Source organism: Ammospiza caudacuta, chromosome 19, assembly GCF_027887145.1.
Source record: "Ammospiza caudacuta isolate bAmmCau1 chromosome 19, bAmmCau1.pri, whole genome shotgun sequence".
Taxonomy (NCBI): Eukaryota; Metazoa; Chordata; class Aves; order Passeriformes; family Passerellidae; genus Ammospiza; species Ammospiza caudacuta.
In genome coordinates, this window is record NC_080611.1 from 12,805,160 (window position 1) to 13,086,588 (window position 281,429).

The following is a 281,429-nucleotide window of genomic DNA, read 5'->3' on the forward strand; positions in this document are numbered from 1 at the left end:
CTCAGGAGCAGCAGGATGCTGTGCTTTGTCTGACCAACGGCGCCCCGGCTGTGGCAGTGCCGGGACGCTGCCGTGGCGCTGGGAAGGCGGCAGGACGGTCCCCATTCCCCTGCGACATGCGGCGTTCGCCAGGGCTGTTATTTGGCCCAGGAGAGCCTTCCCTGTACGCGCGGGGATTTTCGGTGCCACTGCCTGGGAGGCAGATCCGAGCCGTTCTGCCCAAGGCATTTCTGGCCCCGGCGCTGCCTGGGGATGCCCGGGCCGGCCGGCCCTTGCTGAGGGGTCGCCGCCTGCGCTGCCGGCCAGGGTCCCGGTAAAACGAGAAAATGTTTTATTTCCCTGAGGGAGGATCCCGACACTGGAAACCCAAGGGACAACACAGGCGCCGACAGCCACAGCGGGAGGTGCGCCTGGCTCCCGTCCCGCTCCCCGCGGGGCTCCGGAGCCGCCCCCAGCGCGGCCCGGCGGGCAGGGCCGGGGGCAGCCCCCGCCCAGCGCCGGGGGAGCCGCCCGGGCCGCCCACCGTGCGCCGTGTGCAGGGGCCGCCGCCAGCCCCCCTCGCGCACCGGGCGAACCGCCCCGCTCCGCCCGCAGAGCCGCCGGCCCGTCCCGCCGCGGGCCGGCTCCGCCAGGCCGGGACCGTCCGCCACCGCTCGCTCCCGCAGCCGCCGGGCCGGGCCGGGCCGGGCCAGCGCCCCCGTCCTCCTCCCCTCCGGTGCGGTCGGGGCGCGGCGCGGCGCGGCGGGGCGGGCCGGCAGCGGGACGGCCCCGGGGCCGGCTCCGCCTCGGCCGCGCGGGGCTGGCACGGCAGGGGAAGATGGCGGCGGCGGGCGGGGGCGGCGCCGCGGTGTCGGTGCTGGCGCCCAGCGGGCGGCGGGTCACCGTGCGGGTGGGGCCCGGCACGGTCCTGCTCCAGGTGGGTCCGCGGGGCGAGGGGGCTTCGGGGAAGGCGGTGGCAGGGCAGCAGGCAGGCCGTGACGCCTCTGTTCTCTCCGCAGGTCCTCGAGGAGGTCTGCAGGAAGCAGGGTGGCAGCCCCGGCGAGTACGGCCTGAAGTGAGTGTCGCCGCGGGGCCGGGCCGGCTCCGGCTGCCCCGGCCGTGCGGGAGGCCCCGCCCGCGGCCGCTCTCCGCGCCGGGCCCGGCGCTGCCGGAGTCCGCGGCTCGGCCGGGGCCCGGCGGAACCCGCGGCGGGCGGTGGGAGTGCGAGGGGCCGGGACGCACGCTGAGCTCTGCCCAGGGCGGCTCGCCCCGGTTTCCCTGTGCCACGCTCCTTTCGATGCCGGGACACACGGCGAGGCCCCATGCCGCTGCCACGGGACACCCACGCGTGCACCTCATCTAGAGCACAGATCAGCAGCGCCCGTCTCCCCTCTTACCTGGGGGTTTGACCCTCCGCTTTTATGGTGTCTTCATTGCAACTCGTTTGTCTGAATAGCACAAAAAAAAAAGAAAAAAAAAAAAAAAGAAAAAAAAAGTACATTGGTATTTAATCAGACTTGGCTATGTAGTTGGTTGCTGTTTATCTCTTTAAAACCTTTAAAGGAGGAACATAGATTTGAGTCCCTTCTCTGTGACTTCTGTGAACTGCAGCTCCTTTGGTGTGCAGAATAGCTTTTGTTGATTTTGTTGAATTCCTTCTGGGAATTCTGTTGCCCAATACCTGGACTTTGTATTGCTCATAGGCTGTGTTCTCCTTCAGGTTTCAGAGGAATGTGTTGGACCTGTCTTTGCAGTGGAGATTTGCTAGGCTGCCCAACAATGCCAAACTGGAGATGGTGCCAGTCTCCAGCAGAGCAGGAGCTGGAACCACGGTATGTTCATTTACACAATGTGGCCTGTTTTGTTCAGTTACCAGTTGTGCTGATAGGATCTCATCAGATCTAATGACCAAGAGGCCAGCTGAAGACTGGTTGCAGTGCTTTCGAAAATAGCAATTAGGTAGCTGAAAGTCTTTGCTTAGAGTCTGCATGAGCATGGGGTACCAGCTGTGCTAGAGAAGAAAAACTAGTGGTCATGGATAGCTAAGATGTTAAACATCAGTGACGACTAATTCAGTTCCCTTTCCTAATTTCAGTTTCAGTTGCTGTTGTCCAGCTCTGGATTTTGAGTAAATCTCAGATTCTTACAGAATCTTGTTTTGCTGCTTTCCCAGCATTGGTGTTCATGGTGTGTTTACACAGCTTTAGATTCTTCAGTGACATGTTCTGTGTTCATCAGTGGCCAAATGTCCCTATTTAGTATTATTTGCAAAGGACTTTTGGACAGTGTTTTCTCTAGAAATTATGGCCACTTTTAGGAGTGTAAAAATCTTCTATACATACCCCTGTGGCCATAGGCCTGACTTTTCAAGCGATGCATAGGTGTTACTGAGTGTGAACTTTTCGTGGTGTAAAAATGATGTGTGGTCTTACTTAAGTAGCCTGGCAATGGAAATTTGTCTGTCACTAAGTCATCCTGTTATTTGTTAATTTCCTCAGAGGAAGTTTCTCCATTTTAATGTTTCAGGTCTTTTGTTTCAGGTCTTTTGCTGCTGATCTCTTAATGTCTGTCAGCCAAGCAGTGTTAGTGGTGTTTGTTATAGGCAGTTAATCTAGCTGAGAGAAACTGATCAGTGAACTTTGTGGTGTGAGAAGGCTTTGGAGTCTCTGCTTTAGTTCACTTTGTAATGTAGTTTTGGGGGTCCCTGATGTTCATACTTTTCTCTGTAAAACCTCCATGTTCTTAGCTTTGGCACTCATGCCTTTTTTCTGATTTGGGGGTAGAAGGACATTTGTGCTTGAAATAGTGTCTTTACTTTAAAAAATACCACAAACCAGTGGCATCTGCTTAAAATTTTCAGTGAAATGTTGTGGTGGAATGGAGGTTTCTTCCAGAGAAAAGTCTTTCTTTTGAAATGGTGCAGTGATGACTGTCTGACATTTGCATCCAGTTTGGGAGGTACTGAAGGAAAAAAATGATTTTATTTTTTTTCCCCTGAAGTTATATTGCGAGAAAAGGCAAGAAGGATTGTTCACTGTTAGGAGAGGGGTTATAGTGTGGAAGTGTTACATTAGATCACAAAAGAGAAGAGCTAAAAGAAGTATAAGCTGTTACTATTTAGTTGCAGTTCAACAGCACAATATACAGAAGTGAGGCTGCCCTGGGAGTGCTGGTTGCTCTGTCATGAAGGTGAGAAGATGCAGCAAATGTGCATGTAAAGAGTGGAGCCTAAAGAATCCTTGCCCCACAGACTTGAGCAGATTTTACCTGGGAGAATATCACAGTGTAAGAAAAGACTTTGTACAGAACAACTGACTAAAAAGAATTCCCTCCCACAGGGAGTATGTGTTAAAAAATAGGGAATTCCGTAACAGCCAGATGAGTGTGACTGGGATGTAGTGGCAGTTCAGATGCAGACTCAGTCATGCCAGCTGGCTGCAGTAATATTGAGATGAATTTCATTCTGTGTCTTTTATTACTGTATATTCTATTAAGATTATGTGCGTGGAAGTTGGTGTGCTTTCCTTTAGTGACAGCAGTTACCCTAGAGACAGAATACAGGTTTTGATAAATCATGAGTTTGGTCAGCAAATCTGATGTTTTAAAAATAGAAAGCTTTTGGATTTGCCTGTGCTTGTGGAAAATACTGTTTCCTGTAAGACAGTTCTTTAGTGAAAAATGGAACAAATTCCCTTTGTGATAGTGGGTGATGCAGGAGCACCATCAGTACAGCTCTGGTGTTAAAGCTGTCAGCCTCTTTTTTAAATGTTTGTAAACTTAGACGATAATTGGCACTGGTTGTTGGAATACTAAGTAGCACCTGGGGTTTTCGAAGAGACTTTTCTAATGGAGTGAACAGGACTTTCGTGACATGTTTGTCTTTGAACTGTTGCCCAAAAACTGATGCAACTGGTAGTCTGAATTTCTGGCCTGGATTCTTACAGAATGGTGATGTCAGCTGTCATCGCTCTCCTGTAGCTGAGAATAATCTAAAGCTTGTCTCCCATGTAGGAGAAACCGTGAGATTGTGTTCGTGGTGGGATGAAATGACACTGTACTGTCAGCTCATTATTGATGATGCCACTGTTTCCTTTATGCAGAAAAATTCCTGTCTCCAGCAGATCAGCATTTGTAGTCCTGTGAGTACTGGTGGGAGCCAAGGCAGATGACAAATGTATTCCTCCATGGAAATCACAGTGAATTACTGGAACTTTCCCACCTCTCTGTAGCTCCTGCCTTCATGCTTGCTCACACACCTTGCACTTGGTGAGAGGCTGCACTGAGAGTATTAGTAAGGACACATGAAAACACAGAATGAAAGAAAGTGGCTTTGGCTGTCTTGGCCTAATGCCCTTCTCAGGCTTTGGAATAAGACCAGTTTTTGTGGACTTCTGCAAACTCAAGTTGACTGGAGAAGCCAGGTTGTATCTAGTGGCTGCAGGACTTTGTGTGATTTTTCTTTAGACAAGTGAGCTAATTGGGAAAACTTGAAAGTTAGACACTCTGGAAAAGGCTGAATATTCTCTAAAAGGTTAAGATAACACCTAAAGTGCTCTGCAGAATATTATCTAGAGAATAGATACCTGTCTATCTCTTGGTTGGCTGCTAAACTTTTCCCTTGGGACGGTCAGGAGTTTGAAGTTCTTCAGGACTGACCCCAGCATGTGTTCACTTTAGAAATGTCTTGGTGGGTTTTTTTTTTTGTTTGTTTGTTTGTTTTTGCTTTTTTTGTTTTTTGTTTGTTTGTTTGGGTTTTTTTGTGGGGGAGCAGTAGGGAAGCAATTCTCTAAAGACTGTGTGGTGCCTTATAATGTACGTGGATGTTCACATTCCAGGTTGGAAAAGATCTGTTAAAATCTGCAGCTAGCTGGCTCTTGCCTTTTTCTGCAGGTGTTCAAGAACTCGGTAATTTAATGACCAGAATTATTGTTGAGATTTTTTTGTTACTTCACTCTTAAATTGTATGTCAAAATGTGGTGGTTAGGAAGCATTAGTGAGTTACAAACGTCATTCCTTCAGATTGCTAACGGTTGTTTAGGTCTTCAGTAAAGCAGGGATGGATGGGAATGTGTTAATTGTTTCTGTGTGTGGATATGCAAGTGAACAGTTTTGTCCCATGGAAGTTGTTCTGCAAAATGACACTGGAGTAGACCAGCTCTGTGTTGGTGTTTTAGATGGTGCAGCTGCATCAGGCATGTCTGGGTTATTGGAATTTGTTTTATGCAGCTGTGAAGACCCTTACTGTAAAGTTTCACCTGGTATAAAGCAGAACACCTCTGTTGCTCATGATGGCACATTATTTGGGATGTTTGCATTGGCATTTTTCTGAATATGTTGCAGTTCAAGATAGGGCAGGGGAGAGGGGCCCATGAAAGCTGGTTAGTATTCCAGGATGGCCTCCCCCACACTCAGGAGCCATTCATCCAACGAACAGGAATTCAGGCCAGAATGCCTGCATTGATGAACAAGAAACACCAAAATATTTTAAAAAGTTGTGAAGAAAAATAAGTTTTCATTCAATTTTCAGATGAATTAATTGTGGTGTTCTTATAGGTTCGGATAGCATTACAACTAGATGATGGCTCCCGCTTGCAAGACACCTTCCGCTGTCAACAGACCTTGTGGGAACTTCTCAACCATTTTGCAAAGATCAGGTGAGCAATGCAGTGAGAAAATACTTGTTTTGATCTCTGCATGCCACTAATTACTTGTTACAGTGACCCAGCTAAATCCTTCAAATTTGTAGAATTTACATTTATTTGATTGTGATTTCTCCTATAACAGAGATGTTTGTATTTTCCTTGCTCTTTCGTATTTGACAATCCATAGTTTTATTATTGTTTTTTAATCCAGGAGTACCACTTCTGATTCAGGGCATAAACTGGTAACAAACTGCTGAAGCTGTGAAGATACTGGGATGTGTTGCACCACCTTCCTTTTACACAAATCTGTTTGAAGTCAGATTGCTGCTAGAGATGTGTGTGTCAAGCCTGGATGATCTCCATCCCCACTATTTCTGTGCTGCAGCTCCCTGTAGTGCAGGGGATTCTTTCACATGGGTTGCTGTTGCTTTTGAGACTTGCTGTTGTGCAAGTTCTTCAAGGAAATCTGGAGCTCTCAGCAGGTTAATGTGGAATCTTCAAAAGACTGATTAGATCCTGTTTGAATGGAAGAATTTCTGGTTCTGTATTTATTGAACATGTACATGGGTTAGAAATCTTGTTTTAGTCTAGTCTACATTGAGTGCTACCTCTTGTCTTTAGTTTTGATTTTAGAAGGCTGTATTGTTTTGAAATGGCAAGCTAATAAACTTCTTGGAGAGAGGCACTTCTTTTCTATTTTTCATGGTTTGGAAGAGGAAGCCTTGAAGCTGTGACAGCCGTTCTGTTTTTAATCATGGACCATGTCTGCAATGTGACATTTATTCATAAGTAAAGGAACAGTATTCATGTAAATGCTAGAGATAAAAGAACTATTTTTCTTTTAATTGAGGAAAGAGGTAGGAAAAAGCCACAGGTATCATTTTCCTGAGGGTTTTAAGTCCCCTCTTGTCCCTTACTACATTCTCTGTGAGGAGAGGAGTGCCTGTTGCAGTTTGGGGACTGCTAGACTGGTGGAAGGTGGTAGTTACTGACAATTACAAATAACCTTTGTGTGGCTTTGTCACATATTAGTTGATTGTTTCTTTGGTTTAAATTTTGAGCTTTTCATATAATTTTGCTCTTTTGAAGTGGTTTTATTGGTTACAGGTCATTGTAATACTACTAGCTCATATACATGTTGCTCTTCCTAAGCTTCTAACTGCGGCAGTGTGCTAAGCATTCATAACTTCAGACCACAGCTGCTCTTTTCTGGCCTCTGGAAGCTGACTTCAGATGTTTGGATGGACTTTACAATCTTGATTAAGTTCAACAAGCAGCAAAGGTGCTGTGTGTGGTTTAGTCACAGAACAAGCTGAATCTACAGGCATCTGTATGGATTTAATGGGCTGAATTACTGTTCAATGTGTTTTGATTCTGTTGACTAACTAGTCAGCTAGTTGTTGATGTTTGCTGAAATCCTTCCTTGGACTCTCCAACTGGAGACGTTTTCCTGGAATGCTTGGCCGCTCTAAGTGCGTGAGGGGAAGTATTCTAAATCCACTGGAATTTCCCCTGGGTTTCCAGCATCCATCTTGGCTAATTGGGTCTGAAGAAGGTCTGGAAGCTATTGTAGGGCTGCTCCTCCTCTCAGCGTGCGGCAGTCCTTGCACAAGATGTTTACAGGCCCTGTCAGATCACTACATGAAGGAATCTAATCTGCTTGCCGTTCCCCTTCTGAAGAGCAGCACATCAAAGAGAGGACAGTATGTTTGATGTGTGTGCTTGCCTCAGTGGGTGCATGTAATGGATTAGCAGCAGCTGGAGGAGGAGCCTGCTGCTTCCAAGAGTTAGACAAAAATAAGTCTCTGGGGATCTTTGTGTGGAGTCTGTGCTGCAGAGGCTGGTTGAAAGCACACTGTTGTCTGTCCTGTGAGCAAGAATCCTGCATTTCTATCTCCCACTCTTGCCTGCTTGCAACTTCAGCAGCTTTATGGGCTGTTCTCCATAGAGCAGTTGCAATTCAGAGACTCAGAGACATCTTTGATAATCATTATAATTCTTCACTGCTTCTTCTTCTACACCGGTCATTCATTTGGTTCAGATATTTTCCACACATTTTTAGAAAACTCTTCAAAGAATTTCTTGGATTGAAGTGGAAAGCGGTTTTTGGAAAAGTGAATGAAACTAGGTTCTTTCTATAAGTCAAACTGGCTTTCTCTCTATTAGTCTTTGGTGAGGACATGTTCCACTCCACCTAAGACTTTTTTCTCTTAGATGGTTGTCATCCAGCTTTCCTGACATACAGCAGCTTGAGGTTCAAGCTTGTGTTCCGTGGCCCGTTCTGTCTGCCTTTTCTGTGATTCTGTACTGTTTCTCTGTGTCTCATCAGTCCTTTATCTTTTGTGCACTGTTATTGAGGATTCCTCCAGGGATACAGCTAATCTTAATTGGAAGCAAATCCTATTGAAAATAAGGTGGGAACGAGTATCTTTCCTGGATTGTCTGGAGAAGTCTGAGTGCAGTAACCTGCTATGGTGTGCTAATGGTGATCTTTTGTTCCAATTCTCCAATTGAGACAAGATTTTTTTTCCTGCCTTTCATCATCAGGCATTGGCCTTGGGAATTTCCTCGGGTATTGCTGCCAGAGGAGTGAGGGAGGTTGGAGCCTGGGTCTTATATCACAAGACAATGTTCTTTTGTATGAGCAACTTAATCTCTTGATTCCTGCAGAGCATTGTATAGTGTGTTTTGTTCCTGAAAGAGAATAACTAATTGCAGGATCACAAATGGAGGCAAACCTATTGTAGTGTTGGTTTGGTTGTTCACCTTGAAGTTAACTGTGTTTCATAATCTGAAACTTGAATATAGTATTTTGGATGCTGTGGTGTGTCTGTTGCTTTCTGCACAATGGGATTTGTTGTGGTGGCTGGGAGAAGTGTTCTGAAATAGTGGTCTTGCAGTCTTGGTACTATGAACTCCCTGGAATATGTTGCAACTGGTCTGGAAGCAGTTCTCAGCTGCTGTCTTTCCTAAAATAGACCTGACCCTCAGGACTGGTTTTATAGTTTGTTCTGTTTGGATTTACTCTACCTCTGGGTTTCATTGTGACTCGCCTTGTCCCATACCACTGTGCTGTTGCAAGCTTTTAACCATTTGATCAAGATGGCATATAGACTGCTACAATTAAGCCTGACATCTCAGTTGTGGTTTTTGCTTAACAGATTTAGTCCTTCATATCCTTCAACTGGAAACCATTGATGTTCTCTGGCTCTTGAGAATTACTCAAAGATTGAGTATCATAATTTTCCAACGGCTCTCTCGATCCTGAGTGGCTTCTGGTTTCATTTATATGTCATTGTAGCTGAGTTTTAAGTCTCAGTTGAAATGTCCTTGATGAATTTCCATGGAATTTGATGGCTGTTTCCCTTAATTTTCCACTTCATAGGCTGGTTGACTCCCTCTCAGTTCAGTTTATTTTGTCACTTCATGCTGGGCTGAGTTTGGTTATGCAGACTCCAGAGTTCTGCTGGGGAAGCAGGTTGTTAAAGTGCAAAAGGTGATTTCCCTGTTAACGTAACAGAAAATGCTACCTGTGTCCTGAGGTGGTCTTTCCCTGCTGGCTGGATATATTGCATGTCTGTTTGTGGAGTTCCAAGCTTTTCTAAGAGCAGCAGACAGACTGTGCAATGCACAGTCACTTCAGAACCACACTCTTCAGCGGCTGTGTGGATTTTGACTGTTACTTAAGGGATTCTTTTCCTACATAACTCCTTGACATAACTTTGTTTCTGGTAATATTGCATCTCAAAATATAAGTGTTTAAATTATGTGATGCTGAAGGCACAATATTTTACGTGAATGCATTGAAGCAAATTGTTTACTTAATGTCTAATAGTGGTCCTGTGAACTGTGTAGTGGTTATTGCTGGAGAAAAACGGAGGACAGTGTTTCCTGCTGATTTCACTTTGTACTGTTAGTCTGTGCTGGTTTTGGAGGGGGTAGGCTGTTGTGCAGATGCTGCAGTGTTTTGCTCTTTCTTGCAGGGAGCTGATGGAGCAGGATGGTGAATTGTCTCCAGTCTGTATTTACATGCGGGATGAGGTAAGGCAGCAAAGGCCTCTCAACTGTCTCATGTCCCTAAAACATAAGAAAACTTAGTTCTGCTTTCCAACCTGGAAAGTGTTTCTTTTGAACTTTCTTGAGAGGGGAAGTAAAAAAATGTTGGTCTTTTCAATGCATGACGTGTCTGTATGGAAAAAAGCTCTCTTGGAACGTAACCTTGTGCCGTTGAGACCTCTGAGCCCATAAAATGAGCTCAATGACCTATTTGTGTTTTTCTTTCCAGCTTCTTTTAAAGCTTGAGTCAAAACAGTGTTTTCATTTTAATAAATATTTGCTTTTCTCTGTTTTGATCTTTTGCTATTAATGTTTTGTTAAATATTTTGTATGTGGATATTATGGAATTCACTCTCCCTAGCTGTCCCCTTTACTTCCCACTGACCTCTGTGGACAGATCGTCTTTATTCTGGAATAGGTCATTACAGACAGATAAGAGGTGTATGTAAGGAAATCGTCTGTCTTGCAGCCCTGAGATGTTGCCTGTCATTTAACTCCTGACATAAAAGTAGCTTTGCTGTAGTTGGATCCCACTTGGATGTGTGTATGGCATGAAAATATATGTAGGTCACCTTCCATTGAGATGATTTAATAAACTGCGAATTTGGTGAAACAGTACAAGTTGATACAGATGGATTTCAGGTCTGATTTTCAACTGCAGGAGTGTGTTTTCACCTGTTTCTTGTGTTGTGTGGTATTTCTTCAGATACAGGTTTCTTTCTGTAAAGAGCTTTACATGCTTTCCTGGGGAATCAGAGGCCGTAACTACTCTCCTTTGGTTTCGTTGTAGATATCAGGAAAAGATGCCCTGGAGAGGACAACACTGAAATCACTTGGTCTGATTGGAGGCAATGCCATTATCAGGTTGGGAGAAGCAAAGTTTGGCCTCTTTATTTTCCCTTTCCACTCTGATGGTGAATTTATTTTGTTTCAAGTACCAAAAGAAAGAAAGAAAAAGAAAAGTCACAAGAAAAGACGCCAAATTAAAACATTGCGGCATTCAGAAATTACTGCATTTGCCTGTTTATCTCAAACTGCTGCCCAGATGTGCTTTGCACAGCAGCAGATTCTGGCACTGACCGGTCATGTGCAGATTAAAAGAGCTTGTTTGTTTGTTTCTTTTTTTATTTATTTTTTTTTCTTTCTCCTTTGAGTGGAACAGACAATTCAAAGTTTAAATTCTCTCAGAGAGGGTAATCAGCTGCCACTTCATTCTTCCCTGCTCTGGATCTCAGGCACTTAACTCCCAGCTGCTGCAGGCCCTGGTGGCTGTTGGGGGGTGAGTTTGGGACAGGAGCAACCTTTCTGTGATCTCCTGACCAGCTCTTTGTGGTATATACAGAAGGCAGGAGTGATTAGAAGGCTGTGCTTTCCAAATGCCTACTGATTTTCTCTAGATGGCAGTTTTCTTGCAGAGGAGCGGATCCCTGTTCTGTTATTCTGCACAACCCCCTGGCCCTCTACCCCACACTTCACAGTAATTGGAGCTTGTTCTCTGTAAGGACCTGGAAGAAGAAAGTTAATAAATCAGGGTGTATTTGAGTCAGATGTTGTCTTTGTGTCATGGAAACATTAAGAATAGAGAGGGCAGCAGTCCTAGGATTATGATTTTATTTTTATTCCTTTTGGTGTCTTCTTCAAGAGTTGTCATGAAGAAATGCAGTTCATCTGGTGGGGAGGGTGCCACGGTGCCTTGTAATGAGCCAACAGTGAGGCAAGGCTCCATGGAAGAAGCAATGGATGTGCCACTACCTCAAGAAAACACATTTCCAAAGGACTTGGAGCACAGGGATGTGGCTATATCTTTAAACAGCTGCACACACAAGCAAGACTCGATTAAAAATTCTCATGCTAGCTTGGAGGAGCTGCAGCATTTCCCAGAGCCTGAGCCTACCCCGTTTGGCCCTTTTTTTGGAGAGGGAGAGCATCTGGGGGACTCTCCTGTAGCTGTACCATCTTCAAAGCTGCCAACAACTTTTTTGAGCCCTGGAGGTCCTTCTAAGCCAAAGAAGTCTAAGAACAGCCAAGAACTGCAAAAGGAGCAAGAACAGGTAAGGGCAAATGTATTTGCAGTTTGGGCAACGAGGGCTTTTTTTATATCCTGCCTTGCCTGAGGCTGCACTCCCATGAGGAAAAAGATGTTCCCAGATTTAGGACTTTTTCCCTGTGTCACAGAATTAGGTGCCTTAATGACACACAGTTCTGTCTGAGTTCAGAAAGGAAGTAGGAAGGATTTGAGTTTAAGAATTTGCTGTCCAGAGTTAGGCAATAGAGACAACACAGCTGCATTAAATCACAGTCCAGAAGATCCTGCACCTCAGTGCCACAGATTTCATTAACAAATGGCCACTTTGTTACCTGACCCTGTGACTTAATTTTCTTTGTATTGCAGATGAAGCAGAAACCTTCCAGCCTTTTCCTTTTGTCCTTCTCCTTGCTTATAGAAGTAGTTTTTGTCTTAATCTAAAATATCTTGCCTTTGAAGTAGTCTGCCTGTCTCTAACTATCTCCCAGAGGGACAGATTGCACATCTCACCATTGTTGGGTCACTGAAATAAAACTGTGTTTGTTAAAACTGAAAAGTGCTTGAGCCCATGTTGAGATACCAGAACTGATGGCTGAAAAGTGCTGTGATGCCATCCCAGAGTCACCTGGGAATGACATTGAAGTGTGTTTTGTGCAGGCCAGCTGTATGGAATTGAATGCCTTCAGGAAGGTTGGGTATGTCTGGCAAGTAGCGTAGCATGAAGTACAGGAGCCATTTAATTAATAATTTACTCCTTATTATTATGCACTGAGAGTTTCCCATTCTGGATTCTCAGTGAGCAGCTCTTTTCTTGCTCCTTTGGCTCATCACTGGCCAGCTTTCATGTCACAGATCCCCTTTGTTGTTTCTGACTCTTTGGTACCTCCTAGAGTTGGAGGTTTGAATCTCCTCTGGTCTGATCCAGCCAGGATTGAACAATAGAAAGCTATAAGTAGAAAGAAAGGATGCCTGGGGAGCTTCAAAGGGATCTTAGTCCAGGAGGAATTTAGCAAGACTGTGGATGCTTTCACGTTGATGTAGAGACTCTACCTTAGTTGACTTCTCTGTGGTTGCAGCCTATTTTTGATGAGTTCTGAATTGTTGAGGAGCAGAAGCCAGACCGTGGAAGGACTCTGGAGCAGCTGTGAACTGCACACGTAGCAGAAAGAGGCCATGCCAACCTGCAGCGGTGAATATTTGAGTGTATTAGAAGCGTGTTTGGGTCTGTCTAATCAGTATTATTTAACCTTTTGGAGCAGACCCTTAACATGGAGAATTAAACAGTAGGCTGGGTGATTTGTCCAGTCTCATGTGTTGCTTGCTTCAGTTGCACTCTTGTCTATGAGGGGTTTGGAAAGGAGGAGTTTGTGCTGTGTCTGGGAAGAGAGCAGAAGTGCAAGGGTTTGTTGCCCACACTTGTCTGTGCACTGGTGGGAGAGGCAGAGCTCCATCATTTCGCTGAGTGCACAGGCTGATGTGTAGCTGAGCTCTTGGGCATGGCTGAGTGCTGGTGGCTGAAGGACTCACACCAAGCGATGTCGTTCTCAGAGTCGCAGTCCAGTTCAAACCACTTCTGGAGCCAGCTGCCTTCCACTCTGAGAGCAGCTTGGGAAGCAGCTGCAAATTCTGTTGGGGGAGTTGTGTCCTTGTGTTAAACAGCATGTGATTTTGACGGCTGCTTTCAAGCCCTTTGATCTCTGGTACTTTTGCTGCTGATTGATTACATTTTGTTCCCTCCTCCACTCCTGCCATATTCCACTCTCCTCCCAGCAGCAACAGCCAAGTAGGGCTAGCCACATGGCATCTGCTTTTTGTCCTTTTTCAGTCCTGAGGAAAAAAAACCCAAAACAAAACAAATTATTTTTAAACATCAAAGGTCCATTTTTGTAAAAGAATCTTCCCATTAATGCTTTGCCTGTGTGTGGTTTTTGAAGCTGAAGAGAGGCTGGATAAAATCTGTGCCGGCATCCCTTCGTTTCTTAGGCTAAAGATGGTTTACAGACAGCTGCAAGCTGACTTTGATGTCAGAATGTTAATTATTAGAAGGTAACTTTAAACCAGATTCAGCATGAGATTAGAGCTCCCAGAGGTGGTGGGGAGGAAGTGGGTCTCTAGGGAGAGCTTGCTGCTGTGGAAAGCACAATGACCCCTATTTCACTTAAATCATAAGAGTTTTCCTCAGCTTACCTGCTTCCCTGGGAGCAGGATGGTGACCCCAGAGTGCATTCTTCCTGACACCTGGCTTTGTCACATAGGCTGCACTTATGTAGATGCTGCTGTGAACATACAGCTTCAGCCTCATGGGGAAAAGTGCCTGACATTTCAGCCTTGGTGGAAGAATAGACTTTGAAGAAGGAAGATGCCAAACCTTAGCACAGCATCTTTGGCTCCTGGAAGAAGTAGGACACCAAAATGCACAGCTTGCTTTCCTCCAGTTTACATAATGGAAAGTAGAACATCCAGCCATTTATTGTTACAGGAGATAGTTATTTTTTATCACAATTGCGGAAAACACTGTGTGTGCAGTGGGCTGGCAAGTGGGTTAGTATTCCTGGAGTCTCTTTCATAATCATTGTGAGAAGTTAATTTTTGGATTCTGTCCGCACTTTGGGATTGTTGGAGCCCACAGCAAGGAAGAGGAGGGAACACTTAGGACTGGAATATATGTCTGCCTTGTGCCATCTTGGGTTCCCAATGCCTTGGCAGATGCCATTAACTGTCACCGTAATTTGGATGGGGGCTGGCTCTTTCCCTTTGGAATCCCACTGCTGTTGGGATTAACTAAAGTCCTTGTTAGAGCCAATACTAAATGGTAACTTTAGGATTTGCTAATGCAGAATTTGGATACTTTGGAGTTCTCTCCATTGTATCCTTGCACCCTTCACAACACGCCATAGGATATACCTCCTCAGTCTTTTGGGTTTGGGCTTGTTCAGAAAACATCTATTTTCACTACATGTTTAGAATTAAATGAAACTCAAGCCTGCTTGAGGAGATGAAAATACACTGGGTTCTTGGGGAGGCCTGATTAATTCTCCTCTGGCCTCTGACATAGCTGTGCCCTCACTGGAGCATCAGTGGTTGGATCACGGTGCAACCAGCTGATGGTCCTGGGCACTCGGGGTCCTTCCTGCAGCACTGGCACCCCCACCCCACCCGGGCCTGGGGAAAGCTGCAGCCAGGCTCCTGTACCCGCTCGTTAGGGCTGACCCTGCTCAACTTTCTAAAAGTAGCCAAAGGTCCCACCCACACAACCTCCATCTTTTAATTTCTCAAATTACCCTTTAGTGCCCACAAGTAGAGTGAACATTGCCTTGTAATTTGTGTTGTGCTTTAGACAATTGAGAAGACTCCTGTTCCCAAGTGGCCAGTGCCTGGGGGAGGGGTGAGTGGATGGAGGGAGGACATCTGGGTGTTAATTAGGATTGGAAAGAGTGTATGAGAGAATGAGGGGAGAAGAAATGGGCTGTGGGTTCATTCACAGAGCCTGTGGCATTGTTAAGCTGGCAGCTGACTAGGAAGAAATGCTGGATTAACTACCAAAATTTTTGTTCCTGTGAGCCTCTTCAGCCATGAGCTGTGTCCTCCCTGCATCTCCTGTAGCCTTCAGTATGCTGTTCTCTGTTTGCAAGCTTTGTTCCTTTAAACAGTTTTGGAATTTAGAAAGTTTGACTTGTTTGAGATCCAGGAGATATAACTGCCTCTTGATTGCTTGACTCTGGTCGTGGTTTGTATTCACACAGGCACAGCTGCTGCTTTGGGCAGAAGAGAGAGTAGCCAGCACATAACCTTTCCTGGGGAGGGATCCATTAAAGTCCTGCTGCCTGCAGAGATGGCAAATGCTCTTGATCTCAGTGGTTGGGGCTCCAGTTTGGGTTTTTTAGGGGATTGTGGGTATTGGCTTGTTTTGTTTCGGTTGTTTCATAACTGCAACCACAGCTGTAGGCTAGGCCCAGTTGCACTGGAAGGTTTGCCATCGTGACACCCAGCTCTGGGCTCTGGAGGCTGGGGGGGCAGGCAGCCAGGCTTTCTGTGCCCTGCTGGGCAGGTGAGAAGGAGTGCAGCTTGGAGTGCCTGCTCGCAGCTCTGCTGTGTAGGGCAGGTGGCCAGGAAATGCTTTAAGTACCTTTGTTGCAGCTGATGTCCAGGGAGAACTGCTCTCCTGCATCTGTGTGCTCTGGTTGCAGCAAAGGCTGATCTCTCACTTTGTAAGTGCAAAACAAGAGTTTTACTGTTTAAGGGATCTTTCTGCACATGAGAAACCAGGATAAAATTTCAAAAGGTGTGCAACGAAACCCTGCAGTGGTTTAGTTCAGAGAGCTGAACAGGTCAAAAGACAGTTTGTAAATACTGTCCTGTTACTCTTTTTCAGGAACCTTATAAGATAAGCAGAGCAATGCATTTAAAAGTAATTGGAGCTCATTTTTTTCTGTAGCTTGTAGAACGTGAGCCCCTTATATGTCACCTAGACCTACTGGAACAAATTTCTGATGGCCCAGAAGAGCTTCCTGATGAATTTTTTGAAGTCACAGTGGATGATGTACGGAAACGTTTGGCACAGCTGCAGAATGAGAGGCAAGTTCCCTTTCTGCTGTGAGTGTGTCCTGTTGTTGAGCAGAGTGACAGTGATCAGCAGAGCTTGTAAGAAACACCTTATCTTCTAAGTGACTGAATTAGCCTTTTATTAGACCTTATCAGAAAGACCAACTTAGCCACAAGCAAGACCTGAGAATGTTTGGAAGAGGCATACACACACACACACACACACACACACACACACACACACACACACACACTGTTCAGGTAGCTTGCTTTCAAATATTCATGCTTTTACTTCATCAGACTTCAGTTCAGTAAAAACTCAGATGAAGATAAACTGCCCTTCCTGTCACAGCACCATTTTTCTGTCTGCATGTTTCTTGAAGAAATTAATTTCATGAATGTATTTAGTTTCAAGTGGGTCAAAGCATTCCTTTAAACATTGCAATAACTCTCCAGGACTGTGAAGCAGTCTCTTTTATGCTATAGCCAAGTCCAAATTGAACTTTTTACTTAGAGTTGATTTTTTTCCCACAGGCCACTGAGTACACAGAATATGGCCTGAAAATTGCTCTGCTGTTTGTGAGTCTGGAGTATTTAGTGGTACAAATGTAGAGTCATTTGGTTGAGGATTACTGGAATACAGGCCCCCCAAAAAGACCCAATTTCCAAATTTGCTGATGCTTTCCCCTTACAGCCAGGAATAAAAATAAGGGCAAGTTACACATCAGTTACTTGGATACAAAGAAAATGTACTGAAGCTGAGCATAGGATCTCTTGGGTCTGAGCTAGTTTCTTTGCTTATGGGAAAATATGTAATTATTTTCTTACATTTATTGTTTCCTCTTAAATGCAAGTAGACTTTTATTTTGTACCCACTACTTATTTTAATAGACGTCTACAATGCCAGTTTTTGAATGATCTGAAACTTTTCATTTTTTTCCTTGTTGCTAATTAATACTTATTAATTTTTTGTGCTGGCATTGTTTTTCAAGTTCAGTAGCTCTTCTGCCCCTGTGGAGTAATAATGTCCAACCCTAGTCTCTGGTTTATTGGATTAATAAGTCCACCTCTTCTTGAGTAGTCTAAGCAGACTTTCCTGTCCTCTTAGAATCTTTTTTTGCATCTGCTGTCATGAACTTGTACAATAAAAGTAATTTTATATAGTATTGTTGCTGATGCTCAGTAGTTTCAGGAGGTAGGGAAAATGGTGTGAGAGATGCATTGAACAGTTAATCAGTTCTCATCAGCCCTGCTTGGGTCTTGTGCTAGCTTAATAAAGTAAAAATACATTGTAAAATTACAGACAACTTGCCTTCTTCCCGTGTCTGTAGGAAACGCCTGGAAGAAGCTCCACTGATGACAAAGTCCTTGAGGGAGTCCCAGCAGAAGGAGAAGTTGGAGCGTTACCCCAAGGTAGTATTTGTTAATTTTCCACTTCCTCTAGCTATCCCAGACTCGGGGATTGAGTACCTTGGGATTCAGTTGTGAGACTTATCAAATTCCCATCCCTATTAACTGTTTCTGGGACTTGCATAACAGGAGTGCCATGTGAAAACAGCTGTACTGTAATATGGTAATATGTCACTGGTTGAGTGACAGGCAGTAGAGTTGCTTCTGTTCTGTTCCAGATGTCTCAAAACCTTTCTGTTTTGCACACATCAGTCTGTATCACTGAACCTTCCTGCCTGCTCTCTGTAGACATTTTGTTAGAAACTCATTGAAATGATTCAATGTTACAGGTTGGGTTTATTTTACTCTCTAACTCTGATCCCTGTGCAGTTTCCTAGTGAGGTGCTTTCTGACCAAGCTGGAGGTGCAAAGGTCAGGGGTACGTCAGGAGGATTCCTACTGCTGTGGAGGCATTGGGATGCCAGTGGGCTGTCTGCACCTGTCCATGAGGGTCTGTCTTTGTTGTTGGTGCATCATTTAGCACAGGGAGCTCCTACTCTCTGAGCAAGTGCTGCTGCATTTTACATCACATATTGAGCTCTTGTGCCCCCTCTGAAAGGCAGAGAGCCATTGTTCCCTGAGGAGCTGCACAGCACTGTTAGCCAGGTTGCACTTCTGTCCCTGTAAATACCTCAGATCTCCCCATTAAATAAAACCAACAAATAAACAATTTGCAGGTTCTAAGCCAAGGACAGGTGTTACAGAGCAGTGATGAACCACTGTCCTGATGGGCATTGTCTTTGCTTCAGGTGGTGGTGAGAGTTCATTTTCCAGACCGCCACGTTCTGCAAGGCTGCTTCCATCCCACTGAGACTGGTAAGACCAACCAATCACACAATGAGAGTGTGTCTGAACAGGTCACACTGTTGCCTGGCAAAGTAAAGCTGCTCTGAAGCAGCAGCAGAAGGTAGTTACACTGTCATTGTAGGGCCCTGAACGGACTAAGAAGGGACTTTGGGCTAGTTAAGTTAGCTAAGGGCTACTTGGTGGAGATGGCAAGATGCTTGTCCTTGTGTAGACAGGAAGCTGTCCCACTTGCTATCCCCTTGTTTGTGTCTAAATGATGTGTTACTGGGATGCATTTGGAGACTTCCTCTGACTTAGTGTGTAAAACGTCTTTCACCCCCTTCCCCAAGCCAAAATCTACCCCAAAAAGCAGGAAGGAGTTAAAAAAATGAACTTCAACTCCACTAAGAGAGGATGTACCTTTATGGTTCTGTCAGTTCTCAAAAGGCAATCAGACCATGCACCAAGTAGCTCTTACTGTTATTACTGGAGATCCTCTTATTCTCAGCTGTCAGCCATGGTTACCTGCACAAAGTTTTTTGAGAATTTTGTAGGCATCCTTAGATTTTTCCAAGGGACCAGCACATCAAAGTGATTTGTTTGTTTTTTCTACAAGAAATTTGTGAGAGCAGTTGTGTACTTTGGAGTAAAAGGCAATCTCCATACCTTCTAGAAGACATTTCTGCTGTTACAAGTTCGTCTTCTTGCCCAACATTTGAAGAACCAAATGTAATTTAGCAAACCTTTCTCTGCTTTTTCCACAGTTGGCATTTTGAGAGACTTTGTAAGAAGCCACCTTGCCAATGCAGAGTTGCCATTCTACTTATGTGAGTGCTGTTGGTAATATTTGGCCTTACTTTATAAAGCCTGTTTCTAGCTGTGGGATGTTGATGCCTGAGGGATGACCTGGAAGGGAATGCCTTCCCTAAAACACAGCTTCACAGTGCAAAGAAGGTGTAACCCGCTCCCTTAGCCATGTTATGCTTCTGCCTGAGAAGCAGCCTCTGTGGACATGTGAATGTGTCACTCCTTCAGAGAGCAGGGATGCCTCCCATACCTATGTTTAATGTTCTGGTTGCTAGGTGTTTTATAACTTGTTTTTTAACTTCAGTTGTTGCACCTCCCAGAATCATCTTGAACGATGAAAGTCTGACGCTGTTCGAGGTAAGGACTCACACATGGGCTCTGATTCTCTCTGCTTTGTGCTCCCCTTACCCCTGCCTCAGGCTTTATTTACTTTTAGAAGAAGCTGGGTAATGCTGTAGGCTTCTGCTCAGCCAAGGCTAGCGGAACCAGGTGTTTTGGAGCACAAGCTCTTCACCAGAAGAGGTCCACCTTGTGCAGCAATAGGCAGAGGCACGCTGGGCAGGGCTGGGGATTCCCATTGTTTGGTACACTCTGCAGTTAACCTGGAATGTTATTGTGAGAGCTGAGCTGTGCTCAGTGTGCTTTATCTGTAGCTGGACTAGGATAGTAAGAGATGAGACTCAGTGTGGACAGGGAACTGTTTTCAATTGCTGCAGTGGGAGCTAGTGGCCATATTAGACAAAAATCTGACTTCTTTGAAATCACTGTGTGAGAGTCAATGTGCACTGAAGGATACACATTCTCTTTTGTAATTTTTCTCTGAAAACACTGAAATACGGGTTTTCAAATACAGATTCCTGGAGATTTTTTGCAAGTGTCCAATAAGGTGGTCTTGATGTCCCTAGCCAGAGACTGTTGGCTGTGTAGATCATACATCTACATTAGGACTAGATGTAACTTTGCCCTAAACTCACAATATTTAAAATGTTCTGTCATTCAGAACTGCATGGACCATTCCAGACTGGTGCACCAGAGATTCTTCAGAGTAAGGGCTCATGCAGCAGCAGTGAGAATTCTTGTTTGATGCCCCTAAGGGAGCAGAAAGGCTGGAGTGGGGAGAGGAATAGAGAAAGGGACTTTTCAGGCAGCATGGTGAGTTAGGTAGTGATTAGCATGCCTTGGAAGTTGTTTGCCATGGAGTTTTCCAAGTTCCACAACTTGTGACCAGGCCATGTAGAAGAAATACGCATGCAGATGCTTTTAGATGATTGAATATTCAGACCTGTATCTGCCTCCTGTTGATCTTCTGATGCTGGTTCTGGTTTCCCTTGTTCACCTTGGTCTGTTTTCTAAAATCTTCTAAATCCTTTACTCACCTCTGTTTACTCCTTGCCTGCCTCCCCCATCCTGCAGTTCTGTTCTTCTATTTTCTCTTTCTCAGTGCACATCTCATGTTTTTCTGGATGTCTCCTGAAACATGACTTTTTCAGTAAAGCACCACAGGAATAATTGCATCTCGTTGTCTTTGAAATAAGAAACCTTTTGGCAGGAATTTTGTTTAATTTGCTGTGTTAAAGCCTTTGTTCTGTACCTGGCACCATTACTGGTGCTTGTTATCCGTGTGGCAATTTCCCCGTTTCCTAGTTGTGACATTTACTGTAAAATTCATTCTTCGTGGCAGCTCCCTGAGACATGAACACATGTTAAATTAGTGTTCTTTGAAGACTTGGAGGTGCCTTACAGCCCAGTCTTAGAGACTTCATTAGAAATCACAGCTTTATGAGGAACCAGATCGATTTTAGTGTCAGGCATCTCCAGTCTGCAGTGGCTTTCCGTGGATTGCAGTGCTTGCTGTGGCACATGGCAAAGGTGCAAAAGCCTTGGCTTAGATACAGAACTGGGACTGCTCAAGATGCTGTGCTCAAAAGTGGAAAATTCTTTGCAAATGGACTGTTTTAAGGAAAATACTTTTTCTCATTTCTCATATCTTCTCTGTCACCATGAAAGAGGAGTAACATCCAACTAAGATAAAGGGTCAAATCTAAACCTAATTAAAGATATGTTTTTATTCATGCCACATGTAATCACACCATAGTCAAATTAGACTGGTGGTTATGTTGAGAATTTGGGTGTAATTAAAGTAAAATGGAGTTTTTAAGCACAATCTTAACTCTACAGAATCTGTACAATTACTTGCCAAATGTGGAAAGCAAGTAAAATCTCATCCTTAGAATATTTTTTAGGGATTGTAACATGACATTACAAAGAGATTACTATCGCATTAGTTAAGCATTTTTGGCTTACCCAGCTAGCTCTACATAGATAAATGTGACGATGTGCAGGGAAAGTAATTTGAGGCAGCTCAGTGAGCTCTTGCATTGATCATTATGGCTTTGCAGCAAAGGTGGTGAAATCATCAGCTCATTACTGAATAGCAATCAAATCAAAAACAACCTCCTTCCAAAAGTGAAGTATTCAGAACAAAATAGAGAACATCGCTGTGTTGGGACCAGGGTTCGTCTGAATAACATCCAGATCTGGTCTCACATCTTCAGAAGGAACTGGTGAAGGTGCAGAGAAGGGGAGTGAGGTTCATCAGAGATCTGCAATGTCTCCCATCCAAAGAAAGACTGAATAGGTCAGGACTTGCCAGTCTGTAAAAGCTGTGACTGGAAAGGGAATTACGTGCCAAGGAGAAGCTGGAATGCATTGAGTTCTTGAGTGTGAGTGAATGGCATCAAGTGAGGCAAGCAGGAGCTAGAATAGATGGAAGAAGGTGGTTGTTTGTGTGTCAGAAAACTGAGGCGCAGACTTCCTTGTCACAGGGTGCCATATACTGAAAGGATGTACTGATTTGAGGGAAATTTGGACAAGTTCAAGGAAGATATTTAGTGAGTGTGTCTTAATATATAGAAGCCTTTTCAGGAAGCTTCTGAACTGAAAACCATTGCTAGCTAATCACTTGTAAGCAAGGATACTCTTTTTTGTTGGTCTGGTTTTTTGTTCACTGTTAGAGTACTGGCTGGATTGAATGGACTTCTGCTCTGCCTATGGTTCTTCTGTCCTTGGGAGAGCTGTGTTTAATGCCTGTGTAGCCTGTGTCCCTTGCTGGGGGCCCTTCAGCCCTTTCAGGTCACAGTCTGTTATGGCAGGAATGATTCTGTGTGTTTATAAACATTTTACTTGGATGAAGCATCAAACATGAAAGAAACAATTCCTGACGAGAACTTTTCATGCTTTTCTGGTTACCCAAACTGCTGTCAAAGACCACAGAACTCTGACCTGTGAGGATGGTGCCTTATCCCTGTTTGGCCTGGCTGATTGTGGGAGAAGTTTTGCTGCTGTTAACCAATGTAAATTCTTATTCCTCTTTAACGTTCATCATGTTAGTGCAGGCCCCATGACATAATTTTCCTGCTTGGTAAGTTTTCCCTTCTGCTGGGATATGGGTGCCTGGGAGAAAAGGGGCTGAAGGGCCTTTCTGCTCTGGACAGAGACAGATGTGGGAATCACTCCAGCTGTTGTGTCCATGCCTGCTGTGTCGTTGTTGGATGCCGTGTTTGGAGGTGTCTGTTCCCAAGGAGGCTGCACTGCCTGAGCCTCGGGGCTCTCAGCAGAAATAAGAATGAAAGAAGTAATCTTTGTGGTGCTGGGGTAGGAGGGGCAGCACTGGGGGTGGGACCTGCACACTGCTTCTCATATGAGGCTGTGGCCTTCCAAACGGAGAAGTCTTCAGTCTGGGAGGAGGTTTGTGTGGGCCAAGGGTCCCCACTGGCTGCAAACTGAGTGTTCTAGGGCAGGCTGCAGTGCCTGACTGTGCCCTGGATGGGGCTAGGCTCTGTGCAGGGGAATTTGTAGAGACCTTTCCCTTTTCATTCGTCCTGTGGTCCATGGAAGGGAAACATCTTGAACTTTAGTCAGAGCTCCCCTTCTGTTCCCTCATCTGGGAGAAGGCAGGTGAAAGGACAAAGCTGCTCTGTAAAGATAGGAGATGGTTAAGGTACTTTGTAAAATAATGTGCCTTTGGGGCTGGGGATAGAGGAGCTTTTGCTCTAAGGTGACCTGGCAGTACACAGCACCCCTGTAGTGAGAAAGCTTGTTCTGAAATAACAGAGTTGTGGTGCATAGGATGTGACTGTGAATGAAGTGCTGTGGAGTGTGCAGTTCTTCCAGACATCATAGGAAAAAGAGAGCTTGGGTAAAGTAACAGTACAACTAATTGATCGAGTTTTTTGATGTATCTTTGTTGGGTTTGGAGGCTATGTGAAAGGTTTGGGAAGAAATTTGTCTTTAGTGGTAATACATCTCTTTAAGGGTTCAGGTTGTATCATACAACTGCCAAAATTCACCACTTTTGCCCCAAATGCTGCATGTCACTCATGGTAGCTGTGGCCTCTTGGGATGCTTGGCACTTGATGTGCTCCCCTTGCAGAGAAGCCTGCACATAACCTGACTCTTGATTTTTCCAAAGCAGGTACTACCATAGTGTATCCAGCCATTCTGGGTTTTTTTCCAACATTTATTTTTCATGTTATCCCAGGTCCTAAGTTAGCAGTAGGTTATCCTCCACTCTAAAGATGGTGTGGGTTTAGTTGGCAAGGAAAAATGGATGATGTCTGAGGCAGTAATGTGGGCACATTTGCGTATTCAGATATTTATAAATTACTGAAATTTGTGCTGAAGCCAAATAGCAGAAGTGACTGCAGATGGTGGAATACCATATTGCCAATACTTCTGCTCTTTCCACCCTCTCCCTCCATTCAAGCTGACAAGTTTGGCACCACATTCATTACATTCGACCACTTACAATGAAGGGAGAACCTTTACACTGCTAGCAGAACCAGGAAAAGAAGACCATTGTTGTTGACTTGTTTGCCAAGATACTTGGAATGAAAGAGCTGTCTGAAGTGAATGCTCCCAAAATCTGTGTGTATTTACAGTATAGTGAGCACACAAATTGGCAGCAATGTGGAGTTTTTGGAACCCATAAAGACTTCAAGGCATTGCTTTGATTTTTTGTTGTTGCTGTTTTTGCTGGCGGCCTTCTCCTCATGTCCCTTGAAGTGTTTTATAATGTTCTGCTCTCCAGAGCTGATCAACCACAGGCTTCCCTGTTGTAGCACTTGGCTTTGAGTTCCTTGTAGCTCCAGTGGCTTGTTTGTGTTTTTTCTAGGCTGTCTGAGCTTTTCAGAGTTGCTTCTTAGCTTCTTTCTCCTCCCAGAAACAGGCAGTTTTGTAGTGCATTTGGAGTGGATTAGTGGAAAAAAAAATCATTGATTGCTGTGTTAATACTAGGAAAGATTTAGCAGAAAGTAGGAGTACCAGTCACTGGAAAAGTCGAGGCAGCAGAGAGGGCAGGAGGCCATCCTCTGTCTACAGAGGAGCTACAGGACTCCACAGGCTTCCACATAAATACTTAGGTCTTCTAGTCAGATCTTAGAGTGCACTGAGTGTTTCCTCTGTCACATACCATGAGGCAGAAATCCAGATGAGCTGTTTGTTCTTTTCTTTGTCTCTGGTTCTCTTTCCATATCCCATTTATTAATGCCAGTTTGGGCAGTGTGTCTGGCGGGCTTGTTTGGTGAACCTGACTGCGACTCAGGCAGGATGAAACCTTCTCCCTTGGCAAGAGTCTGAATGCAATTTCAGAAAAAATTACTTCATCAGAGTCAGTTCATCAGAGGCATTTCCTGTGGCAGGCCTTGTGGTTATTGCGCTCACTGGCAAAGAAAATTGCAATTAATACTGAAATTCATCCAGCACAGAGGATGGTATTCACCTAAAAGTCTTAGTCTTCTCCATCCAGGATTTTATCATCTGACTGCATTTGGTAGCAATCTCACCTTCCCTTTGTGGTGAGGTCTGTTACATATGCTTGCCTCATGATGCTGGCTTCCAGGACAGCTGGGTTCTTTGGTCCAAGAGAGGCTTCTTGCACAACTGAATTTGGAGTGGAAGTCCTGCCCAGAATGTTCACTGCTACTGCCAGTTTTGAAGGCCAGATCTTTCTGATCTCAGCTATCAAGGTCTCAATTAATGTTCTTTGTACTTGGATGTCTTCGTAAGTACCCTTCTCAAAACAATGGTTTTAAATCTTATCTTTGCCTTATGAATTTTAAAGGTCCCTTGCCCTAGCTGGATCAGATCTCCTCCATGTTGGCCACAGAATATCCATCTCTTCTGGCAGTTGAAGCCCACATTGGGCAGCTTTGTTCTCAGGTTATAAACTTGAACCTCTTGATCTGCCTCTTTCACCATGACTGTGGTGTTTATTTCTGTCTCAGCAATGCTGTGCATTCTTGCTGGAGAAACTTTTGATCCACCGGCCTTCCAGTTGACTTTTCCAAGAGCTAGTTTATGTGTTTGGGGTGTGTATACTATGCAGTATTTCATGTTGGTAGCTTGGGTTTCTCCTTCCATGTGCGTGTTCCTTTGAAGTGCTAATGTTCTTATTCATCTTCCTAACATCAGTCTAGCAGCAGACCTGTGGCACTCTGATCTTCTCGGATTGTGTAACGGAAAGAATGCTGCTCCTTCTGGCAGCTGCAAGCTCCCTTCAGCAGCAGCCTCTGCCTGGCTGACAGCATTGCTGCCAGGGAAGAGAACAGCTTCCCGAGAATAATGTGCATCATCTGCAATGCTCTGTTCTAGGATTTTTTGCATATGTATGTCTGAGAAACAGGAAGTATTGAGGTGTTATTTGAGGAGGGTTCTGCCTGAAATATTTTCTTTGTTCTAGAGAACAAGTTACTAAAGCATGCAGTAAAACAAAGCAGAAATGTGTCTCTGCTGTATCACAGCTGGATTCACCAGGGACTGTTGTTCTGAAGTGGATATTTTAGTCGTGGAATGTGAGATGCAGCAGCCCCAGTGCCACTCCACAGCCAGGCTGTCACAAACCACGCTCACCGCCGCAGTGTCCGAGTAGCCGTTCGCTGTCTCTGGGTGAAACTGGAGTTACTCAGCTGTACTTTCAGACTAAATGGGGCTTGATGAGGTCTTCTGATCTCTGAAATAGAAAGTGTTCATTTAAACTTCTGCAACTGTAACCAAGTAGATGGATCAATCTGTGTTACATCTTTTTAAAATCTGAGGAGATTTGAAAAAGTAAGTATCATTTAGAATGATACTTATTAAATGAGAAGGGTAATAAGCAGGATATCGACTTCCTTTCCTTCTTGCCTCAGTGACTTTCTATTCCCTCAGAAGAAAGCTGTCCTGTGATTATGACCTTGGATGGGGCTCTTGAGACTTGCTTGCTTAGTTCTTATTGCTGCTGCTGCCATCCTGTGAGACCTTGAGTAAGTTATCTCTTTAGGTCTCAGTTTTTCATCTGTATAAAAAAGAAAAGCCCCCAAAACCAGAAAGAAAAACAGGAAACCCACAAAAATAAAAACAACCCACAAACTCAAAGTATTTTTAGTTACATTGCATCTATATAATTGCACTACGGGACACCATTTTCAGTTGGATTTTTAGGTATTGGTGCAGTAAAGATGACTGTATGTTGTAAATACATCTTGGACAGTGTGATTTGAACATTATGGTTCAATAGATTAATAGCATCTATTTCCCCAGTCAGAATGGCAGGTTTTTTGGCTGGAAATCAAAGCAGCAAGGAAGATAAATGCTGGGTGTTGGAGTGTAGTAACTGGCTGTTGGCTCAATCCTATTGTAGTAATTCTCTGCACATACGTGAGTGGAGCTTTTTGAGTTAGTTGTTTTGAACATCCTTTCATTCTTTTGGTCAACCTGGCAGGCTCCTAAGAGTTCTCAAAATCTGTTCTGATTCACAGATGTTATTGCAGGAACCCTATGCAGTGAAGAACTGCAGAGTTGTTCTAGAAACGTTGTCAGATGCATTAGAACAACTTCAAACATTAGAGCAGCTGACACCTGGATACAGTTTTCAGGTGATGGCTTGCCCAGTGCTTTTGATCATTACATTCATAGGTGTTGGAGAATACTGAAGGCTTTGACTTTGGCTCATGTGTTTTCATGGACAGAATCTAAAACCTTCTCATCTTTATGCCGAGACAGTCCTTGGACAGTGAATCATTCTACTGGCCTGCTTTTATTTTTTCATGTGAAAATGCTGCAGATTTAAATACTTCAGGTTACAAAAAACTCTGGGACAGTGTTAGGTCCTGCCATGACTGGCTGCAGAATTGCCAGGTGAGGTGTAGCTGGCTGCCTTCTGTGCTGCAGCCTCAGGGAGTGCTGGGATTGGGGTGGTACCTGACAATTCCACACAAAGAAAGCTAGACCAAAGGCTCTGTGCATGAGCCAATAGTCTGTTTGAATTGGAGAAAAAAACCTTATTGGGTGGAGGTTTGGAAAGAAGGGACTCCATGTTGGCTGACCCCTAGGAACGGATAGGGATGTAGGGAAAGGAGCCCTGGGGAGGGTGTTGCATTCTGTGTACTGCAGGGCTGCTGTGTAGCCCCCTTAAGTTTCTTTCAATTAAGATTTTGAACTGAAACATTCAAACTGGTGTTCTGCCAGCTGTAGGAAATGGTTGTGAACGTGGATCCTGAAACTGTGAACTATGGTTATTTGACGACCTGTGAGTAAATAGGGTAGAGGTTTATATTGGGGCACAGTCTGTCTATATGTTTGTTTGTTGAGTGAGTCTGTCTAGCTCTTGGTCTGTATTTCTCACTCTTTCTCTCTTTGTGCCTCACACAGGCCCTGCCATGAATTTTCTCTGACCCCTTGGGGCCATTCCCACATAAGGCTTTGATGTGTGTGCCCAGAGCTTGATTGACAAGGAAGTTTCAGTGGCAGCAGCAGGGAAACGGAGAGAAAAGGGCAGGGCTTTGAACTAAAGGGCTTTGAGTTCTGAGTTTCTGTGCTTACTTATCTCCTTCAGAATGTTAATTATTTACCAAGATAATTGGTCGGGAGGCAAAAAAAAGAGAGGGGAGGTTATTAAAAAATTCCAACACTAACACACTACAAAAACCTCATTTTCCAACTTGCAGCTGGCATGAAAAGGATGTTGTGTGTAAAAGGGCTTGAGTGTATGTGTGTTGGGGGGGGCCTTTTTTTAAGGCACCCATTTCCTAAATAGACGAATGCTGCAGGAACATCAAAGCTCTTTTGAGAGTTTTTTCTGGGATTTCTAAACCATGTCTGGTACTTTGTAATTAAAAAAGTTTATGGAGAGCTGTCTTTGTGACTGGAACAGGCAACCTTAGGCCCTGTTGACTGAGGAATGAAATGTTAAAAGACCTAATAAATAATTATTTTGCTAAAATGTCAGTTCAAGGATGTGAATTTGCCTGGATGCTTTAGCAGGAGCTGAGTCTTGGAGCAGAGTGATAAATGTCTCCTGTTTCAGCCTTGCGTGATGTTGACTGTGCTGCATGACACAGCCTTCTGTGGCCTCTGGATTAATGTCAAAGAAATGCATAACACCATATGCTCCTCTGAAGCTTGGAGGCAGGAAGAGAGGTGAAGCTATTTCATTTTGCCTTCAGTTAATACAGTTTTATTAGTCTCCATATTAGGCAGCAGTCCACAGCCTCCTCTGTGAAGATCAGGGTTCTTTTGAGCTCTGGTAATTGCTGTGCTGGATTGGGTCCAAGGACCATCATTCCAGTATCCAGCTTGGGCTGATGGTGGCAACAGAGGCTCAAGAAAACTCCAGAGCAGTCAGTCTGCCCTACACAGCTCCCAAGTACGTATGAGTGATACCAAGTGGGGCATTGCCTTGCTTTTATCTGGTTATTTATTTATTTATTGGATCCGTGTCACAAGTTTAGTGTTACCATTTTGCCAGGGAAGATGTAGACTGTTAATTAACATGGCTGTATGGTTTCTGGCTACAGTGGTACTTCCCTCTTTTACACCATGATGATTTGGTTTTTTACCTGTCTCTTAGTACAAGGCTTCCTAAAAACTTAACAGAATTGTTTCAGCTAGTTATTCTTTATGTGGTATTATAGTGGCATATAATGCATGTAATAAATATGATGGTTATTTTTTCAGAATTCTTTCTGGAACAGTTGGTTATGCCATATCATATTAATCTTCTGCATATCATACCCTTTTAAAAATCTAAGCCTGAGCTTGCAGTAGTGTCAGTTTTTAAAATGAAATTTAGTCAGTTTGTCTCTCTTGCTCTGTGTTTCCCTTGGTAACAGTTGGATTCACCACTGGGTGTGGTGTTGTAGTGCTTTGTAATGTATCACTGAGTTTTGTTGAAGAGATGGTGTGACACTGGGGCCACTGTAGGTGACAGAGCAACCTCCATAGGTAGGTCCCTCTTTGATACCTACAGGTGCATTTGTGATTCCTCAGTTGAACAGGGGGTGTGTGAGTCCAGTTTCACAGTTTCTCTGGTGCCCAGAAAAGGACCAAAAGATGCTGAAGTGACCTGCATCTGGGGAGAGGTAGAGAGAGAGTCAAGGTTGTTCAGCCTGGAAAAAAAGAAGCTCTGTGGGGGTCTTGTCAATGTGTGTAGTAAAAGAGATGGAAACAGCTAGGAATATGGTCCAGAGTTCTTAGCAGTGCCCTGTAAAAGGACAAGAGGAAATGGACACCAATTACAGGGACTTCCATTGAAATAAAAGGAAAAAAAAAAATAACCACCAAACCCACTGGATAGAAAAAAATGTTTTGTTATGGCAATTATTCTGATAAGTAAGAACTAGGAGTTCAGGTTGAATTTATAAAAGAAAATACTTAATCCTGGAAAGGTGGTGAAACTAGATAAGTTTCAACTATAGACAGGGTGTAAATGTAATAACATTATTTAGAATAGAGTTTGGAAAGGCATAGCTGAATTTTTCTTCTCTCGGTATCAGCCACTCAGAATATTCTTCATCATATTAATGTTATCTGCTCAGCAGTAGAGAATCTGGGTGCAATACAATGGCCTGAGATATGAGGACAGAGGAGAAGGAATGGCAGGGCATTCCTGCGGTGAGCACTTGCTGTAGAGGTCTCATCACCTGTTTAGTGCATCAGATCATAACATTTTCCTTCATGTCTTACACTGAGTGGTCTGTGCTCTGCACAAGTTTTAAGTTTTCCTGAATTACAGATGGTTAGTGACCTTAACTTGAACTCCATGAATTTGTCTGTAGCTGTCTAACCTGCCTCTGATGTTCACAGTGAGCTGTGAAAGCATCTACAGACAGTGATACCTTCTTTTCCCCTTTTGCTTCAGGCTAACCTTTTCCCAACTGCTGTGATTCATTTTGGATGCAAGGAGCGCAGGGGTGAGTGAATTTCCTTTCTCATGCAGCTGACTGTGTAGTTCCTGCAGTAGAGTCAGTATTGCATCCTTTCTGTCAGAGTTCTTCTGTCAAAAGAAACTGCAGTCCTTGGGAATGAATGTCCCCATTCTGACTGGCAAAAGCTCTTCAGAGCTGGTTTGATCAGTTACCTTGAGCACAGATGTAGACATTGTACCTCTGCTATGGGATTTGATAGGCTGGGGAGTGGGCATCATCTGCCCTGGGATCAAGAATGATGGAAGAATCACTCCATAGGAAAAAAAATCCCATTCGAAATGTTAACCAGACAAATGTCTATGAAATGCTTCTGCAGAGCTCCTGTGGTAGTGGACTGGCTGGAGATGGTAGAGCAGATCTGAATCTTTGGCATCTCTAGTTTATGCTTAGAATCCCTGTAGGGCCCAAAGGATGCCGTGGCTTCGCAGAAAAGTTCCTGAGATGAGCACTGAAAGAAAATGTCAAGGTCTTGAGGTTTGAATGATGAAATAGAACACCTCTGAGTCGTGAAAGAAACAGGCATGGTTTAGTAATGTTCTGTGTCATTCGGAGGAAGGTGATGTAGATTTACTCTAGTATACAGCAGGTATTTTTTTACAGCAGGTATTTATACAGCTGAGAGCTATGTGATACTGTGGTGATTGATGTATCTATGTTAACAAATGATTGATTTGATTTCATTTCTAAACAGCTTGTTACCTGAAATCAGACCTGCTGTGCTCTGCAGTTTCTCCTTCTGCAGCTGATTTATTGGTAGCCAGGTATGTTGGGGTTGAGTAGAGTTGCAAATACCTTAGTATTTCAGGAGTGGGAAGGATGAAATGAGCCCATCTTACTACAAAGAAAAGTGCTTTGAAGATGCTAGGACTTCCTCCTGTCCAGAAGCAGTCGTTGTGTCATGCTTGACTTCATAGCTTTGTGAGTCCTTTGCAAAGTAGGATTTCAGTGACTTAAGTAAATACTAGTGCTTCTACAATGGAAAAAGAAGAGCTTTTTCAATCTGACTTTAAAGGTGGTGGTGGTACAGGGGGCTATTATGAAAAATTAAGCTTAATTCTATTTGCTTATTTCCTTTCTCTGATGTTTGTCCAGATCATTAGTTCCTTCTGCTTCATCAACTTTAGCATCAGTGGTTCCATCCCTATCTGCGCCAGAAGTGGGAAGTGACAAAGAGACCATTGAGCAGCCAGAAGCAGCCAGCACTCAGGGAGCTCCACAAGTGCTTAGAAAAGCCCCTGGGAAAATACCCAAATGGCTGAAGCTTCCAGGTATCAATGAATCATAGGAGAGCTCTGCTCCTTCTGAACTGCCCCAAAAGGCAGCCTCCTCTCTGCCAAACATGCTGGATATTGATGGTATTGGTGCAGATGTCAGCTTATGCTTGCAGGACATTTGGTTCACTGCTTGTCGGTCACAAATTTGTTGGTGACTTGAACCTCAGCCTTCATTGGAGAAGTATATGAATGCAGATTCTGAACACTGGGAAGTCTGATACCTAATCCACATGCTTGTAGCATTTTTAGCTGTATTCTGCTCTTGGTATGCTGAGCTCTACACTCTGCCAGTGTAGTTCAAATACTAATGGGCAGGGTATTGTACATACCAAGGGCCCATGTAATCTGTTAAATCTTGGGCATAACTTTGCTTCTCCTGCTGTAGTCTTAGTACTTTTACTTCTCTTAAATTTTTTAGTTGGTCTTCTTTTTAATCTTCACTGCAAACCAGTAGGGGTTTTCCATAATTAAGATTGCAACCAAGTGTCCATAATAATTTTTTCTTGTTTTATTGAGAAATGAGTAAGTGATAATTCCATGTTAAGTGTTTTAATGGTGCTCTGTTTATTTTGTAGGTGGGAAGAGATGAAGCATCCTGGGCTGCTGGATCACTGAGTTGTCAGCTGTGCCTTCTTCTCCACGAACTTACTAAGAATGTGTAAAAGGTGTTGGTGGCCATGGAGAGATCTAATCTGTATGAACATTAGTTATAAAAAGAGAATGGCTATTTCAGATACCAGTTGCAGCTGGTGGAGGAGTGGAGGGCCTGCTTGTAGTCTTTGTGACTACAGAAGCAAGCTTAGATGTTAAATTTAAGGTTTCTTGCATGCAAACAACAAGAATAGAGAATTAAGGGGGACACGATTCCTATATACTTTCTGCAAAGGACTTTGTTTTTATCCATACTTTTAAATTCAAATCCTCTCAGTTCCACCTTCAGAGATCACTTGAATCTAGCCTCAATTCTAGTGGCAAGATAAAATCTGGTTCAGTTTTACCTATAATAGTTAAGTGGTGCCTAGAACAAAACTTCTTGCTGCTTCTTAGTGATTAGGGTTAGTGCTGCTGATAATTCTGGACATAGATGGCTGGAAAATAAATGAAGAGCAAGCACTTAAGTTACTTAAACCAGTTCAGATCAGTGAACAGTCCTGTGAAGCACCCAAGCTGCTGCACTTGTATTGTGTTCAGTTGCCAGAATCTTGTTAACAAGGAACACAGGTGTCTGTTCATGGAATGCCTGTTGAGCTTGTTTCTGCCCTAAGCTCTAGTTTTGTTTTCACTGTGTATAATTACCATCTGTAATTAGTTACAGCCAGGGAAAAAACATCCAGTTGAAGGGTCTCTTCAAATGACAGTTGGTTGGTGGCCTGAGTATTCCCAGAGCAGGGTAGCTGTGCTCTGCACTGCAGTGGGTGTACAGGGAAAAGGCCCAGTCCAGATCTTTGTCTCCTGCAGACGTGGGAGGACGAATGTTGGTTAGAATTGTCCTTACACTGGAGATGAACTCTGTTGTGTCATGGCAGTCGTGGTGCTGGGTTTTATTTGAAGTCTTCTCCATGGATCAGTGATTTGTGGAGAGCTGGGGTTCCATGGTACAGTAATACCATGTTTTCCATTTTCCTTGTTTCCTCTCTGCGCTACGTGTGCATCTGCACAATTTGTAGGTGTAATAAAGCAGAGTGGCCACGGGGGCCCTTTTGGTCAGTGCCTTTAATATCTTCTTGCCCTGGCACTTGGTGTGTCTGTCAGTTCACAGGAACCTGCTCTCCTGTCAATTGGCCTGTCATGCCTCATTCCCTTCCTCCCGTTTTTTTTCAACAAAGCAAAATGGAGCTTTGTACCATCTGAATGAACTTCAAAGTGGCTAGAAAGGGCACCCTGGGTTCCTGGCACTTGTCATTGTCTCCCTGCCTGGCCAACATTTCCCTTCAGGTCTAATTACTTCCAAATGCTCACAAATGCTTTGAAGAAACTTGGAGGGAGGGGGAGGCATGAAAGAAAGGTGGAAGAGGAAGAAGGAGACTCAAAGCAGAAGGAGTGCAGAATGCTTTAGCAAAAAAATTGATTGATTTCTTACTTGATACCCAGACGTGAACAGGGAACGTGAGAGCACTGTGTACAGCTCCTGCACTCAACCCTCCCTGAGGAAAGCAAGCCCTTCTGCCACTTGATAGGCTATAAAAGACATACCACAGCAAACAAAAAACCCCAGTCAAATAATGTTTAAAGTTTATTACTCTGTAGTGGATTAAGTGTGGGCTGAGCCCACGCTGCATATGACTGTTAGTATCTTGGTTCAGATGCTGTGTCAGGCTTACTCATGTCACACAAATCAGAAGTAGAGCTGCCTTGCTGAATTTGTACAGGATATCCTGTGGGGAAACCAGGAGCTGTTGCTAGTGATAGGTGGTGAAATACTTGTGCTGGTGTTCTTGGTTTCCAGGATTGGAACATGCAGAAGCAGTGTGGTTGGGAGGAAGTTGCAGTGTGCCTTCCGATGTGCTAGTCCTTATTTTTTGAAGAGCACAGGTGACATCAAATATTATGATCTGCTTAACTGATTTTCTTAGCTGCTCTAATTATGTCAGGTTTTGTAAAGGGTTAGGTCCATAACTATCCCCTGCAAATACCTGACATGGAAAAACAAGTTTAGGTACACAAACAGTAATATCAATATTCCTGGGGCAGTTTCATGTGTTAAGTGTAAGGGCTTTGCATCGCTGTGTTCCCTCAGGCAGTTCTGCCCATGCTTGTCCTTTGTGTAACTCAGCTGTCATCAAACCCAGTTTAACCACAATAATGAAAAATTGCTACCTTCAATAGCTAGACAAGAGGTCTTATTCCCCTTCCCTATACAAAGAGTTACTTTGAGCTGCTGCTGCTGTTCAATTGCTGCTTTACTGTGGATGTCCACGTCAGCAGTTCTCTGTGTATCAGGGAAAGGATCTTGAGACTTTTTAGGGCAGCATCTTTGGCACTGCTGTTTCAGTAGGTGTCAGGGTGAAGGCAGAGACAGGGACCTGAAATCTGGAAAAGGCAAGGAAGTAGGAGTGAATTCTTTAAGGGGGACAGTACACCCCCACATTTAAAATGGTGAGCTCTTCACTAAAGGAGGGATTGCTACAAGGATTCCTGCCCTGCTGAAGAGCAGTACCTGCAGATACCCGATGAATTGGTTTTGTTTCAGTATCACTTTGCTATAGTAGCTGAACTCAAACTCATCCCTGTGGTTTTAGGGCATTCAAAGGTAGTATCACTTGCCTTTTTTTTTTTTTTTTTGCTATTGGCTTTTTTTTTTTTACCAATAGTTGTGGGGCTGACAACTGAACTAGGTCAGTTCCTTCACTGCATGTGTTGTACAGCTGAACAGTTGTTTTGGCTGAGAGGCTGCAGTGCTGAGGGCTGGGCACTGCTTAGGCTGGTACTGTCACAGAACGTGTATGGAACGGCAGTTTTTGTGAGGTTTCGTGGTGGTTGTCCTGAGGGATGACCCTGCTAGCGCCTAGCTCACAGTGACCCACTGTTCCTGAGCCAAGGACTGCTGCTCTGGCTGCTGCTGCTGCTGCTGCAGCGGGGCAGCGCCGGAGCCCTCCGTGCAGCCAGCCCTGCGCTTCAGCCACGCCACTCGGGCTCCTGGCTCCTGCCCACATGTGTGAGGTTTCTTATTTCACAGTGCCCCCCCGTGCTGCCAGAGGGGCCAGCCTGTCCCGTGATGTGGGATTCTCACACATGCTGTTTGTTATTTTGTCCTTTTTTCCTTTCGTCCTACAAAGATTTAGGGAAGAGGGTGGGTGAGGGGGAAGCTCTGCAAGTCTTTGAAGCAACTTGACTTCTGATGATGAATTGCAGCAAAGAGCCTACACAAGGAAGGGAGACTTGTTTTTAAATTACTGATGTTTCTTTGTGAAAACAAATTTATAGCAGAGGGGGAGCAGCCTCTGAGGAGAATATTGAATGGTTAAAAGGTTTCAAGCATTCTTTGATGTCACAGCCCGAGACATACTGGAAGGTAGTGAGGGACAGACACTGTTTATTTATAAAATAAAGATCAGTTACCTGCTTTTGGCAAGAGCCTGTGAGTAAGCTCCTGTTAATGACCTATTCATTAGGAAGGCTTGGAGCTGCACCTGGAGTTGCTGTTACAGCTGCCTGCTTGAGGCAATGAGAGCCCGAAGGCTGGATGGTATTCCCATTAAGTCTTTCCATGCATCTCTGTGAAGCAGCACCTCTTTCTCACATTAGCTGAGAAAGCAACAGCTTCCTACCATGTTGTGAAATACAGGCCTCTGCTACCAGAAGTAAGGCAGCAAGATGGAAACCAGTTATGTACTCAGCTGAACAAATTAAGCCTGTGGTACCCTCTTTTCAAAAATGGTATCTGACAGCATCGTTGCTTTGGGCTGTGTTGTGCTTGGTAAAGGAGAGAGGAAACAGAAGCAAAATGGCAGAGGAAGAAAAAGCTGAGACTGTTTGTCCCAGAGTGTCTCTGAGGCTGAGACACGTGTCAGGCCAGGACTGTCTGCTGACAGGTGACATGTGCTTCAGGAGGCCTCTAGAAATCCAGAAGCTGCAATGAAAGAGGAGCAAGTGAGTCAGGACAGAGGCTGGGTTCTCAAAACAACTCCCGAAAGGACGAGGATTAGAGTGTTCAGCCCGTAGCCTCGTTCTGCTCCCATGCAGTTCAGGCGCACAGTTACATACCAACTGTGGCAATACTTTCTCCAGCTGTTCAATATCCACCTTGTTCAGGTCCTCTGCCTGGGCCTGCCGAGCTGCCCGTGCCGCTGCTTCTGCAGGGCGACGAAAGAAAGGGAAGGGCAGTGAGGGGGTCCGGGAGCTGTCACACGTGGGGCGTCCCGTCCGGGACCCAGGGCCGCTGTGCTGGGAGGAGGGAGGCGGCCCGGGGCCCCGGGAGGCTCCGGTCAGGGGGCGGCCCTGCGCGCTCACCTCGCACGAAGACCTTCAGCAGCTCGGCCATCAGCAGCTGCGCGTCCGCGTTAACTGCAAGGACAAGGCGGTTACGGGAGGCGGGGGCCCGGCCCGCCCAGCCGCCGCCGCCGCCCCGGTACCTCGGATCCTCCCGTCCCGGAAATGGAGGCGGAGAAGCCGATCCACGGTGTCCTGCGGAGAGAGGAACAGGTGAGCGGGGCCGGGGCCTCGCCCGCCGCTCGGGGCCGCGCCCGGGGCCGCCGCACCTTCCTGAAGCCGCCGGCGCGGCCGCCCCTCTCCTCCATGGCCCGCGCGCGGCCGGGCCCGCCTCCCGGGGACGCGCCGGGCGGGAGCGCGCGCGGGCAGGGAGCGGTTCCGGGGGAGCGGTTCCGGGGGAGCGCGCGCGGCCATGGAGCAGCTCGGGCGCGAGTACGCGCGGCTGTGCGCGGCGGCGGGCGCGGCCCCGCAGGAGGCCGTGCTGCGGCGGCTGCGGGGGCCCGGCGGGGGCCGCCTGGACCTGGCGGCGCAGAGCCTCTCGCTGCCCACGTGCAGCGCGCTGGGCCGGCTGCTGCCCGGGGCTGCGCCCTTGGCCGCGCTGGCGCTCGGCGACTGCGGCCTGAGCGAGGAAGGTGCGGCGGGACCGCTCTCCCTGTGGCGCGGGGCGGGAGGCCGGCCGAGGTGCCCGGTCCGTGGCCGTGCGGCGGGCACGCATCCTCGGTTCTCCCTCCGGCGGCGACGGCAGCTCTGCCTCTGTTGGCCGCCGACGGACGGGACGGTCCGGCCGGCTAAAGTGGCCCGCAGTGAGGGGGCTCCGTGGGCGGCCCGTCCGAGCCCGCAGAGCCTCTCTAGACGTGGGGATTTTTCAGGGTTGAGTCGGGTAGATGTACAAGCTGACAGGTAGTTCTCTGCCCCGACACCTTTTTGAGAATATATAAACACTCTCCTGCCCTGAAAGCTCAGGCTCAAGCTTTCCAGGCACTTTATCAAATAATTTGTTTATGGCAGCCACATCTCCTGAGCTGGCTGTTTAACAGAGTGATGCCCTGGGATGATAGCTGGTTTAGGCAGAGAGTTTCGCAGATGAAATAAACACTTGGGGTTTTTTTTTTTTTTCTGCTCAGGTGTAAGACTTTTGTTGAATGGTCTTTGCACCAACACCACAGTCAAATCTTTGGATCTGAAGGTGAGTCTTAAAAGAATTAACAGTATTCTATGGTGGAGAAGGAAAAAGCACAGGCTTAATGAGAAAGAGAACTGGACAGTCCTGGTGCAGGATTGTTCAACAAGATGCATACTTCTGTAAGTTTTTTGTTTTCAAGTGACTCATTCCTTGACTCGTTAACACCATGTCACAATTTTCTGAAGTTACTTTGCAGGTCATCTTTATCCACTTTTATTCAGTTACTCTATTTTTATAGGAAGCTATTGCTATGTACCTTTTGTCAGTTGCTGCTTGGGCAGATGAGGCATATGTAGGCTTTTTTGGGATTTCTGTATTGATCAGTGAGTTACGAGCTGTTCTACTTGTGTTTATTTCTTTTGACTAGCGTGTGCTTTGAACTAAGCATCTGCCTTCAGATGTGATTGTCTCTCTACTGAGAGTGACTTTCTGTCTGTATTCCTTTGGCATACAGCTATTTCCACAGTCGCAAACTGCATCATAACTTTCTTACTCATTTGTGCTAGTATTAACAGAGTCCTTCTTAATGAAGTGTGTTAAAATAGTTATGTTTATCTGGAATTGCTGTTTTCTGCCCCGTCGTGGTCCATGCTGATCCTGTGCTATTCTGTGATTTTTGCAAGCTCTCAGTCATGGTGCCCTCATAAGACCAGTGGTGTGTATGGATCCACTGTTCCTCCAGGGTTTTTCATTTTGTGGAAGCCTGATCGATACGTGAAACAAATGTTGATTGGACCATTTTTGTCCAGCTGAAATTTGCGTTATAGCTGGGATGTGTCTGGTGGTGTTTGTGGTCTAGGTGGACTGGGAGAGGCTTAGCTGATCACCTGAGCTTCTGTTTCAGGGAAATAACCTGCGAACCACGGGAGCTGAGGCTTTGGGAAAACTTCTTAGGCAGAACAAATCCATCAGGAGGTAAAAAAATGTATCTACCTCTCTTTGTGCTATTCCTGCCAGATGGAGCCCAAGATTTGAAAAGGGCTGAGGGTGTTTTTTATTGGGGTGGGAGGAATGCCAAGTGGTGCAATTTATTGTGAGGGGTGGGATGGGCAAAGGCACGAAAACTGGAGGTGCTCTTTTGGAGGATGCTGGGCCCTGGCAGCATCCTGCTCTCTGAAGCCGAGTCTGCTCCCAGAGCTGGGTGTGTGACCGGGTGTGCCGTGATCCGCGTGTCGTTCAAGTTCACACAGCTGTCCATTGACTCCACAAACACCAATCCTGCCTGATTTCCCTAGCCTGACCTTAGAATGGAACAGCCTCGGCATGTGGGAGGAGGGCTTCTCCTTTTTCTGCCAAGGACTGAGAGCAAACAACTTTCTTCAACATCTGGATCTGCGCAATAACCAGATTAACCATCAAGGGGCTGGAGAGCTGGCCATGGCACTGACACAAAATACCAGTCTTCAGGAGCTGGGTAAGAGTTCTTTGCCCATGTATATATATATGCATGCAAACACACATGTGCCTTCAGGTTTCTTGCCTCAGTTTCTTCCAACTGGTTGGTGTCATTCCCAGTTCCTGTCAGTCTGGAGTGCTTTGATGGCTTTGTGCAGGGAGTGGTCACAGCCCCATGGCCTTTGGAGAGTGGGAGCTGAAACTGGAATCTCTGGAACCAAACCTACAGATGAAAAACTGAGTACTGGGGGCAGAACAGTCTTCAGTGGAGGAAGAAGTGTTTTCATTCCTATTTGTGGAGTGCCTCATGACAGATTCTTGATACTTAATTCACACTCACTTTGTCCTTATATGGAATTTTGCTGGAATTTCAGGAGAATGTGGCTGTTGTCGCTGATTCTTTCTCATCCACAGATTCTGTCTGTGGAAGGAAGGCTCGTGAGAGCCAAATGTGAGACGCAGACTTGTAACTGTCATGGCTTCCTGCAGTTTAATAAAGATTTATCCTTGCCTTTCCTGCTTTGTCACTTTCTCTCCCTCTCATTCATCTTGAAAGGGGCCACAGTATTCACCTGTGTTTTTGCTAGGACCATCTGGGATCTCAGCAGATGTGACTGCCATGGTGAAAGTTTGGTTTCTGTGTAGATTTGCGATGGAATAACATTGGGCTTCTGGGTGGCCGAGCATTGCTGAACTGCTTGCATAGCAACAAGACCCTGAAGAGGCTGGAGCTGGCAGGGAACAATGTTCCTGGTGACATCCTGAAAGCTGTGGGTAAGTGTGATGTGTGTACAGTAATGAATCACTTAACTCCTTTCCCAGTCCAGCACTTGGGGGATATAGGGCACTTGCTGCTCCAGAAGAGAGCTAACCCTCTTTCCCTCCCTTTCTCAATAGCATTTCCACAGTGCCCTGTGTCACCTTCTCTTGTCCTTTATGTGAGCTAATCAAGTTGGAAGTGTCACTTTGACTGGCAAAAGCAAAAAAAAAAAAAAAATTGGATTGAGTTATTAGAGATCGATGTGCCATGTGAATATGGGAGAACCTGAGACTTTGAGACTTGCTCATAGTTTGCCTCTGATGAGCCAAGTTTTGATGTGGCTTATGCAGCACATCCTGTGTCACTGTCCTGCCCACAGCAGAGTTGAGAGTTTTCCTGAGGCTAAGGAGTTGATTACCCCACACACACTGCTCTCTTTGATCGCTTCCCACCTTGTGATGTGTGGTGAACTTTCTCTACATGGGCCAGCCTGAGAAGGGCAACTGTCCTGGTGCTTCTGATATCCAGTGGTCATCCTGAGTGCTGTGTCTTCCAGCAGTGCTTGCTATTCTGTTGCTTTAGAAGCTTATGCTGTTCTCCTGCTCTCTCTGCATCAGAACAAGCCTTGGATCACAACCAAGACCGTGAGGCTATCCTGAGCAAGGCCCAGAATCAAGTGAACATCCTCAGCAAGGAGGTTTTGAGTCTGATGGATGAGAAGAACAAGCAGGTCAGCAGATGTTGGTGGTTCAAATGGGGTACCTGGAATCCTTTGCTTTCCCTTGAGGTCCCCCAGAACACTCAGTGGCAGTATTATTGTGCACCTGAAGTTGCGCGTGCATTTTTATGGGCAGGCACACAGCATGATGTAGTACATTGAGGCTCAGTCCTCTGAGCTGGGTTATTCGAGTGACAGTGTGAGTATGGACATCCCTGCCGAACATATTTACTCTGGGTTCTGGAGGAGTTTTGGTTATTTGTGCTTTCGTTCCTTCTTTTGCTATTTGATATTTTCCAAGTGGTGTAAACTTAGAGATCTGTTTTTCCATTTGACACCTTGGGATGCAGAGTCCCTGTAGCTGATGACCCTATTCAGATGTGCTAATAAACTAATCAGACTTCCATTTTGCTTCTGGTAGAGTGGCTTGACATGTCTTCAGCTGTTGCTGGGAAGAGAAAGATGAGAAATGTAAGGGTTTGTAGCTGATGCTGTTAATTTTCTCACTGAATTTTGCCTTGCTCACAGTTCATGGATTTTGTGGATACTGTAGACAAGCAGAAAGAAGAAAGAGCCAGGAGTGAGAAGTAAGTTAGATTCTAAATGTTTTCTGCTCTTTGATGGCAGAATTGAGCACTCTCCATTTCCTGGCAGAAATTACCCACCTTTTTTTTTCCTTTTTTTTTCCTCCCAAATGCAGAATGTCTGCAGCACGAGTCAGCCAGCTGCAGGAAGCATTGGATGAGCAGTACTCCATTATGAATTCACTGAAAACCAAGTATGGAGCAGGAAAACCTTTGTCTTCCCACTGTTTGTGCTGTATAAGCAGTGCCAAGCAGAGCTTCTAAGAAAGGGGATAATCTTGTAGGGTAGCTGGATTACTATTTTGGTTAGTTCTGCAGTAATATCCAGAAATTACAGTCAGATCAAGCCTTTGAGTTTGCCACACTAGATACTTAGCTTGCTTTTAAGTAAAATTACTACATTGGTGTAAAAGCAAGTGAATTCCAGAAGGTGGGAAGAAAGAAAAAGGACTGTGCAGATAGGATGGGGACATGTTCCTTGCATGGTTTACAGCCTGGCAGGAATCTCTGCCTGTTTCCCCTGGCAGCTGACTGTGTTGTCTGGGAACCACTGCAGGTATGGAGGAGCCTGGCTTGGGAACGGTGAGGAAGGGGTGCTCAAAAGAAGTGTTAGATTATGCAGAGCCATATGCACATGGCCGTGGTTTGACTTCAAACACTGCTGAGCCTGCTTAGTTTAATTCTGCCAGGTAAAGGCAGTGTTTCATGCCATGCAGTGATGTGGACATGTCCCTCTTGGACAGAACAAGTAAATTGCTTCTGCTACTTACATTTAAAATCCTGTCTCTAATTGTAAACAACTTTGCAGTGATACAAAATAGCCAGCTTTGTTCTGTGGGAGCAGGCAAATCCTGGAGGGGTCTGGGCAGGGAAATTGGCTCATGGAGGACAGTGCAGGGCTAATGCAGGGGGCACTAGCACACTGGGCCCTCAGAAGTCCCAGGTCACTGCAGTGCTGCTGTGTACAGAGGTCCGTGGTGTCCTTTTCCCAGAAGCAAAAAATGCCTCATTTGGGTAGCCTGATTTCACCTACTGCAAGATGGACGTTAGCACCTTGTACCAGGTGCCATAGAGAGCTTGCTGCAGTGTCTGCCTTGGAAAAGGCTCCATAAAGTGATTTTCTTTATAGGCTGCAGATGACTGAAGCTGCCCTGACTCTGTCTGAGCAGAAGGTGCACACGTTGGGAGAGCTGCTGAGTGCCATGAAACAGGAACAAAACTCTGTGGCTGAGTCCCACTTCAGGGAGCTCCAGCAACAAAAGCAGGTGAGCTGGATAAGTCCTAGTTACGTTTGGGAGCAGGGCTATAGGTCATAACTGGTTGAAGATTTGGGGGATGCTGGATGCAATAGGCAAGCATGATTTTTACCATTACTGCTTAGCTAAAGCCACCATGACAAAAATTCTTGTGTAAATTAGATAGATAGTTGCCAGGTGTGATGAGGAGCCCTGTTATTTATGGTGTCGGTTGGACTTAGCTGGGTGTGATGTTGGTTGGCACAGACTGGTAGTGCAAGAACTAGGGGGAGTACAGGTTTTTAATTTTGGTTCTGTTTGCAGGAAGGTGCTGATCGGGAAAGCAAGCTTTTGCATGACTTGTCTGCTGCCAGTGAGAAAAACCTGCTGCTGAGAAATCAGGTAGGAAACCAAGTCCAAGTTTGAGAAGTGGCAATTGAGCATGTATAACATTTGCTCCGTAGATGTTGTGGTCTCTGCTTTGATCCTTGGTTGGGTGTCACTTCATTGTCCTGTACAGCCAACTTTTTGTGCTAATAGGAAAAGAAAAACCTTTGTGGTGGTAACTTCCTTATGTAGGTGGATGAGTTGGAGAGGAAGTGCAAAGTTCAGCAGGATCAGCTGTTCCAGGTGAAACAAGACCTGACCAACACAACAGCAGAGCTGAAGCTGCGGGCTGTGGAGGCTGAAGGTGAGTGGGGGAGTAGAAACAGCTTGGGGACACCTGTGGTTGGGATCATTGTTCCTTCACAGGCAGCCGAGGAGAAAGAGTTGCCAGAGTGTGAAAAAGTATGAATACAGCTGGGTGGCAGGCATGCCAGAGTTGTGATATGCCTGCTTTTAATCTGCAGAACGTCTGGAAATGGAGAAAAGAAGATTTAAACAAAGCCTTGAAGACATGGAATCCCTTCGGGTAAAAGAGGTAAGGGTGGGGTTTCTGCAGCATCCTGGCTGGTCTTTCTTTGGTCCTGACATACATGACCGGTGGAGGTCGTTGTTTGCTGTAATGTGCTGTTAAAAAAGTTTAGAACTTAGTGGGCTCAGATTTATTGTGAGAATAATGGGTCATTTCTTCAAGCAAAGCCTGACTGAAGAGATCACAAAACTTTCTACCAGCTAGTAAGATTTTCTAGCTTTCAAGAGTATGGGCCAGAGTGGTATGTGATGCTACAAGAGAGGCTGGGAGGCTGGCCTTTGTGTTGGTCTGTGCACAGAGGTAATTACAAATGAGGAATTTTTTCCAGCTTCTGAAATAAATACATTTGAATGTTTTAATTGCTTATACACAAGCAGTTCTTTAACAGGGCTCAGCATAGTTCCTCAGCTAGTTCCTTCTCTGTTATGTTTCAAAGGGGGTTGTGTCTGAGTGTGGACAGGCCAACAGACTGCAACCAATTATCTTTGCAGTGTTACTGAGGTTTGAAATCTCTCCAAAATAAAATTATACTAATAGATTTCTCTGAAGATATTGAAATCTTCTAAGAAAAGTCACATTACAGCTAAAAAAATTAATCTGTTGTGTTTTGTATCACTTGACAATGAGAGCTTGGACTCCCTCCTTGTGGCCTGGGAGGGATCTCTGTCTAAAAATTCCTGGTTTCTAGAGGGCAGATTCCATCTGTAGTACTGTTTCCTGGTGGAGTTCTGGGGGAGGTAAGAATTTTGGTTTGCTGGTAGGTGGGTCAGCGAGAGGATGCTTCACTATCACAATGAGTAGTCTTGCTGCTTGCTTTGCCTGGAGGTGGAATGGTTTTTTGTCACTTGCTGGTTTCTGCTGCTTTGCAGGTGGATCGTGTGGCACAGCAGATGGAGGCCAGTGAACGTTCCATGCACGACAGGATCCAGAGGCTGGAGGCCATCAGGATATCTCTGGACAAGGTGAGAAAAAGTGCTCTGGGCACATTTGAACACTCAGGAAAGCTTTGTGGAGTCTCTGACTGTAGACCTTTGTAAAGATTGTCATGTGCTGTAAGGGGGAACAGAAAACAGCAGTATACCAGCTAAAATTACTTTTACTTTGGACTAAGAAAGAAGGTTCCGAGGAGAAACCTGTAAATTCAGATTGGACAAAAATGAGGATTCCATTGAACATGGTTAGAGTCTTACTAAGATTTGACTTTACAGGATTCTCATGTTGTTACAAGTAGTGTAGCATGTTCATCCATATCTATTTCCCCAGCTACATCCAGCAGTGCTCTTTCCTATTCCCTTTTTTGGAAAGGTTTAACCAATACCTGCCCTCATATAACTGAAATTCACATTGAACTTAGATAGCAGTCTTGAACTGAGGAAGGGTTTGTATCTTTGTTTGCTTTTGCTGCCCCTGAGTGAGGAGAGCTGTGTCATTTTATAGCCTGCGACTGGAAGCTGCTTGTGTTTCCTGGTCAGGGTGGCAGCAATGCAGCTTCTCTGTCTGGAATGATTTTCCATGTTCCTGTGGCAGGAGCTGAGCCAAGTCAAAGCAGCTGCACTAGCTGAGCGAGGACGGGCAGAGGAGGAGTTGATAAAAGTGCGGAGTCAGGCGCGCCTGGAGGAGGTAAGGACAGACCTGGCTGTGGGAATGAAGTGGTTTGGCTACCCAGGCTAAGTCTTAGTCCTGGGGAGCTGCTAACTCACTCCTCTCTGGGTTTTACTGACCCACAAATGGTGTGATTGCTGAGGAGGGAGCCCTGAAAAGTCTAATTTGAGCTGCCTTCAGTACTAACAGAACTGATGTCAATTTTGTCATGGCAGATTTAGTTTAAGTTGCCAACATCTGAAGCCAACACCCAGATGTTGATCCTTCTTTTAAATGACAACTTTAATGGGGTGCTCCTGTTCCTCTAACACTGAGAAATTTCTTCAGGCGGCTACTGCTGCTAGGTAAATAAAGTCACTGTTGTATTGAACTCTGTGAAAATGTCAATTAAGTTAATATCCTATATTATAGGATATTCATATTAATGAGTATTCACTATATTAACTATTAATATTCACTATATTAATAGCGAAACAGAACAAGGGATGAGGAAAATACACAAAAACTATTAGAATATTTACTTACTTGTAGCATCACAAAAGAAAATGCTTCATTGAATTACAGACATAGAAATCTGACATATGGGATCCAGCAGTTGCTGGGTTGCATGCAGTGGTCCTGCAGAGCCATTTGAGGGATGGAGGAAGTGAAGGTGGAGCATTGGCTGTAAACACTGGTTGTGACATCAGTGCATCTGCCAAGGACCTGTCTCTGTTTCTCAGCTGAGTGTTTTGTCCTCTGCCAGCCACCCTGGCAAGAGGAAGCAGCTTGGAGTCACTCCTGAGTGCAAGGAGCAGGACTGTGTCCTCTGCTTGTCAGTGCCAGTTGACTCAATAAAGGGTTCAGTGTATTAGGAACAGAGAGGGGAGAATCTCTTCACAGGAATGAAGTGGGACTGTTTAATTTTCATTTTCCTTTGTGTCTTACAGCAGCAACGCCTAGAACACCTAGAAGAGAAGCTGCGGCTGATGACTGAGTCAAGGGATGAAGCTCAGAACTGCTGCCTTAAGCAGAAGGAAATGGTTGCTGAGGCCCAAGCTAAAGCCAAACAGTTGAGCCTGTATGCTGATGGACTCAAGAGGAGGCTGGAGGAACTTCAGCAGGTAGTTTGGAGTGGAGTAGAGATAGTCACCGCAGGGCCAGAACAAGTTGCTGAAGTTGTTTGGTTGTTCATGGATTTGTCTTTGTGTGTCAGTACATGGACAGGAAGGAAGAGGAGAAAATGACAGAGCTAAATAAGGTGAAAGTGGAATTACAAGAACAGATTGGGCACCTGGAGGCTGAACGCACAGCCCAGGATGGGCTGAGAGAGAAGATTGCAGCTTTGGAAAGACAGCTGAAAGGTGAGGGGTCCTTTCCTGCTTCTCAAATGGTAACTCTGAGTTACCCTGCATTGGGCCTGGAACTCAGCTGTGCTCACAGGTAGTGACAGCAAGTGCTTCCTGCCTGTGAGTACACCTATGAGTTGTACTCTCCACCCATGTGTGTTTACAGAGATTTCTGTCCTCATTTTGTAGAGACCAGGACTCAGATGACCACCCAAAGCTGCATAGCAGGCAAAATTTGGATTTCCTGCGTAGTGAAGTGTGCCTGCTGCCTGTGCAAAACCTCTCATCTTGTCTCATGCAGCTCCTCTTGTGTGCTAGCTGGCTGTAGCACTTCATTGCCTTTGGCCTGCTCCTGTGTTTTCCAGGGATACCTTGGTTTTCTTTACTAATGCTGCTTTTTCACAGCCCTATCCAGTAATCACCGTGAAGCACTGCTGGACAAGGAGGGTGAGATCTCTTTGCTGCTGGAGAAGCTGAGAATGAAGGAGGCTGAGATCTCCAGGATGAGGGAAGAGGAGGCCCAGCGAGCAAGTTTCTTGCAGAATGCCATCATGGCATATGTGCAGGGATCTCCCTTGGGAACCCACAGTTCTAGGAAGTGAGACTGTGACTTAAAGGGTCCAAATACCTGCTTGCAGTCAGGGAAAGGGTGAGAATTCAGGTACAACTCCTTCTTCCTAAATGGACAGTTCTGTCAAGAGCGGGGTGATACAAAGGCTTGCAAGTAGTCAAATGCTCTTGCTGTTCAGAAATCTTCCTCCTGACAGCATGAAGGAGAGGAAGGAACAACCATCTGGGCCTGTGGCTCTGAGTCCATGATGTTGAGCCCCCTCTCCTGCACTGCCACAGCCTATTGGTGCAGGATGTTACTGGGAGGTTTCTGTGTTCCCTGGCAAGGTCCTGCTGCAATATTTGTTTGGATGCCAGGCTGTTCACAGAGAAACGTGAGAAAAAGTGACAGGAATGTTTACAGGAGTGTTCACAGTTCGCTGTGGGCTGGAGCAATTTTCCTTGCTAATGGGATCCTGAAACTGCTGGAAACACCAGATATTACCCACTTGTGCTTTTTCACCCAGTGTTTACAGACAGAAGCAGAGTCTGATGGGGCCCTCTCTGCTTGTTTACCCTCTGTGGCTCTGGCCATATTGGTGGGCTGTAGAAACACATTTGGCATAGACAGAACCAGGTGCACCAAGGGCCTTGGGTGCAGTGCTGTCCATGTCCCCGTGGGACAGCTGGGCTTTGGCAGTGGTTCTACTTCTGCAACAGTGAGTGGCAGGGAAAGGTGAGCGGGCGATTGTGCTTCTTCACTGTGAACTGCAGCCCTTAGCTGAAGATTTTGTGGCCAGTATTGTACTATGGCTAATGGCAGAACTGTTCTCCTGGCTTCTCAGGCTCCTGGAACTGAGTGCTGTGGCCTTAACCTGGAGAGGAGCAATGCTTCTGGTGTGACACTGGGGAATTGCTTCTCAGAGCACAAGGGAAGAAGGTGGTTCCTCTATAGACAGTGCAAGTCCTTGCATGACCTGGAGAAAGTGAAGGGTTGCTAGAGCCTGAACTGGAGAAAGCAGGAGCTGTTGTCAGGCCAGCAGTATTGAGCCTTGAAGGAGTCCTTCCTGTGAGTCTGGGATGGGAACATACCTTAGAGTACATATTTTTAAGAGACACCTGGAAAACGAAAGTTTGTGTGGACTGGTTGCTTTGTGTTCATTTTTTATACTGGGTTTTGCTCTGCTTAATAAAGAACTTTTGCATTTTGCCATTAGCACTGGACAGTGGCACACTGGATGTTTGACTGATGTGGAGGGTGGGCCCTCTGCTGTGTTGCTGTCCTGAAGACCCTGTCAGCCTGTCCTGCAGCTAAACGGCTGTTATAGGTGGATGAGATGGGGATGGTTTTGGTTCAGGACTAAGATAAAAGCAAAGAAGCTGGAAAACTGTTCCCTAGTCATAACCAAGAGAACCCGTGTCAATAGCCACTTAGTTTGTGGCTGGTGGGCAGACCCACAGGTAAGGGAAAAGCAAAGGCTGTCGTTTGCAGACAGGGCCGCTGCGGTGGGCATCTCTTTTCTGGCAGGGGAGGTGGGGGAAGCCAAAAGCCATCTTCCTGCAGGGTTTCCCTGCTCCGTCTCTGTTCCTCGGCAGCTCTGGGCCGATGGCGCGGAGCTATGCAGCTACAACGTAACCAGGTTTAAAGCTTTGTCCCTGAGCCGGCGGGCCCCGGTGCGGTGACCGGGCCCGAGCAGCGCCCGCCGCTCCTGGCGGGGCGGGGCCGCCGCTTCCCCGCGCCCGCGGCGGAGCCGAGGCGGCCCCGGGCGAGCGGCGGGGGCGGAGCCGGCGGGACCTGCCCGGTGCTCGGCTCGGCCCTGCCCGGTGCTCGGCTCGGTGCTCGGCGCTCGGCTCGGTCCGCCCCACCCCGCGGGCGGTCACTGCGGCGCAGTCGCGGCGCCGCCATCGCGGGCAGATGCAGGCGATCAAGTGTGTGGTGGTGGGCGACGGGTGAGTGCGGGAGGGGCCGCGCCCCGGGCCCGCAGCCCCGCGGCGGGCGGCCCGGCGGCGCCGAGGGGACGAGGGAGGGAGGGCTGGCCCGGGGCAGCGCCCGGCAGAGCCGCTCCGCCGGCGGCAGGCCCCGCGCCGGGCGGCGAGGCTCGCTCCGGCCTGGCTCCACCGGGGCCTGGCTCGGGCGGGGCCGGGGCCGGCGGGAGCGGGGGGCCTTGCGGCGGCCCCGCAACCCTGCCCTGCTCCTTTCGTGCTTCGTGAACTTGGGGGCTGCCTGGGTAGCAAACACAGCCTCCTCCTGGGTTTTACGTTTGTCTCCTTGTTGTTCCATTTGGGTGCCGGTATTTTGCTATTTTTCATTGTACCTACTTGATTCCTGACAGAGTCCTCCGAAAATCTTGATGATCGCAGGTCTCGTATGTCCTATTGTTGATTGTTCCAAGGTGAAATGCATTTCTCTTTCTAGTTTCACCATGTGCTCCTTGTGGCCCTTTTTACTTTTTTGTTAAGGCTCTTCCTAAACGCCTTCTTTTTTGGGAACACATCTGCCTGCAAGATGCAGGACTGCACTAGATTTATACTGCTTTGTAACTTTCCTAGTTCGTCCTGCATATTTTTCCTCACAATTTCAGTTTACTTTTCTGATCGCCTCAGCAAGAACGGAGCTGAGGTACTCAGACCTAAATGTGAACTGGTCTTAGGCAGGGACTAGACTTTCCCTTTCTCATGCATGCCACCCCCTCAAATACACATTTGTGGTGAGGCCTTCCAGGTTCCAGCCTGTGAGGGCTGAAACGGAGTAGGAGAAAGTACAGCCTTATTGCAGAGGGGAGAGTGACTGGGAGCTCAGGATGTTGCAAGTGGAGCTCAGCTGAAGGTTTGCTGTCCTGTGTTTTGCCTTAAGACTAAATCAGTAGTGCAGACTGAAAGAAACAAATAGATACACAGGTTTTTGTGAATTACAATTGTCCCTGTTTGGTGGGAAACTGAAGTCACACTTCAGGAGGAAAGTTGGACCAGTCAGCCTAGTGGTTCATGACAAAACTTCTTTCTTCTCAGACCGAGGGGACCTAATCCAAAGGAAAAGTTGTAATAGTGGTTTGTTCTCCCTGTGCTTTCTGTCATGCTGGTGTTTGCAGGGGATGTCAACTCTCCTCCTCTTTTCTGATACCCTCTCTTACGTCAGTCTGGCTGCAGAATTGGGTAGGGGATACCCATTTCTGCTAGCTGTTCAGCTTCACCCAGGCACCTCAAAGCCAGCTTTCCCTGGCACTGGCGCTCACAGTCTCTTTCTGGAATGTTGTCTGCAGTACACAGCTTTCTCCATGATACAAAGGTAGCTCACACTGCTGGTACTCCTCTGTTCCTACAGTGGAGCTTAGGAAATCTGCAGAGCTGGTTAAAGGCCCTGTGCTCATTCTGTTGCTGGCCTGGCCCTCGCCAGCTGCCACTGCCGGGCTAACCAATCCCACCAACCTTCAGCAAAGTCCTGAGCTGGTATTTTTATCCTTTTTCACTAATCTTTTCCAAATTGCCTGCAGTCAATTTTAAAGTCCATATTTGTTTATGGATACTTACTTTTTCTCCTTTGTGTTTATTGATACTGAATTCCTGTATCTGAGAAGCTTGCAGATCTGCACTGTTGCGTGCTTTTAACCTCACTGTTTATCCATTTTGCTGAAGTACTGTGCCTCTGTTGAGCCCAGCACACAACTCTAATTTATTCCCCCTCTTGGTTCATGAAACCAGTATTATTTTGACTGATGTTTTGCTGAATGGGTAGGGAAAAGGAGTGGTAGAGAGCAGGGTTAGGAAGCACTCAGGCAAGGTGCACCTTTTGAGTTCAGGCCATATCTGTGACAACTAGGGGATTCCAGCCTGCAACAGGTTTGTTTTCCTCATATGGTAGCTTTTTACCTAACCATGTGTTTTCAGTGTGGGAAGAGTGAGTTTTACTGCCTTAGTGCTCCATGTTGTACCCTTCCTTATGCTTGTCACTCTTACCCTCTGCAGAGCTGTAGGGAAGACCTGCTTGCTGATCAGTTACACCACAAATGCCTTTCCTGGAGAATACATTCCCACCGTGTAAGTAATGGCTTGGGCTTCAGTTGCTTTTTGATCTCTATGCTTGTGTGTGTAGAAGTTTGGTTTGTGTGTGAGGAGGTGGCTGTTGCAAATCAGACTGTGAACTTGACAGGTAAGGATGATGCTGTGGCTGTGTGTGTGAGGAAGGCAGATTGTCCCTACTAGAACTGTGCTGCAGTATCCTTTCCTGATTCACTGCCTCTTTGAATTCTGTACAAAGATGTGAAGGTCACCACAAAATTGTCACTGATGGGGACTCCTCATTGGCAGGTTTGATAATTATTCTGCCAATGTGATGGTAGATGGAAAGCCAGTGAACCTGGGCCTCTGGGACACAGCAGGGCAAGAAGACTATGACCGACTGCGGCCTCTTTCCTATCCACAGACGGTGAGTGCTGGGCTTGGACTGCCTTGGGAGGCCTCTCAGGGACAGGGAGGCTCCCAAGGACAGGCATGCTTCCTTCCTTGGAGGAAAGTCTGAGTTCCTGCAGCTACACCCATAGTTCTGGTTGTTTAAGAAGTATCACAGCTGATTTTCTCCTGAGACATTGTCCTGTTCTAGTCTCTTCTTTGTAATGATCTTTGAAGAGTTACGGGTGCCCTAGGGAGGCTCAAGTAGAAGGAATGCTGTAGGGCTGCTGTGCAGCCTAGCCAGTTCCGTGTTCCCATTCTCTCTCAGCAGGGCATATCCCCGTTGGGCTGCCTTAGGAGTGTTTCTGGGTGTAGCAGTTCCTAAGCAGCTGTGCTGCTGGTGAAGCCCTTAGTGCTGTTAAGATGTTTGAGGCCTCAGGCTCTTAACATGCAGAGCCCAGCATTGTGGAAGAAGATGTAATCATACACACTCATGGTCCATTTCTTCCCTCTCTGAATTAGTTTAACACGCTTAATGGGGAAGAATTTCTTATGGCCACAGCAGCCCTTGCTTGTGGGAGGAGGTTGTCCTTTCTCAGGCTCCCTCTGCAGCCTCCCTTTACTCTAGCTGCTTCTGTCTGCACAGCTGACCCTCTTCTTTCTGCACAGGATGTTTTCTTGATCTGCTTCTCCCTTGTGAGTCCAGCCTCCTTTGAGAATGTCCGAGCTAAGGTAAAGTATTCTCCTCCTGGGTGAAACAGTAGAAGGGAAGAACCAGTGACATTCCCTGCCCCACCCAGCACCACACCTACAAGCCCAAAACTTCAAGCAGTAATGTTTTGGTGAAGGAAAATCATAGTCTGCAGGTTTTAAGTGGAGCCTGCTTTTTATTAATGACTTCTTTGTCTAAGTTATTGCCTTTCTGAATCTGTGTTTTAAGATAAGGGATATCTTAGAAGCTAACATGCAGTTAAGGAAAGCACTGTGCACAGTGTTGGCTGGCAGTGTCTGTCAGGATTCTCTGTCTTGGTGAGTTCATTATTACATCTGCACCAGTCTGTTTTTGCAGAGCATATCAGAACTGTAGGAGCAGTATCCTATTCAGGTGTTGCCACCATGTCAGTAGTGAACCTCTTCATTCCCAATAGTAGAAATGCATCCTTATGGTTATGGCCACTCATATAACTACTTTTCTCATCATGCCTCTCTGTTTCAGTGGTACCCTGAGGTCCGACACCATTGCCCAAATACACCTATTATCCTGGTGGGCACCAAGCTGGACTTGAGGGATGATAAGGACACCATTGAAAGGTTACGTGATAAGAAACTGGCCCCCATCACCTATCCTCAAGGCTTGGCCATGGCTCGGGAGATCGGTGAGTCGCGTGAGCAGGCGGGGAGTGGGTGAGCAACAGTGCGTGGTGGTGGAACTGGAGTGCTTGAGCAGCAGCTCTCTTTCCCCAGGGTCAGTAAAGTACCTCGAATGCTCTGCCCTGACGCAGCGGGGCTTGAAGACGGTGTTTGATGAAGCCATCCGGGCTGTGCTCTGCCCACCGCCTGTGAAGAAGCCTGGCAAAAAGTGTACCATGTTTTGAGGGCTGTGGCCTTGGTGTTGGCTCAGCATGCTGTCATCCTCTGACAGATTGCATATTAAGCTGGGTGTTTCTGAAGGGGGCTGGGATGTGTAGGGCCCTTCATCATGTATGAAGTCAGTGTTTTTTAAATGTCTCTTTGATTTAACGTCAGTGTTGATGTGAAGGGGCAGTGGGGACAGGAGACCAGCTGGGGACTTACAGCCCCCAGGGGAGGTACAGCGGGGAAGGCAAGGTAGCTCCTTCAGGCAACAAGCTGTTTTGGCTCTCCTGAACTCCAAGTGGAAAGGGCTGAGACATCCATCCTGTTCTGGAAACACCTGTTTTCAACCTGCACGTGAAACAGGTGGTGAACATCGTAGTGGGAGTAGGGAGGGAGCTGATTTCAATGGTGCTGAAAGACAAGAGTAGCTGGGAGGATGGCAGGGTCTCCTTGCCCAGCCTGCTGTGGCTAACAGTTAACAAACTGGTGCTCTAGCAGAGTGTTCCTAAGACTGTTAGAAAAATCATAACCAGCCCTGGAAGGGGTCAGAGTAAATGAGAAGCTGAAAAATGAATCATGAGGTGCTTTATTGGGTACTAGCCAAACTCTGTGAGTGAAACAGCTCTGTGCAATCAATGCATTTGCCTTTTTGTGTGTGCACACCCTAGGACAGCATGGTGCTGCTTCCCCCCATTAGTCTTTAGCAGGGCCTCCCCCCAAAATCCAGTCTCTGCAGAGCAGGGCTGGGGTTGTTGCCTCTATTTTTTTTTTTTTTTTTCTACTAAAGACAACAAAGGAAGCAGTGAGGAGTCTGCTAACTTCTTTCCCTTCCCACTGAAAATGCAGACAGACTCTGGATTTGAATGGAACAGGGAGAGCTTCTGAAGGGTTGTGGGGGGGGAACAGGGTTGGAAGAGAGGTCCAATTTCTAATCATCATGTAGAGTGACAAGATAAAACCTTATTTGGTGCAATAAACATTCTCCATGAAGGTGTATGTGAGCTTTATTACATAGCAGCCTTGCAAAGCTGATTTCCTGCCTCAGTTCTAATACAGTCTTCAGCCCTGCTGCCCCTTCAGCAAGAAGTGAGTCATTGTTTTCTATCCAGTTTACATCTAAGCAGTATTAATATAAAAATTGAGGCCAGGTGTGAAATGCAGGTGTCATCTTAGGAGACAAGAAAGCCCCCATCAATCATCAGTGAGCTGCCAGTTGTCATAGCACTCTTGTCACTCAGCAGGAAGAGAATGCTGTTCACCACATCATCCACCTCTGCAATCAAACACAGAGAACATATGATGCCCACCTAAAGTGTATCAGAAAAAGAAGCACTTAAAAAGGTCTGCCTTGACATCTACAGGTAATTAGAGCTGGAAAATGTTTCTGCCTTCAAACTATGCTTGATGAAGTGTCTGGACAGTGTGACTGAGAGCTGGACATCAAAGTGTCCTTGTGATCAAATGGCGCTTAGGTGACAGCAAACACTCTGTCAGGTTTATGAACAATAGAGTAAGTTCATTTCACTTGTCCCAGGATGAGGAGGCTGTAGAAAAAGTGAGAGGAGGGTTGATTCTCACCCTGTCCTGATCAAATACTGCAGGAATTCAGCCAAAAGGCACTCAGCAGAGCTGTCACTTTGCCCAAAAATCAGCAACTTCCAGCTGTGATGTCAGTGAGAAGGCAGGCTTGGAGAAAACGTGAGAGCACAGCCTGGGGACACACATACATCACTGACCTGCAAACTTTCCCAGGGGAATCCGATTAATCATGGCAGCAGATTTCTGAGGGTCACTCCAGTTAATTCTCCCCATGTCAGTCATAACCACGGTGGGGTTCACAGTGTTCACCCTAATCTGGGAACAGGAACAACAAATAGTCTCATCCAGCTGCTGTGCTTGTGCTCAGGTTCAGCTTTCACACTTTCCTCTCACAGACTCCTACCTTGTGGGGTCCCAGTTCCATTGCCATTACTTTGCTCAGCATATCCAGAGCACTTTTTGTGGAACCTTTATGAGAAGGGAAGAAGAGGAGATGTTTAACTGCACAGCACCTAGTCTGGAGGTGCTATGGAACACGCTGCCCAAAACTGGCAGCTTGCTGACTGTGGGTGTCCAGCTGGTCAAACCTGAGAGGGGCACTGCTAAAGCTGCACACACTCACAGTAAACAGCATGATCCCTCAGTGCACGCTTCGATGCCTGGCTGGAGACATTCACAATGGCCCCTGGCACCCCTTGTGCAATCATCTGCCGAGCAACTATCTGGGAGGGGAAGGAGAGAAAAAAATAAAATAATGCCAGAATCGTAACAAAAGAAATCATTATTTCACTCCATAGGAATCTTGCTGGGCTATTATGTTAGACCAAAGAACAAAAACATCTGGAGGAACCAATCCCTCACTGCCTCCTGCTTACAAGAGTCAAAGCAAGAGTATGAAGGGACTGTACATGTAATTTCTTGGATTGACTTTGGACTGCAGTCCTTTCAGGCCCCACAGTAGACACAAACCGCTCTATGTACAACAGTTTAATCGCTGCTATTCATGGAGGCAGCTGCAGTGACAGTTCTTCCTCACCTGGGAAACATGAAGCACAGCCCCAAAATTCACATCAAGAGACCTACAAATAAATCAAATTTAAGTTACCAAGTGGTTGTAGCCCAGCCCAGGGAGCTGTTCTGGGAGGCAGCAGAGGGCAAGTGCTGCTGCTACTGTCTTGGAAACACTGGTGATATTCCAGGACATGGACAGAGATGCCAAGTTGTCAGGAGAGCCAGAATGGTCAGGTGGGATCTCAGCAGTGAACCAGAACTATCCATTGGCTGTAAGCCTGTCACTGTGTGAGGAGGTGCACGCATGCATCAGGTGCATTTTGTACAGGACTCTGCTCTTCTGCAGTGTAACAGAATTCCTCTGTCAAAGTTTAAACAGAGCCCTGGGCTTCAGCCAGGGTAGATGACTCTTAGGTCAAGCAAACCCTTCACACAGATTTACAGAGCAAAGTTGCTGTAAGGTGAGTAGAGGCAGCATTTCTTCTGTTTGCCACAACAGAAGATTCCTTAGGCTTCCACCTGCCAGTTCTGCAGAATGACCTTAGTAGAATCCATACATTTGACTTTCTAGTCACAAACCTTTATTGTAGATTCTTAACAACCATTTTTAACGCATGGACACAGCATGACTCATTTTCTCAGAAGGATGTGGTCAATATAGCCTGTATCCTAAAGCATACTCACAACAAAACTATGGACCTTTTCAGAGAATAAAGAAGTCATGTTATTGTAGTTAACAAATTTAATTTCCCACCCTTACCATTTTTTGCTTCCTTACCTGGCTTTGTTGTCTCTATTTCTGAGTTGTCTTAGCAACAACTGCCTTTCAATTTAACTGAGCTGGAACTAGACTGGAAGCTCTGAGCCTGATGAGCAGAAAGGCACTCTCCTGCCTTGCCAGCGGGGATGGCAGGTGCACCCCGCCGTTCTGGAGGTGACACTGAAGGTTCTGGCTACTTAGAAATGGATGTAAGAGCCAGTGCTTTGTTTCCTTTTGCTGTTTAAGGGGTGAAAGGTGATAATGTAAAGGATGAAAAGACAGTAAAGAAAAAGGACATACGGAGTAACAGTCGATCACTGGGCATTGCTAAAAGTGTGTATGTCAGCCTGTCCAGTGTGTCTATACACCAGCTGCTCACTTTGTTCTTTCCAGCTGCTTCCCCTCTAGTGCCACCCTTTTCTGGAAAGCTCTGCCGCCGTTTTTGACGTTCAGAGCTTGGTGAGACGTCGGCGGGCATCGGCCCCAGAGCTCCCCGTGGAGCTGCGGTGCCGTGCGGGCCGGGCCCGGGCACTCACCGCTGCAGGGCCGCGCGCGTCACCTGCAGGAACGGCTGCAGCTCCGCCACGGCCGCGTTGTTCACCAGCAGCTCGAACGGCCCCGCCGCGCCCAGCGCCGCCTCCACGGCCTCCCAGTCCGCCAGGTCCACGCACAGGGTCTCGATGCCCGGGCACTGCGGCGAGGGCGGCCGCGGTGGGCGGGGGTCGGTGCGGGGTTATGGGGGCGGAGGGGGCAGGAGGAGGGGGCCGGTACCGGTACCTCCCGCGCCAGGCTCTCCAGGTCCGCCGCCGTTCGGCTCAGCGCGGTCACGCGGGCCCCGGCCCTGCCCAGCGCCACGGCCACGGCGCGGCCGATCCCTGCGGGGACGCGGCGTCAGACCGGCCCGGCCACGGCCTCGCCGATCCCTGCAGGGACACGGCGCCAGACCGCCCCGGCCCTCCGCCTGCGGACACCTTTGCCGGCCCCGGTCACCAGGGCCCGGCGGCCGCGGAAGCCGAGGTGCTGCTCCATGTCTCGGCCGGACTGTGGCCGGGGCGGGCCCGGGCCCGGGGCGGGAGCGGGGCGGCCCCAGCGAGCCGGGCCATCTTTCCCCGCCTCCGCCGAGGGCGCGCAGCACGAAGCTGGCTCCAGGCTGATCCAGCGAGACAGGCAGAGGTGAAGTTTCGTGGCTCTCACTCGTGATTGACGTTTCCTTTTAGCGACCACAGAAAAACAGGCTTTTTAGAGTCTGAAGAAAAAATCCTGCAGCTCTGCCCCATCGAAGTTGCTGCTGAAGATGACAATTAAAATCCTTATTATCTCAATTCTTTGATTGTACTGTTAAGAAGCAGCTGCAAGGATTCTTCTCATCCACCTCTGTTCTCCACAGCCCAGTCATTGACCTTACTTGTTTTTTTGGCCCTTGGCATCACATAAGCCTGACAGGAGGGCATAGTTTTCTAAATTAGTGGGTTTAAGGTCCATTTTTGATACAGAGCACACGTGAAGAAATATGACAAAACACAGCCTTTGACATATTTAAATATTTATTTTATAGAATCACTTTATGTATGAAAAAGTAGTTTGATAAAAAAGCTGCATCCTGATAGATCCACACAGCTTAATGCATTCTCAGCACAAGAAACCTTGGAACGAGCCTGAACACACTGAAGTTTCCTGTTGCCCTGCAGGAGAACATGGTTCTTTTTAAGTTCCATAAACATCCTCCCAGCTTTGAAGGCACTTGCCTCTTTGGCATACCTAGTGTGACCAGTGTGAAACTTCTACCATTTAGTTTTGCTGCCATCAATATAAAGTGTTGTGGTTTTTTAAACTGCAGTTTGCCACAATTGCTGCCCAGTCCTTGCTTGATCTCTGTTGTCTTAGAAAAGGGTGCTTCCAGTGGAAGGGGAAGAAGATTTCCAAGAGGAGAGTTCAGAAGCAGTGCTTGAAGACAAAATCACCTCAAGAGCTCATGAAGTTTCACAGTTTTCTGCTACAGGACTTTAAAACCATATTAAAAAAATACATGCATACCAGGAATCTCCAGAACTATTAATGACAAAATAATTAAACCACAGGATGCCTCAATTCTAGTTAGCAGAAGATCTAATAAAGAGGTAGAACCTACTATGCCACAAATCCTCCTCTGTTTTCTGTGACAGGCACACTTGTAACACTGACAGCCCATTATGGAACAGCCAGTGTGCTAGCTGGGCTTTGATCCAGCTCCCTGCAGCTTTCTCATTTCCATACCTCAATGTGTACCTTAGTACACATGATAGGAAGGAGAAATGCAAAAATGAGCTGCAGGACTGTAGTAAGTAGCTGTCAGCTTGTTTGCTCCTCAGCAGAACTACCTAAAATCATGCAAAGAGGACAATGTACTGAGGTAAACACTGAAAGGTTTGTTAAAATGCAGGGAACATTGAGGAGGCTGACCCCTGTGCTAAGTGGCAGACTTGAATACTCTACAGGCATTTGCCAGGAAGTTAAATAACTAGGTGAACCCCAAAGTACAGCTGAGTGCAGCCATTTAGAAACCTGAAACCTCTGCTAGATCCACAACCAAGCCAACAATCACAGCTCCAGATCATACAATAGCATTCTATTATTCTTCCCTTAATTTGGCCTCAAACTCTAGCACTAAACCAGCAAGTATTTTTTATAAGAGTAAACAGTGATATTTTTGTAATGTATTCTTCGGGTCAGGCAGGGTTTGTGCATGGCCAGAGTCTGGGCTAACAAAAAAGTAAACATATGGAGCCCCATTCCTTCCACTTTAAAACTTAAGTTTGCTTTCTTTAAAAAGCAGCAGCAGATGATACTGCTAGATCATTGAACTTCTGCTTGTAAATGTGCAATCTCCTTTTAGTGACTGCATGAACTACTTGTTGAATTATTAAGGAGTAAAAACAAGCACTGATCTTGGCTTTATGGTAATTAAAAGATTATCTGAAGAAGCTGGAGTAACCATGGCCATACAATTAAAGGTCCTCAAATGATACCAACAAAATTCTCCTTGGTGCATTGCAGCTATCTAGCATTTCTCCCCTCTCACACTTCAGAAATACGGCATGTTTTGCCAGCACAAGCTTCCCCAGCTCATGTGACCGACTACCAGCCAAGTAGGAGGAACAATTATCATCTTGTCAGGCAAATATTTTTTCAATATCAAATATCAAGGGAATAGATTATAATCATCAACCACTGCAATTCAGTTGGCATGCGAGCCAGGTCTGACAATTACCTCCACAGGAGGTACACATGGATGACAGGGGAGAATGTACATTGTAAGCAACTCATCTAGTCTGGAGTAAGCTTACCCTCACACAGGGTTTTCTCATGACAAAGGCTTTCAGCCTTGTTTACCCTAGTGATTCCAGGATTTCTGTATTCTAGCCAGCTGCAGTTTTAATCTATCAGGCCACAGAAGCTCTTAAATAATTCTGTTCCCAAGAAGGACGAGTGAAAACTTCCCCTCTCTTGTCACCACGGGGACTACAGTCTGCTCTAGCACTCCAGCTTCAACACAGTGGCTTCTAATAACCCCTAAGGGTAGTAAAAACACTCTCATTCCCAGTACTGCATTTGCCTCAGATGTGCCCAAGCACAGGTTCACATGACATCAAATGAAAGTATGAAGTGACTCATACACACAGGACTGTGGTCATCTTATGAAGAGCCACTAGACAAAAGAACAAAGATTCTTCCTGGAATGTCCCAGGCTACAGCTGAACAAACCATACCTTATTGCTTTTCTAAGCAGAGTCTGTCTACCTCCTTTGTAGATACCACTGGTTGTCTTTCCCAGAAGAAGAATAAAACCACCAAAAACTCTGCAACTCCTGCCTTATGCAAACTAGCTAAGACACAGGTGTCAGTGGCTCGTCAAGAATTATGACATCTTCTTAGCAGGGCACCAAATAGTGTCAGGGTAAAGCAGACAATGGACAGATTTAAATCTACATTAAAAAAAAAGAAAAAAAGAAAAAAAGACAGCATTAGATTGGAATTCTCCATACATGGGACATACTAGCATTGAATGTGCAAGCAGGCTGATGGAGCAGGGGGTGCGTCTACCTGCTTTTGGCACAGTAACGAGCTGACAAAATAAACCCATTAGTGGGTCTGATCATCTTACAGATGACTAACATGAACAAGGTAGGAAGACCTTGTTTTGAAAGAGGACACTAACCTGGTTGGATCTTGCTGAAGGCCAAACACTCCTCCCACACTAACGACATTGTGTTTGTTCTCAGGGTCACCATAACTCAGGGTTACCTGTAAAAATAAGGAAGTATTCAAAACTTGTAACACTAACGCAGAAAAACAGAGTGAAGTAGCAGGGTTATTAATGAGGTACCAAGAAAGTCTCCAAAGATGCTGTCTAATCTGAACATGGATGACATTTGGAGGACAGTGATTCGTTCTGACGTAAGCAACGCTGGCACTGAATGACACTAAGGGCAACGTGGGAGAGTACACAGGACAAGATGAGTTTCAACTGTAAGATTTCTAAGGACATGAATTCTGCTACTGTTTGTACCTTCACTAAATAACATGTTCATCCTTACCAGACATTGCCTGAAGTTTGCAATAGCAATATTTTAGCACAGGGGAAAATAAAAATATTTGCATATTAAGTAGCATAGAAAGGATTGTCATGTTTCAAATCTGAAACAAAGTTTAGATCTCTGGAACCACAGGTTCCTCCACACAAGCACCGCATTACGAATTTTTCATGTGTCAGGTGCAAGAAGACTTGTATTTTCTTTGCAATTGTACATTTCCTGGGTTTTGGGTTAGCTATCTTCGTCTCATGGAACCAATGATGACCAGTGAAACAATGGCCAGTTGTTGGACTGTTGCTACAGTCAAATTCACTAACATAAAGGGAGGTGACATCACAGTGGAATTTGGCCCCAAGCAAACATTTCTGCTGCCTAATACAATTGCCAGAAAAATATAACCACCCAGCATGCAGGGGAAAACCACACTCCTGTTTACTCATGGTGCCAAGCAGTGTGATGCAGGCAACACTGCTGGATGGCCTTGTGGCTCCATCTGCTGCCAGGGAGGTAAAATGTAGCCCAGCAACTAAAAAGCAAATTGATTTTTCAGAAGCAACTTTCATGAGATTCATACAAATTGTTCTTTAAAATTATTAACATTTAGTTATGTCAAGTACTTATATAGCTGCCTTTCTGAACAGCATGAATTAAGACTGCAACTTTGTTAGGCAAAACCAGGAACACTATTTAGCAAACTTCTACACTTTCTGCTACAGCTACACGCAAAAAATCAAGGTTTAGGAGGAGATGAGGTACACCCTACCTAGGCTTCATGTAGCAGAATGTGTCCCCAAAGGAGGGGACAGCTACATGACCTAGCTGGCTAGAGTGAAACAGTGCTTTTCACCAAAATGAAGGAATTGAGCAGGTTACAGCTCTGAGTGAGTCTGTAGATATCCTTCTTTGCTGAAGAGTGCTAAGTCTACGTAGTCTGTTCTTTCTGATCAGACTGAGGTGTAACTATAAGAACAGGACATGAAGCATAGCTCTACCTGCTGCAGAACAGACTCCCCTTTCAGTCTCTGCAGATTTTCCAGGTGGGAGTGGAACAATGGGCTGTGCAGCAGCTTTACCTCCAGCAGCCCTTCGATGATGTAGCCAATGGTGCAGTCGTCAGGAAGACGTACTCTTTCTGCAGTACTAATGAAATTGCCCAGGCTGTGACAGAGAGCATAGGAGACAAGCCAAAATGTGTATTTTAAAACCTCCCAGACATGTACTGATGGAGCTCAGCTAGGGACAATGCTTACCTGGCCCAGGGACTCATCTTCAGGGCAAGACCTCGGCTGATACAGAACCCAGCTCCACCTGTGGCAAACCAGAATTTCACCGTTGTCTTCTGAAGAGCAAAAAAAAAAAAAAACCACATAACAGTTACTGACAATCAGCTTTTTGCAATTCACTGGGCAGGGAAGGGAACTCAATGTTCTATTTCATATCAAATATTACATCTGAGTCAGAACAAGCCTACAGATGAATCTCTATTTGTTTAGGCTGCTGAAAGCAGCTAGCTGTTCTCTCAAATGAAACTACCTTGAAACAGACAGCAGGTGAACCATCAAATTAGCATAAGGGAGGTAGCCCACATGAATGGATAGTCCCACTTCGACACAATCACATTTGTCCTCTATTCATTTTAACCAAGGGTCATAGCCAGCTCAGTGTTATTGAGGATGTCAAAGGTGGTCCATATATATATTGGCTCTATGTCCAAGGAGACTATTTTGTTGTGCAGTCTTCCCTAACAAGCTGCTTTATAACTTTTTATGCCATTCTGGCCAGTGGATTGATAGATCTTTAAACAGACCTGCCAGTGCAGGTGACCTGGCTAGGATTTTCTCCTTAGCACATGTATCTTGTGGTTGAGATATGTTTGCTTCTGGTTCTTGGAAACCTAATAACCACTTTATATTGCAAATGATTTATCTATCCAGAAAGCTTCTGTCACCCATGTGAAGCTGGTTAAAGATGATGACAATGTGTGTGATACTGCACTCAAAACAAATTAAAAACCCCTTGAACTCCCACCCAAACTCCCAAGTCCTAAAATAAGGAACATTGCCCCCACAGCCACTAAAGGAAAAGTATAAGTCAGGGTGGGGAGGCCCTACTAAGCTCAGTGTGAGGGAGATCGCAGCATGCATGAGTAAAGGAACAGAAACAGCCAGCCATCCAGAAGAAAACCTCCATTGTGCATATGTATGCACACAACATCAGGCTGAAGGTGCGTTTAACTCAGCATCCTGCCTCTGAAAATGACCATCACTAGGTTCATTTCTTGCAGATTAAATCCCTTGGGTTTATGGGGGAATCCTATGAATTGTCAAGGTTTTAAAGGCTTAGAAGATTGGCATGTCTCTCAGGCAAACTGAAAAAGTTTGCTTACTGATCCATCACTTTGGACATGGTCAGCTGCTTCGATGGGATGGTCCAGGCTCGGTCGCCCCACATACACATCCTGGCTGTGTGAGAAGGCAGACAGGAGATGCAGAAGAGTCCGAGGGTTCACATAGTTGTCATCATCCACATGGCAAAACCATCTTCAAACAAAACAAATCAAGAAATTATAGGGACAAAGAAATGAGTTATAAGTTTACAACTGAGTCATAGTCTTTCAGGCTTGGAGCAGAAAGTATTCCTTATTGTCCCAAATTACAGAATAGGGAAGATGAAAGCACCCACAGATGCTAAATCTGCAAAGAGGCTGAAATTAATAACTTCCGTAGATTATAATCCTTTCCACCTTTCAGAAGATGCTTGTTTATAAACACTGCTTCATGCTGTGCTCCCTCTCCTGCACTCATCCCTACATTTTAGCTAATACTACATTCCTTACTGGAACAGAGATGGTTACTCAAGTTTCCTGTAAGCACAGAACTGGAAGAAACAAAGTCAATCGGAACAATGTGTTTCACTTACTTTTGCCCAGATTCCAGGAATTTATCATATTCCACAGACATCTTGCAGCAGAGAGCTTGCCGGGTATGGACAGCGGAACAGTTGGTGTTGATCATATGATCCCCTAGAAGAATAAAGATCAGCCCTTTCAGGTCTGAGGAGCATGTGTAGTCAAAAAAGACTACAAAAGAAGTGCACATTTGGCACCAATACTGTACATCTGAGGTGCACATGGTGCACACATGGAGAAGAAGCTGCAGGACAGGCAGGGCTCACAGGTCACCCATCTGGCATGTAACCTTCAGAGTCATGAAACTGTGTGACTGCATTAAAACAAGCAAGGGTATAAAAGCAATGTCATGAGATGTGTGTGAAAGAAATACCTACTATGACTTTGAACCACATAAGCCTAAGTCTACTAACAAGAAGGAAAGGGGTGCAAAAGTGAACTCAGTCTTCTGGAAGTTCCAGGTGTCTTGTCCAGGTGCCAATTAGAGAGAAGTTTTCTCTATTTTCTTCATCTTAACTTTCCTAGTTGCTTGTACAGCATGAAATAAGGACTTCTATAGAGAGTATGAAAGAAACGAAACTCAGTTATAATACATAGCATGCACCTCTGCTGCTACACAGCTCACCTGCTTTCAGGCGTAGCTCCCGATCCTCCCAGTCTGTGAATATAAATGTCTGTGGGAGACAAAAACCGTGTTTCCACATTTAAGAACTTCAGATTCTAATTTTAAATTTGCTCAGTTTCAGTTAGAATTCAGAGTGTTTTGTCTCTCTTGGTAGTTTGTTTCACAATAGCCACTGGAAAGGGGGAGGGAGTAGGGGTGCAGAGACCCCCCAGCAACTTCAACCCCTGCCTTATTTGTTACATTTTTTCATTACAAACCAGAATAATGTCATTTTAATAAAGAAGGCTGCATTTTACTCTCCTTGTCTCATAGTACAGACAAGTGATTTCCAGACAGAAAGGATTTTGGTCTTTTTTTGGTACTACCTCCTCTCTCTGGCAAGGAATTATCCACAGCTGCCAAGCAGATAAAGAAGAAAAAATGGAAGTCAGGGTGGGAAGTGGGAGGTGGTTAACACAGTCTTGTTCCAATGTCTGGATAAAATCCCATTAATATACTTGAACGGACCAAAATTCTGAAACAAGGGAACAAACTTTATGACCTACAGAAAAGCTTAAGTACTTAGTCCAACATATTAGCTTAGATGCATCATCATCAGGAATATTTCACTATCATGAAAGCACTTTCTACAGTAATACAAAAATCAGCAAACTGTGTCTGCTTGGACTACCGATCCCATATTGCAAGTAATTGGCCTAATCAGCAACGAACTCTTTTGGAAGTATGTTCACACTAAGCGTTTATATAAAACGACTTTCCACAGTCTTACAAAGAAAGTCTTTTTTAACATAAGAGAGAAAAACTCGGTGGGAGCGCACTCGCTGTCCTGGAAGCGCAGGGCCGGAGCTGCCGGCTGCCCCTGCCCGCTGACAAAGTCTCTCACCTGTCCTCTCGCCTGGGAGATCCAGGTTTGGAGGAGCAAGTCCAGCCGGCTCCTATGGTATTTCCTCGTGGTCTTCACGGCAATGAAGATGTCCTTCAGCTCCAGGCTCTCCCTGGCCGCGCTGCCGGCAGTCCCGAGGCGGCCCCTCCGCGCAAGCTGCGAGCTCCCCGCGAGCCCGCCGGTCCCGGGCCCGCCGCCCGGCGCTGCGGCAGAGCCGGCGGGGCCCGCGCGGTGCGGCGGGGCCGCGCTGGGCCCGGCGGGGCGCGGCGGGCGGGGCGCGGCGGGGCGCGGCCCCCGCGGCAGCAGCAGCAGCAGGAGCGCGGCGGCGCCCAGCGACAGCAGAACCCCGGCCCTGCGCAGCCCCAGGCAAGGACCGCTCATGCTGCAGCCCCGCGGGCCCCCGCCGCAGGGTGCGGCCACCGCATGGCCCCGCACTCCGGGAGGTGGCGGCGGCCCCGCGGAAGGAGCGCCCGGAGGTCGTCGAGCCGCCGCCGCGGGGCCGCGGCCCCTTTAAGAGCTTCACCTGTCGGCCGCGGCCTCGCCGCGACGCGCGGCCCGGAAACGGAAGCGGAAGCGGAGCGGGAGGGGCGGGCGGCCGGAAGCGGCGGCGTGAGGGGAGGATGCCGCTGCCCGTCCAGGTCTTTAACCTGCAGGTATGGGGCGGCCGCGTCCCGCTGGCCCGGCCCATCGGGCCTTGCCGCGCTCCGCCGCGCTCCGCCGCGTTCCGCGTCCCTCCCGCGCAGGGTCTGAGACCCTTGCTCGGCCGCGGCCTCCGGGGGCGCCGTGCGGCCTTCTCCTTGCGCTCCACGGACGTGGAGCAGCTTTCGGCTGGCCTTGGGCCTTCGCTCGCCCTTCCGTCGGGTCTGTGTCTCTTCCGCCGCCGTTCGCGAGGAGCAGTGCTCCGCCGAGCATCCTCCGGCACCCGTGGCGTCCCCGCCGCTGCGGTGGCCCTGTGTTTGGTCCCCGCCGTGGGTAGGGCTGGAGTGGTGGAGGAGGGTACGGTGAGGTGGCCCAGTGAGGAGGAACTGAGAGTCTGTAGTGCAGGGAGAGCCCCGGGAACGCCGAGGGGGTCGGTGACACGAGGTACCTGCGGAGGCTGTCCTTTGCAAGTTTTAGCAGTAGCATATCTGTGTCAGGGCGCGGGGCTTTGGGCAGAGAGGACGAGGGACGGTTCAGCATCCAACTCGGCTCCTTCGTTAGTAACAGATCTGTACTGCACCCCGTCCAGCAGCAGATCACACCTATTCCTGCCGAGTACAGCAGGAGACTTCAGCTCAGGCATCAGCGTATCTGCTTATGTGAGGCCTGGTGAGGTACCCTCAGCAGAGCAGCCCTTGGGGCTTAGGAAATCTTGGGGAGTGGCTGTTTATTATTTGCTCTGTGAGTAGTTTTTGAGTTGACATTGCATCTTCCTTTCAAAATAAAGAGCTTGAAAATGTTTGAGTTTGCTTGTCCTACTGGGGCTTTCAGCCCACTTGTATTTTTCCTTGTCTGGGAGTTAAGTGAGAAATGCAGAGTGCAGACTCTCAGTGTAGCAAGACACAAATTGTTCTGTTCCACCAGCTGGAATTACAGTTACCTTTTTGCTGTTTTCTAAGGAGTCTGTAATTGAGTTTTTACTATGGTAGGCAAGTGCCGCCTAAACAAACTAACCTTGGCACTTAGTGTTTGTGATATAAGAAAAGATAGAAGGTAGATAAAAGTGGGAAAAGTAGTGGTCTCAGCATATGTTGAATTGCCTGTTTTTATGCGGAGTTTGCCTGAGGGGTGGTCTAAACAACCAAAATTTCCTCTGTGCCCTCCCTGCCTCCCTTTCCTTCATGGAAAGGTTAGTAAACTAGGAAACAGATGGTTTTGTGCTTCACTTGCTTTTACTTCAGATTTTGGGAGGTTTCAGTGAGATGTGTATTTGACGTGTATCAGTTTGTGAAAGAATAAGACCTCCAGACTGTGGGTGAGTGTAATTTTTAGAGATAGGAAATCTGCATCTGCCCTGTTCCTTGTCACAAAACAACCCAACTAAACAATCAACCCAGTCCAAAAAACCCTCAATCTTTGATTTCTTGACAGTAAAATCAGTAAAAATATGGAAATAATCAGATGTGTATGGGGGCAAGGTGGTTGGCATGTCTGTCTTTTGTGAGATCCCCTTTTGCAAATCAAGCTTATAAAGCTTATATACTGTGTGCACAAAGTCAGCATTTTATAAGCAGACAGTCTTCTAAGTTTTCCTCACTTTATTTCCTCACAGTAATTTCAAGGAGGACTGTTCAGCACACTTGGACTAGGAGTAGACAATGAATTTTGTGCCAGCAGAGCACTTAGTTTGTGGAATGGGATAGCAAGCTGGTCTTACCTGGAGTACATGCAGGAGCTGAAGCAATGCAGCTGTGCCAAAGTCACTGCATTGCTGTGAGTCCTTATGGCTCAAAGCCGTGCAGGATATACTGGGAGAATAAAATTCTGTTGTTTCTCCAAAGAGGCTCTATCCGAGCAATTGAACTTGAAAACTATAGTAAAATAGTTTGACTAATGCCACATCCCTGCAGTGCAGTCAGATTGTTCCTTGCTATGTTGGAAACTTTGAAGTTGTCATTTGGCGTTCTGTTCTTTATGGCTTTTAATACTTCTAAGAAGTTTCGCAATATTTGCCTCTTCCCCCCCCGCCCCGAAATATTATTTCTAAGCATTAAAGCAATTTTGAAAGGTTGTGGTGAGTTTTTTGGTACATTTTGCCTTTTGGAACTTCTTGAGCTGAGTGTTAACACCTGCTCTTGCTCAGGGAAGAGAAATGGAATGCATATGCATACCTCACATACTTTGTAGAATCAGATTATTTGACCCCTTCATTTTTTTGCTTGATAATTTACCAAGCCAAATAAACTGCTCTGTGTGAATGCTAAGCCATACTGCTGCTTGCATTAGACCAAGCATCATGCTGACTGGTGGTGCTACTAGAGAAAAGTCCTAAGCATATATCAAAAGACTGAGGAGTGCTTTTTCATTTTTAAAATTTAACACATATTTAAGCAAGTCCTTAGTAAATTGAATAACATATAGGCTGCTTTTGACCTTGTTTTGCTCTTTTAGGGTGCAGTGGAGCCCATGCAGATTGACGTAGATCCACAAGAAGATCAGCAAAATTCACCTGATATCAACTATGTGGTGGAGAACCCCACGCTGGTACGTGCTGCTGAGGGCTGTGGGTACATTTCTTGCCCATGGTCTCTTCCTTGAAGAATTTTGAAAAAGACCCTTCTGAAAAAATTTTAACGCTGATTAGTCTTAAACACAAAAGCATCACAACTGAAATTTTGAAATGGTAAATTGTAGTGTAGAGCATATTTCTGAGGAAATTACTTATATTTGAAGAAAGCAGACATGAACTAATCTTACTGATTTTTGTTTGCCCTCCTTGAGGGGGTCAGGTCTGCAGGAAAAGCTGTGCAGGTCATAGTGTAGTAGGCTGATGTAGTGTGTCCATTTTCACCTTCTGAGGCCAGGTTTTGTTGGCAGGATTTGGAGCAGTATGCGTCCAGCTACAGTGGGCTGATGCGAATCGAGCGGCTGCAGTTCATCGCTGACCACTGCCCACAGCTGCGGGTGGAAGCTCTCAAGATGGCTCTGTCATTTGTCCAGAGAACTTTTAATGTTGATGTGTATGAAGAAATCCACAGAAAGCTGTCTGAGGCCACGAGGTACTAAGAGGCCATGGGAACCTGGGGAGCTTTCCTGACGGAGTTAAGAGTGATGTGCTGCAATGGAGTACTTTGCATGTAATACCAGCACGTACCTTATGCAAATTATCTTCGCCCTTAGAGTTAATAGCAGCGACATGTGTGTTCATGCTTTTTTAAAAGATAGAGCACAGAAGGCATTGTCTCATTCTGAAATCTTTGTGCTTTTAAAAGCTCCAGGTAGATATTGAGGTGAGTTTAGTCCTTGCAACTGCCTCAAATATTAATGAATAAATTTGTTTTTCCTGAGACAGATTATGGAGACATGTTCTAGATGCTTTTGTTTTCATAAGTTAATACCTAATCTAACTCTTTGCCTTGTTTTGGTTTATTGTTTCCTTTCTCTCCCCCGCTCTAGAAAGAGGCTTGATGTTAAGGATCACCTTTAATATCTCACTTATACATCTACGCTTCCCATCTTTGTATTATTTTTGTTGCTATGCTTATTTCATGATTTCTTGTCTGTTTTGCATGGGGAGTCTTTACCATGTGTGTGACAGTATATTCATCCTGAGATCATTAGGATAATTTTGTGAAGTATTTGTAAACATCTGTGATGCTTGTGTTACTGTTTGCACTGGACATTTTAGCAATATGTCTCTTTTTCCCCACTACCTTTATTTTCTCTTTGGTCTATTTTGTGTATGCAGTACTGTTTGTTAGGGTAGCATTGCCAGGCACTTAGCAGACTTCTGTTTTGAAACATATTCAGCCTAATAGCCTCATTCAAATACTTTTCTTTCAGAGAACTGCAAAATACACCTGATGCTGTCCCTGATAGTGGAATTGAACCCCCTCCTCTTGACACAGCTTGGGTTGAAGCTACACGCAAGAAAGCTCTTCTTAAACTGGAGAAACTCGATACAGATCTGAAAAATTACAAAGGGAACTCCATCAAGGAGAGTATCAGGTGAGATGTAAAAGGCTCTTCTGGAGCAAGGAAGAGCATTTTGTTTCTCTGTAGTTAACATGGGATGTGCCCTTAGGTCAGTGTGTTGAGTTACTTGTTTAGAACAAACTGCCTTTGTCCGTTTCTGAGCATACAGTTCACTGATGTTTTAATTCCCATCCTCCAGGAGAGGCCACGATGATTTAGGAGATCATTACCTGGACTGTGGAGACCTCAGCAATGCTCTCAAGTGTTACTCGCGAGCCCGTGATTACTGCACCAGTGCTAAACATGTCATCAACATGTGTCTCAATGTTATCAAGGTAGGAGGATTTGCAGGCAGAGGTACCTGGTGTCTTTGTGATACCTGCTGTGAAGTTGCCCCCCATCCTTGGCTCTTGTGTCCTCAATGATGCGGCTTAGCTGAGGAGTGCCGTTTATCTGTGCCTGCCCCACACTATTTCTGGCTCTCTACAGGTCAGTGTCTACCTCCAGAATTGGTCTCATGTTCTGAGCTATGTTAGCAAGGCTGAGTCTACACCAGAAATTGCAGAAGTAAGCTCCTGCTCTTTAACTTGCATACATTTTCCCTTTGTTTTCTGTTTCTAAATTTGTAAAATTATTTCTTCCTTTCCCCCTTTATGACTTCTCTTATGATGCACGTGTACAAAATCTGACTTATGGTAAAAATGGGTACTTCCCATCCTCAGTTTTGCCATATTTCCCAAGAGAAATAAAATTAAGTTTTCTTGCCATTGAGATTGGCAAGTTAATTATCAGGGTGAAATATCCTGGGGACATTATCCTAGTTGTAAGCAAAATAGCTTTCATACTGCTTGCTCACTACTGCTTTGTTTTATGCTTTAGCAAAGAGGAGAAAGAGATAGCCAGACACAAGCAATTCTCACCAAACTGAAATGTGCAGCAGGTGAGTGAGTCCTTCAGCTTCCTGTATGGTTTGCCTGTCTTTCTACCTGTTAGCTGTCTCTAGGGCTCTTGGGTTTATTTTTTCTCTCATATTTGACAGACTTTGTATTTCCATACCAGACATGCAAAATTTAATTAAGCTGGTGAGATAGAACTGCTGGTTTTTGCCATCTCTTTCTTCTCCCTGAGTTTCTTCAGAGAGGATACCTGTGTGAGTCAATGTAGTTCAAAGGATGCTTGAGACAGTCTGAGGATCTTGTTTTACTTCACTAGTGAAGGCACTAGCAACTGTGGGGGCCTTTCCTACTCCCTAGATTTTTCAATTTTCCCAAATTTGTATACTGTCATAAAAAAAGGACTAACTTTTTCTGGTTCCTAGGCTTGGCCGAACTAGCTGCCCGGAAGTACAAACAGGCAGCAAAGTGCTTCTTGTTGGCATCATTTGATCACTGTGATTTCCCTGAGGTGAGGACCAAGAGGGAGCTGTATGCAGGTCTTGGAGGGGATGCAGTTCTTCTTAGTATTAGGTTGTAAAATTCAGATATTGTAGTTATTCTTGCAGCATTCCTATATAGTGTGGTGGTGCTGTGAACTGTGCTGGTTGGTTGGTTTGTTTTGGTTTTTTTAAGTCTCTGTTCTTGGCTTCTCTAAATGTTCTATTCTAGATCACATAAGAGTTACCTGTGAGATTTATGATTTATAATTTATAATTCAATCAACCAAAAGCTCCTGAAATTGATGTCTGCTCTCTTAGCAGTGTTACTGCTCTGACTCTGTCACCCCACGCAGTGGGTGAGAGCAACCTGAGTGCTTCCACTGCATTTGATAAGGACTAATCTTGTCACTGCTTGAAAGAAAGGCCTGGGGTAGAAGACTCAACACCACCCTTACACCATTTTGGTAGTCAGTGACAGCTTGCTCTCTGTCTCTCCCTCTCTCTGTAGCTGTTATCTCCCAGCAATGTGGCTGTGTATGGTGGGCTCTGTGCCCTTGCTACATTTGACCGTCAGGAACTGCAACGAAATGTTATCTCCAGTAGGTGAGTGATGCCTTGAGTGATGTTTGTATGTACTGGACATCTTTTGGAACATGGGACTTTGGTTAAGAGTGGATTTTGGCAGGAATATTTCTCATACAGGAGAGAAAGAATCACTGAGCTCTAATTTGCCTTTAGCATTAAGTGCTGTTTCACTGTCTAAAACAGAGTGGTTAATCACAGCTGAAATTTTCTTAGTATAAGTTTCCCACCCAGGTTAAATCCAGCATCTGCATAGCCCAGTTGTCTGTCTTCATCAGTACTTCATATCAGATATTAAATAGAGGGACACAGTCGTCTGTCAAAGGCAGCTTTCCTTCATGTTGCCCCTTGTTGTGGTGTATGTTAATCGTTAAAACAATTTAGTAATTATTAGTACACCTTGGAGTGTAATCTTACTATACAGAAGGTTAAGATAATTACAATCTTTGGAAGAAAGTGGTTATTGAGTGTCATAGATTTAATTGCAATGCTACTGAATTCCTGTCAGCTAGGTGTACAGGAGCTAGATGTACAGAAGCAGTAATCTTAAATTGCTGTGGAAAAGGGGTTGTTACCCTCTTTTATGGGCTGATAAATAGGGTGAGATCCCAAGGTTTAAAAATCTGTGATGGTGAACTGGGAGTGTGCTGAGGAAAAGTGTACATCCCTAAGATTTACCACACTCACAATAGCTTGTTTCTCAGAGAAATTGGCATGCTTGTCTTGTCTATGGCATGCTATACATAATGAAGGCTGTGCTTTGAAAGGGGACACAGAGCTGGCCAGCATGGACTACAGTATGGCATTTGTTTGCCTGATTTTGACCTATTCACATTCATGATTTTGTTTTGTGTGGACAAACACTTCTACTATTTGGTTTGTCAAAAGTCTTTTGTCTTCCTTCATCACAGCTCTGATGCTGTGCTCTATCTCTCTGTGTTCCAGGCTCCTAGCCCTGGTGAAAATGGGCTGTCTGGTCTGTTAGAGGGTAAAATCTTGGAATCTTCTTGGAATGATAGTGAGAGTTTTTAACCTTGTGACTTGGAGTGATGAGCTAATGGGGTATTTAAGTAGCAGATTCCAATGTCTGATCACTGCCATCTTTATCTGTAGCTCCTTCAAATTGTTTTTGGAGCTGGAGCCACAGGTTCGTGACATCATCTTCAAGTTTTATGAATCTAAGTATGCTTCATGCCTGAAGATGCTGGATGAGATGAAGGTGAGTTGCAGGAGAGCAGTGCAGAGGAGACCCTAAAAGTTCCCTTTGCCTAGGCTTTTGTGAGAAGCAGTGATTGTCAAAAGTAGATACTAAATGTTCAGGTCTTCTCTGTCTTCTGTGTCTCTTGGTGTGGTGCATGGAAATTAGGAATAGTTTATTTGTAGAGAGAAATTATAAATATTTAAAACATATTCCTATGTTTTTTATTCATTCTTGTTTTATTGTCTTCCTGTAGTATAATATTCTTAAGGTTCAAGTATATACGCATAAATGTTTCAGAACACAGGAATAATATATTTTTCCAGATTGCTTCTCAGCTTCTGATGTGGTTTATTGTTTTGCGCAGGACAACTTGCTGCTAGATATGTACCTTGCACCTCATGTTAGGACACTTTATACCCAGATTCGAAATCGTGCCCTTATCCAGGTAATTGTTCCTGTCATCCCAGAGGTGGATAAACAGGGAGATAGGCCATTTCTTTGCAATTACTTTTCTCCTAGTTTCTTAAAGGGTGGAGTGTGCAACTGAATATTTTCTTCTTTTTCTTAGTACTTCAGCCCCTATGTGTCGGCAGACATGCGCAAGATGGCCACTGCTTTTAACACCACAGTGGCTGCTCTGGAAGATGAACTCACTCAGCTGATCTTGGAGGGACTGATCAATGCCAGAATAGACTCGCACAGTAAGGTGAGTGCATTTCACCCATGAATTAGAGACTGAACAGGTTTACTAAGTTTAGAAACTCTCCATTCCTGAGAGGCTTGGAAAGGTGCATTCATCTCTTGGGCCTGGTGTGTTCAGTAGGGGTGAACTGTGTGTGACCTCAGGCCCCATAATGCCTTAGCTGTTTTCCTGCTGTGGAACCCTGGCACAGCTCCCATGTTCAGTTCTCTGTATTGGTTACAGATTCTGTATGCTCGAGATGTAGATCAGCGCAGCACAACTTTTGAGAAGTCTTTACAGATGGGCAAAGAGTTTCAGCGCCGTGCCAAAGCAATGATCCTGCGAGCCGCAGTCCTGCGCAACCAGATCCATGTCAAGGTATGGCCCTGCTCAACTGAGACTTAAAGGCAGGGTTAAGTAAAACTATGAAAGTTGGTGAATTGAGGATTCTGGAAGGGAGCCAATCTATCAGGTTCCTGATTGGACAAATTCTTACAGTAGTAAATACTTAATATATAAGGAACAAGTGTTTTTAGCTAGTAGATTAACCTGTTTGTACAGCTCAGAAGCTCCTTTGAAGTTTATATGGTTGGGTTAATTCTGAATAACTCCTTTGGTCCAGTCCTTGGTAGACGTATCTTCTACCTTCTCAATAAAGATTGTCTGAAGTAATTTTTTCAGCAGAGGAAGTAAAAGAAGCATTAATTGTTAGGAGTATTCTTTCTGGATTGCAGTTTGAAAAGGATGCCTTTAGGGAGGATAGGCCATCTGCACAAAATGAGTTAATTTCTATAGTATATTAATCCCTGTGATTACTAAATGTCAGATAGGATTCAATTCCTGGGGTCAACAGCACCTTGTACATAGTCGGTAAGAGTGGCTTAAAAGTTCTGGTTTGACTTTTTTATGAAAACTTTTTGTGAACTGTAGAAGTTGTTAATACAAAACCATCATTAATGAACCTGGGGGTATGCTCTCCCCCTGCTGCCATCCTGCTGTGCTTCACCTGTGCTTTATTTTGTCTCTCAGGAAGCAGGCTGCAGAATATTTACACATCACTAACTAGGATGTGTTTTGGTCTTGTTGCAGTCTCCTCCGAGGGAAGGTAGCCAAGGGGAGCTCACTCCAGCTAACAGCCAATCCAGAATGAGCACCAACATGTGAAAAACTTCGTGCACTACCAAAAGAAATGGTCCCTCAGGACTGTACCCAGTGTCTCACCCACTAACTGCTGAGCTTCACAAACTGTCCCTATCTCCCTCACTTCTTGCTCGGATTGAGTCAGGGTTTGGTGGTGGATAATATGAATATTCCAATAACTTCAATTCTCCTTGAAAAGAAATTCTTTTTAAAAACAGCATCCCTAAAAATGGGTCTTCATTTCAGTTTTGGTAGAAACCTTCACTCTCCTTCCACCACTCCATAAAGAGCTTCAGGTTATCCGTACAGATGCTGAGTTGAGAGTTTTTCAGTTGCTAATAGTTTTCTTGTTTCAAAGTTGCAAAAATAGTTAGTTGAATGGACAGACACGATATAAGATGAATTTTGCTGGCCTGAAAGTATTGCCTCAATTTTGAGCAATGCTGACCTTTCTTTTTTCCAAATAAACTTAAGAGTGCATTGCTCTCAATTATGGAACTAGAGTTCTGATGGGGGAGGAGATTTCCTTTGAGAAACTCTTGGAGAATTTTCACCTGTACCAAAAAACATGGCATTGCTTCCATGCATTCAGTCACAGGCCTTTATTTTAGGGTTTTATGTTTACCTGCAGCCAGGTTCTCTCTCTCTCTGGTCTCTATTTTCAAAGAACTGTTTCCTGATGTGTTTCCCTCTTGTGTGTGACCTGGCTTTAGGGTCCAGTGTTATCATAGCAGTAAATCTCTACTTCATGCAAATATTGCTGTCTGCCCAGTCTTACTGCCATAGTGTGTGATGGGTTCCCCACATGTGCAACAGTTGTTTTGGGTAGAATGGATAAATGCCATAGAACACCACTCAAGTCTTGTGGAAGCCCTAAAAAGAGTAAGTCTAGTGCCCAATCTCCAGGTGCATTTATTCTGCTTTTCTTTTTATAAAGGGGTTAAAGGTGGCAGCCCAGTGTGTGTGTGTGCGTGTGTGTGTGTTATCCTCCTGTGTTCATGAAAAGAGATATGCACTGAATTTTCTGAAGTCACTGCTGCCTTTTATTCATCTAATCCATAAGGCAAGCTGAGAATTTTGATCCATCCCTGACTGGTCTGGCAAGTGACTACAGATGTTACTTTTAATCGGTTCATGCTTTTTTTTTAAAAAAAAAAGTTGTTATATCTAGTGCATTAAACAGCAGGATTAAAAAACTTCTGAGTATTTGGAATTTTGTGTTAAAGTTGGGTTTTAGGTATTTTGATTTCAAGCCTCTGTTTTTTTGCTAAGCTTCATGATGTTTCATAGGCGATTGTTTTGCTTTCTGATCTGGCTGGAGATGCAGCTTGGATGAAATGTAAAGAAAGTGCAGTTTGAAGGAACATTCGAACAGCAAAATTCCTGTAGCAACAATGGTCTCTCCTGGCTTTCCATGCTTTTTATTACTTAGGTGCTGAAAATGGAAGCAATAGTTTCTGTAAGGTCTTTGGTTACATTTGGCATGGAAAAATTCTCTCATTTTTGAGGGAAGAACTGAGTGTCAAGCATCGCTGATGGCCAGTTTAGTGAGAAAGGCAAGTTGAGTCCTTGGGTAAATTGCTGTACATCCTTATAAGAAATGCAGGGAAAGTACTTTTACATTTTCTATTTGTGTTGAAGGGAAGCTTTTCAGTCCTGAATGCTACTCAAACATTTTTGCTTTCTTCCACAGATGGGCCAGTGATGGTATTTATCAGGAAAAGGTGTTACACTCTGCTCTTTAGGAGGTGGTTTTGCATCCCAGTGAAGTGCACCATGGCAGGTGACCTGTCTGTGCTCCCACTTTTGGGATTTTTATTTTATTTATTTATTTATTTATATCAGTCCCTCGCTGGAGGATTTCTGCTGCAGGACTCCTCAGTGGTGTCTTGAGCTGACTAGAGTCTCTGTACTTCCAGACACCAGCGGCATCACACATCCCTCAGCAGCCACAAGGGGCCCACAAGGTGGCACCAGCAGTTTCCAGCTCTGGCTGTGGCCCGAGGCCATTCTGTATGCTGGCAGGCATGGTTAAGTTTTTGTCCCCCCAGACAAAAGTGCTTGCAGCCTCTTTGGGCGTTATCAAGCATTTCTCTTTTATTACACTGGCATTGTGGGTGCTTTGTGCAGAATTACTGGCATGTAACTCTCTCCTTTAGCCTGTGAAAGAAGCTGCTGTTGCTTTTGGATCTTGTAGATGGGAGTCAGGGCTGTACAGGCATGTTTCTTCTAGACATTGTCCAACACCTGCCTCAGTCCTAACTGCCTGCCAGTCTCAAACCCCACAAAATACAACACAGTATGCATATAGTTCTAGGAAAATTGCATTCATAAGCAGTCTCCCCCAGCAAAAATGATTCTTACCTTAAATCTCTATGTAATTTCCCAAGTAATAAATGGGGAAATAGTGACCCACATAGATTGAATTTTCAGTGATTCCTTGTGACCACCAAGGTCATTCAGTGATGAAGTTTTGTGGAATGTGTAGCATGTTGGTATGTCTAAGATATGATCAGAGGGGCCCATTCGTATGGATTTAATGAACTTGTGCAGCACCTTTTTGTTAAGGAAGTGTCAGTGGTAGGCCATGACAGGTTCCTCATGCAGTGTAAATCCTGCTTTCTTTACATGACCTTGCTAGGACAAAAGGAAAAACAGTTGAAAAAACCTTATTCTTTTGGCAAAGGCAGTTTTAATTAGCACACTCACTGTAAGTGGTAATGTAGAAGCTGCCACTGTGAGATTAGCATTAGTTTGGGGTGATTGGTAATTATCTGCCCAGAACTTCTCCAGCACTGTGGTCTGTGTTGCTAGGTTTTGCAGGGGGAGGTCTGTTTAGAGGACCATGGCTGTTGCAGCATCATCTATGAGCTGCTTTTGGCTGAAAGGTGTCACTAAGTGAGGGAGAAAATAACAGAGCTCGGTCTTTGTCCCAGGCCATGTGAGTGTGACCTGTACATCTCTTCTGTGACTCTGCAGCAAAGGTCTCAGCACTGTTCCATCCTCTGGATAGCTCCCAAAACTGCCACTGAATAAGGTATTATTTCTGATATGTGCAATGTAATATAAACTTTCAGGGAAAGAATAAAGAGGAAACTTCAATCTGACAAAGACCCATTGTGTATTGGTAGAAAGTGCTTGTCAAGCACTGATTCATTTTTCTTTTAAAGTCTCAGCCAAATAAATTTGACTATTTGAGATTCTTCTGCCATCTTCATTACTCTTTATGAAGCAGATAGCAGTGGGGCAGCAGTGTGCTGCATGAGACAGTGCTCTTAGTATGTTTTATACCATCTGCTTGTGACAGCTGAGGTTGAGACAAGTCAGTGTTTTACTTCTCTGGTATTCCATCAGCTGTGAATTTGCAGTAGGGTGAAAACCACCAAACTGGTGTGGAACTGAATTCTGCTTCCTCTGATGCTGTTAGAGAATAGGGAAAGGATTACTTGTCTGCTTTGCAAATGAGCTTTTTAGTTAAAGTAATGTTATTTTGGCTTTTGTGTTCTTAAGGATCTCTGAACTCCATTCAACATTTCATAGGGTTGCTGTGTAGCTTTAGATTCTCTCATAGGATAACTTGATTAGGATAAATTAATTAGAAAGGGGAACAGAAACTGGCTAGTAGGTCATGTCAAGCTCTAAGAGAAAATGTACAAGATTCACTAATTAGAAGCTTGGGAACTTCATAATGCAATTAAGTTTCTTGACATCAAAGAGTAACTCAAGCTTAGACCTTGGTAGAGTTACTGAAGTTCAGACTGCAGGACATTAGCAAGAGATGGTCTAATTCAAACAAGAACTCAAGTGGCAGGACCTGAAAAATCTGGCTTACGTGGTAGATCAGGGTGGGTATTCTTTTTATCCCTGACCCTACAGGTACCACTGTTTCAGTTCTCTAAGCCTTCAGCTCTAGCTTTGTACTCCCTTTGCCTGTACTCGATACAACTGTGAACTCTCTGCACTTCAAGGTTTGTACCCCGTAAATACATGCTGAAATCTCAGAGTTTCAGTCTGTGTTTTGATGCACCTTTTAGTCTTTAAATTTTTTTAGAGCTTTCTCATATCTCATGTCATAACCTGTTTCTCAAATAAAGGCAGTTGGCTTTCTTTTTTTCTTTTGTGAAATACCCCAGCTTTTTCTTGTGTGCCTCTGAAAATAATTTAGATGTGAGAACCCATTTTCCTGAAGACTGAGCATCCTTTTCAGCATCATTCTACATTCAGAGCACTGCCTTTTCTTCCCCCTACTCCATGAAAATAAAATAGTGTGTATCTCCTTAAGGGCCTCTGAAACAGAAACAAAACAGGCCTTGACCTTACTGAGCTGGCAAACTACAATCTTTTGATTAGAGATAAACAGAATAATTAGTATATTGCCTAGCCTGAAAGTAATCCCTTGTTAGTGCAGGTGTGCTCAGTGTGAACAGTAAGTGGCTTGGCTTTGCTCATGTTGCAATTGGGCCTCCGAGTTCACAAGCATTGCTTAGTGAGCCATGGCTCATCTGGACAGCTTTGCCGTAGTACTGCAAGGCTGGCATCTTCTTGCACAGCTGCTGAAAGTTCAGGTTGAAACTTTTTTCCATTAGTGTGGTGATTTGCAGTTGGATGCACAGAGGTGGGTCTATGTTGCAGTGCCAAACTGAGCAGTTTTTCAGCTCTGTGTCAGGAGTGTGGCAGCCTCCAGCCATGCCATGGACAGGAGTGGACAAGATAAGGTCTACCTGCATTTCTCCATTGTGCTTATTAAGAAATGCCTTGGTATGGAGGGAGGGACAAATATACCTTAAATACTAATTCTTTATAGAATGGTATCCAATTACTACTCTCAAGTGTAAGGCTCCTCCTGAATTTAGGAGCCAAAAGCCACCTTGACTGTTCCTTCACACTGGTCTAGTACTTCTGGTACTTCATAAATACAGTGATGACACTGTATTTATGAGAGGGAGGGGTGATCTAAAATCTCTCTGTGTGTTTCACACAGCCCCAGTTCTCTTGTGCTGGAACTGGCTGTTTTGCCTTTGTAGACTTTGAGCAGGAGAATGTCTGAGCTTTCTGATCTTTTTGGGAAACTGTTAATGGGGAGAGGTCAATTAAACAGTTTGAAATTCTAGGATAATACATATTTGGGTTTTTTACTCCAAGAGGGGGAACAGACCAGGAAACTCAGACTACTTGACAGCTTTAGCATGTATGCCTGTGCAAGGGAAGAAGTGGACATTTCCACATGAAGTGGAAGAGGTGGTTTCAAGTTTCCATCTTTAAAAAAGGCATGTGTAGGACCTGCATCTGGTTTTGTCACATCTCTCAGAATTTATCACATGTAAAGGACAAATGACTACATCATGAAGTATGAGACCTTGAGCAAGGAAATACTACTGGACTTGGTTACAACTTCCCACATATTTTTAGATAACCCTCTCTGTTAAAATAGAGATTTCATCCTCCCCCAACCTTTGGTTCATGGAAGACTGTTAAGTGTGATCATACTGTAAGAAACTAATAATTGTTAATGTGGATATAGCAAGATCTTACAGTTTTACATTCACATTTTCCAAGTACTGCTGCTTTCCTTTATGCATTAAAAATGAAGCCTACTAAAACACTAACAAATGTGACACATTTTCTGTTTGTGAGGAAGTCACACTGCTATTTTTAGTATGCCAGAAGGCTGTTCTAATACAATAAACTTAGTTGCCAGTATTAAAAACAGAACATGAAGGGTTAATGAGCATACAGCAGGCAGAGTGTAATGGCAGCTTACAGAAATTGTCTCCACCCAAAAATGCAGCATTTTCAGTCTTTCAAATACAGCATTACACATTTAATTGCATCTCTTTTATTTCAAATGCAGGATAATTCCCTGAGTAAGCAGTTTTTTACTTAAATAAAACTTTTCCAGAACTTAATTATGTGGAAGAAGTTCACACAGCTGACAGTGAGCTGGAGATGACACATTCTTTGGCCCAGGGAACTAGTGTAGTGGTCTGGCAGGAGCTCTTGGACTGTTCATTTCCAAAGCTTCACCCTGTACTGTCACCAGCCTCCTTCAGCACTGCTGTCTCCCCCACCTCTGTGTCTCCTCTCTGACTGATCTCTGGGGTCTGAATTCCTCTTTGACTGTGCTGCCATGAAAGGGATTTTTCATACTTGGTCTTAAAAAGTAGTCCATGACCTGAAAAAGCAAAAGGGGGAAAAAACCCCAAACCAACATCCTGAAATGAGGTGACTACTGTGGTAAACGGAATACCTCATTCCTTATAAAGACTGGGTCGTTACAGACTGGAAACTGCATCCCAAGGCTTTAGAAGCAGGAGCAATGACATAGAGAAGGAAGAGCAGTCTTTTAAAATGGCACTACAAACTTTTACATAACACGTAGGTAGTATGTAGATTTTAACACCCACCTACACCCCATAACCCAAAGATTCAGTAACGAATATAGATGGGAGATGGATAAGATGTTTGCTTGTTAAGGCCAGATGCACTTACCTGGACAATCTGCCACCTCCTTGAATGCTCTTTTCTTACAGCATCCTCGGCACATGTTAAACACACATTTAGTGCCCTGGGTTGGGACAGTGGTATAAAGAAGCTTGTGTCAGCGAAAATAAAATTATTACTGTTTACTATAATAAGTAACAATACAGCTCTGCACTTTCAGATCTTTGGAAAAAAACGTGTACTCAGCCTAATGAAGATGATGGAGTTGATGTCATATTGGGTGCTATCTGCTGTTTGCACATAAAGAACAAAAAAAACCCAACTGACCAAAAAAAAAAAACCCACATTCAACTTGTGCAGCCCCCACAGCCTGTTGGGCAGCCCGAGCTACCCACCACAAGCAGCCACATGCCATAAGCCCTCTGGAACAAGCATGAACTCATTTGGTGCTGGCGAGCCTGCTCTAGTTCTCTGCAGCATGAAACACAGTGCTACCATCTGCATCTATGCCTACAATATGTTACCACCGGAATTACTTCCCTACTTGTATCTTAAAATACACCTGCATATTTATTAAAAGTATAATGTGTGACCCTTAGGGGACGGCAGCAGCTGAGTCTTGGCTACCTGATGAGGTGGCAGAACGAGCCTGGGTCTCGGGGCTGCTTTGCTCACATACAGTTTAGAAAAGGGGGTTGATATTGTGTACCATGGTTCCCTTCACCCCAGTCAGAAAACCTTTCATGTTTAGGGAGGCTTTAGTTGAGTTCCTTAGGCTTTTCCTTCTCCACACACCCCTACCCCATTTCATGACATAGCTCAGAAGCACATAATCTAGCGGAAAAAAAAATAATTACAGACCTGGTACCTGCAGCATTACAGTGATGCAACAGCAAAACAAAAATAAGTCTAAGCCCTGGTGCAGACAATCTTGCTTTATGCACCAAGCAATGACACCTGGATTAGCTATGAAACAGGATGGCTTTGAAAGCAGGCCAGCCTAGTGCTCAATGCTTTCCCAATGATGAACACAGCAAAAAAAATCCCATTTTTTTCAGTAGCTGCAACTTCACATTAAGCCCCAGCTGGCTGCCACTGCTTTGCTGCAGTAACAGTGTTACAACAAGGAGCAACATCATATGCTTGTGTTGCAGGCTCCCGTGCCCCTGAGGTGTATGTAATGCTAATTTTTAAGCTAGAACACAAAATTACTTATATCTTACACTCCACTTTACAGGTATATTAGCAGCAATAAATACACTCTGCTTACACAGCTCAGCAACATCACCCTGTCAAGCAAACAGCTATGTTCCCCCAAGAGAAAAAATAAACAAGCAAAAGCAAAATGAACTCTTTGCAAATATCAAAATATTTGAAATTTCAATACAGAACCTGTAAAACCAGCTGCCTCATTTCGCTTTGCTAATAGTGAAAGTCAATGTAATTTATTGCAAAGGCAGGACTGAGGATGAGGAGGTGCTTAGGCTTGTTTTGATAAGGGCAGAGATCCAAACACAACACAAAACAGCTGCAGGTGCTGCCTGACGCTGCAGGCTGTACTGCGATGACATGAAGTATTTTTATTTTACACTAAGAACCACACCAGTTATTCAAATTTTCTCTTTGCAGAAAAACTCCACCCACCACTAACCCCAATAAGAGGGGGTTGTTTTTCATTTCACAGTAAAATATGCATGTCATACATGTGTAGAAGTCTGGAGATTTGTTTCCAAGACATCTTCAGAAATTCAATTAACTCACTCAACTGTCTCAGCAATAAATACCCTCAGCAGCAGCAGGACTGCACTTTTTTGGAGAGGAAGGCAAAGTCTCTCAAAGTCTCTCAAAGAATCTGTTGTGTATGTTAAGGATTTTTGTGCAGCACCTTCAACCTCAGAGATTGGTTACAGTTAATGGTTAAAAAGCTTTTGCCCAAGTATGGGCTTTCCTCCCCAAACACACACTTATCAGCAGGACTTGGCATGCACCTGTGTCACTGGGCACTGGCACAGACCTACCTTTGGATTTGGAATAACAGAATAGAATCAAAGAATAGTTTGGGTTGGAAGGAGCCTGTAGAGGTCATCTACTCCAATCCCAGGCAAAAAGCAGGGACATTTTCAACTAGATCAGGTTGCTCAGAGCCCTGTTCAACCTGACCTTGAATGTTTCCAGGAATGGGGCATCCACAACCTCTCTGGGAAACCTGGGCCACTGCCTCACCATAAAAAACGACTTCTACCTCTCTTCAAACCCATTGCCCCTTGTCCTACTCCAACAAGCCCCACTAAAAATTCCATTGCTGTCTTTCTTTTAAGTCCCCTCTAGGCACTGGAAGGGGCAGTGAGGCTCCCCAGAGAGCCTTCTCTTCTCCAGGCTGCACAGCCCCCCTGTCTCTCAGCCTGTCTCCTTGACAGAGGGACTTCATCCCCCAATCATCTTTGTAGCCTCCTGTGGGCCTGCCCTAACAGCTCCCTGTGTCTCCTGCACCAAGGGCCCCAGAGCAGGATGCAGAGCCCCAGGCGGGGGTGCGACCAGAGCATAGGCACAGAATGCGCCCCACCGTGACCTGCTGTCCATGCTGCTTTTGATGCAGCCTAGAGCACAGGGGCTGTCTGGGCTGTGAGTGCACATCAGTGAGTCATGACCAGCCTCTCTCCCACCAGCACCCCAAAGTCCTGGGCAGGGCTGCTCTCAGTCTGTGCCTCCCCCCAGCCTGGATTTGATACCATGGTTGCCCTGAACAAGTGTAGAATCTTGCACTTGGCCTTGTCAAACCTCAGAGGTTCCCACAGGCCACTGCTTGAGCTTGTCCAGGTCCCTCTGGATGGCCCTGTCCCTCAGGTGTGTCACCACTCCACTCAGCTTGGTGTCATCTGCCAGTATGCTGAGGACACTTTGATCGCAGTACGCACATCATTGGTGGAGACATTGAGCAGTGCTGGTCCCAGTACAGACCCCTGAGGCACACCACGTGTCACTGATCTCCATCCAGACACTGATCCCTACATGGACATTTAATTTCCATTTAATGGAAATGCTTTGATGGACGCCTGTACTGACTTACCTTAGGGTTTCCACATTGATCACATTTTGCATACTTGGCTGAGAAAGAGAGAGAAAGAGAGAGAGAGAAACCTGATTTCACCAATGGTATTTTTATGTGGAAGAAGTAAGTTTAAAAAAAAAATCAGAACCAGAAAAGCCTGGTGCTTTTCTAGACAGAGACTCATTTTGAAATAAAAATACAGTACCTCCAGTAACAGTGCAAAGGTAAAAATACTTTGAATTTTTAAGTGCTTCTATGCTAAAATCCAAACATTGAAAATTTTAATCCTCAAGTCAAGCATAAAACAGGAGGACATCAGCTTGAAATTCATACAAAATTTCTACTTCAAATGCTAATGATAGCTACAATACAGTTTGTAAATAATTTTGATCTTAAAAAGATGCTTAGAGAGAATCAGTGACCTACTACTTTGATCCTTGTTTCCTTTACTAGTGAACATTATTTGAATCATGTTGCCTGCTATTGAAATTTCAATAGCAATAATTCCTCCTCTTTTCAAAGAAGTTTCTACAAGTACACAAGCCAGGAAAATTCTTAGCGGCAAGTTATGTCGAAAGTGGTATCAGCATATCTCCATATATTTATGCCGATAAATGGAACTTACGTTTTAAAGATGGATCAAAGCTTTTATTTGGATTTCTTAACTTCTTTTTTTGTTTATTCTTTGACAGAAGCTCAGAATTTCCATCTTCCTCTTCTTCCAGAGCACGTTTTCCTCGCACACCTTTTTCTGTTCCACTATCTCCATTCTCCTTGCATCTCTCCTTTGGCCTGAAACAGTGAATTTCATCATAAGTTGACTGGAGGGAAGGAGTAGCTGTTCCCTGACCATTATTTTGGTTTACAGAAATCTGGGTAAACCATAAACCTTTCTATTGTGGAAATGAAGTGTCATTGCCCTTAGAAACGGGATAGACAAACCTAGCTGTTTTGGTTAACACTAGCAGTTAATAACAGACACACTATCAGATATATCAGTAGGAAAGCCAATTAAAGTTGGCCCGCTAAATTAGGCACATCAGGTTATTGTTCTCAGCTGCTAGCTGCTGTGAGACTCCAAAGTTTTACTTTCCAGAGAGAGAGAGAGAGAGAAATTTGAGGAGGATCCAAAGGCGAAGATGCAAACAATGAGCAACATCCCCACAAACAAAGCAATAACTAGGAAAAAACCAAACTAGAATACAGATAATGCAAAGTCTTCTTCAGCCTTTTTTCTTTTTTTTTTTTTTTTTTTTTTTTTTTTTTAATGGTATGGGTGGGAAAGGCCTATGAGTACCTGTAAGTATCAATAAAAGTAACTCACCCTGGCCTGATGTATGGCTGACAGATCCAGTGGAAAAAAGGCAACCCTTCTTTTGGCTTTTCTCCTTCTTTCTGATTAGCTATTTCTTCCTGCAGCATAGAGTTACAGTCAGTCTTCCTGGAGTTGTCAGAAAATACACTAAATAACACTTCAAACTCCAGGAAATCACAAATTGAAATTTAGGCTAACAATTACTGACTATTACATATAGGCTAAAAAACCATCTATGACAGATGAAGTGAAGCACATTTCTAACTCCTAAATCAACTTTATCCCACATAAAGTTGTCCAGGCTTAAGGGGATGCTACTCTAGTAAGCTACGAATATCAAGGTTAGTAAGCCACAAATCCCAGAGAAGTGAGTAATGGATGTCAACTCTATGACATACTTAGTACATTGCCACCAAGTGCAGACAGTGCTGTTCTGGGAGATTAGAGCCCATCTTGGTACCTGACATCGCAGTTTCAGCTCCCTGTTGACATCTACAATGCCCTCTAGAGTCTTCACTTTTGCTAATTCTTCACGCAGCTGCTGGTAAACTTGAAGCCTGAGGTAAAGCCCAAACATCAGTTATATTTAGACTGCAATCAACTAAAAATAACTGCATAAAAACATTTTATACACTTTTCCTGATTTGTTTGCCTTTGGTAGAAGCTTATATTCGTCTTTGTAAGTCCAGAGAGAAGCACACATATGTCTCTTCCAGATAAAGACTCAGCAGACAACCAAGGTACTTTGACATAAACTAAAGTGAATGTAACTACCCAGATCCATCATCTGCTTCTCTGCCCATAACTATGTAACTGTCCATAGCTATGCTCTTACTCCACAACAAATGCAACAGCACTCTGCCTCACAATGAACAAGGAGATAGTTAACTTGTGCTTGCCATGAAGTGTGTGCAGATGGGCAATTACCACATTGCAGCTGGCGTGCTGTGAGATCACACCCTGGCTGATCTTGTGGCAACTTGTTCATTCCCCATGCCCTGTTTCCCTGATACAAAATAAAGGGTAAAGACCTCAGCCCACACCCTCTCCAGCCAGGTCCAGGAAAGAAAACTTTGCAGCATACTCATTCTGGCCAAACAAATCCTTGTCCAGAAAGCCCAGACACTTTCTAAGCAGGATGAGCCCTGAAAACATTAAAGAGTTCTATGGAGATACTCACGTGTGATGCCAGAGCTTGAAGAGATGAGCCCTAACATAAGACAATGGACAGGGGTACTTCCGCACGATCTCCAGGTACTCCTCAGCCATCTCCCACACCAATGGGTTCCGGCCCTCAAACAAAGCTGGGTTATGAAGATTACCTTCTAGGGAATGAAAATAAATACTCAAACTTTCATTTCAGGATTGAAACAAAGGCCACAATCTCTGCTCTGGAGTTTGATCATCTCTTCTGTGATCCTACAGCCACAGACACATCACCCACGTACTCTCAAAAGGAACACAAGGTCCGTAATACTCCAGCCTGACCCTGGGATACTATATTTCACTATGCAATTCCTAATTGCACTGAACAGCTCATATCTAATTAAAGTTCTGTTTCTAGAAAGGCATATAATCTTGACAGGAAGACAGTAAACCAATTAATAGATAGAGAAATCACTGCTTTTGTTGCCCAGTGGTTAAACACTGAAATGACAGGTGTCTTGCCTTATGTCTGTATTGATATTTGTCTGGCCCAAATTCACAAATACAGCTTCTCACTGTGCTTTTCTCCACTGGCTTCACAAGCTTTTTGTTAACCAGTATTATCTAAAACCAAGATTCTACAACCCTTCTTTGACTGTGTGAGTGATTAGAAGCTTTTCTGATGCCTATCCTAGCTCTTCCTGTAGGAAGTTATGTCAATTCTTTCTTGTCCCAACCCAACATGAACCACCTGCAGAAATATTAACCCACAGATGCACTTAGTTCATTGAGAACCATTCAAAAACTGTTCCATTGATTAACAGATGTCACAAAAATATTCCAGGACCACAGGAGCCCCATATGCCTCCCATATGTCAGGTAATTACATTTGAGCTCAATGAGTCAATGGTATTGCAAGTCCAACATAACGATTCTTTACCAATCTTAAGGGGTTCCTATTCCTGGTATGAAGTGACCAGTGTAAGATGAGGGAGAATGGCCACTCAGCTGTCAAGCAAAGCTGTTCACCAAGTCAATCTGACGTAAGTTTTTAACAAATGTATGCAAGGCTGCTAAGGAAATAAGAAACAACTCATATTCTCATCAGAGTAGAAGTGTTAATTTTCTTTACCTGCACTCATGACACCATGTACTCCTGTCTTACGGATGCATTCTTCCACATCACTGAGACACTGGATGTTTCCATTTGCAAATACAGGAATGTTTACAGCTTTTCTATTCCAATGAATAAAACAGATGCATAAAACTGAGAATTAGAGTCAACCCAAGAATTCTCCTCCTGTCACATAAATTTGTTTGCTCTTCAATACCACTGTACAATCTGTTTAAAATCCAGTGTGTTAGCAGGAATTCACTAAGACTGGTACTGCTCACTAACCTTACAGCTTGAATGTGCTCCCAAGATGCCACACCAGCAAGTGGTCCTTTCTGTTCTTTAGTACGGCCATGCACAGTCAGCAGCTGGAACACAACATTACATTTGCTTTCCACGTGTATGAACCACTGGAATAAATCCACTGAAAAAAATTTCCTTTTGCTCCCTACACTTCAGGGATGCCACTGAGTTCCTGCTGCTATTTCAAGAGTGCAGGGAGTTTAGCAACACCGAAAAGTATCAGCATGGTCTTAGGCTCCTTTCATCTTGCTATTCCATGGCATGAAAAGATTCTATCATGGGAGAACCTACAGGTTTCCTTTCCTTCTCCTACTGGATTCAATTTGTGATTCACTGTGGAATTTGTGATATATTGATCTACCTTTCTCCTCAGCAGAAAGTCCAAATACTGTCAGTATTGTCTCTAACTGCAGACCATCTCTTCCAATTTAATTGGAGTTAAATCCTAGAAGGCTGCCTACTTCTTCTAGTGATACCTTTTGATACCCTTTTTCTTCTGCAGTACCGTGGATTTTATGCATTCACACTTGCCTCCTGCAGCACTATGTGAATATTGAGATGCTCAACCACAGTGAAGGATGCTGCCCAGTGCAGTGATTACAAAAGACTGAAATTATTGTGTCTTTTGTACCACACCACTGACCTGTAGCCTAGGGCTGCAAACACACAGAATCTGTCTGCATTCTGTTTGCTCTGTCTGTAAAATAATGCAGCCTATTCATATCCACAGTATACCAAGAACTGGTCATCAGATACTTTACAAAAAGATACGTGTCCAGTGCAGGAGGAGACAGAGCAGCTGCCTTCTTACCTGGCAGCCAGCTTTCTCCAGCATCTGTGCATACTTCACTGTCTTGTCAATCTCTGGGAAAACGCGGATTTTGCATGTGATGGGAACAGAGAGCTTCTCGTTAGCCAGTAAAACTGAGAAAGATTGAAAACACAGGTAAGTGGGCTGCACAATGCTATGAAAAGTGTCTGCTCTCCTCAAGATCTGATACTGGGTATGGTATTTTAAAAGCCTAAGAAGTTACTGCTATGCAGTCCTCATAGCTTGTACTCCTCCAACATTAACACTTGCTTGTCTACCTTTCCCACAAAAAGGTACTTCACTTCTTTGCAAATTATCACCAAAAAAAATCATTATAAGTAGAGTCTTATCCATGGCAAGCAGAGGCTTATCAAGTGAGGTAGGCTGCAGATGCAATCAAGTAGTAAATGTAGGTTATAGAGTCAGGGTGAAATCTAGAACATGGTAAACTCCCAGTCCTTACACAGTACATGGAATCACAAAAATACCAAAAAGAGAGCTAACAAGGAGAACCAACTGGAAAACAGTGAGTAATGCTGTGTCTGAAATTCTCTTCTCTTACAGAGCTTGGATATACAATGTAGGAAGTCACCTGCTGTCTTCTAATCTAAATCCTATGAGCTCTAATGATAGGTACTTCCCATCACCCTTTCAAAGGAGCAAGCAAGGTGTATAGATGCAAGCAGAAAAGAGTGCTCCACCATTTAAAGGCAGCTGGGAAAAGAAGGAGGAAGAGGACAGCCTAAGATACCTCTCTTACTAGGCAGCCTGGGTTCACCCAACTAGATGACCTGGGTTCTCTTCACACCTTGAGGCCATTCTGATTTGCATATTTCTCAACAGCCACACTACATGCTGGGCAAGGATGCACTGTCTTATCTTCCAGGTTCTCAGCAGTGTCTTTGTACCAAACATCACTCAAGATTCCCCAGACCACTGGGAATGCAAACAGAAATAGGACTGTCTAACTTCATGTTTCCAACACTTGCTTTGAAGTGGGATGAAGGCACATTCTCAGTTCTACAAAATGATCAAAACTTTGCTTTTTATATCAGTTACAAATATATTTCTTAAAAAAATACGATACTGATCACAACAGCTACTGATAGCCTGAAAATAACCTACATGAATTAGGAGAAGAAAGGCATAATTTGCTATATTCTGGACAGAAAGAGTACATGGAGTTGATCAGAAAAGGGAAACTGTGGCTTCAAGCAGAAACATGACCCTTGGCACCTGAGAACTTCAATGTGAAAGAGTAAGGCACTGGGACTTCTACTGTTTCTAGAGCTGGAGAGCCACTAAGCTATCATATGAGACTGGGACTTAAATGACTCACTTTCACCTGAAGTCTGTTTCAGGTACAAAAGTTTTTTAGCAGATGTAGTGTGAGTTTGCCGTGGAATACCACCAAGTATCTTGAGGGTACCACTGGAATACCATATGAAATAAAAAAAAATAAAAGAACAAATAAAGAATACAACTACCTCTTCAAAACCCAAACACAACTCTGCCTAAAGAAATATGATGCATCTCCAGTCCCCCAAAATCCCCAAACTTCCTCTCAATAATTACTTTATCCTATTCCTTCTCCAAATACTTACTCATTCTCTGAAGAAGATCCCACTCCTCTTGCAGGAATGCTCCATAGTGACCTATGATAAAATAGCACATGACAGACTTGCGCAGAAGAGTAAGATCCGGAAGCACAGTTTTCATAAACTCTCACAAAGATCCAGACACTCATATGCCTCACTGGCAGAAACACAATTGCTCTGTCCTGCCCCAACTGGAAGAGTGGGATCATTCTGTTCTCCCTGCCATCCTAAATTTACAGGATAAACAAGGAATACCCACACCCTACTTTCACTAGTACTCCCCAAGGCTGATGTGTTGACACTTGCAGCTCAAAGTCCAACTTCTAAGGGTTTATACCAGATGTTTAATAAATCCTATTAGGTAACAGATGATCAGACTGAACGATCTATTTGTACCATTAATCATTTCCTATAAGTCTTTGAAAGGTATTTTAGAAGAAGAATGGGCAGTTACTGAACAAACATTTTCTCAATACCTTAACTGATCCAAAATTTTCAAACACTGCCTCTGGTCTTCAAACATGCAGTATCTAAGGGATTCAGTAGGTGTCATCCTCTTCTACACTATTGTGAAAAAACTCTGCAAGTGTCAGGGAAATAGGAGATCCTAAGGGTCTGAATGATCTAATTTTAAGTGCAGTTTTTCAAAAATAGGCTGTTTGAGCAAAAATCAGAAAGAAAACCAAGCTCTTACTAAAAATAATGTTTCTGAAGGATATTCTAGACACAGGACCTGCCACTTAAGAGAAATCAGAATTAATTATATCTTATTTTTGCTTTAGGTACTACAAAAAGCATTACCTGCTACATTGGGTGTAACTAAGTCTGGCTTCAGCAGTACTGTCGCCTCCCCAAGGCATGACTTGGCCCTCTTGGTATTTTACTACCAACATTCCCATTTGAAATGCCACTTGCCATTTCTCTGCTTATCCAGGGTTCAGATTTGCACATACCTCTCTTTGCAATCATTTGGGGGCAACCCAAATTTAGGTCTATGGCATCACAGTAATCCTGAGCCAACAGTGCTGCTTGGACAAACACTTCAGGATCATTGGCACAGAACTGTGAAAACCAAAGAGAAGTGGAATAATCAGGCAATAGCTTTCCTCAAGTACTGACACAAAGTTATGATGTAGTTATGAAGCAACTACCTGCTACAGAAAACAGGCAAATATGCAGAGTTAATAACACCAAACACTATTTCTCAAAATGATCAAGGGAAGCCATGTGACGTAATCTTGTTGGACCTCAGTAAAGCATTAGATACTGTTTCTCACAGGATGGTTCTGGACAAAATGTCCAGCCCACAGGTGGACAAACACATTGTGTGATGGGCAAACAACTGGCTCATGAGTCAAGTGCAAAGGGTTACAGTGACTGGGATGACATCAGGCTGGTGACCTGTCATGATTAGGGTTCCGCAGGGCTCCATCTTAGACAGGGCCAGAGCTCTTTAACAGCTTCATAAATGACTTGTAACCTTGCTGACATTTGTTACCTTGCTGAGGATACTAAATTGGGAAGAGCTGTCCACGCCCTGGAAGGCACACAGGCGCTGCAGAAGGACTGTGACAATAAGAGGGCTGGGCAATCACAGACCATATGAAGTTCAATAAAGCGAAGCAGCCTATTCTGAACCTGGGACAGGGTGACTCTGCATGTATGGACAGACAGGGGAACAAAAGGCTGGAGAACAGGGCTGCAGAAAGGGACCTGGGGGTCCTGGCTGATGGCAAGCTGAATATGAGCCAGCAGTGCCCTGGCAGCCAGGAAGGCCAGCTATGTCCTTGGGGGGCATCTGGGAGCATCTTGGGGAGCTGGGCCACGGAAGGGATTGTCCTGCTCTGCTCTGCACTGGGGCTGCTTCACCTCAAGTCCTGGGGACAGTTTGGGACACCACAATATAAGAAAGATCCAAAGCTATTAGGGAGTGTTCAAAGGAGCTTACAGAGATGGGGGCCATACAAGGAGTGGCTGAGGTCACTTGGCTTGTACAGCCTAGAGAAGAGGAGACAGAGGGCAGACTCCGTAGAAGTCCATAACTTCCTCACAAGGGCAGCAGAGGGACAGCTCTGCTCTCTGCTCTCTGTGACCAGTGACAGGGTGCTGAGGGAATGTCTGGGGCTGTGTGTCAGGAGAGGCTCTGGCTGGATGTCAGGGAAAGGTTCTTCCCCAGAGGGTCGTCAGACACTGAAACAGGCTCTCAAGGGCAGTGGCCATGGCCCTAAACCTAAGCCAGAGCTCAAGGAGCATCTGGACAACACTGGTGGGATTCTGGTGGCTGCTCTGTGCAGAAGTTGGACTTTGTGAATCCCTTACAACTGAGGATATTCAATGATTCTATTAAAAAAAAACTCAAAACAAAATCTGTGACACTTACCAGCTAAAGACTCTCAACCTTCAAATGACAAAATGAGAAAGATGAGCATTCAAGAGGCAAAGAAATATCAGATGAATATTTTACGTTTTGTACCCAAGAATAAGTGGAAACAACTTTTAAAATCCTTTGCAGAACAAACAGCTATAGCATTTTAGTACAAAAAGGCAGCACTTAAGAAAACAGTTACCCATAATGTCTCTGGGTCTTGAGACAGCTCAAACTTTGTAGATACCAATAAGCAAAACTGCCTCTAAAATGAATTCCCATGGAATGTGAAACAGACATATGGGCTATAGTCAAATGCTCAGTCTTAACTGAATGTAATTAATATTACATTTTAAACTGTGCAAAAAGCAAATTAATAAAATTAGTTAATTTGAAGCTTATTTGTTGAAGAGGACAGAGACAAACTCTTCTTCTCATTTATGGTTTTAAACAGATTTTCTAAACTTCATTTTTCACAAAAAGCAATTCCATCATGTCTTTAATAAACCTGAAACAAAATTTAAACACTTCTCAGCAGAAGGTGCTACTTAAACCCTATAGCACTACATTAAATTATGACTGACGCCTACTAAAATGAAAAAAATATTTTGCTTTCTCTGAGACAACTGAAACTATGGAAAGCCTCCAACCATGTCATATAAGGAGAATGTTAGCACAGTAAACAAAGCCTTCAGAGCAGGCTGAGCTCAGATGTACCTCTGTCTAATCTAATTCCAAGTCTGTGTGACCAAATCTTTAAGGACTGCTGCACAAGATCAATCCAAAGATCAGTTAGTTCCACACTTTATATCCAATAGTGGTCAGTGGGAAGAAGGGTAACACAGCAAGCTCACAGAAACTGATCCTGTTCTGGTAGTGTCACCCAGGACACACAGCTTACTGAGCTGAAGATCTGTGACTTACAGCTTTCTAAGATCACTTGAATTTTCGCCACTTTTATTTTTCTGTGTCAAAAGAAACTACCTCCCACAGAAGAAGAATGTATGAGATGCTGAGATTAGCTCATTTGGTTGGAGCATGGTATAGCTAATAATACTAAGGCTGTGAGTTCTATCCCTGTACAGACAATTCACTTAAGAGTTGGACTCAATGTACTTGTGGGCTGTGGACTCGTGGGTCCCATCCAACCCAGAATATTCCAAGATTCTGTGACAGCTGTACTGAGACAGATCAAAGGTCAACACCAAAATGTCTAGGGAACAGCAGAAGCTGAAAAAGTTTCTTTATGGACTTTGGAAACAGAAGGTGTGTTTGTTGCACCTAAAGACCCTCAAGTGTTTTCCTTCATTTGCTTTCTAAACTCATGTAATGTTCCAGAATCCAGTACATCCCACAGCAATGAATTTCACAGTTTATAACTACCACTACGCTTACTTGTTTCCCATTCATCATCCTCAAGCCAGTAATACTTCCACAGGCTCCTCTTACCTCTCCCCTCTGTCAAGGGAGACACTTCTTTTCCAGGGTAAAGAGTCCTCATCCATTTAACTGCTCCATGTGTAGAAATCAGTCATTCCTCTGCTCACGACAGCCGTCTTTGCCTGCATTATTCTCCAGCTCCACAAGCCACTTTCCCTCTTTGGGTTAGAGTGAAATACCTTAACATCACACAGTAGACCAGAAGCAGAAGCAACATATGCTTGACAGTCTGTCCTATCTTCCTTGCATCCTTTCTCTATAGCTAAACACTGAGCTCAGGGTTTCAGATTAATACTCAAAAAAGCTGTGATCCTCGAGTGGCACCAGGTCCAGGACACACCCAGACTCTACAAGACCAACTGCAATCTGTTTCTAAAGATGAGTTGCAGGGAAAAACCCTCTGAGAAGTCGAGTGCTCCAGGCCCCTGGGTTAGGACAGCAAATCCTCTGCTAAACGTGGGATAAACAGAAAAACACACACATCTTCATGAACTGTCAGCGGTATTTAGATGAAGAAAATGAGATTTCTGTCATTCTATAGAATCACGTTAAAATGTGGATGAGGCTGACTACCTTCAGCTCATGCACATTTGGGAAAGGCCTGGATTTGTTAGCACGAGCGGGTGGAAGGCATACGTGCGTTTGGCAACGCTGACTCGCGTCCTCAAAGTTACCCGAGAACAGCACCGCAAGGTGAGCCCAGGGAAGCTGCTCTCGGCAGCCGCCGCCGCCGCCGCTCCCGGTGCTGGGGCTGACAGGGGAAGCCGGGGCAGGGGCCGCGCTCACCTGCACGATGAGCGGGCGGTCCTCGGGACAGGCCTCGTCGTAGAGGTTCTCGCGGCGGTAGTTGGCGTCCCTGAGGAAGACCTGGGCGTGCAGCATCGGTGTGTAGCAGAGCTGGGCGCCGTGGCGGCGGCTCAGCAGCCTCCAGGCCAGCTCGCTCTGGTCCACCATGGGCGCCACCACGTAGTGGGCGCTCCGCAACGTCTCCCTCCAGAAGGCTTCCCCGCGCAGCTTCGGCATCTCCCGCTTGCTCGCCCGTGCAGCGCTGCGGCCGCTGGCGGCCCGCGCCGCCGCCCCGGGGCTCGCGGCCTGAGGCCCGCAGGCTGCCGCGACCGCTGCGCCCGGGCCGGGCACCGGCGCAGCCGGACGGTGCCACCGCCATCTCGCTCCGGCCGGCTCAGCGGTGCAGCCGCGCGCCGTCCCCTCCAGAAACAGCGGCGCTGCCAGCAGGGGCCGCGCGCGGGAGAGGCGCAGCGGTCGCGGGGCCCCGCCGCGCTGCCCGGGGCGGCCGAGGAGCCGCAAAAGGGCGGCCGAGGAGCCGCAGCGGGGCAGCTGAGGGGCGCCGTGCGCGGGCGGTCTCCCCTCACGTGCCGCGGCGGCGCACGGAGCCCCGGCGCTTGGCCGGTAGGCGCCACGCGCAGCGCGGCAGCAACTCCCGTCCTTTGTCCCCCAGCCTAAGCCAGGCGTCTTTGAGCGCTTGGGCCTCCGCCGCAGCCGGTGCCGACGGGAAGCGCCGTGACTGAGCATTGCAAGAGCTCGGACAAAGTGCGAGGCCTGTCCTGTCCTTGGTGTCGGATGGTAGGGGCAGAGAGGTGAAAATGGTCCACACGACTGAACCAAATGTAACAGCATCCATGGCAATATCGTTCATTTTGCATCATTTTATAAAGCTGTTGATCATCACCAGGATGAGTACAGTGGAGGAGTTCTGCTTCTCTCAGCCAATACCTTCCAGCATATAAAAAAATGCTCTATCTCTACTCCAGTCAAAACAGCAATGTAACTTGAGTTACAGGACTTCTTTTCTTCAGGAGAGAAAAACTCCAACAAAATCGTAACAAAGCACAATAGTCTACACAGAGTTACATGTATACTCCCATGGCTCAGTAAGCCTGTTAAGTCTGCCTCTCTGCAGCCTAAAAAACAAGATTGCTATTTTAAATATACAGCCTCTGCACCCCTGCTATTAGCACTCTCCTTTCCTGTGATGAAACTGCTCCAGGGGTATTTTTTCTTTCTTTTGACCTGATTTGCAGGCATGATGTCTCGTAACTTGTTGAAGTGCAAAAGAAACAAACACCTGCTTCCTATTCTACCTTAAGTATTTTGGGTTTTACTTGACCTCCATTCTCAGCATCAGAGAACTTCACTTTCTGGTAGTGAAATAGAGATTTTTTGAATGCACTTGAATTAGCAATATGAATTAAGCATTTAAAGTTTAGCCTGTAGAACTATGTGTTGAATTTTAACCCTTCTACTTAAGAAACCCCTGCCATGGTACAAAGGGCATAGGAAATGCAAATTTCTGAAGCTTCTTGCATAAAGAACAATACCAGAGGAGACCAAGGGAACCCAGATAAAGGAGCTCCTCTGGCTCCAAGCTAATCAAAGCCACAGACATACTCAGATGAGCACCAAGAGACCAAGGGCGCATGCGCAAAGGGAAAAGTTCAATAGTTCAGCCAGGAGGAAGACCACAACCTTCAGCCTCAGAGACCACCAAAAGACCCCCGTGCGACCACCACAGCGAACCACGCATGCCCAGAAGGGCGTGGAACTATTTAGCATACGAGGCGAGGACAGGCGGGGCCAGGGGTTGAATATGCATGAAAAAATTGTGCAAACTATTGCATATGGAACACCTTTGTGAATAAAGAGGTGGGTCAGACTGAAGCTCGGGGCACAAGTTTTTCACGAGAGCTATCTCGCTTGTGCCGGGCACCGACATACATACCCACTTCATAACTGTCTCTGGTTGTGGAGTCTATTTATTCCGCGTATCGCTTCAGTAGTGCTAATTTATGTAACTAGTTCTATTAAACGGTGGCCCTTCTTGCATTATTTTTACTGCTATCTTCAGCAAGAGAGCTGTATTTCTTTGCCTTCTAAAGTGGTAGACTAGAAAAGGAAAATAATAGCTTTAATACTGGTGACAATATATGCTGTGTGCCATACATTCTTGAACTCTTTCTATTGCAGATTTAAGGTACATGGTCCATCATTTCAAAATAGCAATATGCATTTGTGACCCTAAACAGTTCCCCAGTCAGAGAACTGCTCTTCAGTCTTGAGACTGAGATCAGCATGGTTTTAGCCTGTGAGAAGCTATCTGAAAAGGATGGAATGCATCAGCTGACAAGAATCCCCACTTCAGTTTCACAGAAAGGGTAGGTATGAGGGACTTCACTTCTGTCCTTGTCTTCTCAAAACAAGAAACTGCAATACTGGATTTTGCTCTCTGATATTATTCTACGTGTCTAATCTGATGGGCTACTGAGAAATGAGCAATACCAGCACTAATAAGGTTTTTATTTTTGGCACACTGTGTCCAGCAGCCAGTTATAATAATGGTTTACATGGCAGTAGCTCATAATCAGATAATTATGGGGAAAAAAAGCCCTAAACATAACAATCTTCTGCTTTTCAAATAACAACCACAAGAACATTAACAGTATATGAGCTATAAGTTATTCTTCAGCAACTTCTATGACTAAAACAGTATTTTCAAGCTCTGCTTAGATGAAACCATACAGATTTGTTTATACAGGGAGCTTATCAAACTCCTGCTTCAACAGATGGGACGGCATTAGTCCTTGCTCCTTCCACACAGTCCATTCAGATCTTACACACATTAGCACAGCACTATTTTACCCGTTTGCTTTACATTTAATCCTTTCTTATTCCTTCCAGTTTTAAATATAACCAACACAAAAGTAGGATTCTTTCCCCTTTTTTTCAGGCTCACTACAACTGCCAGAAGTTAAACCAAACCAAGTAGTCCCCACTGGTTTTGTTTTATGTAGTACCCAATGCCAGCAGGTGCAGGGACAGTGGGCAGTAGATATCATGAAGTCCCATGGTATATGCACACAGCTTACACAGCCACTCCAGTATTAGTATGCAGTATGCCTCACACAGCAGACACTTTCCTCCTTCTGTTACTGTCTAACACTTGGACATCATACCAAAAACTTCAGAGCATTTATAGCCATTGCGTGTCTGACCCTCAGAGAGGCCCTGAGGCAGATGCTATGGTCCCATTTTATAGACAGGGAAACTGAAGCAGGAGTATTAATGGCTTGTCCAATACTGCAAATAGAAGCCCATCTAAAAGTCCCCACTTGAATATTATGGCTGTAAATTGGTTGTATCTAAGGTACCAAAATCATGGCAACAACAAGCCATGCTTCAGAATACTAAGCCTTCATTGTTATTATTTTTATCATTATTACTATTATTATTTCTATAGACTACAAATCAGATATGTTAGCAGCAGTTTTTTTGCTTTATACCAAGAAGTGAGAGACTCCAGATGAAACAGGGGATTAAGAAATGGTAGAAAAGAATTCAAAACCCAACCAGTGATGAATTCTGTTTAATTCTAGAAAAGCCAAAAAGACACTCTTCAAACCAAAAAGTATTAATTAAAAGAAAAAAAAAAAAAAAGAACAAGACATTTCAAAATGGTTTAAGCTGACATTATGTTGTTTTATTTCAATTTCACAAAAGAAATACTTTATAAAACTAAAATCAGTTAACCCAGCCACTATCAACAGAGGGTGGTATAAGCAAAAGACACTAGGTCAGAACCTGCAGTGAAGAGCCATCTGTTCCTGTCACTGGAATGCTCCTGTACCACCAGAATACTTTACTGGGGAATGAAGAGAAGAGGGGTTTTACAGCAGTTTGGAGAAGAACAATAGCTCCTCCTAGCTGGTGCTTTGTTGCTACCCAGGTCTCCTCTGTATCATAAGTGTAACAAGGATTTACTGATTTTGGAAAGGACAGATCCAGCATAGCAAAGGCAAGAAATTTTTCAATTCAATTTTATGCAAATTTCCTTTAAAAAGGTACTACTGTATTTTAAAATCAGACCATCAAACTGATTACTTAGCTAACTTATGTGGGATTTCCAATCTCATTACCAAAAGGAAAATGAACACAAGGCTTAAGCAAGCCCTGTGCTAAATAAAATATTTACGGGCCTTGGGCACATACCTGTATGTTTGCCTGAGCTTTGATTATGGGAGAGCAGGGATGGGAGGATTTGTTCAGTTATTGTTAAGGAATTCTATTCCTCGCCCTCCCCATTCCAAATTTTTCATTGGGTGGCAAGACTGGAGGTGAAAGGGAATAAGGTAAAGCAATAATCTTAATGCTTTACTAAGGTTCTGATAGAGCAGGCCACAGAACCTTGCACAAATATAAACAAAGTATCTGCCTAGGGACAGCTTTGCCTGTTTTTATCATGCCCAAGTTATGGCTGTTCAATACAGCAGCATCTGTCAAACAATCCACCCTATCCACCAGGCCCCTCTCTCCCCTGAAGAGTACATGATGGCAAGAATCCTTCCTTCTACCTAATGCTTTCTGAAAAGGTCAGGGCAGTGGGAGAAAGAAAAAAAAAAAACCAACAAAACCAACAAGAAATTAGATTATTTCAAAGATGGGCAACTTTCCCTTGTAGAATAAACCTTTCCCTCCAAAAAAGGATGTTTCTTTGCTCCTATAACCCACAATAAATTAAAACCAAGTAAGAAGTCTCTGGTTTGACACAATAAATACTTAGAATATAGCAAATTAAAAAATATAGTTACAAAACCCTCAATGGAATTCTCTTTCTGACCTAAACTGCAGACAGATTCTTCACAGATAAAAAGTATCTCCAAAATCAGCTGCAGCTCCTCTTCTCTCCCTGTTCACTAGGTCAACAAGTGCTATCACATACCCTTTGGAATACTGTTAAGACAAAAACAACATAAAGCACAAGAAATCTACTCCTAAATTTGTTTTTTTTTGTTTTTTTTTTATACTGCCAAGGGTATAGGAAGAAACCCTCTGTGGGGAACCCTCACTGCAGTGCACAGTGACAGAGTCACAGCACTGCAGTTAACATGGACAGGGAGACTAGGGGGAAAAACAGCCATAGGAAAGGAAGGAGACAGAACCCATAAATGTGGGAAAAGGAAAAGATAAGCAAGAAAGAGACAAAAAAGACCAATTGAGTCCAGCTGGACTTCTCAGCTCTGGCAGCAGAGCAGATGAGATGTTGAACAGGAAGAGTTCCTTGGGGCCTGTCATAACTAGGAATGTTGTTGGCATTTTCTTCATCATTGATAGTGAGGAAGCAGAAGTTAACCCTCTCTGACACTGACACGTGGCTCTGCCAGTGAGCTGTGGATGATCCCAATAATTGATTCAACACCATCTCCCTCCAGCAAGGTGCGATGATCTCCTTCAACAACGTGGACAGATACCTTCCCATCGCATACCTGCGTAAGTATGAAAAAGAAAAACTTTTCATTCACAATTTACAACCAGCTGGTCACCTAGCCACTTTGGGTTTGTTAGTCTTCCAAGTTACTCATAATTTAGATCACTGTCTCTATCGAACTCAGCTAAAAATGGCACCAGTTTTACTCTGACACATTTTCACAGATCAGCAGTGGTGCACTGTTTGGAACGGGTGTTTTAAAGCACAATAGTCTGACAACCTGACAGGTGATCCACTCAAATATAAGCTGGGCAGGAAGTTAACCAACCTAGTACCAAAAGAATAATTTACCAACAGTATCAAAGAATGAATGATAAAATAGCTACTTCCAAGCCCTTAAGCAAAGAAAACAACCCCCCCCCCCACATTCTCCCACCACCAGAAATCTTCCTTGAAGGTCATTATGTAACTTTAATAATGTATAAGTTAGCCTGGAATCAATAATGACTAAGCTGGGTATCTGAAAGGATAGGAGATGCCAGAAGCAGGAAGGGAATTCTGAAAATCACTTCCTTTTCCCTGGTATTTGCACCAATTTAAGCCTTGTGTGTGAGCAGGAGCTGAAGAACCTTATCTGGACTATGGGCCAAACCCCAACTTTTTTTAGACCACAAGAAACCCACTTTAACTACTACCATCTAAGTGAAAAAAGGGTAACTCAGAAAAAGCTGCCTTTATTGTCATAAGACTGACACTTGCTCTTCAGAAGGCTGCCCTCATTCTGTGAATTAGCTTCAGGGTCTACAGTGAAGAGATTGCTCTCTTTTAACATCATTATTATCCAAAGTCATTCTAGAGAGCCGCAAGAATCAGCTATAGAAAACATTTCCTATATACTGGAAAGACTTTCTGGCCTTCACTACCCACAGAAAATGCCTGAAACCAATAAACTTATTTGCTTTTGGAGACTTCTTATTCTTGTTAGAGCACAGCAGCTGCAGAATAATGTCTTTAAGGTTGGTTTTGTTCTTTTTTTCTCAGTAAGGGTGATTTCCCATGCTTTCCTTTGGCTTCCCCAAATACCAGAAGAAATTCAACAGTCATCAGTGGGGCTATGACTGACCTCTGAGAGTTTATAGTCTCTACCCAGACCTTCCTCATATTCATTGCGAGACTTTGCCCGCATCAGTGTCACATTCCCATGATACTTGGAGTCTGGTATATACTTGTCAGCAGCCTTCAGCTTATGGTAAAATGAAGTAGCAGCAAAGCTGAGTGCTTCACGATTGATGTTTGTATGAATCTCAGTTATCAGGTCTACAGCAGCATTCACACGAGCCTGCAGATCTTTCAGGGGCAGAAGAACCTCCAGCAGCTGGAAATATTAAATTTTTTTTCACATTAGTCTCAACAGCTGAGAATTCATCTCAATTAAACAAAAAAAAACATACACTCTCTTGTGCAATATCAAGACACATGGATTTCGAAGATAAGAAATAATACCTTATTATGTTCAGTGCCCGTAAATTGCTGAACAAAGACACACAATGCTTCGGTCTCCAGTTCAGCCTCATTTCCTTGGGTCAGTTTGGCTCTGTAGCTCTGGAAGAAAGAAGAATACAATGTGAACGTGAGAGGACTGTGCCCAATATTAAAAGTCAGATAAAAACAATAATAGAACCAAAGGTGTGAACTGGGAAAAAAAAGGAAGGGGGAAAATCCCTTCAAGACAGATTAGAAAGCAAATCCACAGGTGGCAATTGCTAAGAGCCTAGTATTCTCTAAAGTAATTGAATATGAAATGAAAATGAGTATTAAAGGGAACCCTTAAGCAAGGTTTCCTCACACCACTACAAGAGGATCTTGACTTGCACCAGGATCTTCCAGAAGACATACTAATATTATGATTTATCATAGCAAGAGCAACATTTGTGCTTGAACTCTTTCCATTTAATGAAGACCACCTCTCATGTGCTTCTACCCTTCAGCCATCTCTAAGCATCCACTGTCTACAGCTGTCTTCATAATCTTTGTGAAAGTCTGTCAGCTTTTCAGATTGCTCATATCCAGAATAGCAAGTTTTGAGAAAAATGAACCTTGATGAGAGAGGATGGGGTACCCAGAAAGAAGAGTCTCTTTGTGCCCTTACCTGGGTATATGCTGCCACAAAGGAATGAGACCCATCAAAAAGGAATAAACTGTTGAGTGCATGGGAAGCATTTTGTTGTGCTTGCAGCTGGGAACACATTTCAAAGGCTACACAGGCACCAAAAGAGTATCCAGCAATGCGGTAAGGTCCTTCAGGCTGTATCTGCTTCATGCAACCAATGTAATAGGCTGCCAGGCTTTGGATGCTGTCCAAAGGAGCGGCTGGAACATGGAAGTGAGTTAGAAAGACTCGTGAAAAGACACTGGCAGAGACAAATTATGTTTTCATGCACTCAAACAATCCTGTTGGAAACATTCAGGTTATTTTGCAGGTAAATTACTAAATTATTGTTAACAACTTGCATTTAGGACTAGTAATATTGCTGCCTTCCAAGGACAGGTTGAACAGGATGCTTTGACTTTTGTATATGTAAACTCTTCAATTTCATCCATTATTCTTCTTGATACCAGGGATGTTTGACATGACCCTCTGCAGACTAATAGGCCTGATACTTGTTCCTCCAAGTTTAATTGTCTAGAAACAAAGCCCTCTCTAAAAGCAGCTACAGTTCAGAATGTTATGTTTGCAAATTCAAGATGCTGAAGACCTGAGATACCTTTTGTGCACTGGAGCCCATAGCAGGGCATGTGAAGTCTGGAGGCCAGAGTGTGGAAAACTGCAATGGATCCTTCAATGGGGTGAACGAGGAAAAGAGGGCGCTCCATGCTCTGAACATCATTTAGACGAGTGATTGTTGGTGCTTCTGGGTTCACCAGTAAGTTGTTCAAATCTAGTTTTGGAGGTTCGCCTGGGCCTGCCTTCATCAGCGGGGATGACTTCAGCTCTTTGAAGGAAAGCACACCAGACAAACCCAATTAGCTTCAGGGTCAGTTTTGGTCATGTAGCCATACTCCTAAAGGAAAACTTCAGGGCTAGGGCTGCCCTAGATTAGCCTGCTGCCTCACTACATCATCAGGTCATAGAAGCAGAAATCTTCCTACTGTCAGCTGCTCTGGAGCAACTGCATATGATTTTAGCTTCCTGTGAGTGTGACATTACATTGTTTATTCCCAAGACAAGTAAAAGGTCTCAAATTGCATCCCACACATAGCTACATGAGAGTACTCATGCATGCAGCTGCTAGCCATGCAAGAAAGCAGATTGCACACTTGCCTTGCTTGTACACCCTGCTCCCAGAAATGATGGGCCTGTCCTAGTGGTCAAAACACTTCTGTGACATGTCTGTCACTTAAAAACTATTCAATTATAACCTTATTTCATGATCTGATAGATGTTTATGTCACTAGAGATGAAAGCAACAGATTGGAAGCTTAATTATTTGGATTCAGGTGACTGGTAGCAACCTTAATTCAGACACTTTACCCTTTGCTGTCTTGGACTTCGAAGAAAGTTCACGCAGCTTGTTGATTGTAAGGAGACGAATTTCTCTCATGGTCATAACGATGTCATAGTCTCTCTCCAGTGTCTGGCGCACCTCCACACCCATCAAAGAATCCAAGCCCAAGTCAGCCAAGGAACTCTCAGCATTCAGACTACTCACATCACGGACCCCTGAGAACAAAAGAGCATACTAGCATAATGCCAATTTCTTTTCAGCTCTTGGTCTCTCTAGCAGCCTTCTCCACTCTCTTCTATCTCTCAATAAACTTCAGCTGTAGAGCTGCAGTTTACCTTTCAGGATCATCTAGTACTTTCATAAACCACCTATTCTATAACCCCCACCTTGTCATATGGGATCTAGTATTTAGAGTACATATTAATGTGCACAGATTTATGACAGGGGATACCTCACTCCCAACTAAATAGCTGTGAATATTTTCACATCAGCTCTAGACCAAATACAGATCAGTCAGTCAGCTAGACAGATTCCACACACTGGAGGCTCTAATTGAAAACTGCAGTCCTAGACCTAACACTCTGCTACACCGAGATTGAAGTTATCAGTGTCAGTGATGGTTGGCTGCAACACTTGATGTCTACAACGCTGGAGGAGGTGGTGATACATTTAGGCTTCATTTCCCTTTTCTCCTTCATTTTTCTGACTGTTCAATCTCTCACTCCTTCCTTACCTGCAGAAGGCCTCTCATAATAACACCTGCATCTTCAGCGCTTTGTCCCTTCCTCCACTTTGTACAGCCCCATGTTGCTACCCTTCCCACATTAGGCTTCATTACTAGCTCCTCCTTTGTTGTTTTCATACTCTCCTCTTCCAAAGTAACCCCATAGCAGTGTGGTTTCCCAGACCCTTTCCTATGGCTTCTAAAAGCCACATCTGCCCTGAGAAATCAGATTTCTCAGTGTCAGTGAGTTGCATACAACTCCTTAAGTAATACTCAGGAGACTGTCTTTTATTTATCAGTACCTTTTTTGGTAGAAAACAAAAGGTCACTAGACAGTTCTGCCTGCAATAGAGACAACTGAAGAGGGACATAATAGACAGAGCTGACAGCAACTATTCAGTATCAACACAAAAATAAGAGACACAATGGTAAAAGAAAGCAGATTCAAGACAGACAGAAGGACATGGCACTTGTAATGCATAGTTAAGCTATGGTTACTAGATGTTCACATGGGATGACAGAGTTGGTAAGTGAATAAAATACCAGTCAAGCAATAAGTAGAGAAAAGCTATTTTTTGTGGCATGGGGACATATCAAGGTGAATATTTGAAAGCTGGAACAGTACTCAGGAAGTTAGTTATGTATTTACTGTCTTACATGCTGTCCCAGAATTTTGCTCTTGGGGACTGTTCCCTGTTGATTCTCCATTTGGAGAAAGGTACCAGCTCACTCTAAATAAAACCCAAGACTCTGGAGTATATATGCGTATCTATGTAAACACATTAACAGAGGAAAACCCATAAAAGAAACAGTCCTTATTTAAGAGAAGGAGCAGTGTAAAGGGGAAAAAAAAAAAAGCCAACAGTCTCACAACAGCAACATTGCTACAACACAGGGGACCAGGAAGAGATGCTGAGAAGAGGACCTACAGCAGCACCACTGCTTTCCAAAGGTAATGAGAGAGTAGGCACCATCCAGTAGTACTTGAGTGACAGCACTTACCCAGGATGTGAGCAACAGCTTCTACAAGATCTCGCTGACTACCTCCTTCAGCTTTCGCTGAGACCTTCTCTGCTAGGACAAAACTGGACATGACAGGATGAGGTTGATTCAGGAAAACATCAAGCACCTCCAGGCATGAGCTCATTTGTTGGGGAATTGTTCCCCCCACCACAATGTCTTTGTTTCCCATTGTCTTCATCAAGATACCCACATCACCAATGGCTCCCCACTGGATTGCCAGGCCTGGAGAAGAAATTAGAAGAACACACTAAGCAGCTAACTAAAGCAGATGGCAGGAACAGGAGTGAGTTAATAAAAAAGGAACTTAATAATGAGCTATGCTAAGGCCTGCATTTCCTTTGTACTGTTAAATGGTGAGTATTCATTCACACATGAATGACTCAGCATAACATCTAGGAGCAGAAAACAGCCTTCAAAAGACTTTATAACTCCAGATAAGTGCATAGGTTTCTGGTGAGCTGGTCCTCATCTGGATGTTTGGCAAGATAGTATATACTGCGCAATGAGTAAAGTCATCTTACCTGGGAGTCCATCATGATGCCGCTGCTCACAGATACGCTCCATGGTAGAATTGGCAAAGCCATAATTACTTTGCCCAGCATTTCCTCTTCCACAGCTTACAGAGGAGAATACAACAAAATAGTCCAGGTCTGGACACTTCTTACGAGTCACCCTTGGAACAGAGCAGGAGAAACCTCATCAGAAAAACCTGCTTATGTATTACTGTCAAAGGCTAGTGCAAGACTAAAACAACTAAGCTTGATCAGTTCCTTGACTTTAAAAACCGTTATTATTTGTCCCTTCTACAGACACTTACCAATCCAAATGAAGGGTGCCTGAATACTTTGGCTTGTTGACCTCGCAGAATAATTCTGGGGTCTGATTTTCAATCATGCCATCTCTAAGGACCTATGGGGGGGGGTGGGAAGAGGGATTAAAAAAAAAAAAGTGTAGTTTCAGTATATCTAGTTTCTCTGTTTAAATATGCCACATGGCTTGAGATATGAGAGGATATCGCTACACAATGTACTTTTGTAAATTCACAGTACAGACATATCTGGAATATCCCAAAATATGACAACATGCCTTTTGCCAAGTCTGCTTTTTTCAGTATTTTTTCTGTACTGACACTGCAAAAATTCTGGCAAGCTCTATGTGGGATTTTTCTTGTCCACAAGAGGCTAGGACAACATTTGTCTCATCACAGAACTGAACTCACTGGCCAAATACTGTTGCTTCTCAGGTCAAGGGAACAGACCCATAAGCCTTTAGTCACCAGGTAGGACCAAAGTATAGTGTCCTTTGAAACGCAGAGAACTTAACTAAAATTGTATGAAGCCTGACTGCCTTTAGTTAAAAAGTCACATGAATGGATGTTGCTTCTTACAAGTCCTGAGCATTTTTGTCACTTACCACAGCCAAATTAAAGATGCCTCCAACTGGTCCAAGCTTCAAAGCCTCTTCTATTAATTGCTGTGTTCCTTCTAGTGTTCCAATATCACTGGTAGATACCAGCACTTTGATTCCCAGTGCCTTCCACTCTTGAACACGTTTAGCCTGATAACCTAGAAGAAATAAAGGTGGACAGTGCCTTGCATGAAGAATCCCAAATGTAAGGCTTTGGTTAAGCTGCTCCTTTATGCTTCTCTGACTAGATAGGGACTGAATAGCTAAATAATTCCTGATTCAGCTATGAGATAAAAATTGTACAAAATTTCAACAGCAGCTAGAAATCATCTGAATTTCAGAAATTCTACATAGATAAAGTGGAAAACAGCACTGGGAGAACCTAAGGGCTGGGGTGGTGGTGGGAGGAAGGAAGGAAAAAAACAAACGACTGTGAAGAGAAATTAACAAAAATTTGGGTACTGAGATAGGGAAAATTGGTTAGATTAGAGCAAAGCAACAGATTACAGTAGCACAACCAGAAATTGAAAAGTTGTACTTGATCAATGGGTTTGTACACACAAGTGGTGTGATTGTGAACTTGCCAAAAGAAAGAAGAAACCTGTAGAGACAGAGAGGATTTGAGTTATGAGTGAATTTGTATGAGGAAATACTGAAGACTATCACTGATAAATCTCAATGCTGCCACTGTAATCAAACTAATGCCTTAAATCTGAGTAAAAATGTTTATGGATGCTATCAGATAATCAGGTTCATCTTTACAGATGAGCTATCTAAGGAGCAAGAGTGAGCATCCACACATGAGGAACAAAGTATCTTTAACAAGGAGTTTTTAGGGCCTTCCTTGTGGCATGTGATCTAACATACTACAGCCAGTGGACAAGTCAGTGAGGAAGCCAGACTTTGCAGAGGGCATAAAGATAAAAGAAAGGCTACAGAAAAAACGCTGTATAAGAGAGAAAATGGGTTGATAGAAATAGGAAGCATAAAAGGGGGAAAGTAGTAATTGGAATAAAAGGTCAAGTGAAAAGATTGTTCCTCCTTTACAATAAAGGAGACAACAGCTTGAAATGAGATAATACAGGAAAGAGAAGAGATCAAGACATGATTAGTCACCAACAGGACCCTTAAAATGGAGAGAAACTACAAACTGAGGTCTGTTGAAAGGCAGTCATATTCCCTGCTCCCTTACAATTTTTGCTTACCAGTTCGTATGCCAGAACGAGATGTCAGTATAATTTTCTGTGCTCCTCTCTCAACTAGCCACTGTGCCAACTCCAGCCCAAATCCTCCCAGGCCCCCTGTGATGATGTAGGACTTCGTAGGTGGACAGGAGGTTCGGGAGATTGCAGAGATTTTAACTGGTTCAGACTTTCTTAAAGGATACTCCTTTTCCTCTTCTTGGACCTTTCCCCACAAAAAAAAAAACCAACCAAGAACCAGAAACAACACACACACACGCAAAAAAGAAGGTAGTTACAATTAGATAATCAGATACATAATGCATTTCTTATCTTTTCATGCTATGCTACTTCAGTCAATAGGAATGGACCTCGTAGAATAAGTGCCAGACTTGACAGTTACAATTGTGACAGTGTCAGCAGTAAAAACTGACCCTGTGCTGCCCTACTCGTAGACATTCAACTCAAAATGGATCAAAATACCCAACAGTCACCAGAGGATGGCCAGAGGTATCAGAGAATCAAAATCATTATTGCATTACCTTGATGATAACTTTGCCAATATGTTTTCCTTGTGCCATGAATCTGAAGGCAGCTTCTACCTCTTCTTTGTTGAAGACTGAACTCCTCAGGGGCTTTACTACACCATCTCTTATGCCTTTCGTCAACAGCTCTGATACTACTTCCCACTCTTGGTTTCCCTCATCAAATATTGAATCTAGTAGGATCCCATGAAATGCCACATTTTTGAGGAAGAGAGACATTCCTAGAAAAAGCAACTTAGTTATGATCTGATGCTGCTGACATCTCAAAATGGAGCCTACCCTCTGCTTCAGAAACATTTCTGGGCAAGTTACAGGAGTAAAGCAGTCAGATGCTTGAATTCTACATTTTCCAAATTCATTCTTGCAGATATTCTCCAATTCATAACATTATGTTGTTCTCTTACAAGCAGACCAGTTTCACAGAAATGCAACTCCAAAAAATTGTGTGTTGAGAGGACAAGCTATATCATGGTCAGTCTGATATTAAGAAGAACAGTTTTTGTCTAGTGACAGCTGAGTTAGAGTCCCAGGAGAGCTATAATTCTGCATACATCATGTCTACCTCCACAGGAGACTCTTCCTCATAGCAAGGTTTTACAATATGACAGGATTTTTGAAATTTAATTAGAATACGGAAGCAGGCTGTCAACGCTATATGCAATCATTCTACAATAGGAGAACATTGCTGTAATTTTTCATTGACACATCACCTTACAAAATTCAAAAATTTTTTCCCATAGAAGAGAAATCAGGGTTATCTTGCCCTGTGCCTTCAAAACTGGTAGATGCTGTTGACTGCCTTGAGGGACAAGAGGCCTTGCAGAGGGGTCTGGATAGACTGGAACACCAAGCAATCATAAGTGATACAAAATTTAACAAATGTCAGTTGTGCACCTGAGCCCTACTAGCACCAGACGTAAGTATAAATTTTGAGGAGGCTGGAGAGCTGTCCTGCAGAAAAGGGCACATGGGGTGCTGGGCAGGAGCTAAAACCTAATGAGAGGTGCTTTCCAATGCCCCATCTTACCAAGCTGACTGTTGTTAGATAGATCAAATTTGCCTATTTCCAAGAAGCGGCCATGTCGAGCAAGACAACGCAAACTGGCTTGCAGCTTCTCTTCTGCCAAGGAATTTAACACGAGGTTGACACCTGCAATGAAATGAGAAGCACCTACTTAACTCTGCTGAGAGCCTAACCCTGTCTTCTAGTGACTCATATTGTCTTTAGAACGCACAAATGATAATGTGGTTTAGCTGACAAAAAAAGGAAAAATATTTATTGAACTTCACCTTTTCCATTGGTAACTCGAAGTATATGTTGCTCAAAGGCAGTATCTCTGGAGCTGGAAAAGCTATTAGCATCTAGCTGTGGAAATCTTGCTTGGAGATACTTACGTTTCTCAGCGGAACCTGGAAGTAGAAGACAGGTTGAAAGACGTCACTAATTTCATTTTTATGATGAAACAGCCCATTTTCCACTGCACATCTTTCCCCCAAGGACTGTAAATCTAAGAAGCCATCTCCAAGCTTTCAGTCTCTCAAGATGTCAGACTCTAGAACAAAGGCTGTCTGGTTGCTACTGCTCATTTATGAGATAGAGCAAGGACCAGAAACAGATGAGAGCCTTTCAATTGACAGGCATTTGATCCATGTTACTAAATGTAAAATGAGGAAGCCATGCTCTTCTTCCAGGCTTTTGATTATATAATGTACAGAGACAGATAAATTTGACTGTGCTGTGTAATTTTCAAGCACAGAGTCAGTAGCTGTATTTACTATGTAACCAGTTCTCAGCCTGGAAACTAGATCAAAGCTACAGCAGATCACATTGGGAGGGGAATAAGTATATACCTAAATAGGTATACATATTTCTATATGTGTACACACACATGCTTCCTCTATTAGCTATAATCTCTCTCTCCCCATGACTTTGGGCCCTCAGTACTCACCTACAGTAGTAAAGACACGGCAGCCCATGCTCAGGGCAATGGCAATGGCTGCTTGGCCCACACCTCCTGAGCCAGAGTGAATCAGGACACTCTCACCCTTCTTCATACCACCTCGAACCACCAAAGCATAATAAGCAGTGGCATAAACCACAGGCACTGAAGCTGCTTCTTCTAGAGTCCTAAAGAGCAAAGTGGAAGGAGGTATCTTTAGCCTTGGGAAAGACTACTAGATTCTCCTGATGAAATCTGCCTTTCTCCAACAGAAAGATTCCACTACTGAGATAGATAAGAAAGTGTTAAGATAAGATAGATAGAAAATATAGATAAGAAAGCGTCAATCATACAGCAGACTACCACAGCTGCCAAACACAGACAGGTTTCATTATTCTGCAAAAATATTTCACTAACTAACCAGTAACATAACAAACACCGATATCCCAGAGTATCCTGAAACATGTGAAGCTAAGAGCCCAAAAAAAGATGAGAACCTTGTGTAAGCCACTGTACAAAAACTAGTGCTGCTGAACTCCTGCAGTGAATCTAATGCAAAATTCTACAGTTTCTTGGCACACTCTAACCCTGTTAACATTTGCCAGAGATGAATCTAGCCATTGTGGAGCACTCAGGTGTCAGAGCTGTCATCAGCCTCAGGCAGGAAGGCAAATCTTAACCAGAAAACAGAAGCTGACCTACCAGTTTTCAGGCACCTCCCATAGAAACCTTTTTTCACAGTCTACCACTGTGGCCAGCCCCTTTGCCGGCAGCAATCCCATTACTCTTCTTCCAGCCGTGTCTCGTCCTGAGAACTCCATGCCCAGCATGCACTGCTGCAAAGCCCAGTTACCTGAAAGAACATTAACACCCTTTACAAAAAAAGACAATTATCTTCTAAAATTCCTATTCTACAGCAGCAGACCCTGAAAGTCTAAACCTCTGAGATTTGTCTCTTCTGTACACAGGTCATAAATTGTCATAGTTAATGGCTCACTGCAAGAGTAGTGGAGAAGGACTTGGTCTCATTAAATCATGAGCACTTATCCTTGATGACATTGCATTAGTTTCCAGTTTTCATCTGAGAAATGTAATGAAAACACCTTGTTTCAGAGGCAATTCTGTCCCTCAGAAAAAGAATTGTATATAAACTATAAAGATGATCACCGCAAAATATGAATTTTTGATAATTCATGTTTTAGGCAGACACTTATGTCAGTCATAGAATCATAGAATGGCTTGTGTTGGAACAGACCTTAAAGATCATCTATTTCCAACCTTTTGCCATGCACAGAGGCAACTTTCATTATGCCAAGTGGTTCAGTCATGAAGGAAACCCAGCCCTACTCAAATCACTAAATTTTAACATGCTCCATCCCCTCTCTTTTAAATACATATTTTAAAACCATTTCATACACATTACATTAATTCTTAACTCGCTATGAAGTTAGTACTACCTCCATTTCGTAAACAGGCATCGTGCATTTTTCCTCCCTGAAATTCAAGCGTGTCCATCAGCATGGCAAAAGGCAACTTCGACATTCTCACCTTGGTATTTACCATGCCCATCTCTGGAACCTCTATCAACATATTTTATCTCACACTTGGTATCTGTGCAATGTGGCAAGCAACACTTCTCAGAGCATAGTTTGTTAATTGGAAAAAAATGGAACTGTAACTGGATGTAGAACTTGGGAACTTTTTGGTGTACAGCCCTGCAGCAGAGTTGTACTTCCTTCTCAAAAGCATGCTTTCTGGCATACAATCTAGCCAGTGCATAACTAACAATCAAGAGATTAATTCTAGAACCACAATACATATCCTTTTAGTGTAACTTTAACTCACCAGGGATAGCATCTGGAGAAAGCTTCCCCGTGGCCAGCATAATGTCCCGGAAGTTGAGAGATGCGTAATAGACTTTGCAGAGTAAAACATTGGGATCAGTTGTGTGGAAGTGTCGAAGTGGGGAGACAATCCAGCGAAGAGATGAGAGATCTCCACGAGTTAGCACATTCACATAGGCATATTCTGTCAGCTCCTGAGGTTGTGCTGCAGAAGAAGGAACAGTAAGAACTTAGACATATTAACAAAGGTACGTGCTTTCCAAAACGAGTAAATTCCTTGTGCAATTTCTACCTCCTTCTCCATTTGCTATCCTGAGAGCCATTTCTTGCTTTGCAATACTACTGATACCCTAAATAGCCTATCCCTTCTGGCACCACAATGTTCTACTGTTCACTTTGAGCTGAAACAGAAGAATTATAAATTGTTAATTAAAAATAATAATAAAAGGTAACCGTAGGAACAATAGCTACTCATTTTCTATTCAAAGTTCATTCAGATTCAAGGCCTTGCAAGTGATCCTCAGCTCTCAAAGACTGTACCTTGCTGCAATGTAAGATGCCTGAAGGAGCCCCACTTTCCATCACGATACACATTCATCACCAGGTCCTTCTGAACAATCTTCTGCATCTCCAGAGAGGAAAGACTTGTAGGTGGGACAGCAGATGAAGGGTTCAAGTTGGAAATGAACACACACCTGAAGACAAGAGTTGTCATTTTGTTTGTTTTGCTATAGGTCTGAGAAGAAGCTAACACAAATATCTCATCTCCCAAATGTGACTCAAAGGCATGCTCTCGTACCTGATTCGGTGGCCTTCTGCTTCAAGGCGAAGGCAGTTCACCATTCCCAAAATTCCTGAGTTCGCACAACTGGTGGCAGTCAACCACACAGGCTTCTCTGATGGGTCAGCCAAGATCTCCTACAGGACAAACCCCAAACTGTTTTACCAGGAACTGCAAATAAAATAGCCCTCATATCCTTGGCAGAGATTAGTAACTTCTATTTTAGTAAAAGTAACTGAACACACACACACACATTCTTCTTTGAACACTACTAAATATCTCATTCAGAAAGTATAATGATTTGGAAATTCAGATACCTAGGACACAAGAATTCTCACCTTTAAGGATTCAACCCACTTAAAGTTCGTCTCATCTACTGGCAGAAAAACAGGTGTTTTGACAGGAGCTTGCCGACGACACAGGAAAATAACTGAGCCAAAGAATGACTTCTTCATGGCAACAAGATTCAATGAAGCTTTGCTGAATAAGTCCTCCCACTGTGCCTGTCAAATCAGGCAAAGCAACAAAATTAACAGCAAAATCAAAAGTCAATTTTTCTTGCTTTTTCTTGAAAACTTGCTCTGTATTGTCACAGTACAAATACAGGTTTGATTAACATAACAATGTGTTATCCACATCTAGACTACTCCTTCTTCCCTAAAGGATCTTCCAAAAGTAGGAGTACAAATACCTCAAAGTCCAAGTTAGGCAACCAGTCTTAGCACACTAGCAGATGTGCAAAAAACAAAAACCTGAGGTGTAACCATACCACCAAATTCCACAGTGTATTTGAATGTGTCTATGACTCTATGTCACATAAGCCCTGTTTGCACAGAGATGGGGAGAAGCACCCATATGTCTAAGTTACACTGAAATGGCATTTCAGGAAAATAAAAGAACGTAAAAAATGCATGTATGGCATATCCAGAAACACTTGAGGACTACTATCTGAATGAAATAAAGATGAATGCAGTCTCTCAGAAAAGCATCCATTTGCTTTTCCTATGCCAGGCACAAACCAGCAGAAGGTTTTTACAGTGTGATCCCTTATATCAAGGTCCAAGGACAGTGTCTGTATCTAGAAAACTTTGAGAACTATGTAAGTCCTGCACACTCTTGCCTGGCTTGTATAATTTCCTTCAGAGAAGGAACATTCAAGGGACAGATATCTTCTCCCAGGGATTTGCTAATACCAGGCTACTGATACTAATGACAAATTTCTGGTTTTTGTTATTGGTGCCAGTAGCATCTCAGTGCCTTCTCTTTATCCTCCTGTTCACCGGGAAAGATTCAGAGAAAAGAACTTAACCTTTCTTTTCAAATCCCCTTGAAAAAATGTATTCAGGAAGGGCTAGAATCCATGTAATTGCAAAATTCAAAATCCAACAACCCCACCCCAGAATTATAAACAAAACCCAAACTCTTGGAAGCACTATTCTCTTCTTTTTCTAAAAGAAGAGAGCTGAGAGGCTGCATCCCCTCAAATCAGGAAAAATAGGTAAGTTCAGTAGAGGTGCATTTTTCCATTACTGCTGGGTCTAACAGATGTCAAGAGAAGATGATGCCCCAGTTTCCACCCTTACCCTTGCCTTTCACTCTCCTCCTCTTGCACCAGCTTTGGCATTAGTTTATCTGTATGTTATACTGGTTGGAAGATACAATGCTGACACTCTTCCCTCCCTCCTCCAGCTTCTCAGGGCTTATTATACTGTATCTCATTATGGGATCAGATAACATAGGGAAGAGTAAAGGAAGAAAAGAAAAATACAAGAGAAAAGCCTTCCTTCTGGGAGGACCTTAACATTAGAAGAAATTACTAGCTTGTAAAATTGCACTCTAAGCAGTAGTATCAAAAGTAAGAGAGATAGTCTCATACTGAAGCATTTCAGGATTCTACAGTGGTAGAGCTGTACCCCACCCAGCAACATGATTTTAACAATAAAGGAATTGTCCTGGCCAGTGTTTTCATACAGATTAGACAGATGTACAAAAGATAATTAATAATTTTCAGTGCATTAAGAAAGGCTTTCCTGATTGAACCTACAGTTTACTCTCTCAACCTAATATGTAGTAATTTGCAAGTCCTCTCTTCTTAAGAAGTGTTCATTAGATATTTCTGTAGAAGTCCTCAATGGAAAGGCATGCAAGCAATGCCTACTATACATTTACCATCAGGGCATCTACAAGCAGCGGACTCAGACTATCCATGGTGAAAGTATCTGTCCTTCCAAGAGGCTTACCTCACTTAGGAAGCTGTGTTTCTGCTGCAGATCTGGGCTTGTAAGGAAACTGACAATTTCTCCAAGGGTTTCTCCCTTAAGAAGAGTATGTAGCAAAACAAACCCTCCTTCTTTCACAGCAGCTGCCAAATTAGAGAGTATTTCAGTGGTATTCACTAAAACACTTGTTGAACAGTTGTATACCACCAGGTCAGCATTGGTCAGATTTCCAGAGGGAGGGCTAGATGGATCCCACCGGCTAGAGACAACACCAGCATCTTGTAGCTCTGTTTCAATAGCTGAAAGGTTTTCCAGGATGCAGTCAGTGGCAATGTAGTCCAGCTGCAACAGGGGCTGAGCATTCAGAATACTTTTCACACGAGAGAACAGTTGTCCACTTCCTGCATTAGCCTGTGAGAAAAAGGGGAAGGAAAAGCAGAAACCAAATCAAAACATGACTGATATCCAGAATTATAACCAGAACAACAGCAGTATGTAATCAGGTTACTGGAGGGCCTAGAAACACTAGCTACAGTCCCATCCCAGGCTTCCAACTAACCTCTATTATCTTCATCCTATGACTGATCATGTTCTCCAATGCCACATCCAGGCAAGTCCTCAACTCTGCAGAATCCAGCAATCCACTGAGAAGAGGGTCATTTCGGAAGTGCATTTTCTCTCGAATCACAACTTGTTGCAGCTCAGAATGGAGGTTTCCATTCAGTTCCAGACGGCAGATCTCAGCGAGGATATGCTGAAGGCCCTTTTGTGTGGACGAGGACCCCGTAGCAGCCACTGCATTTTCTACTCCAGGGATGACTAATTTGACCCCATGCACTGCCACCTTAGACTGTAACTTCTGGATCAGACCTATGGAATAGAAGGGAGAAATGAAAGAAAGAGGCAAGATTTTCCAAGAATTCTTTTCCTCCTTGCCTCCATTTGCTACACCAGCTGATCAGCACCACATATTACAGCATCCTATATCATTAGCCCAGACACACAGATACCGTGCAGCCTCTTACATTCACATAATTATGTATTGTGCAGTAGTTGCCCCAAATAAGTAGGCTTTGTAGTCAAACAAACTACACCCCCACAATTACCTGTGGTAAGACTGACTAAAGAGGGCAACTAACAGAAAACTTTTGATTGATTTAGGGAGCTGTGGTGGAAAATTTTAAGTTTCTGAAGATACAAATATACTAAAATGCCCTTTTGCTTTATAAACTGATGGGAAATAGTTAATCCTGACTGAGGGTCAGGAACTGGATTACAAAAAATAAAATATTCCCACCACAGCCTAGAAAAAATATGCTCTGGGGACAGTATTTGGATGCTGCAGGGGAAAACTAAGGAGAAAAAAAAAAAAAAAAAAGGAAATCTTTAGAATTTATTGTCAAATCTAAGGATAAGCATGAAGACACTCTACCAATACAGAATGCAAAAAATTATTCTCTCAAGATGAAGCAAAATTCATCACTAGAGTAAAAATTTTTTTAAAAAGAAACATTTTTCTCTTTGATGAAAAGGCACTTAAGGTGATTAGTTTAGTGGATGTCTCCCCATCAAAAAACAATATATTTAGCTACCAGTTTCACAACAGACTGAACTGCTCCTATTCTATTCTTGTGGTAAACAATTCCTTTGATGTGTGCCTCACTACATCATTTTCCCTGTCTGGATATGTGTCTGCAGTCAAAGTGCCTATTGTAGCAGTTCACAAGGAAAAACAAACCAAGGTTAAAAACTCACTTAAGTAAGCTCTCCTGTCAGTGTCTAAAGCAACTAGGTTGGATTTCTCCTTAAAGACTATTTGTGTCTCTCTGCTTGCAGAAGGGGTTGTGCCATCTAACACCACATCTGACTGTTATAGAAGGAAAGATGTCCCTCTTCATGGCTTTTACTCTTTCTCACATTCTAGAGAGCTCAAGCAGAACTAGCTTTTAGCTTCCAGCAATCATACAGAGAACCCTTGCTGAAGTCTTCTACAGAGACCAATATTTAATATCTTGGATGTTCTGAAGGAGTATTCAGCTTCTCTCAGGCTAGAAGACTCTCCTAGTATGACAAGAAAGCAATCCCACTCTACCTTTGCATTGCTCCAGATAGGCATGAAGATGGGCACTGGAAGACAAACAGCTACTCTCAGTGTAGGGCACAAAGCAGAATTTTTCCAGGGTGGGAGGTATCTGTTCCTGCTGTCGCCGTGGTGCCACAGAAGCATGAAGACCATTGATCTGAACGCCTCCTGCTTTAAGGCTATCAAGACAGCGGTCCACAACAACTTCCAAAGCTGAAAGTCAGGAAAGAAATGTAAGTTGGGAAACAAAAACATATTTTGTTCAGGGTGATTTGATGAACAGTGCTATGTGGGACTCTTTCATAGAGAGGTTACAGAGTTGCAGAAAAGCTTGGAGACTAAGAGGACCCTCCCATCAAAATTCATCCTACTACTTCAGAATTCACACATTCACCCAGTAGTCAAAGCAACCAGCAGAAGTTCAAGCATGAGAGACATTACCTTCTACATTGTCCTGGTATTGGCACACCTGCTCACGATGCAGCACTGGATCAATACAGACTGAGCGAATCCTCGTGGGTAAGCGCAGACTGCGGCCAGTCTCAGGTAAGATCAGCATATGCAGCAGAGTGTCAAGGAAGGTCACCCAGTTCCCATTCCACAGAACTTTTCCTGCAGTTGCTGCAGAAGAGGAAGAGAAAGCCTCACTATTTCATCATTCATCAGATGCTAGAATGTCACTGCTTATTAAATGCCAAGTTTGGTGTATGTACCCAGCTTCCCCTGTAAATTCCACCACACAGTTCTACACTGGAAAGAACAGCTTTCTCAATGCTCTTTGTTGTTCTCTCCTATCACACAAAGTATAATTACCTCACAAGGCACAGTCAGGTGAACTGTTATAATACAAATGGTATTAAAAGATCAAATAGTCATCATTATGATACCCAGGGTTCACTGTGCTTCTTTTGAAAGGAAATTTACCCTCACTGTTGCATTCTAGAACACCCTGGAAAGTTGGTCCATAATTATATCCACGCAGATGCAGCTCTTGATAAATGTCATCTTTCAAGAGCCCATGCTTTGAGCTCCTGTCTGCTTGAGTCCGAAGGCCATCTGTCTGGTTACGGAAATTGTTCTGAGCAGTGTCTTCCAGGAGCGAAATCTTCCCTGAAGGGCACAGTAACAAGAATAATGATCATTACCATTATTTATAAATAATGGATTTACTAAGATTGTACATATACACTTATATTTCCTTCACTTACCACTGACAGCCAGATTCCCATTTCCTGATACCTCAAAGCAGCGGGAAGCAGGCATAAGTCTTACTTCCAGCTGTACTGATCCTGCAAGAAACATTGAGGAAGACAGGAGGTCATTTATCTCTACCATTCTCAAGCAGAACTTTTTCCTTCACTATCGCTAAACTTACTACTCACAACAGGTAATAAGACGACCATAATGCATACTGCTTGACTATGTGAACCCATTCCTTTGCTCAGTCATGCTGCACTCCTCTTTAGTCTCTCTCCTGCATTCCTCCTCACTTTTCCCATGCATTCCTTTCCTTCCACTCCCTCCATCTTCACTACATAGTTGTGCAGTTATACCAGCACTCCTCACTCACCCTTTTTGGGAATGATAGTTGCCTGATGAATTGTGACATCTTCGAACGTAACAGCCACTTCGTCCATAGCCACACCAAGAGACCGCGCCAGTGTTCGCCAAGCCAGCACCAGGTACCCAGTTGCAGGGTACAAAACTCTGCCATCAATGCAGTGACCAATCAAGTAGTGGTCAGGAGAGTCAGGACTCACATCTGTCAAACAACAAAAAGAAAAATAATAAAAACACTAACAAAGAGGTTTTCCCCCTCAATATCCACAAGAGGCTCTAGTTTCCCCAACTATCCTGCCTGACAATATGAAGCCCTTAGAATTACTCTTAGTCTAAAGCAACAGAGGTTCCTGGTTTGTTCATCTTCTCTCATCCCATTTCAGAAACAGATACAGGTTTTTGTCAATCCAAACCAAACATTTAAGCTTCAGAGGATGGCTTCCAGGATGCTGTTTTGAGTATTCTATTCTTACTATTACGAAAGGAAATACACAGGTAAAGCAGGAAAGTGAAAAACAAATAATAGACCCCAAATGAGCAACACACCAATATTGTAGACTGAAGCAGATGCAGAGCCTTTGGAACCTGCTGGAAAGTCTTCAGCTGTCGGAACATCCCAGTCCTGACTGTGGTCCCATTTGATGCATGGAGAAATAAGGGGTGTTCCCACAGGGACAGGGTATTCCATAGACGGGAACAAGTTATTTCCAAGAACATTTATCCTAAAAAGACAAAAATAATCAAGACATGGGAGAAGGGATGGGAAGAAAAAGTAAGGAAAAAATTGGTTATAATACTTAAGAGGTCAGGCAGTAATTGGTCTCAAACTCCATGTCAGATGTACCATGAACATTTACTGCAGCCAAATTTATAATTAACAGTCTATAAGATGCAAAATTTATTTCCAGAAGCTAGTGCCAGGTTCCTAGGCCTTTAAAATGGGACTTCTCTTTAGAAGGCACCTTCCCTGACCAAGCAGTCTCTAACCCACAGGAACACTTCACAAGTGAGCATGCTAAGTATGTAAAGCACAAATGCACATCCCATTTATTTCAAGGTTTCTTGAAGGAGTGTTTGATTCCATATGAAGACATGCATATTAGAGAAGAGACCTGAATTCCCTTCTGTTATCCCACTTACCCTCCTCCCCATGTCTCCTTACCCAGTTAAATGAATCTTGCCAATCTGTGTTAGGAAGAACTCCAAATTGTTTTGGTGATCTTTCTTCATCAAAGGCAGAATGGTGCAAGTTGGTTTCAAAGTTCTCTTCAAGATAGCCTGGTCAAGCAGAATCCATAAATCACTGGTGGAAGGCATTACTTTACTACTTTGTCTCTGAATTTTTGTCTATAGTGTCCAAACCACTTATGCATCAGTGCCAAGAGTTCAGTGCTAGCTGCTGGCACAAACACCACTTTAACAGGGAAGAGTACCCTTCCAGCAACCCTAGCTGTTGCACATCTAATAAAGCAGAACCTACACAATATTAATGTAATTCTGCCAAAACACTCCCAAGTAGACTGTGAGGTAAAACCACAACCTGCACTTGAAAAACTGCTAAGTCACCGTCTCATGCCTCCCACTTGCAAACACTCCCTTGCCAGGAGCAGCAACTTATGGTCTGAAGTATCCTAGAGCATCTTTCAAGCATAAGCTATTAGACCAAAAAACTCAGCCTTGAACACCTGACCCAATTTTTATCTTCTCTTCAATTTGATCCCATGGTCTTTACATGAGAAAATCAGGATACTTTCAAACACAGACAATGAAGTCTTAGTCACTTGCATTAGAGTCCAAAATTGTTCAATGATTTCAACATGAGGCCTAAAGTCTCTATTGAAAAAATATATGCCCAATTTAAAAACAGTACTCCTGATTCTCCCTTCAAATCACTTTCAAAGCATAAGACTAACATGACATAGTAAAAATACACTGGGCTGAAACTAAGAAGCACTGTGTAACTATTAATCTTGATCATGAGTAATTATTATTCTTCCTAAGACTTCTCCTCTTGCGTGCCACTGACCAAATAAAAAAGACCAGTCCTTGAGACTTAAGAGACACAGACAAGACCACACCACTGATCCTGAGGAGCAAGTGTTTCCCAATGCACCTCATGTTCTGCACTCTCTACTATGGAGCTAATTCCATGAGAATCGATTTTGATAGGGTGGGGAGAAAAGAATAATGATCTGATCTCATTAGAGAAAGGAGTTTAAGAAGAAAGTAAGCTTCTGTGGTTTCAGTCTACTTGGTCTAGGAGAAGAGGGGAAAACACCACTGTTATCCACCACCTCTTAAGACAAAACCTCAACCCAAATTCAGAGTACAGATGGTAAAAGATTTTTTTCATAGAGAAGGTCTGTTAATTCTTTGCATGTCTCATGCCACCATAAATTTTGTACACACTCTCCATTAGATCCAAACAATGAAATGCCTTCCTTACTCATTATATGCAGTTCAGAAAGCTGGCTATCAGTTATCTGAAGCACATAGGAACAAATAGCAGCAGTAATGTGAATTTCTGGGTAAGGAAGTGGTAGTGTGTTAGGGATTTTTTTTTATTTTTTTATTTTTAATATTAACATACACCACCCCCTAAAAAATCATGAAGAAACAAACAAAAATCTAAACATTAAAACTGGGAAAAGCTCAGAAGTACTGAAGGAAGCAAGTACTCTCAGAACTAGGGGGGGAAAAACAAAAGCTGCAGTCTTCCCCAGTTTGAGGGTCATCAGACCTTCAAACTCCTTGTAACAGCATGACGATCAAATAGGATACCTGTAAAAGAGCATGTGGAGCAATCTCTACAACAACGGCATTCTCTGGAACATGCTTCAGACCTTCATGGAACAGCACTGGATTCACGAGGTTGTTCACATGGTACTCTGCAGAGGAATTCCTAGCCAGATCACCTTGCCACTGAGATTCAGGGATAGATGTACTGATCCATCGTGCTGAGCGAGGTTTAGGGTGTGGAATGACCTACAAACAGTCAAGAAAGAAGGACAGGAGAAAGAGTTACAAGTCATAGGGAACAACAGGATCAGCAAAAGCAAGCAGCTCCTCCTTTTTGCAGGTTGATTGCTCAGGACATCCTCCTGCTCCAGGCCAAGTGATTTCAAATATCAGATCTCACAGAGGTCTACATGCTCTTCAAGAGATTTTCTCTTCCTTCTGAAAAAAGGAGTCCCCTCAAGCTCAACATGACCTATAGGCAACCCAGGGGTCAGAGCATAAGCCATGCAAGTCATGGTTTGGCAATATTACCTTTTTCAGAGCATTGAACAGTGCTGGGGCAATAGATGCCATGTAATGGGAGTGAAAGGCGACGCCAGCACTGCGCACCTCCTTTGCAAACACACCCTCTTTCTTCAGTTTGGCTACAAACTCATTCACAGAGTCCTAAGAACAAAAACATAAGTGAACTAAGAGAGAAGCTCACAAAATACTAGGTATTTGTACATGCCAGTGTAGTCCCTCCATACCCTTCATCAGTTACCATTTAAGGGGAGCCACAGCAGTGATGAAGTTATTGCCCTTCTCAGTCTTATAATTTATCATCCTCTATGCCCATGGATAGAAGAGATTTTATTACTAGCTTACTGAGGCACCAATATCACTTCCTCTCACAGACTATTTGAGTGTGTAAGTTTATACAATGTATTATGTCCACTCCACCACTTCAATCAGCTCCCCTTTTCAAGCAGCTGCACTCTAAGTAAGCTTCATGCTTTCTTCAAACTTGAACTTTGCAGGTCCTACTCACAATCCCGGTACACACTGTGTCAGTTTCATGCTCACCAGAGGCCCCGAAACAGTGACAGTGTCCTCAGAGTTGTGACAGGCTGGTACCACATTTGGAGGACAGCGTTGTTTACACTCCTCCCATGTCAGACCTGCAGAAGGAAGGCCACAGGAAAACAAAAGGGTTTCTAGTTATGAGCCTCATAAGAGGAGGAAATATTAAGTGCACAGTCACTCTGCTCAATTCAGCACTTTGCAAAATTGGGAAATACTCGCAAGAGACTGATGGGTACCTCCCTCTCCCCTCCAAAGCAATTCTGCAAAAGCTAAGAATATTTACCCTAGAGCTTTACCATAACATTTTTCACAGTTAAGACGAACACAAGGCCCAATCTTTGCACCATCCCATTAATGAATGAGGTGGGGGTAACCCCCACACTTTCAAAGAAGCTGCTGAAGTGGTTGTTTAGTCTCATGTTGCCATTAGTTTCTAGGAGCCAAGCCCATGTGTTCTCTCCCCTGCTCTAGCTTGGATTGCTGAGAGACAGAAAACAGCCATACAAATCAGTAACTCTAGTAGCATGTCAGATTAAATATGAAGCATCTGGTCATAACATTACACAGATACAAGTCACAGGAAGAACTTGAACTCAACACTAGATTACCAAAAACATACTATATGTAGACTTCCAAATTATATGATAAGAGTGTAATTTATTTAATCTCAAGGGGGGAAAAAAGCTTATTTAGGTAGGTAGTCCTTTGGAGCATTACCTAAATTAAGAAATCTGAGATTATAGCAAGTGTTCTAATCCAACAGACAGCATTATACCTGCAACAACTTTTCTCCAAAGTGTTTTCAGGTTTTAATTGACCCTGCATCCAATAAGAAACAGAAGAACAACAGTGCTACCAATAATTATTTTACTTTTAAGCATGTAAGTCACTATAAAGTTGCACTACAAAGCAAAACTGCTGGGTCCAAAATTTTACCTGACAGTAGGCAAAACGATATGACTTACACAGACACAAAGTAAAGCTTGTTCAGGAGAAAGCTTATTCCCAAGTGCTATTAGGCCATAGTAAATTCCACTAGCCAGCTGCCCGCTACATCACAGTGGCTTACTGTTTTCAGATCTCATTACTCCTGCAGACAATCACAAGTCTCCTTTGGAAAAAAAATTACAAAAAACTCCCAACATACATACACACACACATCTGTGTGTGTATGATACAAATCTATAGAGAGCAAAAAAATTCAATGCTTTACATTTTTACCTTGTTTCAAGGTATTATTTATGAAGCCTTTCATTGGTCACTTGGCAATAAATCTCTCCATTTCCACTTAAATTTTGGATGGTTACCAAAATCCTGATGTATTCCAGGACAGAGATCACTACCATTTTATCCACTTAAATACTTAAGAGCCTGTTCTACATCAGAAGAAAACAAAGAGGAGGATACAGTGGCCAAGATTTTACAGACATGATAGTTTCAGAGACCAGTTTTATCCCAATGACATACAATAGAGATCAGATGCACATTCCTGTATCACTCTTTTGGTAAGGGTGTACCTACCAACAGCAGCCATTCCTCCAGATGGCAATTTGGCCTCTTTAACGCATCGTCCCCGCCAATAAGCAGCAAGAATGGCTTCTTCATGACTTAAGGAGTTGTCTGCATAGCCGCAAGCTAGTTCTCCCACTGAGTGGCCCACAATCCCATCGGGATGCAGACCTGCAGCCTTCAGCATATCAATCTGAGCAATCTGCAAGCAGAAGTAAAATTAGATTCCATGCCAGAGTAAGAAGGTGTCAGGCCTCAAAGGTACACACACGTAGCAAGTACATAATAAACTTTTTGGTTCAGACATTCTTGGCCTCACTGCTTTTGCTCTTCCCCACAACTACAGCTCCATCCTCCTTTCAAAGCAATCCCAAGAATCATCATGCAACTCCACTATTGTCTGGGCCTCTTCACAATGTAATTTTCCACTGAAAAAGTATTTCCAATGATAAAAGGCTGCCAAGAATGTATCTGTACAAAGTAAGAGGCTAAGACCAGCTTTCCAGATCACTTTAAAAGCTTGGCCTCTAGTTTATTAAGAAACCATGAATACCACATTGACACTCAGAATCATGAAGATGCTTCATTCAGCTTGACTTAGTTCATTTCAGAACAAATTTTAGAAGACATTAAATGGAACCTTGCTCCTTGGCACAAACATTTGCCTAAAACTTAAAGACATTCCTAAAGCTCTTAATGGAAGAAACTGTGTCACATATACACACGGATACACATGCAAATCAGTTCAGGCCACTATTAGTCCAAACATCTTGTAAGAAAAAAGCAGTGAAGCCAAGACTATCTATACCAAAAAATTTGTTATGTACTTCGAAGTGGCAAAGTCTGAAACTGCCAAGGGCACAATGCACTCCTTCCTCTCAGCTATTTCCAACAGCTGCCACTTGCTGATTACACAAAACAAGCTTCCATAAATTGATATAAAGTGTTACCAGCCAAACAGACACATTAGCAGAAGGTGCTTATGTAGATTGAGTCCACTACCCCCCTCCCCTAGCCCACTGAGTCTTGCCTGAATAGCAGCTAGTCCAACAAATGCATGAACAGTGTCATCAAAAGTGCTCTCATTTGCTTGCAGCAGCAGCTCAGAGACCTTAAGGCCTGTGTTCTTCAAAGCCTGATCTGAACGCAATATAGACTGGCGAAACAGATCCAGCTTCATAAGGCTCAGGCCCATGCCTTTCCACTGTGTTCCCATGCCTGCAGGATAGGCAAGGAGAAAGTGAGCTTTTAGTAATACTCTGGAACAGGAGCAGACACAACACACTTTCCTCTGGCAGTTAAAGAATTCTAACTAAGAGCAAAGCATTGTACATTTCTTACATTCTTTAAACTGGGCACTGGTTGTTATTTGCTGGGTTTCACTATAATCAGAAGACAGTTAAGTTGGAAGGTTTTGATAAAATACAGAAAACACAGGACTGCTAAACATGTCACAGAGTTGCAAAATATTTCCTCATGCTACACTGTAAAATAACATTAGAGCACAGAATACAATTGCTCAAGTCCCAGATCTAAAGAGGAATAGAAAAGCCTGGATTCAATGCTGCACACCTACCTGAGCATATGTACCAGAGTGGTCTACCAGATGCTTGAACTTGCTGAACCTCTTTTATGTCACTTTCAGTGCCAACCAGTGTGTAGCCCCTGAAGGGCATGGAGGACACAGGAACTGCAGAGATGTCGCTGAGCAGGCTTACAAATGGGCTGCATTCTCCATGTTTTCTGCTCTCTTGAATTAGTGTTTCCACAGCTTCCTGGGTTCTGCCAGAAATCTGAACCAGCCTTGGCATGTTACCAGTCTCCAGAGGTGGGCATTTGTTCTTATTTGGCCTCAGAATGACATGAGCATTAGCACCCCCAAAACCAAAAGAGTTGATACCGATAAGGCCACCTTTCACTGGTGTTGGTTTACAAACTACCTCCAGGGAGCCATCTTGTAAGGCAGGAATATCTGGATTTGGGGTATTGAAATGAAGATTTGGAGTCCACAGCCCATGTTCCAGAGAGAGAATGACCTGAAAGAAAAAACAGAATGCACTGTGCTCCACCTTGTCTCATGACACACATTCTTTTGTTACTTTTTTACTACAAATGACCATGTAGCATATTCTGAAACAGTTCTCTATGTTTGGATAAGGGGACATTTCAGAGAATAGCATTATTGATGTTACTGAGGTAGCAACTGCATCACCTAGGCAAATTTTCAGACCATGCAGGAAGTCAGCAGGGAAGTTGAGCGTAGTAGCATAAAGTTTAGCTTCCAGTCTCTTTCTAACTGGCAAGCCATGCAGTCTTACTGGAAAAACAGCCTAGGTACTAAGACTATCACATCATCTTTTTTCCCTTTCAGATCCTATCCTTTATCACATTCCACTCCATCCCTTCCCAGTCACATGCATTCACAAATCCTCTTCCTTATTGCAACAAACTATTTCTTGCTTTGCTGCAAAAGAATCAAGCTGAAGCACTGGTAAAGAAGTCTGCTTGATGCTTTACACCCATTTTTTTTGTCTTCTTGATTCAAAAAAGCAGAAACAGCAGACTGGGCAGAACTGGCAGAGCCAAAGGAAAGTACTGAAACAGTGTGAGGACCAAAATATCTGTGCCAAAAAAAAGCAAGAGCTCCCTTCTCTCAGTAGCTTCTCTCTACATACAGCTCATGACACCAAGCCCACATTCATCTGCAGAACAAGCCCAGTAAAATTGCAGGCAACAAGGTCAGCTGCAAACACAGTGTGCTCGGTATGTCTGACAGTTCCTTCATCACCCCAGAATGGCCAGAGAGACATACTGTCTTGGGAACTGCTCTTTCAAGTTGACTATCAGACATGGCAGCTTACCTGGGAGAACAACCAGTATAAATATACAACTTCAACTCACAGTCAACATGTTTAAAGCTGTAAGGATTTTCATGCACACTGTCCTACACCTACAATACTATGGACTTTGAATGTGCTGCTGGTTTACACTGATATATATTGTACTTCAGGTTTGCCATGGTTTCTACCTAGGTTTGAGAGCACAGTATTGTGAGCATACAACCAGTGCCACCAAAAAGCTTTGTCTTGGCTGCAAGGCAAGTGATTAGACAGGCTGAGTAATTCAAAGATGCAGGTGAGTTTTCCCTTCCTCATCAGAATTTGACTGAAGAGGCCTCAGCAAGCCTTAGTTTCATTCCTACCTATCCATATAATTATTGGATTATCTTCAAGTCTGAAACCTGATACTTTCAAGATCAAATTTCCTGATACCTCACATAGCAGCATTTTATGGAATTCCAGAAGAAAACACTTATACAAACTGAAGACATACTGAGACAGTTACTGTCTAAGAAACACTGGTTTTGGTGTAGAGGTGGGGGGCAACAGTACCTCAAAGTTATGATCCTGTCCTGACAGATCACAGAACTACACTAAACAAACTGTTACATACAACACAGTATGGATTGAGAAGCTTATTTTATGAGTAGGCTATCATTCTTTCTATGAGGAATGTGTCAGTCAGAGATAAAGGCTCTAAAAACCCTAAACTTTTCTCTACAGAGAGATGGACACTGCTATTGCCATGCAGGTGAGGCTACTACACAGTGAGTTGTATTTGGGTCACAAGCAACCACTTCGAAGAGTCTAAAATTCTAGCAGTGGCAGTATATGTGACTTTGGTTTGCAAGGTTCTATAGTAATAGGCTTACAAACAAGTATGAACATTAGCTAGCTCTCTGCTAAGCAGTTTAGCAGCAGAGCCAATAGATGACTGTCTGCCTACAGCGGTAGTTAGCAAGCTGGTTGCGAAGACAGACAGACAGTTATTCATGCTGGTAGCCTCATCCCAGAGAACTCACCTGGCTTCCTGCCATCCTAAGAGAGAAGAGGAAGAGATGGCACATCCCTGACAGAAAGCCAGAAGATCAGCTGCTCTTTTGGCACTGAAAGCCCACATTGCCTCTCATCTTTGGTCACTGTCATCTACTCCAAACATCTAAATCTCTCTACATGTATGTGCCTCAAACCCAAACAACTTGCAGCAGAGCTCTGTTGGAAGGTCCAGTGTAAGGACTAACAAAGCAAACAACAAGGATTAACAAAAGGATCCCAAAGCCTTCATTCTGAGCAGAGCTACGCTCCTACAGAATTCAGTAGGAAGCGGGAACTGAAGTGTGTGAACACAGCAGAGGGCCACTTAAGCATCTGGTGGTTTGCAGGACAGCCACATGAGCTTTTAAAAGTATTCACATGTGAGGCAAGTAGTTAATGAGAAACCTCTGAGTTCTTATAATTATCAGTGAACACCCTAAATCAATGCAGATTTTCCCTAAACCAACCAAACAAAACCCCACACACTGGTGTTACCCACCATCCCGAATTTTCCTTCTCAAGTCTCCTGTTACCTTAGCTAATGCAGCAAGCCCTGAGGCAGGCTCTGGATGACCCATATTTGACTTGGTTGATCCGATCAACAGTGGCTCCCGCTCACAGTCACAGAATATACTTGTAATGCTGCTTACTTCCTGTGGATCTCCAACCTAGTATGAAGAGAATCAGAATGGCTATTAGCCAGCACTTCCAAAACACACCCCAAAAGAGAAATCTGAAAGATTATGGTGTTTGGGCAAAGTCCAAAAGTTGTGAAGCAGAATATACTCTACTAATTGGTAGAAGGCAAAAGGATTTTACTTTGGGAAAACAAAGAATAATTTAATGGAAAGTGTGGCAAGAAATGCAAGGGAAGAAAACACTCAGTCCCTAAGGGACCATGCTGACCTTGGTGCCTGTCCCATGAGCTTCAATATACTCCACTTCTTCAGGTTTGACACCACTTTCGCTGTACAAAGATCTGATCAACTTCTCCTGCATCTGTCCAGATGGGAATGTCACACCTAGGATCAAAATTGCCATCAATTCCACTCTACTATCAGGTACTTCCTGTTCTGATTTTAGCATCCTTTCATTTACTTTAGGCTGCCAGGTCTCTCCCCAAAAACCAAACTAAAGACCTTTTCACCATGTTCTTAGCACCAAACTCTCAGGCTCTTTGTAAGAAGAGCAGAGAAACCAGGAATTAACCTAAAGCAATGAGTTAGGCTAGGGTGGAAAGATACTGGTTAACAGAATACTAGATTTCTAGGTTAAGTAGAACACGTGAAGCTTTCTGTCACCACAATTGGAGAGCAGGAGAAGCTGGACAACAGCAGGGTAAGAGCTTTACAGTTATAATACTATACCTACATTTCTACCATCACTGCAGAAGTTACTGCAGAGATGTCTTAAGGAATGCTGAACTAGCAAGAGAACACTGCTGTTACTTCAGTAAAAATCACCGCTTTTCTCCTTGAAGTTTTTTACAAAACAGGGTCCTGAACTTTGCATTATCAAAACCAGAAAATGAAAAAAAATCCCCAAACACAAAAAAAATTTCTAAAACATCTAAAGAACCCTACAACAGACCACTTTTTATGGCCAAGACTCTAGACTGAACAGTTCTGTAGGTATCTCACAAGGTAGGTAGCTCAAGACCTACCTTGCTCCTTAAAGCCATCAGTGTTAACTCCAGCATTTACAACTGTGGCATAGATCCTCTTAGCCATAGATCTCTTGGTCAAAAGAACAACAACAGCAGCTTCAGAGCGACAATATCCATTTCCTGAGAACAGAGAGGGAACAAGTCATGACTTCTGCTTTGCCTTGTAAAATGCTGCCAAACACCATGCAGGAAGATTATTGCTTATAGTAGACTGTTTTGAGAATATGACATATCTATTTCTTTTAAAGAAAAATGTCATGACCTAGAAAGATACAGTGCTCATCATAAACTTCACAACAGAAATTTTCCATCAAGAGACAGCTAATTTTTCTCCAGAGGCAGAGGGATGAACCATATGTATCAGTTTCTTCCTCACAGTTAATTTTCCAGGTTCAATAGAAGATGCAACATAGATCAGGGTATGGCCCAAACAGTGCACATTGGAACAACTACAAGGTTAGCTCTTTGCTGTATTGAAAGAGTAGCTGGTCACAGACTGTACAGTAAGTTACTCTCTTACAACATAAGCTTTTGTACTTATGCCTTACCTGAAGCATCAAAAGCCTTGCAGGCACCATCAGGACTAAGCAGACCCAGTTTCATGAACTGCACAGATGTGTTGGGTTTCAGCAAGAGGTTCACCCCACCTACTAGGGCTGTACTGCACCGCCCATGACGAATTGCCTTATAAGCGTTTTCCAGAGCAACGAGACTAGAGGAGCAGGCTGTGTCAACAGTGAGGCTTGGTCCTTAAAAAACATAAGGAAAAACAACCTTAATATCCTAAATTCTTCTCCAAAGATGACAGGATGGGATTACAAGAAGCATATTAAAAACAATGTTAAATAAGAGTTGCTTCAGAACATAGCACATAAACCTGATGCCATGGGAGGCTAGAATCACCATCTCTGCCTACTTAGAAGGTATGGCATAAGAAAAGTGGGAAAAAATTGTGAACAGATTTGCTTTAAGGGCATTTTAAAAAATTCTGTCTCTCCATCAAAAAGAGAACGCAGCTTTACAGGCAAGTCTCATCTAATTACCCATTCTCGTCAATAAAAATCCCTTGTCCTTCCTGATGCTGCCTTTGCCATCATCTCTGTTCTCTGCTGCAATCCACATCAACTACCATTTCTCCATTCCCTTCAATACCATACATGGACTGAATCATACCCATGCTGGCAATTGCATCATTTCTGTGGCTCACCTACTTCTTCCACTTTACTCAAAAAAAACCCCCAACTGCTACAGTCAATAGCAGTCTATCTCTGGTCTAGCTGACTTCCACACATCTTGGTACCAAACAGCAGTCCAAAGGCCATAAAGGCTTCCTGACATCACCACCTTTCAAATGAACACCAGCAGCAGCAGCTCAGTTATAAAAAGCCTTACAGGGAGTCCTATCATATAGTCACTACATATTTTTTACTTTTCGTATGTAACTAAGAACAATTACATGCTATTTTCTCTTTCCAAAAGGGATCTGTGCCATAATATCCATTCCAGTCCTCTACAGCAACTGTGGTACAATCATGTTGAAACTGCAATTGCTGATCAGCATCAACAGGTTTGGGGGGACACTTACCTTTAAAGTCAAAGAAGTAGGAAATCCTGTTGGCAAGCATAGCACGCTGACAGCCAGTCATACTGTATCCCAAAAGCTCTTCTGGATCTTGGCTAAAGGCTTCACCAGCCTCTGACCCACTGCAACCAACCCATACACCTGCATCTGTGCCACGGAGGGTGCCCGGATTAATACCTATGGGATTGGAAGGTGGATTACAGTAAACAAAATGAAGGGCAAACTGGGGAGATAACAGGTTCGCTTGCATCAGTTTCCCAAAAACTTTTTATTGCCCCTTTCTGGCAGGCCTGCAGCATTGTTCCCTTACCCTTACTAACCTTTCAACAGTTTCAACTGCAGACCTTACATGTCTTACTTCAGAGTCCATCAGAAGTTTGGTATTGGCTTTCCGCCAGAACATACTTTGCCCTGACAAAGCTTTTCAGCCTAGCTGGGCATTGCTAGAGACTTGTGCAAAAAAGTGCAGGGACTATGAAAAGTACAAATGCTGACAGGAGAAGCTAACTGTTGATTTCCAGTAGAGAGAAAAGGAGCAGACTGAATGGGAGAAAAATCACAGCACATGAAATGTCATGTGAGCACATCAGTATCTATCTCCAGCTGAGATCTGGAGTACAAGACAGACATGAGAATTCTTAAGTATAAAACCAGCCAACAACCAGAACAAGAAACAACTTTGCTCTAAAAAAACCACATAGCAAGGTCTACTGTCAGAAACCTCTGCTGTTTCTTCACTGTGCTTAAGGCGTTCTGGAGACAAATATTCAATCTCCAGATGGGGGCTTACAAGCAGAGAAGCAAAAATTCATTTCAGTAAGTCACAGAATGTTAAGTGTTGGAAGGAACCTTAAAAGATCATCTAGTCCCAACCCCCACTGCCACAGGCAGGGACATCTTACACTATACCACACTGCTCAAGACCCTACCCAACCTGGCCTTGAACACTACCAGGGTTGGGGAACCCGCAGCCTCCCTGAACAACGTCTTCCAACACCTCACCACCCTAACAGTAAAGAATTTTTTCCTCATATCTAACCTAAATTCACCCTCTTTCAATTTGTAACTAGTCAGTACTAGTGAGGTGGTTCCAACTTTTTCCCTATCTGCTTATGTTCTGACAAGAAACTAATTAACATGAAGAATAAACTTCTTGGCTCGGTGGATAAGTAACTCAAAATCTCAAAACACTGGCAGTGATAGAAGAGAGAGACTCCTATTTCTGAAAGCACACTTCCTAGGAAAGCCTTCTTTAGGAACAGATCAAATTCTACAGGCTTTCCGAGAATCTGGCCATTAGACAGGAATACATCAGGCCATCTGTCATTCTTTTAGACCATGCATGAGAATTCTAATCAAGTCATCCTTATTTTCCTTTTACAAAGGAATTATTATGGAATGTTAGGGTAGAGAAAAACAGAAAAGCTCTAGAACCATGGACTGTTGAAGTGATTCTGTCATACTGGTTGTACCATATAATACAGGTACAGATTTGCTAGCAGTCAGCACTGATTTCTTTGTTTGCGTTCCAGAGACAACAGCTTTGTTGTAACCCTTATACTGGGATCTAGTAACCCCATAGCATGTCTTGGATCTCCTCTCTAATGTCATGGCTTTCCCTTGTCAGAGTTCTCATCACACAAGTGCATGTCTACACCTGTTACAGAGAGACAATACAGCTTAATTCTCCCTCTTCAGCCATTCAGCCACTTACCTCCATCCAAAATAGCTTCATAAGAAACTTCCAACAACAAGCGAAGTTGGGGATCCATTGTGTTAGCTTGTTTGGGGTGAACCCCAAAAAAAGAGGCATCAAATTTGCTTAGGTCCTTGAGCTTTCCATTTCTCTTGGGCAGTCCATAAATTCCTGGGAAGAAAAATTTGACAGAGTCCCAAAATCCATAAACGGTGAAGCGGCTACAAGCTGAGAGACAGTACAGAATGACTAGAATGACCAAAATTGATTTTCAATTACACATGAAACCTTACTCCCATGTGCAGTACTCAGAGGGTTGCATGAGTATCTACTGACCTACCTCATCTGGGAATGAGAATGCTGCATTAGCAAAAACAATTGTAATTTTTAGGATTCCCCTGGATATAGCAGCAAAAGACACCTATCCAGTTTAACCATTTTTACTTTGGCAAGTTGTACCAAGCACATATAGTCTAAACAGTGGTTCCAGTCAGTCACCAATTAAAAGAAAAAGAAAAGCTGCTTTTGACTTCTGCAAATCACTTCAAAAAAGTATTCTGTTACTGGATTTCTCGATGATTTACCAGAAGTTAATTCACATCTGGAAGGATTTCAATCTCATAAATTCTCTTTTCATAGGATAATTCCTCTAAAGCATTCAGAACTCAGGGCTCCAAAAGGAGGGACAATAAGCACTCACCTGGTTTCCACCTCCGATCATCCTCTGTGACCATATCAACTCCATTAAGCAGGTTTTCCCAAAACTCCTGCAAGTTGTCAGATTCTGGCAGCCTTCCTGCAATGCCTGCAATCACCACGTCCTCCATCGCTTAGCTTCTCCCTGTTGCTGAGATCCACAAAGCAATAAGGCTAGTAAGATTTCACACAGAGGTAAGTATATGTGTCTTGTCTTCCTGACATGTTGTGACAAACAAGCATATTTGCAGGAACACCCACACACAGGAACAACCCACGGAGTCTCTACTATTAAAATAAAAAGAAAAAGACATCCCAACTAATCAAATGGACCATAAGACCTGTGGGGTTGATAAGGATGAAAAAAAAAGATGATCCTGAAGGAGCATCAGGCTCAGAGAACCACCAGTTTCTGTATGACAATCAGAAAATGAGTAAGTCTACCTCTACTAAATGTGGAGCCTCTATGAAGTCAGCAGAGAAGAAAGATTAACATGCTGGAGCACAGGTGGGTGGAGAAATTATGAAATACATATAGTAAAATACATAATTACAAGGCAAACCTAACAGGTAGCAAAACAAGTTCTACAATCATTCCGAAGTTAAATGCTAACTTAAGAATCAATAATCAAAAGATTTGTTGGATGTGAAAAAAAAACCAACCCCAAACAAACAAAACTACAAGACTGCACAAAACCACCCCCCAGGTAAGTAACACAACCCTTACCCCCCCCATTAACTCTGAGCAAACAAAAACCTGACTAAAAACCCCAAACCAAACCTATCAAACAACAAAAAATCAAACAATTCCCCTATAAACACACAGAGGAGAAAACCCACACAAACCACAAAGATTACAGTACAAATCAGGATCATTTTAAATGTTAAAACCAAAGAATTAAGTGTTACATCTAAAGTGTTTCCTAACTGGACCCTGCACTGCCACATGTTTAAAGAACTGTGAATGTGGTACTGACTGTATGATAGAGAGTGGTCCTTTAAGATATGCTTTGGCAGAACAGATCTGGAATACATACAGGATGAAAACCATCACCTATTGTCCCAAGAAATTTGTATTCAACACCCCAATCTCAAATACCACAGGAGAGCATCATGCTGCATAACATAGCATGGCAGGGCACCTGTATCAGACCACAGCACCAAATGATAGCTCGTATAATACACTCCTTTATCTTCTACTATAGTAAAAAACATATTAACAACTAAGTAGAGAGGAGGCAAGTTAACTTGATGTTTAAGTTAAATTCAAATTATAATTTTAGATCCTAAGTAGACAAGTTAAAGGAGTAGTGGAAATACCCATATATATGATAGGAGCTTTTTTAAATATGAAAATAAATAAAAGTTGCAGCTGCAGGAACCAAAGAGAAAGTAAACATTCACAGTACTTCCTTAAATAATCCTTCTGGTAAGCAAACTATTCTTTAATGCATGGGATTTTAAACAAGTAAAAAATACAAAGGAAACTAGGCATTCAAACAACTGCACGTCTGCCTTAAAAACTTTGAAGGAAAAGGTTTGTTATGAAAGACCTGAAGTTTGACTTCCATCAGGTATTATGCTACATAGTGGCATGCACGCCCATTGCTTAAGTGCTGCTGGGGCTTGATCATCTTCTCCAAAATACAGCACTAATGGAGTCTCTCTGATGAGTGCTTAGTGGCTGGTTTTCCAACTCAGGACGTTTCATTTGGGCATTGTTTTGCAGCCTCTTTTGGGACTTCCTGATGCCTTTGAGCAAGAAACAGGCCCCTCTTCCATCCACGGACTACACTGCTCAGGCACAATGACACTTTCCTGTCATAGCTGCACGAGGTTGCTGGGCTGTGCAGAAGGAAAGCAGAGCCTCTGTACAGCTGAGGTGCAGCTCTGCCAGAATGTAACACCACAGAGGCTGCCCGATTTCTTTCACCCTTCTTGCCTTCAGCAGTAATCCTGATTCACATCTGTGGAGTAACTGTGGAATTATGCAATACCTAACACCGAAGCAGAAGAGATGATTACTTCACCCAGTCCATTCCTTCTGGGAGCAGAAACAAGTGCTCCCACAAGGACATCTTGGATTTCTAGGTCTTGTGTCAAACACCCAAGCAACAGAAGGTCTATTCAACTCTTGTTCATTTAAAAAAATAAAACAAAAACATTAAGGGCCAAATCAAGAAAAGCTCTTACTGAGAAACTAGTCCCCAAAACTTAAGTCGGTAGTAATAGGCCCAGTCCACTCAGAGCTGAAGAGCTTTCCCACTCACACAAAACTAGCAAGTCAGTTTTATTACTGGCTTCATCACTGTACCTGTGAAAACCAACCAAGGGCCACAAGTCAACTACACTTTCAGCATTTCTGTGCTGGGGCAGGGAAAGAGAGATCTTGGGCACAAAGTGTACTATTTAAGTTTAAGATATGAGATACAAGAACGATAACTTAAGTATGACCCAATTTTATACCTCAGCTCTTTGGGTGATGATCTCTAGGGAGAGAAATATAATTTCTGTTTCAGGGGACTGAAACATGACTTATCTGATTGTTCCTTCTCATCCCACATCTCTTTTCCGGAAGTATCAGAAAAACTCTATCTGGGTAAAACCAATCCACAAAACATTGCTTTCAGACAGTGAAGTAATGAAATTCATTAACAAAACAATTTTTGCCAACTTGTTTTGAATGTAGTTGGGCAAGACTATGTCAAAGGTGGAGAAAAAGATGTTGCAGTAATCAAAATTAGAAGAATAAGAGCCAAGAAGATAATTTTAACTTGGGTAAGAAGAGCCACAAATTAAAATATTTTAATACACAAAGAACCAGAAAGATTCAGACTTGCCACAAAGAGCTCCAAATGCATACATCTAAGATAAAATAAAAATTATGGATTAAGCAGCAGACAGCAGAGAGCATCTGCTGTTGAAAAACAAGAGTGGTCAGAAGAAAAGTCATGAATATTAAGCCATCCCCAATTAAACAGCGATTACAGTAGTTGTTACAGTTACCAACAATGTTTTCAGTCTTCCTTGCCAAATAGTAAGCAGGTAAACCATTTTAAAGTTGATTGTCTTTACCCCCAAATGGTGTATTGCATTATTATTTTACTTTATTAGAGACGTGTTTTCCATAGAGCATTTTTTGACTATACGCAGCAACACAGTACATTGACAGATTTTCAAGTATAGGGCATAGCACAGATCAAGAAAGAACATTTATTTCTACAGATGTTCTAAAGGAGATTAGACTACAGAAAACATACAAACAGACTGCTCCTACTACCTCTGATGAGTGAAATGTTCAAAAGCAACAGGTCCAAATAGGAGACAAAGAAGATAAAGAGGGACAAACAGGAGTCTTCTGTTTCTTAAGGCTGTATTTTCTGAATCCAACCAGACATCTACCATTCTTCTTCCTCAGTTTATCCTATGCGTTTACTTGAACTGAGTTTGTGAATTCTCCTCAGACAGCTAGCGTTTTTGAGTGGAGAGAAGCAAACACACTACAGCCGACCTTCCCTTCCCTCCCTTCCCCTCGAAGTATCAGTGCAGTAGACACCTCAGTTAAGCCTAAACTACCATCTTGTTGGATTTGCACAATATTTTTTAGCAATTCTATTGTGTTGCTGACTCATTCAGTTTGTGACTAGTAATAACTAACAATCCCTTCTGGTATCAAAGCAGCTCTTAAGTTGAAATACTGTTTTCTATTGCCTTTAAAACATTTTTTCCAGTCCCTCACTAACTGGGCACCAAAAATTAAATTTAAAAGTATTAACCATCATTTTCTACCATCCCTGGCAGCTGTACAACTTTTTTACAATACTTTTCTCTACTGCTTCCCTACAGAAATTACCCTCAGACCATTAAGCATATAAGCTTATAGAGAGAAAGAAAAGCCAAAAAATCCAAAACCAAAACACAAAGTGAAGGTATAATCTGATGCCTTTGCCCGCTCATACCTGACTTGCCAACCACTGGACATAAACTTATTCTGCTGTACCTTGTTCACCTAGGGTTTGGTGAAGAAAGGAAGGGGAGAGGGAGGGAGAAACAGCTGTTTACAAAGAAATGATAAATAAAACCCAAATCTTGTTTTGCCTGATGCACATTTCCTTTTCTTGGGATCAAAGTATTTATTTCACTGTTATTTTGACAGCTCTCATCATGGTGGAACAGAATCCTTAAAGTTAGTTCTGCTATTGTTTCTAGACAGTCCAAATCTTCACCTTTTCTGGATCTCTTATTATTGTAAAATGAAACACTCATGACTCCTCCATAGCTTTCCTCAGCACAGATATTGACAAAAAGACTGTTTTCTTTGTTTTTCAGTATGATTACATCACAACCCAGGTTTCCTAATCTCTGGCTATCATTTCTAAAATTTGTAATAAACTGTCCTTACACAGAAACTGCACTTACAAAGAGTTATAATGCTTGCCTCCAAAAACCCCATTCACAGAAGAGAGGCAAACACAGTCTGGCTTTCATTCTTTTGACACAATTTGGCTACCATCAATCTGTATGTTACAGATTCAATTTAACAAAGACCTTTCAAATGCCTCTGCTTCAGGTAAGTATTTGTCCTGTCAACCGCAACACAAATGAAAAGCAGTAGATTGTGTTTATATTTAAAAAGCACTAGTTAGGGGGAAATGCAATCTAGTTCAAATCTGTAACTGGAGAAAGAGTAAGTTAGGCTTTATTCATGGAATCAACACAGCTTGGTTGATTCCCAAGCTGTCAGAAGTTACCTGTATAAAAATCTAAAGTCCCCAGTATGACTATATCACGTTTGTAAAACAGCTGTTCATAACTGCCCTCATTCTCTGAATTCACCCACTAAACGCAGCCTTTCACAATGTACTATTCTTTTCACTTTGTTTCAAGAAGGATAGAGGCTGCAGGAAAAGCTGAATCCTTTGCTCACGTGGCTTGAGGTTTCTTCTCCCATTTTTTAAGACAAGACATGCTCCAAAGCCCCCAAAGGTGGTCCGACGGAGCAGGCAATTTACACACCCTTAATACTGCCTGTTTAAATTTAAGCATCCAAATAAAGCTATTAGCCAGGACAATACGCATTTTGTATCTTATAGGGCTGTATTCCAGGGAAGGAATTCGGACTAAGAACCAAGCAGGTGCAAAACCAACCAAAGAGAGAAGAAGATCACATTCCTAATAGGAACGCATCATCAAATCCATACTGGTGTACGATCACCGGGCTATTTCGTGCGGGCCGCTGGTTTATACTGAAGTGGGAAAGAACAGTTTAGCAATACACACGGCACGTTTTCTCAGACGGATTCCCAGAACCTATTGGCGAATCTCCCTTCCCAATATCGAGCGCCGATATCCTCCCGCACAAGCTTCTTCAGCCTGCCAGGACCGTGCCTTCGCGCTAACCCGGGACGGCGTGCAGAACGCGGCCCCGCTGCCCGGGCAGAGCGGCCCGTGCGGCCCTGGCGCCCACTCGAGGCCGTGCGGAGCTCGGCGCCCGAACTGCGGCAGCGCGAGGCCACCCGGCCCGCGGCGGGCGCGGCCCCTCACGCAGCTGCTGCCGCCGGGCGCGCGTGAGGACTGCGGACAGCGGGGCCCGGCCGCGTTCCCGATCCCGCACGGCCCGGCTGCGGGAGGTCGCGGCCGTGGCGGCGGGACGGTCCCCGTCCGCCACCAAGATGGCCGAGCGCCAGCACCACAATGCAGCCACCTTGCCGGGCGGGCGGAGTGCGAGGCTGCGGCGCGGTAACCGGCCGCTGAAGTGGGGGCCTGTCCCCAGAACGACCGCGGTGGGCCACGGGAGAGCGGCCCGCAGCAACAGGGCGCGGCAACCCCAGGGCCGGGAGCAGAACCTTCCGGTCGCGCGGACCGAGCCCGCCGACTCCCACCGAGCCCAGGGACCCTAATCGGCTACCCGGCGCAGAGGGCAAGATGGAGCCTCCCCAGCGCACCGGCGGGGCGCAGCGGCCTGCGGAGCCTGGAGCAGAAGCTGCCGCTCTCCCGCCGATACCTGTACAAGTGCGGATGGCTTCGTGTCGGTAACACTCCGTCGTCAGCTCAGTGCGGGATCCAGATGCTGCGGGGTGGACGCTGCGGCGGCGGGTGCTGGGCTGCGCACGGCCGATACTCCGCGCTCTCCTCACTATCTCCCTCTAGCTCCCACTCCTATTTAAGCAGTCGCCACCTCCAGCGGCCACGCCACATGGGCTGACAGTTTACGCCTCGCCGCAGTCCAATGAGAGCCGGGGCAGTGCCGCCCCGGTCAGACCCGGGGTGATGCCAACCCCTGTCCGCCAGAGCCGCTCCGCGGGAGGAGGGGGCCCTGGCCAGGCCGGGACGGACATAGGCAGGCCCGCTTGCCCTCGGGCACCGGGCCAAGCTCTCGCGCCCTGCCCCGCCCCGTACTGGAGGCCGTGGAAGACTAGGCGCTGCGGGCGTGCCTGGCTTTGGCCTGGCCTGGCCGGGGACGCGGCAGCGCCCACCCCCCGTGGGCGCGGACCTTGTCGTGTCCCTCTCCCACCTCCCCGCGGGTAGGTACACTGTGGGGCGTACGACCGCGCCGTACCGGCACCGTGGCTCGGCGACTGAGGCGAAGGCTCGGCGGGCGCTAGTCCAAGCCCGGTGGGATCGCGCAGCGCCCGCGCGCATCCGCGGCGCACAATGGGAAAGGACGCGGGGCAGGACGCGCAATCCCGGGACGGCACCCAATGCGGAGGCGGGGGAACGTGGGCGGGGGCGCGGCCCTGCCAATCGCAGGCCCGCGCGGTGTTGCTAAGCGATAAGGCGATGTGGTGACGGCTGAGGGGTGGCTGGGGCCGCCGCAGAGCGAGCAGCGCCCGTCGCTCTCCGGCGGCGGCGGTCGTTCACCCCGGCGGAGCGCGGTCCCGGGGTTACCACAGGGCAGTAGGCACGCCGGCCAGGGATGCGCTGCCCCGTGCCCAGGCCCGTCGCGCCGCCCTGACTGGCGGCCGCAGAGCGAGTCCGGAGGCGGGGGGCGGGCGCCAGAGGTTCCCTCCCCGCCGTGCCCCTGCTACGCCCCCCTTCCCACCGGAACGGAGCGGGTCGCTCTGCGTGCGGGCACCTCTCATCCACTTTCCCTTAACTTGCACTCCTTCGGTTAAACACGAACAGTAACGAATCTCAAATTTCTTGTGTATTGCCTACGACTGCCTCTCCGAAACAAAAAAGCCTTTCGGTCGGCAAATGTGGGCTTGAACACGGGGACGCAGGAAAGTCTCCCCGCCTTGTCTCTCCCTCATGGCTGTGAACAGGCTCTGGGCAGAGGCCCCGCTCCCGGGTCGCGCTTGCACTGCCGCTTCGCAATACAGCTCCATTTAGACCTCCTCGGGCAGACTTTTTGCCTTTATATATTCCTCAACATAACAGGTTTTTAACCCTTTGATAAGGACAGCAATAAATAATGTCCTCTTTTACCTTTTCAGTACTCTGTGATCTGCTTGAATTCTCTTCTTTGTAGGCATTCTTTTCTTTGTACAATTCAATAGCGTCCACAGTAGTACCTTGCTGCCACTCTTCTAATCTGTTTCTTAGAAATCAGTGCCCAGTTTGTTAAATATTTTGGTCATAAGAGAAATATATGAGAATTTTCCTGCTGTATTTAGTACACCCTTAGCACAACCGCCCCACACAGTATGTCCATATTATTTATTATTATGCATGTTTTGTTAATTTTCATACTTACATGCTATGTTCTCAGATGTACTCTGTTCAATAACTCAACTACTTTTTTTTCTACTACAAGTAAAATGAAATTAAACAACCCAGCTATCATCTTTCCTTACCTACAGTTGATTTAAGGAAACCTGTTTCTCAGGGAAACTGAATAAATTAAAGCTGCATTACTGGCAAGACGTCTGCATGAACAGGCATGCCAGTTGACATGGGAGGGGGAGTAAGTGGGACACCACACCAAACAACCACAAATAAAAACAAAAAAACCCCCCAAAAACCCAAACCAAAACAAAAAAACCCCATACCAACCCCCTCCCCCCAAAAAACCCAACAGAAAACCCACAAACAAACAAACAAACAAACAAAGCCACAGAAACATGCATACAAACCTACACAACGGCATTTCTGAAGTCTGCAGCCCATTAGCTTACACTTGCGGTGTAAGGAATAAAGAGAAATGTTTTCCAGGTTCAGATGTAGTATTACAAATACCATGGAACAAACTGCTCTTTTATGCTGCTTTTAACATATGCACAGAATCTCATACCACGGAACCATTGTGTATCTCTGTAGGTCAATATTAAACACGTAAATAACAAAAACATTTTCAGGATGATCTACAGCTATTATAAAATCTAGAATTTACACATTGAGTTCTAGAAATAACCAGTGAGTGCTTTAACTGGTGTGATCTGGGCCAAAATTCCTGTAGTTGTTAGAAACCACTATGCTTTGTGCTACAGAAAGAACTCATTCAGGGCCTGGTTCAAGGGAGTGCATCATGTTGTCCTGGCTTATGAACAATGTTGAATCAAATGACAGGATTTTCAAGTAATGAAAATGTTTAGAAAGAAGCTCACAAGGTCTCTCAGGCCTTATATTAACTTAGCATCTTAACATCTCATGAAATTGCATATTTCTAGCATCTGATTATAATATCACTGCACCTTTGCACTAAAGCAGAATATTTTCAGCAGGTAGTACAAAATAATTATTCCAATTCTCAAATGCTCTTCAGCATATTATCAGGTGCTGAAGAGAACACTTCTTTGCAAAGTGTATCAGGCAAGCATTTCTATAAAAAAACACAAAAAAACCCACTCATGCATAAGTATCTCTCTTCCTTCGTTTATCCTTTTTAGATTTTATATATTTAGCAGCAACTGATAAGTATTATTCACTTCAGTGATACCACTTGCAGAATCACAGAATCTCTTAGATTGGAAGGTACCTCTTGACATCACTTAGTCCAAGCCCTCAACTCAAGGGTCAGCTGGAACAGTCTGGCCAGGCCCATGTCCAGTTGAGTTTTGAGTATCTCCACAGACAGAGACTCCATAACTCATCCAGGCAATCTGTTCCAGTGCTTGACCATCCCCACAATTAGAAGTTTTTTCTTTAATTTTTCATGTGCATTTCCTTTACTTATAGGAAAGGTCATCTCTGTAATGTTGCAGGACAGCTCAGCATTACTGGAAATGCTACAAAAATAAACGATCTTTTTAAACATAGCCAGAACACTTGTATTAGTGTCCTGGCATGATCATTACTACATAGCTATCCTTATATCACAACTCATTCAAGTTTTCTTCTAGTTTCATCTATTTTAAGACTTACTTCTTACAACGTGTCTGTATTATTATGAATATATGATTCTAACATTGTAGCAGTGTTTCTCACTGCTTTGAAGTCCATACAATCTCTTGTCAAGGGAAAATACAATCACTGGTGTGACAATAGAAATTTAATTTTATATTCTTTCATGCTCTCTGAACAAGTGGAAAGAGCTACAGAATATGAGAAATAATACAGACTCAGATGCAATCTTTTGAAACCCCTTTCTATCAAGTAGAAAGATAGCTGCACAGGATTAACGGTTGCATTGTTATTTAGAAGACAAGTAGGTTGAGGCATCCCACTTCTAAGCTTAAATCACATCTACAGTTTCTCAACAAAACATCTGCTGAAGTCCTGCAAGTCCTGCCTGAAGGCACAAGGCTTTACCTATGTGTTAACTGAGCATTTCTAAATCCATGATGCAAGAAAATCTTAATATATATAATTAAAATAAATCAGTATCAACAACGAAGATTGTAACCTCATAATGCACACAGATTAACCCTTTATTTTAGGCTTCACTGTATGAAGCAGGGTATTTGTTCTCTCTTCTGCCTGCAAATATCTCAGCCTGACATACAAAACTGAGGCTGATAATTAGACCTGATATAGAGATGTCAAAGTAAGTTCATAGCAAGTGTGAACCTACAACATGCTGACAACATAGAAATCAGTCTTTAATATTATAATTGCGGATTTTTGTCATGCTGGAAGAGACTTTTGGTTTTAATAGATGAGCACAAATTAAACTCCTGGATTTTAACTTCTGCTGAACTTCCAGCCTTGTTCCTCTGACTGTCAAATCTTCAGCTGATGTTTCAAGGTTATCCTTGGCTTTGACCTTTTGCCAAGATTCTTCAGATTGCTTGATTGAATGTACAACTTCAAACTCCCCTGCTCAAAAAACAGACAGAAAAATACTTTGTAGTTATGTTTGTATCCAATTATGAGATTGAATAGTTGAAGAGACCTGGTCTACTCTTTTCCTCTAAATATACTGCTGCCATAGTGCCACATTATCAAAATCTTATATTACCAGGACCATTTCTGCACATAGGAGCCCAGAACAGTCCATTAAGGCTTGCCATACTGATGGTATAACACAGTATCTTCTGCTCAATCCCCCCTTCATCCGTACATGTTCATTCTCCATTAGCATCAGATTGCTTAAGAGAGGGAGACAGCTGGAAGGTCAGTATAACAGCTCAAGTCAAGCACTACCTATCTGCTCAGCTGTTTTAAAACATCATGTTTTACAAGTTTACCCTTCTCTCCATTTTGAGAAAATGTTTGGATATGCACAATATAAAAGACTCAGAGGTAACTGTTTGCTTGACAAAGCTGTATTGCTACCATTATCTTTTGGGTCTTTTTTCAATCTTCTTTCATTTAGGAAAGCATTTAGTATGTAAATATTTGGTTTTGTTATCTAAAATATCTGTCTTTACAAAAATTACTAACTCAAAAAGAAACATCTTTGTTTAGGAAGCAGTGGGACTGGTCTTAATACCAGTCAGAGTGCATCTTGCAGTTCTCACATAATTCTCCAAAAACTATTATCTCCAACTAACTGAACTTCAGTCTTATCACAGGTTTCTTTAGGTAAGATAAGTGGAACTGTTCATTCACATTATTCACTGTAAAATATAGATAGTATTTACAGGTGTTTGGCTCCGGGCACTTAACCCTTACTTTTCAAGTCATTGAGACTTTAACTTCAGATTTTCTATGGAGAGCCAAAGCGGACAGCAGAAGTAGTCATAATAAATCTGTGATGACACACCCCACAGTATTCTGTACTAGTTTAATTTTATAAGCATCAGTCTGCAGTCCCAGAAACTACTCAATCACAGCAATAAAAGGTGCACAAATTGACAAAGATCAGTTACTAGTAGGAGAAAGTAAATTTTCAAAGTCCATTGAACATGGTAGAAAGTCTAAACAAAATTCTACATAACAGGAAATACAGCATGTTCCTGAATTATGGAATGGATTGATCGATTGAAGGTTTATAGCTCTGTGCAATGCATGACACTGTGGCTAATGTCAAAACACGACACTTTTCAAAATAATTTTTATACACTGGCTTAGCTTGAACCACCTGTTCACTCATGTGTGTGATCTCTGCACTGAATCAGCTTGGTGACCAAAGCTCAGTGGACTCCTGAGCTGTGGATGCGATATCCTGTGGTTCAGCTTGCCACCTAGTGGTTTCCTACAGATGTAGAAGGTATGGAAGAGGATGCTTGGAGCCCATGAAGATCGTTGGGTGTATTTTCCTGCATGGGAAATGGACTTTATTCATTTGAATGCCTCTCCCACATCTGGCAGATAAGAAAGCAGAATTTCACAACAACAACCATTTTAAAAAGTGCAGGCAGCAGTGTCTGAAAGGTATTGCTTCGAAGATTACTGTCTTGAACAGGAACAGCAGTAGAATAATACTACTTCTTGTGGGTGGTCTAAATAACAGGAATGACCAGATCCAGTGCTCCGTAGCACACAGTTAACACTGCTTACAGACAGCCTGTTTTTTAAAATACTCAGTTTTCAAGGGCCTTTTGTATTCACCCAAGGGAATGACTTTCAGAAATTAATGTGGGAGGCCTTAATTGTGTAATTCTAAAGGCAAAGTAACCAAGCACCAATGGATGACTGCATCCCTTCCTGTGAAGACTTCTGTCGGCTTGTCTCCTGTCATTAGTAGAGAAACTACAGTTGTAACTAGTAAAGGCTTCTTAGTTAGGTATTTGGAACAACAGCACAGAATACAAGCATTCTACATGGCTATTTTTAAATTTTGGACTGTAAAAAATGTGTACTAACACAGAAATTTAAAATCAACCACTGCAATCTTTTAAGGTTAGTTCCAAAGATTAGGAAAAGATAAAGAATCAATACCCAGAATTAGAAATACTCTTTAAATGCTGTAGCTTGGTTTGCACACCAATGAAAAAACACACCTAATTTACAAGCCTGCAACTTACTTCACAAGTGACCATGGCAAGCAGAGCTAGCAAGATCATAGCTAAGCATCTAAACTGCTTTTGAAAATGGAACTAAGTGTTTAGTGAATTGAAATGCTTAACATATCTTCCATTTGATGTGTGCTAACTTCAGTCAGAAATGAACATTCATAGATTTTTTCCCCTCAGGATAAAAGATATATATGCAGGCATGTTGTATAGGCAAACTGAAATTTCCTCAGATGGAAGTTTCATTTAAGAAATTTGTCACTAGATATTTGCTTATGGCTAACAGTGCTTCTGAAGGAACACCAACTCAAACAAGTTCCTATTCAGGAGAAGAACACAGAAATGAAGAAAATGTAGCTAGGGCATTAGTTAATATTTGTGAAACACTTCAAAGATGAAGTTTTACGTAATGCAGAAAAGAGATCATGAGTTTTTCTCTGATTGGAGCTGGAATGAAGCCCGAGCCAGAGCACTGTTTCTCTTTGTTAATATTTTACCAGATTCTTTCTCTGGCCAGCTTTTTACCCACATGGATTGCTCTTAGAACTGTCAGTGATGTCAAAGCTGTTGAAATTCTGTCTAGTGTGGAAACACTTAACTTTTGATCCATGAAGTGTGGAATTTCAGACAACAGAGCTTTGCAAGTTACAGTGAGAATTACAGTACAAGAAACTCCCCTATCTAAACTCAAGTAGTAAATAAAAAAAGTTACTTTACCCCAAAGCAGCTCACTCCTGTTCTTTGTTAGGCTACAATGTAAACCCAAATTATTAAACTGAGGACAGGGTTCTGAATACTTGTGGTGGTGGGGTGTGGGATGTGAAAATACAAAGTTTCATCTATACTAAATATGTATAAATCAAATGACTAGTGGGGACACAGCATGCCTTACACCCATATTCCCCCTGCACTGACCCATCCTCTGCTAACCCAAGGATAGCTGATTGGAGCTGATAAGGAGCATTTCACACAGTACCACACAGAACCCTTCACAGTACTGGCTTCATGTTAAATGCATTATTACAGCTGAACTTCTATAGGTGATGTTTGCTTTTTTCCCCTCTGAAAAACTGGTAAGTATCTTCAATAGCAAATAGAATAATAAACTTATCAAGATAAACAGAAGAAAATAAATTTCCATTTTCTAAATGTTTTACAAATCTTCCCCTCCTCCTGCCTGACGTTTCCTCTAAAATCAAAAAAGGCTCTGCTTTCCTTTGAGGGAGGCTTGTTGTCAGCATTCAAGGTGCATATGATGTGGCTCACCGATCAAAATCTCCACCTGCTCTCAAACTCTGGGATAGAGCATTTAAAAGTAAAGAAACACAGAGGTATATTTCTTATTTGTACAGCCTATGCATCCTATGTAGTCTTTTAATATCATCATGGCTTGTATCTGTCTATCTCTAGGAGGTTCTTTTTCTTTTAATAATGCAGAACAATAAAAACCCCTAAAGAAGGGACCTATGATCCTTCTAAACATCTTCCTTCTACTTATCTGCAGAATTAACATACAAGCTATGAAATCCATCTAATTTTTACAGTAAACTGAAAATTAGCAGGTAGAGTAAGGAGAAAGAAAATTAAAATATCTCATAGCCTTTTGACTTGCTTGGAAGCTTACACAAGGTCTGAATTTGATGGTGAAATGAATAAAGTATATTAACAGTCCACTTCAGTAATTAAGATGTAGTCATTAACTCTTCAAAACACATTTAGTCATTGCATTGTGTAATAGGTTGGAAATACAACAAATTGCAGGGCTTACTTGACATGCCAACCATTTTGAGTGCCAGTAGGCTGTTTGGTACATGTAACATGAAAAAAATGAAACTGTTTAACAGGTTCAGAAAAATAATTTTCAAGCTACAATTCGTTTCACCAGAAATTCCCACAAAACACATCTACTGATGTTACCAATTTTGACAGAATTGAACTTGGGAAAAAAAAAAGGGTTTGAATAAGCAAACTAACTTGCATGCTTTACTGCAAATCATTTTTTGCCACTGAGCTTCCAAGTCTCTGGACGCGTCACTTGCACCTGAAAGCCCAGCTCCAAGTCACTCTGTCTCAATGACAGTGGTTTTAAACAGGAAAGATTGAATTCATTTCCATAGCTCAGGCCTGAAAAATAATACAAGCCTCTGCTAAAAATCAGGAGAAGAATTTGAAAATTTTGTATATAATGCTTCTAAGGTGATATTGTTCCAGAAAAAGAGAAAGATTTTTCTTTCATAATTTTTTTTCTGAAATACAGAATTCAGTCCAGTGGAATTAAGGACACCTTTTCCTGGAGGAGAAAGCTAAGCAGCAATATAGTGTGTTTAAAAATCGTATTCTTGCAATGCAGTATTTCTGGGCCTGCACGATTGAGTAAGAAGTTCCACTGTGGTATGCCTCATATAAATCTGGATGCAGAGATCAAATTAAACTTGGTCTTAGGAAAATATTATCCCTTATTGATTCACATTTCACTTGTTCCACGTTGGCAGTATCCTCTGTCCCTTTTGCTATTTCTAGATCCCTGAAAATCTACATTAAGTTTTGCAACAGTGGCTGGAAATTTCTAGACATTAAGAAACTGATGTCCTTGTAAGGCTGCCAGAGCTGTTGCATCACATCCAACAGCACGAAACTGCATGGCACTATCAGTAATGTTTCAAAGACATCCTTTTACTTATCCTGTCAATATAGGCCTGGCCTGAAATGCTCTTCCTATTTCAGTCCTAGCCTCACAAAAAAAGCACGAGAATCATGAATTTTAGCACTATGTCCATTCCAGTCCTACAGGTCTGTCAATGCACATTACTTTGTCCCTGCAATGCATTGCTGTTGTGAATAAATACACTTATAATCCACTCTTCATTTTGAAAGCCCTTTTAAATATTATTTTTTCTTGTGAGCTACTAAAGATGGTTCATTGCCTTCATACACTGGTTTAAAAATAGATGTAACATAGGCTGGATGGGACCTGTGGGTGAAATGTCACAGTGCTTATCACTCCCTACTCAGAATGTATCTTGACACAGCTTGTGTCCATTTGCCACTTTTCACTGTGCATCTCTAAGAGTCTGGTTCTGTCTTCTCCAAAATCCCTCACCAGAGAGTTAAAAAGCACCAATCAGACCACTCACCTACTCTTTTCTACACTGAACAACCCAGTTCTATAAACCTATTCTTGTGTAATGTGTTCCCATGCCCCAGCCCTTTAGTGGCTCTCCACTGGACTCCAGTTTGTCATGCTTTTGTACAAGAGGGTCCAAATGTGGACACAGTGGCCTCACAAGTGTCAAATTTAGGGGAACAAATCACTTCCCTTAATCCAGTGATTGCATTCTTGTTCCTGCAGTCTGTATGTGATTAATTGCATATGAATATGAGTGTACAGTTCTCAAACAGACACATTTTTATCTGCCCCAGCTAAGTTTTAGACTATGTCAAAATAGAATTTGCATTCTACAGGAGTACTTAAAAACAGTGAAGAAGTATTTGCAATGAAGGCATTTAAACCAGACAGCTATATGGACATTCCTCTTAATTCTTACTTCTGCTGGCAACCGTGAAATTCCCTTCAAGTAACTCACTCAGATTCTGATCACAGGGCTGTAACAACAGGAGCAGTATGTAAAAGAATTAGTGAACGACAACAGAATCCACTGTAATTCCACACTTCTAGAAGAGTCAAATATTGTGACTGCTTTACAAAGCAGGCTTACCCTGGCTGGTGTTCTTTTGAGGACTGAGTAGAGAATGGCTTGATCCCGTATCTAAAATTTGACAGAAATTATGCATTCTAGATGAAGAAAACTGAACCTGTTGGACATGACTAGGACTCTGACTGAGCAGCTGAGTTTGAAAAATCTCTGTGGTGGTATCTTCCTTTGTTGCTGAGAATGTATCTGGCCCATGATTTTCAATAGAGAAATCTATCCAAACCTGTTAAAATTCAAACACAATCTTACAGACATACATACATTTCACATCAAAGAGATCAGAAAATTGGTTACATTTCATAGTGGCATCTTGGACTTGAAAAGAAAGAGGATTTCGGCAAGAGGCAAGACAAAAGAAAATTATTATTTTTAATTTTGAAAGGTTGTACAAGAAGATTAATTACAGAGAAACCCTAGTTTATTTAGTGTTAATAAATACTATTTTGTACAGGAACAATGCATAACAAAGACAATGCATTTAAAAAAGACATAGGTTTTTAAGTCTTCGAGGAGATGACTGTTGAGCAATTCAAACTGAAAAAGCCAAATGAAGGTGAATTACACTGGTCATAAAACTGCACTGTACCTCACTGGATGGTAATCCTGTTTCTTCTCCACAGCTGCTTGGAGCTTCCTCTTCCTTTAAGCTAGGGCAGGCAGTAAGAGAAGCGAACCTTGAAGGTTGCTGTTGCCTTGTGCACTGCAGCTCCTAATGTGAAATATTACATTAACACAAGTAACTCATGGTCCCTAAAACTAACATCCTTATAGCTCAGTTTGCTGTTACACTGCTAGATTTAAAATAATCAGTGATAAATAATATTAAACTAAGTTATGTTCTCTTCGGATCAACAGGGTCAAACTACCTTTATAATAAACCTAGTATCAAATCTGTTCAATATCTACATTTCCTGGTGCTGTTACTATCACCTTGCTTGTTGCTCAAGCTTATATCATCAGGGTCCTTCACTTTCATATTTTCCCGTGATTAAACTACAGAAGAAAAACTCCAAAACAATACCTAAAACCCCAACTAAAATAAAGCAGCTATGGAAAAGTAAATAGTCAGCAGCCAAAATGAAGTAATTTACCTCTCAAAGTTTCACTAACTTTCAACTTGTAGCAACTAAAGTGAGATTTGATGAAAAGCTAACTGCTTCAGTCCTGTCAAAGGAGATGCAAATAAACACTGAAGTCTTCTGTTATGTAATTAAGACTAAAGAAAAACGTAAGCCCATCACATAAAGTAATTGACAGTAAAATTCCTGTAGCTTTGACAGTAATAAATTTTCTTGGTTTTTTATAAGGATCAAGATATTGGAATGCAGGAGCAAATGTAGCCCGGCCAGTAAGAGGATCGCCTAGAATCAAAACACCCAAACTAGAATAATAGTATTCTTTGGAAAGTCAATCTGGAGCTCAGCTTTTGTGTAGGAGCTGAAGCCTCAGCAGATATATTCTGAGTAAAGAGCGGCCTGGAATGAGAGTATGAGCTTGGATGTAAGAAGGGCTATGCTTTCTAGTATAGGCAAATTATGAACTCAAAGGTTCCAGAGGTGGAAAGATCCTCAATGACAGCCATTTCAGCCATGACCTCCAAGCAACCCATCAGCTGAAGCAGTTGAACTACTACTCCCAGCATTTAGCTCACCATCTGGAAAGTCATAGCCAAATTCTACCTCTCCAACTGCCATAGTCATACTGTATTTTAAAAATCTATTTATTCTAACAAAAGTAAGAATCATCTTTAATGATTTTTAACAGAATATGGGAGACACGAGATATGTAGAAAAATACAAACACAGTATCTTGCTCATTAAAAATAAGGCAAGAGAAGATTGGGATGGATGGATATGACTATTCATTGGTCTTAATTTGAGAGTCAGCAAAGTTCTAAGGTGAGCTATGAAAGAAAGAATAATTAAAGAGGTGGAAAAGGAAAAAAAACGTGGTTTTGAATTTTGGTAATTTTGCCCAGATCTGGAAGTCACTTTTATGTATGTTTGGTACAACCATTTAGCCAATTTTTTTCAGACCTCAATCCCAGCAGTGCACAGATGAAACAAGCAGGTCACAAGAGGTCTCCTCAAGTGGTTTGCTGAACCTGAATTTCTTTGTAAAAATTATTTCCAGTGTTAGCATTTAATGAACAGGTCACTATTTCTGAAACAGAGAACTGAAAGTTCAAGTCAACAAAGGATGCCAATCTTGTGACTTTAGGTTAATGAGATGATCACAAGCATACAGAAAAAATTATAAATCGACAAGCACGCTGAGGCATTCCACAAAATAGCAAAGAGCCAAAAAGATGATCAGTGAATTGGAACATTGGATGTAGAAGAAGAGGTGTGGGCAGCTGGCCTTGCTGGCCTCCAGAAGAGATAGATTAATCTTTTCAACATGTATAAGCATCTGATGAGGATGTTATAAGGAGATAAAGATGACTGAGTTGGAGACATCTCAGTGCTGTACAGTGGAAGAGCAAGGGATAATGAGCAAAAAGGTAAGTACAGGACACCTCGCTTAAGTATAAGGGGGAAGAAAACCCCAAACAAATGACAGCCTTCTTTATTGTGAGGGTGACCAAACCCTGGAACAACTTGCACAGAGTGGTTCCCAGAGGAAGTGTTTCCTCAGCGAAACTTGGTTAATAATTCTACTGGAGTTTTATACCTCAGAGCAACAACCTCACCCTTTCTAAAAGAACACTGTTTACTGCCTTCAAAACTACAACAATCAACTGCTCTGACTCAATCCTCACAGGAACAAATCTGCTGATCGATTAAGTAAAGTACATAGTGAAATCCTGACTATCGAAGTTACTGGGAGGTCTGCCACTAACTACTAGGGAAGCCAGGATTTTTTTCATTAGTCTCTCTGATAAAAGCTGCAATTTAACTACGAAATGTTGCATTTTAATTACAAAATATATGAGACAGGTTAACTATATATCTTGCTTTTATAGATGGAAAAGGTGCTATTACAGCTATTTGGACATGGGTGCTTTAAAATCCCACCATTGTGAGTATTTGGAAATACCCCGACTGATTAATCATTTTAAAGTTTATGTTAGAACATAATGCAAATCCTTCAAACACCTTTCCTGCTCAGTTAAAAGTAAGCCTTACGAAATTTGTAATTTAGGATTGCATTTACACTGCATAAATATATTTGTTTCTGAAATACCTTGATTGAAGATCATGTTTAAAAATATTACTTTTGAAGTCCCAAACCATTTAAACTTATGGGGAACAATCTGGCTTGTGGCCAGTCACTAATGGTGTTTGCCAGGGCTCAATTTTAGGGTCAATATTCTCCAGTCTTTGATCAATGACCTGGATGCATGAGTTGAGTGTGCACGAAGTTGGCTGATGATACTAAATGAGAAGGACTCATTGATTCCCTTCTGGCTAGAGAGACCTTACAAAGAGACCTCGATAGACTGTAATGCTTGGTAATCACCAGCTGCATGAAATTAAATGAGAGCAAAAAGGCTGGATTCTGTACCTGGGACTACAGGCATGGACTGCATACATTTGAGGGACAAGAGGCTGAAGTGCAGCCCTGAAGAAAGGGTTTTGATTGTTGGCAAGCTCAACATGAGTCAACAGTGCATTCTGCTGGCCGGGAGGACCAGCTGTGTCTCCGGAGTGTTAAGCACAGCACAGCTAACCGGCCAAAAGAAGCTAATGGCCCACTACGCTCAGCATTGATATGGCCTTACCTCAAGTACTGTGTGCATTTTTGGGCTCCACAATATAAGAAGAATGTAAAAATATTAGAAAAAAAGTCCAAAGGAGGGCAACAAAGATGGTGAAAAGGTTAGATGGCTAGATTTATGGGGAGTGGCTGGGGATATTTGGCTTGTTCAACTTAAAAAATAAGCGGCTGGCAGATGACCTCATTGCTCTCTATAACTTCCTTTCATGATGGAAGAGTAGGAAGCACTGATTTTTGTTTTTGGTGTCTGGTGATAGGATGTGAAGGAATGGCTTAAATCTGCATCAGGAAAAATTCAGACAATTCTTCCCTGAGAGGGTGGTCAAGCAGTGGAAGAATCTCCCCAGGGTGTGGTCATGGCCCCCGAGCCTTTCTGTGTTCAAAAAACATTTGGGACAATGCCTCTAACTTAAATGGCTTAACTTATAGGTTGTCCTGTGTGACATCAGGGTGCAAAGATCCTCATGGGTTCCCTCCAGCTCCAGATATGCAATGATTCTACGGAATCTTCCAAAGATAGATTTGAGCTAAACTCAGTCAGAGTAATTTAAATGCAGAATTTTAGGTTATATTAATGGAATCAGAACTGGCTTAATGGCTTATTATCATTAAATTTCAAACAGCATACAATTACCTGTGTTGTGAGTCTGTGCTGTAGATGCTTTAGAACTGATAGCTGACACTGTGTTCTTTTGACAAGTTCTCTTGGAAGAAGACTACCAGAGGCAATACAAACCGTGCAGTGTTTAGAGCTAACAGGATGCCAGACTCCTATAAAAGAGAGAATATACTGAGGAAGGCATTCTTTGTTGATATTTTGTCAACCATACTGCATTTCCAATAAGTGTTTACAGCAGATAATAAATGAACCACAGAACACAGGCCTTGTCATTGCAAATGCAGAAATAGGCCTCGTGCTTTTCTCCCTTTATTTCATTGCCAGAAAAACTGTGCATGGAACTTAGATATCCGCAGTGAAATCTTTTTACATTATATATACTTTTAATTCAAGTTTACAGTAAACTTATTCTGCTTTCTCTTCCTCTTTCCTAAAGCATTAGTTTTTATTCCAAGAGATACAATACCTCTTTTCTGCTCATAAACAAAGTCTTACAGTTCCAGTTCCCGCACTGACATCTAGGCACCAGAGAGTTCTTCATCTAAGATGTTTATCAGCAAAAGTCACTACACAGACTTTTGTTCTATCTTAGCATCTCCTATCCTAACCCTAATCTTACTTGCAAGCATTAGTACCACAGTCTCATATGAGCTATGTAGACCAAGGATCACTAAGGTTCAGCACCTTTTTTTCATAATGAAGCCTAGCTTTCTCCAGCTCAGAGGATGAACTGATTCCCTGTCAATTTTATTCTAAATATATAAGCTAGCACTTTTCTTTAGAATAAATTTACCTTCCTTTAACACCATTCCAAGTTCTGCCCTGAGTCTGTTTCCCATTTCAATCAGCTGTCGCTTTTCTTGGCTCAGAATTGAAATTTTTCTTGCTGCTTCCTTGAGTTTATTTTGCATTCCTTGTAGAGTGTGTTTGACACTATATTGACAACCATTACCAGTACCTACATTGGGTAGCTGTTGTCCAAAATTGACCATGTTTTCTTCAAGAACTTTGGGTTCTGCCCCCTAAATAAAACAGATAATGCTTATAATAAATATATTGAAAATGCGGTCTGCAGGTTCAGAGATTTGTACAAATATGCATGAGAGATCAGTTGAAGAAAAAGTGTAAAATTGAAGGCTACAGTCCATTTTTTCGGGCCCATTTTCCAGATTTTTTAGCAGTATCGGGCAAATTAAACTGTGGAGCAAAACACTGTAACAGCCTGAGACATTCCCACAGATATTGTCAACTGTAAGTGTAAAATAATACACATAGGATAAACACTGTATAACTGTTAACTAAAAAGCACTTAATTTTAAGATAAAAAGTGGAAAAAAGCTCTTCACACCAAATAGCAATCTGCTACAAATCCTTCTTTGTTTAATCCTTGTGTACATTGTTTTATCATTTGTACACACAAACAAAAGAGGTAGATATAACTTAAAACATTTACTGAAAAGTAAAGATTCTACAATGTTATGTCTCTGGCAATCTGAGTCCACCTGTACATACACATACTGGTAAGGTATATACCCAAAAGATCGCATCCTTGTTTTTCAAGGTCTCTCTGTCTTCTTTCAGCCCCCGCAGAGGAGACTTTTTGATAGCCATTTAAATAGTCATCATTCACTGAACAGTCATCTCTCCATAAAGATTTTACATTTCACACATTGCCATAAGGATCTGAAAGTATCACATGCACTAAAATTGTTTTACAATTACTCATTGGTATGTTTACCCTTTTACATATAAACTAGCAAACTGTGCAATCTCAATCAATTTTCAACTAAATCACCCTAAACACTATGATTCAAGAAGTACACATTGAAAGCTATTATCCATACCGAGAAAAAATCAAACCATTGTTGCCTTATTGTGCCATGCAACTCCCATGCTCTTATTTCTTTGGATAGTTTTACCATTAAAAGGAAGGCTCTTGAGAACTTACTGAGAAAGCATGCCGGCCTACAAAGAGTACGGGGGAGAAAGGTAGAGAAATTAGTACAGGACTAGAGTCTAAAAATTCTAAGACACCAAAGTGAAAGGAAAAATAAACTGCACTTTGACACATATCTAGCAGTTTGTATAAAAGCAAGTAACACAAGTAGCTGGGAGCATGTGTTGATCTGTTGGAAGGTAAGAGGGCTCTGCAAGAGACCAGGAATGATTGGAAGGATGAGCAGAATCCAATAAAATGATGTTTAATAAATCCAAGTGCTGAGTCCTGCATTTGGCCACAATAACCCCCTGCAGCGTTCTAGGCTGGGGACGGTGTGGCTGGACAGTGCCCAGGCAGAAAGGGACCCTGGGGGTACTGGCTGGCAGCAAACTGAACATGAGCCAGCAGAGTGCCCTGGTGGCCAAGAAGGCCAATGGCATCCTGGCCTGGATCAGGAATGGCGCGGCCAGCAGGAGCAGGGAGGTCATCCTTCCCCTGCACTCAGCACTGGTGAGGCTGCACCTCGAGTGCTGTGTCCAGTTCTGGCCCCTCAGTTTGGGAAGGACCTTGGGACGCTCGAGAGCATCCAGAGGAGGCAACGAGGCTGGAGAGGGATTGGGAACACAAACCCAGTGAGGAACCACTGAGGGAGCTGGGGGTGCTCAGCCTGGAGAAAAGGAGACTCAGAGGTGTCCTTAGTCTCTTAGAGCACCCTGAAAGGAGGCTGTAGTCAGGTGGGGTTGGTCTCTTTCACCAGGCAGCAACTGGCAGAGAGCACACAGCCTTAAACTGCACCGAGGAAAATATAGGATGGATATTAGGAAAAAGTTCTTTACAGAAAGGGTGATAAAGTTCGGGAATGGGGAGGTGGTAGAGTCACCATCCCTGGATGTGTTTAAAAAAAGCCTGGATGTGGCACTGGGTGCCAGGGTTGAGTTGAGCTGTTGGGGCTGGGTTGGACTCGATGATCTTGAAGGTCTCTTCCAACCCAGTGATTCTGTGTGATTGTGTGTGTGTGATTGTGAAATTATTACAGTCTACCTTTGTTGGTGAAATTGGCATACTAAAGCTTAACATAAAGCCAGGTGAAGGCAATGACCAGTCATGGGACCACTGGCTGTCACGCTGTGGATCACTTTCACTGGATCAAAAGACAAAAGCACATCACCTGGCTGGGGCAAGGAATGCCATTTGCTTAAACTTATTTTCCCTGAACTTTTCTGAAAAATATTCCACAGCATTGCACAGAACATTTTTTTTTTTTCAGACTGTAAGCTGTAGAATTAGGAGTGGAACTCAGAAATCTTTTAACCTTTAGACCCAGAGCAAAATTCTGCAGTACAAAACAGAGAAAACAATGAAAAGATGGATACTAAAAAAGAGTGGGAAGAAGAACTCTCCTCGGAGCTGATACAAAAGACAAATAGAAAAATATATGTACAAGCAAAAGTTTACATGCTATTTTTACTAGTTTCCACAATAAACTTTTCTCTTCTTCTTTAGTGCTGAAGCCTATAATTTCCAGATTGTAATCACAGAAACTCTGTTATTTTAAATGGAAAAAAGAAAACTATCACTATATGGCTTTGCTTACTGACTTCACCTGCACCCCTATGTTTAGTTACTATTATTGCTCGACAGATTCCGAGCTCCCTGAGGTAGAAATATTTTTGCCTGTAATTCTTCATGGCCCTAAGTACATCCTTAGTATGCAATTAAAAAATAAATGTAAGAAGCACAGAGAAAGAGTAGAAAAGTGCTAATGATAAGCAATTGAAAAATCCCGTAAGAAAGTAAAATTAAGTATTGCCCATTGTTTTTAAGATATTTTCAGGACTGCTTTCAGCTCAGTCTATGTCTAAGAAGGCTTGTTATGTACTGAAAAAAACTAAAAATAAAGCAGACCGAAAAAATAGGCAAGAAACAATAGTCCAACTTCAGTGAAGACAGCATCAACTACAATTCCAGCATTTTATTCACTTGAAGTTTTGGCCTGCATATCCCCTATTTGCTACATGTCTGAACATATAAAGCATAAGTAATTCAGCATTAAAATACGGATTTGCAATGGAAAACCTGAAGCAGTAACACACACTAGTTTAAGCATTTGCAAGTAGGAAAAAAAAAAACATCAAGACCAGCTTGCAAGATCAGAAGTGACTTGTGCAAGGGTTGACTGGTCAAAATTTATTGCCTGGAAAGAATAAGAGTAAGTTTGGCTAAAACAATCTTTGCTGGCTTTCATCTGACCAATCACATAAGCACATATTACTTCCATTTATAATACTTACTCAAACAATAATAATACACTAGGTATTTAATTACACACATGCACATACATACAGATATTTTTAGGTGGTTTAAATCTCAACATACCTCTTCCATGTCTGGGTTTACTAAACAATCCAACTTAGCTGAACTGACTTTGATGTTGCTCAGTGTGGTTCCAGTTGAAATTTTGTTTGTGTTTAATGAACCTAAAAGAGGAGGATAATAGGAATTATATGTATTTATAGAGAGTTTAGGCTTTCATAGCAAGAGCTGCTTCAGAACACTGTCTTATGCATATAAATGTCTAGTTTGTCTAGTTACAGAATCATAAAACAATAGATTTAGGTTGGAAAAGACCTTTAAAATCATCAAGTGAAACCAGTGACCTAACACTGCCAAGTCCTTCACTAAACCACGTCTTCAAATGTTCACACACACATACCTTTTAAACACCTCCAGGGATGGTAACTCAACCATTTCCCCGGGCAGCCTGTGCCAGTGCTTGAATAAGCCTTTTCAAAAATAAAATTTTAATACTTAAGTATTTAATATTTCATAAATTTTAATATTTAATTAAAAATATCCAATCTAAACTTCCTCCGGCATAACTTGAGGTTATTTCTGTTGTCCTATTGCTTATTACTAGGAAACAGAGACGGATCCCCACCTCACAACAACTCCCTTTCAGGTAGTTGTAGATAGTAGTAAGTTCCCCCTGAACCTCCTTTTGTACACCACTTCAGTAGACAGACTGTAAATGGACTGTAAACCACCATGGCAGGGGGGTTTGGACTAGGAGATCTTTAAAGATCCCTTCCAATCCAAGCCATTCTGTGATTCTACATACTGGCTTCGCTATCAGGAATTCTGTAATATACATATAATTGCTTTACTTTTGCAAAATCAAGACATGATTGCTTTTCTAGTGGTAATTTTGTAGTGACTTATAGCGTGTGAGTGTGTGTGCGTGTGTGTGTTTCTTTTCACTAATAATTGTTTTGTAAACAGAATCTCAGACCACTGTGTTCTTGTGTATGGTGCAATCAAATAACAATTTTTACACACTCATGGACTGGGGAGCCTTCATAGGTTATGAGTGCAACTCCTAAACTTCCTTAACTGAATTTAAAGTTCTTTGTCAAGAGTTTCACCTTGCTCTGCAAACTGTCTGTCTTCTGTTTGAGGAAGAGAAGACAACATCTGCTCATCAAGACTCTCCATTTCTTTCCTCATTTGTGCAATAGCAGCCCGAAGGCTGGCATTCTGTTCCTGCAGCTTTTTTATTTCCAAAGCAGGGATATATTTATACAGAGAACTTTCCTCATCATACGGAAATATCTGGAAAATAAAAGTACAAGACAAAAAGAACCCTTCATTAATAAGTGACACATATTCTCTCCACACCACCACCACACACACAGATCCTAATACTTTCAACCCATGAACATATGTGGGAGAAAAGTACCATAGAAGGAGAATAAATGTGTTTTTTTATTGAAGATTTGCCTGGGAAAGAAGTGTTGTACTGAGAACATCATAGGAGGAGGTACACATGGAGAGGACCATGGCACCAGAGCTGTTTTATAACTGGTGTTCTGCAGGTGTGCTTTATCTGTCTTCCATGCGCAGGTAAACCTTCCCCTTAAGGAACTTATGGGCTCAATAGCAGTCCCCTTTCTGACTTGTCAAATTCTTGAAAGTGTCATTGGAGATCATCTGTTGACAATAACATTGTTCTGGTTTAAAACAGAGATATTTCCCAAGGAAGAGGGGAATGTCCCTGGAATGGAAAGATCTCCTTCCTCCAAATTATTATGAATTTGAAATTACGGGGCTTCCAGGCAAAGATGTAGAAAAAAGAATAACAGTTCTTTACTAGAATATATATATATATATATATATAAAACAACACAAAACGATCAACAGCAGCAAGGATAAGAAGAAAATCCACTAACAGCCTTTGCCCGCCCATCAAGCATTTCCCCATTGGTGTAGTTACGACGACAACCGACAAGGGGCGCTGTAGGCTGCGGTGACTCTGCCGCGGCGTCAGCTGCAAGATCGGGACCTCCCCGCTGATGATGGCAGCTCGGGTGAGAGCGAGGGAAGAAGGATTGACTCCCCCAGACACCCACGCCAGCAGTGATCGGTCTTCGGCGTCGCTGACGGCAGCCGGTACACGCTGGGAAGGGAGACCGGGCTTTATGATGTCCCACTACGGAACAGAGAAGAGGTGCGGCGGACGTGCTGCTCCAGCTTCAGGGGCCCTCCAAGCGGCGGTTCCGGGAGGAGGGCGGAGGGAATGGCTTCCCCAGGCACCCGCGGGGACTGTGCTGGTCTCTGTTGGCGCTGGCAGCCCGCGAAGTCTCAGTCAATGGAGCCGCCCTTTCTCTCTTGCAAGCAACAGACTCAGAAGCCGGCGGCAGGCGGAGCTCCGCGGCAATGTTGAAAGACCGCTGCGCAGGACAGGTCCCAGACGAAGAAAATCCACACGACCGTCTCTGCTCCCAACAGGGCAAGGACTACCCACCCCCAGCTAAGAAACTGCCAGAATATGTCTGCACCCTCCCCCCGCTTCTCCCACTCCCCCGGAACCATTACAATGGTATGCCAAGGCCACGTCTTTTGTCTCTGGATCGCTGTCCATTCACCATCTCCCTGACAACAAATGGGAAGAAAATTCCCGGGGAAAAAACAAAAACCAAACAAACAAAACCAAAACTGCTTTTTCTTAGCAAGCTCTGGTAACATGCTCTGAACTGGTCACTGCTGAGCACCTGTAGCCACCCAGTAGAGTGCACTGCAGCATACACTTTGCTTTCACTCTTACCAAAGGCAGTTTTCTACTATTAATGCATTATCCTTCAGCATGACTTCAAACCAGCATTACATTTACAACTTTGAATGGCTTTTTAAAATATAAGCAATTTAAGAGGCAGAAATGAAAGAAAAACTTGCTAGTGATACTCAAATACAAAACATTAAAATATTTTAAACGGCTGGCATATTAGTATTTTGAAACATTGCCTTAAAGTTTTAACTTTTAAATTTTAAAATCTACCCTGAACTGCACAGAACCTCAGGAATGAGGTTCCAGAAATTCATTCTTCCCATTTGATTGCCACGGTGGTACAGTATGTTGTCACATTTTGGAGCAGCTGTCTATATTCAGCTTCCTCCTTTTGCTAGTGAGTAATGAATGAGAGTCATAATTAATCCCGTGGCACCCAATCTATGTTTTCCAGGACAGATATGCCTATATTTTGAATGAAACATATGAAACAGATGAACTGCCTACAGTAAGTTCAGTGGAAACAAGGCCCATAATATTGTTATCTTAAAATGAATTCGTCCATGTCTACACTAAGTGTTGTCTAACCTGTTTCTCCCCTTCAGGTGAAATACTGTGATTAAACGATGCTTGTATTGTCAGTTCTCTCTCAACAGTAAAAGCAGAAAGAACACTCTTCACTTCATGCAACCTGTAGTCTGTTTTCTGTAGATCACCTTGAACCTGGGACAGAAGGAATGGAGGGGAGGCAGAGGATGTCAGTAGCTCAAGGACAAAGGGATAAAAAAAAAGGAAAGGTAAGGACTGGAAAGGGAAAGGGAAAGGAAAAGGGAAGTTAAAAGAAAAAGAAGGAAATCAAGGATACTTTAAAACATAGTGCAGGGACTTAAGCACATTCCTTTTGTCTCTGTCAAAACTGCACCAACAGACAAATAATTTAGCATAACTGTCTTATCTTCTTCATGTAAAATGGAAAATTATGATTTATCTCTCTCATGTGTTCACTTGCTACAGCTATTGATGCCTATGAAAAATTCTGGAAAGACAATGATAAAATAAAACACTAGAGTAAATGCCAGCATTATGAACTTCAGAAACAAGTGTTTCCTCTGTACCTGTGACTTCAGCGCAACTGGGCATTGAGAATTGTTAGACCATTGTCTAATAGTCTCTAAACAATAAACATGTATTTAATTTTTCAGAAGCTGAAGTTTTTACACTGCACAAGATAGGTGGTTTTTTCCACACAAAAATACCCAAGAGCTTTTCAGAACTAATATTGATCCCTTGATAGAATTCAAGTGGTACTGTGATCTGAAATTCTTTCTGCCCTCGGGCTGCTCTAAGAGACATCTTTCTTCTTTTGCTACAATGGCAAAGGAAAAACATCTCTCAAGCTAACTTGCTTACATGGAAAGGGAGAAAAGGCCACTATTAGAGATTGTTCATGAAAATTAATCTGATTTCTGTTCATGAAAATTAATCTGATTTCTGATACATGCAATGAATTGCTGTACACAATACAGAAATACTGTATTGTAAATTTTACAGGTTTTTGAAAGACAGGTAAACTCATATTTCCCTGAGAAACACCATGGTGACAAACTCCATAGCTCTCTATGCAGTAGATGATTCTTAAACAGTGTTAATTTGAAATTCTCACCTCCTCTCTTGATGAAGATAGGCTGTGTGTTGGATCCTCTGATTTCTGATACCAATTACATTCAGCATTCTCACAGAGCTGCTGCCAGTTAAGTTCTGCTTGCATTTTACTCTGTTTCAGAATCCACTCTAGCTCAGCTGCCGGAGACAGTTGTTGTTTAGACCTATGATACACAGAGCAAGCTGTTGATTTCAGCAGAATAAAAACTAAGGGTGTTTTGTGGGTATATTTTGTTTGTTTGTCATTCTTGGGGGGGAATCACCTGTTGTTAGAAGACTTTACATTTCAAACTCAAGTACAGTACTACAGAATGTGCATTTACTGTGAAATTCTCCTGAAGTAACATTGCAAGTTACTCCAAAACATGAAAATTAAAGACAACAGTAAAGATACCACAGTAAAGATATGAACAAATGTGAAATTCTTGCCTCAAAACACCTATGTTTTATAAGTGTATGAAAAACTGTTCATAAAGAGACCATGGATTTTCCAGAAAACTAAATGGTTGCAGTGAGCTGCCATCCAGTGGCTAAACTGATAAAGTATTTTTAAAAGTGTTTGAGAGAAACTACTTAGATGAATTAAATTGATAAAATACAACTGAAAACAAAAGAATGAGATAACAAGGCTTTTTGTCTAATTGATACAAAGTCATGTTAGATTAGGGGGAATAACTGCAGGAGATCCAGTGGCAAGGACGGAAGATGTGCTTCTTTAGTTGTAAGCATAAACAACTGAGATAATTTTTTTCTTCTCCAGTGTGGTAAGAGAAGTCATGTGTATTAGATGATGTAGCCTTACGCTGGTGGACAGCAGCTAACCACCTTTAACATTACAGCTCAACCACAGAAAACACCCTAACTTCCAAGCCAGTTATCAAATATTCTTCTGGTTCTCACACTTCTTCAGGTAGGTTCATAAATTGTCTTTAGGAAGCCCATGAGAAAGAGAGTCCTGGATGAAGATTCATTATTTAAGCAGGACTACTGTACTGAGGGCAGCGAGACTTGGATTGGCAGGTGTTGGGTGGAAGACATAATTGCTTAACAATACCGCTTCCATTTATATTATATATTGGTTTGGTTGACAGGACAAAAATTAAGTGTTCTAGGTCTAATGACTAAACACATTCATATATAAATTAGTAAAAGGAATTCCAATATCAAATGCATTTTTATACAGAGACAAAGAAGGAAAGTTTTGTTTTTCTTTAAAGTTTGTTATATAGAAAGAGATGGTATAATGCCTCCCTAGGGTATCACAGTTGAAGATAAAATTTCACCGTTAGTAAGATGATTCTTTTGTGGTGAAATATAGGAATATAAGAAGGAGAAGCCGGGGGGAAGCACCTTGTAATTAGGAGTATGATAAACAGTGTACATTTATTCATCTTGCCTAAGACTACCTCTGCTTTCTAGATGCTGACCTTTCCTGTAGTTTCAAGGTTAACGAATTTAGCAGCGTGCTTACTACATAAAATAATCTTACACACTCTCACATTACTAAACATATTCTAAGCAATTCCTTACAAGGGGTAGCTGTCAAACAAGCAAAGTAACAGCTATTACACAAGCAAGGCATAATTTTCTAAACTGTAATTACAAGTGTAATCAATTTTTAGAGAGATAAAACAATAGACCAAAAAAAAGCTTATACAACTATAGCAATGTTAAACCAGAACATGCTAATAATAAAAAAAAAACCTGAAAAATGATTTCTAGATGGCACTGCAGCAACACAAAATTGCTTTTCCAACATTCTTACACCAATTTCTGTCATCAGTGTCTTCCAGTTCTTGAATCTTTTGCTCCATGTGAAGTTTCAGGTTCACATAATCCTCAAGCAGATGACCTATATGACTATTCTTAGAGCTAACAAAAATAAATTTACATTAAAAAGCATGAGGGATCCACGTATAAATTTTTTTTAACAATAACATGTATCTATTAATAGAGGATGCTGTAATTTCCTAAAGAAACAGGCACCATAACATCTTTCCTCGTGAGTTAGTGGAAACCAATTATAACAATATGTTATTTCCCAAACAATCCTTCCAAAGGTTAGTTGCATACAGAATATAGAGGATCTGCTGAAAAGTAGTGCAAGATCTCCACTCAAGTATAACTGAATTCCTCCTCCACCCAAAATTTTCTGTTAAGAAAAAATTTGCAGAACAATGGCTGACAAGCAGAAATCTGATCTTTTAGATACATTTGAAAATAGAAGCAGCTCTGTATCTTTTCCCCTCCTCTCCCAATATTCTTAATTGCTATCAACAAAAAAGTTTCTCTGCGATCCAGTGGAAAAATACCAGTAACGTCAGGATCAAATCTGAGGAGCTGATACTGCTATCAAGACCAGTGAGTTCTCTAATGATACACTGAACCTTTAAAGCTCTGCATTAATCCCTTAAAGACTTAACAGGTTTGCAGCAGCCTGTCACACAGCCAAACAAACCTGTAGTACTATCGTGCTGTTTTGCAACCTTCTATTTACTTTCAACTCTATATTACAGGGTTTTTGTGTAGCTGAATGACCGTTGCAATAGATTAGATAAGACTGATCATATAATACCTACAGAGTCAAAACTCTGAACTAAAACTGGAGAGTAACAAACAGCTAAATGCATATTCACTTTCACATTCTGCTAGATTTTGCTAAAATAAATTTACACTTCACCCGAAGTACTCTGAATCCCATAGCCAGCACTCATGTATACAAACCAAGTCTATCAGAAGTGCTGTCTCAGTGTAGTCTAGACATACATTTTTGCACCTCCCTTGTTCATCCCCAAACCCTTAAGGGCAAGGCAGATCAGAAGAACGACTGCTGTACTGTGATCAGTATCCAGCTCAGCCTGGCAAAGAGGCAATTGCTGGATTTAAGAGACTCAAATTTGTCATTCCAATCCCAAAGGATATGCTCCATGTAAAACTCCTAAACTGACTTTAAATGAATTTGCATATGCACCATATTAACATCAATCATTTAGTAATCTTTGATGAATTCCAGAATCTTGACCAGATCACCAACAGTAAATAAAAAAAAATATTTAAAACTTAGCCAGCCATCTCTACATTATAAATGTAGTTGGATCCAGCACAGTTTACAGCATTTTATAACAATTACCATTTTAAGCAGAGAATAACCCCAAAGAGACTGTTATTTCTGAAGACAGTAATTACATTAAACAAGAATTATGTGCAGGCAGAACAAAAATAAGTGTTTATTCCCTCCACTCTGCAAGCTGCACACATATTTACCTTTTCTTCGAGATATGTATGACGAATCAAGGAACAATTCAGCCCTCTCTTTCATTAACAATATTAGCTGCTGTGTCCCATTTGTCTGCTTTTAGTTAAAAAGAAAATAATCAACAGAGAGAGCCTGTGCTTTTACATGCAAAACTCTTTACTTGCTTCACATCCACCTCTTCCTGTTGTTTATTCTCCATATTTGCCTCTTATCTGATTATAAATTCTGTAGATGAAAAAACCCATCATTTTTAAGCAGTATGGATGCTTTAAAAAATTGTTATTTCTGTTCAGCTCTCTCCAGAGATTTGGGGAAATATAGCTTCTCTCACTGTACAGTATTACTCTGTGTCACTGCTTGCAGATAATCCCTTCTGAATAAGCACAGGGATGCAGAAAACAAATCAGACAAGCATGCCTTTCAAATAGTGTCTCTTTAATCTCTTTAAATGAGAGATTTTTCAGATCAGAAAATGCTACGCAATATCTCTATGCTAAAGGATGTCATAATTTAAATAACATTTTTCTTCACAAACAATCTAGACAACTCCAGGTCTCTGGGATCAAAAAATGAGTCACTGATCGTTGGATGTGAGAAGTATAAAAAAATTCGAGTTTGGTCTTCCCAGGTATACTGAGGAACAAACAGTGCTAAAGGACACAATGATCTGATGGTCTTTCAACTCTGCTGGCCAAGATTTCACATTTATCCCTAAGTTAACTAAAACAGTGTTTTCTCTTCGTATTCTGATTCTTGTTGGCAATGTTCAAATCCCACGACCGTGCTAGTGTTAGTGTAAGTAACATCTTCATTTGGGTAAGAAGTAGATGACTTTTTAAAAAGTCACAATTATGGATATTCATGAACAGTACTGCCTTCCTGCCTATAACATGCAACACTGAAAGATCTGCTGTTTCAGTATCACATTTTCAGCAACAGTTGCTCCAAATGGATCAGGTAGCTACCACAGTTAAAAAGATTAACTAAATTTGAAGTGCACAGTGGGAGGAAAAGACAATGGAGTGTCGGCAAACACAACACTGCCAAGGGAACTGGCTGCCAGGAAGCAGAGCCCACAAGGAAGGATTCCATGGACAGCTCTGAGGCAGAAGAGCAGATGGCAGGCAGACTGTCGAAGATAAACCCGTTAGATGTAGGCAGTAGAGAGGAGCACAAGATAGTGCTTTGGACTCAGGGACAGCACAAGAGAGGGCACTTTGCAGCAAGAGTACAGAAAAGAAAGAGGGTCCCCAGAGAAAGAAGAGGGCGCGAGATGCGCAGGCGACGCATCGGGAGCTCCGAAGGACAACCTGCGGCACAACGGGATGCCGTGCGACCGCACTGCCTTCCGATGGAAAAGCCCAGTGGCGACCGGCCCCCTGACGGCACGAACCTCCGCATGGCTCCGCTCCCGGCCGCAGGCCGCTCGGGCCGCGGCGGGCGGGGCCCCGCGGGGGCGGGCCCGTCTCCATGGCGCCGCCGCTGAGGGGCCGCTGCTGCCGCCGCCGCTCCGGCCCTCGCTCACGGAGGCAGTGCCAGCCCCCGTGAGCCTCCCCTCCTGTTTCTCGGTTCCTCGTATTGCATTCACTTCCAGGAACCGGCAGCGTGTTCTCCCCTCCTCGCATTCTCCCCGTTCCGTCCTCACTACTCTCACGCAGCAGCCTCTTCTCTGCTTCGTGTGAGCGCGGGCACGCTCCTTTGCAGCCCCCGTCTCGTTTAGTAAGACCCCCTTCTCCCAAAAGACAGCTAGTACTTGTTCCATACTCTCAGATCTCACTCTCTCGTTCACTTGTCTTCCTATACATTTTGTTTATCCAACCGTTTATTATTAATCAGTTTCTCCCTAGCGCAGATCAGGAAGGAGACTCTTTGCCCCTTACGAGTACAGCCATTAACAGATATGAACAAACTTCCCGTCCTCTCTGAACTCCCACTGCATCATGTGAAAAACTTCAAAAAGCTTGGCACTTAATTATTAAAAACTATATCCATCAACTAAACTGCTTTACACTGTCTAGGTGAGACAGAGGAAGATGTAACGTGCAGCAGGCCTAAAGCATGATTTTCCCTTAGTCACACTAGATGACTTGCTTGTCTGGAAGTCATGAGGCAAACTTCCTGTAATGTTGTGTCAGTCTTCTGTTTTTCTAGATCATATAAACTTCCAGAAACTCGAATGCTGCACCCAAATGATATATGAAGTACACTAATTTCGAGAAGATAGAGCATTATCAGTAGTTCTTATATAATTTTCCTTATGTCATCAGAAGGGAATTGTGTGTCCAGCCCCATGCCAGTTAAAGAAAGGAGGTGTTTATTTCCACCACTAACAATGAAAATTAGAATCAGAACTAACAATTTGACTTTCGAAATAAAGCAAGTTCCATTTAGCAAATTATAGTTACAGAATACTGCAATTATTAAAGAGATTTAGTTAATTTACTTATATGAATCACCTCTGGTTTAAAATACAATGGTGAAACCTGGCTTAAAATGATTTTCTATATATGAACACACAAAAATTGTAGTGCAAGTCCCGGCATAATTTATATTGTGCAGTGGGCCCCTCAGAGCCCTCATCAGAATCAGCACATAATAGGCAAACGTCCAAGTCCGTACACCATTCTGACTGCTGGCATTCTTTACACCCTTATATTAGCCATTGCCTAACCTATCAACCACATTATCTTTTCAACCCTTCCTCACCCCTGCCCCCCCCCCTTTCAAATTAGCTGTCATCTTCTCCAATGTACCTTCAATCAGCCCCTAGTCACATAGTTAAATGCATGTTAGTTCCCTAAATGAGTAATTGATAACTTACAGTGATTCAGTAGTGTCCCAAACAGACAAACTTTAATGGTGAGTAAAAAAGATTACAGACTACAATGTCATTTCAGGGATTGATGTTGAAATCTGAATACACCTAGTCTGCAAGTGAATGGCCTGAATTCAGATAACAGTGGACAGTCAAAAACTGGTTTTACTTTTACTAGTCTTTAAGATTAGCAGTGTCAGTCTTATTGTCTGTATGTTATCTACTTAAAATAAACCACATGGCCTTGCTCATCTTCACACATTAATGCAATGAATCCTTAAGCATGTACAAATGGGTACTATACTTCAGCAAAATTGAACCAATAGCCAATGCAAACATAATGCACAAGGGAAAGAAAAAGCTTCTAAGTCATTAAAAGAGCTTCAGTTCCTGCCTTGGTATTACATGATTTCAGCAAGTAGGTTTTACATTGGAAGCTACTAATCTGTGCGATATCCTAGTTCTCAAAAGACAATATTGTATCCTACTTGTCCTCTCCTACTTAGACTCCTACCCCTGTGTAATTCCACATAGGTTATAGGAATCTTAGAATCATTTAGAAATTTTTTTCCCCAAGATCGTTGAGTTCAGCTGTTAACCTCCAGGGATGGTGACTGCATGACGTCCCTGGACATGCCATTCCAATGCTTGGCAACCTGTTTGGAGAAGAGATTTTTTCCAATATCTAATCTAAAGCTCCTCCAGCACAACTTGAGGCCATTTCCTCTTGTTCTATCACTTGTTACCTGGGAGAAGAGACAGATGCCTGCCTTGGTACAATCTCCTTTCAGGTAGCTGTAGAGAGTGATAAGGTCCCCTGAGCCTCCTTTTCTCCAGGCTGAGTCTCTCCAGCTCCCTCAGCTAGGGTCCATCAGACTCGTGGTCTAGACCCTTCCCTAGCTCTGTTGCCCTTTTCTGGCAATGTTCCAGCCCCTCAATGTTTGTCTTGTTGTGAGGGAGTGAAAACCAAACACAGGATTTAAGGTGTGGTGTCACTCCCGTATATATTGGATTGTGTGCTAGAAGCACACAAAAGAATGGAGTCACCTACTCCTGAATTTCCTAAGCCCCAGGTATCCATAGGAGTGCTACTTTCGGTGCCTTTAAGAATCCCACCACAACTTTCATAGATCAGCACATCAGTTTTATAATCAAACGTTTGTAGGAATCCCAGTTGAGTCCCAAGAGATTAATGCAGAAAGCTCATTCCATCCAGATGTAAAAGGAGGAGTATGTTATGAAACCGTATTTGCAGGGAGTAGTATAATATTTACTCCCTTGGTAAAGGATGAGGAGGGAAGTCTAATGGTTGTCTACAGAATGCACACTCAATATCAGAATATTCAATATTCAATATACAAAATATCACACTCAAATTTCTAAGAAGAAAACAACTAAGCAAGGAAGCTCGTAGGAGTAATTCTCGTGGGAGGAGACAATGAGGAAACTGATCGCTCCCAATAAAACAGAAACGGCAGCACAGAACAAACCTCAACAGCAGAAATCCATTCATAAGTTGAAGTCCACTGCTCAGGTCCTCTTCCTCCGGACAGCCAGCGCAGCATTCGTGCCGGCAGGGACCAGCCCCGCGTTGCACTGTATGCAAGCAGCGCAAAGCTCGTGCTGATGCCTTGTGAGACGCCGGGGCCCCGCCCGGAGCCGGCGCCGGTGGAGTCGCGCTGCGCGCAGCCGGGGCCCGGGCGCCGAAGAACCTGTGGCGGAGGGGGAGTCGCCGCGGCGGCGATAGGACCCAGGGCGCGCCCCGCGTGGAGGGCGGGGCGAGCAGCCCCAGAGCCGCCGCGCGGGAGCGCTCCCCAGCCCGGGAGCAGACGGGCCGTGCGGCTCTGCGCGGGCACACGGGGCACAGCGGGCTGCGGTCCGGCGCCAGCACGGGCATCCCCGCGCCGAGACGCGGGACGTGACTCAGGTACTGAGGCGGGGCCGTCGTGCGTGATGCTGCGGAGTCCTTGCCGGGGGCACGGGGACGAACGCCGCGTGGAGCGCGGAGTGGGGGGTCCGGAGACGGGTGAGCCGAACCCAGAGCGCCGACCTGACCGAGGGCGCTTCTCTGCGTGGGGGTCTCCGGGCCGGCGGATGAGCCCTTGCGCCGCCCAAGCTTTGGGCAAAGCGCGGCGTAAGAGTCACGGGTTCATCCTTTGCCCAGAGGCTACGCTTGGCGCCGGTGGGGACGTGGGCACGACGCCGACTGTTCTCGCACCCCTTGGCACCACCCCACGAGGGTCGGCGCGGCGTCGTCCCGCTGGCTGCGTTTCTCCTCGCTCGTGGGGCCACGCGGGCTCAGCTCTTCGTCGGGAAACCCGCGTTGCCGTATGGGTCGCCCAACGTCCTCAGAGCCACCAGCCTGAAAGCGCTGTCCGGGCGCTGAGCGGTGCTGGCCACCGAGCACCACTCCGCCTGCTACGAGAGAGCGTGGCCCCCGGCTTCCCCTCTGGCAGCCGCGTCACGCCTAGGCGCGTAGTGCCGCCTGCCCGAGGGCACGTACAGTGCCACACCGGTGGCTCGTGGGACGCCCGCGAGCTCGGGCTTTGTTTCCGCCATTCGTGGCTTCACACCGTTACTGGGGGACGAGGGTCTCTCGCCTCCGCTGTCCCTTCGCTACTGCTCAGCTCCTGTTTCAGTGTAGAGCCCTCGGAGGTGAATTTCGGAATTTTTTGTCATAGCGGTGACCGTTCAGGTCCGTCAGAGCGAGTGACGAGCAGTCTGAGGGACTGTTCCCTCATAAGGACATCGTCTCAGCCCCAGGCAGGAGCCCCGTTACTCGGTTCAGCGAGCACACTAAGAACGGTGGGGCACCCGGACGCGGAATCGCGCGGCGTCTCCCCGGTCTGCGTGAGCATTGCCTGCGGCGGCGACCCAAGCGTTCCCCGGGAGCCGCCTCGGCTGAGGGCTGCGCGGGCTACGTGCCCGCCCCGGAGCGCCGCGCGAGCGGTCGTGGCCGTGGCGACGCCGCGACCGCCACCATTGTATTCCCAAGCCCTCTCCCCCACGGCCCCTCCCGCGCGGCGGCCGCCGAGGCCCCTCCATCTCTTGGGAAAGAGCCTTGTTTTGATGCTGCTCGCAATCCACCTGAAGGGGTCTGCGGTTTGCCTTCTAAGCAATTCTGTGGAGAGAAGAAAAAGCACAAAAAGGTGGAGTTGAATTTCAGTAATTCAGCTTCCGCACAGGGGCAGACCGTTAGCACTAGTGGAAATGCACTCCTCTTGGGCAATCCGTTCAATTTAGGATGTCATAGAGTAAAGCCATGTATGGTTTTGCAGTGTTTATTTCAGAGGAAGCAGTGTGGCAGCGGTTTTAAAATGTAAATCAGAATCTATTAGTACAGTACACCTTCTGTGGTTCAGTCAGAAGTACAACTCAAGGTATATTATAGAAATAAAAAGGTGGCATTTTAAATTGTGACTGAAGGTGGCAATTCGCATATCTCAATGTGTGACACCCTATTATGAAAATGCACTGTCCAAAGTGTAAAATTACCTCTGAGACAGATTATCTTTTCTCACTACATTCAGCTACAAGTGCTCACCTAGCTTGAGATACAGTGTATGTGCATGTGAGCACGTTATATATAAAGGTAGTTCCATTATAGTCTGCAAAAATAAGCAGAGATGCCCAGCTGGTGACAGGACTCGACACTTAATTAGTTTTTATCTATCTCTGTCACTTTTTGGATTTATACTAAACAATATAAGGACACATCTTCACTATAAGCAATTGTCAAGCATTTATGTTTTTCTAAAGCTTCAACATTTTGCAAAGCCATCACAGCCACAGAGCTGAAATTAATTTTCATGATGCATGAAAATTAATCGTAAGTTGTTCTTAAGTGAAGTTGGGATTCTGCAACTTTTCATTATATAAAATAGGACAAGCAAATAAATAGTCACAACTTTGCCTATAGAGCACTTTACCCAGATAATAGAATTTAAACTGGTTATCATTATCTGCTACACATAAAATTGCAGTGTGAATTTACTGTCAGTGAGGTCTGCTAATGACTTGTGATGAATGTTACTCACTGTAGTAACAGTGAACAGCTGTTTTGAGGCTAAATGGGGACTGGAGAATAATTAATAGTCAAGATTTGGTATGGAACACCACTTACAGCTACAGACAGCACAGAATTATTCTAGGAGTTCTAAGAGGGAGATGAGAGAATGCTGAAAACTGGCAAACCCTTAAGAAAGGCAGCAGACCTCGAAAAATTGTCTGATTTGAAATGGAGGAGGCCAAAATAGGACCGTGGCAGTCACTGTGGGGCCTTGCAAGGAGGACAGGAGGTCAAAATAGGCATTGATAAATATGGTAATGATTTTGTAGGGAACAGCCTTTGGAATGAACATATAATTCTACTGGCTAATATTTAAGCAGGTAAGCCACAGGAAATGCACTAGTGGGTTATACCAGTGGCCCATCTAAATGGCTACTATGAGTTACCTGAGTTGTAATAAAATCTGATTTAAAGATTTTTGCATTTGCACTTTGGAGAAGCAGGAAAGCGTTAAAGTCATGCTGAATAGGCAGATGTCAGTGATGTCAATACAAAGGGTAGTTGTTCTATATGTAGAGGGCTATCATAAGGGTCTGGAGAATATTAAAATAAAAACTTTTTTTCAGGAATCATTTCCTGAAAAATTTCAGTAGAGTTGGTTAGTCTTAGGAATCCTTAAAATCAAGAATAACATGCATATTTTGTTTACTTAGATTTTAATATCTTTGGGCAAATACAGGAGGTTTATAATTCCTATTAGCACAACATTAAGCAGCCTATGCTTTTCAAGATATTCATACCCCCAACACTCTATGAAGAGAGAAATTATTTTCTTTGTTCACAGATAAGAAAAACTGAAGGAGGATGTCTACATTACTCAGCTTATACCATCTTCCTTATTTTGTAGTTGTACAAATCTTACCTGGGTGTGGCTCCAGACTGAAGTCTAGGCTGAACTGGGTTCCCTACTCGGAGGCTTATGTTCTACTTTTGATAACCATCTCTTATTTGTATCATAGAAAGTCAAGGTTGTGTAGATTTCAGCTGTAGTTAGAATAAATTAATTGTTCTTGAAAATTCCTGAAATTAATTCTTCTTGAGAACACGAAGTTCTCAAGCTGTATAAGTCAGTGTACATGCTCATAAGTGTCCTTCCTACCCATACTGCTGACCATGAAGTACAGCTATGTTGCCAATAAGAGTAGTGGCTAAACAGAAATAATAGATTTTTGCCTTTTCTAGCTGCTCCTTTTTATAATACGTCATCCCAGAAACCACACCATCACACCACCCACAATGCTACCTAATATTTCCTCCTAACTGAGTCTATATTAGTTTCCATGACAAGAAGAAGATAATATCAGGAAGATGAAACCCCAGATGCTGCCTTTGTTTTGCACATTACCAAAGCAAGAATTCCTTCATGATAGAAGGAATCTGGAACAAATACTGACAATACTGTTATGTCTGTTGTGGAAATATGAAACTGAGCTGCAGCCAGTTAAATGTAATCCTTTGTCTCTAAAATAGGGCTGAGCTGGCAAAAGCAGAAAACAAAACAAGCTGTTGCAATAGTTAGGCAGTAGCCTTCTATCTTAGCAGGCTTTGATGGCATCCCAGCACTGTAGTGAAATCCTAAGTAAAAATTTTGCCAGTGCAGATCAACCAGAAGCCTGCCTTTTCTAAAGGTGGTACCCCTCGTTTATACATTTTGTAAAGGAACCTCTGCACTACTTCCTTATTATTTATTATTCACCTCTTAAGGAGGTGAATGCAGCCCAGCCTAGTAAGGTACACCACAACAGGATGAAGTACATTCTTGCTGTGTTTATGGAGACAGGGTTCATTTAGTTCTGGTTAATGGTCTTTTTATTTTGATGTGTTAACATGAATAACCAATGGAGAAAACCAGATGAATAACACTGATTATAGAATCATAGAGTAGGTTGGGTTGGAAGAAACTTTAATCTCATTCCAACCCGCTGCTGTGGGCACAAACACCTTCCATCAGGCCACATGGCTCCAAACCCTGTCTAACCAGGCCTGGAACTCTTCCAGGGATGAGACGGCCACAGCTTCTCTGGGCAACCAGGGCCCCATCACCCTCAGACTAAAGAATTTCTTCCTAATACCTAATCTAAATCTACCGTCAGTTTGAAGTCATTCCCCCTTGTTCAATCACGGCATGCCCTTGTAACAAGTCCCTCTCCAGCCTTCTTGTAGCCACTTCAAACACTGGAAAGGTGCAATAAGGCTTCCCCAGAGCATCCTCTTCTGCATGCTGAACCATCCAAGTTCTCGCAGCCTTTCCCTTTAAGAGAGCTGTTTTTGAGGCGCGCGTGTGCAAATGTGAATCACTCTTGAAAGGATGGTGCCTGAAGATCTGGTGTGCTGGCTTGTGGTGATTTTTTGCCAAATGTGGTAGTAGTCGTGATGTAAAGAGTAAATGGATATTACTGTGTGTTCCCCTGTAGACCTTTTTTTATGAAATGCTGGAAAGTAGGCCAGGTTCCCTCACATCAGCAAGTCTACGTCTTTCATCACAGCAAAACATTAAACCGTTTTAGAGACTGCTCCTCATGGCAAAGATGGTAAGCTCCGTAAGGCAGGTGCATCAGAATGTGTCTCTTTCAGGCTGACTTGCTCTGCTGGGCATGGAAGAGCTCAAGAACGGCCAGGAAGGAGGATATTTCCCTCTCCTGTGGGAGCACCGGGCTCCGGCAACGGCGGTTGCGAGCGCTGGGCGGGGGTGCGGCTCCGGCTCCGCCCGGGCCGCGCGCGCAACTGGCGGGCAGCGCCCGCCCCCGGCCCGGGAGTCACGTCCCGCACGTCTCAGTGCGGCGGCCGCGCGCGCCCCGCTGGGGCATCACCGCGCGGGTCAGGCGGGGCCGCGGGCGGGGCGGCTCCGGCAGCCTCTGCCCGAGGGTCGGAGTGCGGCGCGGGGAGCCGGCTCTTCCTCCGAACCGCGGCCACACCAGGCTCGCTGCGCCGCGTGCCGAGTTGACTTCTCTCCCCCTGAAAATCTTGGACAGTTCTCTTCTGAAAGGAAGAAGCGTGCTGCCAAATAGTTCTTAACGGTGTTTCTTCTCAAAGCCACTCGCCGCTTCATATGGCATGGATGTAGTTTGCTATCGGGGTTCAGCCCTGTTAGGTCTGCAGAGGCTGCCTTTATAACAACTTTGCTGTAGACGCAGTAAAGGAGATAGTCCCAGCCTGTGCCCAGAGGTGAATGCTGTAAGGCACTGAATATCCCCACCCAGCACTGTATAAGCAGTCTGGAGAGATTGCCAGTTGCTGTATTTCAACAAAGCGTGCTCATGTATTATTACTAACTTTGTGTTGCTATTAGACGGGTAATGGAAATGAAGGAAAACTGCCCAACCCTTCCCCCAATATTTTCAACCTTCACTTCAAATGAAATATTCGGACAACTTGAAAGTAGTGCGAGTGACAATACTCCCTGAAGTGCTTCAATTTTACATCTTATTCCTGTTCTTTATACATTTGAGCCGAGATTCATCAAATATTACTTTTTCTTACTGATCATGTAGTAACAACAATGGCAAATATTTGTGTCAGGCAGGCAGCTGTACTGAGCATTGCTTCAGTTACTAACTCCCAGCATCCACAAAAATGGCTCTTGGGGATTTTCATTGCAGTTTATCATTTGAACTTGATGTGTGAAAAATGATAGCTCATAATCATCTCAAGGGGACCTTTCTATCTTTTCAAGATAACAGGGTATCAGGGCTGTACAGCTGTCCTCAGTGGGGAATAAAAAATCTGGGTGATTAGTCCTCCATTTCAGAGCATTTGTGATGCAACAGGTCTCCTAAGTGAATAGGCCAGGAGCTTCATGTAAAAAGGTCTTATATAAAATATCTTGCAGACTTTAATTCAGTAATTATTACATGTTTGTGAAAGTCAGATACACCCCTGAAATGCTGTTACGGCTTCAGTTTTTTGATGAAGCAGTGCTTTGGATGAAATCCAGCTTTGACTTTGAGAGCTGTGCAGGGCCATTCATTTAAAACTCAGCTGCGTGCATCTCATTTTCATGTGCTTTTGCAAGCTTTGTAAAAACCTAAACAAGAAATAGTTAAAATTGCACTGCATTTACAAGACTGTTTTTTAAAAATAATTCCAAGCCTTAGTTTAAATGGTAGTGCAATTTTAGAATACTAATTGCTTTTTGTTTCTTAGGGAACACACAAGCTTCTTCATCATGGGAGCTGTAGTAGCTGATGATGGTCCCTCAGGTGTTAAAGCCCCTGATGGAGGCTGGGGCTGGGCTGTCCTTTTTGGCTGTTTTATCATCACAGGATTCTCCTATGCCTTTCCTAAGGCAGTTAGTGTCTTCTTTAAAGAACTTATCCGGGAATTTGGCATTGGATATAGCGACACTGCATGGATTTCCTCCATTCTGTTGGCCATGCTTTATGGAACAGGTGAGTAGTTATCTGGTTTTGAAACAGTGTTGTTATTACAATTTTTTTATTACAATTATTGTTATTACAGTTATTATTGTCATACAATTAAGTTTGTAAATCTTACAGCCGTTTACAGTCTGTATCATGACTGCATATCATTAGTTGTGTGCAAATAAGGCATTCCAAGGAAGAATTACTAATAATCACATCAATCAGAAGATTTTTAAGCCCATCCAGTTTATTTAAAATTATGTCTTTGTAAGTCAGTAGCTGCTAAAGATTATGAAAAAGAAAAATCACAAGGCACTATGAAGACAAAAAATATTGACTACAAATAGTCAAAAGTATTTGACTACAAAAGTATTTGACTACAGAGGGAAGGACATTTTTCCTGATTGGCCTGACTTTATGGACAAAGTACAAAACAAGTCAGAATCACTGAAGTTGGAAAGACCTTAGACCTTTAAGATCATTGATTCCTACTATGAACGTTGCACTTTGAAATCTACCAAAGAAATACAAAGTATCAAAAAATCAGTTGTAAAAGTTGGTTTATTGTAGCAACTGTAATTTGCTTTTCTTGCCTAGGTCCACTTTGTAGCGTATGTGTCAATCGCTTTGGTTGTCGCCCTGTCATGCTGGTGGGTGGCCTTTTTGCTTCAATGGGGATGGTGATAGCTTCCTTCTGCACAAGCATCGTTCAGATCTATCTAACTGCAGGTGTGATTACTGGTAAGTACTATGCTGACAATGAGTTCACTTATATCTTAGCTTTAGGCTGAAGTTTTGTTTAAGTGAAAAATACCCGAAGCATAAGGATCACCCAACTGGGCTTTTATAAAGATGGCAGATAAATGTGAAATTAAAAGATCATTTATTTTTGTTATTAGCATGAAGTGTAATCATAAAGTACAATAATACTATGGGGGTAAAATACTTTGTGTTATCTTGGGATTCTTCTGTCCATTTGGAACAAAACTATTTTCTCTTAAGTCATGAGTCAGAAAAACTGTAATTAGAATATCTTTAACAATGATATTGTAGGCCAGTATTAATTTTTATGTACCCTCTACTACAGGTTTGGGTTTGGCACTAAACTTTCAGCCTTCACTCATCATGTTAAACCGTTACTTTGACAAACGCCGGCCCTTAGCCAATGGGCTATCTGCTGCTGGGAGTCCAGTGTTTCTTTGTGCTCTCTCACCATTGGGGCAGATATTACAGCATGAGTACGGTTGGAGAGGAGGATTCCTTATCCTGGGTGGGATGCTGCTCAACTGCTGTGTATGCGGAGCACTAATGAGACCTTTGGAGCCACCCAAAAAGGCTGAAGCTACCAAAGAGCCAGCTGAGAAGAAAGTGAAGAAAAAACTTCTGGATTTCAGTGTGTTTAAAGACAGTGGTTTTGTAATCTATACACTAGCAGCATCTATCATGGTGCTTGGCCTCTTTGTTCCTCCAGTGTTTGTTGTGAGTTATGCCAAGGATTTAGGGTATCAAGACACCAAAGCAGCTTTTCTTCTGACTATTCTGGGATTCATTGATATCTTTGCTCGCCCAATCTGTGGAATGGTAGCTGGTCTTAAATGGGTTAGACCACGCTGTGTCTACCTCTTCAGTTTTGCTATGATTTTTAATGGTTTTACAGATCTCATGGGCTCTATGTCTGTTGATTATGGTGGACTGGTGGTCTTTTGCATTTTCTTTGGCATTTCTTATGGAATGGTAGGTGCTCTTCAGTTTGAAGTTCTCATGGCTATCGTTGGTACGCAGAAGTTTTCCAGTGCTATCGGTTTAGTGCTCCTGGCAGAAGCTATGGCTGTTCTGATTGGCCCACCATCAGCAGGCAAGTATGCCATTTAGCTTGGAATTTAAAATTGTGTGCATTGCATTAATTTACACAAAATATAAGGGAGCTGAGAAAAAGATGCGAGTCACTCAAGAAGTGCAGATTGTGCTAGTGTTGCACATCTTTCGAAGGCTTTCTGCAGTTGCACATCTTTTGAAGGCTTTCTGCAGTTGCACTCTGAAATACTCCAAGAAGGGATGGAATAACCTGTTTCCTTCTTGGGTCTATTTCAGGATTGGTTAAACTGCCATCTCGAGATGCTGCTATTTCTTTCTGAAACCCTGCACTGATCTTCTTATTGGTAGATAGCTCACAGGGATTCAGAATATGAAACCTGTCAATTTTCTTTGGGAAATATTAGGATACATTCTCTATATCCATGGTAGATTTGGAGGAGGAAAGAAAACATCTGAAGGACAAAATAAAATCCTACAAGGAGGCCTATAAAACCAGACTGATTTAAGGAAGGTGGAGTGCTTCTACTGCACATCTTACAACCCAAGAATAAGGGGACATAACAAAATAGTAAAATTCATTAATTTGAAGTCAAACACAAATTAATTACTAATCAAAGAACATACATTTTACAGACCCTGAACTGAAACACACTTTCCCTCCCAAAACCCACCAGGTCACTGCCATAGAATGTTTACTGTTTATACCAGATAAGTATTTTTATTTTAACAAAACCCCCTTCATGGGAAAACCAGTATTATGCAGCACTTCCTCCAATCTTTAGGTTTGGAGAGGCACTTCCTTCATATCCTCCCACCTGTTCTTTCACATCCACCGCATCCTGTAAAAATTTACCTTTCCCAGTGTCAGAACCAGTCAGTTACTCCAGACTGACTATTGAATAACATTTTCGTTTTAAGCAGGCAGTCCACTACCCGTGTAGAAAGGTAAATGAAATTGGGAGCAAGAGGATAATGATGATCAGATCATGATACAGATGACACAGATACCATCCATGGATGCACATATTTTTATCTGAAATACAAAGCATCTGTTTGATCTTTCGCATCTGAAGGCGAGGCCAGTTTTATTTCAGATGAACTGCATGCCTCTGTGTGCAGCAGACTATGTGTTTTGATATCTCATGTAGTGTCAGTGACTGTTAAACTGAACCGAAATAATTGAGAAATATTTTGTTATAAACTTGTTTTAATCCTATTTCAAAAAATCTTGTTAGGTAGTCATGGTGATTCTAGACAGGAGAGTCAAAATGCTTTAAAAATCAGAAAAATATTCACTGCAAGATAATCACTTTTGTTAATTACCTGGAATGTTGCCTTTTTCAGGAAAACTCCTGGATGCAACGGGGAGGTACATGTTTGTTTTCATTATTGCTGGAATTGAAGTTACCACCTCAGCCCTTGTATTGGCCTTGGGGAATTTCTTCTGCATTAAGAAAAAATCAGAAGAACCACATACAAAAGAAGAAGCAGCAGAAAGAGAGGAATTAAACAAATGTGAAAACAAAACTCCTGAAGATGCCAAAGTGGACTCTATTGAAGTGGAGCAGTTTCTGAAAGATGAGCCTGAAAAAAATGGCGAAGTTGTAACTAACCCAGAAACATGTGTATGAGCATAACAAGGAACTGAGAAGTGTTTAGAAAAGAAAGATTTCCAATGCTATTTATTTTAGAAACAGAAATAGTTTAGGGCTGGGCCATCTGCTTTAGTAACTTGGGGCTAGTCAGCTCATCAGGTCTCTTTGGAAGCTGATTAGCTGGACAACATCTTACCGGAAAAATAGCTTTATTGGTAAAAGGTGGAACATTGTGGTTATGTATTTTATGTAAACTAAAAAAGCTTTTATGAACACAAGTAGGCTCTTGCTATGCATCACCAGAAACTGCTCACTTGGAAGATACGGGAAAAGCATATTTTCAGAAAAGTGGAATTATATGTATGTTTTCAGACAATATTGATGAAATTGCTGTGTTGTGTGGCTAAATATAATTTCCCTACGTTCTCTGTGAAGGGAAAAGAGTTTGAGATGGATAAAAATCTCAGGAACTTAAAGGTCTCCATTAGGTTTTAGAATTTCTTACCTTTTTAGATTTTTTTTAGATAATTGGCTCAGCCCTAATTTAATTTTGATAAGATCTGTAACTTTGATTTATGTAAATGCATTTCTGCCTAAACCTGTAACCTTTGCAATAATCACCTGGAAATCCTGTTTTTGGAAAGGCACATTACAGACAGTGTCCTCAGCAGATCACACAAGTGGTATTCTGAGATAGTACTAAAAAAACCCCAAACAGCAGAATGGATCCTGACAGACCTTGAGGAAACAAAATTAGTCCACAATTCCATGCACTGTTTTCAGTAAAATTTCCCTAGAGCATTGAAAAATATTACAAGTAACATGGACAAGATGATCAGTAGAATAGTCTGAAAAAGTGTCCATTTTGCATACAAAAGAAATGATGGTGCAAGTTTCCGGATGACTTACAGAGTGGGTAGACTTTGGGAAGAGAGTGAACTACTTTGAAACATGTTAGTCATCCATAAAATGCAATGTTAGCATCATGGAAAGGTTTTAATATGTTTAGTTTTGAGGTTTTTTTCTACCCCATTTATCCCACTTCCCTACCCCCCAGCTTAATCTATGGAAGTTCAAAGTGCCATTCTTGCTGTTTGAGGAAACATGATAGAACGGTTGATAATTTTTATGATGGCATGGTACTGAATAGAAAAGGAAGGCATTGTATTTTTTTTCCCACCCAAAACCACTCAAGAAATGTAATTTTTTAAAATATAAAATCATGCTACTGCATCTCATCTCTTAAATCTGCTTATAAAAAACTGAATAGGCTTTGTAACTGCAGTAACAATCTTCAAAACAGACTAAATGTAACAGATTCAATTTTCTTAGTAGTAGCAAAGGAATATTGGCTTTCAGGTGCCAAAATTGTTCTGCTTAATAACTGAAAACTGAAAGACCCTAATCCCTTACAACTCAGTATCCACTTAAAATTTCTAATGGAAACAAAGTGCCAAAACCATGAACCATTCTCTAATGAATGATACCAACTTCCATTTTGGAAGTTTCTTCAAAATGGTTTTGCATTGTTAGGACAACCTTGCACAGAAATTGGAAGGTTAGAAATATAACTTTAAAAAGAAATGCATGCTACATAGAATAAACTGGTTTTACATCCTATGTAGTGCATTATTTTAAAGTCTTATTAATTTAGTGGCAGCAATCGTAGCAAATGGTATTTCCCAGTTGTAACAGCTTGCTTACTGAACTTAGCTCCAGTTTGCTAAAGACTAAATTGGTACTTGAAGCACAACACTGATAGCTCCAGAAGGCAAGAGAAAAACGGAATCCACAGAGTAATTTATTATATCCTTGGAGGCTGCTTCAGATGATACATGGAAAGCCTGATACAGCTTTCAGATTGGAGTTCCCTGTTGTTTCAAAAACCAGAAACTAAAAACCTTTCAAAAGGTGAATTCAGATTCTCAGACAGCCATTTTTGACTTACTGTGTGCTTTGATCACTGGATTTCTTTGCTAGATAATGCTATGCAGTTATCACAGAATGAAATGGTTATTCTGCAAATTGTCCAGACTGCTTTATAGGTGACAGAATGTAATTTGTGCTTATCATACTGACTTTCCAGACTATGTTTCATTTTCCATACATAATACTTTTACAGTTAAGCGGGAAAAAATTTTATGTTGTAATTTTATGTGATTTGAGACAGAAAAAGAAGTTAGGAAGACAAGGAGACACGGTTCAACAAGAAACCATAAATCATCTTATAAGCCAAACTGGTGTTAATAGAAAGGCCTCATTTGCCAATACAAGTTATTTTTTTCCACTCAAAGACCGATCCCATTGACTGGTACTGCCAATGCTCTTGTGCTGCTTTCAGCACAGGCCTACCAATGGCTTGCAGTATTTATGACAGCAGGAGATGCTTACTGAATGACAGTGGTCAAATCAAAGGACTCCTTTATTGACTGTGAGGAAAAAAAGGGTTAGAATTTAATTCACTACGCAGTTTAAAAAAGCATATTATCAGTGTAAAATCTTTTATCATTTTAATTAATTGCAAGAAGCATCAATACAAAGGTGAGAAACTCCTAATGTAGCTCTCTTAGCAACATCCAAAGTGGCAGGCTTGAGAGTACTTCAGAGTTTTAGAGCCAGTTAAGCTCCTTGCTCCCATTCAGTTCCACTCAAGGTAACACCGAAGTGTGTGCTAGCCCTCCAGTCCTCCTTCTGTTCAGCTGCCTTTATCTTCTTGGAAAGAGATTCGTTAAACTGATGGGAAGGAAACCTCCATGCCAGATATCCAGGCCGAACACCTGCTGGCCATTACACTAGACTGGGCTGAAGCATGTATCCAACTGCTCCAATAACCCTTTGTGTCCATGTCAATACATCTCCTATTTTATAGATCTCTCTCCTTCTACCCCAGTGTGTTAAAAACTCAAAACCAACCAAAACTAAACCCCACAAGCATCTAGTCCTTAGGTTCCCAGCACTGTCCAGCCAGGCTCCTTTTTAATTTAACTCTGCTTACTGTAAATATTTAAATAGATTGATAAATATTTTAAAAAAGTATTTTGTATATTTAAAAGCAAGGAACTTATTTAAAATTCTTCCAGATACTTTGCTACTCTATTTCTTTAATCTCCATACCACTGAGATGCCCTTAAGAGCGGTCCGCGAGATGTGCTCATCCACATATTTTGAGGATGTACACATCGAAGCCATAAAGCATTGCTAAGGAGACATTGATTGCTCAGGGTCACAGGCAGAACAGTATCATGCAACATCTACCCAAATGAACCTTTGTTCCACCTTCACCTGATTAAAATTTTGTGATTTGAAAAAAGGGAAAAGGAAAAGGAAGGGAATGTAGGTAATTATGCAACCAAGTTGCGAAGCATCCAAAGATTATAGTTTACTCCAACATCATACACTATTGAAACATATATAATTTCTTTTGACACACAGATCATGAATATATCTAAGAAGTCTGGAAAGTAAACAATCAAAAACCCAAAACAGTTTTCCAAGATTCTTTCTCTGAAAGTAGTGAATAGTCTTTTACCCCGCAGGCTAGCAAAATTTTTAAAGCATTTTGGATCTTCACACATTCTATAAATTGTGTACTATAGAATTTATTGGCAAAGTATTGTATGATTGATTATGTAATGGGTCTTAGGAAAGTAAGGGCCTGATGCAAGGAGATGAAATGTGCATAAATGCCAGTAATACACAGAGACTAGATAAAAAAGAATACGTGTGTTTGCACATACATATGTACATATGTGTGTATATACATACATACATACATGAATAAAAATATATACGTAAACAGGCAAAATACCCACAGGAGTAGATTACAGACAGTTTGCCCATTTATTAGACAGTGAGCAGTTAAAATTATTTTCTTCCTCCTATACAAAGATCAGTTTGCTTTTTTGAAAATTCTAAATTAAATATTTTGTACCCATTTGGAGCCTAGAAGACCTCAGCAGAACTAGAAGTCTTAAAGTAATGCAGCTGTTTCAAAATAAGCCAGTTCCCTAAAGTTAAGACTTGAGATGGATGGTATGAAGGTATGGTGTAAAGGACTGGAGAGATTTTGTGCTAATATTAAATTCCATCTACACAAACGGGTATTAGGCAACGTAGAATCATTCTTTAAAAATAAATTAGAACATTCCCCTAATCAAGCAACCAATCTTCAAAATGAAAAAGCAAAATTCATATATGCCCCATTGGCACATCCCAAAGAAAATGTTTAGTTTGGTAGACAATTATAAAAGGAAGAATTTCAGAATGCAAACTCTTACATGTTACAACATGTAAGTATTGACTTATATAGTGTGTCTGTGTCTCTTTGCCACACTCGTCTATAGGATTATGGGAAGCAATTAATTTTGTGCGAGATGACATTTTGTTTCTTGTTAATGCACTTTAATGTAATGTGTATATTTATACTTAGTAATTTTTTTATGCTTTTCTAGTAAACTGTTGCAAATGTAGTGAATAAATAAATATCTGATTGTCAAAAACTGTGGGTTTGAGAAAATAAGCTCAGAAAAAAATAACTTTAGCACCCCAATATGGATATTAGGCTTCATTTGCACATACCTATTAAACAGCTATACAGGGACAAGAGTGTTTATAGAGAAGAGCTGACACTCAGCTGACAGGCAGCCAGAATTTAATGTGGGCAAGGGGACTGCTTTTGCCATGACTCATAGTTTGGCCAGTTCCAAAATGGATATGTGCTTCTGCTGTAAGTGATCCTGAAGACTACTTTAGAGCATCATCTAATTTAAAATAACAGCAATTAATTTTGTGCTGTGCAAAAAATATTAATGTTCTCCTCCGAATAGTGCTCCAGATTTTGTCTGCAGGTAAAGTTTTATGAACTGTCTTGAGTTATAAAGCCCAAAATATTTTGAACACTGACATGTTGGCAAGCTGTCTGCACTGTCAAGTGATGCTCTTCAGAATTTGAAAGCTCCTAAGAAAACACAGGGCAGGCATACATTTATGTTGTGGGTTTTTGGCTCCTACGGTACCTCAGCTAGGACTAGTTCCTCAAGGTATAATCTCAAGGCTACATCCAGGTGAATCAAAATTACAAGCAGTGTAATTCACAAGCAAGACCAATCTTTTGGGATCTGTCAAGAGATCTTTGAGAAAACTTTCAAAGCTCACTTTAAAAAGTTTCTCTGTATATTTACACTGAAAAGGTCGCAGGTCTAGTTTACATAAACACATCCCCCCCCTTAGTATTTGAATAGATACACGATTACTTTTTTATGGTAGTTTAATTACATTGGCAAGACTTAAGGTGTAATCAAATGCTTTGCAACCCAATGGCCAAACCAAGCCATATACTGCTGCAGGAATTAATATTACTCAGTGGACTAAAATGACAGAACTTACTAGCATGTAGTAGCCCACTCTTGTGACAGAAAACCAGAATTTATCTTTGCCTCTGGCTCTCTTTGAGTCTGAAAGAAAGAAGTAGGGCCAATCACTGTAGGGGAAAATGTGCTTGATCTGATTTGCACAGCTGCTGTTCCCTGCTGCTGGACCTGTTGAAGATAAGTACTCCTCTACTTCTGGAAGAGTAAACAACCTTGACAACAGCAGAGGCACCGCGAATGAGAAGCAACAAGCTTTGGAATGGATTGTTTTAGCAGCTTTCTCAATGCTTCTGAAACAGAGCTCATTTTTGTGCCAGTTAAAATGCTTATGCTCTTAAAAGCATTTTGCTAGTGACACAGTCAGTGAGATCAGCAGTCCCGTATTTATCTGAGAATGTATGGCAAATTAAGATACAGAGTAAAAAGCTACTTACCTCTAGATATACACTGTTATTTCCTTGACTGAGCTCCGTATTTGCTTCATCATGTCAGCAATATTTCAGCTGGCAGCCTTCCTCACTGCTCCCAGATGAATACTTCAGAGCATTAAGAAAGGATAGCTTTTGCTCTTCTGACTTTTCATTTACTACTCTTTCAACAGTTTAAAGCCTTTCAAAATAAAACTCTGAACCCAATGAAAAAGCATATCCAGATTTTAGTATTTAAAACTCTTAAACAGCAAAAGACCTTTTGAGTCTTGTTGAAAAACGTGCCTTAAGATCCATTGATGACGTGTCAGACAAACAAAACACTTTTTTTTTGGCCGTGAGAGCAGAGAAACATTTGCTGTTTGGGGTCATCTAAGAAAAAGACCCGTGCATGACCTCAAATTACCCTGGTTTATCCTTTCCTTAAGGATTAAGGGAAATACCAGAAGCTGTGTCCTGCCTTAGTGCCTGTAATGCTTGCAGGTCCAAACCAAGCTGAGGACCGTAACTGAACAATTTTTTTTTTTCTTGTAGTGCTCAGGACTAAGTATTTTCTTTTTAGTGTATAATGTACCAAATGAATTCTTTTTCCACATCCCATCCCAAACATCCTGGATTGGTCATGGTAAAGACACTGTAGACTAGGGCTTAATAATTTAAGATGATCTGCGACATTTTTCCCTTTTTCCACTTTTTCACATTCCTCTTTGTCCATTAGGCATACATATATATCTCAGACCTATACCTTAAGCATTTTGAATCAAGAACTGCCCAAAATGTGATTAACAAAGAACATTTTAGGCATATTTTTGTAGATTCTGTATGTACAGTTCTCCGCTCATTTTCTACTATCCCTCTGCCTGAAGCATATAATGGTTTTGACAGAAGAACCAAACCATACTAGTCTTAATAACATTAAGCAAGGAAAAAGCCCACCAACATCTAAGAAGTTGTAAAGTGTTAATACTGTGCAAATATCTGCTGAAAAAGTCGGTATGATTTGGCTGTGAAACAGATTCTTAGTGAAGACCAGACCTCTGAGCACTCTCCTTGCACAAAAGTATTGAACAATACACATAGTCTATACCAATTCAGGTTCAGACAGTCACTTAAATCTATACATATGCATGTAAAATCAATAACTGTCACTTGAATGAATCAAAGGGAAACGTACTGTTTTTAATAACAAAATACTGCATTCTTTCACAGTAAAACCTTTTTATTATTGACCTAACTCATCCAGTGAATTTTAGAAGCTGCTATAGGATTAAGTTCATGATGGATTACACTTGCTCACAATCTCAAAGCTTAAATTTTGATTTCTGAACAGATGGCCGGCCCAGCACTATTAAAAAAACAGTATCATTGTTTGTTTTAATTTGGTATTTTGTACACAAAGTGCAGCTCTTGTAAAGCAAAAGTCAAAGAACAAAATAAACACCTTTTTATTTAATTATTTTAAAAGAGAAACTAAATATTCTTGAAATCAACATGTATGCTCCTCTAGCCAATGCTATACTCAAGGGTCTGGGACATGAGGAAACAAAGACAAGTAGTTATGCTCATGACATTTTTCCTACTGGAAACTATGACTTCATCAATATGCCTTCCTCCAAGGAGTACTTTGAATATTTTCATGAAGCTAACATGGAATACATGGACTCAAATGTTTTCTCTTAATAGCTCTCTTAAAGCAGAGGATTTGTTTTCTTTTTTTTTTTAAAGTACTTGTACCACAAAAACTCGAGGACTCTGTAACCACTCAAGATTATGTAAAACAGCGGCACAGGTGGTATTTTCCATATAAAAGCATATACACAATTTTAAGCGAAAACCATGAGAAGAAATTAAAATATCCTTCCAATTTCTAAAGGTCTGATAATAAGAAAATACGGAGGGTTCCTGAAGGTGCGCCTACCCTCAGGTTATAACAGACTTTTGAGAATCACATACCAAAATCTGGAATTTTATTATACAGGGCACCACTGTGAGTACAGCTCACTATTTTTCTTGCCTTTATCTTAGCTCCCATAACTGATCTAATCTCAATTCCCCTACTATACTTTCTTATCAATACCCTGCATTACTTGATACGCAAAAGCTTTTGTACAAAATTAAAAACTTCTAGAAAAAAAAGAAGTATCCAAACAAAAACATTTACCTTTAAATTGGCAAAAAGGCATGCTTTCTGTGAGCAAAGTAATTAATGCTTTCTCTTTCTTCCTGTACACCCCAGGATCATAACTACCAAACTCTTTCACTGAAAGTTTTGCTACCAAGACAGTATCTTCAAATGTTTGCAACTGACAATATTCTTTGTAGGTACAGAAATCCCTTGAAAAAAAGAAAAAAGAAGAGAGAAATGAGAAAAGAGAAGATAAAAAGGAAGAAAAGAGAAAAAAGAAGAGTTGCATCAGGTAAATGGTGAAGATTCATTGCAAGTCAGTAAGTTACACCAAGAAGAACAGAAGTTATTATGAATGTATTTACACAACTGTTAAATTACACAAATACAGTGGTAGTACAAATGAAGTGCTTTGAGATACTGGTTTGTACACAGGTTTATATAGACAGTCCAACTATTTTCTGCATGATGGAATTTAGCAATTATGAGGACAAAAGCTGCCCACAAGTGCGTACAATTCTAGAAATCTGCAGTCAACTTTTAAGTATAGTACAGCAATCTAATGGTCCAGATACATAGGAAATAAAAAGGCTGTTTTTTTCAGTCCCTCAAACACTATACTATTAACCACAGATATTTACAAGAAAAGCACAGTGAAGTGTAAAACTGCTCAAATGGTAGTGCACATGCCTAAAATACCAAAGTTTATCGTAACTGAGGAAATAACTCTCTTATGCAAACTTACCAATCAATCAAATTCTTGCACTTTTCCACTATACTCTCCCCAAACACACATTTCCCCAGTCTGACCCAGAGTACACACAAGCAAATAGCTAATGTTATGAAAGCATCCAAAGAAGAATGATAATTCTTGTTACGGGGACTTTTGAGAGGGGCAAAAAAGAATTTGTAAACACCCAAAAAATAAAAACTACTCTTCATAAAAATCTGCAGACCAATATACCTTTAAAAATTGTCTCCATTTCTCAAAATACCTAACTGTTCAAACAAAATCTCTGTACATACTTTCCAGCACAGAACTTCCCATAATTTCAGTCATAAAGAGTTCTGGTACTGTTCCAAGTACCATAAGGACAGAACACGTACTTTTACAAGACCATTTACAGTAACAGACAGTATGAAGAATTTCCCATATTTCATAACCAACAGGAGCTAACAATACCTGCAACAACCTGAGCATGCTGAGTCATTCATGCCTAGATAATTACTCTGGGCATTCTCAGGTTAAATATACTTAAGAATTAAATATGATATGCATCTGAATTGTAAAAATTCTCAAGATTTTATGGCAAGAGTAGGTTACTATGTTTGTGAGGGTGTTATTTAGGTTTTTTTTTTTGGTATAAGAATTCCTTTTTTGAGTCTTGGCATGTAACAGAAGGCCTAAATCAATGTATTTATTTATAAACATGTGGATACTGAATGAAACATGCAAATTCTCTGAAGATTCAGCAGCAATGTCTATTTTGCACTTGTAACAGTCTCCAAGCTAATCAGCCTCAGCGGAGAAGAAACAAAATTTTCTGAATAAAAATGTTTGAAAGTATCCATTCACCCAAACTAAGCAGAGAGACAGAACAAGCTTTCTAATTCTAAACCCCTCAAGTGTCAGTCTTTTACTTTGTTCTTAATGTTCTTTACAAAAAAAGAAATTCATCATTACAATCTCTACTATACTTAAGACTCTCCTGCAGGATATTTAGTTATCCTCTTCTATGAAACACAATGAGTATTAAAAAATTCATTTGTGCTACACAGAAAGTTAAATGTCCAGTGTGAATGAAGACAGCAAACAGTAAAATAAACTTCTAACAGTTTTAAAATCTTCATGAAAAAAACAACTCAGAATGGAACAATACGTGAAAGTAAACAACTTAAATAACAGCAGATGGTTTTGATTCATTTACATGTTCCCTGGCAGACTAATCTTTTAAACAAGAAATTTCAAGTCATTATCTTTAGTTCAGGTTTGTTTATACTCTACATTTTTAAATCAGACAAAAGCAAGAGTTCTTTACAGAGAAGTAAGCCAATAATTTTAGCAAAATGATACAAAAAACTTTCTTAAACCAAGTAAAAGATTTATAGTTACAGTAGAATAATAAAAAGGGAGTAAAGTCTGCCGCCTGTGGAGGGAAAACTGAAATGGCCATCCAGTAACAGGCGGTGAACTCTGTAAACCATCTTTCTTTTCCAGCCCTGTTACCACAGGGTTCTCTTAAGGTCATTGGGTTTCTGGCAAAAGCGTCCTGTAATGGCAGCTGCTGGAGTCTCTGCATGTTCCTCCAAGAGCTTTTTAGGTCACATGGAGAACTCCAATTTCCGCTCTAGTTTAGGGTATATTTGCTAGTAAAGCCATTGGCAACATGGGAGATCAGCCATGCATTATCTGCCCTCCATGGCAAAATAATTTTCACCGGTGCACAGCAGACTGGAGAACACTGGTAGTAACCCGAGCAGGAATCTACCAAAGCCAAAAAACAAGACAACATCAGCACATATCCTTCCAGTTAACATACAAGTGTCTCGCGATGTACTTCTAAACTATCAACTGCCAAAATATAAGTGTGTGAATTTAAAATTCAGTGAGCAATATAATGTTTCACATCCACCTATAGCTACACAAAGTTCCCTACCATTTTCCTCTTTTATTAGAAGTTAACATGGAAAATTCACTTTTCCAGTCAGAGGGCATGTTTTGAAGAAAATTAGAGCATAAATATGTGCAGAAGAATGAACCAACCAGATCAAAACACTATCAACGCACAGTAATAGACTCAATGGAAAATTAATTTTTAAAAAATATTAAGAAGGTAAAACAGAAGTTCATTATTTTCAATAGCTTTTCTCTGTCCATGGGACACTGTGTTAAAAGATACCTCTTGTATTTCCATAGCTTGACCTACTGAAGTAAGCGTAGCATTATTTCTTACCACTTTCACCGTGAAAGTGAAAAACCATACATCTCTGCAATTTAAGAAGCGAGAAACATCTAAGTAGCTGGATCGGTATTCAGTATTTGTTTCAGTTGTGAACAACTACAAATACTAAGGCATACAGTATAGGCCAACGAATGCAGCCACATACCAGACCAGACCAGAATGTGCATGTTTCCTGCATACAGGCTTTTCAATGCAAAGATTTAGGTTTACTTTTTTGCATTTTTTGTAACATCTATTTTTTTACTAAGATCTGATAACTGGTCTTTAAAGTGCTAAGCTGTCATTTACAGCTGGATCTTTTTAATGCTATACACTGTTCGAGAAGCAGGTTGTGCAGAGTCAGCCAAGCACACAAAGCAGAAGGAGAAAACAGAAGAGAAATAGCAGGACTCTTCACCAACTAGAGATACAGGATTAATGCAAGCTTAAGCTTTATAGAGAAAGTGAGACAGCAGACAAGAGTTACACAACAATTTATTAAGGAACAGAAAAATCTCACAGCTTTTTTTTAATATATAGCAAATCAAAGAAGCTCTTGAAATACTTAAGACAAGTATCCCTCAGCCACTAAGGTTCAGATTCCAACTGAAAGCTGTTATTTCTCATATGAAACCTATTATTGCCAAAAGCAGAACAGACTAAAAAGCCAAAAGCTGCACACAGAAAGGCAGAGACTTCTACTGCACTGAACACTGGAAAGGACTTGGTAATATCTAAATTCAAGTCTGCCTACCTCTGAGATGCTCATGGTCAACTATTCCTGTTAGTATGTGAACGTTTGTTTTAAATATAGATCTGAACAGATGTGAGTTTTTTAAAATGAGAGTTCATAAGGCATGGAGAAGAATATAAAACAGTGAAAAATGGACATGGCTGTAGTAGAACATTCCATTAATGAAAAGACAAGACAGAGCCTCATTTGAGCAATACTGTCAATTGAGTCTTCATACAGGTAATTTTGCTCTTATGATTCTGAAGCAGATCTGTTTTTTAATGGATGACATACTGCTGCATCAATATCCTTGGAAAGACACGTAATTCTCATACAGCTAATATTTTGACTTGGTTATTTTACTTTATTGTTGATACTTGAACAATTTTAGGGACCTTTTTAAGTCACATTATTGTCAACTCTGCTTAAAAGTCCAAGTGGAACAGCAGTAGTAACTCAGCTTTTGGAAAGACATTTGCTTTTAAGTTAGAGAAAAATCAGTGCTTCATCAAGCATCTGACCAGAAGGCACAGATACAATATGAGATCACATGAGTAGAAGAAGCAAAGTCGGATATTTCCAAAGAGTTTTTTCCCCGTCCCATACAATGTTTTGGTGTCTAATGAGAAGCACTCACCCAGTGCTGCCTTCCAACGAAAGGAGACGAGCAGCTACTTGCCATGGTGTTCGAAAGGAATGCTATTCTGAGGTAGGGGAAAAGACAGCAATTTTTAACAGTTCCACTGCCCCAATATATAAAGATGTCTTAATAAAAATCCAACCTGAACTTGCAGTAGCAACTCTATCTTTTGAGAAGCTCTGATTTCAGACTTCTATAAGACATTTCCATCATATTAAGAGGCGCGTAAAAGAAACAAAGCATTAATCCTCAAAGGAAGCTGACAGGGTCAGAAGAACAACACAGAGTATGATGCCTATTAAGATGGGTGGAGAAAGATTTGTGGATACAGAAATGAAAAATGAAAAAGCACTTGAAGTATGGCACAACACTTAAGTTATTCAATGCCAGTGTTGGCTACAGTCTTTTAAAACCTTCTTCCATCAAAGAGCCATAATCAAATATTTCTTTGTGCAGCACTTCAATCTTTCCTTTCAACTACAGAGAATACCTCTATTACCAATTGGAATTTGCCACAGCTTTGACTGTTGGGTGCTGAACATGTTACATTCAAGAAAAAAAATATTAAACAACTTACTGTGCAACCACGAGCAGTCAGACTGAACCTTTCGTTGAAGGAAATGAAGACTACTCACCCATAACTAGACTCTTGAGATGATCATGCTTTCAGGATTCAGTCTGTGCATGTGGACCAGCAGAACTGATTCAAAGTAGTTTTTACTAGAATACTCATTACCTCATTTACTACCTCCTTTATTACACCTCTTAATGTTTAAAAACTTTGTGTAAAGGAGACTTAGGGAACAACTCAGAGTGTTCAGGAGCAGATGGATCTTTTAACAGTTGGTATGATTTTCTGTCTACCACACTGCACACAGAGCTGAAATTTAGGTTTGCTTTAAACTTGAACACACCACTTAGAAATGAATTGAGTCTCTATGCAAAGGCAGAGAGGAGAGATGATCTACTTATTTTAGAAGTTGTTTCAGTAGGTAACTACTTTCACTTAGACCTCTATTTTGCCTTTCTTTACTTGTGAGCGGTTGTAATTTTATGTGATAGGTTCTTCACATATTTTCTCCTTAAACATTAATTCCTGTTAAAATCATTTTGTCTCAAACACCACACCAACTCACTCATGACATTTTCTTAGCTTTCAGTACAAACTGAAAGAAGTAGATTTGAAACTCTTACACTGTACAATCTGTTCTCCCAATCCATCTCACTAATGACACAAAATAACATGTCCACTTCTGTTCATTACTGTATCATACATAGGAGGAAATTGTGCCTTTTCATTACGGAAACCACACTAACTTCTCCAACATTACATCTGCCTCCTCAGTCATTACTTACCACAGATACAGCTCCCCCATACAGGAAAACAGCCTCCACTTCTTCATCCTAACCAGAATTTGGAGTACTTCAGGAATACACATTTGAATGGACTGCGCTCAACCACTCAGCTCCCACTGATGTTTATCACTGTGAACTCACAACTTGCAGGTTTTCTGCTGTTGCATTCACTTCATATAATCCAGAAAAGTACTGAATAACATGTGCCATAGAATTTACATAATTTCATTAGAAACACTTAAGTTTCACAAACCACTTCATAAGACACAGCAGTACTTCAATAAATGCTTGTTACTTAGTGTTAGAAACTGCATGTCTTTTTTGAGAAGAATGACTTAGGTGCTATGCAGACACTATCTTGGATGCCGGCAATGACATCTATTTTGCTATGCTTAGCAATTACCATTTTTCCACGAGCATTAAATTTCTCTGAGAATGCCTAGTTTTCATAATAGAACTGCAGTTCCTATTATCAAATTTCTCTGAGAATGCCTCCTTTTCCTAAGAGAACTCTGGTTCCTATTATTTGCATTCACAGCCTTAGTTTTTCAGTTTCAGTCTTATTTGATCAGAATTCAGTTTGGAAAAAAGAAAGATAAACACGTGGAGTAGTCATCTTTAAGAACTCTACTTAGAGGCTAGTAGCTTTCCTTGTCTGAGTAATATCTGTACATTTCATTGTCCAGAATTTAACAAGCAGCAACCTGTCCTTTAGATAAACAGAGGTGGAGATTACAGATGCACTGTTGCATTACCAAACCAAAGCATAAAGTAAATGAAATAACAAAACTAATGTCTCAAATACTTGAGGTTTTCCTAAGAACAAGGTATACAGATAATGGAAAACTCATGGCTATAACTATTGACCTGGCTAACATCAAAGGATAAATTCTGATTACAGAAGAGCTACTTTAGTATTATGAAAACTGTAAAGAGCATAAGCTATCAACGCCTACAACTTGCACCATCCTGCCTACAAGAGAGTGACAACTGGGAAAATGAAAAGTGAATTTTCTGTAGCAAGCTCAAGCAGTAGTGTTATAAGCTATAGTCTAGGTCAAGTGTTTCAGCCACGCCACTCAAGTTGCAGAAGATGAAGGCAGGGATTGGGAAAATGAAAACCATCCACTGCGGAAGATGACTGGCTTTGGGACTGTTTAAAGAACCTGAAAGTGCACGAGTCTGTGGGACCTGATGACACATGTCCATCCACGGGTTCTGAGAGATCAGGCCGAGTAAATGGCTACACCACTATCCATCATATTTGAGATGTCATGGCAGTCCAGTGTAGTTCCGTCTGACTGGAAAGGGGAAACCATAACCCCCAGTTTTATAAAGGGAAATATGTCACACCTCAGTGCCTGGCAAAGTCATGTAACAGATCTTCTTGGAAACTATGTTAAAGCACATGGAAAATAAGGAGGTGATTGGTGTTAGACAACATAGCTTCACAAAAGCTGAATTGAGTCCAACAAATTTGGGGACCTTTCACAGCGTGGCTAAGCAGTGGTGGATGAGAGAAGAGCCACATGTATCACCTACCCGAACTTGTTCAAAGCACTGGATGCTGTGTTGCATGATATCCCTGTCTCTAAACTGCAGAGACACAGATTTGACACGTGGACCACTTGGTGGATAAGGAACTGGCTGGATGGTTGCACTCAAAGAATTGTGGTCAGTGAGTTCAATGTCCAAGTGGAAAACAGTGATGAGTGGTGTTTGTCCCTCAGTATTGGGACCAGCGTGGTTCAAAATCTTTGTCAGCAACATGGACAGTGGAAACAAGTGTACCCTCAGCAAATGTCCTGACAACAACAAGCTGTGTGGTGCAGTCAACCGGCTGTAAGGAAAAGGATGCCATCCAAAGAGACCTTAACAAGCTTGAGAAGTGGGTCTTTGGGAGCTGCATGCAGTTCAACAAGGTCAACTGCAAGGTCCAGCATGTGGATCAGGTCAGCCTCAAGCATAAGTACAGGCTGGATGAAGAATGGATGGATTGTAATTAGCTCTGGGGAGAAAGACTTGGGTGTGTTCATAGATTAGAAGCTCAACATGACTCAGCAATGTGCACCTGCAGCCCAGAAAGCCAACCACATCCTGGGCTGCATCAAAAGAAAAGTGACCAGCAACTTGAGAGAGGGGATTTTACCCTCTATTCTGCTCTTGTGAGACCCACGTGGAGTACTGTGTCCAGTTCTGGGGCCCCCAACACAAAAACAAAGCTGACAATGTTAGAATGAGTCCAGAGAAGAGCCACAAGTTGACAACAGTGCTGGAGCACCTCTCCTACAAAGACAGGCAGAGAGAGTTGGGGCTGCTTAGTCTGGAGAAGATGAAGACTTTGGGGAGAACTGAGAGTAGCCTTGCAGTACCCAAAGGGGGCTTGCAAGAAGGCTAAAGAGGGTCTATTCTCATGGCATGTAAAAGTGCACATAGTGGCAAGACAAGGGTGAACGGCCTTAACCTGAAGGAGGGTAGATTTATTTATTAGGAAGAAATTCTTTACTATAAGGGCAGTGAGGCATTAGACCAGGTTGCCTAGATAGGTTGTGGACTCCCCATCTCAGGAAATGTTCAAGGCCAGGCTGAATGGGTTTCTGAGTAACCTGGCCTATTGGAAGGTTCTCTGCCCATGGCAGGGGGGTTGGAATGAGGTGATCTTTAAGGTCCCTTCCAATCCAGCTCATTTCCCCTGCAAATCTCTCTTTCCCTCCAATTGCAACTGGCCCATGGGAATCTGTTCAAATTATACTAGTTACACACCGTTATTTGTTCACCATGAGTAGATACCAGCAGTGGTTCACTGTCTTAAGAACTAAATGGATACAGCAGTCAATGAATTATTAGTTCTAACAAACTCAAGAGAAGATACTGACTAGGCCGCTTTTGAGACCGTAAAGAAGTCAACCAAGCAGTCCTGTACTTGGAGCAGAGTGTTAAAAAGAGCAGGTATGGAATGTGCCATTAAGCCAGATGGTACTATGGGCCCATATCACAAATTACACATCTGGATGTTTAAAGACCACTCAGAAAACAGCCCAAAGACCACTCAGAAAACTGCTCACTGCTCTTACAATGTTCACATTCTACAGGCCAGGCAGAACCAAAATGGATCTACAAGACCAACTGTATTACTCATATTTTGAAATGTTTACAATAGTGTCACCTGCACAATGAGCGACACGTCACAAACGTAGCAAAAACATTAAAGATGTACTTGCACCTAAAACAATCAAGGGGCATTGCTACACTTCTGTCTGTTACTGCTATAACTCATTTATGTGACTGTTAACAGAGACAAAGCATCTGAGATTTGCTCAGAATGCCAAAGATCTGGCATATACATTTTGCCACAAAACCATCTTTATATTAAAGTAAATGTTCAGGGAGAAGTCTGCATCACAGCCTCACATAATATTCAAGGTCAAAAAGGACTCCTGGAAATCACATAGCCCAATCCCACTGCCCAAAGCACAGTCAACTAGAGTAAGATACTCAGGACAATGTCCAGTTGGGCTCCAAGTAATTTGGAAAAGGGAGACCCCACAACTTCTTTGGGCAACCTGTTACATTCCTTGCCCACCTTCATAGTAAAAAAAAAGTTTCTCTGTATGTTTAAATGGAATTTCCTGTATTTCAATTTGTGCCCGCTCTCCATAGTCCATTCACTGGATATTGCTGCAAACAGTCTGGTTGCACCTTCTTTACATTCTTCTAACAGGTATTTATGAAATTTACAAGATCCATAACTATGCACAATTCTCCCCTTTGTTTTCAAACTATTTAAAAATATTTAAACGTGAGAATTTCTGGTGGCAAGAATAGCAGTTCAGTGAACAGTACAAGATGGTGAAACTTGTACCAAAGCCAGTACAGAAAACCTCACCTACACTCTATTCTTGCCCAGTCATTTCTGTTCCTCTTCATCTCTTGTGCAAGCACAGGTATCTGTGCAGCTACATGGTGAAACAAATCATTCAGCTCAAACTCCCCGCCAGCCCAAATGCCACTTGGCTTTTATCACAATGGAATTGTTTCTCCAACCCACTTCACTCTCAGTCTTCATTAGATTGGGATGTCCAGTCTGAATATCCATATCCACCCAGCCTCCATCTAAAAAACTGTTCTTTCAAGCAGTAAGATTTCATATGTAAGAACATGTACTATCCAAAAGTAATTAACTCTGCCAATTAAATGATGAAGCTAAAAGGAACCAAGTTAATTTTTTGTCAGTGTGCTCTGTCAACAAGGAACAAGTCCCTGGCAAAAATTATGCACTTGGAGCTCCTGCACAGTAGTGAGGCATGATGGAAAAACCCCTAGGTCACTGCAATAGTCCCCTAACATACTGCTTTCCCAGAAATGTTGCAGGATGTCTACAGATTGGCTGATTTCCATTTTGTAAGTAAGACTGAAAGTAAATTGTACAAAGCCAAGCCACACACTGTTTGGGACAAGACTGTCAATATGCTGAGGAAGGATAGAAACACATTTAACACTGTTAACCCTAAAAAGAAACATTCTTAGAATTTCTTTGCTAAGTCACTGTGAGCAGCAAGGATGATTTCAGTGCGACTATGAATCATTATTATTTATCCTCCTGCCATTCTCTTCAAATGAGCCTTCTGCAACATATCCAGCATCCATGTATGTGGCCTCTTATGGGCTCTGAATTAAGAGCACTGCACTACAACCATAGTGTTGTAGTGCAGTGCTCTTAATTCACTATTGCACCTTCTATTCTTCACCAAATGCTTCTTGCCTTTTCTGCACCAATATTGTGTGCTCTGCTGATCCAGAAACAAGATTCACTACTGTCTCTTACTCTGATTCTTCACTTATAACAGGTATAAGAAACTCTATGAGTCAAGGAGCTACATCCCATAACAGTAGGTTAAAATGCTGCACCTCTAGAATTTTGCATCCTCTCATTGCTCTCAAGGTAAAAATAAAAATTTCTTTACGCCCACATCATTCAGGCTAAATGTCAAGCATTTACATGAATGAACATCACCTGCAAAAACAGTATGAAATTACATCAATTACCTGGTAAGTTCTTTTGGCAAATTAACTTTATCAAATCACCCTCATTTTTTCCAATACACAGATTTATTTTTTTTTTACCTGCGAAGTTGACATGCGAGAGGTATCTTGTCGGCCTGTTAAATCAGACGAGGAGATATTGACTGGGGCACCACGATGCAATCTCATACTCACTTTCCTTTCTCGTTCCATACCGGATACTGGCCGAGGAGAGGTGTTGGCTGTGAGAAAAACAGTATTAGATTCTCATAATGAGAAATGCCATGTTAACAGTCACTGTAAAAATTACACTCTTGATGTTTGCACACAAAAATTCCACATAACCAAACGAGGAATCAAGGCTGTTCAACATTTCATAGAAATACAAGTATCAATTGCCAGGGAAGGAGCATATGTAAATACTTTCAATCTACTAAAATCAAGGGAGAAAAAACCAAACCAAAAGGCCAAACTCTGCCCAGACACAAACTGTCAATTAGTCTACAAGAAAGCACTTACCCAGCTACTTGCTTACTCACCAGCATGTGAAGTTGGGGTAAGGGGAGTAGGAGGAGCTACATCTTGTGTTCCTCTTATCCTGCCAGAAGCAGTAGAGGGTAATCCACGTACAGCTGGATTTCGTGTATGTCTTAATCTTTCCTCTCGTTCCCGTCTTTCACGTTCAGCATCTTCAGCTGCTCTGCTTGCACCCTAGGGGCCAAGAGTAGTGAACAACTTTGGGGATTATTCTTTACAACTGTATGTTTATAAAAGTACTGAAAAAGAAGTACTGGACAATGTGTGAACTGAAGTTTGAGAAGGCACCAGCTGCTTTGGTAAAATTTCTTGAGAACTGCCGTAAGTTGTGTTCATACAGCTGCTCGGACAGTCTTCAAAATGTTAATGTACACGTGTAGTGTTACGGCAGCTGGACACCTCCTCAAATGTTGCAAACGACCTTTGATAAAGATCAAAGTGGGAGAAAGTAGTAATTCCACAACCCAGCCTGGTGACTGCCCTAAAAGATCTAAGAAGCCTTCCACATAAAAAGCTTTGTAACTGTAATTTAGTTGTCATCCAAGCCTTATAGCATGGATCCTGTATCTCCTGCCTTTCTCCTCATTTCCTGATCTTTCTGTCTATACAGTAGAGTTGCCAAGAGGAAATATGGAAGACAATCTTACAGTATCAATTAAGGTACTCAAAACTAACAATGCAGTAACAGAACCTAACCAGAACAATTAAAAATTCCAAGTTTTAGAAAGCTGTGTGAGCTACTCACAAATTTCAGCATGTTCCAGTCAAATACATAGTCATAGGAGAATCCTTGCCGATGAAAAAGGTTTCTGAATAATTGCCTTAAATAGGAATAGTCCGGCTTGTCATCAAAACGCAGAGAACGGCAGAAATTCAAGTATGTGGCAAATTCGGCTGTAATTAAAGGAAACCTGGTTTTTATCTACAGCTTCACATTGGCTTTTTGTAATTCTGTGTCAAAAACACCCAAACCACTCCAAACCTGAAAATCAGGGAATCTTCTTAACACAAGAAAAAGAATAATGATTTAATACTAGAAATTCACTAAAGGAAACACTATCATGTCAATCCTGAAAAAGAAATTATTTTTCTATCACAGAGCGGGCAAAGATCTCATTTTTTCGACAGCACAGAGGACCCAATAGCACAGTTCTTTAGCCAACAGCTGGTGGGTGGGGGAGAAAAGTTTCAAAACTTTGCTTGGAACATATTGAACACAATTTATTGTGGGACATGGAACAGCATTTTCTTTGTTAAGACACACAGATTCATGTCTGCTTTGTCTCCCAGGTAAGTCACGCCACATTTTTAATTTACAATAGTCTGAACATTTTTTTTTAAAGGGCAAGCAAAATATTACAAAGGAAAAAAAAAGAATACTGTAGTGAATTCAGTGCACCAGAGAAAAGCAGCAGTATCAAAATAATAGCTTTTGACTTTAGGTTTTCCCAAATGAAATAACAGAATAATTTATATTAAGAAAGAAATTCTAACTAATGGCACAAGAGAATCTGATTAGTCTTCCCTGCCTGTAAACCCCAGAGAAAACATGTAATTCATGAATGTAAAGGAACATGCATGAAGCAACACTTGAAACACATAATGATGCATTTTCACACAACCCAAACAAAAACTATAGTTCTTGTCATTGTAAAAAGAGGGTGAAGAGACAGAACTCTTTGTGAAATTAAAATAGTCTCTGATGACAGCCAGTGTAACTATGTTTTAAAACAAACTGAAGTATCACTTTACAATAATCAAAAATGGCTTATTGTTGTTGAGGTCTAAATAACAAACTGAGAAACAGAACTGCTCTGAGGCATGATGCTAGGATACAGCAGTGTTTCTTATGCTTCTCACAAATTCTAATCCATCAGCAGGCAAAACCAGATGAACCTGGGATGATAATTCCCAAGCAAAACAACTGCAGTAGATAAGAGATGCATCTGACTATACAATCCAATTTATCCAAGAAACAGTACCCACACAGACAGAGAAAAAGGCAGTTTGTTAAAATGCTATTTGTCTGTTGCCAATTATCCAGCCAACAGGCGCACAAAAATTACAGCACAAATCAGGGTACCATGCTACCCTTCCTCTTGAAGGCACTTAACAGTTGAGACAAGGGATCCCTAGAAATGCTCTATGAACACAAAAGATCTGTCTTCAGCATAGTATTTTTACCACACATGTGGTAAAATCATGGGGAGAGAAGTAAGGGGAAGAGGAGAAGGAGAGAGACAGATGGTGAAAAAGAGTAGAATTTAACATAAGGAAAGGAGATGTACCACTAAAAAATGAACACATAGTCCTAGTGTCACAGAAGAGTAACTTACAAGGATATCCTTTACACAAAACCTCAATGGGTGTAGACATTTTCTTTTCACTGATACGTTCGTATTTCTGCCTCTTTGTTGCTGCTTTCAGTCCCTGCCAGGGGAGGGAGCCCAGGTTAAAATACATCAGTACATAGCCCAAGGACTCCAAGTCATCTCTGCGAGATTGCTCTACAACAGCATAAAAAAGTGAACTCATTAGGTTTCATTTTCTACTGGCAAAACAAAAGTCTGTGCAACAAGATTGTTATAAAAACCCTTACAAAAACAAGAGAGAGCTGAGTGTTACTATGCCCATGACCAACTCATTCAGTAAAAGAAAAGCCTTTTATCCTTACAGTTATTTTAAAAAAGTGCTAATTCCCAAGCATTACAAACTCAGACTGAACAGACTAATATAGACTGAATCCCACTTAATAAAGATATACAAGGCCATGCATGCTGTAGTCTTAGTGTCAAAAATAGGGACTGTCTCCTATGCCTCCACAAAGCAACATCGACTTGCACTAAGATTACATGCATCGACACTCTTGAAGCTTCTATTTATTGCCTTCCCCAGCTCACCAATTCCAAGATGAGTGTTGATGGATGCATAACGGGCAGTTCCCGTTAAGTTTTTATTTTCACGATATGGAATATGTTGATGAGTTCGAGCATCTCGATACTTCTTTGCTAGTCCAAAGTCTATTATGTAGACAAGATTGCCTTTCTTCCCCAGGCCCATTAAGAAGTTATCTGGCTTCACATCTCGGTGGATGAAGTTCTTAGAGTGAATATATTCAATTCGACTAATCTAAATACAGAACCACAAAAAAAAAACATTGTCAAGAGACTAAGCACACATCTTTTTCTGATAAAAACACTAGAAATGGTGTCTAAATAATGAAAGAGGCCACTCCCCTTTCTATTGTAAAATGTAAGGGAATTCAAAAGAACAATTTAGAAGACAACAGACAAACCTTTCCAGCTCTTTGCCTGTGTGTACTTTACAAAACCAGGACAATCTGTTTCCAAAAACTTTCCAGGGGAAATTTCTTAGTCTTTGAGCAGTGCAACACCCGGTTTGCAAACAGTGCAGTTTCAGTTTTTAAAGAACTGGTAATCACTTTTCATGGGATAGTTTGGATTTACAAAAACAGAGCTACTTTTGATTTTTTTCTCTATCAATACAGCCTATTCAGCTCTAAATTTCAGAAATAAAATGAATATGATCAAAAAAATTCAATATCCCAACATATTTCACTACCAAGGTAACAAAGTCATTTCCTACCATTTGGTCAGCAAGTAATAGGACTGTCTTGAGACTAAATTTCCTTGAACAAAAATTGAAGAGATCTTCAAGACTCGGTCCCAACAACTCCATCACCATAACATTGTAGTCCCCTTCAGCTCCACACCACTTAATTGTGGGAATACCCACTAGGAAAAAATAAATCATTTATTCAGTATAACATTTTGATTTATATAATTGATGCACACAAATCTTCAAGGCTCTTAATATTAATTCTGAGTGTCATTACCATGAATGTTTCCATTTATAGCAAAACTTAATATTTTATGTTCAGACATTCCAAATTAAATGTGGGACAACTTCTAGCAGAATCTATACAAAATTCTAGCAACAGAGGTCTAAAAATAGCCTTTTTTCTTTTCCCCAGAAACCTTCTAGTCTCCGTGCTTATCTTGTAACTTTAAAGTATTGAGCATCTTTGCTGGATTTGAACTCTAAGCATTTTACCAAGAGTAATATTCATGTAGTCTCTAGGATGCAATAAGGCACAAATCAGGAGTTTGAAAATAAAACCCTGACAACCCGCTACGAGGAAAACCTTAGAAATTAACTTAGTTTCAAAGCCTACAAAATCACCATGAAATATCTGTCTCCTTCATCAAAATTTGCAATGAATTTCTGCCCTTCCTTCATATTCTTGTCTTTCCTTCAGTTTCATGGTATTTGCTGTTTGGTGAATCTCTACCAAAGTAGCATTGTTCATGAGATGCATTATTCATTCAGTTTTACAGTATGATAATTAGCCCAAATTTATGGAGGAAGTCAGGAACCTTATTTCACAAAAAAAAAAAGTAGAAATGCTCAAATATTTTGAAATAAACCAGCATGTAGGTAGCCTTATTCAGATTTTCAAATGCCTTACTCAGAGTTAATTCTATGCATTTTGGTGTGAAATGCCGTAATTCACTGAATTTACAGGAAGCATGATATTCTATGAAGGCTATTTCGGTTACATACAGGCGGCAACTGAATGACGAGGGAATTAAAAAGTAACTAAATGCAAATACATATTATCAATTTCTAGAGGTCTTATTACCCTACTTGGCATGTACTTGAGATACAGCATGGAATGTACTCTTCATGCAAAGCACATCCTCATTTGGGAAGAATTCAAGGGACTATAAAACAAACAAAACTGAACTACATCAGGTTTATGTCCCAGAACTGCACAGGAATGTTACATTTCCAGAATTCCAAAATATATGAGCAAGTTACTGTAGCAAAGCAACACACAGTAGCTAAGAAGTTGCTGCATTCCAATTCTCCACTACCAGTGCCATTTTGTCTTTGAACTCTCCCAGCAAGGAAATATTTGTAACACAGACAAAAATAATACTAACATGTACAACAAAAATTAACCTGATTGCTAAAAGTTTAGAATTGTGCTACCATAATAAGCAAGTCAGGTGAAATGGTCCAAAGTAGTGGTTACCATCTTTCACTGATCCATGAGAATCAGAAATAAAGCACTGTTCTGGGATGAAACTTTTTTTCACATTGCACAAGGTCCTCCCACTTTAATATTTTGGGAACCATGAGAAACTTTGGAGGATCTTACTGGTTATCATGAAGCGTGATAGCCATGGATTTAGAACTGTTCCTCTACAACCCTTGCAGAACTAAAATGCTGCTCTTTATCTACCCTGCTGCCTTTCCCACCTTCTCCTTATTTCTCAAAAGAGATCCCAAACATTAACTGTCAGGTGGCAGACAGATCAAAGGTGTAAAAGCAGTAAAATCTTTGAAGAAGGAAAATAGTTTGCTTGCCTCCACCCTGCATCATTTTGTAGATTTTACTCTCGATGTGGAGCTGAGGATGTTTGGTTTTCACACATTCCAACTTTATTGCAACCTCCTCTCCGGCAGCAATATCAGTTCCTAAAACCAGAAGAATTAAAACATTGGTCAAAATATTTTTAAGATGCATTTCCTTTGCCAAGACCAAAACAAAATGAGCATCAACAAACTACTCCTCAATGGCAAACATACAGAGATTAAGTACTTTCAGCCACGATTACCTAAAAGTTCTTCTGAAACTTTACAGACACTCTCCAACAGACTAGGATTACAAGAGAAAACTATTGTTTAATGAGAATCCAAAATTGCTGCTATCCCATTGGAAAAAAAAAAAAAACCAAACAAAAAAAACCCCAGAAAAATAACAAAACTAAATCAAGTGTATCTTCTCCAGAATGTCTTTCCACTTCCAGTTTGTGGTAAAAACAGTCAGAATTAATCTTTATGAACGTGGCAAATTGACCCGCCAATGGAAGAAGTACTAAGAATTCAAATCACCTCCTCTTATGTCTTGGAAATAGAGGCTACAATTTCCCTAGATCTCAACATAGTCCGGCTGTACCCTGACACCTCATTTTACTTGGCTGGAAGGCAGCTTATCTAGACTAAAGAATGTGCAGTCTGCAAAAGCTTTCTTTTAAATCTCATTAAATTCTTGTTTTAAGAATCAAAAAAGGTTTACCTGTTCACTTTCAAAGTATGTAGGGAGAAACTGGCATTCTTAAATAGAAACAGTCAAGAAAATACACACTGTCACAGCCAAGCAACTTACAAGCTATAAGAAAAAAAGGAAATAGCAAAAGGAAACGTGTGACACTTCACGGACATTATCTAAGAGTCTCTCTACTTTAGGAATTTGGCCCTTTTCTGCTTTACCTCATGGTTCAGGATTATGTGAAGTACACCACCTATAGTTCGATCTGATCCCCACTTTCAAAAGCCTAACTAGAGGTTCCTCTCTAGTCTGACATGTCTTCAACACCCCTGTATCTGCATTTAAGACAAAACCTGGGGACTGGAAACAGGCAAAAATAGTCAAATCTTCATCTTCAAAGCATAAAACTGAGCTGGGAATGTACGCTGAAATAATCCACAAATTCACTGAGGCCTATCAGAAAGCATGTCTACTTAAAAATAAATATTGACTTCTGAAATAACTTTAGAAATTATTTTAAGACACTGGTGTCTACTGTACAGTCTGAGCAACGGAGCAGTAAATGGAATTTTATAAAAACCTGACCACATTTCGTTTTCACAAAAAACCACAGTTTTCAAACATCTGTTCTACCACATAATGGATAGCAAAGCAAATGGGACTCTACAAAAGGCTTCAGTTCTTGAAAGACAGTAATTTTCCCTGGAAAAATAAAGGCCACCAGGATCTTCCATTAATGTACTTCCAGGCTAGTTCCATGCCTGAGCCATGCTTCATGTAAATGGGATGACATTTCCAATAAGCCCTGAGACTAAATCCATGACAATTATATAGAAATAAAAAAAACGTAAAACCCAGAGGATTTATTGCATAGAATTCAGTATGGCATTAATATATACACTAGCATACAGAGAACTATTACCTTCTGTGCAACTTCACTGGTGTAAGCTGCATTCATAGAGATAAAAGTCACACATAAGCGTTTATTTCCCTTGCACTTGGTATTAATACTGTAATACAATCTGATTTATCTGAGCAATAGTCAAGTTTAAATTTCTCAAATCATTTAAGACTTTTCAGATTTTAACTGCTGTCTTAATTGTCCCCCAAAATCCCAGTGGAAGCTAACAAGGATTTTTGCACTAGCTTTACCACAATCTTCTATGGTCACATCTTCAATCTTCTACACATGCATTGCAGAGAGGAAGAATCACATTCTCTGACTCTAGACCATCACATGCCTTCAGTTAAATATGCGTATTTTTCATCAAGCATATGATCTGTCTTATGGATAACCAGTATTTCATTTGCTGTAAACAAGCAGCTTTAGGTAACGAATTATGTTGGAATGCCAGCTGTGCACTGCAAGATGTACAGAAAAACAACCCCCACCTGTCATACTGCATGCACTGCAAGCGTACCACATAAGCTAGCAAGTGACATTATTTTTATCTTCCACAAATATGCAGTCAATGAAACTTAACCCTTGCAAGTTCCCCCTTCCCTGATTTGCTTTTCTAGGTTAACACAATTTTCAAAAGCAGAACACTTGTGTCTACCAGGCAGGACGTAATGCTCATATTTCTTTGGATTTAATCCACTTCACATGGCTTGAGAGTTTGCAAAATATGCAGAGTATTTTAAAAATATCCGCTTTCAAAATGTTTTGCACCCGCTACCTGTGCTTGTCATAAACAGTAGCAGTAGGCTATGTTAGAGGGCTATAATAATGGACTGGCAAAGACAATTCCAATACTTTATATTTTACAATTGCACAGCGATCACGATTAGTAATGGTCAGCAACAGGATAAGCCAAACTACCAGGATTTAAAGTTTTTTTTTTACTGCAACCTATTCACTTGTACTTGTGTAATTTTTTTAGGCCCCACAGGAGAAGGAAACAACCTTCTGACAACAATTTTTTCTAGTCCACTGCAGCGATATTTAACCGTGGTATGTTTCCTTCCCGAAACGTTTTTTCGAATGCGATGGGTTGTGGGGTTTTCAGGGTTTCTGCGATTTTGGGTTTTTTCATTCCTTGTTTTGAAAGGAAGCGATTTTTACCCTTATGCCCATTTTACAGACTCGAACGGTGCAAGGTCACTAGACAACAACGAGAAGAGGCAGCCGAGTAAACCAGAATTCCCGATTTCCGCACAATCCAAATTAGGACATGATGTCAACGAAATATTGAATTACTGCTGCTGTGTCCCTAGCCTAGGTACTTGCCCGACCTGGCTAGGCCCTCGATGTTCTCCACACAGCCAGAAAACGGCCAGCTAAATCTACAGCGAGCCATCCTCCTTACCCAGGTAGATATCCCCGAAGGAGCCACTCCCGATCTTCCGGCCCAGCCGGTACCGGTTCCCAACCCTCAGCTCCATGGCGGTAGCTCGGCTCGTCCGCGACCCGGTTCTGTTGCTCTGCCCGGTCTGCTGGCTCTCGTTGTGATGCCTCACAGTCCTACGGTTTCGGATGCCATCGCGGCTTTGGTGTCGCCGCTCGACACTAGCGAGAGAATCAAGCCCGTCGCCGCACCTCCCGAGCAAGATGGACACGGATTCCCGACACGACCGGCGCCTCAGCCCCTCCGGCCCCCAGCCACCATACTGCGTGACCTCACTTCCCTAGCGACGGGGGCGGGGCGCGCTGCCGCAGCGACGGGCACGCGGCGGGCGGGGCGCGGATGCCGTCCCAGCTCCCCCGCCCGCCGGTCTCTTGGTGCTCGGCTCGGCGGGAGTGGCTGCCCCGTCTTATCGCGCGTCCCAGACACATGCCGGGCGGCGAATGAAGCCCACAGTCTTCCCGGTGCGTATGACGTCGTCGTCCACGAGGCCGTCAGTCACCGCAGCGGAGATGGAGCTCCGGCAGCACTGCGTTCCGAGGAGTGCCCGTTTGACCGGGAAGGCGGAAGGAGGTGGGGGGGTGGGTGCAGGGACAAAGTCTGAGAAGCGACAAATTTCAGGGGAAAACCGAAAACCATGTCATTCTTGCTGGAGAGGAGTGTTGGGATCTCCTCTCTCTCTCTCCGGGTGAGGAAGAATTTCTCTAAGCAGACCACCGCTGAGCACTGCAGGGCCTGTATACGTAACCATGTAGTGTCTGCGCATGTGAGGCTGTGTATTTCTGAAGCCTCATACTGTAAAAGTTGTAAGATGTTAATGTCTTAGGTGGCTGACAGCTGAGCCACTGGAAGTACAGAGTAAGAGAGGGAGAGAGAGACAAAGACACATCCGAGCTGTCAAATTCCCACAGCAACTGTTAGTGGGAGCTGTGATGAGTCCTGGACCCATTAGTCTATGTAGGCCCCCTACATTGCAAAACATGCCTCCCAGACCCAAGCTGGTCCCAGTGCCAATTCAAGCTGCTTTGACAGTGCCAAGCACCTCCTAAAATCTGCCATCAGGAACCTAACCTGCTGAGTTTTGCTTACTGGAGAAGGGGCCGGCACTGGGGTTCAGGGGCCTGTGGCCCAGAGCGGCTTGCTGCATGCTGGAAATTCTGCATTACACAGGATACCTCCCAGACCCAAGCTGCTACCACCGCAATGTTAGGCTACTTTGTGAGTCCCAAGCACATCCTGCAAACCCTCTCCAGCTGTCACTCCATGTTAAGGGTTTTGATTGGGGGAAAAATGCATCTTTTTTAATTGCTGGAGTGATTTAAATTGAGGAGAAATTCTTTTTACAATATTTTTGGAGATTAAATTAAAGGGCAGAAGCAGTTCATTTGCCATTTTATCAGTTTCAGTGGGGGTGATTGCCCTGTTCTCTCATTTTTAGGGGTTCACTTGAAGGAAGCTCTGTCTTTTTTAGCATTTTAAGGATTTAAATATTTATTTCTGAGCAATTCTTTCTGTGCCTTTGGACCAGGTATCTCAGAGGAGAGTGAGCCTAGCATGTACTTAACCCTTACACTGCCCAGGAGTTTTTTTTTTTTTCTTATTTTTCTTTGTAATGTAGATTGCCTGAATTAGAGGTCCCAAGGAGACTTAGACGATTCATATCAGTAGTATTCTTCTCCATCCAGCTTAGTCACATGGGAAGTACTACTTAGTAGCCACTAAGGAATAATTATGTAAGTTAACAGCAAATTACCCAATTTATCTAGCTATGCTGCCTAAACAGAAAGTTTTATTGCTTACCAGTTTTCTGCCCTTTTGCTCCAAGTAGCTGTGGCAAAAAAGAAAGCGCTGTTATTTTTCCAAAGAGTTTTCTTCTATAACAAGCCCTTTACTCCCCTTGAATTCAAGACAGAGGATCCAAACAGCAGCAGCTGCTCTGAGGGCTTTTATACCTGGTGGGAGTTGCCCCCTCCCTTTTCCCGGGTGCCATGGGAACGAGAGGCGGGCACAATCAGGGGTATATTAACCCCAGCCTTGGCTGAGGGGCTTCATTCCCTCTCTGGGATGTGCTGGGGTAAGAGCTCTCCTCTCATTTCAGTGGAAAGGCTCTTTCAGCTCATCTCAGCTTCTTTTCAGCAGGTGTTTCTGGGCATCTAAAGCAACAGAGGCTATGAAGATGCTGTGAAGTAAACAGCATGGAATACAGGGAGTATGTAGATTCATGATTTTGGGTTTGGTGTTTAGGGGTGGAAAAGTGCATTTGTAATTTCTGGTTTTGTTCTTGTTTTGTTTTGTACTTTTTTTTAGGAGGAGTGCAGCTTCCAGAGATTCCTGGTTGTGTCAAGTACAACACTTTTTTCAGCAGATTCATCATGTCACAAGAGGAATCTGCCCAGTGTCAAGGATGATGTTTGAGGTTAAGGCTTCAGGTGAGTTGAGGATTGTATCTAGGAGAGGGAGGGTGAGCAGGCATCCAGATAGGGGTTATTGTGGGTGGGGGGAGGTTTGAAAGCAGCAGGGTGAGAAAGGGTGCTTATTTGAGGGCCCCCCACACAAGGCTTCTCAGAAGCCTAGCAGAGGCATTCCCATGTCTTACAGCACACAAGGTGATCCACTGCACTCACAAGAATGCTATTTAACTTTGCCTTTCTCTAACCCAGGGGCAACTCCTAATGAAGGCCACAGCCTTGGAATCAGGGTGAAGCTGGAGCCTGAAGGAGCCAGGCACACTCAGGAGAGGCCAAGTAGCTGCCTTGCTGGGCTTTGGCCCACATAACTCTGAACTCATACTTATGTTTTGGTTTTCTTTATTGTAGCTGACCGAGAAATATGGCTGCAGAGAAAACAAACTGGAGAGAACAAAAGGTGATATTGTTATCCTTATCCTGTATTAGAAACATCCACTGTGCTCTGTGCTTTGATGCTGGTAGCTGCCAGGGGCTTGCCTGGTCTGTTTAGGGAGGTGTAGGTGTTCACTTGTAGGTTTTTTCCTCTGGACAAGTCGATTCAAACTTTGCTAAGCTTATATTTGAAAATTACTCTCTAGAACAGTCCAGCATGACATGCTGGATGCCATCTCCCAGAGGGACCCAAAACTGCCAGAAATTTCACAGGGAGGGGTGGGTGTAGAATACTAAAACCTGTCAAGTTTTTCATTTTTATAGGTATTGGCAAAGAAAAGGAATTTATCTCTAAATTTGTTTGGAAAGAAACCCTCTCTCTATCCACTCATTTGTATACAGGAATGTAGGAAACTGACTAGAGATGGGTAACAGCTTTGAAAATAAAGACATAAGTTTTATCTAGGAATGAACCAATCAAGTGCCCTGAAAGCATAAGAACAGCTGCAGGGGCTGAAGGGAATAGAAAGGGTTCTCTGGCAACTTTTGCCTCAGTTCTCTGCCTGCCCCCAATGTACGCGGCAGCCCCGGCCTGAGCTCGGCGGCACTGCTGCCGCCTTGTGGTCAGAGAGCGGTACTGCCGCCCCCCGACCCAGTGCCAGTTTCCTTCCAGTTGTAAAACTGCAAACATCGCAGTATTCCTCTGACACCAGCGGTTCTAGGAAGTAGGGGTGTAGGTGGCCTTGGCCTCCCACAGGCCCTCATGTCAACTTACTCTGAAACATTAGGGTGGAAGTTATTCTATCTCACGAACAGAGGTACCTTTTCCTTACAGGTGCTTGTGCTGCAGTTTGGATTCTGCTTCCTAACATTTCTAGTGTGATAGGGTTTACCATAGAGACAGTCTGCCAGGAGGTAGCACTTTGGGGGGCATGGCAGTCCTGGGTGTGTATTCTGAACTCCTTCCAAATGTTAGGTTTGAAGTATTTCTTATCTCAGGAAAACAGCAGTCTTTTGCATCTGCATATCAGCTGTTGAAATTTTGGGTTCAATTTCTTGAATCACAAATGTCATAGGATTCCTCCCAGATGGCAGCTGCCATGAAGTATGGCTCGTCTTGGGTTTCAGGGGCTGTTTCCAAAGTGACCTACAGACATTGGAATGAAATCATTATTTACTGTGTAAAGGAATCGCTCTCCAAAGCATCAGCCAAGGTCTAAATGTGCCATTCTGCCTTTTAAAGGTACCAACATCACAGGATTTTTCTCAGATTAAAGCTTCCGTGGAGTTGGATCTCTCAAGCCTGGCCCTTGAGAATTGTGGGCCTCCTGTGAACTGGTCTTGCCAGAAGGGCTTGCTGAGTTTTCCACTGTGTGGAAAAGAGATCCCATTTGGAGCCTGAAGCCTCGTGTTTCCTGTAGGATTTCCACTCCTAGAATTGCACACTTTGAAGGATTTCTTATAGCAGAAGTTTTCTGGGAACTAGGACTCTGGCTGGATTTGGGTCTCTGGACTCTCAGGTGAAGTGACCCTGAGACACTAGGGCATGCAGATTTCCTTGCTGTTGAAGAGCTATTGTTCGCACCCAGGAGCCACGGTCTGAATGGGGGTGTCACCTCTTAAATTTGCAAATGTAACAGGATTTCTTCTAAATGAATGGTGCTAAGAACATAAGGTCTGGCTGGCTTTCGACTTAGAGGCACCTCCTCTAAATTGGTCTTCAGATGCTAGGTTGGAAAGTGTTCCTACATATGCCAAATAGCCCTTGCTATGCAGTTAATAAGCTTCAAAGTACCATGGAGTTGCTGCCCCTGCAAAGATTTTGGCAGAGCCTGGTTGTGGTGCCCCATTCCACTCCACCCCCCTTAGCAGATCCTTATGGTTGTATGGGGAATCGTTGTGGAGCATGCCAACCCAGCTCCATCCTGGGAACAGCACCTGTATTTTACCCTAAAATTTCTGTCCCATTATAGCTCCTGTTAGGATACAACTGTAACTCGGTTTCCACTGATTTTACCCCCAGTCATCTTTCCATACAAACATTGCTCCGCTCTCCAGAGGATTATTGTGAGCAGATGTGAGCTCTGCTGTCCCTTTGGACTGACAAAGACAGAGGTTTTGTCCCAAGTTCCTTTTGAACCTGTCCTGCACCTGTTATGAGTCCTCAGTCTCCTGCAATTTTGTGGGTCAGTGACATGTAAAACAGCACAGCTGGCTGGCATGCTTTGCTTATGAGGGGAGACAAGAGAAGAATCCCTCCGCTCACACCAGACCTGCAGCTGCCAAACCTCACCAAAGCACCTGAGGAGCCCCCAGGGACTGATGGTACAGAAGGGAGGTGATGGAGGACAGCACAGCAGGCAGCCTGCCCTCCATCTGGGTGTGAAGAAGGCAGGGCTGGGAACTGTCAGCAACATCCCAGCAGGTCTGGCTGATGGTGCCACCCTGAGGGCTTCCCCTGCCTTTGGGCAGTCCCAGCTGCTGCAGCTCACTTGACAGAGACTCATTGTCTATATTGTGCTTGGCTGCACTGGAGATGATGAAGCCGAGGACAGCAATGGTTGCCTTCACATCCCCTGACTGCAGATGGGAAGGAGGGCGAACTCTGTCACCTTGGGAAGGCATCTGCAGATTCATTGCTGCCCGTCTCTGGAGCATGGCTCCATCGGGGGATCGTGGTAAGGACAGCAGTGCTCACCTAACTGTGCACCTGAGGACAGCTTCAGGACCTTGTCATACTGTGGGAGGGCAGAGCTTCACAGTAAATACCAGCTAACATACTTAGTACCAGTGTTAACACTAACAATCCTTACCTAAATATTAATACTAGTAACACTTACTATGCGTATTATTAATCCTATTAGAGGCTGGTAGAGTTCTTAAGGCTGAGGCTTGCATGAGGAACACAAAATTAATTAACGTTGCTGATTATGCTATTGTGTTGAAATACTTGGCCTCCACTGCAGTAGCCCCACACTTACCTCGATGGCCTGCCCCAGCAGGTCCCAAAACACCTGGATGCAGATCAGCTTAAGCTTCACTGATGTGATAAAGAGTTCATTCTTTAAAATTTTTAAAAGTTTATTAAAGGATAAAAGGACAAAATAATCCAGCACTGGGATGCTTTTAGCACACAGCCAAAGAGCACAGAGGTAGCTTAAAAACATGTTCACTATATACTGTTACATTGCTGAGGTTACATGCATATTCATTAACTTACACATTATTCAAACATTCCTTTGACTTTTTGATGTTCCAGGAACTCTCTTGTTTGGTTTTAACCTCTGACTTGTCTGCAGAACGTTCTGTAAATGAGGTCTACACATTTTATTTCTTCCTGTAGTTTTATTCTGTTGCTTCACACTCCCTGATAATACCGATAAGAGTCGATAAATGCTTCCTGGATGCTTAAGCTCTTTTTGTCACTATTATCACTTGGTAGGGGCAGTCTGCAGTTATAAGAAACAGAATAATTGCTTTACACCATTTTCTGAGTTAGTTACATAGAAGTACTTTAGTTTCTATTTCAACATTTTGCTAAAGCCTACGATATATTTATCAGGCTACTATTCATATGAAATATACAGTGCATACATAAACTGGCATATTACACTATACAAAGCAGTTAAAAGTAAGTATAAGTTTTACCATATCAAAATACTTGTAATGCAAAAAGCTAATCTATGAATGTAAAAGCCAATATTATTTTATCATCTATAACATCCGACGACGAGGGTGAGCAGCGGGCCCGCAGCAGGCGGAGGGCGGACAGGGGGACGCGGGCACTTAACTTTGGCCAGGGTGCTGATCTCGGCCAGTCGGGGCAGGCCAAGTCCCCGCAGAAGCGGAAGCACTGCGGTAGAAGAGGCACCCAGAGCCCGCAGCGGGCGGTGCACGCCCTCCCCGCTCCCGAGCCCTCTCCTCACCAAATCGCCGTCGCTCCCTAGTCCGCTCTGCTGTCGGTCGCAAAGACAACCCGGAACCCCTCCCGGGCTACACTCCTCTCCGCCTCCTGCCCCGAGTGCCGATGGGGCGCTCCGGTAGGGGCTCTGCGGGGGTCTTTTCGCCGGGACCTGGGCACGAGAGAAGGACGGAGAAGGGGACGGGGGTTTGGCGAGCGCGGCCGCCGCCGCAGCCTGCGAGCCCTTCGGGCAGCCCGAGCTCCGCCCCACGCTCCCACGGGCCTCAGCCTGACGGCTCCTAAACCTGCCAATCACGGCCCGCCTTTCTCCGTCCGCCCTGTCCAATCACAGCCGCCCTTTCAAACCGGAAGCGGTCCCGCCAATCTCAGCCCGCTCAGTCGCGGCTCGCCGCCTCAGACTGGCCCCGCTCGCCCGTACGTCTGAGGCGCCGCTCCCGCCACCGCCGCTTTGGGAGCCGGCGGAGCAGCGTCCCCGCTGCCGCTGCCTCGGCAGGCGCTGTTGCGGACGGGAAGGGCGGCCGGGAGCTTCCAGTTCAGGTCCTGGTCGGGATCAGGTTCTGGTCCAGGGAAGCGGGCAGGCGGCGGGCAGCGGGCGGACGCGGCCACAGCAATGGCGGCGGCGGGAGCAGCGCTTGAGGGGACCGCGGGGAGTCACGGAGCCGAGCGCGGCGGGAATTTGCGGGCTGGGATTGGTGGAGCCGGCAGGCGCTGCCTCGGGTTGTGATTGGCTGGCTCTCCGCCCGTGGGGCATAAATAGCGGGCTGGGGCGGCAATGGCATCAGTTCGGCGGTGAAGCTGGGAGCGACGGGAGCTGCGGATGCGCGGTCCGAGGAGCGGCGCTGCGCCAGGACGGGACCCCCGCGGCGGCTGATCCGGGGAGCGCTGGTGAGCACGGACGCGACGCCTGCGGCCGTACCTGGGGCCGGCCGTGTCCAGTTCTTTCTGCCGCGCCCTGCGTGGCTCGGGTAGCCGGCGGCTGGTGTGGGGCCTGGAGTGGCGCGGTGGGGGGGGGGGGGGCACTGCCTGCTGTCACTGGGGGCTGGGAAGTAGCCGTTTCGCGGTTTCTGGATTTAAAGAAATGTTCAGAATACGAGGAATAAAGCTTGCTTTTTGTATTTTTATTACTTTATTTTGTTTTTACTTGTAATGTTTTTCTTCTTAATTGTGTTATTTTGTTATTGCCTGTTTTAATACATCTTTTTGGTTTGATTTGTTTTCTTTACTAGATAATCTCATGTTAATTTGGTAAGGGTTGTCGGACTGGGGCTGAAACACCAGTTGTGAGAGCAGTGGGGACATAAAACCCCAGGGTGTGGAATAATGATTTTGGCATGACCCAGGCCCAAAACAATGTGGAGTGGTGGAAATGCTGAGGCTAGATAAATTCCATGGGAGGAAGGCATGGAGCTGCAGCACAGCGCCTGCAGGTTATGCCTGGGGGATCCCAGCCCCTGCCCTGTGGTACCAACGAGGGGCTCAGGGTGTGGGGGCTCAGAGGGTTCTAGGGCCCAAGAACCAGGCCAAGAGTGCCTTTTGGGATGGGGGGGGGCAGGAGTCCAGTGGCTATTGCCAGCCCCTGGAGCTGCCTGAGGGGAGGTGAGGGGGCCTTTGTGCAGGTGCTGGACTGAGAGCCAGGGTGAGGGGGAGGGTGGATGTTGAGCTTCAGGCCTCCAGTGTCCCCAGAGTAGGGATGCCACTTAGGGTTGCCACTTAGGGCTGGGTGGGTGGATGGGACAGCTTCTAGAGATACTGAAATTGTAATGATGGCAGTAACTGATTTGTGGCCTTATCAACAGCCCCAAGGTGCAGTGAGAAGCATGAGCAGCTTTTAGCTGCAGCCAGTAGGAAGCTGAGGAGCTGGAGCTGAGGCAGCAGACGTGGAGGAGACAGAAATATGGTAGGGTTTGGTGTACACCCCCGTGGGGCTGGGATAGGGATTGTGGAGCGGGGAGGTGAACTGCATGGTTGGAATTGAAATTGCTGTAAGGGCTGTGATCAGAGCTCAAGAACTACAGCTAAAAGAAACATCCTGTCCTGAGAAGCACAAGTAGTATTGTGTGGCACTACTGTGAAGATTTAGAGCAGAAAGTGCAAAAGAAGAGCTGGCAGTAAAATAAAGCTTGTGGGACTGGAGCTGAAATCACTGGGGCCGGGGTGGGGGCAGCAGTGCTGCAGAAAGAGTCACTGCTACAAGGGATACTCACTGTGGATCTGAGGACTAATCGCAGAATGGGACACAGAGCTGGAAGAAGAGAGCTGGCAGTAAAATAAAGCTTGTGGGGAAAGAGCTAAAGGAGCTGAGGTCACTGGGCCTGGTCTTGTCATTGTGCGACTGGAATTGCGGCTCAACACATCACAGTACCCTTAGGGCTGGTACCTGACGCTGTAGTGGTACTGCGCCGAGATCACTGTAGGCCCGTGACATGGATGCAGGGGCTGGGTATTGCCACTAATAGTAGAACGGGATGTGCGGGGTGGCGAAAGGGGGCTGCAAGCTTGTGCCTGAAACCCCGTCGATGGCAGAATATTGCCTGCGCCTGTGATGGCACCTCTTGGGGCGCACTGTGGGGCTGGGAAGTGGACTGCGGGGCTGGCAACGTGAATGAAAATGGCAAAGGCACTAGACCTGTGAACGGGGCTGTGGGCATCCAGGAGAACTTACGCGGGGGGTGGCAAAGTGCCTGGGGACTGCTCGGTGGGGGCTAAAATCACTGCAGGGCTAGCATATGGATGGCGGGGTGGGCTTTCGGAGGCTCGTGCGGGAGCTGAATTGTTTCCAAGCTGGAGCCAAGAGCCAGATGCTGGCATTTGAAGCTGGAAAAACACAGAGCTGGAGCTGGAAGAAGAGAGCTGGCAGTAAAATAAAGCTTGTGGGACTGGAGCTGAAATCACTGGGGCCGGGGTGGGGGCTGCAGTGCTGCAGAAAGAGTCACTGCTACAAGGGATACTCACTGTGGATCTGAGGACTAATCGCAGAATGGGACACAGAGCTGGAAGAAGAGAGCTGGCAGTAAAATAAAGCTTGTGGGGAAAGAGCTAAAGGAGCTGAGGTCACTGGGCCTGGTCTTGTCATTGTGCGACTGGAATTGCGGCTCAACACATCACAGTACCCTTAGGGCTGGTACCTGACGCTGTAGTGTTCCTGCGCCGAGATCACTGTAGGCCCGTGACATGGATGCAGGGGCTGGGTATTGCCACTAATAGTAGAACGGGATGTGCGGGGTGGCGAAAGGGGGCTGCAAGCTTGTGCCTGAAACCCCGTCGATGGCAGAATATTGCCTGCGCCTGTGATGGCACCTCTTGGGGCGCACTGTGGGGCTGGGAAGTGGACTGCGGGGCTGGCAACGTGAATGAAAATGGCAAAGGCACTAGACCTGTGAACGGGGCTGTGGGCATCCAGGAGAACTTACGCGGGGGGTGGCAAAGTGCCTGGGGACTGCTCGGTGGGGGCTAAAATCACTGCAGGGCTAGCATATGGATGGCGGGGTGGGCTTTCGGAGGCTCGTGCGGGAGCTGAATTGTTTCCAAGCTGGAGCCAAGAGCCAGATGCTGGCATTTGAAGCTGGAAAAACACAGAGCTGGAGCTGGAAGAAGAGAGCTGGCAGTAAAATAAAGCTTGTGGGACTGGAGCTGAAATCACTGGGGCCGGGGTGGGGGCTGCAGTGCTGCAGAAAGAGTCACTGCTACAAGGGATACTCACTGTGGATCTGAGGACTAATCGCAGAATGGGACACAGAGCTGGAAGAAGAGAGCTGGCAGTAAAATAAAGCTTGTGGGGAAAGAGCTAAAGGAGCTGAGGTCACTGGGCCTGGTCTTGTCATTGTGCGACTGGAATTGCGGCTCAACACATCACAGTACCCTTAGGGCTGGTACCTGACGCTGTAGTGTTCCTGCGCCGAGATCACTGTAGGCCCGTGACATGGATGCAGGGGCTGGGTATTGCCACTAATAGTAGAACGGGATGTGCGGGGTGGCGAAAGGGGGCTGCAAGCTTGTGCCTGAAACCCCGTCGATGGCAGAATATTGCCTGCGCCTGTGATGGCACCTCTTGGGGCGCACTGTGGGGCTGGGAAGTGGACTGCGGGGCTGGCAACGTGAATGAAAATGGCAAAGGCACTAGACCTGTGAACGGGGCTGTGGGCATCCAGGAGAACTTACGCGGGGGGTGGCAAAGTGCCTGGGGACTGCTCGGTGGGGGCTAAAATCACTGCAGGGCTAGCATATGGATGGCGGGGTGGGCTTTCGGAGGCTCGTGCGGGAGCTGAATTGTTTCCAAGCTGGAGCCAAGAGCCAGATGCTGGCATTTGAAGCTGGAAAAACACAGAGCTGGAGCTGGAAGAAGAGAGCTGGCAGTAAAATAAAGCTTGTGGGGAAAGAGCTAAAGGAGCTGAGGTCACTGGGCCTGGTCTTGTCATTGTGCGACTGGAATTGCGGCTCAACACATCACAGTACCCTTAGGGCTGGTACCTGACGCTGTAGTGTTCCTGCGCCGAGATCACTGTAGGCCCGTGACATGGATGCAGGGGCTGGGTATTGCCACTAATAGTAGAACGGGATGTGCGGGGTGGCGAAAGGGGGCTGCAAGCTTGTGCCTGAAACCCCGTCGATGGCAGAATATTGCCTGCGCCTGTGATGGCACCTCTTGGGGCGCACTGTGGGGCTGGGAAGTGGACTGCGGGGCTGGCAACGTGAATGAAAATGGCAAAGGCACTAGACCTGTGAACGGGGCTGTGGGCATCCAGGAGAACTTACGCGGGGGGTGGCAAAGTGCCTGGGGACTGCTCGGTGGGGGCTAAAATCACTGCAGGGCTAGCATATGGATGGCAGGGTGGGCTTTCGGAGGCTCGTGCGGGAGCTGAATTGTTTCCAAGCTGGAGCCAAGAGCCAGATGCTGGCATTTGAAGCTGGAAAAACACAGAGCTGGAGCTGGAAGAAGAGAGCTGGCAGTAAAATAAAGCTTGTGGGACTGGAGCTGAAATCACTGGGGCCGGGGTGGGGGCTGCAGTGCTGCAGAAAGAGTCACTGCTACAAGGGATACTCACTGTGGATCTGAGGACTAATCGCAGAATGGGACACAGAGCTGGAAGAAGAGAGCTGGCAGTAAAATAAAGCTTGTGGGGAAAGAGCTAAAGGAGCTGAGGTCACTGGGCCTGGTCTTGTCATTGTGCGACTGGAATTGCGGCTCAACACATCACAGTACCCTTAGGGCTGGTACCTGACGCTGTAGTGTTCCTGCGCCGAGATCACTGTAGGCCCGTGACATGGATGCAGGGGCTGGGTATTGCCACTAATAGTAGAACGGGATGTGCGGGGTGGCGAAAGGGGGCTGCAAGCTTGTGCCTGAAACCCCGTCGATGGCAGAATATTGCCTGCGCCTGTGATGGCACCTCTTGGGGCGCACTGTGGGGCTGGGAAGTGGACTGCGGGGCTGGCAACGTGAATGAAAATGGCAAAGGCACTAGACCTGTGAACGGGGCTGTGGGCATCCAGGAGAACTTACGCGGGGGGTGGCAAAGTGCCTGGGGACTGCTCGGTGGGGGCTAAAATCACTGCAGGGCTAGCATATGGATGGCGGGGTGGGCTTTCGGAGGCTCGTGCGGGAGCTGAATTGTTTCCAAGCTGGAGCCAAGAGCCAGATGCTGGCATTTGAAGCTGGAAAAACACAGAGCTGGAGCTGGAAGAAGAGAGCTGGCAGTAAAATAAAGCTTGTGGGACTGGAGCTGAAATCACTGGGGCCGGGGTGGGGGCAGCAGTGCTGCAGAAAGAGTCACTGCTACAAGGGATACTCACTGTGGATCTGAGGACTAATCGCAGAATGGGACACAGAGCTGGAAGAAGAGAGCTGGCAGTAAAATAAAGCTTGTGGGGAAAGAGCTAAAGGAGCTGAGGTCACTGGGCCTGGTCTTGTCATTGTGCGACTGGAATTGCGGCTCAACACATCACAGTACCCTTAGGGCTGGTACCTGACGCTGTAGTGTTCCTGCGCCGAGATCACTGTAGGCCCGTGACATGGATGCAGGGGCTGGGTATTGCCACTAATAGTAGAACGGGATGTGCGGGGTGGCGAAAGGGGGCTGCAAGCTTGTGCCTGAAACCCCGTCGATGGCAGAATATTGCCTGCGCCTGTGATGGCACCTCTTGGGGCGCACTGTGGGGCTGGGAAGTGGACTGCGGGGCTGGCAACGTGAATGAAAATGGCAAAGGCACTAGACCTGTGAACGGGGCTGTGGGCATCCAGGAGAACTTACGCGGGGGGTGGCAAAGTGCCTGGGGACTGCTCGGTGGGGGCTAAAATCACTGCAGGGCTAGCATATGGATGGCGGGGTGGGCTTTCGGAGGCTCGTGCGGGAGCTGAATTGTTTCCAAGCTGGAGCCAAGAGCCAGATGCTGGCATTTGAAGCTGGAAAAACACAGAGCTGGAGCTGGAAGAAGAGAGCTGGCAGTAAAATAAAGCTTGTGGGACTGGAGCTGAAATCACTGGGGCCGGGGTGGGGGCTGCAGTGCTGCAGAAAGAGTCACTGCTACAAGGGATACTCACTGTGGATCTGAGGACTAATCGCAGAATGGGACACAGAGCTGGAAGAAGAGAGCTGGCAGTAAAATAAAGCTTGTGGGGAAAGAGCTAAAGGAGCTGAGGTCACTGGGCCTGGTCTTGTCATTGTGCGACTGGAATTGCGGCTCAACACATCACAGTACCCTTAGGGCTGGTACCTGACGCTGTAGTGTTCCTGCGCCGAGATCACTGTAGGCCCGTGACATGGATGCAGGGGCTGGGTATTGCCACTAATAGTAGAACGGGATGTGCGGGGTGGCGAAAGGGGGCTGCAAGCTTGTGCCTGAAACCCCGTCGATGGCAGAATATTGCCTGCGCCTGTGATGGCACCTCTTGGGGCGCACTGTGGGGCTGGGAAGTGGACTGCGGGGCTGGCAACGTGAATGAAAATGGCAAAGGCACTAGACCTGTGAACGGGGCTGTGGGCATCCAGGAGAACTTACGCGGGGGGTGGCAAAGTGCCTGGGGACTGCTCGGTGGGGGCTAAAATCACTGCAGGGCTAGCATATGGATGGCGGGGTGGGCTTTCGGAGGCTCGTGCGGGAGCTGAATTGTTTCCAAGCTGGAGCCAAGAGCCAGATGCTGGCATTTGAAGCTGGAAAAACACAGAGCTGGAGCTGGAAGAAGAGAGCTGGCAGTAAAATAAAGCTTGTGGGACTGGAGCTGAAATCACTGGGGCCGGGGTGGGGGCTGCAGTGCTGCAGAAAGAGTCACTGCTACAAGGGATACTCACTGTGGATCTGAGGACTAATCGCAGAATGGGACACAGAGCTGGAAGAAGAGAGCTGGCAGTAAAATAAAGCTTGTGGGGAAAGAGCTAAAGGAGCTGAGGTCACTGGGCCTGGTCTTGTCATTGTGCGACTGGAATTGCGGCTCAACACATCACAGTACCCTTAGGGCTGGTACCTGACGCTGTAGTGTTCCTGCGCCGAGATCACTGTAGGCCCGTGACATGGATGCAGGGGCTGGGTATTGCCACTAATAGTAGAACGGGATGTGCGGGGTGGCGAAAGGGGGCTGCAAGCTTGTGCCTGAAACCCCGTCGATGGCAGAATATTGCCTGCGCCTGTGATGGCACCTCTTGGGGCGCACTGTGGGGCTGGGAAGTGGACTGCGGGGCTGGCAACGTGAATGAAAATGGCAAAGGCACTAGACCTGTGAACGGGGCTGTGGGCATCCAGGAGAACTTACGCGGGGGGTGGCAAAGTGCCTGGGGACTGCTCGGTGGGGGCTAAAATCACTGCAGGGCTAGCATATGGATGGCAGGGTGGGCTTTCGGAGGCTCGTGCGGGAGCTGAATTGTTTCCAAGCTGGAGCCAAGAGCCAGATGCTGGCATTTGAAGCTGGAAAAACACAGAGCTGGAGCTGGAAGAAGAGAGCTGGCAGTAAAATAAAGCTTGTGGGACTGGAGCTGAAATCACTGGGGCCGGGGTGGGGGCTGCAGTGCTGCAGAAAGAGTCACTGCTACAAGGGATACTCACTGTGGATCTGAGGACTAATCGCAGAATGGGACACAGAGCTGGAAGAAGAGAGCTGGCAGTAAAATAAAGCTTGTGGGGAAAGAGCTAAAGGAGCTGAGGTCACTGGGCCTGGTCTTGTCATTGTGCGACTGGAATTGCGGCTCAACACATCACAGTACCCTTAGGGCTGGTACCTGACGCTGTAGTGTTCCTGCGCCGAGATCACTGTAGGCCCGTGACATGGATGCAGGGGCTGGGTATTGCCACTAATAGTAGAACGGGATGTGCGGGGTGGCGAAAGGGGGCTGCAAGCTTGTGCCTGAAACCCCGTCGATGGCAGAATATTGCCTGCGCCTGTGATGGCACCTCTTGGGGCGCACTGTGGGGCTGGGAAGTGGACTGCGGGGCTGGCAACGTGAATGAAAATGGCAAAGGCACTAGACCTGTGAACGGGGCTGTGGGCATCCAGGAGAACTTACGCGGGGGGTGGCAAAGTGCCTGGGGACTGCTCGGTGGGGGCTAAAATCACTGCAGGGCTAGCATATGGATGGCGGGGTGGGCTTTCGGAGGCTCGTGCGGGAGCTGAATTGTTTCCAAGCTGGAGCCAAGAGCCAGATGCTGGCATTTGAAGCTGGAAAAACACAGAGCTGGAGCTGGAAGAAGAGAGCTGGCAGTAAAATAAAGCTTGTGGGACTGGAGCTGAAATCACTGGGGCCGGGGTGGGGGCTGCAGTGCTGCAGAAAGAGTCACTGCTACAAGGGATACTCACTGTGGATCTGAGGACTAATCGCAGAATGGGACACAGAGCTGGAAGAAGAGAGCTGGCAGTAAAATAAAGCTTGTGGGGAAAGAGCTAAAGGAGCTGAGGTCACTGGGCCTGGTCTTGTCATTGTGCGACTGGAATTGCGGCTCAACACATCACAGTACCCTTAGGGCTGGTACCTGACGCTGTAGTGTTCCTGCGCCGAGATCACTGTAGGCCCGTGACATGGATGCAGGGGCTGGGTATTGCCACTAATAGTAGAACGGGATGTGCGGGGTGGCGAAAGGGGGCTGCAAGCTTGTGCCTGAAACCCCGTCGATGGCAGAATATTGCCTGCGCCTGTGATGGCACCTCTTGGGGCGCACTGTGGGGCTGGGAAGTGGACTGCGGGGCTGGCAACGTGAATGAAAATGGCAAAGGCACTAGACCTGTGAACGGGGCTGTGGGCATCCAGGAGAACTTACGCGGGGGGTGGCAAAGTGCCTGGGGACTGCTCGGTGGGGGCTAAAATCACTGCAGGGCTAGCATATGGATGGCGGGGTGGGCTTTCGGAGGCTCGTGCGGGAGCTGAATTGTTTCCAAGCTGGAGCCAAGAGCCAGATGCTGGCATTTGAAGCTGGAAAAACACAGAGCTGGAGCTGGAAGAAGAGAGCTGGCAGTAAAATAAAGCTTGTGGGACTGGAGCTGAAATCACTGGGGCCGGGGTGGGGGCTGCAGTGCTGCAGAAAGAGTCACTGCTACAAGGGATACTCACTGTGGATCTGAGGACTAATCGCAGAATGGGACACAGAGCTGGAAGAAGAGAGCTGGCAGTAAAATAAAGCTTGTGGGGAAAGAGCTAAAGGAGCTGAGGTCACTGGGCCTGGTCTTGTCATTGTGCGACTGGAATTGCGGCTCAACACATCACAGTACCCTTAGGGCTGGTACCTGACGCTGTAGTGTTCCTGCGCCGAGATCACTGTAGGCCCGTGACATGGATGCAGGGGCTGGGTATTGCCACTAATAGTAGAACGGGATGTGCGGGGTGGCGAAAGGGGGCTGCAAGCTTGTGCCTGAAACCCCGTCGATGGCAGAATATTGCCTGCGCCTGTGATGGCACCTCTTGGGGCGCACTGTGGGGCTGGGAAGTGGACTGCGGGGCTGGCAACGTGAATGAAAATGGCAAAGGCACTAGACCTGTGAACGGGGCTGTGGGCATCCAGGAGAACTTACGCGGGGGGTGGCAAAGTGCCTGGGGACTGCTCGGTGGGGGCTAAAATCACTGCAGGGCTAGCATATGGATGGCGGGGTGGGCTTTCGGAGGCTCGTGCGGGAGCTGAATTGTTTCCAAGCTGGAGCCAAGAGCCAGATGCTGGCATTTGAAGCTGGAAAAACACAGAGCTGGAGCTGGAAGAAGAGAGCTGGCAGTAAAATAAAGCTTGTGGGACTGGAGCTGAAATCACTGGGGCCGGGGTGGGGGCTGCAGTGCTGCAGAAAGAGTCACTGCTACAAGGGATACTCACTGTGGATCTGAGGACTAATCGCAGAATGGGACACAGAGCTGGAAGAAGAGAGCTGGCAGTAAAATAAAGCTTGTGGGGAAAGAGCTAAAGGAGCTGAGGTCACTGGGCCTGGTCTTGTCATTGTGCGACTGGAATTGCGGCTCAACACATCACAGTACCCTTAGGGCTGGTACCTGACGCTGTAGTGTTCCTGCGCCGAGATCACTGTAGGCCCGTGACATGGATGCAGGGGCTGGGTATTGCCACTAATAGTAGAACGGGATGTGCGGGGTGGCGAAAGGGGGCTGCAAGCTTGTGCCTGAAACCCCGTCGATGGCAGAATATTGCCTGCGCCTGTGATGGCACCTCTTGGGGCGCACTGTGGGGCTGGGAAGTGGACTGCGGGGCTGGCAACGTGAATGAAAATGGCAAAGGCACTAGACCTGTGAACGGGGCTGTGGGCATCCAGGAGAACTTACGCGGGGGGTGGCAAAGTGCCTGGGGACTGCTCGGTGGGGGCTAAAATCACTGCAGGGCTAGCATATGGATGGCGGGGTGGGCTTTCGGAGGCTCGTGCGGGAGCTGAATTGTTTCCAAGCTGGAGCCAAGAGCCAGATGCTGGCATTTGAAGCTGGAAAAACACAGAGCTGGAGCTGGAAGAAGAGAGCTGGCAGTAAAATAAAGCTTGTGGGACTGGAGCTGAAATCACTGGGGCCGGGGTGGGGGCTGCAGTGCTGCAGAAAGAGTCACTGCTACAAGGGATACTCACTGTGGATCTGAGGACTAATCGCAGAATGGGACACCCAAAATCCACCCTGCCCTAGACCCCCAAAATCCACCCTGCACCCCCCAAATCAACCCTGGGATTCTCACAAACAACCCCTGGGACACTCCAAATCCACTCAAGAACATCCTGATCCCTCAAATTCACCACGAGACACCCCCTCCCCCCCCCCCCCAGACACTCTCTACTCCCTGGGACCCTCTGGCAGCCCCCAAATGTAACCTGAAAACCTCTCCCTGCCTCCCAGGAATCCCCCAAACACCAACTGGGACCCTCCAGACTGCCCTTCCACCAGTCTACCCTGGAACACCAAATTCCACCTTCAGAATCCCCACAAACACTCTCTGGAACCCTCAAACCCCCTCCAGACCCCCTAAACCCACCCTCATACACCCCAGAGTGCCTGGGAACCTCACCCCCTCCCAGGACCCTCCAACCCCCATTAGATGCCCCCAAATCCACCCCAGGATCTCCCCTGGGGTCCCTCACCACCTTCTGGATCCCCCAAATCCACCCTGCAATGTGCAAACATCTGCTGAGAAGCCCCTGGGACCACCCAAATCCACCCTGGGCCCCCCTAAAGAGTCCCTGGAGGCCCCTGGGACCACCCCTACACAAAGCCCCCCCTCCACACTGTTCCAGCCCCACCACGTCCTTGCCTTCCCCCCAGCACATGGCCTTGTCCTCCTGCAGTGTCCTTGTGTGCCTCCTGATGTCCTTGTGTCCACCCATCCCCCAGGGGATGTATGTCCCCTGTGCCCCTTCCCCTGTGGTGGCACTGGCGCCCTGTCCCATTTGGGGGTCCCTAGAGCACTGTCTCCATGCCCCTAGGCTTTGTGTCCCCTTTCCCCACAGTGGATGTCGCCAGGGGGGTGCCCTCCAAGTCCCCACGCTCAGGATCTCCCCAGGATGTCACCCCCTTGTCCCCCTTCCTGGGGTGTCCCCAAGGTCTCCCCAGGGTGATATGGCCCCAGATCAGGATGTCCCCATCCTGTCTTCCCATGTCCTGATGTCTCCCACAGCCCCCCTCCATGTCCCCTACGCCCACCCACATCATTCCGACTCCTGTGCCTTCCATGACCCCGATGTCCCCATGTCCCCCATATCCCCCTCGTGTCACCACGTCCCCCATGTCCTCCTATGTCCCCCAACATTCCCCGTGTCCCCCTGTGTCAGCTGGTGCTGCAGGGGGACCAAAGATGGTCCAAGGGGAACCCTCCTGTGGGGGTTTGGGGTGGGGGGGGGGGCTGGGAGGGTTCTGTGGGCAGTTGGAAGGGAGCTATGGGTACTCAGGGGGTGGGGGTGTCCAGAGGGGCTGTGGCAGATCCTGGGGGTGGCTCTGGGGGCTTAGGGAGGTCTAGGAGGATATCTGTGGGTGCTAAGGGGATGTTGTTGGGGCTCAGGGAGAGCCCATGGGGCTGACAGGTTTGTAGTGGCGGGGGGTCTGTGGCCTCCATGGATGGAGGGCTGTGGGAAGTGCTATGTGGGGGCCCCTTCCCCCAGGGGGAGGTCTGTCAGGGTATGGGGAGAGGGTCACTTGATACTGGGGCCCACTACCTACTTTGAGGGGTACAGGGTGTTTGAGCTGCCAGTGGCTGGATTTGAAAGGACCCTGTGCCCTGAGAGTGTGTTTAGGGGGTTTCTGCCCCTGGGAGATGCTGCCAAGGGGTCAGGGGATACTGAGGGGCTTCAGTGCAGGTGATGGAGGATTCATAACTGTTCTCACTGCCCACTGCATCCTCTTGCTCCCCAAGGACCTGCAGCTGGCCTAACACCTGCAAGGGCCCCAGAGGGGGAGCGTCTGATGGGGGGCACCCCCGGGATCCCCACACCATGGCCCAATCCCTGGCACCCACCCACAGGAGCCCCCCTCCTGACACTTTCACATCCCTAATCCTATTGGGGGGTCCCTGAGAGATCCCCACATTGAGACATCCCCCACCTGGAACTCCCTTCTCAATACCCCTCCTGAGGGCCCCCACCATAGCACCCCACAAATTCCCCGGGCAACACATCCCCGGGTGGGGGTCCCCTTCCTGACTTCAGCACTTCTCAGATTATTGTGAGTCCCCACCTGTAATCATTCCAGGACCCGGGAACTGGAGGGACATCATCCCCCAAGGGGACATCCCTAGGACTCACACTCTATTGGAGACCTCCCTCACTTCTGCTGGACCCCAATAAATATCTCTGATCCTCAAATGCTGCTGCTAGAGTGAGGGAAATTGGGGGCAGGCACCTGTGAAGGAGGCTCTGGGTGCAGGGACTTAAGGGGGGGGGTGGGAGCACCTCCACGAGGGCTGTGGGAATTGGGATAGGGGATATTTGGGGAGGTGAGGAGGAGGGTGAAGCTTAAAATGTCCCCTTAATAAGGTGGTGTTTGGAGGGGCAGGGCTTGAGAGGGCACTTTTATAGTGGTGGGGTCATTTTGGGGGGTTAGGGATTAGAGGTTTGCTTTATGGAGGAATCAATGCATCAGGAGTCAGGGATCCCGAGGCAGGGACTTCGGGTCTGTTTTATAGAGGATGGGGGGCTGCCTCCAGGGCAGGGGCGTAGGGCTCCCCTTTACAAAGGCAGAGCGGCCGGTGCGGGGCAGGGCTTGACGTGAGACGGGGCTTTAAGCCTCCCGTGTGAGGCCCGAGCCTCGAGGGGTGGGGTTTTAAGGGGCGCTCTTTATGGGGCTGGGCCCAGGGTCCACTTTTATGCTGGCGGTGGCGGGTTGTCGTAGTAGGGTGCGTGTGCGCCACCTGAGAGGGGCAGGACTTAGGGGGTGGGGCTGCATGGGGCGTGGTTGTGGGGTTCCCCAATATAAGGGCTCTCCGGTCCGCCCCCCCACCCCGCGGGCCATGGCGGCTGCGGCGCTGCTGCTGGGCCTGCTGTCGCTGCTGCTGTCGCTGTCGCTGCTGTCGCGACTGTCGCGGCGTGGCGATGGGCGCGGCCCGCGCTGGGGCGTGCTGCACCTGCTGCACCCACAGGGGGCGCTGCACCTGAGCCGCCTGGCGCGGCGGCACGGGCCCGTGCTGCGCCTGCGCGCGGCGGGCCGCGGTGAGTGCGGGATCCCCGACCCCAGCCGAACTTGCCCGGAACCCCCGAACCCGACCCTGACCGAGCTGCCCGGGACCCCCGAACCCGACCCCACCCCAGCCGCCCGGGACCCCCGAACCCGACACCAACCCAACCGCCCGGGACCCCACAGCCCCCCAAACCCCCCTCCCTGCTCCCCAGGGACTCTCCGAGCCCCCAACTCTGCCCTTTCCCCCTGCGGTGGGGACCTCTCCTCAAACCCCCCCAAACCTTTCTTGGGGCCCTAATCCCCCGATGCTCTCCCCAAAATCCCACGCCAGGACTCCCCACTTGGTTTGGGATCTCCCCCAGTTTTGGAGTACCCCCAGCCCCTCCTCTTCCCTGCAGAGGTGCTGGTGTCGAGCTCGGTGGCGACCATCCGCGAGGCGCTGGTCCGGCACTGGGGGGACTGGCTGGGGTGCCCCCACAGCTATCTGGGTATGGCGGCGGGGTGGGGGGCGGTTGGAGGGGTTCCTGTGGGGTTTGGGGAGTATCCTGTGTGTAGTGAAGCCCTTCGGGGGATTTGAAGGGAGTCACTGTGTGGTTTCTGGGGTTCTCTGTGGGGCTCGGGGAGGGTCTCTAAGGGTTTGGGGGGGCCCTGTGGGATGGCAAGTCCTTATGGGTTTTGAGGGCGTCCCTATGAGATTGAAGGGGTTGTTACGGGATTGGGAGGGGGTCCCAATGGAGTTGGGGACATGGGTACTGGGGGGGGGGGGGCAGTTCTGGAGGGGTGGGTTGTCTGTAGGGGCTAGGGCAGTTTCTAGAAGTCTCTGCCCCACCAGACACACCCTTCAGCCTCCAGGGTGGCATTAGGAGGGTCCCATGGAGGAAGCGGCTATGGGGTTGAAGGAGGCTTTATGAGGTAGTGGGGCCCTGTAGCACACCCCTGGTGTATTGGAGGTGGGTCCCTATAGGGGCTGGGGGGTTTCTGGGGGTCCCTTACTGCTCCTGCCCAACCCCAGGGTTGCTGGTGTCACGGAGGGGCCGGGACCTGGCACTGGGAGACCCCTGCCCTGGCTGGCAGCGGCAGCGGGGAGCAGTTCGGGGGGCACTGGCACGGGCTGGGGGGCGTCTCGGGCCCTTCCTTTGGCTGCAGGGCCGGGAGTTGTGTGAGGTGAGACCCTGAAACCGACTCCTGCCCAAAATGATCCTTCTGCAACCACGACACCCCCAAAACTGATCCTCCCAGCATTGCAAAACAGATCCCCACACAATATTGACCAGCAAAACCCTGGCCAATGCACCCCAAAACTGATACCTTGAGCCTCACTCCCTTCACCCAAACCCCACCCATGCACCTTAACCATGTCCCCTGCATCTGGAAACTGCCCCCCAAACCCTACCCCCTGCACTCATCCCCCAATCTCTGCATCCCAAACCTGATCCCCAAACCCTGCACCCGCATCACTGTCCCCCAAAACTTACCCACCCAAACCTCACCCTCTGCACCCCAAAAGGGCATTATCCCTGTGAGTCCCCATAACTCCCTCAGAGCTCTGCACTTCTCTTGTGCGACCCCCTCAACCAGCCTTGGAGTCCCCCTTTATTTGCTCTGGGGCTCTCTCTAACCTTCTCTTTCCCCCAGGAGCTGCGTTCGTATGGGGAGGCCCCCCTGGACCCCTTTGAGGTGTTCACCTTCCACACCTGCAGCACCATCGCACGCCTCCTCTTTGGGGAGCTGGTGAGGATCTGGCAGGGGGCCCAGGATGGAGACAGGGGTTTGGAGGAGGACCCCAGTTTTTATGGGGGCCCAGGGTTTGGGGGGGACCCAGGAGTCTGTGGAGGGAACATCCAGCTGTTTGGGGGGACTGACCAATTTGTGTGTGGGTGGCAGGGGTTTGGGGGCACATAGGAATTTGAGGGGACCCGAATGTCTGAAATGATGTTCGGGGTGTTCTGGGGGATCCAGAGACAATTGAGTACTGGGCAGTACACAGGTGTGTTCTCCTCCAGGTGCCCCCTCCAGGGGAGCTCCGGGCCTTCTCACGCTGCCTGGGGGAGCTGCTGCAGGTCTGGGGGCACAGCAGTGTTCGGGTGCTGGACCTGCTGCCCCTGCTGCGGGTGAGCCTGGCAGCTCCTGGGGGTGGCTGTGGGGCTGTGGCCTTTTTGCTGCATGAGGGTCTATGGAGCCCAGAGCTATAGAGCCCTATGGGGGCAATAAGGGAATTGTGGAGATCTACAGGGGGACTATGGGCCCTTGGGGGCCTGGGAAGGGCTGTGAGTCTCAGGGGGATTATATGGCCCATGGGAGAGATATGGGGCTGGTGGGATTATATGGGGTTGGGAGTGAGGTTATAGCATCTGTGTGGGACTGGAGAAGGGTATGGAGGGCTGACAGAGAGCTTATAGGGTCCATAGAGAGCTTGGGTGGTGTCTGTGGTACTGGGAAGGGACCCTATAACTCTAATGGGGCTGGACAGGGGTTATAGTGTTTGTGTGGGGCTAGGGTGAGTGTCACAGGGTCTATATGGTGTTGAGGATCTCTGGGCCTGGGAGGGGCAGTTGTGGGGGCTGTATAGGGCTGAGGTGGGGTAAAGTGTCTCTGTGGTGCTGAGGATGCCTGTAGGACATTGGAGGGGTCTGTATGGCCCAGGGGAGCGGCCATAGGGTATCTCTGGGGCTCAGGAGACTCAGGCAGCATCTCTGGGGGAGCGGGTGTCTCTCTGAGGTCAAAGGTTTCTTGGCGGTGGGGGTCCCCATGGAGTCCCTGTGCGCAGGCCCTGCCCAACCCGGGACTGCGGAAGCTGCTGCAGCTTGTCCAGCACCGTGACATGTTTGTGGAGACCCAGATCCAGCGGCATCAGGTGGGGAGGCCCGGGGAGCTGGGAGGCAGCCCGAGGTCAGGAGCGGTGCAGTTGGAACAGAGCCTCAGGGGAAACCCAGGGCTTTGGAAACTACATGGGGGTCTGGAAGGACTCAGGTTCTGGGTGGAAACCAGGAGTTTGGGGGCTACCCAGGGGCTTGGGGGCACCCACATATTTTTGGGGAAACAGAGGTTTGGGGGGACCCAAGGGGATGGGAGGAGCCGGGGGTCTGGGAGGCTTGTAAGGCCTTGGGGAGGGCCAGGGGTTTAGGTGGACTTGGGGATTTGGAAGAGACTCCCGTGTTTGGGGGCAGCTGGGGATCAGGAGAAACCCCCAACACGTGTCACCCCTTTGCCAGGCGTGCCCCTCCCCTCCCCCGGACTCAGTTCTGGGGGCACTGCTGGGGCGTAATCCTGGGGCATGGGAGGGCCCCCTGAGCCCCCCCCGGCTGCACATGGCGCTGGTGGACCTGTTCATTGGGGGCACCGAGACCACTGCGGCGGCGCTGGGCTGGGCTGTGGCCTTCCTGCTGCACCGCCCCGAGGTGAAACACATGTCCCTCCATGTCTTCCATGCAGCCCTGGGGGGGTCCTCTGTGTCCCCCCCTACATCCTGTGTTCCATATGTCCCTCATGTTCCCTTCTCCGTGGGTTTCCTGCTGCTCTGCCCCCAGATGATGTGGAGCACCCTCTGTCCCCTGTACAGTGCCAGGGCTCCATGTGTGTACTTGGGGGTCCCATATCCCCACCTGTGTCCTACATGTCCCCCACGTCCTCCTCCCCATGGCTGACACTGTGCCCTTGCACCACCCTGAGGTGCCCCATGGATCTCTCAGACATTTCAGAGCTGTGTCTGTGTCTCTATGTGGCTCCTTGGTTTGGGGTTTCCATGGAGAGGTGGCTCAGGGTCCAGGGATAGAGGGTCCTAAGAGAGAGATCTGGGGGCTCAGGGGTGTCCCCAAGGAGGAGGGAGGAGCAAGTCTGGGGTGGGGGTTGGGTCTCAGGACAGGTCTGGGGAGGATCTGGGAGTTCAAGGGGGTTGCCAAGGGAGAGGGCCAGGCTTGAGGATGGTTTGGGGTCCCAGGGGCAGGTTGGTGAATTTGGGGGGGTCTGGGGTTCTGGGGAGTCGCCCTGTCATCCCATTGCCACTGTGTGCCCCCTGGGATGCACCCCCTCCCCTGGTGCCCCATGGCAGACATGGCACACCTGTGCAGCTGCAGGTGCGGCTGCGGGCGGAGCTGCAGGGGGCACAGGGACCACCCGGGCCAGGGGACATGGGGCGCCTACCCCTTCTTCAGGCCACCGTCAGCGAGACCCTGCGGCTGCGACCCCCTGCGCCCCTGGCACTGCCCCACTGCGCCCTGCGCCACACCAGGTACCAGGGCAGGGAGGAGCCGCCACCGGCCAGCCTGGGTGAGGGGCAACCACCACAGAACAGGAAGGGTCCACCTGGTATCATCAGTAGGGTCCGGGAGAACCCAGCAGAGCCCATTAGACCCCAGCAAGTCCCGCTAAGACCCATCAGGTCCCAGCATGGCCCGGGTAAGACCCGAATATGCAGAATATTTACCAGTAGGGCCCAGTAGAAGTAGGCCCACAGTAGACTCCAACAGACCAGTACAGTCTGGTAAGTCCTTGTAGGACCCAGTAGGCTTCAACAGGGCCCAATAAATCCCAGTAAGACTCATTAGGTCCCAGTAGGCCCCAGTATAACCCCAGTACATTCCACTTGCCCCAGCAGGTTCTGGTATGACCCCAGTAGACCCTAACAGACACTCAGTAGATCCTAGAAGATTCCAGAATAGCCTCAGTAGGCCCCAGCAGAGCCCAGAAGATCCCAGCAGGAGTTCCCAATATATCCCAGTAAGTCCAAGGTAGCCCCACGAAACCCCAGTAGACATCCAGTAGCCCCCAGAAAAGCTCACGATGGGTCCAGCAGTTCCCAGTGAGCCCAGTAGACCCCAGTATGGCCCCAGTAGACCTCGACAGATAGCCAGTAGATACCAGAGAGCTCCAGTAGGACTCCACCAGATCCCAGTATGGCGCTAGCAGATCCCACCCAGTGTGCCAGTAGACCCCAAATAAATTCTAGTAGGTGTCAGTATGGCTCCAGTAGATTCCAGTATAGCATCAGCAAATTCCAGTAGGCACCTAATAGATCCCAGGAGACCCCAGAGAGCCCCAGTAGACTCCAACAGACACCCAGTAACTCCCAGCAGCACCTACCAGATCTCAGTATAGACCCTGTAGACCCAAACAGACATCCAGTCATACCTAGTGAGCCCCCAGAGAGCCTCAGTAGGTCTCAGTATGGCCCATGTAACTTTCAGTAGCCCCCAGCAGACCGCAGTCTATCTCCATGCACCTTGTCCCCTTCCAGTCTTGGGGGGCTCCCCGTGGCAGCCGGCACTGTCCTGATCCCCAACCTGCTGGCAGCCCAACAGGACCCTGACATCTGGCAGCACCCTGAGGTCTTCCTGCCCGGTATGTGGGTATGCCTGCACTCTGAGTGCCCCCCTGAACTCCTGGGTTTCCTCAAACATCAAACTGGGTTCCCCCAGCCATGGTGTTTTCCCTGATTCCTGGGTATCCTGGGAACACCTTTGTGTCATGAGTGTCCCCCCCCCCCCCGATGCCTGAACCACCCCAACCCCACACCCCCTCCCCCAAACCTGTGGTTACCCCCCACCATCCCCATTAGTTCTCCCATATATCTGTGTACCCCCCTCAAAACCTGTTCCTCCCCTCTACCCCCCTGCCGAAACCCCTGAGACCCCCCTCAGGTGTCTGAACCCTCCCCAAACATGTGAATCCCCTCTGTCATCCTGGGGTCTCCCCCGAATCTTAGGCTCCCTCTGAGCCCCTGGGTCACCCCAAACCCCCATGTTTCCCTTCTGAACCCCGAAGTCCAACCTGGGGAACCCCCAGGCACCCTCCAAACTTGTGGAGGTCCGCCCCTAAGTCCTGGGTCCCCCCATGGCGCCCGCTCCCCCCAAGCCTGTGGGTCCCCCCCCCGGAACCCCCCGATCCTGCGGGTCCCCCCGCACCCCTCGGAGCTGACCCGCCGCCCCCCAGAGCGGTTCCTGGCGCCGGGCGCCCCCTCGCGGTCGCTGCTGCCGTTCGGCTGAGGGGCGCGATCGTGCCCGGGGGAGGGGCTGGCGCGGGCCGAGCTCTTCGTGTTCCTGGGGCTGATCCTGCGGGAATTCCGTCTGGAGCCGGGCCCGGAGGGACTGCCGGGGCTGAGGGGCTCACCGGGCACGGTGCTGCGCTGCCCCTCCTTTCGCCTGCGTATGGTGCCCTGCCAGCCCCCGGGCTTACCCTGACCCTGGCCTGACTCCACTTGACCACTTTATTACTTTTCTGAACACACTGTGACTCACCTGAGGTTTTTTTGACCCTTCTTGAATACACCTGACTTCACCTGAGCCTGTGTGACACTGCCTGAACCTGGCTGACCGTGACCCCCTGACTGACCCCACCTGACATCGGCCTCACCCCTGCCAACCCTATGCCTCACCTTGACACCGGCTATGACCCCAGCTGTGACCCTACCTAACCCCATCTGACTCTGCTTGAACCCTGCGTGACTCCATCCCAACTCACCTGACACCTGACCCCTGCGTGCCCCCATTCAAAACCAGATGGCTGGGTCTCTCCCGGATGCCTGAGTCAATGCAGTGTGGGAGGGCCCCATTTATCTCCTCCTAATAAAATTTGTGCTTTTGAACCCACAAGTCCCGGCTCTTCCTGGGACCCCCTAAACGTCCGGAACGCCCGAAGCCCAGCCTTGCGCCCACCCTGACCGGCCACTCTCGGCACCCGCCACAGCCCTCGGACAGCATCAGAAGATAGCGGTCTGGCTGATTTGCACTTCCCCGCTCCGCAAAGCCCTCCCCGGAGAGGCTGCGGTCCGGGTTGGGCTCGCAGCCCTGCGAGATACGGCGGGTTTGTGCGGGGCGCTGCGTTCTGCTGATCTGACTGGCAACAGGCGACTCAAAGCATGAAGCGCTCTGATTGGCCGAGGCCTGGTGTGCCTGGCAACCGATTGGCTTAGAGCTGTTGGGGGCGGGAGGGGAGTAGAGCGCCGTCCCCAGAGCGAGGGCCTGGAGGAGCGGGCGCTGCAGGGTGGAGTGCTCGCTCCGAACATAGCGGGGGCACTCAGGAGCACTCCCCCGACGCAAAAACCCGAGGGAGAGAACAGCGAGGAGGGGCAGGGAGGGAACGAGACCGTCCGCGCCCCTCGAGTCATGTGTCGAAATGGGGGCAACGGCAAAGGAGGGGTAGGCAAGGCAAGGGAACGGAAAGGTTGGTCGGTGAGGAAAGGCAAAGGAGGAAGAGGCAATTCAAGAGGGCACCAATACAAGGCAAGGCAAGCGTGGGTTAGGTAAGGCAAAAAAAGGAAGGGTACGAAACGCTATGCAAGGGAGGGTTAAACAAGGCAAAACAACAGAGGAGAAGGCAAGACGACAGAAGGGAGGGTTGGTAAAGGCAACACGAGGAAAGGGAGGGGCAGACAAGGGGTCCAGGCAAGGCAAGGGGAGGCAGTGGAAGCCAAGATAATGGAAGGAAATGGAGAGGTAGACCAGATAAGGCAGTACAAGGCAACGGAGGGGTTGTTACCTGAGCTATCCAGCTGCAGGGTAAATGTTCAAAATAAACATTGGACCCTCAAGGGAAGAGTCTGCAGGGTGCCGCACCGGTCCCGGGGCCCCCCGCCCCGCGGGTGCCGCCCGCAGCTCCCGCTCCATCATCCCCACAGCCCCTGCGCTCCCCCCGCCCCGGTGACATAACTCAGGTTTCCCACAGGGTCCGCATGATTTGCGGAAAAAACTCCACAACTAGTAAAAGTCGTGAAGTGGGTATGTATCTTTATTCAGCGTCGGACGCATGCAGGATAACTCCTTAAAGAACATGCGCGCAGAGAGTCCAAACTCCCCTTTTTCCCCCAGCCTATTGCATATGCATTAAGTTTTGCAATAGGTTCATGCATATTCATCGCATTACAATTAGTTAATGTCAGTCCTTGAGCAGAGAGCTCGCTGTTTGTCAGTTGTGTCCTGCAGCCTCAGTTTTGGCTTGCTTCTTATTTCAAGGTCCAAGGGGCCCCTCTTACCTTCCTCTAGCTTGGAAGCTCACATTCCTTTCACCTTGTTTGAGACAATTTTGAGAGCTACAGGCTTTTTTGAACACAGCAAATTTAACAGACTAAACAACTTAAACAATTCAAAACAGCATATTCCACTTAAATCTGAAGTTGATTTCTAACCCAAGTTAATTCCTAACCTCATGTCTCATTTGACAGGAGATGAAGGATTTTTAGGGATTTTTTTTTAGGACTATTGAGGGTAATTTTAGGACTTTTTATGAGTTAGGGTATCTTTAGGGCTTTTGAGGGAATTTTAAGGTATTTTTTGGGGTAGATTTTTTAGAATTTTAATGAGTTTTGTCCGGAGTGAGTCCCTGTGTGTTCCTTGCCAAATTCGATGACTCTAACGACTTTTGTGTCCAAGTTCTGATTGTTCCTAGGGTCCTGTACCACGCAGATGAAGAAGTGTATCACCTTTTTGAAGAACCCAACCAGCTCCACAAAAGAGAAATAGTAACAGTTATAACTATCGCAATGCTGCTGGGCCTAGGAACAGCAGGAACGGCCACGGGAGTCTCAGCCTTGGTGACCCAGCACCAAGGACTGTCCCAGCTGCAGGCAACGATTGACGAGGACCTGCAGAGGATCGAGAAATCCATCTCCTATCTAGAGAAGTCGGTCTCCTCACTCTCAGAAGTGGTCCTACAAAACAGGCGAGGTCTGGACCTCCTGTTCATGCAGCAAGGGGGCCTGTGTGCCGCCTTGAAAGAGGAGTGTTGTTTCTATGCAGACCACATGGGAGTCGTGAGAGACTCCATGGCAGAGCTCCAAAACAGACTGGCTCAGAGATACAGGGAAGCCCAACAGGGTTGGTTCGAGTCCTGGTTCAATCGATCGCCATGGCTGACCACCCTAATTTCTACCCTAATTGGTCCATTGGCAATGCTACTTTTAGCTATCACCTTCGGATCATGCCTGCTGAACAAACTAGTCTCATTCGTTCAGACCCGCCTAGAACGGGCCAACATCCTGTTCATAGGCCGACAGCAAATGCTGTGACCAGAGACAACCTCATGCCTCATCTCAGTACCTATGAGTATGACTACTTCGTTCATTTGTAAAAAAGGGGGGGGAGATGTAGTGGATAGGGTCGGGCGGTCGGAAAATCTCGCGATGTTACGGAAAGCAGCAGAGCTCCTCTCCCCCTAACTCCTAGTGATAAAGGATCACCCAAGAATGTTGTCCCCCCTAACATTAGTAACTTTCTGCTCCTTACTAACCAATTACAATAAAGTAAGACCCCCTGACGTAGGGAAAAAACTTTCCCAGTATAAAACCCGATGAGGCGGGACAATAAAGGTCTTGAACCGTCCACCACACTGGTGTCTGCGTTTGTTCTTGGCCCGAGTGACCCTGGGCAGTGGGTCGCCGTGCCGTTTCCTCAGAACCAGGTCACCTCGCCTTGCATCTGAAGGCGACAGTTTTGGGGTAGAAGGAAAGGCAAGTCTGGCACCCCATAGTTTAAGGGGCAGACGAAGAGCTGTGTAGGGAAGGGAACACCCCACATGACCTTTTTTCACCTCGTCCCCCGCTCCAAGGTCTAGCAGCCCCCCACGCGACCAGCTGCTTTCAGAGGGTTACCCAGGCACACCTGCACAGGGAGCTGCTAGTCCACAGGGGCTAACGGGGGTATCCCAAGCATCCCTCTGGGAGCTATGGTTGAAGCATCCAGCAGGGACTAGGGAGCTGCTAGGCCAACCTGGGCGTAGAGCATCACTTTGAGAAAATGCCAAGGGAAGAACCCTCTTGCCAAGGGGCAGCACCCGAGCAGGCTAGGCAGCATGTACTACTGATGTACTACTTAGTAATCACCAAGGAATAATTACATAAGTTAACAGCAAATTACCCAATTTAGCTAGATGAACATAGATAGAACAAAGTTTTATGTTTTACCAGATTTCTGTTCTTCTGCTCCAAGTAGTTGTTGCAAAAAAGAAAGCGCTGTTATTTTTCTGTAGAGTTTTCTTCTATAACAAGCCCTTTACTGCCCTTGAATCTGAGCCAGAGAAGCCAAACAGCTGCAGCTGCTCTGAGGGCTTGGTGGGATTCGCCCCCTCCCTTTTCCTGGGTGCCATGGGAACGAGAGGCGAGCACAATCAGGGGTATATTAACCCCAGCCTTGGCTGAGGAGCTTCATTCCCTCTCTGGGATGTGCTGGGGTAAGAACTCTCCTCTCATTTCATTGAGGAGGCTCTTTCAGCTTATCTCAGCTTGTTTTCAGCAGGTGTTTCTGGGCATCTAAAGCAATAGAGGCTTGGAAGAGACTGAAGAAAACAGCATGGAATACAGGGAGTATTTAAGTTAACAATTTCGGGTTTTGTGTTTAGGGGTGGTAAAGTGCATTTGCAAATTCTGGTGTTGTTCTTGTTTTGTTTTTTATTATTTTTCAGGAGGAGTAGATCTTCCAGAGGCTCCCAGTTCTGTCAAGTATAACACTTTGTTCAGCAGATTCATCATGTTGTCACAAGAGGGATCTGCCTAGTGTCAAAGATGATGTTTGAGATTGAGGCTTCAGGCGAGTTAAGGGTTGTGACTAGGAGAGGGAGGGTGAGCAGGTATCCAGATAGGAGTTATTGTGGGTGGGGGGAGATTTGAAGGCAGCAGGGTGAGAAAGGCTGTTGATTTGAGGACACATTCCCCCCCCCTCCCTCCCCCGCCAAGAGACTTCTCAGAAGCCTAGCAGAGGTTTTCACATGTCTTAAAGCACACAAGGTGATCCACTGCACTCACAGGAATGCCATTTAACTTTGCCTTTCTCTAACCCAGGTGCCACCCCTAATGAAGGCCACAGCCTTGGAATCAGGATGAAGCTGGAGCCTGAAGGAGCCAGGCACACTCAGGAGAGGGCAAGTAGCTGCCTTGCTGGGATTAGGCCCACATAACTCTGAACTCACACTTTGGTTTTGGTTTTCTTTATTGTAGCTGACCAGAGGCTAACAGGTGATCATGGGGCCCTCCGAGGCAGACTCATTGCAGGTGCAACATGGATTCCCATCACCTATCATCCAAAAGATAAGTCGGGGGCCACAGCCTGGAGATGGGAGAGTAGCAAGTTGGGAATCCCTGGGACAGATTTAAAAATTGGCATGTATGTAAGCATGTCGCCTTATATTGTGTGTACTTACACTCTATGTGGACTTGCACTGTATGCATCAGCTTATATTGTGTGTACTTACAGTGTACCACTTATGATCGCAGCTGCCCTGCCCTGGCACGTAGTCACAGTTAGGTAGAACAGTTATAACAACTTTACTGTTCATCTGTCTTTCGTGGGATTTTGGGTAGAAAATTTATCAGTCCAGAGTGGGGACAAGTCCTAGCTGTCAGCCACCTGTTGACCCTTCCTGTTGACTCACAGGTCCTCGTGGCTGCTGTTTTCCCCAGGATCTGCCATTTACCTCAAGGAGCGGCAGCCAGAAGATGTGTCAAAGCACCTTCTTCAGCATCTCAGGTAAGGGCCACAGTGAGCATGTAAGTGGAAGGAGTATGTGTGAGAGCACGTGGCTGTGTCTGTCTGCTCGTCTCTGTGTGTGTGAGCGCATGCTGACTGGATTTAACCTTGTGTGTGTGACTTTTGCTTTCCAGGTTTTGCAACTCCTTGTTAAATTTAGAATAAAAAATCCCCAGCTGCCTTCCACCCTGGCTGATTTTTTTTTTGGTCCCGGCCAAGTAAAAACCCAGAAAAATACCACAAGATAGGCTAGAAAAGAACCAAAAAACCAAGAAAAAAAACCCAATATGGGTGAGAATACCGAGAAAAAAACCCCCAAGATGGGCAAGAAAAAAATGCAGAAAACACCCACAGAAAACCAAGAAAAAAACCCCAGGATGGGCAAGAAGAATCCCAGAAAAACAATGCTACATGGACCAGAAAAAACCCAGGAAAAACCAGAAAAAAAAACGGAAAAAAAAGGGAAAAAAAATCCCAAGATGGGCAAGGAAAAAAACCCCCCCAAAAAAAACCACAAGATGGGCAAGGAGAAGATCCACAAAAAACCCAGAAAAATCACAGAAAAACCCCCAAGAAGGGCAAGAAAAAACCCAGAAAACACCCACAGAAAACCAAGGAAAAAACCCCAAGATGGGTGAGAAAACTCCCAGGAAAAAAAACCAAGATGGACCAGAAAAAACCCTTAAAAAACCAAGGAAAAAAAATTAAAAAAAAAACGGAAAAAAACCCAAGGATAGGCAAGAATACTCCAGAAAAAACCTCAGAAAAAATCCGCAAGATGGGCAAGAAAAAACCCAGAAAAAAACACAAAAAAAACCCCCAAGATGGGCAAGAAGAAATCTGGAACAAACACCCCAAGACTGGCAAGAAAAAACGCCAAGATGGGCAAGAAAAAACTGACGTAAAACCGGCCGCAAAGCGCGACTGTCGTAAAAGGTGCCGTAAAGCGCGACTGTCGTAAAAGGTGCCGTAAAGCGCGACTGTCGTAAAAGGTGCCGTAAAGCGCGACTGTCGTAAAAGGTGCCGTAAAGCGCGACTGTCGTAAAAGGTGCCGTAAAGCGCGACTGTCGTAAAAGGTACCGTAAAGCGCGACTGTCGTAAAACCGGCCGTAAAGCGCGACTGTCGTAAAAGGTGCCGTAAAGCGCGACTGTCGTAAAAGGTGCCGTAAAGCGCGACTGTCGTAAAAGGTGCCGTAAAGCGCGACTGTCGTAAAAGGTGCCGTAAAACGCGACTGTCGTAAAAGGTGCCGTAAAGCGCGACTGTCGTAAAAGGTGCCGTAAAGCGCGACTGTCGTAAAAGGTGCCGTAAAGCGCGACTGTCGTAAAAGGTGCCGTAAAGCGCGACTGTCGTAAAACCGGCCGTAAAGCGCGACTGTCGTAAAAGGTGCCGTAAAGCGCGACTGTCGTAAAAGGTGCCGTAAAACGCGACTGTCGTAAAAGGTGCCGTAAAGCGCGACTGTCGTAAAAGGTGCCGTAAAGCGCGACTGTCGTAAAACCGGCCGTAAAGCGCGACTGTCGTAAAAGGTGCCGTAAAGCGCGACTGTCGTAAAAGGTGCCGTAAAGCGCGACTGTCGTAAAACCGGCCGTAAAGCGCGACTGTCGTAAAAGGTGCCGTAAAGCGCGACTGTCGTAAAAGGTGCCGTAAAGCGCGACTGTCGTAAAAGGTGCCGTAAAGCGCGACTGTCGTAAAAGGTGCCGTAAAGCGCGACTGTCGTAAAACCGGCCGTAAAGCGCGACTGTCGTAAAACCGGCCGTAAAGCGCGACTGTCGTAAAAGGTGCCGTAAAGCGCGACTGTCGTAAAAGGTGCCGTAAAGCGCGACTGTCGTAAAAGGTGCCGTAAAGCGCGACTGTCGTAAAAGGTGCCGTAAAACGCGACTGTCGTAAAAGGTGCCGTAAAGCGCGACTGTCGTAAAAGGTGCCGTAAAGCGCGACTGTCGTAAAAGGTGCCGTAAAGCGCGACTGTCGTAAAACCGGCCGTAAAGCGCGACTGTCGTAAAAGGTGCCGTAAAGCGCGACTGTCGTAAAAGGTGCCGTAAAGCGCGACTGTCGTAAAAGGTGCCGTAAAGCGCGACTGTCGTAAAACCGGCCGTAAAGCGCGACTGTCGTAAAAGGTGCCGTAAAGCGCGACTGTCGTAAAAGGTGCCGTAAAGCGCGACTGTCGTAAAACCGGCCGTAAAGCGCGACTGTCGTAAAAGGTGCCGTAAAGCGCGACTGTCGTAAAAGGTGCCGTAAAGCGCGACTGTCGTAAAAGGTGCCGTAAAGCGCGACTGTCGTAAAACCGGCCGTAAAGCGCGACTGTCGTAAAAGGTGCCGTAAAGCGCGACTGTCGTAAAAGGTGCCGTAAAGCGCGACTGTCGTAAAACCGGCCGTAAAGCGCGACTGTCGTAAAAGGTGCCGTAAAGCGCGACTGTCGTAAAACCGGCCGTAAAGCGCGACTGTCGTAAAAGGTGCCGTAAAGCGCGACTGTCGTAAAAGGTGCCGTAAAGCGCGACTGTCGTAAAAGGTACCGTAAATCGCGACTGTCGTAAAACCGGCCGTAAAGCGCGACTGTCGTAAAACCGGCCGTAAAGCGCGACTGTCGTAAAAGGTGCCGTAAAGCGCGACTGTCGTAAAAGGTGCCGTAAAGCGCGACTGTCGTAAAAGGTGCCGTAAAGCGCGACTGTCGTAAAAGGTGCCGTAAAGCGCGACTGTCGTAAAACCGGCCGTAAAGCGCGACTGTCGTAAAAGGTGCCGTAAAGCGCGACTGTCGTAAAACCGGCCGTAAAGCGCGACTGTCGTAAAAGGTGCCGTAAAGCGCGACTGTCGTAAAAGGTGCCGTAAAGCGCGACTGTCGTAAAAGGTGCCGTAAAGCGCGACTGTCGTAAAAGGTGCCGTAAAGCGCGACTGTCGTAAAACCGGCCGTAAAGCGCGACTGTCGTAAAAGGTGCCGTAAAGCGCGACTGTCGTAAAAGGTGCCGTAAAGCGCGACTGTCGTAAAAGGTGCCGTAAAGCGCGACTGTCGTAAAAGGTGCCGTAAAGCGCGACTGTCGTAAAAGGTGCCGTAAAGCGCGACTGTCGTAAAACCGGCCGTAAAGCGCGACTGTCGTAAAAGGTGCCGTAAAGCGCGACTGTCGTAAAAGGTGCCGTAAATCGCGACTGTCGTAAAACCGGCCGTAAAGCGCGACTGTCGTAAAAGGTGCCGTAAAGCGCGACTGTCGTAAAAGGTGCCGTAAAGCGCGACTGTCGTAAAAGGTGCCGTAAAGCGCGACTGTCGTAAAAGGTGCCGTAAAGCGCGACTGTCGTAAAACCGGCCGTAAAGCGCGACTGTCGTAAAAGGTGCCGTAAAGCGCGACTGTCGTAAAAGGTGCCGTAAAGCGCGACTGTCGTAAAACCGGCCGTAAAGCGCGACTGTCGTAAAAGGTGCCGTAAAGCGCGACTGTCGTAAAAGGTGCCGTAAAGCGCGATTGTCGTAAAACCAGCCGTAAAGCGCGACTTTAGTAAAAGGCCCTAGGTAGGTTCTAGATACAATTCTAGGTCTAGTTCTAGGTGCGTTCTAGGTATGTTCTAGATGTAGTTCCGTACAGTGAATATGGTCTGGGTGTGGTCTAGATTACGTTATAGGTGCGTTCTAGACTGCGTTCTAGACTGCGTTCTAGGCATGTTCTGGGTTACGCTCTAAGTTTGTCCTAGAGCGCGTTCTAGGTACGTTCTAGATTGCGTTCTATGTATGTCCTAGATTTCGTTCTAGATTGCGTTCTAGGTGTGTTCTAGAGCGCGTTCTAGGTACGTTCTAGATTTCGTTCTAGGTGTGTTCTAGATCGCGTTCTAGGTATGTTCTAGATTTCGTTTTAGATTGCGTTCTAGAGAGCGCTCTAGGTATGTTCTAGAACGCGTTCTAGATTGCTGTCTGGGTGTGTTCCAGATTGCGTTCTAGGTGTGTTCTAGAGCGCGTTATGGAGCGCGTTATAGCTATGTTCTAGATTCCGTTCTAGGTGGGCGCTAGATTGTGTTCTAGGCACGTTCTAGACTCTAAATTGAGTTCTAGATTGCTTTGTATTAGGCTCTAGATTTGCGTTCTAGGTGCGTTCTAGACATGTTCTAGACTCTATGAATCTTTGTAGATTGTGTTCTAGGTGTGTTCTGGGTTCCGTTCTAGATACAGTTCTAGGTACGTTCCAGAATGTTATGTTCTGTATATGTACTAGATATGTATTAAGTATGCTTCCGGATACGGTTCTAGGTATGGCTCTATGTTATATAGAATTATGTATAATACATATTCATAATATATAATACATACAATATATAATTCTATATAATCTATATAATACTATATATAAAGTATATATTCTATTTACAAATATTAATTAGTTTCACTCCAAGTATGAATTGAATTTGGCTGCTCAGTTATGCAACAAGCTGGTCCTTCATCTGAATGGATGTGCTTGCTTGAATGCTTGCCAGTGCCTGATGGCTGGAAGGCAAATGAAACTTTCTCTCACAAAACTGTGCAGTGGTATCATGGGTTGACTGGCAAAAAATAATGTATTTTCCTATGCCCGTTTGAGTTACTGATGATTATTTTCAGATTCAGAATAGAAGCATAAATTGTCAAAGCAAAATACCAGGTGAGGATTCTCTGAGGAAGAAGGAAAAGCCAGGCGTTTTTATAATCCCTAAAAGTTTGTGTTTTGAAGAATCCAAACATAAACTTAACTCTTGAGCATTTATGTTTATACAATTCATTGTACTCACAGGAAATAACATTAGGAATTGATTACTGCTGGTATCACCCCCTTCATAGCTGTGTGGACTAAGTTGATTCCAGTCATGTACAGAACTTGTGGCATTTTACTTCTTCAATTGTAATTGTTGTCCCAACCTCAATTTGAACCTGAAATGTCACCAGACTATCCTTTTTAGGTTAAAATAGAAAATAAAATATTGGAGCCTTTTGACTTCAGTAGTCTAACTCTGCTGAGTTTCCAGGATCCATCTGTAAATTAGTTTGGCTTTCAGCTTCCACTGTCCATAACATGTTCACTGTTCATAATTTTAACTTCAGACAGGGAACTGATGTTCAGGCAAAAATGGATGGTTTAACACATAGCTCTAGATATAGCTCTAGATATAGCTCTAGATATATAGAATTAGATATAATATATAATAATAATATATAATATATAAAATATATAATTATATATAACAATAGATATAATATTATCTATAAAGTATATATTCTATATAAGATATATTTCTATGAATACTATATATTTATATACATATTTTCAACTGCTTCTCAGATGAAAATGATTCAAGAACACTCCTCTTTCCAGACCAGTGACAAAATTGGATTTTCAGCAGAACAAAACACGTGTGAGCTCTCAGGTGGGGAGCTCCAGAGTCCTGAGCCCCCAGCTGATTCCAGTGCTGCCTTCTGTCTAATCCCAGCCTGTGTTGGCAACCTGCCCTCCCATTTCAGCAGAAATTCAGAGAGGTGAGCTGGAGTCACTGGGCACAGCACAGTGGCTGGAGCTCATCAGCCTGTTCCATACAGAAACCAGCTCTAGCAGAGTTATTCTGCTCCTGTGGTGTGCTCAGCTGGGCTGAGGTGAATCAGTCAGTTTGAATGGATTGCCTGGGAGCATCATGCAGTAATAGTCTCAAAGTGCATTGTCACCATATCCTTACCTGCTCAAGGAAAATTCCCTGGAGCTTTGAGTGCTAAGAACATGGAGTGCATGGAGGAATGGTTTCCTTCAGGCTCTCTGGTTTCCCAATATGTTTTTGGTGGCGACTGGTTCATGGAGAGGATGAGAAACAAGTATGATGTTCTGTAGAAGAAGGTTTATTAGTTCTGTTGGTCTCTGACTATATTTCTGTTATTAATCTGTTTTAGTTAGTAATTGGACAGGTCACCTGTGCATAGGACTGGGAGTTGTTATAACTCCTCTAGGTGAGGCTGTAGCATGTTTCTTCAATCCTTGGCATAGAGAGGAGTCAATACCATGTTATTTAATGGAGGCTGAAGAGTGTTTGTGCTCCTAAAATATTTGAGACAAGGAAGATCCTGTCCATAGTGATTTGATAAAGGACAGGGATCCTACCCTTTCTGTCTGTCAGTGCTGACTCACACATGTTTGTTATTTGCACCATACCACTGCCTGTGTAGCTCTTAAGACCCCCTTAGGCATCCAGACACAGTCTGTATCTCAAACAGCCTAAAAATTCAATGATGGGATGAATTCTTTTGGAGACTATTTTTCTCTTATTAGGTTCCTATCTCAAGTGAACAAACTGCTTGATTTACAGCACTGTTGTTTGAGAGGTTCCCTTGTGTAGCTGAAGATTCGTGTAATTGCTACTTTGCAGCAAATAAAAAAAATTTCTCTGGTTCAAACTGCAATTTGACTATTTCTGATGTGTAGAGCCCATTATCAGAGCCTTGATGAGGCGCAGAACAGATTTGGATGAAAATGATGAGATTTGGATGAAATGGCCCTCCATCAGGGCAGGCTACAAAGATCCTCCTCTTTGAGGTATTGGCCCTTTTGATGCATAAAATGCATGAAAATTTGCTTGAAAAGTGCAAGTTGATGAGTAAAAGAGAATTCACAGTAATTGTAGTGAAATGAAAAAAGAAAACAGGCAAAAGCATTGGAAAGAATATGTTTAATTGCATGTAATTACTTGATGTGGGTTTCAGTCAGGGAAAAAAGGAAAAAGGAACATGCTAAATAGCGCTGGTGTGGCAATTACTCTTTGATGATTTTCTCAAATGACTGAACTTTGTGTATTATTAAAAAAAATAAAGATACAGCAACAACAAAAACAAAAAAAAAACCCAACCAGGAAAACCACACACACTACTTTATGTTGTAAGAACTTTGCTGTATCAGTCAAAATGCTCTGCCACCTCATGATTTTTGCATGTGTAGACAAAATGAACTTTGTTTCCTGGTAATGCTGTGTCAACATGCTAGGTGGGATGCAAGTTTAATAGTTTTAACTATCAGGGTGTGAGTAAAACATTGCCTGGGTTATCTGATAGCCTAAGCACTTTGAGATGGAGCTTCTCAGTTGAACAATTTTTTGACATGCCAGGTTTGCTGACAAACAAATCTGAACAAGTTGCAGTCTGGTGAAATAAAAATACAAGAGAAGCAGAAATAGAGGTCCAATAGAGGTGGGACAAGGTTCCTAGCACTAATTCAAATGGTTTTGTCTCTAAACAAGTAATCAGACTGTGGTGGTGTTTGAGGGTCCCCAGGACAAGGGAAGAAATGACATCTGATAATGCCTCATCTTCCCTGAGGAGGCTTCCAGTAAGGAAAGGACAAATGCGGGAGTCTGGGGCTTTCCTTCTGGGAAATTGAAAATCGAGGAAGAAAACTAGATAGGGACAAAGAAAACTGATGCTATCCTTCTGATAACAGAACTGAACTCATAAATGAATTTAGGACTGGTCCTCAGCATCTTTTAGGATTCTGTCAATGCACCTGTGACTGAGACTGGCAGTGATTTTCCCAGGTACAAAAATACAACTTCATTTCAATGTGAAGGATTAGTCAAGGTCCAGCTGTATTTTGCTTGGAAAAAAATTCTGCCTGCTATATCTGCACCAGAACAGGCTTATTGGTGGAATTCTTTTCTGCAGATGTGGCAATTTTTGGGGGGGCTGTTTTTGGTCCTAATCTGGATTATTTCTTCTGGTTTTTGTGATAACTTTCACAGATAGGCAGGTAACTGGTAGTATTCTCCCAGTCTAAGTAGGTTTCTAGGAAAATGGAGTAGTAATAAAAAAGTAGGCATAGCAAGCTAAAGAAAGAAAAGACCTGTGCTGCATCTTTGTAGCCTTTTTTTTATTTCACTGTGATGGAACACCACTCAGCTGAGTAGGGAAATATTGTCCAGTTCAGACTGTAATTGAGTAGAATCTGACTTATTTGGGGCTGAACACAAAAGTGAGGATAAATCAAGGAATTAACAAGACCGAGAGAACAGACTCTACTTTCCAAATCCCAGAGTGCCAGTGCTGGAAAGTTTATTGTAATGGAATTTCAAGCCAGGATTTCCAGGCTCAGGAGGTTTAGTTATTTTGGATGCATTTCAGATCAGCAGTGCCTGCTTGGCATGCTGTCTGCTCCTGTTGCAGCATTTAGTTTTGTGACAGGTTCTGTGTGAGAAACAAGAATGGCCCATATCAGCACACCTTGGCAGCTTTATTTCAGCTGTAGCATTTTCAAGGAGAAGTTCCACAGCTGTTATTCCTTGTAACCCTGGGCCGGTGTCTTTGCTTGAAATGGTTGAAAAGGACGTGCAAACTGAAGGCTCTTCCCCATAGAAAGGTGTCAGCTCAGCTGCTGTCGCTCCCAACGTGTGCAGAGTTACAAACACAGAGCCCTGGGGCAGCAATGCCATCAGCTGGCAGTTCAGCAGTTATAATTTACCACAGGGGATGGAATGGTTTTTTTGTGAGGGTTATCTTAGCAAGGCGCTCACTGGGGGACCCATCTGTTTCTGCTCATGTGCTTCCAAGGGTGACGTTTGCTAGCAGGGCCAAAAACCCCCCGGGAAACTGCATGTGAGCACAGTTCTCAGGCGTAACCCATTGTAACTACATTTCCTCCTGTCTGTGATCTGCAGAACTCATCTGATAGGGAGTTTCTTTCCCAGTACTTTGGGTGAGTAGACTCACTAAATCCTGCTTCCTCTGTTTCTGCACTAGGGTTCATCCAGCACTGAGTACTGTGGGAATGTGTAAAATCAGAGGGGTTTGGGAAAGCTGCAAAAGGCAGGCCTCAGAGACAGCAGAACTGTGATCAGAGCTGAGCAGCAGCCATGAGATTGGTCAGCAGAAAAACTATTTAAACTGTGGAAAAGCAAGGACAAATAGAACAATGGTCTGTGTATTAACACTTGCCTAGAATGACTCCCTAAGCTACAGAAAGTTTATCTAGCAAGATATTAGGAAGTTCTAGGCTTAATACTGGAGCTCTGTGCATTGTGTTTAAGGCTCACAAGCAGGTATTGTATTTGAAATAAGCAAGCATTGTTTAACCAAAGGTACCTGTGCTTACAGTGGTTGGATAGAGCTACTGTCAATGTGCTTTTGCTTTGTGTGATTGGGCAAAAAACTGATAAAGTGAGTTGTGACATTGAGTTCTTGGTCTGCTGCCTGGGATGTGAGCTGGTGGCATCTTCCCATTGCCGTAACCATGGAATGAGGCTGATGCTGGAAAATCAAACGGCTCAAGGCAGTTCCCAGCAGCCCTGCCCTGTTTGTGATTTGTGCACAGACCCTTGCCAGTGTCAAGTACTTGGCACAGAGCTATGGTGAGAGGCACTGTGAAACTCCTGATCTCCTGCCTTCCTGCTTCCTCCCCATTTCCCTGATCCCTGAAAGCGTTTAGCCATGACAGCACTTCTCTTCACTTTAGCCATGACAGCACTGCACTTCATGTTCTAACAAGTGTTGGTTGCACAGAGGTAGTGCTGAAACTGTTGATGGTGCTGTTATTAGATGACCCCTGACACTCACCAACTAACTGAGAAACTGGAGACCATGAATTTCCCATTTCTCCTGAAATCACTTTCTTTCAGAAACTGCTGCACAGTCTTCCACACAACGCATTACTTAAAGGCAGAGATGAGAATTCAGGGAGTGGGGTCTGACTTCCAGCTGAGGTAATTGTGCAAGGCTACTGCCAGGGAAGAAGCGAGGCAATCCTGACTGGATTGAAGGCTGCCTCACTGTGAGCAACCCCTGAACCTGGAGAGAACATCTGAGTGCTTGTTAGGCTGCTGAGAGGTGGGTCTGACAGCTGCTCCTTGTGTGCATAAAGACACAGAAAGCACACAGTCCTGAGGAAGGGAAAGTTGGATGTTAATTGGCTCCGAGTGACTTCTGGTGCCAGGAATGCTCAGTATGGGATGATGCTGGGGATGTAAATGGCAGGAGAGAATTAATTGCATATTGTGAGTGAGGAAGGACTATGGTGCTCAGAAATGAGTTTAGCTTGTTTTGTTGGTTTTCTGGTAATTTTTCTAATTTGGGTTAATTTTGTGGTAGTGATTATGCCTAAATATTGTTCTAAGTCTGAAATTAGTACTGTGGTTATCTGTTGAAAAAGTTCTTAGTCTCTTATCAGGTTTTTTTTGTATATATATATTTGTATATATTTATTTAATTTAAATAAATATAAGTAAAAAAATATGATACAGAAAATATATATCTATTATTATATTAGAAGGTATTCTCTCTAATATATATAATATCTATGAATAAAATAAATAAAAATATCCATATAAATATCATTAAATTTTGAAAAATAAATTTACTTTCTAAATTTTAAATCTGGTTCAAATAAAGGGGTGTCCTTGGTTTTTATTTGGTTAGAGGCAGGAGTTTTATTTTAAATAATATAAGTAATATAGAAATGTGGATCTTAAGATAGAAATATATAATAAATATATAAAGAGAAATTGCTAAAGTATGAATATAAATTTATATATAAATATATGTAAGTAATAGGAAGAGTTGTAGTATAGAATATAAATAACATTATATGGGAATATAAATATAAAAATATGTAAATATAGTTTAAAAGAAAGGGAATGTTTTGGCTTTTATTTAAGTAGAGGCAGGGGTTTTATTTTGAATATTATAAGTGTTAGAGAAGTAAAAATCTTGACGCAGAAATATTTAATCAATGCATAAAAATATGTATAAAAATATATAAATATCTACTCGCATCAGATGTAATATAGAATATAAATTTATTTATAACTTGACATTGGTAAAGATAAATGTATAAGTAAGCAATAGACATTAATATACATTATAAATACAAATATGAATATAAAAATCAGACATAAGGATAAAACATATTTAAATATTTTTTAAAAGAAAGGGTTGGGGTCTTTTTTATTATTGGGTTAGAGGCAGGGTTTTTATTTTAAATAATATGAATGTAGATATTATTGTTATATATTTCTAAATATTGAGATATAAAATCAAGATATAAATATATATATATAAACACAAAATTTAAGTAAATATAAATAATAGGAAGAGATGTAATGGAGAATACAAATAAGAGTATACATTAGTATACATTTTAAATGTAAAAGTGAATATGAACCTGAAAAACAGAATTTTAAAAAATATTTAAATACAGTTGAGAAGACTGAGGTTCTTTTTGGCTTTAATGTGGGTAGAGGCAGGGGTTTTATTTTAAATAATGTAAGTGTTACAGATGTAAAAATCCTAACACAGAAAGATATAATAAATATATAAAGATATGAATAAAAGTATATAAAAATATAAGTAATAGGAACACATGTAACATAGAATATAAATTTATAAATAAATCGCTAAATATAAATGCAAAATCGATCATACATCAGTAAACATTTTAAATATAAATTTGAAAAATGTTTTTTTAAAAAAATTAAATACAGTTGAGATGAAAGGGGGTTTTATTTGCCATGTATGGGGTAGAGGCAGGGGTTTTATTTTGAGTACTGTGAGTGTTACAGAAGTAAAAATCCTAACAGAAATATATACTTACTATGTAAAAATATGTATAAACATATAAAAATAAATTTAAGTTTTAGGGATATATGCAATATGGAATAGAAATGTATTCATAAAAACAAATGTATAAATGGACAGTGTACATCAATATACATTGTAAATAGAAATGTGAATATTAATATGAAAAAAATATTTTTTTAAATATTTAATTTTTTTTTTAAAGAAATTGTTGAGGTTTTGTTTTGTTTTGTTCTATTAGATTAGAGGCAGAAGTTTTTTTTTCCTCTTCCCGGTTGTTTTGGGGCATTTATTTCAGAGCAGTTTTCGGCGGGGATCGCCCCTGTTCTTTTTTGCCGTCTTCGCTGCCCGCAGCCCCGAGGCGCGCTGCGCCCCCGGCTGGGGCGGGCGGCAGTGCTGCCGCCTTGTGGACAGAGCGCGGTACTGCAGCCCTGCGCCGAGAGGGCTGCCATCTTGGGAGCGGCGAGTCGCGGGTGTCGCGGACTTTTGGTTGACCTTCTCAACAGGGCGGCGAAAAGGGCGGGGAAGTGGAGGACCGGGGTGGGTGTCACTGGACTGCCTGCATGGAATACCGACCCCGGCGCGGTCCCGGTGGTATTTTCTGTGACGTTTCAAGTGTACCCGACACATGCTGTGGTCTCAGCGGCGCCGCGGGCGGGCGTATTTCGGCGGGTTTGTGACAGGCATGTGGGGAAACGCCTCGCTGTGCCGGGGTCCTCTGACAGCCGCTTTCCCGCCCTGAGGGAGCCGAGCCGGGCCGAATTGTTCCGAAGAGCCGAAGAGCCGAGTGTGGGCGAAAACAGCCGAGTTTCCCCTAAGAGCCGAGTGTAGCCGAAAATAGCCGAGTTTCCCCGAAGAGCCGAGTGTGGCCGAACACAGCCGAGTTTCACCGAAGAGCCGAGTGTGGCCGAACACAGCCGACTTGAGACGAAGAGCCGAGTGTGGCCGAACACAGCCGACTTGAGACGAAGAGCCGAGTGTGGCCGAACACAGCCGACTTGAGACGAAGAGCCGATGATAGCCGAGTGTAACCGATAGCCGACTGTAGCCGACATTGGCCGCATTTAGACAAAGAGCCGAATATGACCAACTTTAGCCCAACCGGGCCGAGTTCAGCCGAAGAGCCGGAAAAGCCGAATTTAGACGAAAAGCCGAACCGAAACGATTTTAGACCTAAGCCGAACCAAGCCTAATTTAGCCGAGTTTATTTAAACAGAACCGAACGACGCCGCAGCACTCTGCCTGCAGAGCGCCGGTGCAGACGGCAGGGGGCGGTGTATAAAGCGAGTATAAAATATCAACTGTATATAAGAAGGAATAAAAAGCTCTGTGTCATGTGCAGCAGTAGAAAATTTCAGGCTCCCAGGGAATAAATAGTTTTCTTTCAATCATTATAGTTTTGGGGTTTTTTTTACTCCCAGGTAGCCTGAAAGTTACTACTGCTGCTTTTTGATTCTAAAGCTAGGAAGGAAAACCAAGATTACAAATACAAGAAAAAGAAAGGGAAAGGGAAGGGGAAAAAAAGGAAAGGAAAGGAAAGAAAGCAGGAGAGCAGAAGGGAAGGGAAGGGAAAGGGGTGAAAAACAGCGTTAAAAAAAGAAAAAGAGTTGGAGGGGAAAAGAGAGGGCATTCGGGAGGAGCGGTCCTGCCTCAGGTCCTTCCCCGCCCTGGGGCGAAGGACCCGTTTGATGCCCGGGAGGGACTGCAGCTCCCGGTGGCGGGGGACGGAGCCGTGGCTGTCAGCCCGAGACTCCAACTCCCGGCAGGCCCTGCTGCCGGCGCGGCGTGTGACGCAACGGCTATCGCGGCACATGAGTGGCTACCAGCCCGAGACTCCAACTCCCGGCAGGCCCTGCTGCCGGCGCGACGTGTGACGCAACGGCCGACGCTGCCCGGGATTTTTCTCTAAATCGGCAGTAAATACAGCTGAGTAAAATTAGCTTGGTTTTCTTCCTTCTTTTTTAACTGAATTGTTTTTATTAAAAATACTATTTGAATATGTAGAAAAAGTGGGGATGTCCTGTACTATATCCTAGCTTTTCTTGTTTATAGGGTGCTCAGAAAACATGCGTCCCTTAGAGTCCCTCAGAAAGGTTCTCAGTGCGATCTCTACCAAGGTATGTATTTACTAATAAGTGATCCCTTTAGATATTTGCCTGTGTACCTTTTCCTGTAATTCAGAGCTTGCGTTCTGTGGGTTTTACGATAAACCTGTAAAACATGTAAGAATGGTTTTGCAAGTCTGAATCGTTGAAGGCAGCAGTAAGTGGATTTAGAGCCTGTTCTTGACCAGACAACGGGAAAAAGTGTGACTTTGATGCTGAACTTGTTTTTTTCATTTTTCATTTGACTTGTCTGGAATGATTTAGGAATAGAGAGAGCTAGAAAAAGAGAGAAATGGAATTGATTATGGAGCACTCCTCAAATGCTCACCACGATTCAGTGTAGAGCCGAAGTGAAGGGTGATGGAACAGAGCTCTGTGCTTTAGAAGGAAATAAATTTAAACCTGACCTCCGCACAGAGTCTCACTAACTTCTTTTGTTTTAAAATACAAAATATTATTAGGAAGTGTTGGAAGTTAGTGTTTTGGGAAAGAAACGGCAGTTCCACAGAACATTCCATTTAACAGAGGCTCTGGGAACGATTCATGTTGTAACTGCTGTCACTGCAATCAGTTGGTGGTTCAGCCTTGAAATGTGCACTGGCCCTTCTATAAAGCACTGTTTTGTTTGCCTTTCAGTGCTATGAGTCTTGATAAATTGGAGAAGAGCCCAAGAGAAATTTTTCATCCCTTGATATAAAAGGTAGGAAGTGACTTTTTTTGGTTTGGTTCTTTTTCTTTATTATTTCCTGGAAATAAAAGTAATTAAGTATAGGTACTACTGGTTTGTTTCTTCCAGTAGCAGATGATAACAATAGCAGTAGTAATAGTAAAAATAATAATAGAAATAATAATAATAGCAATGTAATACTACTTAAACTGTCTTTATCCATTGAACTGGCCATTTCAAATCAAAACTTCTAAACACAAATCAAACCATCATCCTCGTAGAATCTTTCACAGCAGTGGGCTATAGATCCTGGTTTTGTTGACAGGATTTATTGGTTCTGGAATAGCAAGAGGGAAGTACAAGCCTAACTACTTCTAGCTCACAGACCCATCCAGTGAATACTGCTTTGTGTTTTGGTGGGCTTGTGATGACTTTGAAATCAATTGCTCATTCCAGTAAAAAAAATTAATGTTTTTTTGAACCTGACAGCAGAAATAACTTTAGGCACCAACTTAATAATAACAGATCACCAATTTAAGTTCATAATTTTATGCTGTACTATCAAAGTTTAAAGGTAAATTTTTACTTATTAGGAGATGGTATAAAGTGTATGTTCCAATGTGTTGGATGTATGCAAAGGTACATACGTACCCGAAAGTCCTTAGAGGAAACAAATTTTTACGTCTGCTGTTTGATTGTTTATCATACAATATTTGGTTTTATTTCCCAGGGATCGGTGAATTTTAACTTTGGAGTCCTCTGTGCTAAGGATGCTCAGCCTACAGATGATGAAATGTTCAGTAATGGTGAGTTTTTCACCTTCTCTTTAATTGCTATGCTGATCTGAATAAGAAAAAAACAAAAGCAAGAGAAAAAAAAAGGATGGTTTATTATTTTTTACGCTGTTATGTTTGTTTCCTCAGTATTTGCTGCAGCTCTGCGAACCCAAGCTTTGGGTTCCTTCTGTCCCACTGGGAGTTGCCCAGTTTGGTTGCATCTGGTGAAATTCACCCTGAGACCTTACAGAGCTAGCTCAAACTACGTGAGAGCCATTTGCAGTTCTCTCCAGACACCTGGAGAATGGGTGATGTTTCTGAGGGTCTGGCAAGTATACTTGTATCAAAACTCAGTCTGTGAAATTTCTGGGGAAAACCCTTCTGTGTCCTGAAGGGTTCAAACTCTGGTGAGGATCCAGTTATCAGGTGCTCACCTGGATGGTTCCAGCTCTTAAAGTGAACACTTGTACTCTTACCCTGTAGTTTACATCTATTGTATTTTTGTTATTTTGCAAGATTTTACGGCTTTGCAAAATATTGTGCATTTCACTCTTTGGAACCTCTCAGATCGTTCTTTGGTGCAGCACCACCTCATGGGACACTTGGCTGCCGTCCTGAAGGGGTTGGTCGCTAGAATTGTAAATCCTGGAGAGTTTGTAAGTCTTCTGTCCCCAGGGAGGTACCATGCTTTGTTTACTTTTGTTCTGTTTGTTAGGCGCTGCTTCTCATTGGAAGTATGAATTTCAAACTACCCTGTTCTTATTTTAACTGTTTTCCTGGTTCTCTCCCTACGGCAGGGAAAGACTCTCGTATCCTTGTCGTCGGGCTCGGTGCTGTCCAAGAAGATGCAGAGACTAAAAAAATCATAAGAAGCAAAATATGACTGCAGGGAAAAGAAGCTGGAGAGAACAGAAGGTGATATTGTTATCCTTACCCTGTATCAGAAACATCCGCTGTGCTTTGATGCTGGCAGCTGCCAGGGGCTTGTTAGCTCTTTGTAGGCAGGTGTAGGTGTTCACTTGTAGGTTTTTTCTCTGGACAAGTCAATTCAAACTTTGCTAAGCTTATATTTGCAAATTACTCTCTAGCACAGTCCAGCATGACATTTTTGAATGTTGTAAAAATACCATGTTACTTGGAAATTGCTAATGATGAGAAGCTTTAGGGAAAAATAAGATGTCAGGGTTGGGAGATGTGAGAAGAATTTTGAGGGGATGTTAGACTGAAATAAAGCACACTTGATGCTGGACTGGCACGCTGGCAGATCCCCTATTAAACAGTAGCGCTGAGATTAGCCTGGGGGTTGCCCATTGTTTCTGTAGAAATCAATGTTTTCTGGTCTTCAGAGGTAAGCTGCTTTGAAAAGCTGGAAGGCACAGCATAGTGACAATCCGTGTGCTTCGCATTAAAAATAGATTTCAGAAGGGTCCTAGGCTTTTGTCTTTTCCTAGAAGTCGATGTAATCCTATTGAGGAGTTTTTAATTCTGTGCTGCCATGTCATCGATCAGGGCCCTGTCGTACTGATCATCATACAGATGCAAAACAAAAAATCAGACCCTGTCCCGACCACTTAGAGCCCAGAACACGATTTCCTCAGGCTGCCATTTGTGTGCCATCGGTACTCACCATGGAAGCGAGCTGGGGATTGTTGCACCCGTTGGGAACAAACCGCTTCTCGTCACACAGTAATGGAATTGGGACGACGCCTCAGCCAGCCCCTCTCTCCTGAATCTGCAGCAGAGCAGTTCCAGTCCATGCGGGCAATCCAGTTCCTGACGATCTGAGCGCACGGAGCAGCGCTCAGCTGCTGTGGGGGGCTCAGGGAAGGCAGAGTGTGCATTGTCATCTTCCTGAACCTACAGACGCGAATCAAAGTGAGAAGCCACAGGGTGGAAATCAGTCGCATATATGCTAAATAAAACTTGCAGGTTTTTTTTAAGAATTGTTTTTGCTTGTTCTTTGTTGTGCTTCTGTGCTTAGAAAACCTCCCGTTACAATCAGTTCAGTTCATCAGTTGAACCTTTGTTTGCAGACTCTCACTGAGCAGAATTTGTTGCAGACTCAGTGCACGCTGTGCAGGCCTCCCGGGAGTGTGAGGAGCTCATGTGTGCTATTTTTTGCTTTAGGACGCTCTGAGGTATTTATTCCTTTTGGGATACATGATGAGAATTCCCAAGAGAGGTAGTTATAAGGTATGACATCGGGAAAAAGCCTGTGTGGTTGGAATGTTGTTGCTGTCAAAAGTTAATTTTTTCTTAGCCAGTAGTTAGCTTTTTGCTTTATTTTTGTGGTATCAATATTTTATTGTTTAAAAAATTCCTTCAAAATAACTTCAGTGGTCGCCCACCAGTACCTTGTTCAGATTTGCCTATTTGCTTGTAGCTGAAATGTTCACATCTTGTTTATCATTCTATTTAAGAAACTGCTGCCCAGCCAACTAATAACTGAATATCCATCTGTCTAGGACACGGGGAGAGGATTTAGGTAATGTCTTTATTTCCAGAAAAAAGTTCCAGTGTAGTTTCTAAATAGAGGAGAAGGGGGTGAAGACTCGGGGCTCTGATGCCGTTGGGGCACCCCAAGGTCCCCAGGAGAGGGGGCCCCACTGCGGTGCAGGAGCAGGTGTGTTCTCATGTAATATTGAACAAATTATAAATATAAATATGAAAATTATAAACATGAAAATATTTTTTAAATACTTAAATAAAGCGGGTTTTCTTTATTGGTCAATAGGCAGTGTTTTGATTGTAAAAATTATAAATGCAAATAATATAAAGGTAGAAATCTAAGTTTAGAAATATATAATAAATACATACAGATAAATATAAAAATTTAAAATATCAGAAAAAATTAGTTGTAGCAGTAGATATTATACATAATTTAAATAATGATTTAAATCTATTTTAAAATTTTATATATATATCATTATTAATGTAATACATCCAAAGAAACGATAAATTAAAATATGAATGTATAATTATACAAAGTATAAATAAAAAATATTTCAGTATCCTTTAAAAGAAGGGTTTTTTTATTTATTTGGTTAGAGACGGGGTTTTTATTTGGAATAATGGAAGTATTATAGAAGTATAAAATTAAATATAGAAATATACAGTCAATATAGAAAGATATTTGTAAAAACACGAGCGAACGACGCCTCTTTCGGCCGAACCAAGGCGAGACCGGCGGAACCTGACGGCCTCGAGCGAACCGAGGCCAGGCTTGCGAGGCTGCCTGAACGGAGCCGAGCTCAGCCGAACCGAGCCCGCTGCTCTCGTGCGCGCTAATTAGCGCGAGTGCGGTCACTGCCCAATGAGCTCCTGTGCCACGCCGCGCTCCCGATCGTGTCCGTGCGATGGCCGGGCCGCCCGCGGGACGCGGCAGCAGGAGAGCCCCGAGCCGGGCGAGTTTAACGTGAGGCGGCGCCGCTTGCCCGCCGTCAGGGAGCCGAGCCGAGGCGAGTTCAGCCGAACGCGGAGAGAGCGGCTCCGAGTTGGGCCGAAGCGAGCCGAGCCGCGCCGAGGGCAGAGAGCGGCTCCGAGTTCGGCCGAAGAGAGCCGAGGCGCGCCGAGCGCACTGATCGGCTCCGAGTTCGGCCGAGGCGAGCCGGGCCGCGCAGAGAGTGGCTCCGAGTTCGACCGAAGCGAGCCGAGCCGCGCCGAGCGCGGAGAGAGCGGCTCCGAGTTCGGCCGAAGCGAGCCGAGCCGCGCCGGGCGCACTGATCGGCTCCGAGTTCGGCCGAAGCGAGCCGAGCCGCGCCGGGCGCACTGATCGGCTCCGAGTTCGGCCGAAGCGAGCCGAGCCGCGCCGAGCGCAGAGAGCGGCTCCGAGTTCGGCCGAAGCGAGCCGAGCCGCGCCGGGCGCACAGAGAGGCTCCGAGTTCGGCCGAAGCGAGCCGAGCCGCGCCGGGCGCACTGATCGGCTCCGAGTTCGGCCGAAGCGAGCCGAGCCGCGCCGGGCGCAGAGAGCGGCTCCGAGTTCGGCCGAAGCGAGCCGAGCGGCGCCGGGCGCACAGAGAGCGGCTCCGAGTTCGGCCGAAGCGAGCCGAGCCGCGCCGAGCGCAGAGAGCGGCTCCGAGTTCGGCCGAAGCGAGCCGAGCCGCGCCGGGCGCACAGAGAGGCTCCGAGTTCGGCCGAAGCGAGCCGAGCCGCGCCGGGCGCAGAGAGCGGCTCCGAGTTCGGCCGAAGAGAGCCGAGGCGCGCCGAGCGCACTGATCGGCTCCGAGTTCGGCCGAGGCGAGCCGGGCCGCGCAGAGAGTGGCTCCGAGTTCGACCGAAGCGAGCCGAGCCGCGCCGAGCGCGGAGAGAGCGGCTCCGAGTTCGGCCGAAGCGAGCCGAGCCGCGCCGAGCGCAGAGAGCGGCTCCGAGTTCGGCCGAAGCGAGCCGAGCCGCGCCGGGCGCACAGAGAGGCTCCGAGTTCGGCCGAAGCGAGCCGAGCCGCGCCGGGCGCACTGATCGGCTCCGAGTTCGGCCGAAGCGAGCCGAGCCGCGCCGGGCGCAGAGAGCGGCTCCGAGTTCGGCCGAAGCGAGCCGAGCGGCGCCGGGCGCACAGAGAGCGGCTCCGAGTTCGGCCGAAGCGAGCCGAGCCGCGCCGAGCGCAGAGAGCGGCTCCGAGTTCGGCCGAAGCGAGCCGAGCCGCGCCGGGCGCACAGAGAGGCTCCGAGTTCGGCCGAAGCGAGCCGAGCCGCGCCGGGCGCACTGATCGGCTCCGAGTTCGGCCGAAGCGAGCCGAGCCGCGCCGGGCGCAGAGAGCGGCTCCGAGTTCGGCCGAAGCGAGCCGAGCCGCGCCGGGCGCACAGAGAGCGGCTCCGAGTTCGGCCGAAGCGAGCCGAGCCGCGCCGAGCGCAGAGAGCGGCTCCGAGTTCGGCCGAAGCGAGCCGAGCCGCGCCGGGCGCACTGATCGGCTCCGAGTTCGGCCGAAGCGAGCCGAGCCGCGCCGGGCGCAGAGAGCGGCTCCGAGTTCGGCCGAAGCGAGCCGAGCCGCGCCGGGCGCACAGAGAGGCTCCGAGTTCGGCCGAAGCGAGCCGAGCCGCGCCGAGCGCAGAGAGCGGCTCCGAGTTCGGCCGAAGCGAGCCGAGCCGCGCCGGGCGCAGAGAGCGGCTCCGAGTTCGGCCGAAGCGAGCCGAGCCGCGCCGGGCGCACTGATCGGCTCCGAGTTCGGCCGAAGCGAGCCGAGCCGCGCCGGGCGCAGAGAGAGCGGCTCCGAGTTCGGCCGAAGCGAGCCGAGCCGCGCCGGGCGCAGAGAGAGCGGCTCCGAGTTCGGCCGAAGCGAGCCGAGCCGCGCCGGGCGCACAGAGAGGCTCCGAGTTCGGCCGAAGCGAGCCGAGGCGCGCCGAGCGCAGAGAGCGGCTCCGAGTTCGGCCGAAGCGAGCCGAGCCGTGCCGAAGGGTCGAGTCCAGCCGAATGCAGATGACAATGGCCGAGTTTAGCCGATTACAGCCGCATTTAGCCGAGCAGCTGTGAGCCTTGCACGCTTGAGGTGAGCGTGCATCGTTGCCGGCCTGGGATTGAGTGAAATGCACTAAGGAAACCAGCTCTGGGGAGGGAGGCAGGGAAATCCTCTCTTAACGTTTACCAATTCGTCCGTCAAACTCATCACGGCAGGACAGAGTGAAGACTGAAAGTGTAAGAAGATGTGGAGGGAAACAGAGAATCTGGCAGGAGCATCGAACGCACAAGTGCACGAATTTTGCTTTTTGCTTGGATGTAAACTCAGAAGTTGTAAGGAATTTGGGAAGGAGAGGGGACATTTCAGAAGGAGAAGAAGTTGTTGTTGGAGTCCTGGCAAAAGCTTTAAAAAAAAAAAAAAAGTGGTTTCTTTTTTCTTCACTATTATATTCTTTGGTGGTATATGGTGTGCTGTTTTATTTCTTGGTGTTATTAGCTCTGTGTAAATTGTTTATTGAGTCAAGCTAACTTTGCTTGGGTTGTTTTGTATTTGAGGTAGGATCAATTTCAAGAGGTTTCTTTCACAGACTTCTGATAGGTATTACTGGGATTTTGGTTTTGTTTACTGTATGCATAAACATAGAGATTTGGTAGGGCCAGCTGGGCTGCTGGAGTTTTGGGTGTGAATTTATTAGATGGCTTTTGTTAAACACAGAATAATTATGTAAGGTAACAGCAAATTACCCAATTACCCAATTGATCTAGCTATGTAACCTTACCACAAAGTTTTATATCTTGCCAGTTTTCTGTTCTTCTGCTCCAAGTAGTTGTTGCAAAAAAAGAAAGCACTGTTACTTTTCTGAAAAGTTTTCTTCTATAACAAGCCCTTTACTGCCCTTGAATGTGAGTCAGAGGAGCCAAACAGCTGCAGCTGCTCTGAGGGCTTGGTGGGATTCGCCCCCTCCCTTTTCCTGGGTGCCATGGGAACGAGAGGCGGGCACAATCAGGGGTATATTAACCCCAGCCGTGGCTGAGGGGCTTCATTCCCTCTCTGGGATGTGCTGGGTTAAGAGCTCTCCTCATTTCAGTGAAGAGGCTTTTTCAGCCCGTCTCAGCATCTTTTCAGCAGGTGTTTCTGGGCATCTAAAGCACAGAGGCTTGGAAGATTCTGTGAAGAAAACAGCATGGAATACAGGGAGTATTTAGGTTTGTGATTTTGGGTTTTGTGTTTAGGAGTGGTAAGGTGCTTTTGTAATTTTTAGTTTTGCTCTGGTTGTTTTTTTGGTTGGATTTCTTTTGGTGGAATTTTTGGTTTTTTTTGGTTTTCATTTTGGGGTTTTTAGTTGGTTTTTGTGGGGGTTTTGGATTTTTTGATGTTTTCTGTGGTTTTTTTGTTTCTGTGGGGAGTTAGGTGTTTTGGGATTTATTGTTTGTGTGGGTTTTGTTTGTTTGGTTTTTTTTCTTTGTTTGTTTTTGGGACTGGTTTTGTTGGGTTTTTTTTGTTTTGTTTTTTTTTTTAATTGAGGAGTGCAACTCCCTGAAATTCCAAGCTGTGTCAAGCACAACATTTTATTCAGCAGATTGATCATGTCACAAGAGGGATCCGCCCAAGGTCCAAGATGATGTTTGAGATTGAGGCTTCAGGTGAGTTGAGGATTGTGATTGGGAGAGGGAGGGTGAGCAGTTAGGAGTTCTTGGGAGGGAGTTTGCAGGCAGCAGGGTGAGAAAGGGTCTTTATTTGTTTATTTGAGGCCTCCCCCACACAAGGCTTCTCAGAAGCCTAGCAGAGGCATTCCCATGTCTTACAGCACACAAGGTCATCCACTGCACTCAGGGGAATGCCATTTAACTTTGCCTTTCTCTAACCCAGGTGCCACTCCTAATGAAGGCCTTGGAATCATGATGAAGCTGGAGCCTGAAGGAGCCAGGCACACTCAGGAGAGGGCAAGTAGCTGCCTTGGTGGGATTTGGCCCACATAACTCTGGACTCACACTTTGGTTTTGGTTTTCTTTATTGTAGCTCACCGAGAGGCTCACAGGCCATCACGAGGCCCTCCGAGGCAGACTCATTTCAGGTGCAACGTGGATTCCCATCACCGATCATCCAAAAGATAAGTCGAGGGCCTTGGCCTGGAGATGAGAGAATAGTGGGTTGGGAGTTCTTGGGGCAGATTTGAAAATTGGCAGCAGGAAAAGCAATCTTCTCCAAGGGCCTCTTAGGACAGCTAAAGGGAGAGGCTCTACTTTTGATGGCAGCTTTCAGGCGGGCAGTGCAGAACAGCTCCGGTCTGTGTTGTGTTGTCCAGTGTTCTGTGTTCCCTAGTGTGTCTTTGGGGTCCCTTTTGCCTTCTCCCCTCGAGACCCTCACCACAAGCATGATGTGTCGTGTTTCATGTCCCCCCTGTTTGCCACTTTCTGTGTCACGGGTGTGTGCACACATTTTTTGCCGGAGCTGTTCTGCCCTGCCGCATGGCCTGCTGCAGTAGGAGAAACCGTGGGGCGTTGGAATTTGTAATGCTGGCTGTACTTGGGCTCTAGATGCTATTCCTAGATTGACATAAGGTGTTTGCACCTTTTGAGTTATCCTGGTGGTGTTTGGCATATGTTGTAACTTTCTTTCAGGTGCAGACGCATTCCATGTGTGGCAGGGGGTCAGAGTTAGGAGGTGTCGGGCCTTCTTAGGAGCGCGGTGAGTAGCTGAGTGGTGGGGTTTTGGCCGATGCGGTGCCAAGATCAGGGACTGATGTTTGGTTCTCTTTAATACAGCTGTCTCAGAGACACCAGCCTGGTGCCAGCAGGACCTTCCCAGCTGACGAGGTGGCCTTTCTTTGCACCTGACAGGGACCAGCATCCCCAGATGTCTGAGAGATAAGTAGAGGGCTGTGACCCACAGAGGGGATGAAAGCACGGTGCTGGTTTGGGAATTCCTGGGAGGGGGTTTTGAGTCCAATTTTGGAGGGGGGGTGTGGTGTGTTCATGAAGTGGCCCCTTAGGCCCCATAAAAGCCAAGTCTCACTTTTGATTGCAGTGCTGAGGTGTGCAGCAGGGCAGAGCAGTCCCGGTGTGTCTCGTGTCACTTCTCTATTGTGCATTATGTGTTGTTTGTGTATGCCATATCTTTCACTTAGGGGGGCCTGTGAGAAACCCTGGCATCATTGTTAGCCTCTGTGATCTCTGCACTCCTTGGCCTGGCGCCCAGGCCACAGAACTTTTGACTAGGGAGCTCAGACAAGCATCAGACTCTCTTCTCTCTTTGGAAGCATCCAGTCAGACGTCTTTTCAGGTCTTGTTCTGAGCTGTATGGACAGCTGTGCCCCACCTGGATCCATTATGGTGGATTAGGACTTGTAATATTACGAGGTTAGGTAGAGGATTTTGACTGTAGGATTCCTAGGCATCAGTCTTTGCTGTTCTTGGAATAAATCATTCAGTAATCATCTTCTTCCTCCAGGGTTCTCTGAGCCTCATCAGCTCACCATCGGTCTCAGCTCGCTCATCTCCTTTTGCATTCTCTCAGTCCTTGCAGCCGTTTTCCTTGCCAAGAGATTTCTGTTCCTGTTGTGTCCCCGTTGTCTGTCCTATCCTGTGTCATGGCTCTCAGCACACATTTGTGCCGGAGCTGCTCTGCCCTGCTGCACAGCCTGGTGCGATAGGAGAAGTCCCAGGGACTTGGAGTTTGTAATGTGGGGTGTAGTTGGACTCTAGATGGGATTTGTAGATGGGCACATCATATCTGGAGCTCATCAGTTATCCTGCCACAGTGTGACTCTTGTCCTAACTTTTTTTTCAGGTTCAGATGGATTAAATGTGTGCCAGAGGGCCCCATGCCAGGTGTGGGGATTCTCCTGAGTAGGTGAGGCCCCATTTGCCTCTGCAGCAGACTCTGTTACACCTCTCAACTGACTCTGTTACACTGCTGTTCTTTGTCTTTCTTTTAGGAAGTAAATCTGGATGCCAGCAGTCAACGTGAGCAGTGGAGAGAATTGGTTGTTATTGCTCAGCTCTCAAGCACAACAATTTCGCAGCAGATTCATCGTGTCACAAGAGGGATCTGCCCAGTGTCAAGGATGATGTTTGAGATTGAGGCTTCAGGTGAGTTGAGGATGGTTACTGGGAGAGGGAGGGTGAGCAGGCATCCAGTTAGGAGTTCTTGAGAGGGGGTTTGCAGGCAGCAGGGTGAGAAAGGGTCTTTATTTGTTTATTTGAGAGCCCCTCCCAAGGTGTCTCAGAAGCCTAGCAGAGGCATTCCCATGGCTTACAGCATACAAGGTGATCCACTGCACTCAGAAGAATGCCATTTAACTTTGTCTTTCTGTAACCCAGGTGCCACTGCTAATAAAGGCCACAGCCTTGGAATCAGGATGAAGCTGGAGCCTGAAGGAGCCAGGCACACTCAGGAGAGGGCAAGTAGCTGACTTGCAGGGATTTGGCCCACATAACTCTGGACTCACTCTTTGATTTTGGTTTTCTTTATTGCAGCTGACCGAGAGGCTCACAGGCCGTCACAGAGCCCTCCAAGGCAGACTCATTTCAGGTGCAGCGTGGATTCCCCTCACCGATCATCCAAAAGATAAGTCGGGGGCCGCGGTCTGGAGATGGTGGAGTAGCAGATTGGGAGTTCTTGGGACAGATTCAAAAATGAGCAGAGAGGAAAGCAATCTTCTCCAAAGGCCTTTTAGGACAGCTAAAGGGAGAGGCTCTACTTTTGATGGCAGCTTTCAGGCGGGCAGTGCAGAACAGCTCCGGTCTGTCGTGTTTTCCGGTGTGCTGTGTTCCCTAGCGTGTCTTTGGGGTCCCTTTTGCCTTTTCCCCTCGAGGCCCTCACGACAAGCATGATGTGTCGTGTTTCATGTCCCCCCTGTTTGTCACTTTCTGTGTCACGGGTGTGTGCACACATTTTTTGCCGGAGCTGTTCTGCCCTGCCGCATGGCCTCCTGCAGTAGGACGAACCATAGGGAGGGGGAATTTGTAATGTGGGCTGTACTTGGGCTCTAGATGTTGTTCCTAGATTGACATAAGGTGTTTGCAGCTTGTGAGTAACCCTGGTGGTGTTTGACATATGTTCTAACTTTCTTTCAGGTGCAGATGCATTTCACGTGTGGCAGAGGGTCAGGGTTAGGAGGTGCCGGGCCTTCTTAGGAGCGCGGTGAGTAGCAGAGCGGTGGGGTTTTGGCCAATGCGGTGCCAAGATCAGGCCCTGATGTTTGGTTCTCTTTAATCTAGCTGTCTGAGAGACACCAGCCCGGTGCCAGCAGGACCTTCCCAGCTGACGAGGTGGCCTTTCTTTGCACCTGACACAGCCTGGCATCCCCAGATGTCTGAGAGATAAGTAGAGGGCTGCGACCCACAGTGGGGATGAAGGCATGGTGCTTGTTTGGGAATTCCTGGGAGGGGTTTTTGAGTCCAGTTTGGAGCGGGGGGTGTTCATTAAACGGCTCGTTAGGCCCCATGAAAGCCAAGTCTCACTTTTGATCACAGTGCTGAGGTGTGCAGGGCAGAGCAGTCCCCGTGTGCATCGTGTCACTTGTCTGTTGTGCATTGTGTGTTGTTTGTGTATCTCCTGTCTTCTACCTTAGGCCTTTGAGGGCCCTGTCAGTACCCCTGGCATCATTGTTAGCGTCTGTAATCTCTGCATTCCCTGGTCTGGCACCAGGGCCACAGAGCTTTTGACTTGTGAGCTCAGACAGGCATCAGACTCTCTTCTCTCTTTGGAAGCATCCAGTCAGATGTCTTTTCAGGTCTTGTTCTGAGCTGTATGGACAGCTGTGCCCCACCTGGATCCATTATGGTGGATTAGGACTTGTAATATTACGAGGTTAGGTAGAGGATTTTGACTGTAGGATTCCTAGGCATCCGTCTTTGCTGTTCTTGGAATTAATCATTCAGTAATCATCTTCTTCCTTCAGAGTTCTCTGAGCCTCATCAGCTCACCATCGGTCTCAGCTCGCTCATCTCCTTTTGCATTCTCTCAGTCCTTGCAGCCATTTTCCTTGCCAAGAAATTTCTGTCTGTGTCTTGTGCCTATTGTTTGTCACGTCCTGTCCTGTGTCACGAGTGTCTGCACACTTTTGGGATGGGGCTGCTCTGCCGTGCTGCACAGCCTGGTGCGATAGGAGAAGTCTTGGAGACTTGGAATGTGTAATGTGGGGTGTAGTTGGACTCTAGATGGGATTTGTAGATGGACACAGGACATCTGGAGCTCATCAGTTATCCTGCCACAGTGTGACTCTTGTCCTAACTTTTTTTTCAGATTCAGATGGATTAAATGTGTGCCAGAGGGCCCCATCCCGGGTGAGGGGATTGCCCCGAGCCGGTGAGGCCCCATTTGTCTCTGCAGCAGAAGTGTGTATGGTGAGTGTGTTACAGCTCTGTTCTTTGTCTTTCTTTTCAGGATGTCAATCTGGATGCCAGCAGTCAAGGTGAGCAGTGGACAGAACTGGCTGTTATTGCTCAGCTCTCAAGCACAACAATTTTTCAGCAGATTCATCGTGTCACAAGAGGGATCTTCCCAGTGTCAAGGATGATGTTTGAGATTGAGGCTTCAGGTGAGTTGAGGATGGTGCCTGGGAGAGGGAGGGTGATCAGGTATCCAGTTTAGGAGTTCTTAGGAGGGGGTTTGCAAGCAGCAGGGTGAGAAAGGGTGTTTATTTGAGGGCACCCCACACAAGGCTGAGAAGCCTAGCAGAGGCATTGCCATGTCTTAGGGCACACAAGGTGATCCACTGCACTCAGAGGAATGCCATTTAACTTTGTCTTTCTGTAACCCAGGTGCCACTCCTAATGAAGGCCACAGCCTTGGAATCAGGATGAAGCTGGAGCCTGAAGGAGCCAGGCACACTCAGGAGAGAGCAAGTAGCTGCCTTGGTGGGATTTGGCCCACATAACTCTGGACTCATACTTTGGTTTTGGTTTTCTTGATTGCAGCTGACCAAGAGGCTCACAGGCCATCACAGAGCCCTCCAAGGCAGACTCATTTCAGGTGCAGCGTGGATTCCCCTCACCGATCATCTAAAAGATAAGTCGGGGGCCGCGGTCTGGAGATGAGACGATGGGAGAGTATCAGGTTGGCAGTTCTTTGGCCAGATTTAAAAATTGGCAGTGGGGAAAGCAATCTTCTCCAAAGGCCTCTTAGGACAGCTAAAGGGAGAGGCTCTACTTTTGATGGCAGCTTTCAGGCGGGCAGTGCAGAACAGCTCCAGTCTGTATCCTGTTGTCCGGTGTGCTGTGTTCCCTAGTGTGTCTTTGGGGTCCCTTTTGCCTTCTCCCCTCGAGACCCTCACCACAAGCATGATGTGTCATGTTTCATGTCCCCCTGTTTGTCACTTTCTGTGTCACGGGTGTGTGCACAGATTTGTGCCGGAGCTGTTCTGCCCTGCCGCATGGCCTGCTGCAATAAGACGAACCATAGGGAGGGGGAATTTGTAATGTTGGCTGTACTTGGGCTCTAGATGCTATTCCTAGATTGACATAAGGTGTTTGCAGCTTGTGAGTAACCCTGGTGGTGTTTGACATATGTTCTAACTTTCTTTCAGGTGCAGATGCATTCCACGTGTGGCAGAGGGTCAGGGTTAGGAGGTGCCAGGCCTTCTTAGGAGCGCGGTGAGTAGCAGAGCGGTGGGGTTTTGGCCAATGCGGTGCCAAGATCAGGCACTGATGTTTGGTTCTCTTTACTCTAGCTGTCTCAGAGACACCAGCCCGGTGCCAGCAGGACCTTCCCGTTTGACAAGGTGAGCTTTCTTTGCACCCGAGACCCGCATCCCCAGCTGTATGAGAGATAAGTAGAGGGCTACGACCCACAGTGGGGATGAAGTCATGGTGCTGTTTCGGGAAATACTGGGTGGAGTTTTTGATTCAGCTTTGGAGGTGGGGGATGTTCATGAGGTGGCCCCTTAGGCCTCATAAAAGCAAAGTCTCACTTTTGATCACAGTGTGGAGGTGTGCAGGGCAGAGCAGTCCCGGTGTGTCTCGTGTCACTTGTCTGTTGTGCATTATGTGTTGTTTGTGTATCCCATGTCTTTTACCTTTGGAGGGCCCTGTCAGTACCCCTGGCATCATTGTTAGCATCTCTGATCTCTGCATTCCCTGGCCCGGCACCCAGGCCATATATGAGTTTCTGATACCTGTCTGAGCTCCCCAGTCAAAAGTTACCTCTTTGGAAGCATCCAGTCAGATTTCTTGTCAGGTCTAGTTCTGAGCTGTAGGGACAGCTATGCCCCACCTGGATCCATTGTGGTGGATTAGGACTTGTAATAATATGAGGTTAGGTACAGCATTCTGACAGTAGGATTCCTAGGCATCCATCTTTGCTGTTCTTGGAATTAATCATTCAGTTATCATCTTCGTCCCCCAGGGTTTTCTGAGCCTCATCAGCTCACCATCGGTCTCAGCTCACTCATCTCCTTTTGCATTCTCTCAGTCCTTGCAGCCATTTTCCTTGCCAAGAGATTTCTTTTCCTGTTGTGTCCCCTGTTGTTGTCTGTCCTGTCTGTCCTGTGTCACGGGTGTCAGCACACATTTGGGATGGGGCTGCTCTGCCGTGCCGCACAGCCTGGTGCGATAGGAGAAGTCTTGGAGACTTGGAATGTGTAATGTGGGGTGTAGTTGGACACTAGATGGGATCTGTGGATGGGCACAGGGCATCTGGAGCTCATCAGTTATCCTGCAACAGTGTGACTCTTGTCCTAACTTTTTTTTCAGATTCAGATGGATTAAATGTGTGCCAGAGGGCCCCATCCCGGGCGAGGGGATTGCCCCGAGCCGGTGAGGCCCCATTTGTCTCTGCAGCAGAAGTGTGTATGGTGAGTGTGTTACAGCTCTGTTCTTTGTCTTTCTTTTCAGGAAGTCAATCTGGATGCCAGCAGTCAAGGTGAGCAGTGGAGAGAATTGGCTGTTATTGCTCAGCTCTCAAGCACAACAATTTTTCAGCAGATTCGTCGTGTCACAAGAGGGATCTGCCCAGTGTCAAGGATGATGTTTGAGATTGAGGCTTCAGGTGAGTTGAGGATGGTGCCTGGGAGAGGGAGGGTGATCAGGTATCCAGTTTAGGAGTTCTGAGGAGGGGGTTTGCAAGCAGCAGGTTGAGAAAGGGTGTTTATTTGAGGGCCCCCCCACACAAGGCTGTTCAGAAGCCTAGCAGAGGCATTCCCATGGCTTACAGCATACAAGGTGATCCACTGCACTCAGAGGAATGCCATTTAACTTTGTCTTTCTGTAACCCAGGTGCCACTCCTAATGAAGGCCACAGCCTTGGAATCAGGATGAAGCTGGAGCCTGAAGGAGCCAGGCACACTCAGGAGAGGGCAAGTAGCTGACTTGCAGGGATTTGGCCCACATAACTCTGGACTCATACTTTGGTTTTGGTTTTCTTTATTGCAGCTGACCGAGAGGCTCACAGGCCGTCACAGAGCCCTCCAAGGCAGACTCATTTCAGGTGCAGCGTGGATTCCCCTCACCGATCATCCAAAAGATAAGTCGGGGGCCACGGTCTGGAGATGGCGGAGTAGCAGATTGGGAGTTCTTGGGACAGATTCAAAAATGAGCAGAGGGGAAAGCAATCTTCTCCAAGGGCCTCTTAGGACAGCTAAAGGGAGAGGCTCTACTTTTGATGGCAGCTTTCAGGCGGGCAGTGCAGAACAGCTCCGATCTGTGTCCTGTTGTCCGGTGTGCCGTGCTCCCTGGTGTGTCTTTGGGGTCCCTTTTGCCTTTTCCCCTCGAGGCCCTCACCACAAGCATGATGTGTCGTGTTTCATGTCCCCCCTGTTTGTCACTTTCTGTGTCACGGGTGTGTGCACACATTTTTTGCCGGAGCTGTTCTGCCCTGCCGCATGGCCTGCTGCAATAGGACGAGCCTTGGGGAGTTGAAATTTGTAATGTGGGCTGTACTTGGGCTCTAGATGTTGTTCCTAGATTGACATATGGTGTTTGCAGCTTGTGAGTTATCCTGGTGATGTTTGACATGTGTTCTAACTTTCTTTCAGGTGCAGACGCATTCCACGTGTGGCAGAGGGTCAGGGTCAGGAGGTGCCGGGCCTTCTTAGGAGCGCGGTGAGTAGCAGAGCGGTGGGGTTTTGGCCGATGCGGTGCCAAGATCAGGCCCTGATGTTTGGTTCTCTTTAATCTAGCTGTCTGAGAGACACCAGCCCGGTGCCAGCAGGACCTTCCCATCTGATGAGGTGGCCTTTCTTTGCACCTGACAGGGACCAGCATCCCCAGCTGTATGAGAGATAAGTAGAGGGCCGTGACCCACAGAGGGGCTGAAAGCACGGTGCTGGTTTGGGGATTACAGGGAGGGGGTTTTGAGTCCAGTTTGGAGGTGGGGGGGTGTTAATGAAGTGGCCCCTTAGGCCCCATAGAAGCCAAGTCTCACTTTTGATCACAGTGCTGAGGTGTGCAGCAGGGCAGAGCAGTCCCGGTGTGTCTCGTGTCACTTGTCTGTTGTGAATTGTGTGTTGTTTGTGTATCCCATGTCTTTTACCTTAGGGGTGCCTGTCATTAATCTTGGCATCATTGTTAGCATCTGTGATCTCTGCATTCCCTGGCCTGGCACCCAGGCCACAGAACTTTTGACTGGGGAGCTCAGACAGGCGTCAGACTCTCTTCTGTCTTTGGAAGCATCGCATCTGATGTCTTGTCAGGTCTCGGTCTGGGCTGTATGGACAGCTATGCCCCCACCTGGATCCATTTTGGTGGATTAGCACTTGGCGTAATATGAGGTTAGGTAGAGGATTCTGACCGTAGGATTCCTAGGCATCCATCTTTGCAGTTCTTAGAAGAAATCATTCAGTTATCATCTTCTTCCTTCGGGATTCTCTGAGCCTCATCAGCTCACCATCAGTTTGAACTCGGTCATCTCCTTTTGCATTCTCTCAGTCCTTGCAGCCATTTTCCTTGCCTAGAATTTTCTGTCTGTGTTGTGTTCCCGTTGTCTGTCCTGTCCTGTCCATCCTGTGTCACGGCTGTCAGCACACATTTGTGCCCGAGCTGCTCTGCCCTGCCGCATAGCCTGGTGCAATAGGAGAGGGCCCGGGGATTTGTAATGTGCAGTGTGGGGTGTAGTTGGACTCTAGATGGGATTTGTAGATGGACACAGGATATCTGGAGCTCTTCAGTTCTCATTGAACCGTCTGACTGTTGTCCTAACTTTTTTTTCAGATGCACCTCCTCAGATGACTGCAGTAGTTGTGTAGGTTCCTTCTTCTGAAAGGGAATAGGGCGCAAGAATTCATCTTCCAGAGAATTTTTGCAAGTCCTGGCTTGTATTGTATCTGCCTATGGTGGCTTATGTTCTATGTACCTATACATCTGTCTTCTATTGGATTTTGGGTAGAAAATTTATCAGTCCAGAGAGGAGACAAGTCCTAGCTGTCAGATAGCCACTCGTTGACCCTTCCTGTCGTCTCACAGGTCCCCGAGGCTGCTGATTTCCCCAGGATCTGCCATTTTACCTCAAGGAGCGGCAGCCAGAAGATGTGTCACAGCACGTTCTTCAGCATCTCGAGTAAGGGCCGCAGTGAGCATTTAAGTGGAAAGATTGTGTGAGCGTGTGTGAGAGCACGTGGCTGTGTCTGTCTGTGTCTGCTCGTTTCTGTGTGTGTGAGTGCATGCTGACTGGATTTAACCTTGTGTGTGTGACTTTTGCTTTCCAGGTTTTGCGACTCCTTGTTAAATTTAGAATAAAAAATCCCCAGCCGGGTTGTATTGCATGAACTGACATGATATGTACCGATTTTGGCTTAAAACCCAGAAAACCAGACGAAGATGAGCAGGAAAAAACCAGAAAAAAACCACATGATGGACAAGAAAAAAACCCAGAAAAAGCCCAGGATGGGCAAGAAAGCAACGAGAAAAAAACCCCAGAAAATAATCCCAGATGGGCAAGAAAAAAACGTAGAAAAACCCCAGAAAATCACCCAAGATGGGCAAGAAAAAAACCCAAAAAAAAAAACTCTGATATGGGCAAGAAGAAAACCAGAAAAAAGTCTGAAGATGGGCAAGAAAAAACCCAGAAAAAACCCCCAAGATGGACAAGAAATAACCCAGAAAAAAATTCGAAGAAGGGCAAGAAAAGACCCAGAAAACACCCAGAAAAAAATCGCAACCCAAGTATAAATATAGAAATGTTTGTCAAGTATATGCAAATATATAAAGAAATGTTAAATTATTTGAAATATAAAATAACATAAATATAACATTTATACAGTATTACTTGTGTTATGGATCATATTGATTTTTATTTATTTCCTATAATACACTACAATATTTATATCAATTTTACATCTATCATATCTATCATTTGTTATATGTTATACCAGATTGATATACTCTAGGTTTTTTTAAGTAGTTTAAAATAAAGGGGATTTTTTTTTTTTATTTGGCAAAAGCAGGTGTTTTAGTATAAACATTATAAATACAAATAATATAAAGGTAGAAATCTAAGAATAGAAATAGATCATAAATAGCTGAAGGTTAATATAAAAATTAAAAACGTAAGAAAAAATAAGTTGTAGCAGTAGATATGGTACATAATTAGGAAAATAATTTATCTCTTATTTGAATAGGATACATGTTATACATAATGATTAATATAATACTTAAGTATAAACTGCAAATATAAATGTGAATATAGTCATGAGCGCTATAAATATAAAAATATTTCAATGTAGTTTAAAAGAATAGAGCTTTTTTGTATTTATTTAGTTAGGATGGGATTTGTATTTTAAATAGTGAAAGCATGATAGAAATGTAATTTTAGACATAGAAATATGCAATCAATGTGGAAAGATATTTATAAAAGCACAAAATATAAGTAAATATAAATAATAGAAATAGAATAATGTTATATAAATTACATGCTACATCAATGTCCACTATAGCTATGCATGTGAATATAAATACGAAAAATGGAAATAAAAAATTTATTTAAACATGGCTTTAAAGCAAGGGGCCTTGTTTGATTCTGGTGGGGTAAGAGGCAGGTTTTTGGCATTTATTTCAGAGCAGTTTTTGGCGGGGGTCGCCCCTGTTCTTTTTTGCCACCTTGCCTGCCCGCAGCCCCGAGGCGCGCTGCGCCCCCGGCTGGGGCGGGCGGCAGTGCTGCCGCCTTGTGGGCAGAGCGCGGTACTGCAGCCCTGCGCCGAGAGGCCGCCACCTTGGGAGTGGCGCGTCGCGGATGTCGCGGACTTTTGATTGACCTTCTCAACAGGGCGGCGAAAAGGGCGGGGAAGTGGAGGACCGGGGTGGGTGTCACTGGACTGCCTGCATGGAATACCGACCCCGGCGCGGCCCCGGTGGTATTTTCTGTGACGTTTCAAGTGTACCCGACACATGCTGTGGTCTCAGCGGCGCCGCGGGCGGGCGTATTTCGGCGGGTTTGTGACAGGCATGTGGGGAAACGCCTCGCTGTGCCAGGGTCCTCTGACAGCCGCTTTCCCGCCCTGAGGGAGCCGAGCCGGGCCGAATTGTTCCGAAGAGCCGAAGAGCCGAGTGTGGGCGAAAACAGCCGAGTTTCCCCGAAGAGCCGAGTGTGGCCGAACACAGCCGAGTTTCACCGAAGAGCCGAGTGTGGCCGAACACAGCCGACTTGAGACGAAGAGCCGAGTGTGGCCGAACACAGCCGACTTGAGACGAAGAGCCGAGTGTGGCCGAACACAGCCGACTTGAGACGAAGAGCCGATGATAGCCGAGTGTAACCGATAGCCGACTGTAGCCGACATTGGCCGCATTTAGACAAAGAGCCGAATATGACCGACTTTAGCCCAACCGGGCCGAGTTCAGCCGAAGAGCCGGAAAAGCCGAATTTAGACGAAAAGCCGAACCGAAACGATTTTAGACCTAAGCCGAACCAAGCCTAATTTAGCCGAGTTTATTTAAACAGAACCGAACGACGCCGCAGCACTCTGCCTGCAGAGCGCCGGTGCAGACGGCAGGGGGCGGTGTATAAAGCGAGTATAAAATATCAACTGTATATAAGAAGGAATAAAAAGCTCTGTGTCATGTGCAGCAGTAGAAAATTTCAGGCTCCCAGGGAATAAATAGTTTTCTTTCAATCATTATAGTTTTGGGGTTTTTTTTACTCCCAGGTAGCCTGAAAGTTACTACTGCTGCTTTTTGATTCTAAAGCTAGGAAGGAAAACCAAGATTACAAATACAAGAAAAAGAAAGGGAAAGGGAAGGGGAAAAAAAGGAAAGGAAAGGAAAGAAAGCAGGAGAGCAGAAGGGAAGGGAAGGGAAAGGGGTGAAAAACAGCGTTAAAAAAAGAAAAAGAGTTGGAGGGGAAAAGAGAGGGCATTCGGGAGGAGCGGTCCTGCCTCAGGTCCTTCCCCGCCCTGGGGCGAAGGACCCGTTTGATGCCCGGGAGGGACTGCAGCTCCCGGTGGCGGGGGACGGAGCCGTGGCTGTCAGCCCGAGACTCCAACTCCCGGCAGGCCCTGCTGCCGGCGCGGCGTGTGACGCAACGGCTATCGCGGCACATGAGTGGCTACCAGCCCGAGACTCCAACTCCCGGCAGGCCCTGCTGCCGGCGCGACGTGTGACGCAACGGCCGACGCTGCCCGGGATTTTTCTCTAAATCGGCAGTAAATACAGCTGAGTAAAATTAGCTTGGTTTTCTTCCTTCTTTTTTAACTGAATTGTTTTTATTAAAAATACTATTTGAATATGTAGAAAAAGTGGGGATGTCCTGTACTATATCCTAGCTTTTCTTGTTTATAGGGTGCTCAGAAAACATGCGTCCCTTAGAGTCCCTCAGAAAGGTTCTCAGTGCGATCTCTACCAAGGTATGTATTTACTAATAAGTGATCCCTTTAGATATTTGCCTGTGTACCTTTTCCTGTAATTCAGAGCTTGCGTTCTGTGGGTTTTACGATAAACCTGTAAAACATGTAAGAATGGTTTTGCAAGTCTGAATCGTTGAAGGCAGCAGTAAGTGGATTTAGAGCCTGTTCTTGACCAGACAACGGGAAAAAGTGTGACTTTGATGCTGAACTTGTTTTTTTCATTTTTCATTTGACTTGTCTGGAATGATTTAGGAATAGAGAGAGCTAGAAAAAGAGAGAAATGGAATTGATTATGGAGCACTCCTCAAATGCTCACCACGATTCAGTGTAGAGCCGAAGTGAAGGGTGATGGAACAGAGCTCTGTGCTTTAGAAGGAAATAAATTTAAACCTGACCTCCGCACAGAGTCTCACTAACTTCTTTTGTTTTAAAATACAAAATATTATTAGGAAGTGTTGGAAGTTAGTGTTTTGGGAAAGAAACGGCAGTTCCACAGAACATTCCATTTAACAGAGGCTCTGGGAACGATTCATGTTGTAACTGCTGTCACTGCAATCAGTTGGTGGTTCAGCCTTGAAATGTGCACTGGCCCTTCTATAAAGCACTGTTTTGTTTGCCTTTCAGTGCTATGAGTCTTGATAAATTGGAGAAGAGCCCAAGAGAAATTTTTCATCCCTTGATATAAAAGGTAGGAAGTGACTTTTTTTGGTTTGGTTCTTTTTCTTTATTATTTCCTGGAAATAAAAGTAATTAAGTATAGGTACTACTGGTTTGTTTCTTCCAGTAGCAGATGATAACAATAGCAGTAGTAATAGTAAAAATAATAATAGAAATAATAATAATAGCAATGTAATACTACTTAAACTGTCTTTATCCATTGAACTGGCCATTTCAAATCAAAACTTCTAAACACAAATCAAACCATCATCCTCGTAGAATCTTTCACAGCAGTGGGCTATAGATCCTGGTTTTGTTGACAGGATTTATTGGTTCTGGAATAGCAAGAGGGAAGTACAAGCCTAACTACTTCTAGCTCACAGACCCATCCAGTGAATACTGCTTTGTGTTTTGGTGGGCTTGTGATGACTTTGAAATCAATTGCTCATTCCAGTAAAAAAAATTAATGTTTTTTTGAACCTGACAGCAGAAATAACTTTAGGCACCAACTTAATAATAACAGATCACCAATTTAAGTTCATAATTTTATGCTGTACTATCAAAGTTTAAAGGTAAATTTTTACTTATTAGGAGATGGTATAAAGTGTATGTTCCAATGTGTTGGATGTATGCAAAGGTACATACGTACCCGAAAGTCCTTAGAGGAAACAAATTTTTACGTCTGCTGTTTGATTGTTTATCATACAATATTTGGTTTTATTTCCCAGGGATCGGTGAATTTTAACTTTGGAGTCCTCTGTGCTAAGGATGCTCAGCCTACAGATGATGAAATGTTCAGTAATGGTGAGTTTTTCACCTTCTCTTTAATTGCTATGCTGATCTGAATAAGAAAAAAACAAAAGCAAGAGAAAAAAAAAGGATGGTTTATTATTTTTTACGCTGTTATGTTTGTTTCCTCAGTATTTGCTGCAGCTCTGCGAACCCAAGCTTTGGGTTCCTTCTGTCCCACTGGGAGTTGCCCAGTTTGGTTGCATCTGGTGAAATTCACCCTGAGACCTTACAGAGCTAGCTCAAACTACGTGAGAGCCATTTGCAGTTCTCTCCAGACACCTGGAGAATGGGTGATGTTTCTGAGGGTCTGGCAAGTATACTTGTATCAAAACTCAGTCTGTGAAATTTCTGGGGAAAACCCTTCTGTGTCCTGAAGGGTTCAAACTCTGGTGAGGATCCAGTTATCAGGTGCTCACCTGGATGGTTCCAGCTCTTAAAGTGAACACTTGTACTCTTACCCTGTAGTTTACATCTATTGTATTTTTGTTATTTTGCAAGATTTTACGGCTTTGCAAAATATTGTGCATTTCACTCTTTGGAACCTCTCAGATCGTTCTTTGGTGCAGCACCACCTCATGGGACACTTGGCTGCCGTCCTGAAGGGGTTGGTCGCTAGAATTGTAAATCCTGGAGAGTTTGTAAGTCTTCTGTCCCCAGGGAGGTACCATGCTTTGTTTACTTTTGTTCTGTTTGTTAGGCGCTGCTTCTCATTGGAAGTATGAATTTCAAACTACCCTGTTCTTATTTTAACTGTTTTCCTGGTTCTCTCCCTACGGCAGGGAAAGACTCTCGTATCCTTGTCGTCGGGCTCGGTGCTGTCCAAGAAGATGCAGAGACTAAAAAAATCATAAGAAGCAAAATATGACTGCAGGGAAAAGAAGCTGGAGAGAACAGAAGGTGATATTGTTATCCTTACCCTGTATCAGAAACATCCGCTGTGCTTTGATGCTGGCAGCTGCCAGGGGCTTGTTAGCTCTTTGTAGGCAGGTGTAGGTGTTCACTTGTAGGTTTTTTCTCTGGACAAGTCAATTCAAACTTTGCTAAGCTTATATTTGCAAATTACTCTCTAGCACAGTCCAGCATGACATTTTTGAATGTTGTAAAAATACCATGTTACTTGGAAATTGCTAATGATGAGAAGCTTTAGGGAAAAATAAGATGTCAGGGTTGGGAGATGTGAGAAGAATTTTGAGGGGATGTTAGACTGAAATAAAGCACACTTGATGCTGGACTGGCACGCTGGCAGATCCCCTATTAAACAGTAGCGCTGAGATTAGCCTGGGGGTTGCCCATTGTTTCTGTAGAAATCAATGTTTTCTGGTCTTCAGAGGTAAGCTGCTTTGAAAAGCTGGAAGGCACAGCATAGTGACAATCCGTGTGCTTCGCATTAAAAATAGATTTCAGAAGGGTCCTAGGCTTTTGTCTTTTCCTAGAAGTCGATGTAATCCTATTGAGGAGTTTTTAATTCTGTGCTGCCATGTCATCGATCAGGGCCCTGTCGTACTGATCATCATACAGATGCAAAACAAAAAATCAGACCCTGTCCCGACCACTTAGAGCCCAGAACACGATTTCCTCAGGCTGCCATTTGTGTGCCATCGGTACTCACCATGGAAGCGAGCTGGGGATTGTTGCACCCGTTGGGAACAAACCGCTTCTCGTCACACAGTAATGGAATTGGGACGACGCCTCAGCCAGCCCCTCTCTCCTGAATCTGCAGCAGAGCAGTTCCAGTCCATGCGGGCAATCCAGTTCCTGACGATCTGAGCGCACGGAGCAGCGCTCAGCTGCTGTGGGGGGCTCAGGGAAGGCAGAGTGTGCATTGTCATCTTCCTGAACCTACAGACGCGAATCAAAGTGAGAAGCCACAGGGTGGAAATCAGTCGCATATATGCTAAATAAAACTTGCAGGTTTTTTTTAAGAATTGTTTTTGCTTGTTCTTTGTTGTGCTTCTGTGCTTAGAAAACCTCCCGTTACAATCAGTTCAGTTCATCAGTTGAACCTTTGTTTGCAGACTCTCACTGAGCAGAATTTGTTGCAGACTCAGTGCACGCTGTGCAGGCCTCCCGGGAGTGTGAGGAGCTCATGTGTGCTATTTTTTGCTTTAGGACGCTCTGAGGTATTTATTCCTTTTGGGATACATGATGAGAATTCCCAAGAGAGGTAGTTATAAGGTATGACATCGGGAAAAAGCCTGTGTGGTTGGAATGTTGTTGCTGTCAAAAGTTAATTTTTTCTTAGCCAGTAGTTAGCTTTTTGCTTTATTTTTGTGGTATCAATATTTTATTGTTTAAAAAATTCCTTCAAAATAACTTCAGTGGTCGCCCACCAGTACCTTGTTCAGATTTGCCTATTTGCTTGTAGCTGAAATGTTCACATCTTGTTTATCATTCTATTTAAGAAACTGCTGCCCAGCCAACTAATAACTGAATATCCATCTGTCTAGGACACGGGGAGAGGATTTAGGTAATGTCTTTATTTCCAGAAAAAAGTTCCAGTGTAGTTTCTAAATAGAGGAGAAGGGGGTGAAGACTCGGGGCTCTGATGCCGTTGGGGCACCCCAAGGTCCCCAGGAGAGGGGGCCCCACTGCGGTGCAGGAGCAGGTGTGTTCTCATGTAATATTGAACAAATTATAAATATAAATATGAAAATTATAAACATGAAAATATTTTTTAAATACTTAAATAAAGCGGGTTTTCTTTATTGGTCAATAGGCAGTGTTTTGATTGTAAAAATTATAAATGCAAATAATATAAAGGTAGAAATCTAAGTTTAGAAATATATAATAAATACATACAGATAAATATAAAAATTTAAAATATCAGAAAAAATTAGTTGTAGCAGTAGATATTATACATAATTTAAATAATGATTTAAATCTATTTTAAAATTTTATATATATATCATTATTAATGTAATACATCCAAAGAAACGATAAATTAAAATATGAATGTATAATTATACAAAGTATAAATAAAAAATATTTCAGTATCCTTTAAAAGAAGGGTTTTTTTATTTATTTGGTTAGAGACGGGGTTTTTATTTGGAATAATGGAAGTATTATAGAAGTATAAAATTAAATATAGAAATATACAGTCAATATAGAAAGATATTTGTAAAAACACGAGCGAACGACGCCTCTTTCGGCCGAACCAAGGCGAGACCGGCGGAACCTGACGGCCTCGAGCGAACCGAGGCCAGGCTTGCGAGGCTGCCTGAACGGAGCCGAGCTCAGCCGAACCGAGCCCGCTGCTCTCGTGCGCGCTAATTAGCGCGAGTGCGGTCACTGCCCAATGAGCTCCTGTGCCACGCCGCGCTCCCGATCGTGTCCGTGCGATGGCCGGGCCGCCCGCGGGACGCGGCAGCAGGAGAGCCCCGAGCCGGGCGAGTTTAACGTGAGGCGGCGCCGCTTGCCCGCCGTCAGGGAGCCGAGCCGAGGCGAGTTCAGCCGAACGCGGAGAGAGCGGCTCCGAGTTGGGCCGAAGCGAGCCGAGCCGCGCCGAGGGCAGAGAGCGGCTCCGAGTTCGGCCGAAGAGAGCCGAGGCGCGCCGAGCGCACTGATCGGCTCCGAGTTCGGCCGAGGCGAGCCGGGCCGCGCAGAGAGTGGCTCCGAGTTCGACCGAAGCGAGCCGAGCCGCGCCGAGCGCGGAGAGAGCGGCTCCGAGTTCGGCCGAAGCGAGCCGAGCCGCG

At 44.7% G+C, this 281,429-nt stretch overlaps 12 protein-coding genes, 3 long non-coding RNA genes and 1 pseudogene across 24 annotated transcripts; 9 read left to right on the forward strand and 7 right to left on the reverse strand.

Moving 5' to 3' along the window:
* The first annotated feature begins 792 nt into the window (after positions 1-792).
* ASPSCR1 (ASPSCR1 tether for SLC2A4, UBX domain containing) lies at positions 793-33,159 on the forward strand. The gene is made up of 16 exons (XM_058817041.1): positions 793-916; positions 999-1,054; positions 1,700-1,811; positions 5,533-5,633; positions 9,605-9,662; positions 10,468-10,541; positions 11,320-11,728; positions 16,139-16,278; positions 17,577-17,658; positions 18,444-18,510; positions 19,245-19,307; positions 19,592-19,644; positions 30,464-30,515; positions 31,222-31,291; positions 31,623-31,798; positions 32,380-33,159. The coding sequence occupies exons 1-16, from the start codon at positions 818-820 to the stop codon at positions 32,391-32,393; spliced, it is 1,626 nt and encodes a 541-aa protein (XP_058673024.1). The 5' UTR covers positions 793-817; the 3' UTR covers positions 32,394-33,159.
* Positions 33,160-35,064: 1,905 nt separating this feature from the next.
* On the reverse strand, positions 35,065-37,079 carry CENPX (centromere protein X). 2 transcript variants are annotated; one of them, XM_058817042.1, is made up of 5 exons: positions 37,003-37,079; positions 36,877-36,928; positions 36,755-36,808; positions 36,509-36,597; positions 35,065-36,374 (listed from the first exon to the last, which is right to left on the reverse strand). In XM_058817042.1, exons 1-5 carry the CDS (start codon positions 37,039-37,041, stop codon positions 36,360-36,362), a joined length of 249 nt encoding a protein of 82 aa, XP_058673025.1. In that variant the 5' UTR covers positions 37,042-37,079; the 3' UTR covers positions 35,065-36,359. The 2 variants fall into 2 exon arrangements, with proteins under 2 accessions (XP_058673025.1, XP_058673026.1); XM_058817043.1 differs by having other exon boundaries at positions 36,509-36,594; positions 37,003-37,069.
* A 51-nt stretch (positions 37,080-37,130) lies between these two features.
* Positions 37,131-48,217, forward strand: LRRC45 (leucine rich repeat containing 45). The gene is made up of 17 exons (XM_058817040.1): positions 37,131-37,365; positions 37,858-37,919; positions 38,761-38,831; positions 39,152-39,330; positions 39,957-40,085; positions 40,689-40,801; positions 41,318-41,376; positions 41,490-41,567; positions 42,503-42,638; positions 42,933-43,010; positions 43,188-43,299; positions 43,460-43,530; positions 44,394-44,486; positions 45,052-45,144; positions 46,056-46,229; positions 46,322-46,469; positions 46,860-48,217. The coding sequence occupies exons 1-17, from the start codon at positions 37,146-37,148 to the stop codon at positions 47,054-47,056; spliced, it is 2,013 nt and encodes a 670-aa protein (XP_058673023.1). The 5' UTR covers positions 37,131-37,145; the 3' UTR covers positions 47,057-48,217.
* Positions 48,218-48,321: 104 nt separating this feature from the next.
* On the forward strand, positions 48,322-53,739 carry RAC3 (Rac family small GTPase 3). Of its 2 annotated transcripts, none has more exons than XM_058817026.1 (6): positions 48,322-48,464; positions 50,967-51,038; positions 51,309-51,426; positions 52,059-52,121; positions 52,606-52,765; positions 52,854-53,739. In XM_058817026.1, exons 3-6 carry the CDS (start codon positions 51,334-51,336, stop codon positions 52,982-52,984), a joined length of 447 nt encoding a protein of 148 aa, XP_058673009.1. In that variant the 5' UTR covers positions 48,322-48,464; positions 50,967-51,038; positions 51,309-51,333; the 3' UTR covers positions 52,985-53,739. The 2 variants fall into 2 exon arrangements, with proteins under 2 accessions (XP_058673009.1, XP_058673008.1); XM_058817025.1 differs by lacking the exon at positions 48,322-48,464 and adding an exon at positions 48,809-48,953.
* On the reverse strand, positions 53,545-57,327 carry DCXR (dicarbonyl and L-xylulose reductase). Its single transcript, XM_058817024.1, has 8 exons — positions 57,246-57,327; positions 57,052-57,149; positions 56,811-56,965; positions 55,540-55,582; positions 55,126-55,225; positions 54,907-54,971; positions 54,701-54,818; positions 53,545-54,237 (listed from the first exon to the last, which is right to left on the reverse strand). The coding sequence occupies exons 1-8, from the start codon at positions 57,301-57,303 to the stop codon at positions 54,134-54,136; spliced, it is 741 nt and encodes a 246-aa protein (XP_058673007.1). The 5' UTR covers positions 57,304-57,327; the 3' UTR covers positions 53,545-54,133.
* Positions 57,328-57,818: 491 nt separating this feature from the next.
* Positions 57,819-65,642, reverse strand: RFNG (RFNG O-fucosylpeptide 3-beta-N-acetylglucosaminyltransferase). The gene is made up of 8 exons (XM_058817034.1): positions 65,262-65,642; positions 64,379-64,427; positions 63,765-63,867; positions 63,232-63,385; positions 62,096-62,184; positions 61,838-62,003; positions 60,470-60,555; positions 57,819-60,236 (listed from the first exon to the last, which is right to left on the reverse strand). Exons 1-8 carry the CDS (start codon positions 65,640-65,642, stop codon positions 60,170-60,172), a joined length of 1,095 nt encoding a protein of 364 aa, XP_058673017.1. The 3' UTR covers positions 57,819-60,169.
* Positions 65,643-65,828: 186 nt separating this feature from the next.
* Positions 65,829-75,610, forward strand: GPS1 (G protein pathway suppressor 1). Of its 3 annotated transcripts, none has more exons than XM_058817370.1 (14): positions 65,829-65,914; positions 68,352-68,444; positions 68,778-68,959; positions 69,744-69,908; positions 70,075-70,210; positions 70,365-70,442; positions 70,755-70,815; positions 71,194-71,279; positions 71,759-71,853; positions 72,946-73,051; positions 73,398-73,478; positions 73,602-73,739; positions 73,959-74,093; positions 74,805-75,610. In XM_058817370.1, the coding sequence occupies exons 1-14, from the start codon at positions 65,882-65,884 to the stop codon at positions 74,877-74,879; spliced, it is 1,464 nt and encodes a 487-aa protein (XP_058673353.1). In that variant the 5' UTR covers positions 65,829-65,881; the 3' UTR covers positions 74,880-75,610. The 3 variants fall into 3 exon arrangements, with proteins under 3 accessions (XP_058673353.1, XP_058673356.1, XP_058673354.1); XM_058817371.1 differs by lacking the exon at positions 65,829-65,914 and adding an exon at positions 66,323-66,344; XM_058817373.1 differs by lacking the exon at positions 73,398-73,478.
* A 5,065-nt stretch (positions 75,611-80,675) lies between these two features.
* Positions 80,676-95,487, reverse strand: DUS1L (dihydrouridine synthase 1 like). Its single transcript, XM_058817374.1, has 13 exons — positions 95,224-95,487; positions 91,586-91,694; positions 90,639-90,689; positions 89,035-89,147; positions 88,206-88,288; positions 87,939-88,042; positions 86,841-86,985; positions 86,121-86,217; positions 85,670-85,758; positions 84,971-85,137; positions 84,364-84,401; positions 81,345-81,420; positions 80,676-81,027 (listed from the first exon to the last, which is right to left on the reverse strand). Exons 1-13 carry the CDS (start codon positions 95,458-95,460, stop codon positions 80,876-80,878), a joined length of 1,461 nt encoding a protein of 486 aa, XP_058673357.1. The 5' UTR covers positions 95,461-95,487; the 3' UTR covers positions 80,676-80,875.
* Positions 95,488-98,907: 3,420 nt separating this feature from the next.
* On the reverse strand, positions 98,908-140,521 carry FASN (fatty acid synthase). The gene is made up of 43 exons (XM_058817474.1): positions 140,300-140,521; positions 134,300-134,446; positions 133,618-133,770; positions 131,907-132,080; positions 130,870-131,070; positions 130,319-130,441; positions 129,562-129,677; positions 129,189-129,323; positions 126,357-126,816; positions 125,811-125,998; positions 124,793-124,982; positions 123,272-123,366; positions 122,738-122,872; positions 122,249-122,452; positions 120,630-120,745; positions 120,014-120,189; positions 119,478-119,669; positions 119,116-119,196; positions 118,832-119,017; positions 118,349-118,528; positions 117,917-118,120; positions 116,384-116,694; positions 115,846-116,235; positions 113,944-114,108; positions 113,624-113,742; positions 113,365-113,519; positions 112,826-113,029; positions 111,683-111,833; positions 110,990-111,168; positions 110,331-110,450; positions 110,068-110,190; positions 109,038-109,261; positions 108,520-108,721; positions 107,321-107,472; positions 106,725-106,816; positions 106,429-106,580; positions 105,887-106,129; positions 104,187-104,375; positions 103,420-103,647; positions 102,804-103,024; positions 102,158-102,256; positions 101,778-102,029; positions 98,908-100,712 (listed from the first exon to the last, which is right to left on the reverse strand). The coding sequence occupies exons 2-43, from the start codon at positions 134,424-134,426 to the stop codon at positions 100,575-100,577; spliced, it is 7,545 nt and encodes a 2,514-aa protein (XP_058673457.1). The 5' UTR covers positions 134,427-134,446; positions 140,300-140,521; the 3' UTR covers positions 98,908-100,574.
* Positions 140,522-155,551: 15,030 nt separating this feature from the next.
* On the reverse strand, positions 155,552-171,256 carry CCDC57 (coiled-coil domain containing 57). Its single transcript, XM_058817187.1, has 7 exons — positions 170,850-171,256; positions 163,290-163,452; positions 162,215-162,349; positions 159,987-160,173; positions 158,941-159,041; positions 156,470-156,590; positions 155,552-155,647 (listed from the first exon to the last, which is right to left on the reverse strand). Exons 1-6 carry the CDS (start codon positions 171,254-171,256, stop codon positions 156,570-156,572), a joined length of 1,014 nt encoding a protein of 337 aa, XP_058673170.1. The 3' UTR covers positions 155,552-155,647; positions 156,470-156,569.
* Positions 171,209-185,684, forward strand: SLC16A3 (solute carrier family 16 member 3). 2 transcript variants are annotated; one of them, XM_058817158.1, is made up of 6 exons: positions 171,224-171,286; positions 175,843-175,959; positions 177,572-177,816; positions 178,387-178,530; positions 178,877-179,644; positions 180,949-185,684. In XM_058817158.1, exons 2-6 carry the CDS (start codon positions 175,853-175,855, stop codon positions 181,233-181,235), a joined length of 1,551 nt encoding a protein of 516 aa, XP_058673141.1. In that variant the 5' UTR covers positions 171,224-171,286; positions 175,843-175,852; the 3' UTR covers positions 181,236-185,684. The 2 variants fall into 2 exon arrangements, with proteins under 2 accessions (XP_058673142.1, XP_058673141.1); XM_058817159.1 differs by lacking the exon at positions 175,843-175,959 and having other exon boundaries at positions 171,209-171,286.
* Positions 185,685-188,417: 2,733 nt separating this feature from the next.
* On the reverse strand, positions 188,418-209,175 carry CSNK1D (casein kinase 1 delta). Of its 4 annotated transcripts, XM_058817461.1 has the most exons (10): positions 208,740-209,048; positions 205,746-205,856; positions 203,958-204,106; positions 203,252-203,480; positions 202,688-202,858; positions 201,097-201,245; positions 200,354-200,525; positions 199,917-200,056; positions 193,434-193,500; positions 188,418-191,606 (listed from the first exon to the last, which is right to left on the reverse strand). In XM_058817461.1, exons 1-9 carry the CDS (start codon positions 208,813-208,815, stop codon positions 193,468-193,470), a joined length of 1,230 nt encoding a protein of 409 aa, XP_058673444.1. In that variant the 5' UTR covers positions 208,816-209,048; the 3' UTR covers positions 188,418-191,606; positions 193,434-193,467. The 4 variants fall into 4 exon arrangements, with proteins under 4 accessions (XP_058673444.1, XP_058673443.1, XP_058673442.1 ...); XM_058817460.1 differs by lacking the exon at positions 193,434-193,500; XM_058817459.1 differs by lacking the exons at positions 188,418-191,606; positions 193,434-193,500 and adding an exon at positions 193,530-194,984.
* A 1,914-nt stretch (positions 209,176-211,089) lies between these two features.
* On the forward strand, positions 211,090-215,908 carry LOC131566237 (uncharacterized). Of its 2 annotated transcripts, none has more exons than XR_009275534.1 (3): positions 211,090-211,204; positions 211,592-211,640; positions 212,859-215,908. It is a non-coding gene; the product is annotated as an uncharacterized LOC131566237 (long non-coding RNA). The 2 variants fall into 2 exon arrangements; XR_009275533.1 differs by having other exon boundaries at positions 211,092-211,204; positions 211,436-211,640.
* Positions 215,909-229,424: 13,516 nt separating this feature from the next.
* On the forward strand, positions 229,425-236,514 carry LOC131566023 (steroid 21-hydroxylase-like; annotated as a pseudogene).
* A 19,604-nt stretch (positions 236,515-256,118) lies between these two features.
* Positions 256,119-258,249, forward strand: LOC131566230 (uncharacterized). Its single transcript, XR_009275532.1, has 3 exons — positions 256,119-256,156; positions 256,924-257,041; positions 257,636-258,249. It is a non-coding gene; the product is annotated as an uncharacterized LOC131566230 (long non-coding RNA).
* An 18,673-nt stretch (positions 258,250-276,922) lies between these two features.
* LOC131566217 (uncharacterized) lies at positions 276,923-279,841 on the forward strand. The gene is made up of 4 exons (XR_009275530.1): positions 276,923-276,976; positions 277,674-277,749; positions 278,517-278,634; positions 279,229-279,841. It is a non-coding gene; the product is annotated as an uncharacterized LOC131566217 (long non-coding RNA).
* Positions 279,842-281,429: the final 1,588 nt, after the last annotated feature.

Bases quoted from the DNA above. Each gene is read 5' to 3' on its own strand.
- ASPSCR1 (XM_058817041.1), top strand. From the start codon at position 818: ATGGCGGCGGCGGGCGGGGGCGGCGCCGCGGTGTCGGTGCTGGCGCCC. The intron at 917-998 runs GTGGGTCCGCGG...TTCTCTCCGCAG, and splicing joins CCGGCACGGTCCTGCTCCAG to GTCCTCGAGGAGGTCTGCAG. The intron at 17,659-18,443 runs GTAGTATTTGTT...TCTTTGCTTCAG, and splicing joins AGTTGGAGCGTTACCCCAAG to GTGGTGGTGAGAGTTCATTT.
- CENPX (XM_058817042.1), bottom strand. From the start codon at position 37,041: ATGGAGGAGAGGGGCGGCCGCGCCGGCGGCTTCAGGAAG. The intron at 36,929-37,002 runs GTGCGGCGGCCC...CTCTCTCCGCAG, and splicing joins GCGCCGGCGGCTTCAGGAAG to GACACCGTGGATCGGCTTCT. The intron at 36,598-36,754 runs GTGAGCGCGCAG...GTCGCCCTGCAG, and splicing joins GCTGAAGGTCTTCGTGCGAG to AAGCAGCGGCACGGGCAGCT.
- LRRC45 (XM_058817040.1), top strand. From the start codon at position 37,146: ATGGAGCAGCTCGGGCGCGAGTACGCGCGGCTGTGCGCGGCGGCGGGC. The intron at 44,487-45,051 runs GTGAGAAAAAGT...TTCCTGTGGCAG, and splicing joins TCAGGATATCTCTGGACAAG to GAGCTGAGCCAAGTCAAAGC. The intron at 46,230-46,321 runs GTAGTTTGGAGT...TTTGTGTGTCAG, and splicing joins GGCTGGAGGAACTTCAGCAG to TACATGGACAGGAAGGAAGA.
- RAC3 (XM_058817025.1), top strand. From the start codon at position 48,919: ATGCAGGCGATCAAGTGTGTGGTGGTGGGCGACGG. The intron at 48,954-50,966 runs GTGAGTGCGGGA...TACCCTCTGCAG, and splicing joins TGTGTGGTGGTGGGCGACGG to AGCTGTAGGGAAGACCTGCT. The intron at 51,039-51,308 runs GTAAGTAATGGC...CCTCATTGGCAG, and splicing joins GGAGAATACATTCCCACCGT to GTTTGATAATTATTCTGCCA.
- DCXR (XM_058817024.1), bottom strand. From the start codon at position 57,303: ATGGAGCAGCACCTCGGCTTCCGCGGCCGCCGGGCCCTGGTGACCGGG. The intron at 55,583-56,810 runs GTGAGTGCCCGG...ATTTATTTGTAG, and splicing joins ACGCGCGCGGCCCTGCAGCG to GTCTCTTGATGTGAATTTTG. The intron at 55,226-55,539 runs GTGAGGAAGAAC...TTCCCCTCCCAG, and splicing joins CTGTGCTTCATGTTTCCCAG to ATAGTTGCTCGGCAGATGAT.
- RFNG (XM_058817034.1), bottom strand. From the start codon at position 65,642: ATGAGCGGTCCTTGCCTGGGGCTGCGCAGGGCCGGGGTTCTGCTGTCG. The intron at 62,185-63,231 runs GTAAGCAAACTT...TTTGCTCTTCAG, and splicing joins ATGTCCAAAGTGATGGATCA to AAGACAACGGTGAAATTCTG. The intron at 62,004-62,095 runs GTAAGCATTGTC...TCTCTGTCACAG, and splicing joins AAGATGAGTCCCTGGGCCAG to CCTGGGCAATTTCATTAGTA.
- GPS1 (XM_058817370.1), top strand. From the start codon at position 65,882: ATGCCGCTGCCCGTCCAGGTCTTTAACCTGCAG. The intron at 73,740-73,958 runs GTGAGTGCATTT...TATTGGTTACAG, and splicing joins GAATAGACTCGCACAGTAAG to ATTCTGTATGCTCGAGATGT. The intron at 74,094-74,804 runs GTATGGCCCTGC...GTCTTGTTGCAG, and splicing joins GCAACCAGATCCATGTCAAG to TCTCCTCCGAGGGAAGGTAG.
- DUS1L (XM_058817374.1), bottom strand. From the start codon at position 95,460: ATGCCGAAGCTGCGCGGGGAAGCCTTCTGGAGGGAGACGTTGCGGAGC. The intron at 85,759-86,120 runs GTACCAAGATGG...TCTATGCTGCAG, and splicing joins AGCTGAAACTGCGATGTCAG to GAAGAAATAGCTAATCAGAA. The intron at 85,138-85,669 runs GTGAGTTACTTT...TCACTGTTTCAG, and splicing joins CAGCCATACATCAGGCCAGG to GCCAAAGGAGAGATGCAAGG.
- FASN (XM_058817474.1), bottom strand. From the start codon at position 134,426: ATGGAGGACGTGGTGATTGCAGGCATTGCAGGAAGGCTGCCAGAATCT. The intron at 126,817-129,188 runs GTAACAGGAGAC...TTTTTCTTTCAG, and splicing joins GGCTTGCTGCATTAGCTAAG to GTCATTCTCTCTCTGGAACA. The intron at 111,169-111,682 runs GTAGGTCAGCTT...TTTGCTCTTTAG, and splicing joins TGGGAGGTGCCTGAAAACTG to GACTCTAGAAGAAGCAGCTT.
- CCDC57 (XM_058817187.1), bottom strand. From the start codon at position 171,256: ATGCCCGTGCTGGCGCCGGACCGCAGCCCGCTGTGCCCCGTGTGCCCG. The intron at 163,453-170,849 runs GTTTGTTCTGTG...TGTGTATCATAG, and splicing joins AATGGATTTCTGCTGTTGAG to GTCTAAACAACAACTGTCTC. The intron at 160,174-162,214 runs GTTAGACAACAC...TTTATTTTCCAG, and splicing joins CACCTGAAGGGGAGAAACAG to ATATTTCCGTATGATGAGGA.
- SLC16A3 (XM_058817158.1), top strand. From the start codon at position 175,853: ATGAAATGCTGGAAAGTAGGCCAGGTTCCCTCACATCAGCAAGTCTAC. The intron at 178,531-178,876 runs GTAAGTACTATG...CCTCTACTACAG, and splicing joins AACTGCAGGTGTGATTACTG to GTTTGGGTTTGGCACTAAAC. The intron at 179,645-180,948 runs GCAAGTATGCCA...TGCCTTTTTCAG, and splicing joins GATTGGCCCACCATCAGCAG to GAAAACTCCTGGATGCAACG.
- CSNK1D (XM_058817458.1), bottom strand. From the start codon at position 208,815: ATGGAGCTGAGGGTTGGGAACCGGTACCGGCTGGGCCGGAAGATCGGG. The intron at 205,857-208,739 runs GTAAGGAGGATG...TTCTGGTTTTAG, and splicing joins CTTCGGGGATATCTACCTGG to GAACTGATATTGCTGCCGGA. The intron at 200,526-201,096 runs GTGAGTAGCTCA...CTTGGCCCCTAG, and splicing joins ACTGGAACATGCTGAAATTT to GGTGCAAGCAGAGCAGCTGA.